Source organism: Colius striatus, chromosome 10 (genome assembly GCF_028858725.1).
Source record: "Colius striatus isolate bColStr4 chromosome 10, bColStr4.1.hap1, whole genome shotgun sequence".
NCBI classification, from domain to species: domain Eukaryota; kingdom Metazoa; phylum Chordata; class Aves; order Coliiformes; family Coliidae; genus Colius; species Colius striatus.
Genome location: NC_084768.1, coordinates 17151653 through 17362216, shown reverse-complemented (window position 1 = coordinate 17362216; position 210564 = coordinate 17151653). Strand labels below are relative to the sequence as shown.

Sequence of the window (210564 nt, the reverse complement as noted above, 5' to 3'; positions counted from 1 at the left end):
CAAACATGAGGAAAGGAGGATGGAGGTAGGGAACTGTGTGAACGTAGACACGGGATTGGTCTGTGAATGTGCTCTGAAAGAGCTGCCTTCAGTGGTGATGGAGTTGTGCTGGTGGTGCCATGGTTTGAGGTGGTCTGGTTCAACTTAGGACACCCCAAAACGGGAAATAATTGACTAGGGTATTCTGGTTTTAAGGATTAATCTCAGCATCTCCTGTAAAACCACAAGAAAAGTCAAATTCCCAGAGTCGGCAGTGGGAATATACTGAGCTTTTGGCTGCTCCTTGCACTGAGCAGAACAAGGATAATAATTCTGCAGAAGCTTGAAAAGCTTGAGCCCTGAGAGCATCCAAGTGAGCTGCTGTTGCTGTGTGCTTCCTCAGCCACCTGCTTGCCTTGGAGGCCAGGGAGAGCTTCCACTCAGTGACCCCACCTCATTGAATGAATATTTGTATGACATTTCACCAGAGAACTTGCTCCTGGCTGTTTATGCCAGAATAGACCTTGTTTTTTCAATTTGAGTGGTATTTGGTATGTAATCTCTTTCCTAGGACTCAGATCATCGCACACAATTGTGCCGAGCCTCCCATACATCAGGGACCTATTTTGTCTTTTGGGAGTTCACTTGTTTCTTTTTTTTCTTCTTGATAATGTTCAGTCTGTGAAAAGACTAACTTTTCTCAAGGGTAAGATCAGAAGGGGGTTAACTGGGGCCAGGTCCAGCCCCTCCCTGAGCTCAGGCTGGCTTCTTGCTGGGAGGCAGGAGGGGAGAGACTCTCTGTGGACTTGTTTTTGGAAAGCCTGTTAAGCTGTGTATTCAACACTGTTCAGCTCCAGCCCAGCTTTCTGGAAATCCTGTGTACGTTGGCTTAGCTGTGTTTATTTTCTTAGTCCATGAAGTGATGGATTTCCCAGCCTGAAAAGCCCCCTGTGCTGGCAGCGAGCAGGGAGGTGGGGATGGCCGGGACTGTCTGCCCTCATGTCTCTGCTCATGCCGAAGGGGTCGGTGCTGCTTTGCCCCGGGGCCCTCAGAACAAGGCTTCCCTTTCACACTGGAGCTCCCCTGGGAGCTGTGGGGCCAAGCGGATCTCCAGCTTTGCCTCCCCTTCTCTTTTGGAACAGAAGTGCTGTTCTGCCCTTGGCAGCAGGTTTTCTGGGTGGTGGGTGGCGGCTTGCCTGGCTGCCCCTGCCCCAAGTCAGGTCAGTGTGGTGTGGGCAGGGGCTACCTGCCTCGTTCTCCCCAGTCCTGGAGGCTACATGACAGCCCCTGTCAGCTCCTGAGTCACCCCCATTGCTGCCTTCACCCTCAGCTTTACTGCCCTGGCTCTTGCCCTGGCCTTTGCCTTGTTTCTCTGCAGCAGGGCCCAGACAACTGCCTGTCCCTGGTGGGTTTCTGTGGCAGGACAGATGGACGCCGCAGGGACAAAGCTGCTCCCTGGGGCAGGGCTATGCACTCATGTTTTCTGAGGCCAGGAGTACCTCTAATGCACTACAACTTCATTGCCAGCAGCTGTGGTTGGGATCAGGCCCATGTTGTTCTCCTTGTCCAGCACCCACTCGGACTTGGGGCTGCAGCTAGTAGCAGAGTCACTGCCACCTCCCATGAGGAGAGGGAAGGAATCCCGTGTCCATGAGGATCAGACCTGCTGCAGTGTGCAGGTGTCGCAGCCCCAGGCTGGGGAGAAGCCCTGCTTGGGGCCTGGCTCTGGAGAAGATGATGTGGCTGATGGGGAGGGTGGGGAATGTGTTGCTGAGCCACCTGGGCTGGGCACAGTGGCCAAGAGACTTGAGTCCTACTGCAGCTGCTGTGGGGCTGCACCAGTGCATCACGGGGCAGGGGGATACCCTCACTAGGGCTGGCTCCTGGTGAGGATCCCTGCCTGGGGCCAGGCCTGCCAGTGAGTGAGAAAGGTCTTTCTGCCTCTGCCTTGACATGCTGGAGTCTCCTTTGCCACCCACTCTCTGGCCCAAGGTTGCTCCCTGTGGGATGTGTCCCATCCCATGGCCCCCCCCAGCCCATCCTAGGGCTCTGCCAGGGCCATTTTCCTGGCTCCCTCCATCAAACCTTTACACTTTCTCCTCAGCACCTTCAGCCTCTTGGTGCTTCACCCCCTACTCAGGGCTCCAGAAAGACCTGAGTGGCGAAAGAGGAGGTGCAAGGCAGCAGTGATGGTGGGTAATGTTTATTGGGCTGGGACCCTGCATGGCCCCTGGGGATGCAGCCAGTGGCTCCATCTGCCCCAGCCAGGGACAGAGGGGGAAGAAAAAGCCTCCTATAAACCTTCTACAATAAATAGTTAAAAGAGCATGTTCGGGGCTGGCAGGGGGAGTACAGGCCTGAGTCAGGCAGAACCCATAAAGCCAAAGCACGTGGCTGGGAGATGCTGCATGTGCCAAGGGGCCTCGAGGCTGGGGGATGCTCTGCCATCACTCCTCACCATTGCTCTCAGCTTCTTCCTCAGTGTAACAAGGCTTGTGCAATGAGTTAGCTGTATTCCCTGCTGCTTTTCATCCTCCCCGATGAATTTTGGAGGCAGCTGAGCTGTGGGATGTCCCTGGGGAATGCAAGTGTTGGAGGCAGTGGGGCTGGGGGAGGCTGCTCTGTGCCCTGAGGCTGGCCTAAGCCACAGAGGTCTCCCCAAAACTATTGCCAGAGGCAATAGTGGTTCTTGTGCTCCATCGGCACCGGGAAACACAAAGCCCACCCCTGCCAAGGGGATCACTGCTTGCAAACAGGGAAAGCATTTATTTTTAGGTGAGATCCTCCTGGGCAGCCCCTCCCCACCTTCCCTCCTTGTTCTTGCCTGGCCTGCACTCTGCACCAGCCTTCCCTGCTCCAAATTTGGGGTGGCTGGGCTGGGTCCTCCTAGAGGACACTGGACCAGCTCAGGGCTGGGTACTGCCTGCTATGGCCCATCCAAAACCTGCTGAGGCTGGGGAGAGGTGTTTTGCTCTGGAGAAGCTCTCCATTTCTTGCTGCTGCACTCCAGCACGATGGGATGTTGGTGGCCTCATGGTGTTGAGTCTGGGCAGCACGTGGCCCCCACCATCCCCCCGGGGCTGTCTGAGGTGGTGCTGCTGGCCGTGCCAGGGGGAGCTGGGTAGCAAAGCGGGGTGCCAAGGCACGCACAGGGGAGGGGGGGGCTGAGCCGGCGCGGCCCTGGCCCCGGCTCACGCGTGGGAGAGGCGGATGGGGTAGGTGACCATGTTGAAGCTGTCCCAGGCGAAGAGCTGCCGCTCGCTGGGGTTGTAGTCCACCATGCTGAGGTAGCGGAAGCGGTTCTCGAAGGGGATGCTGAGGGCCCGGCTGGTGCTGGTGGCCGTGTTGTAGGCGAAGTTGACGGTGGCGTTGGGCGCCGAGTAGCTGCTGACAGTGTAGAGTGTGCCGCAGATGACGAAGGAGTTGGCCACCCCCCGCTTGCGGATGTTGGTCTCCCAGCTCCGCCGGATCTCCAGCGTGTCGGGGTCCAGCTTGGAGAGGACGATGGCCCCCCGGGCTTTCTCAGTGCTGTAGATCACCCAGAGACCCGTCTCATCCACCGCCAGGTCGATGTCGGTGTAGCCCCCCCAGGAGTAGGGGTACTGCCCATGGTAGCCAGCGCCGGGGATCTCCCTCTCAGCCGTGACGGCCTCTCCCCTCAGGTCGTAGCGGGCCACGGCGCGGGAGCGGCGCGGCTGGAAGAAGAAGCCGCCCCGGTAGATGACAGCCCCCGTGCTTTCCAGGGGCCGTGGCAGGATGTGCACCTTGGCAGGGTAGCCCCGGGCCAGCTGCTCGGCCGCCTCGTACTGGAAGAGCTGCCGGACCTCGGTGCCCACGGCGTCCACGCGCCAGGTGGTCTCCCGCGTGAAGGGGGGCACAGGCTCAGGGTCCTTCATCCACACACCGTACTTGCCGGCGATGGAGTCTGCCCGGCCGAAGACGACGGGCTCCCCCACCCACACCAGCTCACCACAGCCTGCTCGGGGACAGAAAGCGGTTATTGCTCAGCGGCACCCAGTAAGCCCCCCAGGAGGGCCCTGTGGGGTGTGAGAGCAGCAGAGCACGGGGCCAGCCGAGCCTGCAGCAGTACCCGAGTCCTCGCTCCCCGGGCGGCCGAGCGCCGTCTCCTCCAGCAGCCGCGACGCCGGAACCTCCGTCCTCTCTGACTGCAGCTCCTGGTAGGTGAGGGGCTGCGGGTCCCAGCGGGGGGCTGTGGCGGGGCCAGACGCAGTGTGAGCAGGGGGCTGAGCTCACCCTCCTCACACTGTGCCTGCTCTTACTGCTCAGGGGGCTCCATGCTGAACGACTGTTACTCCTCAAAACACCAACACCTCAGGCACTGCTCCATCCCACTGATGGGGACTCCACTCTGCTGATGCTTTTGCCCCCAGGTGCACGGTTTAATGCACCTTGGGGGGAGCCTTAAATCGTGCCAGGTTAGCCTGGTCTCCGACGTTTCCCTGTCTGCCAGCCCCGATTTAGGGACAGAGAGGGGATTTGGTGCCACGGGGTGCAACACTCTCCTGGTAGGTCTGAGCCCTGCAGCTGGTGAGCACCCTGCCTGGGTGCCCAGAAGTGAGGAGCTGCACAGGGACCTGCCCAGAGCTCAGGGCAGCACGGTGGCAGGGCGCTGGTTGTGGGGAGGCACATGGGGTCCCGGCCCCGGCACCTACCTTTGCCAGGGGCGCGGCCGGGTCCCTCTCCGCCGGGTGGGCAACGGGTGGCCCGTAGGCGACTAAGCTCCAGGGCGCTGCTCTCCAGCCGCCTCCCCAGCTCCTCTTTCTCGCGCTCCAGCCGCCCCTTCTCCTCCTCCAGCCGAGCCTTTGCCCGCAGCAGCTCGCTGTAAGCCACTTGCTGGGAGTCCCGCGCCTCCGCCGCCTCACTGCCCCGCGGCCCTGAGCCCCGATCCCGGCTCTCCAGCCGGCTCAGGCGGCTGGCCAGGGCGGCCAGCTCCGCCCGCAGCTCCGGCACGCCGCCGGCATCGGGGCAGGTGGCTTCGTCGGGGCTGGCTACCGTAAAGGAGTAGGTGCAGCGGCCGCTGCCGTCTTGCGCACGCCGCAGAAAGGCCGTGTCGCCGCGGCAGCGCAGGGCCAGGGCCCCCCACAGCAGCAGCCAGCCCCGCAGCATCGCCTCGGCGCCTCTGCTCCGCCGCACGCTGCCGCCCTCATTTATAGGACGGCGGGGACAGGGTCGAGGCGGCGGGGGCTGGGCGAGTGGAAACGTTCCAGACGGCTGTGGCCGCGGCGGGTGGCCGCTGCCCGGGCCTCGGCTGCCAGGGCCGGTGCGGGCGCCCCTCGCCGCCAGCGCCCGCCCCTCGCCGCCAGCGCCCGCCCCTCGCCGCCAGCGCCCGCCCCTCGCCGCCAGCGCCCGCCCCTCGCCGCCAGCGCCCGCCCCTCGCCGCCAGCGCCCGCCCCTCGCCGCCAGCGCCCGCCCCTCGCCGCCAGCGCCCGCCCCTCGCCGCCAGCGCCCGCCCCTCGCCGCCAGCGCCCGCCCCTCGCCGCCAGCGCCCGCCCCTCGCCGCCAGCGCCCGCCCCTCCGCCCCGCCCCGTCATCCGGCGCTCGGCGCGCCCGGCGGAGCGCCGAGCTGGTCGATGGGACAGCTGACTCGCCGCCAGCGCACCGGCCATTTCCCGCCGGCCCGGCCCGGAGCGGAGCCCGGTGAGCGGGGCTGAGGGGGGGCTGTGCGGTCGCGGCGCGGTCGCGGCGGTGCAGAACCCTCTGTCCGGGCGCCGGCCCGGTTCGCCGGCGGCTCCCGGCGCACCTCAGGGCTGGAGCGGAGCGGCGAGGCCGGGCGAAAGCGCGGGTGCCGGGCGCCGGCTGCCTGTGCGTCCGCCGGCCTCCCCCGGGGGCGTTTCGTCCTTCCCTTTCCCCCTCACACCTCTCCGGGCGCGGGGCCCGCCGCCGTTCGCGGGGGCCCCGCTGAGGGGCGAAGCATGGTTCGTGGCCGCTGACCCGGCCGTTGCCGGCGCCTCTCCCCTCAGGCTTCTCCTCCCGGGCGCGAAGCCGCCTCTCCCGCAGGCAGGGACCATGCCTCCCAAATTCAAGCGGCACCTGAACGACGATGAGGTGACGGGATCAGTGAAGAGCGAGCGGGTGAGTGCCGGCGGGGCCCGGCCCGTGCTGGCGGGGGCCGTGCCGGTGCCCAGGAGAGGTGCCCGGGGTGGGCAGGGGGGTGTTCACACGCCCTGGGGACCCCAACGCCCCCGGCAGTGCCCCGCTAGCCGCCAGGCTGGTGCAGGTAGCTTACAGCTCGCTTTGCTGAAGGGGCCCGTGCTGCCACAGCCTTCAGCCCCGGGGCCCAGGAGCCTGTGTCTCTGTTGACAGCAGCACGTAGTCAGAGGACTGTCCATGTACTTTAAAACTACTCAGATCTGTGTATTTTAAACCAACCCCCGTTAAGAAGGACAGCTGTTTCGAGAGCCTGTTTCAGTTCCCTTAGGCTATGCCTGAGGCGCAGAGGCCCTGGTGTGCTCCTGCCCCTCGGCAGGACTCGGCCTGGGCACATCTCGGCTCTCCTCCCCATGCTAACGGCTGAGGGACTCGCGTGAAATCACTCTGTGTGCTTTACAGATGGATTGTCACGAAGGTCCCTGAACGTTTCAGGCTTTGAAATATGGGTCAAAGTGGTGTTTCGGACAAAGTGGATTTCACCTGCTGTGTTTGTCCTGGGCTTATACTGTGCTAAACCCCACTTTAGACTGCAGGCTAAAATGTTGCTTCAGCTTTCAATAGCTGTCAGTGAGAGGCGGCTACCATGCTGCCAAGAGCAGTTCCTTCATCCCTGGGCTGAGGCAGTGGCTGAAACCCTTGCATGGACTCTGGGGTTGCTCGAGTTGACTGAGCAAATGTGACAAGGATGGGAATACAAGTGAGCTTCAAAATAAGAGCTCTGCACTTGCAGGTGGGTGCCTGAAGTTATGCACAGGAGAAGCAGCAGCTGTTGGCGCCCTAAGGACCACCTGATGTGTTTTATGCCCCACATGTTCAGAGTGCCATTTCCCCTTCTTGATTATTTTTGCCCCTAAGTAGATGTTACTGGGAGCTCTCGCCTCGTGTAAGATTCATGCTGCCCTGATATGAGAAATGAACTCTAGGAAGGTCTTTGAAACTTTCAGCCTTAAGTGAAATGAGGTTGCTCTTAAAAATGAACCTTTGGCTCATCCAAAGGGATGTAATGGAACACCAAATCTGAGCCTGGGAAGAGGCCTTTGGCGTGAAACAGAGGAGCTCCCAAACCACTCTGTGTTCCACTCAGGCTGATGCACTGGTGGTTTCTGCATCGCAGGGAGTTGTACTGACCCTCAGAGCTGGCGATTGGCTGCTCCAGCAACTGGCCAGGGGCACAAATCCAGTTCGGTTCAGTGGCAGACCTGTGAGTGTTCCCAAGCCAGAGCTGCAGAGCTGTGAGTCCGTCTGTGCAGTTATCAGTCACTGCAGAGGTGATAATCATGGCACAAAGACCTGCAGCTCAGCCCTTGGTCACAGTGAGGAGAAACAGCAACACTCCAGACACCTCAGAAGTGCCCTTGATGCCCTCCAAAGGAGGGCTCTGGCATAATCCCTGTCAGGGGATGCGGCCTGCAGATGTCTGTGAAATGGTGGTTGCTTACTGACCAGGTGGTTGGGGTTTTTTTCTCTTTTCAGAGGAACCTGTTGGAGGAAGATTCAGATGAAGAGGAAGACTTTTTCTTGTGAGTTCCTGAATGGCTGCTGTAGGGAATACACGTCTTAAGTGCCTGAGCCTGTAGGTGTTGAATACCAAAAGCTGCTCCCTGACACGTAGGTGGGGGTTTGGGAATCAAACTGTTTGATTCCTTTGAGGTCATCTCCCAGAACCTTGGTATTGAGTGTGAATTAAGACTTCATAGGTGTGACCTTTGTAAGAGTGGAGTGTCCCACATATCCTGAGACATGTTATGAGAGGTATGACAACAATTCTGTGTCCCCAAGGTATTGATTCTCTCTTTCACGTTGTTAGAGTCTGGTTTAAAAACATGTTTTTGTTGTATGTTCCATCCTGATTGCTCTCTTTTCTGCCTTCAGGAGAGGACCTTCTGGACCAAGATTTGGACCCAGGAATGACAAGATCAGGCAGTAAGTTAATCCTGTATGTCACACATAATATTTTATGCTGATGCTGCAAGCTCCTCTGTCTTACCAGAGTATTTCTGTGTACTTACGAATACAAACACGGCTTGTGCTCACTTTCTTCTCACTGACTTCCTGCCCTCTGTGTCCACAGCTAAGAGAAATCTCAAATCTCTAAGAGGAAGCTCAAATTTGACTGTGCATTGACAATGTCACAGTAGCTTAATGGAGTTTTTAAAGCCTTTGCTGTGTTCTGGTGGTGACCTGTTCTGTGCTTTTGTGATGCTCTTTTTCTAGGCATTAACCCTGCATTTTAACCTTTTCTAGCACCACTTCTTATTGTTTCATTGGGTTTTTTTCTTCATTTCATAACTTGCTCCTCAGCATTTCGAGAAAGCAATTGAGCTATTAAGCCTAGAAAAAAGAAGGCTCAGGGGGAACCTCACCAACACTTCCCAGTACCTGAAGTGTGGGTGTCGGGAGGATGAGGTGACACTTTTTGCTGTAGTGTCCAGTGACAGGACAAGGGGTAATGGACATAAGCTGGAACGTAAAAAGTTCTACTTAAACACAAGGGAAAACTTGTTTGGTGTTGAGGGAACCTGCTTTAGCAGGGGGCTGGGCTGGATGAGCTCTAGAAGTCCCTTCCAACCCCCAGCACTCTGTGATTCTGTGATCAGTAGCACACCAGGACCATGTGTTTTGGGCAGCAGCTGGTCCTCTGGCCTCCTCTTCCCCTGGTAGAAACCTGATATAGGTGACCTGTAGATACTTAGTGACTCAATGGATCAAAGCAACTGGACAAACAGGAAGCCATTACAGCTCTAAGAGGATTACTGACTGTACTATGGCAAGAAGGAAGGAGTGAACACTCTGGATCCTTCTCCCATGGAGTCATTTCCTGCACAATGCTCATTCTGGTCTCCAGCTTGCTGCCCTATCCTTTCCAGTGAGGGATGCAGTGGTGGTGCTTGGTGGAAAGCTGGGGGATATTCCCAGCCCCTTGGTTTGGGCTGTGTTTCCATTGCCAGCCTCTGCAGAGGCATCACAGAGATCTTGGTGGGGACTAACAACAGGGTGTTAATCACCCTGGGTCAACCTGCATGCAGCCTGAGTGTTGCTCTTCATTTCTGTCATGCTGTGAGGAAGGCAGCAGCTCTGGGATGACTCACTGCCAACGTCAGCATGCAGCAGTGCTGGCTCCTGTGCCCACTCACCACCTTGAGGGGCGAAGTGCACTTGAATTAAACAAGAGGCAGCAGGTTGGTCCTTGTGCCCTGAGTTTTTCAGGTGTCTCTGCTCCCTCCATAGTATGAGGATACTCCTAGTAGACACACACTGGTCCTTATGGTGAAACAGTGTGGGTAAAACCTTCATTTTAGGGCAGTGCCATGCAGGTTTGGAGTGACTGAGAAAGTTGAGAATTGGCTTTATAGAGCAGGGTCCCACTCCCATAACAAGGTGGAGTTGTGGGGGGGACGTGTACCCCTTCATCCTCCCCTGACAGAAGAGACAGAAAGAGCATCTTCTGCCTTCCCTGCACGGCAGGGGAAAGTGGGAGCTCTTCTCCCACTCCCTTAGCCAGGCAGAAGGGAGAGAGGACTTAGGTAAAGGGTAGCACCACAGCTGTGAAGGGGGAGGGGAAGGAAAGAACTCCCCCAGGAGCAGGTGATGTGTACATAGATGTGCTGTAACTAACACACAACACATGTGAGGCCTGCCCATTGCTTCTCTACTGGATATGGGATATGTCCCTTGAGGTAGCAAGTGGCTACATCCATCTAGTATCTAGAGCATCTATTATAAAGTAAGATCTATTTTGTGCTCTTATTGATGTTGATTGCCTGGTTTAATAAGCACTTGCAGTGTGCAGTCATCATTTATTGTCATGGAGCTTATCGTGAGGTTTCTGATCAGACTGGCCCTTGTGCTGGATGGATTGGTGCCTGATTTCCTAACAAAGCAGTTCACTCTGATTTCAACAGAAGAGGAAAAGGAGGGCTGGGTTGCTGCTGAAACACTGTAAGGAAAAGACCTGTTTAAGGAGGAATCTGAGCATTTGGAGAACTGAGGCATAGCTGGGCAAAGCTAGAGAGACTACAGCTGGATGGGTCTGGAGGAGCAAGGTGCAGAGGCAGGAGTAAAAGGAGACTGGAGGGAGGATTGGGCAGAGGAAAAGGTGATGGGAGTATAGAAGCAAAGGCTCACAACATGCTAAATGTGAGGGGCAAGACTGGAGACTTTTCCTAGCTGTCCTTTGAAGTGAAGAGGCTTGGGTCAGAGTGGAGAGTTTGGCAGCAGAAACCTTTAAGGCTAGCTCAGCTGCAGAGGGAGATGGTGGGGAACATTGCACACCTTGTAAGGGAAAGAGGCAAGTTAGAGTCAGTAATTATGGTGTGAGGAAGCATAACAGCCCCCTCTGTGCTGTGCTTTGTCCTGCTATGTCTGAAAGTTCAGGCTCTGTTGTCCCAACAGCCACTCAATTGGGGTGGAAGTTCCCTTGGTGACTAAATAACTGTGTGGAGTCCTGCACTGAGATCTCCCTGTCCCTGGGGTGGGCTGAAGCTGAAAGGCAGCTTTTCACAGGCTCCCCAAAGTTACAAAGAACAGGTTAAGGAAAGCTCATCTCTCTTCTTGGCCTTTGCTCTCAGGCCTTATGAGAAGTCCCGAATGTGTGTAGTGAGAGCCTTTTCAGGAGAAGCTGGAGACATTCATCTTTGCCCTAGGTTTGTTTTATTTAGAAGAGGAGCCTGTCACCACAGGTCGTCTTCTGAAAAACATTACCAAACCCCCATTTTTCTGCACTGCTTGACTTCCTTCACTGCTTATGTCTCTGCTTTCTGGACTGGGGTTCTTGCTCATGCTGGTGAGGAGCCTGAGCACATTGCTGTGCTCCCTGGGAGCCAGGCCTTGGTCCCTGTGATTCCCCATATTGAGAGTGGCCAGCATTCCATCTGGCTGGCTGCAAGCCCCAAATCGTGTCCTGAGGAGGGGGGAGGGTTTGGGGACTGGTTTGAAGGCAAGAGTTAAGAGCAGGTGGCTGATTGTACAGTGGGCTCCAGCCATAGTCCAGGCTTTCATGTGAAGATGTTACTGAGATTGTATCATCAGGCATTGTTGTTGGGTGCAGTCCTTTCAAGGGAAGGCTTCAGAGCAGTACAGATTCCTGCCTTCCTCACTGTCATAAGCCAGTGACTCAGACAGGGATTTGTGGCGGGGTTTGGTGCTGATAACCTGTGGCTGGTTACATCTGCTGGGCAGCCTCTCTGCAGAGAGCCGTGCCCCGGGGAGCCCTTGCACTGGCGTCCTGCCTTTGGACCATCCAGCTGCCTTGGCTCTCCAGCCTGTTCCCTTTTCCTTGGGCTACTGCCACATCGAGGGATGTTTAGGTGTAATTTGTAGCAAAACACACAACGCTATTAATATCCCTGGGGTGGAAAACAGAAGTGTGTCATGCTGGCTGTAAACAGCCAGCTTGGAGACGAGAAGCAGCCTTGAGCAGCACATCCCATGGTGTGTGCACAGCCTGTTTATGGTGCCTGAAGAATGCAGCACTGTGTTAGCCCAACACTGTGACCAGAGCCGAGGGGGGTTTTCAGTAGCTAACCCAGTGTGGCCAAAATGGAAAGGCTTATTCCTCCCACTCTGGACCCAGCAAAGCACAAGAATAAAGGAGTCTAAACCAAGCTAAGCGCCACTGAGTCTCCTGTTGTTGCTTTGATGGCGTGCACTTGCTCTCCTTGTTACAAGCGTCATATTTGCAGCAATTAGGAAGAAGGAGGGTCATGAGAGATATAGTTTATGCGTTTTGTCTTGCTACTCTTCCTGGCAGATATTTATTCTACTTTATTTTCTCTTGGAAATCTGGCAGGGGTGAAGCACATGAAGTGTATGTGTCAAAAGCCAACAGCTCCCCAACAGGAAATACGATTCATATTTAGAGGATTCATCTTCTCTTGCCAGATAAAGCAAGAAAATGTTTTCTTCTTGATGTGACTTGAGTTTCTGACCTCAGGCGTGCCAAATTAGTGGGAAGGTTTGACTGCTCAGAAACTGCAGGGCTAACACAGAGGCTGGGCACCTTTCAGCCCCTTCCTTGAGAAACATCTCTTGCAGCAGTGATGGGCAGGAGAGAGCAGGAGCAAGGACCAGCTTATGGGCTGGTTAAGACATTGTGTGGAGATCAAAGTTTCATTCCCTGGCTCAATCTTTTCCTTTTTGGGTTTGTGTTTTTTGGGTTTTTTTTTCCTCAGGGTTCTCTTACATCAGATGCTAAAAGATACTGGGGTTCTTAAATGTGTCTGTGTTCTGTGGGAGTAAAACACCTCAGCGTCTGGGAGAGTTTAAGCCTTGATTCTGTGCCTCCATTCTCTGTGAAATGTCGAGGAGCTAACAGCATGCCCATGCTATGGGCAAGCAGCCAAGGCACGCAGTGTTTCACCAGCAGCTCGAGTGAAAAGATACTGAGATGCATCTTGGGCAGTGGGGGTCTGTGCTCACAGGTCTCTCTCAAATGCTGGTACACACCAGAGCAGCTTGAAGTTACATAGCTGCCTGCTTTGCACTGTATGCTTTGGGATGCTCTGGGAGTGCAGCAGCATCTCTCCAGGCTGTGAGGCAGAGATGCAGGTGGCATTGTACTTCCCTGCACCTTCCTAGATGTGTTGTAACCTTGCATTCTGCACTTGGTGGTGGTACCAAGATAACTTGGCTATAAATCCATCGTGGGAGGAAATCTCTTTATTTTGAAGCCAGTAAATTATTTTAGAAACATTTACATCCTGCAAATGTAGCCTTCTACCTGTGAAAATGATAGTTAAGGCCTTAGAGTTTTTGCCAAGTTGGCTTATCTAGGATAGCACTTGTTTCTGCTTTTCCTCTTTCACCTTAAGCTACAGCAGTGTTGCTCGTGGTTGTGAGCTGGGACTTGCCTGTTGCACTGAGGGAAGGAAACTCTCTAACGGAGCATGTCTTTTCCTCACCTGCTGCCCCATGGAAAGGCTGTGGGGCTGCAAGTATCCTGCATGGGGTGGACACTGGGCTCCACAGCGTACTACCACATGTGTCCTGGGCAGCATCTGACTGCATTCTCAGTGCCACCTTCTGCACTTCCCTGAGAGTGGCAGCTCTGCCACTCACATCTGCCTTGTAAAACAAGTGGTGGATGAGAAGAGGCTGATGGGCACGGGGCAGGTTACTGCTGAGAGGCATTTGGAGTTTATCTCTGCCTTTCCTCTCTAGATAAGAGATTCCTGGCAGGCAGCTGCCATTGATCTGGAAGGCAGGAGTTGCCACTGCATGGTGTAGGTGGGTGCAGAGAAATGCTGCTCCCATGGACTCTGTGAGGCAGCACAGTTCTTCTCTTGTGATATCCTGAATAAAGGAAGTTTTTATGTGCAGCTCTGTAGTCCAGCACGTGCAGTATGAGAGCTGGTGAGACAGAAGTTGGCCTCAGAGAGGCTGCCTGGCTGTTCCAGCTCTGGAAGCTGCAGTGCAGTCGTGCTACAGAGCATGACCTGAAATGCTAAGATGAGAAGCCCTTTCATATTCAAAGATCTGAAGCTCCTTCTGGAGCTTTTTGGGGAGAAGAAAGGCATTCTCTTGTAATGACTTGGCTTGTCCACTTTTGGAATGATAGGCAGACTGTGAGCAAGGCGTGTGCTTTCCGCTATGGCCACTATTGCTTGTTGCAGCCGCTCCTGATGTGGGTCTCAGCACCAGTGACTGCTCTGTGATAGGCATTTGCTGCTGTAAAAACCCTAATTTGGCATATTTGAGCTCCTGCATCTCTGAGGTGGCAGAGGGGAGGAGGTGGGTTTGTGTGGGGAAGGTTGATGTGACCTGATACTTTGGGGAGCAGGACAGAGTGGGTGCAAAGCACGCACTAAATACTGAGGTGCTGACAATCCTCCTTCCCTCTGGGGATGTCAGTGCTGCATTGTGAACGTGGGGAGCTGCTGAAATGGCCTAGTTGTGTTGCATATTTGGCAAATGCTGGATGCATTTTGATATACTTAAAGTGCTTAAATGTTCTGAAGCGATGCAACTTAAGTTGTCAAGCCTAAGACTTACGCAGAGTGAGTAGCCTGGAGCTATTTCTGTTTTGTTGCCCTGTGTGTAGTGTTGCCTCCAAGACATGTCTGTTGCCATTTACTTTCTGGGAACAGTATGTCTCAAACAATGTATTATCTCCCCAGGGCCCCAAGAAATCTCTTCTTTCCATCTCCGGCAAAAATAAGTGTATTAGCTCCAAAATACAAACCAGAATGTAGCGGTAGTTTTCCACCAGGAGGATTTTTCTCTCATACCCATGTGGCTTTTTTTTATGGAGTGAATAAATGCATTTATAATAACCCTGCGGGTGTGATTTAGGCTACTGTTCACCCAAGCGACTACCCACAGAGTTGCGTAACCTATGAGAAGATGGATTATAGTAAGTTGGATTAGTTCACATCAACCATTTCTTTACTGTCCTCTTGATGCCTCCAGCTGAGTGGGTTGTATTTAGCAACTCGGTTCCCGGAGGAAGGAGTGCACCTTGCTTTGATTTCACCCCGAGTTATCTAGCAACGGTGCAGTGCAAGGTTCTGTGAAATCTGTAAAGTTAAAGCGAAGGGGTTATGTTTCCTTTTTCCTCTGATGTGTTTTTGAAGCAGAGGTGCCCACCAACAGCAATGAGTGGCTTTTCTCTGGGGTGTGTTAAGAATAGCGCGGCCAGCAGGTCAAGGGAGATTCTGCTCCCCCTCTAGTCTGCCCTGGTGAGGCCTCATCTGGAGTACTGTGTCCAGTTCTGGGCTCCGCAGCTCAACAGAGACAGAGAACTGCTGGAGAGGGGCCAGTGCAGGGCCACCAAGATGTTGAGGGGATGGAATATCTTTCTTATGAGGAAAGGCTGCGGGACATGAGGCCGTTTAGTCTGGAGGAGAGAAGTCTGAGAGGGGGACCCCATCAACACTTACCACTACCTAAAGGGTGGGTGGCAAGAGGATGATGCAACACTTTTTTTCTGTTGTGTCCAGCACAGGGGTCATGGAAAAAGCTCCGCTTAAACACCAGGACAAACTTCTTTGCCGTTCAGGTGAGGGAGCCCTGGCACAGGCTGCCCAGGGAGGGTCCTTCTCTGAAGATTTCCAAAACCCCCAGGACATGTTCCTGTGCCCCCTGATCCAAGGGAACCTGCTTTAGCAGGGGATTGGGCTGGATGAGCTGTAGAAATCCCAATCCCCACCATTATGTGATTCTGTGATTCTTGCTATGTTTGTTTATTAAAGGCGTTAAAGAGGATGCCTCGCTTCTGATGACTTTCCAGTGCTGTCTTTGAGCCCATTATGTTCCCTCACTCTTCTTGAGATTGCCAGAGACCCACCCCTGGTGATGCTGTGCCTCTGGCTTTCTCAGCATTCTGCCAAACTCTCTGCTGTATCATCCCCTTTGATTCTTGCTGGTGAGCTCTGGGGTCCCACCAGCCTGGGCAGCTCCCGGCACAGCAGTGCAGAGCTGGTACTACTCCCTCCTGCTTCTCACCCTGCCTTTGCTCTGCTCTAGTGTCCAGAACCAGGTGGATGAAGTCATTGATGTTATGCAGGAGAACATCACGAAGGTGATTGAAAGAGGCGAGCGGCTGGATGACCTGCAGGATAAGTCAGGTGCGATGCCCCATGCAGCTCTGCTGGCCTGTTCCCCACATCCCTTCCCCGTCACCAGGACAGGGTGCCTGCTTTCAGTGCAGAAAGTGTGACAGACCTGGGCTTGTATTCCTGTCCTTCCTGGGAGTAGTGTTTCCCAGCCTTGGGCTGCAGGTCTGTCTCTCTGCTGACATTTTCCTCTTTCCACCTTTGCTTTTCGCTGCTCTGTGCAGAGGTTTTTGTTAGTTTGGAGGTGTTTGGGTGCTGTGATCTAGTTGGTCCTTCAAGCAGAGGTAGATTGGTCTGTCTCCCAACAGCCCCAAGCATTTCAGCTGGCTGCTTGCTCTCTGGCTTGCAGACCAAGCTCGTGTCCTCAGGAGGCAGCCAGCACAAAGGGGGCTCAGTGGGACTCGACAGGTCTGTGTATGCTCTAGCGAAAGGCGTCACATTGGCATCTGCTGTGGCTTTGGTGAATCACACTGTGGTTGGGTCTTTTACCCTAATGCTGAGTTTATTGCTTAAAACTCAGTGGAACTGGTAGAAGGAGTGAATGGTCTAACTGTGCATGCTGCTGAATCACCTCTTTTCTTTCCTTCAATAGAAAGTTTATCAGACAATGCAACAGCTTTTAGCAATAGAGCCAAGCAGCTCCGGAGACAGATGTGGTGGCGAGGCTGCAAGGTGAGCAAGGACGGGGACAGGCAAGAGTGGGTTTGTGGAAAGGTGGTTGGTTATCTCCCTGCCCCTGGGAGGGGATGGAGAAGCTCTGCTTTGTAGCTGCAAAGACACTGGAAGGCAAAGGCCTCCTTTCAGGTGGAAGCAGCTACGTATGGCACTCTTAAGTAATATGCCTCTGTGCTCCTCTTGCAGATGAAGGCAATCATAGCGCTGGTGGCAGTTGTTCTCCTGCTGGTGATCATTGGTGAGTCACCCCAGGTCACCCCAACCATGTCTGCCATTGAAATGTGTTTGGCACTCCACACTGTGAGTGACACCATAGTGCTCTTGGCCCTGCAGGACAGCACCTGAGCCACTCTGTCAGGCCCTACTCTGCCTTAAGCCATCATAAGTGGTGCCTGTGGACCAGGCTTAGATGTGCACAGAGAGGAGCAAGCTCAAACTAAGTCCTACTCACTGTAGCCAAAGGAAGCCAGCATTGCCCTGCCAACATTGTATGGATCCAGGGTTGGCACCAACTGATTCCAAGGCTGGTGGGAGTAGATGGCTTCCAAAGACCTCTCCATAGATATCAGCCATCTTGCAATGGGCCTGCTCCCTGCAAATGCTCCTCCCCAAAGCTGCTGTGCAGATTAATTTTCAGCAAATACCCATTGTAGCATTGCTCTTGGTCTCTTCCCCTGCCTTTCCTGGTCTCTCTGGAGCTCCCCAGAGCAGAGATTTCACTGTTCTTGCTACCAAACAGGTAATAATAACCAGAGTGTGTTTCTTCCAGGCAGAAGTAACTCAGGCCTCTGGCTGCAGAGTGATGTGCTGCCTTGATCCAAGTGGCCCAGGACAGCAGAATGGCCTTTTTGTGCCACTGGGTCCAGAGGCTTTTCTTCCCACTGACTGTGGCTGGGGGCAGCTCTGTGGCAGTTCTCTTTACTTTGGCAAAACTTTTGTGGCCTGTTGTCCTGCTGACACACAGCCTGCAGCGGGAGAGGCAGAGCTGGCAGCAGGGTGGGATTGTTGCAGAGAGAGACTGATGGAAAATCCCATCTGGTTTAATTTTGGGAAGCTGGAAGGAGATGAAGGTGGCAGGAAATGTCTAGTGTGTGTGCAGGCATCAGATTGGATTAGCTTGAGCTTGGAAACAACACTTTCTCTCACAGCTGCTTGGTGTTTGTCACTACAGAAAGTGGGGGGGGATCTGTTTGTGTGTCGCACACAAAGGTGTGTTGCTGAGACTTTGGTTTTTTGTGTTTTCCAGTACCCATAGTCCTGAAGTACCATACCTGACAATGCAGCTGGAGGCTTCGATGGAGCTGGCTCTGGGATAACCAAACTGCTGTGTAATTTAAGTGAGATATCTGTATATAGCTTTGAAATTGTTTTTCTGCAAGGAGTGAGGACATGGCGGCAAGTATCCAGTTCTAACTAAGCGTTTTAAGAACTGCCAAATGACCCTTTTATTTTTGGTTGAGTACCTGTTCCTGCTGTCAGACTTTTTCCTGTAACAGAAGATTCAGTTCCCAGTCTGCCTGTTCTGTGGAATTCTGGTTTGGAGCTGGCTACATGCCACTTGCCACTACGGTTTGTCTGTATATATGGTTTAGTTCTAATATTGATAATGATACCACTTGAGCAGTTCCTCACTGCCTGCAGTGGAAGGCAGAGGGGACTCTGTCCTTCTGAAGCAAAGGTGGGGGAAAATGTCTGAAGAGAAAAATACCATTATGTTACAGGGAACTCGCCTTTCTGTGGAGAAATGCAAGGTGTTGTTTCTCTCTTGTTCAAAAAGTGAAAAAAAGGAAATGATTGGGTTTTACAATCCAGAAGACTTTCTGGTCCTGCTATCGGAATGCACAAGCTCAGTGTTTTCAGTATTGCTGCTTACAGCTGTGACGAAAGACATTCCAGTAAACCTATTTTTGACTGTACATCTGGAGTTCCTGCATGTCTTCATGGTGTTCTGGAGGACATTTGGGGCTCTCTGTTGCCAGTAGTCCCTGGGAAAGGGCTGTTTTCAGTGTTTTCTTCACCAGAAGCAATAAGTGTGTGTAAAGCCCACATTGTGTCTCTTACATCATTAGTGAAATAATGTCAGACACAGTAGGAGGAAAGCAACTCTCCTGAAACCAGTCCAGGGTGAAGCCTACTTCCTCTTCAGAGCCCTTCACCTTGACATGGTGGATGTGGTCCCGAGCACCAGCCCATCTCACATCCCTGTCATCCAGTGGGCTGGAGGTTGTTCCCAGACAGACGCACTGGGGTGCTCGGGGAGGTGTAAGTGCCCCTGTGCTGGACTAAACAGGAGCTGAGCTCCTGCATCCATGGATGGGGCTACTGCCCCGTGTTTTGTCTATCTCCATCCCTGGTCTCATGTGTCAGTGGCTTTTCTGTCTGCTCTTTATTTTTGAGACTCTCATTCATTCCAGCCTTGACCCTGGGACTTTAGCTGAGCTGAGATCAGGCTCTCCTGGTTCTCTTTTTGCTGTCTCTTTTTATGATGAGAGAATCATTGTCCTGTTTAGTGTGTATCTGAAGTAATAATGTTGAAGAGAGGAAATGGGGCCTCAGAGAATTCCCACTGCCATGTCCCAGCTGCTGCTTTTGAACCTGCCCCCAGGACCTTTTACACAGTTTCCACCTGAGTGGTGGTGCTGCTCTGTGCAAAGAGGGGGATTAAAAGTGAGCACAGCAGGCTGGAGGGATGGATGGGATTACAAGCTCTCCTTGCCCAGCTGGAATACAAATAGGGCTTTTCTCTTCTGTGGGCCCTGGTCTCACCAGGTGGGAACTAGAAAGCAAAGCTGGGTTTTTCCTCCTGAGGTGTAGCTTGGTCTTCAGATCATGCACCCAGTGGAAGGGACAAAAATCGTCCTGTCTATGTCTTTGGCTGCTCTCCACCTGCAAGGGAACAGGAGGGTGGATGAAGAAGGACTGTATCTGTCTTCATGGGGCTACAGGTCTCACTGAGCTATCAGGTATGTTTTCCTGCCAGCTGCAAAGTGAGTTCATGGTACTGCGAGCCTGTGTAACGGCTGTGCTATGCCTTCTCTGGCCTACCTGCCAGGGCAGCCTTTACTCCTGCTGCTGGAGAGTCCTACCAGTACCTCTGGCTTGCTCTCCCAGCCCTATCTTGCCTTTGCTGTTGCTGCTGCTGCCACCCACAGAGGACTTTGGTGCTGCTGCAGCACGTCAGGATTTTAAATCCCTGCTGACACCAAGCCTGAGCAAGAGACCTTAGTTTTGCAGCTACTTGCTAGAGGCAAAGCCTGGCTTTAAATCTGGGATGAGTACCTTGGAAAATGGATGCTGGTAGGATTAAGGCCTCACAGCAATCCTGCTATATTACAGAACTGCTTATAGCTGCTGAATTTGGGAGCTGCTGCTACACTCTGTAACCCTGTCCTTGCTGGGTTTGGCAGGTCTCCCTCAGCAGCATATCCAGGGCAGGGAAAGCTGCCAGGGCCAAAGCTTTCAGCACGCTTCCCTGGATTGCCAGGGGTAGGAGTTGGTCATTTTTAGGTTCAAGTCATTGAATGGCAGCATAGACCTTCTCAAAGGATCAGTTCTGTCTGTGAGAGGCAGCAGCAAACCCACAGTCCTGGTCAGTAGCTTCACTGACAGAATTTACTGAGCAAATTTTATAGGTTTGGGGTTTTTTTCTGATGCTGAAGAGACTATTACAATGTCTGGTCTGAGGTATGATGCAGAGCAGTCCTCCTTATGTTCCTTTGAGATACCATGGTCTTTATGTCAGGATGGAATGGCACAGGCTGGACTGGTGACAGGGAGAACTGTAGTGAGTAGAAAGGGTTGTTGTTTCCAGCAGTGTCTGCGTGCTTTGGGGTTGGTTTTCACTTAGGAAATGTTACGAAGGAGATGTTACAACAAAAACAATCCCTCCACCCAGGCACAGAATCTGTTTTATCCATTGCCTCCTTATGCAGAAGATAGATGTCTACATTAGCCGCTGTTTTCCACATGGTAGCTTTTTTACAGGGAACAGCCTGTTTTGGCAGGGGCTGTGCATTCCTGCTGTGCAGGCCTGCTTTCTCCTGCCAGGCTTGCTGGTGGGGATCCATACAGCAAAAGCCGGGAGTGCCCGCACTTGGGGGCATGGGGGCTGCAGGGGTGGATGGAGGGCTGTCTGCAGCTGGGATGCAGCGGGGGGACGCAGCTTCTGGGAGCTGGGCAGACCACAGGGGAAGAAATCCCTTGGGAAGGGTGCAGATCGGCGGTGGAGGGCTCTGCACGGCACTGGGTGAGCTCCCATGATCCTGCTGCCTTACAGGGCGCTGCTCCTCGCAGCCGTGGGGCTGGGGAGCACTGGGCTTCCCTGCCTCGTCCCTCTGGGCTGCCACACTGCGAGCAGGGCCCGTCTCTGCTCCAGGGGCGGCTTTCCCCAGCATTATTTTCGCAACGTCCGCCAGCAGCTCCTGCAGCCACCTGCAGCGACACGGCCCTGGGCTGCTGCGCAGAGCACATCTGGTCCTGGAACGTGCAAAGCCGCGCCAGAGCGCCGCGCGTAAACAGCAGCAGCGCCGGGACAACACCACGCTCCCGCGTTCCCCCGGCCACGTGCGATTCCGCCGCAGGGAAAACACGGAGCCTCCGTGCGCGGCTGCCAGGCGCTGCGAAGTAAACACGGGGGCGGGCGGCGGGGGCGGCGCGGGGACACGGCGGCGGGCGGGCGGGCGGCGGGGGCGGCGCGGGGACACGGCGGCGGGGCCGGGCAGGCGCTGGGGCTCGGCCGGGGCAGGGCTGCCGGGGCCGCTCTCGCGAGACGGCACCCCCTGGCCGAGGCGCCGGCAGAGGCGCTTCCCATTGGCTGCGCGGGGCGGCCGCGGCCGGTGATTGGCGGGCGGGCGGGCGCCCGGGTGAGCGCGAGGATGGCGGCGCCGGCCCGGCGGAGCGTCGTGTTCGTGACGGGCAACGCCAAGAAGCTGGAGGAGGTGTGGGGCGGCTGCTGCTCACGGCCGGGCGGGGCCGGGGCCTGACGGGCGGTTTCACCCTTCCTTCTCTCTCCGCAGGTCACGCAGATCCTCGGGGACTCCTCTCCTTACACGCTGGTGGCCAAGAAAATCGACTGTAAGTCGTCGGCGTGGCCTGAGGGGACGCGGAGGCGCGGCCCGGCCCGGGCGGCCCCTCAGCGCCGGCCTTTGTGTCCGCAGTGCCGGAGTACCAGGGGGAGCCAGACGAGATCTCCGTGCAGAAGTGCCGCGAAGCCGCCCGGCAGGTCACTCTTGGAGCTTTCTCCTTCGCCTTTGCCACCGGTGTGGGTGCGGGGAGGACCCCAGCCGCGGCGGGGCGGGAGGCGGTCGCGGGCATTGTAGCGTCCGGACCGGCCCTGAGGAAGGTCAGGGATGCATTGCGTTCCTGTCACCCAGCTCCTTCTGGGTGATGATGAATTCTCACCGCTGACACAGTGTTTTGGCAGACCCCCTGCTGCTCCTCTGGCCTCTTGTGTCCCCCGAGCAGCATGAAGATGTGATAGCTCCTTCAGGCGAGCCACAGCGGCTGCGGGACACGGAACTTTCTGTCAGCTGGAGCTTCTGATGGATCGCCTTCCAGAGCTGTCTCTGGGATGGGTGTCTTAAAAGAACCAAGGGAGGATTAAGGAAAAAGCAGGCGTGCTTCCTGGACACAGGCATTCCCTTTCTTTGTCCCATCATTCCTGTCCCCTGGGAGGGCAGATAGTGTTCAGCTCTGCTCATTTTTCTGCATTTGAGATCTTCCCTACTGTTCTTCAGCCACTCTGGCCAGCAGTTTGATTGTGTCTGTCTGTTGTGGATTGGTTTTGAGGTAAAGAGCTCTAATGGGTGGTAGATTTTTGTGACATTCCTGTTACGGAAATTTGAGAATAGGATAGGACAAGAAAATAGATTTGGAGGCAGAGCATTCCTCTAGGTCTAATATTTCTTTCTCTTTGCTTTTCACTTTAGGTTCAAGGACCTGTTATAGTAGAGGATACCTGCTTGTGCTTCAATGCCCTAGGAGGGCTTCCAGGACCCTACATGTAAGTAGGAGAGAACAAGCTCTAACCTTTTGTATTCTAGAGTTAGGAGCACAGACTGACAGGGGGTGCCTCATGAGCATTTCTCCATGCACCAGGAACGTGTAGAAATAGGCTCAGGGAGGTGTCTTTGTTCTCCTCTTCATCCTGCACCTCAGGGGCTGGATGCAATTCCTTGAGCCCTGCAGGATGGTGCAGGATGAGAGAGACAGACCTGAATTGCTGGCTCTGGCTCCCAATCCAAGTGCCTGCTCTGGCAGCCAGCTTGGGAACGTGGCCCACAATGGGCTCTGCATAGTTAAGGCACAATGTGTTTCAGTGGGACTCTTGGATAAGTGTCCTGTTGGTTCTCAAAAGGCCTGCTTTAATCCAGCCAATGACAAGATTGTTGCATTACAGTGTAACTAGTCTAATAAAATATTCCTTTAGCTCCTGGAATTAGCTTTTAGCATGATTAATTCTTCCAAGCTATCTCTGCTGAGCTAGGTAGAGACATAAAAGCTTTATATGATGAAGCTGGCACTACAGCTGGGTGGAAAATGTGAACAAGTTAAGTTGAGAAATACATTTTGGCACGTCAGTGCTCACAAGTGAGAACTGAGTTATTTACATAGACCCCAGTAGTGCAGTAGTTAAAATACCTCACTGGTGTTTTCATTGTGGCCCTTTCAGTTCAATAATCAAATCTGTTGTTATCAGTAAGTCCAGAATGAGATGATGAAGGCTACCAAGGCGATCAGGGGACTAGAACATCTTTCTTATGAAGAAAGGCTGCAGGACCAGGGGCTGTTTAGCCTGGAGGAGAGACGGCTGAGGGGGGACCTCATCAACACTTACCAGTACCTAAAGGGTGGGCAGCAGGAGTATGGGTTGACACTTTTTTCTGTAGTGCCCCCTGACAAGACTGGGGGTCATGGACATAAGCTGGAACACAGAAAGTTCCACTTAAACACCAGGAAAAACTTGTTTGATGTTGAGGTGAGGGAGCCCTGGCACAGGCTGCCCAGAGGGGATGTAGAGGCTCCCTCTCTGGAGGTTTCCAAACCCAGCTGAACATGTTCCTGTGTCCCCTGATCCAGGGGAACCTGCTTTAGCAGGGGGCAGGGCTGGATGATCTTGAGAGGTCCCTTCCAACCCTCACCATTCTGTTATTCTGTGATTCAACAGCTCATTTAAGAGGGACTCAAGGAGCTGTGACATTGTAGGCAACAGTGCTTCAAGGATGCCTGCATTTCTGAGTAATAAGAGCAAACATTAATTTTTCCTTTTTTTTTTTTTTCCCCTTCAGAAAATGGTTCCTGGAGAAACTCAAGCCAGAAGGTACCATGTCCCATGTTACTGCTCTGCACATAACTCACTCCTTTCCAGATGAAATGGGTCACCACCTGTGCTGGGTTCTGAGCATGTTTGCCCACCAGGCTGCTCCCGGACTGCTGGTTCCTTTCCTGTCCACTCAGCCCTGTCCCTTTGGGTTCCCTCCCCAAGCCCTTCTTCACAGGATTTTGTTTCCCCTCGTGGCTTCAGCATCACCCCTGGATTCCCAAACTCCTGCCTCTGCAGGCTGGTGGCAGGACTTGTGGGAACTTCTTGTTTGTCATCAGTGTGACCTGGAAGACCTGCTGCTCCCTCTGTCTTCTGTGCAGGCCCCTCTGCTGATGCTCACCTGCCCTGGTGTGCAGTGGCAGTCTTTGATCATGCAGTTCAGAGCATGACTGCAAATGCCAGCTCCACATTAATTGGGAATGCCTGATTAATAGCGGGGCTCATGCTGTGCTCGATCAGAGCTGCTGGCTTCAGTCACACAAAGGACTGGGCCGAGAGAATCCTTGTGCCTGTCACCTGCAGTTCCTCCTCTCCCGTGCGAGTGTGGGCGCAGAGCGTTCCCTCCATCCATCTCTAGCAGGGGTATGTTGTGCTCCCAGGGGAAGGCAGTAACGCTGAGATCCTTCCTGTGTCTCGCAGGCCTGTACAAGCTGCTGGCTGGGTTTGAAGACAAGTCTGCCTACGCCCTCTGTACCTTTGCATTCAGTACTGGAAACCCAGAGGAGCCAGTGAGGCTGTTCAAAGGCCAGACTCATGTAGGTGGTGTGCTTGAGGAAGGGAACATGCTGACAGAGCAGGGCTGTAATGTGAATTTTGTAACAGCATTGGCTCTGTTGAGGACAATTTCGATAGCCCCTGGGTCACTGAATGCCTTCAGAGCTTCTTTGTGTTGGGAAGAGGCTGAGGGAGGGTGGTGGAGGTAGGTGCTGAACGCTGCAGCCATTTCAGCAAGCTGTACCTACAGAACTCTGTGTGTTACCTCGGGCTCTGCAGCCCCTTCATCTCTCTCCAGCAGGGCTGTATTTGAGTGTATCTGTTTGCTGTGTTAACTGGGAGGGTAAAGGGGCAGTGTGATGGAGCACTGAGCTGGGGGCTGTGAATTCTGGGAATGAGGGCAGCACCACGCAGCGAGCCTGTGATGGCCAGAGTGTGAGCTGTGGCTGTGTGCAGCTCTGCAGCCTGTCTTTGAAACGTGGCTGCAAAGGAAGTGCTGTGAAACCACATCTCACAGGGCTTGTTTGCATCCTCAGGGGCTGATAGTGGAGCCCAGAGGCCCTCGAGACTTCGGCTGGGATCCCTGCTTTCAGCCAGATGGCTACAACCAGACGTAAGTGGTCGTGTACTTGCAGCCCTTTACACAAGGAGACTTGGGGTCAAGGTTGTGTGTGGAGGGGTGGCAGGGAGAAAACACCCTCCTGGATCTGAACATAATGGGTTAGGGGGAACCCCTGGGCCCGGACAGGGGCTAATGGCTTTGCTGGTGTGTCCCTCCAGATGCCCCTGCTGTGTAGTCAGGCGAGGAGCCAGTGAGCAAAGGGGGAACTCTCTCCCCACATGACTGGGGAAACATGTGCTGCAGCGTCTCTGCAGCTGAGGCTTGTGGTTTCTCTCCCCTCCAGCTATGCTGAGCTGCCCAAGGCAGTGAAGAACTCGATCTCACACCGGTACAGGGCGCTGAGCCAACTCTCAGCCTTCTTCCTCCAAAGCAACTCAACAGAGCCTCACTCCAGTCCCAGCTAGCCACCCGGGCTACCAGCACCTTGCCTCGTCCCTGCCACACACCACCCCAGCACAGCTCTGCTCCACTGTGGGCTGGTATTAAAGCTGCTCCTTTTGAAGCTACTGGTACCTTTTTTCCCCTCTCCTCATTTCTGTTGCTCCAGAAGCGCTGTGCATCCCAGCAACTCTGGCTCCCGGGGGCTGCAGGCACTCACTGCCTCTTGCAGGGCTGGCAGCAGCCATGGGCTTAGAGGGGATGTTGTGTGAAGGGAGAGAGCCTGATGTTTGCCTCTCAGAGTCAAAGGGGGACTTTCACCCAAAGCAGTTCCAAAAAGTGAAGGGTTAGAATTTGGTTGATGAGGATTAAGACAACAGACAGAGCAGACTGCAGGTTGCCCATGAGAAATGCATGTACTGCAGTAGTGCTAATGTGTGATGAAACTGGCAGCGGTGCTGATCCCTCACCAGAGCCAGAAAGCACAGTTCTTACCAAGAAGGTGTCTAGGTGGAGGAAGAAGAATTCAGCCCATTATCTGTCTTCTCTGGGTCTTCAGTCCGTTTCTCCCTGTTGCACCTGTCTCCTTCTAAGTCCAGTTGAGAAGAAGCAGAGCGAAAGTGCGCAAAAGACTGAAAGCTAAAAAGCTGTGTCTCCCTCTCCCTGGGGACTTTTATACCACAAGTGTCTCTCCCCCTCCCTGGGGTTTAAGGTTTGGGTGGAGAGTTGAAGGACAGAGCCATACATGGTTTAGCACGTACCTCATTTTGCTCATTATCATCCTTACAGGTTTCAAAGGGGTGTTGAATGTTAGTTTCACAGTTAGTGAAGCAACTATCTCACTCTGGGCACCGTGGCTCAGCTAAAACTGTTCCATCTGCTTGATGCCGTGATTAATAGCCAAAACAGGCCCATCTTGCTGCCATGGCATCCTTCCTTACGCTGATCCCTCAGGCCTCCGCCTCCCAGGCCAGCACCGGAGCTGAGTGGGCACTTTTACCCGTCTGTGTGCTCCGTTTCTGCCGGGGAGCAAGGGCCTGGGCAGCGCGGCGCGGTGGCTCGGTGCGGCCGGGGCGCGGCGCTGCGCGTGCCGCTCGCGGCGGTTAGCCAATGGGGAGCGACCAGAGCAGGCGGCGGCCAATCGGCGGCGGCGCGCGCGGATGCCGTCAGCGCGCGGCGCGGCCATGGCGCTCCTGCCCCGCAGCCCCGCCGAGTTCGGCTCGGCCCGCTACTGGGAGCGCTTCTTCCGGCAGCGGGGCGACCGGCCCTTCGAGTGGTACGGCACCTTCCCGGAGCTCTGCCCTGTCCTGCGCAAATACGTCCGGCCCCGCGACAAGGTGAGCACCGGGCGCCGTGCGCCCGGGCCGCGCTCCTGCAGCGCGGCGAGCCCTGCGCCTCCCTGGCGCTGCTCCAACCGCTGTCGTGCGCGGACGCGGAAGCCTCCGCAGCAAGAAGACGGGAGAAAGCCGGGAGTTGCTTTTGCGTGGTGAGCTCCGGGGGTTCAAAAGCTCCCCAGAGGAGATGCGGGCTCTCTGTGCCCGTCGGGGTTCCTTGTGTACAGGTGTGTTCGCGGGGCCCTGGAGGATGGGTTTGCCGTCGCTCCGGGTGTGGCTTTCACAGCGGGCTCGTGGCTCGGGCTGATATGTGCTTGTAAAACGCTGTGGGACGCGTTGGCAGGGCCGTTCTGCCCTGACGCTGCCCTTGTGCTGCTCCACAGGTGCTGGTGGTGGGCTGCGGGAACTCGGAGCTGAGCGAGCAGATGTACGACACGGGCGTGTGCGAGGACATCGTCAACATCGACATCAGCGACGCCGCCATCCGCCAGATGCGCCAGCGGAGCGGGAGCAGGAGGCCCAGGATGAGCTACCTGCTGATGGACATGCTGCACATGGACTTCCCCGATGCCCACTTCCAGGTGGTCCTGGACAAAGGCACGCTGGATGCCCTCCTCGCCGACGAACAGGAGGCCACTCTAGCCAAGGTGGACAAAATGTTTGCCGAGATCAGCCGGGTCCTGCAGGTCGGAGGACGCTACCTCTGCGTCTCCTTGGCTCAAGCCCACGTGGTGAAGAAAGCGGTGAAATACTTCTCCCAGGAAGGCTGGGTGGTACGTGTCCATCAGGTGGCTGGCAGCGAGGACAAGCAGCAGTTTGTTCTACCCATCTTTGTGTATGTCATGACAAAGTTCAGGAAGATCCCTGGCTCGGCACAGCAGATCCTGGAGATCTGTCCCGAGGAGCAGGACAAGCCGATGCGGGTGGAGAGCGTGGAGCAGCTGGTGGCAGCGGTGAAGGACAGGCAGCACTATGCCCTGCTCTGCAGCCAGCTGAGCAAAAGCCCCTGTGGGGAGCAGGTTTCCCTGGATCTGTGTGACAAAGAGAGTGGGAAGCCTCGCTACACGCTGCACGTGGTTGACAGCCCCTCGGTGAAAACTTCCAGGGACAATCACTTTGCCATCTTCATCAGTGAGTACAGCCTCTCCCAGCTGCAATGAGACAATGCTCTGGCCAGGAGCTGCAAATCACCCAGTGGTCATGGCTCTGCTGAAATTGGGGCTGGAGAGGCAAATAACACACCTGTGCAGGGTTCAATTGATGTTTTAGTCCTGGCTTTGTGTTGGCACCTGTGTTTGCCTGGTGTTGCAAGCAGAGATCTGGCGCAGAGCTTGCTGGCCAAGCGGATGCTTGTGTGTCAGCGGTGGGATGCTGCCTGCCCTGCCTCCAAGGTGGTGATTCCTGCCTTGATGCTGGTAAAGCTGCTGGAGCATGACACTGTCTACAGCCAGAGCACAGCAGAGGCAGCTGGAAGGGCCTCATGGGTCTTTGTGGGCATCCTGACTCGCCAGGGCCAAGGCTGCCTGGGGCTGCACTTTGCTTTAGCACCTTGCAGAGATATCCTGGGCTCTGCCAGCAGCACTCTGTCCTCCCTGCATGCCTGCAAAGCTGAGACTCAGCACAGCCAGGAGATGGGAGGCTGTTGGAATGCCCTCTTGTTATGAGACTTTATGAACCTGGCTTTTTGAGGCTCCTGTCCAAAACAGGGATGGTCCTGGCTCTTTAGACGGTTGCAGAGCATGACTCTGGGCATGTGGTGGAACCTCCTCACAATGTCTTGCCATTCCCTGGGCTCCTCTCTTGGAGGCTGGGATGGTCCCTCAGGGACTAGAATTAGCCCATGCTGATGGCAGCCCCTTCTGTAGTCCCACAGGGCAGAGAAACCGAGTGGCTGTTTGGGACGGAGGAAGGGCGGAGGCAGCTGGCCACTAGCGCGGGCTTCGGGCGCCTGGTCACCGTGGCCTTGCACAGGGAGCAGCACTACGAGGGCATGGCTGGCATCCAGGCAGAGCTCTCAGGGAAGGTGATGGAGCTGGCCCCACCAAGCCTCCCTGCCCGGCAGCAGGTGAGTCCTACCACCCAGCTTCCTCGCTTGGCTTCCTCAAATCTGGGTCCAGGCTGGCTGTGTGCCAGCAGTCAGTCCCTCTTCTCCAAGGGAGAGCAAGCCACAGTGTGTGAGCTGGCTGCCTTGCTGGGGAGGAGACAGGCCTTGGGTGCAGCTCCTCTCAGTTTTCTCAGTTGGCTGCCTTTGTTTGGAGGCAGGGTTTGAGGGGTCCGCATGGCAAGATTCAGTGTGAAGCCTTTGACCTCCAAAACTCAGCATCCCAAGAAAACCAGGCCTCCTGAAACCCTGAGGACATCTGTCCCCTTCTTAATACTGGCTTTAATTTTTCCTGTCCCTTTTGTCTCACCTCCTTTCTTTCCCAGCTCCCCAAACCTGAGCTCTTGCAAGAAGTCTTGGGGTGTTTGCTCCCTTTACCCCAACATGTGTCTGGGAGGGAAGCTGCTGTGGCTATGGCTGGCTATAGCACATCCCGCTGCTTCTGCTCTGTGTCTGCTTCATTCCAACTCCTTAGCCATGCTCAGGACAGCAGGAATGGCGGGCTCTGTTCCTGTAGCCTTTCCTTCCTGACTGTAGTGCTTGTGCTCCCTGCAGGTGCCCTTCCTGTCCGTGGGAGGGGACATCGGGGTGCGGACGGTGCGGCACCGCGACGCCAGCGCCCTGAGCGGGGAGTTCGTTGTGGAGGATGTGAAGGGTGATGGCAGCTGCTACTTCCGCCGCCTCATCTTCCTCCGCAACAGGAACGTGGTGCAGTCTGAGGCTCGGCTCCTGCCCCCCACACCTCTCCCAGGTACGGGGGCAGCCAGGAAGAGGCAGGGGCCAAAGGTGACTTTTTGAGGTGACAGAGGGTGAGGTTGATACAGAGGAAGAGAAAAGTCCTTCTGGGACCTGCTTGCCTTGTCCTAAAGCAGCTCTGGGAGTGGTTTTACACTCTGCTGCTTCCTTTGTGGGTGGGCAGGGACTGGGATGGCCAGTCCGCAGAAATCACTGCTGTGTCCCACCGTGCCTTACCCACCAATGCCTCCTGTCATTCAGGCCAGAAGAAACGGAGAAAAGACAAGAAGAAACCCAGCCTTGCAGAGCCGCCTACGGCCATCGACAAGAGCTACCTGTGCTGTGAGCACCACAAGGCCATGGTTGCGGGGCTCTGCCTGCTGGGGGGCCCCGACCCTCTCCCAGGTAATGAGGCAATGGGAGGCTGTGCCCAAGGCAGGCATGTGGTTGTACCCATGCCCCAGCTCCTTGGGCGAGGACCCTCCTGCCCTGCGCACCCCACGTGCCCGTCCCAGAGCGGTTTGGGCAGCGGGGTGGGATGGGTGGTGCGACTCACACAGATTCTGTTTGCAGGGACTCCGCTGGCGGTGCTGGTGGTGGGGCTCGGTGGGGGCAGCCTACCCCTCTTCATCCACGACTACTTCTCACCAGCCCACGTGGCTGTGGTGGAGATCGACCCCTCGGTGCTGGAGGTGGCCACACGCTGGTTTGGCTTCTGCCAGGATGAGCGCATGCAGGTGCACGTGTCCGACGGGCTGGACTACGTGGCAAAGCTGGCAGCTGAAGGTACCGTCTCAATGGGTATCCCGGGAACCCCATCAAGCACTGTGGGTGACATGCTGGGGACCAGAGTCCTGGGCTGCTCTCACACCCTCTGCTTCCCATCCCTGCCATGTGTCACAAGCTCCAAACTCGCCAGCTCTGCAGCTCACAGCGTGTGCAGGGGACCTTAGATTTGCTCCACCAGGGGTGCTGCTGTGGGTTTCATCTGGAAGGAGAAACCCGAAGAGAGAGAGGTGGCTGTAACATGGCAAAGGAGGTGTCTTGACTACCCCATTCATTGCCCCTCCACTGTGCATGGCACGTCCAGAGATGGGCAATGGAGCTGGGGAAGGGTCTGGAGCACAAGTGTTATGAGGAGTAGCTGAGAGAACTGGGAGTGTTTAGCCTGGAGAAGAGGAAGATAAGGGGAGATAATAACTCTGCAACTACCTGACAGGAGGTTATAGTGAGGTAGGGGGCTGTCTCTTCTCTCTAGTAATGAATGATAAGACAAGAAGAAATGGCCTCAAATTGCACCAGGGGAGGTTTAGATTAAGATGAGGAATAACTTCTCCCCTGAGAGGGTTGCTAGACACTGTCCCAGGCTGCCCAGGGAGCTGAGGGAGATATTGAAAAGATACATAGATGAGGTGCTGAGGGATGTGGTTTATTGGTGGGCCTTGGTAGTGTGAGGTTAGTGGTTGGACTTGGTGGTCTTAAAGGTCTTTTCCAACCAAAATGATTCTATGATCATAGAATGGTAGGGGTTGGAAGGGACCTTTAGAGATCATCTAGTCCAACTCCCCTGCAGAAGCAGGTTCACCTAGATCAGATCACAATCTCCATCCCATGGGGTATCGAGTCTCTGCTTTCCCTTCTGCAGACCCAGCCCAGTATGATGCCATCATGTTTGATGTGGACAGCAAAGACCTGAGGGTGGGGATGAGCTGCCCACCCCCAGCCTTCGTGGAAAAGCCCTTTCTGCAGAAAGTTAAAACCATCCTCAAGCCAGAAGGTAGGAGGGGAGATCCAGCCGTGCTCCAGCAGCCAGGCTGGCCGGTCCTGTGCAGGATTGCAGTAATGGGTCTGTGACACTGTTCCTCATCCTGCAGAATGGCAGCCACAGCCAGGAACACCCCCTGTTCCCAGCAGGTCCCGGATCCGGGTGTTGGAGTGGGTGCTGTGACAGCAGGGTGGAGCGGGTGGCCTGTGGTGCTGCTGGCTCAGGCAGGATGAGGCATCCTGGGGTGGGGGAAGAAGGGCGGCAGGAAGGCAGAGGGTGTAGGTGGTACCCGGGAACAGATGGTGTGGCCACCCACGACCCATGTGTCAGCAGGGACGTGGAGCTGGGCCAAGGGCACCAAGAAGGGGTTGCTGGTACTCCTTGTGCTGCTGTGAGGGAAGTGTTTGCACCGCAGTGACACCAGGGGACTGGTGTGAAATCCCATCCCTCTCGCCCTGCTGCAGGAGTCTTCATCCTCAACCTAGTGTGCCGTGATACCCAGCTGAAGGAGGCTGTCCTGGCCACCCTCAGGGAGGTCTTCCCGCTGCTCTACACACGCCACATTGAAGGGGAGGTCAACGAGATCCTGTTCTGCCAGCCCAGCCATGAGGGCCGGCGGGAGCCTGCAGAGCTGGGGACACGTGCCCAGGCACTGGAGGGGGCCCTGCGGCAGCCTGGGCGCCCCTGGGACAGCTCCTACGTGCTGGCAGACGTGCTGCAGGCCATCAAGATCCTCTGAGAGGGGCTCCCATGGTGCTTGAAGAAGAGGCCCTCACATGGGTGCTGTGGCCCAGAGGGATGCTCATGGCGAGGACTGGGCCAGTGCTGGCCTGAGTCTGCCTGAGGGGTGGGACTGGCATGGGGAGGTGCTCCCTGCAGCAGGGTTTCCTGGGAAGGGATCCAGGACTGTGCAGCCCAAGGGGCAGCATCAGAGGTGAGGCAGGGGGAAGGTGCTGCAGGACTGGAAGGACTGGGGGTTTGGGTCTATTCTTACTGCTGTCCCATTGTGGGTACAATATTCCTCCAACCATCCCTTTCCTCTTTTTTGCTGCCTCTCCACCCATCTCCAGCACCCGTTGGTCATCGATGTCAGAGCAGAGCCACAACCCTGCCCCAAGCCTGGTTGTGGATGTGTGGGTGGGCTGACAGCTGTGATAATAAAGTGCTCAGGGCTGCTCCAAGGCCTGCAGTGCTCTGCTGGGCTTATTTCTGGAGTGCCCAGCACCCTTGGAAAAAGTATGGTCACCTCCACTCCTCAAAGGCACATCCTGGGAGCAAGCAGCTAGCCCTTGTACCCCACTGCCTTCTCCACACCTCCTCCAAACACGAGCCCGCTGTGTGCCTGCCTCTCTTCTGCGTTTCTCCATCCATCACCACTGGGAGCTGAAGCCCCTCAGGCCCCCAGCCCTTCTACCCCCAGGGCCAGCAGTGACTCAGCCCTGTGCTCAAGACCCTGGGCACACCAGCCTGCTCCCCTAGCTGGGGCAGCTCAGCCTTGCAGCAGGGTGACAAGGCAGCCACTATTGCCCAGGGGGATTAGTTTCTCTCCAACGTGTTTCAAAGGCTGGTCTCCCTGTGAGGTTTAGCCGCACCTCTGACCCATGTGTCCTGGTTGGGCACTGAGCAGGTGACCTGTTGGTGCTTCCACATTCATCAGAAATCCTTTGGGTGTAGGGGGGCATGTCTTCCCTGCAACAGCTGCTACCAAAGTGAGTCTGAGGCATGGTACCAGAGTGGCTTGCAGACATCAAGGTGACAATCTGCTGAGGCACTGTGATGCTTTACCACTGCCCCCACACCCTCACCCTGTACGTCTTTCTGCCTCTGGTATCCTGAGCAAGAACATCTTTCTGTCAGCTGCTTCCTAAAGCAAACACTCCACAGCCCAGGGTGGTAACAGCACACCAGAAGCAGCCACAGGAGGGATCTGATCTTGCCATTGGTGTGGAGGTAACAGCAGCTGCATCTCAGTATCACACATGTGCCCTGTCCTGCCAGGCTCTGGTGGGTGGCCGCTCATCAGCCTCTCTTTCCTCAGCAGGACCCAGCTCTCTTCCATCTGCAAGAATCCTCGGTTTTTTTTTGAGAGCTGTCTGAGGAGGTGTGTGAGCTGGAGAGTTTGCAGTTTCCCAGCACCACAGGGGACATGGGAAGGGCACCCCAAGGGCTCTCACCCACTGAACCAGTGGGGATCACAGCCACTGCCAATCACAGAATGGTGGGAGTTGGAAAGGACCTCTAAAGGTCATCCAGCAGAGCTCCCTGCTAAAGCAGGTTCCCGTCCATCAGGGCACACAGGAACAATACAGGAGCCACTATGGCAGCTGTGCTGTCAGCAAGCATGTCCCTCTGATCAGCTCTGGCTCTGCTTTTTAATTCACCAGCAGGTTTTGCTTTGGAAACCACTCTGTTCAGATCCCTTCTCCCATGCTCCCTGCCCTATTCCCCTTCACACAGAGGGACAAATTGGTGCCCTAGTTTCTCCTTGGGCTGCTCTGCTTTTATGCAGTGGGAACAGATGCTTTTTTTAACCAAGTGCTTTCTGATGGTTCCCAGGCATTGGAGAGCAGGGCTGTCTCTCTCCCTGCCTCAGATAAAGGCTGGCACTGTGGGCACATGCCCTCTGTACATGATCACCACGCGGTTGCTCCTCTGCACTGTTCAGGGCAGCACATGGTCAGTGGTCAGCTGGAGAAGCAAGGCTGGAGCTTGAGCTGGGTGCAAGTCTGCCTGCCCTCACACACTTAGTGTCTCAAGCTCTGCAATGAGCACTGTTTTGAAAGGTACCTATTATCCATGCAGCTTAGCAATGGCAAAGTTCTCAACCGGATCAGCAGTACTGCATTTAGTCTATTTTTAACTTAGTTTTTAATTTTCAACATAATTGCAATGACATCAGTTTGTGTGTGTGCCCTTTATGTTACTGAAACCATCTCTTTTCTTCCCCGGGAGCTCACACAAAGGCTGCGTTCATCCCTCCCTTGTCCAGTCCTGCCTTTTTGTTGTGCTTCCTAATCGCTCTGTAACGCCACATCCTGGTGGAAAAACAAAAGCCATCTATTAGAAACAACGTATGAAATCTCAGTTCATTGCAGCTGTCGTTGCAGCCTGACAGCCCTACAAATTTCATCTAGACATATATTTTAGGTGGGAAACTGGCAAATTCATAAGTGCTACAAATACCTGAAACCCTCCTCTGCAGGTAAAATGCTTCAAGGCTGGAATAGCTGATGTGTAGTAAATATTTATCTCCTGGCAGCCAAAACACCCAGCTAATGTATATGTTTGGTAACTCTGTTGAGTGTTTTGGCAGTATGCTCGTGTTTGCATCCTTTACTCCTCACTTCCTTCCTGTGCAGCGTAGGCATGCTGGAAGCAGTGGGATAGAAACAAGCACTGCTGTCACTTAGCAACCTCCACTGGCTCTGAGATGTTGACTTTTTTCCTTTCTGAATTTCCCATCACAAAAAAAACGAGAGGCATCTGTGTAAGCCAGGTGTGAGGCTGGAGCCAGCTGAGGATGCTTTGGTCTAGTCCAGCCCCAGTCCCTCTTGGAGCATTGCACCTATGCCTTGCTACTGCTCCAGTGTGAGTGAGGCACTGGGAGCTGATGGGTTGTTTGGTATCTTGAGTGGAGGAATGCAGCTGGTCATGCCCAGCCACCGAGGCTCTTTGGCCCCAGGTGAAGCTGTGGCCGGGCAGCTGGCAGGATGGTGTCAGTGTGAGGCAGGCAGCAGTGGGGTGTCATACACATCCCCATATGCTACAACCTCCTCAGGTGTCACAGCCTCATCCCTGCTCTGCAGAAGGACTGGAAGTGGCTGGGCTCTCAGGAAAGAGGTGAAGGTGAATGGGAGACATACTGTCACCATCTGGAAGAGATTTTGCAGTAATGAAAGTTGTAGGGAAGGAGTGCTGAGGCTCATGCCCTTCAGCTGGGAAGAGCTCTGCCAAGGTGAGCCTGGTCCTACTGCCTGGGCTGCTGTTCTTCCACAGCACAGCAAGGGCTGCAACAGCCACATCCTGCCCATGATATTTTCCATCACTTGGGTTGCCTGGCTTTGTGACCAAGGAAGCTGCCAAGCTGCAGTAAGGAAGTACAGCTCTTTCCTGAGGTGCAAGGAAATATCTCTGCAGGCTGCAATGGTGCCCTTTTTCTACCCTGCAACTGGATACATCCAGGTAAAGGATGCAGCTGGAAGTCACAGGGCAGGGGAAAGGCCACCACACAGGATGAGACAGGGATTGAGAGGTCACTGTCCAATCTATGAGTCAGCAGTGTCCCAGGCTGCAGGGAAGAGGCAGAAAGCAACTTTATGGGGGGAAAATGCTGCAGCTGCTACTTCAAATCACAGCTCTGCAGACATTCTGGCCTTAATTTGATCTTTTGCAGCTTCAAGGTCTGAGTTTCCCTCCTGGCAGATACACAGGTATAATGCTGACCAGCACCTTCAGGCCAGCACTGTGGAGCTGGGTGCTGCTGAGAATCTGGAAACTCCCCTGTGCACGGGGCTCCTTGCCCCCAACTCCTCCTGCTCTGTGCCCATCAGCTGCCTGCAAAGCTCTGGCTTTGGATCTGAAGAAAGGAGATGAGGAAGATCTGGGCAAAGATCATGCATGTCTGCCTCTTCTAACTGTATCCCATGGTCGAGATGCAGCCTCATCTGTGCTCTCCTCCCTGCAGGATCCTGCCTGCTCGCTTGGCAGAGGAGGCTCTTCACTGCAGGCATCTGCAAATCTTTTCTCTGATAGCTGATCTATAACCCGTTTTTCATGAAGTGAATTGTGCTGGTGGACCTGATCCAAATGTCCTCAGTTTTAATGTCATGCTGCCTGGTTAGGAAGAAGTGTCTGTGGGTGAGTTTCTGGGCTCAAATGCTACAGCTGTGCCCTGAAGCCAGACTATTTTTGCTGTATATTTCCCTGTAAGTCAGGACAGGACAAGTTTGCTGTCTGTAGGTTTGATCTGAAATGCACCAGAGGCTTCGGTAGTGCTGGGGGCCTCAGGCAAGCTGTGCTGGAGCTGGTGACATCTGGAAGTGACCAGAATGTGCTGACAGAGTCTGTGGTGCCAACATGCTACCCTGGGGAGCAGGGTACCCTTCCCACTATGTCAGGGAGAGGTGGTCAGCAAAGGTCATCTTGCTGAGCCTGTCACATGGCAAAAGGCAGTGATAAATGTGGGGCACAACTGAGTACAAAGTAAAAATAGTGTGGGGTTTTTTTTGCTGGCTAATCAGTGAACAACACACCTCTGTGCTCCTGGGGATTGCACCTGGTGCACTCCAGGAAAACAGTTTCTGGCATGGCCTTCTAATGCTGGTTTGGGTTTCTTGGGATGGGAGAGGGGCTATTCATTACAGGAAGCACTACAAATACTACCCTTATTTCCTTTAATTTAGCCACTCTGAATCTTGACAAATTCAGAAAGCCAGACTAGGCTCTGCATGGGAATTTGGAACAAACTGCCCAGAGAAGTCAGACAGAAAAAAAACAGAGATCTGAAGATACTCTCTGGTGCCTTTCCTCTTGGAAAAATGAGCACCCTCGTGAGAACACTGGGGTGTGTAATGCAAATGTTCCTGTTTTTTCCAGGAGATGGGAAATCTATACTTGGCTGCTTGTGGTTTTTTTGGGGGCAAAAGGGCAGAGAGTAGACTTTTGTAAGTGATGAGGTTGCAGAGTGAGTAGGGTCACTTAATAGTTTTAACTGAGTTTCAACAGACAAAGTTTGCTTTGGAAACTTCTCAGACTTGCAGGAATAATTCAAACTTTTCCTAAACATAAATTGTTAGTTTTAAATTGTGGAAGTAAACAAAGATGCAATGTCAAGCTCTAATGGAAAGGTCAGTTCCCTAGGTTATCCATTTGAAGGTGTGTGTAGGATTGCTCCTGAGGCATTGTGCCTTTTAAAATCTTCATTTGTCTCCTGTGGAGAGGCAATCCTATTAACAGGCTGCTCTTCTACTGATCTTAATTATTTTACTGGGGCAGCACAAAGTGCTCTGATGCTCAGACAGGGTGGCTTTGGCCAGAACATAATACTGTTCTTCCTGACTTCCAGCCTCTGTAGAAACCCATGAACTGGAGGAAGGCCAGGCAGCTACTCTAGTGCCTCCTGGCATAGCTTGCCCACTCTGGAGGGGGGGGGAAATATTCATGCTGCTAATTGGCATAATTATGTTAATAACCCTCAGGCCCCATCTAGATATACATGATCACAAGGCTTTTCCCAGAGGCTGTGATGCTGAGGAGGTGATCTTACTGCAGTGGCAAAGCAGTTGCTAGAGAAGTGGTCTCTGTGTTATGCCTATTAAAAACATTTTAACCAGAGCTAATTCAAACTGTTCCTTTGTTTCCGGGGTTAGAAGTCAGTCTGTTACACAGAGTAGTTTTTTACACTTACTGAGAGCTCTCTGGCCAAGAAGCTTTGATAATCCTCCAGATTGTCAGTGTCTGTCAGGCTGTGGCATGTTCGCAGTTCCCTTTTGTTTTGCTTTTCATGCTGAGTGAGGCTGGTGCCTGGTTTAATGCAGAGGATAACTTTGATTGCTGCAGCACTCGAAAGCCTCTGTTTTGGATATTTTTTGTGTTGTGACTACTGCCAGTCCTCACAGATAGATCTTATCCCTGTTGTTTGCCTGTGCTTTTAGCTCAGTCTCAGTATGCCTTTTTAATTGAAGCCACTGCAATGATGTGGCTCAGATTGCCGCCCTGCCTGTACCTGAACCACCCACCTGCAGCCAGTCTGCCTGGACCCAGCTCTTGAGGCCTGTCCTGATACTGTTCTGGTATCTGAACACGTGTCTGACCCTGGCAGCCCTCCTGCCCCTGCTCGAGCATCGGTGCCATTTGCCAAAGCTCCTTATGTGCTGTGGGGATGGACGCTGGTTCCTGCTGCTGCTGTTCCCATAGTGGTCAGGAGCCGGGAGGAATTTCCCCGCTGGGATTGCTCCAAAATGCCCTGCTCGGCAGATGGGGAAGTGCTGAAGCCAGCTGCCTGCCAGGTCCCATGCCGAGTGGGACCCTGCTCCTCTGTGTGCTCCTGGATTGCCCCTATTCCCGCTTTGGTGCCCCAGACATAGATGAAGAACACATACAAACCTCCCAGGGGTACTGGAGGGGGGCACAATCCTGTGTCAGGGGCTCATGTGGCACATCACTGCCCACTCCGGCAGTCGCATGGGCTGGGGTCGGGTGTCTCCAGAGAGGCAGCACGGCAATCTCATGGCTTGGCGCGCGGACTGGGGCGAACCGTGATCCTGGTGCCCACGAGTCTCAGCACCGTCTCGGCCTGTGCAACTGCAGGGACCGGGAGGACCCCGCGGCCGCTCCTTGCAAGCTGCGGGCCCGTGCCGCAGGCTGCGGCGGCGCCGGACCGCGGCCAGCGCTCCCGAGCCCCGCACGGGCAGGGGCGTGGCCTTCCCGCCGAGGCCCCGCCCCCGGCCGGGGAGCGGCGCACGCGCAGTGCGCCGGCCGTTACCTGTCAGCGGCGGCGGGCGGAGGAGAGCGAGCGAGGGGAGGCGGGCGGCTGCGGGACGGCGCGGCGGGATGGAGGGGCTCATCCCGCTCGTCAACCGGCTGCAGGATGCCTTCGCGGCGCTGGGCCAGAGCTGCCTCCTGGACCTGCCGCAGATCGCGGTGGTGGGCGGGCAGAGCGCCGGCAAGAGCTCCGTGCTGGAGAACTGCGTTTCCAGGTGGGGCGGCGCGCGCGGCAGCCCGCTCCGGGCGCTCATCCCCCCGTGCTGCGCGCGCCCTTCCCAACGGCCGCCGCGCGCGCCCCCCCAGCGCCGCGCGCCCCCAGCTCCCGGGAGGGGCGGCCGCGAGCGGGGGCGGAGAAGGCGGGCGCTGGGGTGTCCCGGCTCGGTTGCGGCCCCGGTGCCGCGGGGGAGGCGGGGCGGGCATGGCGTGGCAGCGTCCTTCATTTGCGAGCTGCGGGAAAGCCGCCGCAACTCCGGTGTCAGTGCGGTCCCGTGCCCCCACCGCTGGGCTGGGAGGGAGACCGTCAGCCGCCGTCTGGGGCAAAAACCCCACAGCTGTTAAAGCCTCGAATCCTAACGATGGTGGCTCCGGTCGGATAACGGTTCTCATGGGATTGCTCACACTTTGCACGTAGGAGTGTTAGCATCTCCTCTAAAAATTAACGCGGGAAGCCTCATGGTTCAGGGGGGCTTTTCAACGGACAGACTAGCTCTTGAGATCTCCTTAGGTAAACATGGGTTTCAAGCGCTGTCACGAAGTTCCTTCTGCATCTGCCGCAAATACCGTGCGGGCTGCTGGAGGGAGGTGGTGGTAGCAGAGCGTAGCTGCAATTGTTGCTCCGTGTATGGGATCCGAAGTGCTGTTGTGTGGCAGAGACCGGGGAACTTTAGCGCGTGGAGATCTGCATTAAAGGTAGAATTAAATGTGGTGCCTCTCCGCTCCCTGGCCGTGTGTCTGGCTGTTCTTTCTCTCTCCTTCAGAATTTACTCTTACTGCGTTAATGTCATTTCTTCTTTTGATTTCTGCTTGAAGGCTAGCTAACTGCTGATGTTGATAGTACTGCTAGTTTCTGAGGTTTAGAAAGCATGAGTGAGAGCCTCAGAAAGCACTATTGGCTTTCAAACTATTAGGTTTTTTTAAACAAATATTTTAGGAACGTTTTGACTTTTCAGTCTGAGCGTCTATAAAACTGTTGCAAAACATATGTGAGGAGCAGGAAAGGCATCTTCATCTTGTCAATGAGGATATTTTGGTCCCTGTGCCAAAGCCTTGCCTGGGGTGGCACCTGCCTGGGAGTGGAGCTGAGTGTGGTGGTCTGTGGGCTGATGTCTTTCTCTGGATCCAGCTGTGCTGATGCATGAGGTTACTACTGCTAGATGTTTGTTAATGCTCCTCTGCTAGAGGAGTCTGCTCTCCAGGTAGAGCTGCTCCTCTGAGCACAAGTTCCTGCCCTGCCACCTGGATGTGCCTGCCCAGAGCAAAAGGTGAAAATGAGCAGTTGCTCATCTGGCCCATTTGTGCAGCTGGTTCCAGCCTCTAATCCAGGTGAGATGTGGACATTTCTAGGAAGAATGATGGGGAAAAGCTAAGGGCAATGACGTTTTTCCAACTCACATAGTCATTTACTGTGCAGCCTGTGGACACTGCAAGAGAATCTCTTCAGAGAAGAGCTTGCAGACTACTGTGAAGCACCACAGTGTCTCTGTCACATACGATGTGGAATTTTTTCTGTTAACCCAGTCTCAGAGTTTAACATCATTGTTTTATGCAGTAGCTTTTTGAGATACAGCATCAGCTGACCTATGCTACCTCCCTGCTTGCCAGCTTGGAGCATGTGGCAAATGTGCCTTAAAATGCATTACTTCAAACCTATTCTGTGATACTTAAGCATCACATGTTTCCTCCAGACTGAGTATGTGTGGTCAGCAGACGTGTACTTGCTAAGCTGTGAGAACTTGGTTGTGGACCCTCAGAACCAGATTAAGCAATATCCAGGAGATTGGAAGATCATTTTACATGTCAGATCAGCAGGTAAAATGGTCTGTGGTCATAGGATGTTCCTGTTTTTACAGGGTATTGAAGCTGTTCTCTGCAAACAAGAAGTTTATTGCATCCACATCTGTCTTAATATGACTTCTTGAGGTAGCATGTTTTGGGGAGATACGTTGCACTCCTTTTCTTTTTGTTAGTGGTACATTGTGAGAGGTGTAATTAACCACAGGGCAAACATTAACTAATAGTAACACAGCTGTGAAATTCATATGCAATTAAAATAGTTCTAGCAATGCTCTAAAGTTTGCACTTTAATTCTCATGCAGTTTGGTTTTTTTGTTTGGGGTTTTTTGGTTTTGTTTTTTGTGGTGTGGGTTGGTTTTTTGTGTTTTTGCATGAGTTATAGTGTTGGACTATACCGTGTTACCCACCATCTAGTTCATGCATTGCCACAGTCTATCAGAAGGGTCATGAGGAATCTGCCTCTGGTATAGTTCTGTGGGCTGGCGGATGGTTCTAGAAGTGGGATGCAAGTCCTGTTATTTCTGAAGCTACTGAGTGACACACATCCATCACTGTCCTCAGGGTAGTCCCAAGCTTTGTTTAGATGCATTGCAGCATCCTTAATATCAAGTCAGTGGATGTGTTTGCTTTAGATTGCGTACTTGATTTGCATTGGTGCTGGTGTTATGTGAGGATAAATTCTGCATGTTGCCCACTCCAGGAATTGTGTGACACCCAAAACTATTGATGTCGTTGTAGATTGGCTCAGAACAAGACTGGAGTTGGGGCAGTGTCAAACCTCCTAAGGCAGCCATTATTGTTACCATTATTGTGTATTAGCGGATGCTATTCCAAATAGTATTTGGAGAGTTTGCTCTTCACATATTGCTCCTCTGCATGTAAGGAGACTTCTTTTGGTAGTCAGGGACTGTGTTTGAAGGGTTTCCTCTCAGGATTCTGGTTATATTTAGATTGGAACAGATTTCAGAGAGTACCTGAGGACAGCAGTAATTTCCATTTATGGGTTAGACCTTCATGTGTTCTTAACTAGAGCCTAAATGATGTTATCTCAAGAGCAAATCTTCTTCCTACCTGCTTCTCTTTGTAACAGAAATAAATGTGCCCTTAAAAGTACTGAGCCAGTGTTTGAAGGAAAAGATCTAGTGCAGCGTTCTGATAGAACTTGGTGGGAGAGAGATACAAAAGCACAAAGGGGAGTCAAACATCTAATGCCAACAGATTGCCAGTGGGAGACAGGCGCTTCATCTGGTCTTACTCCCTAGCTACAGATGAGTACAGGACCACGATCTTGTATACTATCTGTGCTTTTTAAACATGTTGCTTTTGATAATAATAGGATGCTTCAAACTAATGTCAGGAGACAATTCTTGGACATTGTATTTGGAGAGAAAACATTTTCTTTTATTTCATATATTCAAATGGGCATTTAAGGTAACTAAGGCACAGATGGATGGCAAGCTACCTCATCAGAGCTTCCTTCTCCAGATTTGAATCATAACCTTATTTTATTCTTACAAATAGTGACAAATTAATAATTAAATTTCAAAACTGAAAGCTCTTTACTTCCTTCCCTGCTTAATAGAATATAACATAACCTGCATGTGGCCAAATAATTGTTTTATAAGAGATGTGAACTCTTGATTGTAAGCCTGTCATAATCAAACAAGCGCTTTAATTTTGAGAGCCTGAGCTCTGCTTTTGTAATACAGCTTTACAGCTTTTTGATCTGAGATGCTTTGACAGTCTTACAGCCACCTCATATTGTAGAGCTATTTATTATGACATAGTGCTAATGTTACTTCTTTAAAAAAAAAAATATGGTTCTGTGTGTGCTTAGCTCATTCTTTGTTGCTTGAGATGGCGCTTGTGAAAAGCCTGCGTTGAGTCATTAGGGGAAAAGAAAGGACTTTAAAGCTGCCTGTTGAAGCAGAGAATTTATCCAAAGTAGACACATACTTAAATTGCCTGCTTCCTGGAGGAGATACAGTTAACATTGGTACAGATATTTTATTCTTCTAGTTACTAGTCATCAGCAGAGAAACATTTTTACAGAAAACGTTCCTCTTTTGTGAAACAGGCATGAGAAAGCTGAGCAGTTGGAGATACAGACTGAAATGTGGTGCTCTGTATTCTTTTTTTATCTTAAGGATCTTCTGGAAATGAGAATAAGCCACTCCTTTTTCCTGGCTAATTAAGCCATTGTACAGCTGTATTGAGTGTATTAGTCTAATTATGAAAATACTCTAGTTCACTGAAAGCAAGAATTGTTCATGGATATTCCATTAAATAGAAACGGCAGCAGAAGAGACAGTGGCTCATTGAAGTTTCCCCCCCAAATACATTTTCACATTTAGAGGTTGTAGAACACACTCGGCTGTTTAGATGGGATGTAACTGGCCTAGTTTTGTCCTTAAATGTAAGTCTATTGTGGATTTTGAATTAATTTTTATCACAAGTCTTGAACTGATATATGCAAAGTAAAGCAAATGGGTAGTTAAAAACAGATATACAAACAAATACAGTGATTTTCCCTTCTCCCCTTGTAAAAGAAAAGTTTTCCTCTAAAACTACTTACAAAATTCATGTCTCTTATTTCTGGCATTTAAATTTTGCCAATTAAAAGACTTGTATTTTAATAAAAGATGTACTGTTATGAGGCATAGTATAGGAAGCTCTGACTTATATTCTGGCATTTAAGTTCAATTTACCAAGCAGCTTACAGAGATGCTAAATCAATAAGTAACAATTAACAATTTTGCAAAGTGTACCTGTGAGAATACATGTACATATGATCGTAATGTAACTTTGGCGTGCTATGTACTATTAGAGTATTGTAGTGGCTCAGTGAACACAAGCTTGGTATTTGAAGTTTGGGACCTAAACTTCAGAAAAAAAAAAATCTCTGAACCCTGTAAAATGCAACCCTCAAAAACCCCCCAGTCTGATCCTGAGTGCCTTCTGAGCAATAGGTATTACAGATTCAGTAGTAGTTGTTCCTGGAAGTTCAATTCATCAGGGTACTGAAGGTGACTGCATGCTTCTGATCAATTGTAAAGGTGACTAGTCATCTGGTGAGAGGTTTGTGTGGGGTTTTTTTTTTCTTATTTTTTTTTTTCAGACTACAGGTATCCATTTAAAGCTAAGCTTACTGTTTCTTAACATGGAGACACTCCTGAAAATTAAACTGTAGGCTCTTCCTATAGTGTTCTGAATCCCAATACTCACTGCCTTCAGGAAGGAGCCCACACCTGGGATTTTGTAGTGTTGAAATATATCAATAAATAATAAGCACAGTTTTAGTCTTGCTGTTTCTTCATGGGCATTGCTCCTGCTAATGTTTCAAGTTTATGTTCTTTGCCCTTGTAGATGAAATGGAAAACAAGGCTTTCCAAACAGATGTTAACAATACGATGGTTTGAACATAGATCTGTGAACACAAGGAGTGAAGGTGATATGAGTTGCAGCAGAGAAACAGAAGTAAGGACACTGTTCTCTGATGCTGGTTTACTGAATGACCTCAGTCTGGTTTCTAAACATTCCATGCATCTGTATCGACACGTGTACACCTCTAGTCTTTGCTCTGTCTTGTCTATGTGATAACAATTTAGGTTCTTACTCCTTCATTTTTAAGTTGCTTCTATTTCCACAGGAAGAGGTTTGCATAAAATCAGTGTGTAATAACTATGGTTGCAGTTTAAACCTTGCTGTTATGCATTTCCCTGCTTTGTGTGATGGCTGCTTTAGGCATCTGTGTGGCACCAAACCTAAGTATTGGATTCTGCTCTGTAGAATTAGCAGTGTTGCTTCTTCCCAAAAAAGAGGCCCTTGCTGGTGTTTAGTTTATACCTCCATTTAGTCACTGAGTGAGATAGTGTTTGTGTTTTGCTATCCATGAATTGATCAACGAGCAAATTGATTCTATTCTTTGAAGTATTTGTGGGTTTCTTAAACAATGCCTGCCTACACTGCAAGCAGAGAAGGGCTGAAGCCATTTTTGCTTTTTCTGTGGGTGGGTTTTTCTTTCCTTTTTTAAAGAATGCAATTCAAAATAAGGCCTTCTAGTAAAAAGAAGCCTGTCAACTCCTCACGTTTGCTCTGCTCATGTGTAACGGGTATTGGGAATCCGGTGTGTCTGCAGTGTAAAGCCTGTAGTGGAAATATGCTGAGAACAGGAAATGAGCATTATTTAACTGTGACCTTGCATCTTTTTCTTCAGCAAGTTGCATTGACATGAACAAGGCAGCATTATTGAACTAAAGAGGAGCAAAATCCCATTTAACTGCATACTAGGCTTTGATGTACTGCCAAGTACTGTTGCCTATGATAGCCTCTGGGTTGCAAAGGAGACTGTAGCTGTAGATAAGAGAGATTTTCAGCCAAAGTGTCTAGTGATGTCAGCTTTTATAGTGTTATACCATGCTAGGTATTGAAGTAAAAACATTTCTTCATCCTAGTTCCTGTGCACTAAGATTTCATTATTCAGATATGTGGGAGATTTACTATATGCTATAATACGGCTAGATCTCCACCCTCATAGATGACACAATCAAAGCTAGATTAAGCACTTGGTACTTTGCTTATTCTGTACAGTGGAGGTGCCTAAAATGTACACTTATATTCAGTGATGTTTAGCTGTAAAGGATGCTCTAAAAAGGTCTGTGTGTAACTCACCTGCAGAGACTAGACAGGGCTGTGTGTGACAAGCACGAGAACAGTAAGATGTCTCAAGCCACTGCTGCAACACAGTGGATGAAATGAGCCATGTTCCAAATCAGCAGCCAAGCTGGAAGCTACTGAGGAAATACTAGCATAATACATCAGAGGCAGTGTTGAACCCTTGAGTGTTGGCTTGTTCAGGTGCTAAATAGATATTGATCCCCAGTGTCCATCAGGTCTGGGAAATACACTGGGAAGCGTTAGGAGTTCGGGCTGAGCCCTCCAGCATTACAGCTGTTCTGAGAAGCAGCAAGGGGAAACCACTGTTTTGGTCAGACTTTTAGTATAAAATTTTCTTGTGGTAATAGTTCAGTTTCTGGTGAGCAGAGAGATGGGAGACCATGGCTGATATTAAATGGCAATATTTAGCTAAACAGACAAATTGTCAGGGACAAGATATTAATTTGCACGTTACAAGCGCAAAGCAGGATAAATGGGTAGATTAAAATGGATAAAAGGATAAAATGACTAAAAATGAGTTTGAGAGACTTGATTTGGAAACATCCCTCTTTTCCCCCTTCCTTCTGTAGTTGTCTGTAAATTTAGGCTGTCTGTACACTGGAGTTCCCATTGTGTATGCATTCTGGAGGCAGTAGAATTGAATCCAGTTACATCCAGCTCTGCAGAATAATCTGCAGTGGCTTGTTCTGTACCAAGAAAAGTAATAGTACAGTTTGACATCTTGTCCACACAAAAAAGATAAATGTATTTTCAAGATGGTTCTGAAGAGGCAAAGTTTTTTGGACTTGACTAGGATGTGGCATAGCAGATTGTATGCTCTACCCCTGTTTAAAAAGTCTATGTAGCTAGATCTGAACTGAGGACAGTGTGATTTGAGGGGAAGGGCAGGAGCTTATTTTGTCTGGGTTCTCAGTGACAACACTGAAATTTGCAATATCTGAAAGTTTTTTCATGACATTATTCAGATGTGAATTATTTGCGAAATGCAAGTAATTACATAGTTGTTAGCTTCACGTAGCTCTTGTGCCTGCAGTGCTGGGGACATGTTGTTTTCTTTCTGATCCTTTCAATCAGATTTATTTTTCCTGTTTGTATCATTTTATTATGTAGGGAAACTTTTAAATAAAATCTTTTCTAAAGAAACGTTGTTAATAGTATTTGGCAGATGTAAGTGACAAAAACCCCAAACAACCCAACTTCTGTTTAGAGCACTGACAACAATTTAAAGTGAGTAAAGAATTTTTGTTCTTTTCTTGTGTTGAGATACAGAATCTTGATGCATTAGTATTCATCCTGAGAATGGATGGGCTTTTATAACCCAACATCCTATGCAAATTAGTCCTAAGAGCAAACATATCTGATTAGGGAGACTACAGTTATCCTGCAGAGTCTGCTTTATTCTTTTTGACACACAAATTCTGAGAATTGTTGGGGAGGGTTTTTTGTGTTTTGTGGCTTCTTCTCTCCTGACCCGCACTTGGAACTGGAGAGCATCGCTGGCAGGAAATAGCAGAAGCTTTTTGTAAAATCTTAAAAAGAGAAAGAGGAAAAAGGGCATTTTCACAAATGGAATTAGGATGATGCAGCAAAGTTTTGGATGCGTGCCAGGAAGGACAGATGCATCATGCATACAGTGGCTTGCTGAGGAGATTGCACGTTGGCAGCTTCTCGATCTGTTAATACAGCAAGCCTACAGCCTGAGCATAATCACTGCAAACAGAGCACTGTTCATCTTACCACTTCTGTGTTTTTGCCTTGCAAGTTTTCTTAGCTGTGTATGGCAAGCTTTCAGTCCTATAAACATTAGTGAGTTGCTAAAATATCTTTTACACGATAGAAGGTTTGGGGGTTTTTAATACTAGGAAGTGCATTTCCTTCCTTTGGTTCAGTGACCAGGATTGCCTTTTTCTGTGCAGAAATGCAATGTGAGGTACTCTGACCGTTGTCAAAATATGAGATTAGATTTGGGATACTAATAATGGTCTGTGCCTTTCTAGGCTTCTGTTCAGATATCCCCTACTTTGTAGAAACTGCTGTTTATAGTCATGTTTAGTGGAAGACGCTGTCACTGGGACTAGACTAATTTTTGGCACTGATTTTTCTCATACCCCTGTAATATTTAATGGGGAGGATGTAAAAATTTGTTGCTGCTTTTTAAGAAGAAATGCTGCTGCTACTTAAAGAAAGCATCATCTAGATACAAGAGAAGTATAATGACAGTACTTTTTAAGCCTGCTCTGCCTCTAGTTTTCTGCATGAAGATGAAATACTAATGTTTGCTTTCTCACCTTAGTGGTGTCTTAATATTGTCACTGAACTTAGTTGTTATGGAGGTACCCAACTAGTGTCACCGAAATGTCTTTCCATCCCTTCAAGGGCTTTTCAAAAATACCTTATTTCTCACCTTTAGAATCAGTGTTCACCATATTCCCATGATTAGATCTGTTTGGGTGGATTTTTTTATACCATTCCCCTCTGGAATTTTGTATAGTTGGCCTCCACTCCATAAAGGACTGGAGGGAGACCCAAAGAGACATTTTGGCTGCTAGGTTGTAGTGCTGTGTAAGAGTTTCAAGATTGATTGATTGATTTATTATTAAACTTGTGTGTTTGCCTGAAAGCGATAGACAGGAAAACTTGGGGGTTCCTACTTTGCCTGTTCAGTTCCAGTAGTTCAGCAGCGATGACAAAGGACACCACTGGGCTGGAAAATAGCTTCTCAGAGTCACCAAGTATATCTGCCTTACTTGAAAGGGAGAGATAATTAATAGCCCTAGAATGTCTTGGTAATTGGTTAATTCCCCCTAAAGACATGCCCAAACTGCGTGGGCTGCAATGTCTAGTAACTACTCCTGTTTTGAATCAGCAGGTGAATGAAAATAGCTTGAAAGAATGGTTCCTACAAACTGAGTCCAAATGTCATTAGAGAACTTGAATTAAAACACTAAAGTGTCATGACAAGGATGCCAGTGTCTACGCTGTGTGGTTTACAAAGAACCCTGGAAAGACTAACATTGAGCTTTAGGACCCAATGTATCTGAGATGACTAAAAATCCACAGTCTGTTAATGCATTTAGCTTGCTAAGAAGGCCTAATTAAGATAGGTGTCACTGGTCTTCAATAAAGACAATTAATTATTTTGTACATGTTTGTGTAAGCCCTATTATGTTAGACTGAGATTTTGCAGCCATTGAACAAAGCTGAGAGGCTTGCTTGATTGACAGACATTGTGCCAAACCAAAAGGCATTTACTCTTCTGTAACTAATGAAAGGAGGTGAGAGAGAAAGTGGTGACTGATAATAAGCATTGATCTCTGTATTTTGAGCTAATGTGGAAGAGCATATATAGCCAAGTATCAATGTGATATAGAAAGTGATGTATATACTACTGTATTACAGGAAAACAAGAGAGAAAGGTTATGTGGTTGAAAACATCAATGCACAACAAAGATAGTGTCTTAAAGCTTTTGTGACTTCTCAAAAATGCATCCTGAGGTTACCTTTGTACTGTCATTTGGAGGGTAGAGGAACTGTGCTTCCAAAGTTGCTAAGGAAGAATAAATAGATGGATGTCTAGAGTCAGTGATGACAAACCTCCTTTGAGAAAGTGCTTCACTCGACTTTATGAATCCAATTCCTAAGAAAGCCTCTGCTTAAATCAAAAGCACACTTCCTACTGCTTGGATGTACCTTGCTTTGTAATGAACAGAAGTGCATGAAGGATCTTCTGCTGAGATCTCTGTGGTGTCGGTGAGCACAGGAGCAAGAACATGTGAGAGAGAAAGAACATGTGCTCAAGTGCATCTTCAGACATGTTTTTGACATTAAGAGTTCTTTAGTTATAAATTATCTGGTTTGGGCTTAAAGATTTAAGTGAACTTGAGGAAAGAAGTTAGAAGTTCTTAATGCCTCTCTTCTATAGGCTTACACCGTACCATACTTTTCCCTGTTTTATTCTTTTGTGGCGTTTTGAGACTATTTATGATAAATACAGGAAGAAGGAAAGCCTTTTGTAGTACTTTTGTACACATGCCACAGAACTGGGAGATGCTTGGCTGTACAGGTGTAGGTGTTTTCTGCACAACAGTGCGTTCTTTTGCACAAGAGATGGCCATTCAGCAGTCAGTACAAGCCCCAAGTGCTCCTAGTGTGCCAGGCTGGAGTTGAATAAAACAATAAACACTGGGTTGGAAAAAAGCCCAGGAAAACTGTTGACTTTGGGCATAATTGCTTCCTATTGCAATTGAAGCCGTGTTGCAGTATTCAGCAAATGTTGGGAATAAAGGCTTGTGTGGAACACTACCACAGCAGTCAGTGTTTGTATGAGCAGCCCGTGGAATATGGCCTGTCTGCGTTTGAGGGAAGATGAGTGGAAAAACTTTTGTAAGTAGCATTACCAATGTTGTTTGGCAAAATGAGATGAATTTAGATGAGTCATTTGTGCTCCTCTGTATAAAGCAATTATGACTTGTGTCCTGAGCCAGTCTTGTTTTTACCTGTTGTGAAAAATGTGTAGGGTTTTCCTTGAAGGGACTTCTGATTTGTTTGATAGTTCATCACTATTGATTTTACTTGATCCTAGCTCCTTAATTAATGCAGTTACTGTGTAATCATTGACATTTTCCTCCATTACATGATTTCCTGGATTCCCCTGATGTTTTCTATGAATTAATTATATTGGTATATTAATACTGTAAATTAATCAGCATTTATCCTATGTAATACTGATCGAAGTGCAGAACATTTATTTCTCAGTACTATACTGGCAAAGTAAAGCAGATTTATCTGTTTTGAAACCAGGATTAAGTTTTACGTGGGGATGCATCATCACTCTTCACCACACTCTTCTGTTTTGCCTCATTTTGTCTTTTTCTTTTTTAAACATGATAAATACTGCTTGTGTGATAGAGAGCTCCTAAATGAAAACTCTTCCCCTAGCTGGAAATCCCCTTGGAACACATTATCACAGAATCTTAAGAGTTGAAAGGGACCCCAAAAGATCATCCAATCCAACCCCCCTGCCAGAACAGGACCACCTGGAGTAGGTCACACAAGAACTCATCCAGGTGGGCTTTGAATGTCTCCAGAGGAGGCAGAATATAAAATATAAATATTATATAAATTTAAAGTAATGTTTATATTTTGTTTGTTTTATATGTGTTCTTTTCTTTGTAAGCTATAGCACTGCATTAGTGAGCCAACCTCACTGAAGGAGCCTCTGTCTACTTAGCTTGTCAGCATTTCACTATTGGTATCTGCCCATTCTGAAATTTGAAAGGATGTTCCTGTCTCTTCTGTGGAACTCTTCACTGTAATGAATTCTCTTAACTGCTTTTGCAGCTTATTTGCTTTCTGACTGTCAGGAAGAGGGCTGTGTGATAAAAGAAAGACAAAATCTATTTTTTCCTTGCTTTTTCCCCCCTTCCAATAAAGTCTTCTACTGTAGCAAAGACCAGACCCCTAACTGTCTTGTTATTGTAAATTGCAAAGGTATTGGTACAGCCATTGAAAACATCTTTCACTATTCCGTGACGTGGATTTTTGAGACCTGTGTTTTGCAAGTCAAATTCAAACTAACTTCTGTTACTCTTACACTTTAAACAAACATTTAGTCCAGATCTCTGATCCTGGAAATGTACTAGAGAGTGAGGATAGCACTGTTTACATTGTACAGTAAGACATGAGTAATTTTATAGTTTTTAGCATAAAAATTACTTGTCCCCAAAAATATTTTTGTGCTTGAAAATATTTGTGTTCCAATGGATGCATGCATTTTGAGATTGAAGAGTTATTGAAGTGATATTCTGGAACACCTGGCTGATGGCATCTTACTTGCATTTAATGTATTCAGTGCTGGCTAGGCAACCCTGGACAGCTTTGCTGCTGGTCTCCAGGCTGTCCTGTCACAGCAGCGTTGCTCTTGAGATGGTATAGCTGTGTCAGCAGAGTAGCTTTTGCTGAAAAGAATGATGTAGAAGTAGTTTGTTCTTTAATGTAGGATGCATGTTTTCTAAAGGTGCATATCTTTCATTCCCAGCTTTATTCTTGCCCAATACATTTAATTCTTGTTTCCTGCAGCATGTTATTTAGTCTCACAGTTGTGCACTTCTCTCACTACAGAAGGCAGCCGTTGCTCTTCCTTGTCAGTGTCTTTGTGCACAGTTTCTGAGGCACATCCTTTTTTTCTAGACAGATTTCTTTGCAGCTTCTTTAACTCAAATGAGTTTTTTCCCCAGCTTTCACTAGTCATATCTGTACATACTGACCAAAAGATTTGGAAAAGTAACTGAAACCTGTCCTGTGAAGAATATTAAATGTGTCACCTGGACGCTTAGAGGCATCGTGTTTTTGATCAGAAGGAACCTTTGTAGCTCAGCTATGTCCAGTCCTACTTTATTTCTTGCTGCTGCAGGTTTTGTTTTCTTTCTCCTTTAAGAAACATTTTATTTTGGTAGGTGTTTCAGGAGAAAAATGAGACTGTAGGGCTGTTCCTAATCCCACCACTGGGTTTTTTTTTCCAGCACCACAAACAAGCCCTGTGTAGAAAGTTTTCCATATTGAGGAGTGGGGAGATGATCTGCATCCTGTCTTGTGGATGTTGAAATAGGCATTTCTGCAGAAGCAATTGTACAGTATTTAATCTGATACCCTTGCTGCTAGAGTTGTAACGTGATACTATGTGGTTTTTCTTTAAAAAGAAAAAAAAAAGGTGCAAGTTACAGCTCAGATGTCCCTACATTTCTGTTTGTGTTTAAATAATTTTTTTTTTCGAGGTAGGGATATTTGTTTGTGGCATCTGATTTGGGCTGTGCAAGGAAAGTGCACAGATGCTATTGCCAGAAATTTAAAAACCATCCATTTATTTATTTATTTATGTAAAACCCTAAACAAACCAACCTACTGTTCTTGTGGGGGTAGATTGATTGATTGAGGTTGATGTTTCTTTCACAGAGGTAAAATACACATTCAGGAGTTGGGGGGGGGGGTGAGTTTTCTCCTGAACTCTACCCATGAACCCTTTTTAATTCTCATTCTTTCTGTCATTTTTTTTCCTCTTTAAACTGTACCTCTGAAGCAGAAGCCTTATGTTACACGCTGTTTAGCTGGTTATGTGATCAGCACAGCTTGCCCTCTCACTGAGCAAGAACTGCTCTCTGCTGGTGCTTGAACAGATGATGGGCTTTTAGACAATAGTTCAGTTTGATAGAGGGGAGCTATCAAATGCCATCTATTTTGGACATATTAAGAGAACATTCTGAAGGAAATTGTTGTACATTTCTGTCTAATGTTGCTGTTGAGGCAAAGTCGGTGTTCTGTAACTAGGGAGTTGCATTAATGCAGTGCTCTTTATCTCTGAATGTTCTTAGTGTGAAGCAGAAAATCAATTAAGTCTCTTCAGTCTTTGACTCCCTGAAGAATTGTGGTGCTTTAGAGGACTCTGTTTTGTGTGATCAGTTTGTCCTGAATGGCAATTTCTTTTAACTTCCTGTTGGAAAAAATGATTTATTTAATTTTTTAGAAATAAGGTCTGAAATGCTTGAAAATCAAAGTATGAAGCTGTTATCTCAATAGGTATTTTCTGTATTCTGAACTACACTAATTTCAGTGCATACAGAAAAATGAGTAAGTCCTTATACTGATATTTTCTCATCCCTGAGATGCAGCTTTCTCTACACACATAGGTACTGAAATACTGGTAGACCTTTTGAAGGCCTTCAGCATTTCTCTAATCTAGTTCTTGTGTCCTCTTGCCATCTCAAAGGTTGTGAAACATCGCAACAGATATAAGTGAGTGTGTGAAGTTTTTGCATTATCTGTTTCAGAGGTTACTTGAATTCCTAATTAACTGTACTTTTCACAGAATCATAGAACCTCTATGTCCCTGCTGTGGGCAGGGACACTTTCCACTAGAGCAGATTGCTTGAAGTGCCATCTAACCTGGCCTTGAACACTTCCAGGGAAGGGGCATCCACTGCGTCTCTGGGCAGCCAGTCCCTGTGCCTCACCACCCAGGGTCAGGGACACCTTATGTTAGACTAGATAGCACCACCATTTTTGCCAGGATTCCAGTATTTTTCCAGTATATTTGCCTGAATTCCAGTACAGAAGTTGATGAGCTACTTTGTGTTTGAACAGCCTCTTCTTGTATAGTGTGCTTTAGCTCTAGCTTGCAGAGTAATCACACTGTAAGCACACATTAGCAAATACTGAGAAAGTGAGACTTTTGTTTTATCTAGAAATTAACCTTGTTTCATTAAAAATGTTGGGGACTCCTCAAGTGGTATGAGGCACAGCTGACAGCCAGTCTTGTTCCTCAAAGCCTTAGAATTTCTTACTTATGTGATTTTGTGGGATTATTTTGTGGGGGTTTTTTTGTGTTTTTTTTTAAATTGTATTTTTGTGTCTAGATGTTAGGTTGGGAAGGAAATCTCCAGAGCTTATATCATAGTTAGAGTTGCCATATTTCTCTTATGCAGGCTGCCAGAGCATTGTTGGTAAGGGTCCTTGTGGAATGAAGTTCACTGTTGTTGCATTCCTCAGCCTGTTTTGACCTGGGACTCTTCAGTTCTAATACCTTCTGATTTGCACAATTAATATCTTGAAGTTTGATGAAATATTTGTGTGTTTTACTTCTCATGGATGTACCCTGTAGGCTTATTTTAAACCTTGTAGCTTTGTGTACTGCCTTGCTGCCTAAAATGAACCTGCTTGCTGCCTTAAAGGAACTTGCTAAAATCAGGCATGTTAAGTACAACAAAATCAGTATGAAGATATGCAGTGATTATAGGTAAGATGTAGTTTCTCAAGTAGCTTGAGCAGATTCATCTAAGCAGTTATTTTAAAAGGCTGTAGGGCTATATCTTTCTTCCTTTGACTCCTCTGTCATTCTTTCCACTCTTTCAAACTGCACATTCCTTGCCTCACCCTTTGTGTTGGCACTAGCACAAGTGACAACACAGTCACCCAGGTCAGCTCTGTGATTTGACTGAAGATTTGTGCTCTAACCATTTGCTGCACTGCTTTTCACCTGAGCCTCAGAGATGACTTAGCAATGCTGCTAAGGCAGGCAAGAGGGTGATTCAGCATCTGTGGCAGGGAAGGAAAGAGGGGAGGATTTTGATGAGCTTAAGTTGATTGTGAAGCTGAAGATACTCTGAAGGTGATTCCTCTCAAGATGCTTATTTGAAAGAAGCACTCTTCAAAGCCTTTCACTGAACTTTATCTCAAGATCTGTAAGAGTTTAATAGATATGGCAACTGGAGAAGACCTTGAGAGGAAAAAAAAATCTGGTTTGAGTTTCTAATGGTTGGTTTTGCAACTATCAGTTCAAAATTTTTCTAGGGTTTCATTGCATGAGCTGTCTGCCTGTCTTTGGAAGCATGGAACAGATCATGGGATGCATAATGATATGATAGAGTTGCTGTCCTTCTTCATTGCTTGCTTTCTGGTCCAAGGACACTCCCTCCTGCTATCCTTCTAGGGTTCAGCTTTCACTCAAAAGTTGCTGGAAAAATTATTTGGGGATTAACTGACTGGAGTTAAGTGTGTGAGTACATGTCTTCATATGGCCATATCCTCTTCAAATCAACCGTAGGATGAGGACACATGTATTTAGAGACCTGATAAATGTGGGCATAGCTTCAGGTACTCTTAACTATGGAAGATGAATTTTGAGATGTTATATATGATGGTCATAAAGAAAGAGAATTGATAATGCCCCAAGACAGTAGTTTTAATATTTATTCATTTAGTGACTTAGTGCTATCTTGAACAAAATTAACAACCCTGCTTTATACCAGTGTTTTGTGTAAATCCTCCCTTGCCAACTTTCCGTTATCATTGCAGCTGGAGGTGTAGAGGAAGATCCAAAATAGTCCAGTATCTTGGATAACTGGACAGTGCTTTCTGGAAAGTAACTATTTTTTTTTAATGTTTCTAGGGATTTTCTTCCACGAGGTTCTGGAATTGTAACAAGACGACCATTGGTCCTGCAACTCATCACTGCCAAAACAGGTAACCTCTCTCTCTTTTTCGTTCAATGCCTGGAAAAAGTGCTGATGTACTTCGTTGGGGGGGAAAAAGATAGGAAAACTTAAGCAGTGTGAAGAAAGTTTCAACTAGACTGTCTGGAACAAAGGCTTGTGGCTTCAAACGTGTATGCTCAAGACCAACTGATTTCGTTTTATATGGGAAAACAGTAAAATCTAGATTCTAGAGCACATAGTATATAATATATATAATCCATGATCAAACTTGGAGCAGTGGAGAAATATAATTACATATGAAGTGGTTTAGAAATTAGCTTTGATTTATTCATTTCTTGATCAGCTTTACAGCTGTATTAGTTAACACATCAAAATTGCTGAACTTCCACCTTTAACTCTTGCTTCAGTGCACACAGATTTGATTCCACACAGCTTGTTTTCGTGACTTGTCTTTTTTGGTTGGTCTCACTGCACTAAGTAGAGCAGAAGGTAGACTGGGGGAGAACAGACTGTGTATTTGTCTGACCAAAAATAAAAACACAGTGTATATACCATTGAGCTATGTGATGTATTGAGATCTTTCATGAGAATTCACCACTTGTTATTCTTCTGAGGGGCAATTAATCTGCTGTTGTGTAGCTCAGTTCCCTAGCATATGTAAAAGCAGCTCTAGTTTTCCATTGTTCAAATGTTGTTTTGTTGTTGTTGTTTCTAAACCAATGTAACCTGCTAAATTACTGATTTACTATTGACTTCTTAAAATAGTAAAAAAGAAATTAAATAACATCCGAACCAGCATTTAAAAATAAAATGCTCTTTAAATTATGGAACATGATGAAACTCAGAAAGAAACAAAATTGAAGCTGCCTGTAGAACTTTAGTCTGTCCCTGTGTGTGAGGTGTAGTTAACTTTTTGTGTACATTTTTTCCTGGAAGATCTTTTTGTTGTTCATCAGGAAAGGAGACTTCAGTCTGCCCAGGATCCATTTTTTTTTCCTGAATTACTGCTTTTAAAGCACATTCATACTTTCAGTGCTTGTATGAGTTTTTCCATAGGATTTATACTATGTAAGAGAAAGGAAGAACTGTGGAATACAGTGTTTCTGTATGCTCAGCTTAGAAAATTTAGGATTTGCAAGTGTGTAATATGCTTATAATGCTTTATATATATTAAAAGATGAAGTTTGTTTTAGTTTATGAACACTTCCCATTTCTGCATATCTCTTGTTGGATCTCTGACAGAACATGCAGAAATGCATGAATAAAGCCTAGTTATGGAGAATCACAACCTGAATATCACAACAAAAACTTTGAAGGTTCTGGAGAGTTGAGCTTCAGCCTAATTTTGTGTTTCCTGGATGTCAAAACATTTTTCTCCCTTTGGGAAATGCTGTTTATTTGTTATTTGGTATTAGGTGCCAAGACCTTTAAAATGCAAGCTTTAATCATTTTGTTATGTCCTTTAAACTTTGTTCTGCTGCTGTTGTTTTTGGTGGTGAAACTCCAAGTAGCTCTGTCTTCTAAGCCACCTTTATCTTTCTGAACTAATTTTTCAAAAAAGAAAATAAAACTGCTTAGAGAAGCACAGTGTTCTTGTACAGGAAGCAGATGCTGGACTGATGTTTATCAAGTCCATAATTTCTAAAATGTTATAGAAGGTAATTACAGGACTGTATCAGGTTTTTGCCGCTCTTACAAGCTTAACTGATCTCCAATCCTAGGAACTTTCTTGAGTCTTTTATAACTATTCTTAATTTTACAGTATTCCTCGGGAGGGAGGACTCACTTTCTGTATACATGTGCAGAGATGACTGCAAGATATTTTGCCAGCACTTTGAAACTGACTGAGAATCTTTTTGGATGTGATTTACAGGGAATATTAAAGCTTCATTTAACTTTGAATCAATGCAGTAAGAGGTAAAGATTAGCCACTGTGGCGTTTGTGCACACCTGAGCAAGTGGAAACTTTTGAACACTTGTTAGTATTGGACATGTCATGGAAGAGTGCAGCAGGATTTGGTTGTGAGGAGTTTTCAGGGACCCTCCAACATCTGAAAGATCTGACACATCTGGGTAAAGAGCTGTTACCTCTGCAAATATGCAAGAGGTAACATGAAACAATTCAGTATTAAGAAATTGATCTCATGACATGTGGAATATTTTCTTTAGAATTTTGTTTGTTTCCTGTTTTTTTTAAAGATGCATGTAATTAGTACAAAGCTATTTCGTAGTAACCTGTTGGCCTCCCTTAATCACTGACATATTTTAGTGGGAACAGTACAATTCCTAAATGGCTTTATGCCATTTTTACTTCCATATTCATGCAGATACTATACTCTACTGAAATCTTTGATGCAAAAGCAAAGGTTTTAATTGAATATTGCAACCAACAAGTCAGTCTTTAGTAGTTGTGACTGTTTTCCTCTGAGTTTGATAATGTGAGAAATAGCTAGTAGCATAGACTAAGTCAACACATGGATGTTAAAAATAATTTACAGTCCCCTGAAGAGTTCTGACTTGTTCTTGAGTATACCACTTGGGCAGTCTTAAAAGAGCCTCCAGCTGCACTTCAAATGAAATTGTAAATGTAGCTTGTATGCAGTAAGTTACTATACTGGCTGGAGGACAGAGGGGAAAAATATTTTAAAAATTCTCTCTTTTAAATATTTTGAGGCTCCAAGGTGGCTTTCTCCCTGTAGTAAGAGGCTGATACTCATTAGTTGTTCTGAAGGAGTTCATTGTCAGTCCTATGTAGGTAGGGTCACAAATTTTCGTTTTTACTCTTCATCTCATGTTTTTGGTTCAGTCGCTCCTCTACTACTGAAGAAAAATGGCATGTATGGTGTCTTGCTGGCAGAGAGAACTGAACCAAATAAGCATGCAGTCTTTGTTCTGTAATAAACAGGCCTGAATTCTGATAAAGTAACTTTGTTGACTACTGAGAAGTCGCAACTGAAAATAAGTTCCCACCAAGCATGCTAAGCAACCCCAGGTGCAGCTTGATATTCTGTCTGGTCACTGCATTTGGTCTCAAGCAATCCCATGCCTTTCGGAATGTCTACTGTAAGGTCTAACAAGACTCTAGTGCCTTCCTTGTTACTAGTCCGTGAAGGAGGTCAGAATAGAGAATGGTTCTGAAGAAAATAGTCCCATCTGAGAAGATGCAGTCCAGTGAGGTGTGGACAGCAGGGAGCTGAGGGCAAACTTCAGGTTTTACAAGGCAGGCAAGACAGTTGTGATAAATGAGGGACGTCCACGGGAGGAATCCCACCAGCCTTTTTCCTGGATGAGAAGTTGAATGTGAGGGCACTTTATTTTCTGAGGCTGATGTCATGCTAGTTTTTTCAGTATTTGACTATTGCTATGTAAGACACAGGTACCTTATTCCTTCTTGCCAGACAGCATTTGTTTTAAATGCTAAGCTGTAGAGATATTTCAGCAGTTACCAGTAAGTGTAGAGTGCTGGTCTCTCATTTACTCACAGTTCTTTTTTAGGAGGACAAATGAGTTACATAGTACAGTAGTTGTGCTTTTAGAAAGATGGTGTGTTTTTGGTGTTTTTTTTCCCCCCAGTCTCTTTGTGTCTTAAGGTAGAAATGTCACACAGGTGAGCTGGGACAAGAATTTAAAGTATGTGTTATTGTTCGGTAGTCTTGGAGCAACATAACTGAATTTTGTGTAAGTACATTAGTTACATTTAATTTCTCTGCAAATTTTGCCAGTCAGCATGCTAACTTGGAGCTATGTTATGTGCTACTATAATTTCTTAAAGGAGGGCTAGGAAGCTGGTGGGTTTTTCTTCCTTTGAGTTGATATACCTTAATTTATATGTTAAAACTTGTTTCTTAAACACAGGTTATTGTTCCACAACTTTCAGTATCCTTCCTAACTTGAGAATTCTTTCATATTATACATCAGTAAAATGAAATACTTTTTGTAGAAATTAATAGTTTAAATGCTGCTGCTGAGTAAGCTTTTGGTAATGACTTGGAATGCCTGAGAAGGGGTTTGATTTTGTTTTTTGATTTTTATTTGTTTGAGGTTTTTTCTGTTTCCACACATTGTGTATAACATTTGGCAATCTGTTCTTCCTCTTATCTTTTCTCCTGCCTGTGGAAGTGAAATAATTATCTAGATTTCTTGAGCCTGGATGGTATTTTTTTTTTTAAACAGCAATGAAAACAAAAAATGTACATGGATTTTGTATGAAGCCTTTGTTGTAGGTCTTCTGTTTGTTAAAAATACATTGTCTTGTTAAATAAATCTCATTGTCAGTTACGTGTTAACTCTCCTAGAGCTGAGAGATCTTATTTTTCTCATTTTTATGTTTTTTTTTTTAAGAAATTTAGATCAAGGTCTTGCTTTGTTTTCTTTGCTAAAGTAGTAGTAGATTAAGAAATTTTGAAAATCATTTCTGAGCTGGACGTTTTTAGAAGAATGAGTCATATGTGTAATACACACATTTGTTTCAGTTATTTTGTTTAGAACACCAAGTGGAAAATGTATTACCATAAGGTTCAAAAGACATTCTGGTTTTTTTCTGGAGTCTTGCAGACTCACTCTTGTGTTGAAGTTGCTGAGCTTTAATGCAAGTATTTCTTGTTGTGAGACTACTCCTCACACATACCCATCTTTTATTGCCATCTGGTGGCAAAACCAATCCTCAAACAGAAAGTGAAACATTTGTTAATTTCAGTTAACACCAGTGATCTCAGAGACTCCATCAGCAGGAAGGCATTTGGAGGTCTTCAAGGACAAAAACTAGAAGGGTGCCACAGTGCCAATAGTAGGGGAGAGATTGGGCACTTTGCAGGTGGGAAAGGAAGGCAGTGGCTGCTGTTTTTTGGATCCCACTCTCTGGCAGCTGCTGATTGAGGTGATAAACAGGAGTGCTGCAGAGACCAGGAAAAAAGTGGGAGGTGCATACCCCAAAAGCTAAAACTTGTCATCACCATGGGGAAAAGGTAGTGACTGATGACCCCTTCCTGAGATAGTGGAAGGCTCATCATCCAAACTGGACTGATCTGCTGGGAGAAGGGTAGTACTGATGATCTGAAACTTGAGTTTAAGCCATTAGTATAAGATTGCAGAGCCTGCATATCTTCCTGCTGCTGCTATCTCTGTGTGTGTAGTAGAAACAGTGCTTAGAGTAACCTCAGGTGACCAGCAGTGGCTGCTGAGGTCTGGTAGCACGGATTTGAGGCTCAGTGCCTTCAAACAGGGTTTGAACTTCAGCTTGTATTGGGACAAGTTAGTCATACCCATGAGTACTTGGTTTTGAAGTGGTTTTGTTTCCCTGGTGCCAGGTTGATGCTTACTGACATCAGGAAAGATGGAATGCCCTCATTAAAAGACTGAAAACTGGCTCTATATTTGCCCATCTTCACAAAGATAATAAAGAAAAGTGACAGAAAAATCAAAGTTCACCTTTAGAAAAAAGAAATCTAATTAGTTACTAACGAACAATCTGAAAGGTCTTTGAGATGAACACGAATTCATCAAGGGGAAAAAAATCCTCCATATAAGTAATTTTTTATATTACAGGGTAGCAGACTTGTAAATAAAGGTGTGGTAGGTGTCTTGGGAACAGTAAAGGCTTTTAAATTATCTTACATTTTTTAGTATAACAATCTCAGGAAATACGATCTAGAAATGACTCCTATAAGATAGATACACAGCAGTTGAGATTGGAAGGGATATCCCTCTAAGTTACATTCTATATTTTGTATTACTGATAGGATAACAGAGCAGAGTGTGTTTATTAAGTTTGTATTTGGCAAATGCCAACTAGACTTTGAAATATGCTGTGGGGAAGAATTGAAATCCAAATTGCTTGCAACGGAAGAGAAGTACCCCAAAAGTAGGAAAAGGTTCAGCTAGGATAAGGGCTAATATTTGAATAGATAGCTGACTTTCAGAAAAGGCCTTGGTGCTCACAGTGGATCTCCATCAGAACGCAGCTCACTGATACCATGCTGTTGTAAAATATAGAAGTAAATATTGTACAAGATGCATCAACAGAGATGCAGTCTTGAAAGCAGTTCTTCCATGTTTTTTGAGTCCTTGAAAGACCTTGATGAGAGCTCTGTTTCTTTAGCTTTAAGAAAAATGCCTGAAGGGTAGCTGTGTGAGCAATTGCAAGTTTAGAAAGTATGGTCTGTAGAAGACTGCTGGAAGAAGAGATGTGTTTCTTCTACAAACAAAAGGTTTCAAGGGTGTGAAAGATTACTGGATCAAAAAGAATACTTTCTCTCCTCTTAGTATGAGTGTCCACTCTTGTAATTAACCATTTTATTGGCTCCTAAGAGCAGAACCTGACATTTCTTTCATTAGATCTACACTGTTTTTCAGTGTTTCTAATCTCTCCTGCTGCAGTCTTCTTGTCATCCTCTGCACTGACAGGATTTTCTGATTTTAATTTGAGAAAATAGCAAGGTACTTCTATTTCTTGTTAGCCTTGCTGCTGGAAGATTAGCAGTGGAATGCCGAAGTTTTGTATCTTCAGTATGTTAGCAAAGCTAGAGAAATGGGGAATGAGCAAAGACTCATTTGATATTGCCTGTCTTTGATGGAGGGGTGTTGAATGATTTGCTAAGGTCTAAATAGATGCATTTAACTGTCTGAATTTGACTTTGTTCAGAAAAAGCTAATCCATCATCAAAGAAATGATATGCTTTAGCTCATGGCATTTATTTGCATGCTTTGAAATCACTCTTTTTCAAAGCCTTCTGAGCCTTTGTGGAACCCTTGGCTGTAGCTAACAAGACTTGTTGCTTGGGTGACATCTCCCTAAGGGACTGGTAAGTAGAAAGGTGGCTCATAAAATTGCAAATCTATAGCAAACATTTTAAGTCTATACAGCTATAGATTTGCAATTTAATGAGACACCTTTATAGAACACTCCAAGCTGGAGACATAGCTCTTAAAAGAGTGTGCTGGGCTGGATACTGCCGTGGGCTTGGAGCAGCTCTCCTGGAAATCAAGTGAGGAAGAGTTTCATATCTGGATCTCTCCTCTGGGTAAATCCCTGACCTCTAATAATGGGCTAAAGACTTGAGGCTTTATCATGCTCGGAAAGATGTTGAGTTCAGCCTGGCATGAGTTAGGGATGGGTTTTTTTTTAAAAAAAAATCTCTCCTATATTTCTAGGGGCTGTTCCATGTCTTGTCCCATGGCCTTCTTCAACAATGGCTTTTTATTCTTAGTACCAATATAACATTGTTACAAATCAAATCATAAAAGCATAGGAAAAAATAAGTTACAGGGTTTTAAGTGATCTTATTTTCATGATGAACTTGTAAAAACATACAGAACTATTTTGTTAAAATCATATGTAACAGAGCTTGCTAGTTTTTTGAAAACAAATGCAAATAATCTTTAATGATACAGAGTTTGAATTACTTCAATTTAGCAATGTATTGCAGGCAAATGTAATGAGGTGAAAAATCAGAATCTAGTTTGCAATCTGTTTCTTATTCTGTTAAAACAAATGGTACCTATTTGAATCTTTCAGGTTGTTCCACAAGATGACATGCTAAAGATGAAAACAGTAAATCACGTGTAGTCTGCTTGACTTTGTAACTAATGCTTTCTTCTTGTAGACTGGTTTTCATCTGTGCGGTCATATCGGTAGCATGTGCTCAGATATAATGCTTTCCTGATACCCATGACGACATGCTTTTGTGCATATGCATCTGAAGAACACCGGGGGTTTGAGAGTGGGTGTCAAAGTGTATAAGCCTATGAAATAAAGAGTTGTTATTGGCATTTTTCACAGAGTATGCTGAATTTCTACACTGCAAAGGGAGGAAATTTACAGATTTTGATGAGGTTCGTCAGGAGATTGAAGTTGAGACAGATAGAATAACAGGAGTGAACAAAGGCATCTCGTCAATTCCTATTAATTTAAGAATATATTCTCCACATGGTAGGTAAAATAATTCTACTTTATATTTCTGTTGTGTAACATATTTTGTATCTCTCTCTGTCTAGTGGTCTCCCTTTGTATATGTTCTCATTGTTTAATCAAAATTCATCTGTGACAGAAAAGCTTCTGAGGAGTTCAACCAAAAGTGGATATGTAGGTGGAAAAAGCCCCAACTTCTCTTGTATTACGAACCCACTCCATGGTGGAGAGCTGTTGCCACTAGAGCTGGGTGGAAACAGACTCTGTCCCCTTTAATAATTCTCATGGTTTAGAAAATACTCTCACTCTACATCAGAATGAAGCCGCTCTCCCCATTACATCTACCATTAGATAGTAATAGTTCACTGATAAAGACAGATAATAGATGGGAGACTTAGTGGCAAAACTTCTTTTTTCTATCCTCCAGATGGATTCCCTGATCAGTGATCTAGAAACTCATTCTGTTTTCCTACTCTATTGTGTGTTTGTTGTTTACTGTCACTAAAATATATATATATAGATAATAATAGTGTTTGAAGCTGCTTTCTGTTGTAGACCCTCAGGATAGATCAAAGTTAGTTCCTCTGCTTGCCATCTGCCCAATTTAATGAAGGCAATCTAGAGAAAATGTTTTGCATTTAATCTGTCTTGGGTACAGGAAAAAAGTGAAATGTTTGACTGAGGCAGTTTATTTTTCTAATCACCTCATCCAATGTCTTCATTGTGAATTAAAGATCAAACAAAGATTAAAATAAGAGGAGAGATAATTAAAGAGATGCCAAATGTCCCTTTGAAATACCATAAGCAGCTTTGGCTCTTACATATGCCCTTCAGCCCTTCTCTGCTATACAGATGTGGCATAGCCAACTGGAGAGGTGCCTGAACTAAATGCCCTGCCTTAAAGCTTGTTTGTTCTACACACTGGCTCCAGGAGAAAGTGACACCCCAAATACAGTTCTAGTATGTCTTTTGTATATGAAGCTCATTTTTCTCATTTGTCTGAAGGATACTCTGTTACCTGGGTACTGGCTGAACAACACAGAATGCTTCCAATTGGTATTGTGGCCTGTATGGGGGAAATCATGCCAGAGCAAACCAGATTTTCTTAATGGATGAACTTTTTCATGTTTCTTACTTTTCCTAAGAAGTTACTGAGTAAAAAAACCCAAGTAACAACATATTCCAAACCCCCTTAACAGCAGTTTTGCTGTGTAAGTTAGCTATTGACTTTAAAAAAAATATTTCTTAATTGAAGACCCAGTTGAAAGCATGGTCAGAGGACTCTATGAAACAAAAAAGCTCATTTTGGGAATAGTCTGTTGTCTGTGCTCCTGAGGGTGGGAAAAGCTCAGAAAGCCATGTTCATTTATCTAAGAGCCTTCAAGGACATTCAGGGTAAGTTGTATGCCAGTTGTAGTGTTTCAAACATTAAGTGGTAGTACTGCATTCAGAGATGAAAGACCAATAGGAAAGCAAGCATACTTCTCAGATTTAGGCTTTTGTTTGAGCAACTGGCAATATTTATATACCTATAAAGGTAATGATGTGAGTTCATGTGACTAAAATTTGTCTGCAGATGTGTAGACATCTTTAGGCATGTCTGACCTACTAACCAGTTTTGTGATCCTGTGTTTTCTGTATAGTGTTAAGCCTGACTCTTATCGATTTGCCGGGAATCACTAAGGTGCCGGTAGGGGATCAGCCTCCCGATATTGAGCAACAAATCAGAGAGATGATCATGCAGTTCATCTCTCGAGAAAACTGCCTGATACTGGCTGTGACTCCAGCTAACACTGATCTGGCCAACTCGGATGCGCTCAAGTTAGCTAAGGAAGTGGACCCTCAAGGTAAGCGTGCTTGAACGTAACCACTCTTTGTTCTCAAGTGAAATAGTGTCATTGGAAGTAATAGACCAACTCTTGTGTGAAATATAATTTATGGTACAGATAGGTATCCATACATTCTCATATAGGCTTCAACATCACTATATCTGTTTGTTAGCTCAGTATCATTCAAGTAATGATTCTGTAAAAGTATTTTACAAGCTTTGTCACTATCTCTTCCAAGCAAGTGAAGCAATACCTATCTAGATGTTTTGGTAGAACCTAGCAAAATGGACTGTGGTGCTGATGGGATAAATTTTAGGTGATCGTATCATAGGAATGCTGAGCTGTGTTAGAGTTTGAGGAGCACATTTCAGTATTGACAATGATGATACCTTCTTCTCCATACAGACCATAACTTGCAGTTCTGTCTGTTATTGTGTGATACAAACTTTGAGACTGTTATGCATCTGTTACTGGAGAAGAGGAAGATATAATTGCTCATGCGGAAAAGACATAATTCTTCTCTTTGTTTTTCCTCCTGACTTCACCCTGGTCAGGCCTTAGGACCATTGGTGTGATCACAAAATTGGATCTGATGGATGAAGGAACAGATGCAAGAGAAATTCTTGAAAACAAACTACTCCCTCTTCGTAGAGGTGAGAATGTTCAGTTGCCTATATTCTTTGCAATCCAGAAGGTAGTTTGGGTAAAGGTGATGTCTGGGAGTCCTGGAGGTTAGTCAGACTTTCTATAGGCCTTGATGAGTTCCTAGCTTTTATTATCATCTATTCAGCAAATATAAAAGACTTGAAAGATTTGCTGCAAATTCCAGAGGAAGCAAAGGTCAGCACAAGTTGTTAGCCAATTTCTCTTCTGTGCCAGGTTGCTGTTTTTTTTCTTTGCATATGACAGAAACAAGCACCAGAGCTTTGGTAGTTTCACTGTAAACCAAATTTTGGCCCCTTCTAGAATTTTTTCATGCGTTTACTCTGGCAGCTACTGCCACAGTTGCTCGTACTGCTAACAATATCAATAATTTTTATTCTAGTTACAGTCTATTAATGAGACCACCATCACCTCCCATGGACCATTTCTGTCCAACAAACTAGAATAAATTTTTCCTTTGTTTTAGTAATATATAATTTATGTATGTAGACATCTATGTTTTGATTTTTGCTGTGGGATTTTTTTGTTTGTTTGCTTTTGAAGAGATTTCTTTGGGGTACATCCAAGTTTCAGATATTTCAGTATTTGAATTGGTGATTTAAAAGGAATTACGTTTGTTACACAAACAAGAGGATTAATTTAGACACTGTTAAGGTCATTACAGTGCTTGTAAACAATATCTGAAATGCCTAAATTGGAAAGTTTTGTTTGAGCTGGGGCAGTCTGATTCTGTTTGACTTCAGTAGTTCATGCAATAGCTATGTTGACTTACCTATTGCTTTTGTGTTGATTTAGGTTACATTGGTGTTGTAAACAGAAGCCAGAAAGACATTGATGGGAAGAAAGACATAAAGGCGGCTCTTCTAGCAGAACGGAAATTCTTTCTTTCCCACCCAGCTTATAGGCACATGGCAGATCGGATGGGAACACCATATCTCCAGAAAGTTCTAAACCAGGTAAAACCTGAAGCCTTTGTGGTGAAAGGCAGCTTTTGTAATAGTAGGACGAAAAATCTTCCTGTGAGATGTAGTTTCTCTCCATTCCTGGAAGTGTCCCACCCTATTCTTATCACACTTCTTCTAGTTTAACAGGGTTTTTTTACAACTCAAATTTAGAAATGTGAATTTATTTTTTAGAAAAAAGTATGTATCCTGGGAATTCATGGCATGTCTGCATTAACCTCAAAATCTACACCTTATTGTAGTTTTAACAGAAACAATGTATGCATGCTAATGATGTAAACGACAAATACAGTAATGGAACACTTTGCTGAGACTACTTTTATTTTTGCTCAAGCCTTTGGTTTATTTCCATGAGTCCGTGCCAAACCATGTCAGATTACAGCTTCCTTCAATGGGAAAGAGAGGTCTGTTTCCCAGTTACCTGGAGGAGAAACTCATAGCTTCCTGTCCTAATGAAGGCACTGCCTACAGCAAACTTGGAGGAGTATATAATTTTTTTTCACCATTTTGTGATTTTTGGATATTTACTGTTTTCATGATGCCATCCCTTAGCTTGAGTAGCACATGACCCCAGTAATGATGCATCTCGGCAGGTTTGTAGAGAACAAGATCAAATGCCTCTTTGAAATTACTGAGGTGTAATTGTATTTATTGTATTTATTTTTTTTTTAACTTGGTCTCTCAGCTGACCAGTGTTCTTGGCATTCCTACAAGCCAAACTCTATGGCTTTTTTTTCAATTCACTGTCAAGTTGCAAGCTTTGGTCTGAAATAGACAAAGACCAAGTTATCCTGACATTGTCCATTTTGGACAGCATCTGGAAACTGCAGAAAAGCTATTGATTAAGGTAGGAAAATAAGTGTCTGTCCTGCTTAATTTCTTGCTACAGTGACTTTGCAACTGTAACTTGTCAGCCAGGTTATGTCATGCTTTGGACTCAAAAAGAATGCTAGTGCCATTTATTTGTGCCTCAGAGCCAAAATCTTCAGGACTATGCGAGATCTCACTTGTATCCTGCAACTTTGCCCATGCTTAGGATGTTTTGCCTCTTTTTGCCCATCTTGAAAGTTCAGTCCCCAGGCCTTAGTTTTGAGACTGAAGCATGAGCTGCAAATACATTTGGACTGTTTTGCGTGTCCTGACTTGCGTTACTTTATGTCCTATTTACCTTTTTTGTGAGCTGTTCTGCAGATTTACCTATTTCGATATGAACCGTTGGCATTCTGTTGCTATAACTGTATAGAATATTATATATGACAAGATCTATTTAAGTTTCATCCCCAAGATATGAAACACTTCTTAGGGTTTGTGGTTTCAGGACATGTTTGAATTTCTCTGCTTCCACAAGGTGGTGCTCCAGGGAAACGCCAGCTTTTGGGTTTGTGCCTCTTTGTCTGCTGAACAGCTTTTATTTGGAGTTGACATATTTTGGTAGATGACATTCTTAATTTATAGCTTGGCTGATAGGGGTTGGGAAAAGGGTTTGCAGTGTAGTGCAAGAAGTCTGCTTTGGTTTTAATCAAGGAATGACTACAATTCATGAGAAATTTATGGCACAGGTTAGGACATTGATAGTGCTGTCCAACACATTACCACATGTGTGTGTGTGTATGTATGCAAAAGTAAGTGAGGTAAGTTAAATACAGATCTGGTAAGCTTTTTTTCCTACTATCCTTCAATTCATTTTCCAGTACTTTTAGGTGTATTTTGAGAACTGAAAACTGATACTCTTTAGTAGGACATTTTTCTTCCAAAAATCAAGTGTTTAAAAAAGATCAAGTTCTATCATCATTAATATGAGAGAAAAATCTTGTTCCCTTCAGTGTATTTTGTACAAGGAAGCAGAAATGGCATGGAGGGGACCTTTCGCAGTGGTGGAAGTGTGCCAAGTAGGTACTCTGTCTACATTTCCTTCCACCTCTATTGTCAGTGGGAATCTCTTCCTTGTCCCACATTTTCTTGTGGCTGCAAAGTAAAGAAGTTATCACACTGAACAAGTATACAAGAAATTGAGAAACACCTTGTGGAAAAGGAGTAAAATGGTAGTGGTGGCATCATTGCTGAGTAATGAGAGGTTGTTTCAAATTACATATGTAATATGTGTAACTTTTTCATGAACAAGTGTGTAGTAACAGAGTTCAGTGAGTGAAAGGACCAGGGAATTTCTTAAGCTGCCTTATAACGTGTATGAAAAAGGGTTATTGCATTGTTCTTTAACAGTCTCTGTTGCTTCAAAGATCAAAAGGAACTATGCTGGTTAACTAGCACAGGTCATGACTAATATGCTTGCTGGTCAGAAGGAAATGGTTGTGCTCTTGCTTTCATCTTTATTAACAGTATAAAAAGACTTTTATTTGCTTTTTAGCAACTTACCAATCATATTCGGGATACCTTGCCAGCCTTCAGGAGCAAACTCCAGAGCCAGCTGCTTTCTATAGAACATGAAGTAGAGGTATACAAAAACTTCAGACCAGAAGATCCAACCAGAAAAACAAAAGCCCTGTTGCAGTGAGTGTCTAGTCTTTTGTCTGCTTTTCCTTTTTGTACAGGTTTGGCTTGCCTTAAAAAAAAAAAATGGTTTTTTAATCCTTTCCAATTGATTTAAAGATTAGGATATAATTAAGCATTCAGTGTACAAACTCCACAGAATTCTTTGGTTAGTGTTCCAGAACACTTTATTTACTCTACAATTTTAGCAGACTTTTCCCTAAATTAATTTTAGTCATCCTAGAAAAGAGAGAAGGCAGTACAGAAAGAGGTACAAAGATGGGCAACATAGGTGATCAAAGGTAAGAAACTGCTTCTGATTGTATAGACACATTCTTCAGCTTGTCAAAAAGGTGACCTCAAGCATAGGAAGGAGATGGTGTTAGAAGTGTGTAGGGAGAACAGAGAATGCCTATTTTCCAATATAAAACCTTGACTATCCAAAAAAGACTATCCAGAAAGATGGTGATATCAAAGTTAATCATAAATGATAATCCTTCATGTGATGTGCACCTAAGCCACTGAGGTCTTTGCTGCAGGAGCCGATACTAAAAATATACGTGCTTTCAGGTAGCAGGTAGACAAATTCTTGGGATGGGGAAGATATTTAAGGTTAGTAAGTACAAGGACAAATTCCTGCTGTATGGAATCTCCCAACATAGATATTTTTATCAATTTTTATCAATTCCTAAATGTATTTTAATAGACACAGGTAGTCATATAGTACAGAAATAACAGTTGACAGTTAATACACTTAAATGGCTATGCTTGTTTTTTTTTCTGTCCCATTTGAAATTCAGGATGGTACAGCAGTTTTCAGTGGACTTTGAAAAAAGGATTGAAGGATCAGGAGACCAGGTTGATACTCTAGAACTTTCAGGAGGTGCCAAAATCAATCGTATTTTCCATGAACGTTTTCCTTTTGAACTGGTGAAGGTATTTATCTATCTTGCTTTGTGTTTTATTTGTGTATTCTGATGTATTCATAGAGATACTAGTAAGGCCAAGATAACGTTTGATTGGAAGAACATACTCTTAACTGTGGAATAAATTACATAAAGTTGTATCTCTACTGTATCTCTAGTCTCTATTCTATTACACCTTTCCACTTATTTATTCTATGTTCATCTGCCTTGACATCCCCTAAGTTTCAGTTGAGCAAGAACCAGACAGGGTTATGGCTAGTTCCAATATTTCAATGCAATAGGTCAACTAGCAGTCCAACAGATGACAGTTGGGCTTTAGGTAATAACCCTTTGGTTTGTGACAACACTAACTTATCTTCCAGCTAGATGGCTTTCAAGAAACTTAAAGAAAAGCTTTATAACCTCATAAGTGAGACCACTCCTCTCTTAAATTAGAGTGAAAAACAGTAGAATGAGAAAGGGAAGATAAGTAGACTACAATCACACAAGTTGCACCATGTTGGGAAACCGGGCTTCCAGACTTTAAAAAGAAAAGTTGCATCTTTGAGATCCTGTTTCTGGCTTACTCTGTCAACTCTGCAAAACCATTCCAGCTGTTGATATGTCTGGAGTGGAAGGATGCATTATTTTCAGCAGTTCTTACTGCAGCCTGTAGGCTTCATGTTCAAATGTTTGAAATTACTTATGCTTTGGTTAGCATAGTTAGAAATCAATATTTTGCCAGTTGAACTTGCTTGTCTTCAAGTTACATGGGGAAAGAGATTGTTTTCAGTTCATTAAAAACTTACATAGGCTTTTGTTCCTCTAGATGGAATTCAATGAGAAGGAACTACGGAGAGAAATAAGTTATGCCATCAAGAACATACATGGTATCAGGCAAGTGCTCCCATGTTTTCAAGCGCAATCATATTGAGGGTGCAGCCTTCTGAACCTGTGGCCACACTGTGGCTATCAACTGCGAGACTAAATGACTTCACCCACTGCTGTCAGCAGCTGATTTTTCCCTTTATTCCCTCACGCTTCTGTTCTTCTGGTAGCCATTTTGGGACAAACTATTGTTTGGCCTAATGAGGTTTAATTTACCTGGAAATACTGAAAAATTATTTTACAGAGAGAATCAATGACTTTTTTTCTGATAGTGTCTGCAGTTCTGTTAAGCCTGTACTCCTGAAAAGTTACAAGTTCTACAGGGAAGACTTATGTCTTGATACGGAAAAAGCCTTCCAGCTTCTGCTGTGCAGACACCTTGCATTATCTTGGTCCCCTTTTATTCTCAACCATTTCTTGAAGTGACTGATTTACAAGCAAGTTGGTTGAGATTTCACTTGGTGGATGTGTCTGTAGTGTATTATCAGGTTTGAGAAGTAGTATTTGGGGTTTGGTTTGGAATGACCTATTTATCTCTCTTAAGAATAATCAGTCTATTTTGAAGAGACACTTTATCAGATGCATACACATCTTTTTGTTCTTTTAACAACAGAACAGATTCCGAAAAGCTTGGTTTTTCTTCTGTGATGTGTTATTTTTTTCTGGTTTGGTTCTTTTTTGTAATATCTTTTGAAAGCATTGCTTAAAAGCCTTGCTGTTCTTGGTGGTGAGGTAGGTGTTCTTCATGTTACTTGCATGGACAATTCTCAAGTGTTTGACTCCAGTAGCTGTGGTGCAGTATTTGAACTTTTTTGACCTTATTGATGGAAAGTTAGTGAACTGGTAGTTTTGGGTATGTTTTTATAGTTTGCTTTTTTAATTCAATTTGTCTGGCAAGATAGACCTTTGTAGGCAGTATTTGAAAGGAAAGTAAGGCAGTGTTTGTTTAGAACTGGTTCTGTGAGATATCTGTTATATAGACACAGTCACTCTGCAATGACCAGCCCTGAAATTGTCCATGTAAGACTGAGTAACAGAACCACGTTTCCCGTTGTGAGTGAAAAGTGCAGCTATTAGATTCTTATGGGTTTGTTATGCAAATAATTGTGCATGGAGTGCTGCAGCTGTCTTTCATCCCTTCTCTAAGGCTCAGTGCACTGCCAAAAAGGTTTTTCTGAATCATATCACTACTCTTTAGAGCTCTCACAGTCATCTTCAAGTAGCAGGGCATGCTTCTACTTTTATATTCTTACACACAATGATTCTGTTGTTTAGAGAATGAAGCAAATTTAGTTCTGTGGGAGTCTGTCCATGTAGGAGGTGTTATTACTCAGCTCTAAGCCTTTCAAAATGAAGCTATGAGCAGTTCAGTAAAAAAAAAATCTTCCTTGCATGATGTTTTTATTGCTGTCTTACATATTCTTTTATGTCCACAGAACAGGTTTGTTTACTCCAGATATGGCGTTTGAAGCCATTGTTAAAAAACAGATAGTCAAGCTGAAGGGACCTTGCTTAAAAAGTGTGGATCTGGTGATGCAAGAGTTAATCAACACTGTCAAGAAATGCACTAAAAAGGTAACTTGCAAGTACATTACTTGTAAGTGTAATGTAATGTTATAGTAGATAATAGAAAGCCTGTCTTGCATTTTAAAGTATTGTAAAAGATTCCTGAGAAACACTTGATGTACTGAGGGTTGCTTCATCCACAGAGTAAGACTCCAAAGCAATTACATCTGCAAAACTCTCAAAACAATGTAATATTCATGTTTTGATTCCAGTGTTTTGAATATATGTATGTGTACACCTGACGACGAAAGGTTTTTTGAGTCAAGGATTGTCCCCAGTTTTCTCTTTAAAACCATAATTTCAGTGATGCTGAGAAGGGAATGCAGGCAGCAATTCCATGGATGTATGTATCAGCAAAAAACAAGTGCTCTAAAGTTTTCTTTTCCAGTGCTAGTAAGAGGAAGAAACAATGAAAGTTTTCTAGATTAAAGGCCTCAAATGTATTCAGAGACACCTATCAAAGGGAAAAATTTGCCCTCTCTATACTGAAACTTTTCTTAGTAGCACCACAGTTCTTTGCAATGCAATAGGCCCCCAACTTCTGTGGGATTTTTCATGCACAAACTCAAAATGATCTTCACCTGTCAAAAAGTTAGAAGTGGAAGGCTCAGAAGGATTAATCTCCCTGTTGTATTTGTATGTCCTTGCATTAGCATTGACAAATGAACCTGCTGCATTGAAGTGCTCAATGTTGAAGTGGAAAGAGTTGCTGAGCGTTGAGCTTCCTGATACGACAGTTGTGTCCATCAATTAAACTTCTAACTTAAGATTGTGCAAGTGTAATAAATGAAGAAATATGTTAATTTGGGAATGGTTTTCCTGAAATGTGGGTTTGGGTTGGTGTGTACTCTTAGAATGAAACCTCAAACTTCCCACCTCCTAGCTGTGGCTACGGAAACATGTCAGATACAATAATATGAAGCTTTTTTCCCTTCACAGTTTTCACCTTTGTAGGAAAGTTGTCATCTGTAAAAGCTGCAACTCCTTCTCTGGAGCTTTGACTACTAATTGTTGATTTCCATTTTTTTTTCCTCCCACTACTCTGATATTCTAGAAGATCCCACTGACTCTGGTAGACTTCCTAGCTAACAAACTGCTTTTATTGTCTCACTTTCTGTTCATCTGTCCTGCGCATAATCTCAGAGTGCAGGGTAGCTTAGTAGTAGCAAGTACAGGGTAAGTTCTGGGATGTGAGCACAGGTATGCTGCAGTTACCATATATTTCTGAATAATGCATTTGTACCAATGAGTAGGTAAAGGAGCATTTTTTTCTTTACAACAGGAAAGGGTGACAATATTGTTGACAAAGATCAGAGAAGTGAGTTCACTGCAATATGTTAAGTGACATTTTGAGGGTTTTTTTCACTTCTGTCAAAGTTTGGAAGATGTGTCACTGTGTGACCTACTCTAGGTGGTCCTACTCTGGCAGGGGGGTTGGACTGGATGATCTTTTGAGGTCCCTTCCAACCCTTAAGATTCTGTGATTCTGTGAAATTGATTGTGCTATTGTGTTTCTCAGTGCTATTGTTCAAATTCACTGTTTTGTTTTGCTGTTGAAGGATTGATACTGAGATGTAAAGGTGTTGCCACAAGGTGGAGCTTTCAAAGAAAGAGAAACTTCAAAACTATTTGAAGCACCACTGCGGGCTTCAGCACAGTAGAAGAGAGTCACAGGGAAACCTCACCCGAAGGCTGATAAACTGTGGTTCACATGTCCAGAGAGTCTCTTCCTCTGTGATCCGTGGAGCAAAAGCACAGAAACAATCCAAGGGTTTAGGTGTCTCCAGTTTCACTGGAAAATGACCATTAATAGCAAGTCAGGCTTGCTTAGTAGCATACTGTAGTTTTAGCCCAAGCATTTATAGTAATTGCTTTCCAAAGAGGAAAGCAGGAGGCTCCTCTGTTTGTATTTTACAGAGACTGTCCTGCAAGTGTAAATGTCTATTAATTTTACTTTTCAGCTGGCAACATATCCAAGGTTGTGTGAGGAAACAGAAAGAATTGTTGCTGGCTACATTCGTGAAAGAGAAGAGAAGACCAAGGATCAGGTGAGAATAAACAGGAGATTGCACAGTATGGGGAAGTGTATGAAGGAGGAAAGTACTTATGTACAAAGTACAGTAAGACAAGGAAGGAAAGGGGTTTTTTTTCTTCCTGTCACATATTCACATCATTATTTATACTATTAGGAGTTATCATTAATAAGTCAACACTAGTGAGAACATTTTCAGAGGTAAAAGTTAGACCCAGATCCCCACAGTCTTTTGCTCTTAGTGAGGCACCTAATGTCTTCTGAGAATTGTGAAGAATTTGGGAGTATGTTCAAGGAAATATACAGAAATAACTGTACACTTTGAAGAGATTTAATGCTATTTGGTAGCAATAGATTCCGTGCTCCCTGCTGATAAATGGAAGTATGAAAAGCTGGGGGCGGGGGATGTGCATGTTCAAGGGTGGGAGTGAGCCATCTCTCCTTGGCAAAGTTGTTTGCCAAGTTAGATTATCAAGTTTGAATCAAATTCTGTCTCTGGACTCTGCAAGGAATGGCAAGTAATAAGTACAGAAACCATTCATTCTGTTATTTCATGGACTAACTCATCTTTGAAGTCAGATTTGTACACCAGAATGGCTGTCTAGAACTTGGACTGCACACTTCCTGGGCCAGGACTATGTTACCTATATCACTTCTTTGAGATAGGTGGAAAAAGTTAGGTACTCTGATTTTAGGTTTAAGATTTAAGTTTCTTGCTGGCTTGGCTGGAATGCGACAAATAGATAGAGTTCTGCTTAACTTGCAAAATGTAGAGTTAGAATCTATGATGTATATTTCTAAACTCTGGCCATGTATGATTGATCTTAATGAAGTGGACGAGCGCCAAGATAATGTAAAATGAGATCTGTCAGGAAAAAATAGGAAGAGGGAATAGCTCTTCTGTAGTCCAGGTTATTGAACAAGCACAGGAGCAGAAGTGGTGGGATTTAGAAGCTCTTATTGGTTTTGGCTTAAATGATTATAAAAGCAATATTCAGTGATGCAGAAAACTCAGAAATTCTGTTCTTTTCTCCCTTTTCATCAATCTCTCTCTTCCACCTTGCCTATAATTTTTTTTTACTCTCCTCTCTCCCCTAATAGGTGCTACTGTTGATTGATATCCAGGTTTCTTACATCAACACCAACCATGAAGACTTCATTGGCTTTGCAAAGTATGTACATAGAGGCTTTGTTATAAAGGCACGCTCAGTTGTGTTTTGGTTTGGGTTTGTTTTTTCCCGAAGTTCAAAACAGAAGTCTTGAAGTGGGCTTGCTGAAGCTTAAGTCTTGTGCCTCTCAGGAAGTAGCTTTGGTAAGCCTATGCGCACACTGGATCCGTTTTAGGACCACAGAAATGTGGAATATTGGTGGTCTTTCCACATTGTTGCTAACGCATATTTTAGGAGCTGTGATTCTGTGTGAAACAGTTTTGCTCCGAGTAATGGATGTCTCTGAACTACATGTATGCCTGCTGTCTGGCTGTAGAGAATAATAGTTGCAGAATTCCCTGCAGGGCCTGGTTGGACATTCTCCTCACTTAATTGAAAAAGCTGTGAGAATATTCTCCAGAATGTTCTCCATTAGCTTCCAGCAATCTGTGCCTCAGGAACTTCATACCAACATGTTTACACTAGTAAAAAAACATTAAAGATGTCTTCAGTCTTTGAAGAATAAATATTCCTTTAGTCATATTCGTGCCATATTTGCCATAACAGTGTTTGGAATCACAACAGGTTTCATCCATGTGGGATGCTGGCACCGCAGTTTGGCACCACAGTACGTATTAGACTATGGCCTATTCTAGTTAGCACTGTGAACGAAGGTCTACATCTTTGACAGTGTGCCTTGAAGGTTTAAGACATGGAATTCAGTGAGCTGAGAAGGGAGGAGGCAAAGCCAGGCCTTTGGTTTGAGCAACTTTCTTTAGAACTGTGTGCGGGTCCTAGATATCTCTCGCAATTCTCTTGACAAATGACAGGATGTTGAAGGAATGGTAGCTGGCCTTCTAGAGGTCAAGATAACAACCTGCCTGCTATCCTCTTCATCCTTTTCTGACAGGAAGAAGCCTACTAAAAACACTCCATATGTGTTCATGGTGCGTGTTGAGACCTTGGGAGATGACATAGTCCAGCCTCCTGCTCAGAGGGGGCTCAATGCTGAATCCAGACCAGGTTACTCAGGGCATTATCCAATCAGATCTTAAAAATTTACAAAATTGGAGGTTTTCCAGCCTCTCTCTACAGCCTATTCTAGTGCTTGCCACTCCTCATTGTGAAAAAATTTTCCTTGTGTCAAGTTGGAACCTTCCATGTTCTATGGTGTTGGATTCGGGAGTGCCAGGTACATCTAGATTTCTTTTGTTATATTTCTCCTCTGGAAAAATCCCCCTCATGGATGCTGCTGATATGACTTGTAGTTCAGTCTGTGATCCTTACTGCTGTCTTCTCCAAGGAGCTGCAAAACCCAAGTTCTGTTCCTTGGGAAAGCTGCTTCCTTTTTTGCCAGTTGAGATCTAGAAATCCCCAGCCACTGTGCACAGGGTGTAAGCTGATAACAAGTGACTCTTTGCTTAAGTTCACTGGTAAGCTTAAGAAAATGCTTCTATAGCTTGAAACTAGGGGAGTATTTTTGTTGACTTGTGCTCAACTGAGGGACAAAACTTTGACCCCAACACTGGAAGACACACATTTTAAACTATAATAATATTATTGTTAAAGCAATTAAGTTAGAACCTAAAAATTAAATAACTTCTGGGTAGCATAGGGACTTCTGCAGTGTCTAAACATCCCAGACTTATAGATTTCCGAGGGTCCATAGTGTTTTGTTGAGTCTAATAGCCAGTTGTCATGTGACTGCAGTGTTTTATAAGCGTAAGTCCTGTGAAACTTGTAAGAATGAGAGCACAAGACATTCCAGACTACCTTTGCAGCATTGCGTGGCCTAAGGCAGGCGCAGTATGGTATGAATTGACTTGAGATGGATTTAAGAATGCCAATCTTTAAAGCAAGTTTGCATCATTATGAAATTGTGAAATCTTAGGATATTAATGTGTGTTTCATTTAGCAGAATAAGTGGTAAAATGAGATTGGGTTTGTTTCCAGTTGGTGTAACTCGGATACAGCTATGTGCCTGAATCTACATGAAGAGTCATTTGTATTTAAAACAGTAAATAGATAATTGGTTGCTGGGCTATTTCTAAAAGGCATTGGTTTCTTAGTGTGATGTTACTGGTCTAATTAGCTTTTCTAAGGTGATAAAATTAAAAACACCCTCAAGTACCAAACCCAAACCAAAAGAAGAGCAGTTTGGTTTCCTAAAGCCATCTTGTGTGTTTCTCAAACAACAGATTGGAAATGGTGTGGGATTACTGCTGCATTTTCTGTGCACATATTATTTAATCAACATTTATGAACCAAACCCTCTGCAACTGAGGTCATTCACCAAAGACATGCAGTGTTATTTGGTCAAAAGTATCTGGATGGTTCAGAGCTAAGCCCAGCGATTAGACATATGGAATAAACAACTCTGGGGATCTTCTTATGCAGTGAACTACTGCATTGACGGAGTATGGTGCAAAGGACAGGATCAGAGTTGAGATGGAGCTGAGATTGGTGCTTCAGCAAGTCTTTGGAACAGCAGTTATAAGAAAAACAGTTGCAGGATTGGCCCAATAGTCTGTTGTCTAAACACCTCTTTCTTACTGTTTCGGAGCAGAGTTTGTAGCTGATGTAATATGTATGGTTTTTTATCTTCAGTTAATCACTGCCTGGTCAAATCGTATCATTGAATCCAAACAAAACTTCCTGTCCCCATTGGCTGCTCTGGTGGTTGAGTAGGCATAGGCTGCTTTCTGAACACTTTTCTTCCTTTTTCTAGCAATATTTTACTTGTATGGCCTAATGCTTACAAACCACCATATAATGTAGATGGGTTTAGAATTAATGACAACTTGTGTGTTTTTGAGACAGGAATGTGTTTTAGTTTGGGAGCTGGGATTACCAAAATTCAAGAATTGAGCATGTTTTAAGTATGGTTTAGTTTCAAATATGCTTTATTCTTACACAACTCCAGTTTTTTGCACCAGCTTTGTGATGGCTTGATCCATTGATTATATTTACACCCTCAAAGTGCATATAAATATTGGAATAATATCCAAAATGAACTGTCAAGACAAAGCCATTAAGGAGCCTCCAGCAGGGGAGGATTTTGTTATACTGCTCTAAATAACAGAAATGGCTTGCTTTTTGTCTCCTTGGAATATTTATAGAGACTAATGTTTCCAGAGTTACCCACATAAGCCATAATTTCTCTGTGCTTTTAGTAACCTTTACCAATCCAAGTAGCAGATTGTCACAACAAAGATGATTAGGAGTGGTCTGCTGGCATATCCCTGCTGTCCTAAGCAGACATTCCTATATTGTAAGAAAAAGTAGTTGAAATACGCAGATACATGCAATGATTTTGCTGTGTTTCCTTGTTACTCTAGCTTTCTGTGCTGGAATCGGAATTGACTCTTACCGCTAAAATCTATTTCTTGGCAACTGGCTTAGATTGAGTTTCTTCAGTATAACTCTTTTCCTCTGCTTCCCTTAGTGCCCAACAAAGAAGCAGTCAGGTTAACAAAAGTGCAGTGGGAAATCAGGTAGGCACCTAACAGAGAATGGATAATGGCATGTGCAAGTTAATCCCAGCTGTTTGGTTTTCTTGGCTGCGTTGATTTGTTTTAAGCATATCATTTACTTTCAGCTTCAAACGTGAATAAAATACATCATCATCGCTTTGTTTAACTGAATTTTTCAGAGCCACCTGACTTTGTTACCATCAGTTATTGTTTAATGTTTCTGGTATTGCTTGCCCTGCTGATCAGTGTCTCCCCTCCCATGTTGTTGTAGTGTATTGAATCTTTCATGTTACACATTGATGTATTTTGTCATTAACTGCAAACTTGTGAATTTCAGAATCCTAAATGCTGGTGAGTACTTGCTTGTGTGTGTGCTTTGCCATAGTTGGTTTACTAATTCTTACATGTTGACAGCTTAATAGCAGAGAAGGGGCAATTCAGCAAGCAAAAGCAGATTTGCCTTTACCTCTTCTGAAAACTTTCAGCTGACTTTACAAAGATGTTGACTATGTACTACAGACCTTTCTCAAAGTAAACAAAGAATAACTGCTTGATGGTGTCAGATTAATTAGCATTTTCACTGAGATCCATTAATGAAATTACTTGTTTGTCTCTTTTTATCACATAAGAAGATGTGATTGATTCTGGGAGATGCTAAGTACCCTTGAGCTTTGCTTTTCTGTGGGCCGGGGTGCTCAGTACTTTTCAGGATCAGTCCTCTTTTATATGATGAAAATACTGAAAATGCTACAACTGAGGGCTTCTGCTCAGTTTGAGGGTTTTGCAAAGTCTTAAACAGAAAGACAATGGAATTAGTACTTTTATTGGAGTTTTTAATTTCCTTTTAAAATAAGACAATGAAATAAATTTTCTATAAATAATTACCAATATTGAGCATCTTCCTGATGTTCTCATGTACAATTTGGTCAAACGATGCTCAGGAGGTGAAAGGTCAAGGTTTTCAAATGTCACCACTGAGTTCAGATCCCTCAACAAGTCTCCTGCTGTTCTAGATGTTATTTTTTGAAAATGTAGTCATCTTTTTGAGGATAGAAATCCCACCCTTTCCTCCTACCAAGAAATTGCTAGTTATTGGTGAGATGTTAAAATAATCCATTCTTGGATGTGACCTTCCCCCACGGCCTGACCTATGTGAGTGGCATTTTTGATGTAATGTATGGTTTGGACTAAAATGAAAAAAATTTGCAAGGTCTAAACAGTGAAATGGCTTCAAAGAGTAGTCTCTCCCCTCTGAGGAGAGAGTTCCTTCTTATCTAGCTGTGTTGGAACATGTGTCAAACACAACAACTGTCATCACTTTGGAGTGTCCCAAAAAAGGAAAATTGACCAATTATCTGAGTCTTCAAAAATACACAAATGAAATGAATGTTTTGGTTTTTTAAGTGAAGTGAATGTTCTCTCTCTAAAGAAGCAGAGAGAAAGCTCGGCATTTTAAACGAACTGTTGAAACTTGATTACCTCATTTTGCTATAAAGGACTTTGCTGAACCTATTATTTGAAAGATAATAAACGGATGTTTGTAAGTTAATTGTTTGGAGTTGAAAAGAGTGAGAATATCTTACTGAAATAAAACTTCATTTTTGCAATTTGCTATTTCAGGGAACCAATCTACCGCCTTCAAGGCAAATTGTACGAGCTAAGTTCTGTAAGCTTTATTGTTGCTTTTTCATTTAGCTTCTCAGAGGGCAAAGTTGTGTCTAACTCAGTGGTTTGAATACTTGCTACTAAACTATTTAATGTTAAATGGTCTTGTCTAATACTTCCTCAAGAAAGTATAACTGCAGTTCACCACTTAACTGCTACTAATTTGCTGTTACAAGTATGAACTAGTATAACTTAATGTTGTGGAAAACTTTGAATAAAATTAATATTTCAATAATGTACTTAATTTTTCAAACTAAAATGACTAACTGGTGTTTATCTTGTCATATAAATTGGAAAGTGGTTTTTATCTGATGTAAGTGCCTCTATAGAAAACCTCTTTCTGAAAGGTGGGCAAATAAATGTCTGGTAAGCAAAAGGAAACATAAGCTCTTGCATAAATGAACGTGCTGTTTATGGGTACAGGTACTGTTCTGGGTATTTTGTTCATTACTTCTGATAGAAAAAGTGAGTTTGTAAATAAATTTAGAAATATTTAAAGCCTTTTTAGAATTCTTTTCATAGCACCAGGAGGATCAATTATCGTGGACAAACTCTTTTCTAACCTTTCCACCTCGTGAGTCAATAAATACGTGAATGCCTTTAATATTGCTAAGGAGAATTAATTGTTTAAACAGCAGTTAATTTTGTAACAAGTTACTCCTGGCTCAGTGATGGTTAGGTGTAGGAAGTAAATCTCTATCTCATGTACTCTTTGGTAATATCTATGATGAAAACATACTCATTGTTTCCAAGTTATTGCCATATCATCAAATTATGTTAGTTATCACTTCAAACACACTTAAACTAAACTGATGTTCAATAAAGGAAAAAGGACTAGGCAGCATTAACAGCAGATGAATTGGATCTCTTGGGAAATCAAGATCATTAAGTTTTCCCAAAATAGTGGGATGCTCACTTGCAATCCATTGCTATTCTTTTTTTGTAGCTTGCTTTGAACTGGAATGATGCAGTTAACTATTAACTATTTCTGTGTAACTCAGAAATAAGATGAGCGCTGCGATATTGCAATTTTGGAAGAAGTGTAATGCCAAAACCTCGTAACATGTTTTTGCTCCTTTTTCCTCTACTACTAATTTATCCTCTCACGCTTAATCTTTGGCCTTCTTTGTTTATCTTTTCTTTGCTACCGCCTGAGGTTTTGACCTGACTCCACAAAGTTTCTTTCTAAGCCACAGGTTAGTCTGTCTTCTAATTTGCTTAAAATAATCAGTGTAACGCTTGGTTTTACACAGCACACTAGCGAGATCTGGTTCTTGAAAGCTGAATTACTCTTAACTATGTATTTTGTGTTGAGATTTGTTTTGGTGACTAAAATTTAATGTTTATAGCTCCCCTTCATGAGAAACCTTGTAGATGAAGGTTTCATTGCTCCATGTGCCCAACTGATACTCTGTGTGTGAGAATGCAAGATGCTCAAACTACAGAGAATTGTATATAATTTATATGAAATTCTGTTTTATGTTTTACTTCTGTGGCAAAATATACTGCTGTGCTTGAAGTAGCCCCTGCCATTGGAGATGGGGCTTAATCTGAACTATGAGTTTCAAATGACTGTCCAAGTGATTTGGAATTTTGGGTTTAAAGGCATTGGATGACCTGCCTCTTCTGTCTTGTTATGCCAGCGGTTCGATTCAGTTGTTCTGGTCATGAGTAGCATTCAGACCCCATCAGTTGGCCTAAATTGTAGTGCTAATAAGTAACTTTTCCCACAGTAACCCTTTTTTCCCTTCCATTTCTTAATCCTCCTTTGTTAGTTTGCTGCTTTTTTTCTTCAGATACACTTAAACCCATTTACCTTGCGTGACTCAGGAAAAAAATATGTTTACAGAATTTTTTAATGCAAATAGATGGAAACTTGTGCCATGGTCAACGTGGTGGTCATGAAAAGTCATGACAAGGCTGTTCTGTTAAGAAGTGACAGTGTTTCTGTAAAAGAGGTGACGTCCATGATGCTAAATTTTAGGACATCCTTGAATGAGTTATGCTGCAATTGAGTTTTTACCTTATCAAGAATAGAAAAGTATTGCTGTTCTAAATGGCCTTTAACTAGATTTTCTTCTGTTACAATTCCTTTGTGATTGACTCAATCACCTCAATCTTTGTTTAACTACATTTGAAAGCACGTTTCAGTCTTTCACTTCTGACTGCTTTGGTTCAGTGAAGACTAGATTTGTTCTTCAAAGTAGATACATCTGTGACTTAAAAGGTCATTATTTTTATGTGATGTTTAGTGATTTTTGGGTAAGCAATGTCACAAGATCTCAGTTGTGTTCAGTATCAGAACGGATCTGATCAATTTAGGCTCCAACACTTGGCAGATTACAGTGAAATACTATATTAGGTTTCCTCTCTAATCTGTTGTTCCATTTTTAGGCTTTGTAGTGCCAGAATCTTCGTATTTAAATCCAAAGAACCAATGGCCTGTAAGGATGCCTCACAGAGTAGTTTTTGCAATTACACATGTTGTTATTATAGTGATTGAAAGACAGAGTAGTGCTGGGAGCTGTGTGTTCAAAGCTATTTCAATGGAATTACGTAACACAACTTTAATAGTCATGTTAACAACTGCTGCTGCTTGTGTTGTTGTGGAAGTAGCCAGTCTCATGACTTTCACACTTCTGTTTCTGTCTGCCCAGTCCATTTCACTTCTCTCTAACTTATCTTGAAATCATTTCTCAAATACTTTTTAAATAAATGCAACACTTTCTGATTCTCTAAAGTGTTTCTTTTACAAATACCTTATTTGAATTAATGGAATGAGTAAATCATGCAGCAATGTACATAAAATGTACTTAGTGTGTCAAATCTTGCTTTCCTGTTTATCTGTGATGTGGTGGAGTGTAAGAACAGATGATATGGGTTTTGTGCAGCTGAACTATCAGAACATGACCTTCTTGTGACTTGTTCATGTGCATTTGTACCCTCTTAAGTTTCATTTTTCAGACATCCAGATTAGATATCAGGACCCTGAAGGAAGGAACTTTGTCATCTCTTGTCATCCTGTACATGGAGTCCAACTACCGGTCAGAATATTGTCCTCACTAGCTTCTGGCGACACCTCTATTTTTCACCTTCCTGAAGTTCATAACTCGTGTCACTAATATCCGGTTTGCACAGGATTACACTTAGAAAAATGATATAAACTAATGAAATGGATCTTTTAAATCCAAACCAACCAGAAAATGTACTAGTTAAAACAATAATAAAGCACAGTACTTTCATTTTTCAAGATGAAGTACTACACAATATAGTTAACACAGTAGTTTAAAAAGACCAACATGCTCTTCCCCATCAGAGTTTTTTAAACTTCAAAAATATCTTTGAAAATCTTTGTGCTTGTTGCCTATGGAAGGACACTTATTTCCAAAATACAACTTGAGTTATTTTTTGTGAACTTGTCTGGAAAGTGTAACTGTTTTGCTTTATCTCACTTTGTTTTGTGTGTACACCTTGATCCCTTTCCCCTGACAACAACGCTAGTACCGAGTATTTTCAAAGTGTAGCTCTTTGTAGTTAACAAAATGTGCCTGGGAAACAGGAACAATTCAATTAAAAGAACATGAACCTTAACACACTTAAGCTCATCCTCTGGATTTTGATGTCCTCTGGAACTGCTTCCAAGTATTTTGGATAATTATGATCTGTTGTAGGATCCAGGGTATTTTAGAGAAGGCAGTACCCTGTTTTCCCTGAGGGAAATAGATAAACAGGTCTAGAAATTTACATGTGAAAATGATGTACCCAAGACACTGCTACAGCTTGGAGTCCTGCTCTTCGTGCAGTGTTGTGTGGGAATGACAGCTGGATCTAATCCTCAGCACACAGGATTTTTGAGGAAACAACTGGCAAATTCCTTTCCTTCACAAGACAGTGACCAATGTTTGTATTAGCAAGTCAGCTTGTTTCTGTCCACACCCTGTGGTGGTTATGCATCTATGGGGACATGTGTTGGACTGGAGCAAGACAGACTTTTGGAGCTCTACAACTAATACAGCTCCTACATTAGAAGTATTAAAAGCTTCATTACTTTCTAAAGGGCTTCTAGAAGTTAGATTTGAAAATCTTGGCTTGGTCTGTTCTGAGACCTCTACCACAAATGCCTTCTTGTCAAATTGACGAAATTTGACTCTTGCTAACATGCTATAAAGCCTGTGGTAATGATGAGGGGCAGCACTGAATGGAGTAAACAGAGTTCTGCTTCCCTTTCTTTTTAAGTGCTTATCACCTGTAAGGTTCTTTAACATGCTAAGTGCTGTTTATTGTTGGTTTGCTTCTAGGAACCACCTCCTTATCCACACTGTGATGTCTGTCTTCAAATCTTTTACTCTCTCTGGGATCTGTGTCTAAACTAGTTCTCAGTAGCGTGCTGGCCCAGCTGCCTATCTGTTCTGGATGTGAATGTCTGCTTTCTGGGGAGCAACACAGCATTTTCAATGGTAGACAGCATCATTCCACAGCATCCTCTCTCACAGCCTCTTATTTCACTTTTTCTAGAACATTAACATTTGCAGTCAAGTATTTAGTCAGCTGTAGCTCACCTTGTTGTGGAGCTAAGTTTAAGGAGTTGAGGAACATTGATTTCCTGGATTTTTTTTTTTCATAAAATTGGTTCCATTTGCATTTGTGTTGTTTAGCACAGGAAAAAAAAAAGGAAATTAACTTGATTGCTCAGTTTGTGTGGCAGCTGCCTGAAGGCCAGGACACTGGCTATATGTGCATGTTGCTTGTTTCCAATTAAAAGCACTTCAATAAACATTGTACAATGAAACGAGGATTTGATAGGTAATCAGGTTTGTATCAGTATATTTCCCTTAACTTGCACTCAGACAAGCATTCCATGTCTATTTGTACTCAGTGATGCCCCCTCTCCAGCCCCTCCCAACCCAGTAAACATGAATAGTAAAAATCATTACAAACTTCTGCAGGAACCTTTATAGTACAGGCTATTCCATCCAGCCTGCTCATGCTATACCCTTGAGTCTCTCCTATGGGAGTCACATTATTCTCTCATAGTTTGCTGAGTCTTCAGAACAAATCAGTGTGTTCTTCGTGATTTTATTACAGACTGAAAACCCTTAAACTGTTTTTGGTAGTGGTTTTCTTGCACTGCTAGCCTGGATGGTAGTGTGTAGGAAAACACAGTCATCTTATTTGAAATTAGACTGATACTCTTGGATTATCAACATTACCAATGCTTTTACTAGCTTTTGAGGTGCAACTGCTGAACTCTTTCTTTGATTTTATGAAATATAACTTAGTCTCTTGCTCTGTGCACAACCACAGCTGTTTTTTTTTTCTCAAGGAGCTCACATGAACATGCTTGCTGAGTGAACTACGATTCTGAAACTTTTATAGATGACAAGGAATAGATAACGAGCAATGTTTTTCTCTGGTTATCTGTTGCTGTTTATTTACTAGTCTTGTAAAGCCCCCAGAGGAATGTTGCAGTCCTGTGTATTTCTCTAAAAGCAAGAAGAAACTGATACTTGGTCACTCAAGTCCATGTCTGTGGGATTTGTTGAAATTCTGAAGGGATTCACTTATTTTTTTAGTCTCAAAGCTTTGTAGGCAAGCAAAGGATTTTGTTGTGGGGAGAAACAGAATAGCTGCATCTGTTGTCTTACTGGGATTGTGATAGGAAGGAATATTTGCTTTCTCATGTATGTGTTGACAAACAACGAATGTTTTAATGAAATGGAACATTTCTGTATGCTCCATAAAGCAGTTCTCATGATCAGTCTGTCTTCGTCACTTCTGGAGTTGTCTCATTCCTCTTAAGTTTTCTTTTGTCTCTCTCTTTGCATGATGTAGCCAACTGGTCTTAGTAGTCATAGGTATTCTGTTCCTATCTGTTATTTCATCCTTGGCTTATACTTACTTTAAGTTCTGGTTTATCCATTTTTCCTCTGATTTTAATTGCTGCTTTAGGATTCTCCCTCCCCTTCTTTTATTTTATGAGAGGAAAATATCTCTCCTATACCTCTCCTTGCTGCAGCCTATCTTGGTTTCATATTAACTGTAGAAGTCCTCTCCACTTTGTCACTTGATTCAGCCCCTTCTGGAAATTCCCAGTGCATGCCAGAAGCCACTCACTTTGCCAGAATCTAGGTACTTTTCCTAGTATCCAACTTTATAAATGACCTTAATAATTAGACTAGAACAGAGTAGTTGTAAGTTGGATTCCTACAGTGTGTTGTTATACAATAAATAAATATCTTCAAGTTTACATGATCGTTATTGCTCTCATTTCCTGTAAGTAAAACTCAGTAATACTTTTCTTTCTCCCACCTTTTAACTGAAAACACCATATTCACTTTGTTACTCTCTTTTTTTTTTTTGAATGATAGGCACCTGCAAAAACTCTTGGGTTTGGCAAAGACTGAAAAAATGCACCTATTCTTGATTTGTTTAGCAGGTTTTTATTTAAAAGAATGAATGCAGCAGCAGATTTATATCAAGTGAATAGTGAACTAAACTTGTGCCTGACTGCACCTCTGCACAGGTCATCCGGAAGGGTTGGCTGACCATCAACAATATTGGCATCATGAAAGGAGGATCCAAGGAGTACTGGTTCGTTCTAACTGCAGAAAGCTTGTCCTGGTATAAAGATGATGAGGTAAGGAATTAAGAACTTCTTTTTCTACTGGGTAAAAAAAACCCCTGTATTTATTCAGTCTTCTGATACCAACTTAAAATGTCAATTCAGCTTGTACAGACTTGAAGCAAAGGAATGTTCTAAGGTTTTACTTGTGTTCTTTAAATTGTGTGGTTTTGATATATGGAGAATGTTGACCCTTAAAGACTTTTATTGAAATGTTGGTAGCAGAAGTATGAGGTATTATGTGCAGTGCTTTTGGTTTTTATTTTCCTTTTTCCCCTCCTTTTTCTGTGGTTTGTACACATTAGTCTTAAAACAAACAAAAAACAAAGCCTGTTCTGGTGGTTGTCCTTTGCCTGTTTGGACTGCTCTTGCACATCTGCTGTAAACTGATTGTAAATTGGATAAAGTTACTTCTAAATGTAACTACAGCAATTGATTCAATGATAAGAATTTTCTTCTGGGCTCGTATCATGAGAGGATGAAAAGCCTGTCTGCAGAGTTCCAGTTGGTATGGATTTAAAAATTTGACAAAGAACATACCTTGGTAAGAAATATCACTGCTGATCAATAAATCTGAGGTGAGTAGTGTGAGAACTGGAAGAAGCATTTCTGGTAAAGAGGACATTCAGGTTGCTTACTTCAGTAAATAATGATGTTAGGCAGCTTATCTCTTCTCTTGAATTATTTTTTCAGTGGTGTTCAACAGTAATGATATGTTCTGTCCAAAACTCCAGCAGTCATCTTGTTAATTTTTTTTAAGGTTAACATGGGATTATTGTCTGGGTGATTATTATCAGCTTTAAAATAAAGCTTTTGTGACTTTTTTGCTTTTAAGGTTTGTGTTGACATTTGTAGAAAAGTTGGACTACATTGAAAAAAACATATTCTTTTCTGACTTTTTTAAAGTTAAATGTTTGCAACAAATTTAGTGAGTTTTAGGGTGAATCCGTTCATTGAATGGAAGAGGCACAAGTAAAGAGAGAGTTTTAAATAATCTCTAAAACATCACTCAATCTTTGCATCTTATTTTAAGTAATAATCAAAACATCAGCTATGTTTTGATCAGGGTGAGTCCTGGCAAACCAGGGAGCTGATGACAGGGACTGTGTGCAGACAATTCATGCTCTAATTAAACTAACGTAGCATTTTACTGCAGTGGATTTTCTAGAACCTCTTGGGAGAGGTCCTGCAATGCAATCTACAGAAGCCAGAGCTCTGCTGAGTTCTATGAATCCAGACTGTGGTACCTACCATAGGTAGCTACTTCAGAAATACTGCTGACAGGGGGAATTGTACTGGCCAGTAGTGTTCTTTTCCTGAGTGAGTAGCCATCTTGGGATTGACTTAAGACTGAGGGACAAATGAGGTCAATCTTGAAGATTTTGCCCCTTGTTCTTTTATTTAAGTGTTAAAGGGATTCAGATGTATTTCCTGTTAACAGAAAAAAAGTGCCTATCAGACAGAGGGGAGGAGCCAAGTGTCAAAAGGGGAAATTTTATTCTCAGATTACCGAAATATAAATTGAAGTATTGTATTGCAATGACACAAAAGTGATGCAAAAGAAATGCAAAAGTGCCTTTATGAATTTGAAGCGATTGGTTTTTGTGATCTAACTGGACGCTACCAGAACTTGTCTTAGATTAGGTACAGTTAACTATAACTAAGTGATGTGTTGAGTGTAACACCTCTTGTTCTGTCTAGAACACTTTTATGTTCTGTTTGAAGCACTTGGAGGAGCATCCAAGATGTGCTTTGGCAATTTTTTGAGGAGTTTTGGTGTGGCTTTTTTGCACCGGGTCTTTGTTTAATGTAAAATATAAAAATTCCTGAAAATACTGAAGGAATGTCTCCTGCCATGCAACTTCAAAAAGAAATGGTTTGTTTTGATAGTCTGCTAGGGAGAGTCACCTGGGAATCTCAGAATAGTACATGGAAGGAAATAGCCACTGCTGATTTCCATATGTATATTGTAAAATAAGACCTCTTAATTGCCAAACACTCGTGTTTTGAGAGTCTTGAAAATACCAGTAATTGATTCAGATCAATATGGGAGATCACTCAAGAATTTCTTAAAGTGGCAAGAAAAGATAATAGTACTATTATCTTTATAATAGTACTTTATAATCTTTATTATCTTAGCATAGTACTATTCCATGCTTTGCTGATGTTCTTGCTGCTGATGTTCTTGCTGCTCATGTTAAGACATTCCTCCTTAAGTACAGATTTGCTGTATAATTTCATTATTCTGTCCTAGGAAATAGTTTGCAAAGCTGTATTGGCTTTTTATTTATTTTTTCATTTACTGGGCTTTTCTCAGTAGGACTCCAAAAGCTAGTAAGGTCTACTTTAGGTGCTTTCTGAAGAAAGTCAAAGCCAGAGCTTGACCATGAGGTTAGTCAAAAGATGAGTGACTTGTTTCAGAAACAGAACTACTGGCCTTGAAAATAAAGAAGCAAATGTTCAATCTCCTGAGTGAATTCCAATTTTTAGAGTTAGATTTCGTCTCCTTAAAAATGTTCTCCTCACTTTCAACTTGGTTTGGTAGTTGGAACATCCTGTTATCAGATGGTTATTGAAATGACTGCATGCTGTTGGATGTCTGCTCTGGTAAGATCCCTAGCCTTCAGTGATGTGTGAAGTGATACCCGTGTTTATGTGTCTGGATGATGCCCGGGTTGTGCAGACTGTGAGGTCGCGGTGAGTTCAAATCCCCTGTGCCTCCTTCTCAGACCTATCACTTCTGCAGTCCTTAGACAGTAGCAAGAGCCTCTCCACTGCAACTGGGGAAAATGCAGAGTCAGGTCTTGCCTTTGCTCTCTTGCCACAGTGATGAGTTCATTCCCACTATGCCTCCACCCCTGAGTGAGGAATGTTGTAGCAGCTTGTGTACCAGAGAGCTCTGACAATATACTTTACAAAGCTACAGCGTTTGCCAGGACCTCTAGGGCTGTGTACCCCCTCTAGTGTAAGCTGAGCCCATTTTCTATAGTCTGGAATTTACTCTGAGTTGAAGATCACTCCCTGAATGCAAATGGTTACTTGCCAGGGCCATGAGAAGGATTTAAATTATTTCCTTTATTTGTGAGCTGCAGCTTTCCTAAGTGAAGAATCCAGTGGAATACATTTTGAAGCAAGTTACTTTTCAAAAAGATTTCAAAAACTGTTCTATGATATCAGTGTTAGAAGAGGAACGATGGGTTTCTGAAATGGTTTTGTTGCTGCTCAAACATACGAGACTTTATCCTTGATGACATGGGAATCAGTGCTTAAGAAAGCTTTTTAGGCTCTTAACTATGGGAATATTGAGTTGATGCTTGATCAATGTGGTTAAAACAGTTAGAAAATCAATTATGTGAATACTACTTTGGATTAGTTTCTGACCTTGCATACAGTTGCTTGTGTTCATTACTTTGCTATGTGACCACTACCACGACTTTGTGTTTTTCCACTTGCTTAAAATGAAGCAAGGAAATTACTGTGTGCCACTTTGAGGCTGTAGTGAGTACAAGATAATCACGTTCATTGACCTCAAAAATCCAGATTTCTTTATAGAATAGTCTATGTAATACTAGCTAAAGTATTATAAGGCATATCTAGATGCACATACAAAAGATTAGATCAGCTTTTTAGCTCTTCAGTTGTTACTATTCAGTGTCACAAAAAGCTGTAAGCCTTTTTGCTAAGCTTCCTTTGAGAGTCAAGATGCAAATAGGAAGTTTGTGAATTAGCCACTTCAGCTTTAGGATCAAACGGCTTTGGGGAATGCAGAATGCCATCCTAGCTTGTGAATCAAAAAGCTCTTTGTTGTAAACAAAAGGATGCCATTTGTAAATGGTCAGAGAATGTGATTTTTTTACTATTCTTTTCAAAAGCATCCATAGATTCAGCTAGCATTATTGGTGCAAAAGATGCCAAGTTGGGCTCTAGGATAAGAACTTCTAAAAATGTGAATTTTACATTTATTGGGAAAATGTCTTTTTGTCTAATTTCCACATAAAATATTTCCCTTCTGTTTCAATAGGAAAGGATAGTATTGTCAACATCCAGTGATGCGGTTTGTATTCTAATTTTACAGTTTATTTCTATTTGTAAAATTCTATGTGATTTGGGAGGCAGACATGAAAATAAGTGAGGAGGTGAGAGAGTGGAAAGAGAGGAGTTACTCTAAGGTCTGATATTGTGTATGTTTGCAGAATGAACTTGCCACACAGTAACCTGCTCTCTGCTTCTATGGCTAGCAGGAATGTTAGTGATTTTTATACCAACAATAATCTAATAATGCAAGTTGCTGGAGTTATGCCTGAGAAGTAAATGAGAGGACGAAACAAACCATGGTGCCCCAAAGCTGCGCATAAATAAAACTTACTGTTAGTGAGTTAATGAGAACAACTAGGAAAAGAGTACTATAGAAAGCACATTAAAATTTCAGCAGTGGGTTTTATTTTATTTTATAGGCAGTGTTGGTTTGACTCTAGGCGGGTTGCAGTACGCGGCTTGGTTACTGACCGGCCATCTGAGATCCAGTGACTCTTGGCTGGAGCTGTTGGTGAAGATGCTCTGGTGTGTCAGAGCGGTTTCCCACTGGCGGCTGTCCCTCAGGCTGGGTTGTCATGCGACTGCCTGTCTGTGCCTGCTGTACAGGTGAGAGGATGTTCTGCACAGCAAGTGTAGACAGGCAGACACATGACAACTCCGTCCAGCCAGTCCCTTGGAGCCATCACCGCTGGTGTGCAACAGTTTGTACCATTCCAGTTTAGGGGGCTTTGTTGGGGGGGAACACACATAACAGAATTAAACTTTAAAGCATTAGGAGCTATAGAAGAAGAACATAACTTGATTTTATTCAGAAAAGCAGCATTTCAGTACATTAGGTGTCATTGTGCTGACGTATATCAGAGACGTGATTTCAACAGACTGATCACACTGAATATTTGGAGAAACAAAAAGGATTGAAGCCATGGTTTATTTTGTATGCAATTCGTACAGGATTTAGCCTGCATATTGTACTCGCACATAGTAATTTAACCAGATGTTTTTACTCTTCTTGGAAGCACAGAAATACTGAAGTTCACGATAAAGGATATGTTTATACAGTACATATTTTCTAGGAGCAGATAAGTACAGTAATCTTGCATGTTAAAAATAAAAATCTTTCTGTATAAATGGAGGAAACCACTTGCACATTAACCTAGTTAAAGAGAATGTGCTGGCAAGGAAACTGGTTGCATTTTATGTCTGGCTAATACATTAAAGCTATACACTTAAAATTATATTTCTTTAGTGTTTTGCTTTGTATATTATTTAGATCTAGCTTTCTCTCAAAATCTGTACTTCATAAAAAAACAAAATAACTTTGTAGAGCTTCAGTAAGTCTTACAGTTAAACAGAGACAGTGCTGTAGATCAAATGCATGCAAATAGCATCGTTTCGTATCTCGAGATGTGGTGCTTTGTAAACCTTCCTGCATGCAAAATACAATGTGACTGTAATCTCATATTGCAATGACATTTGCAACATCATTGGGGTGTTATTTCAAGAAGTATAAAACACATTGTAAGCTTAAAAGGGGAAAAGAATAATTGTATTACTTTTCTATACAGATTAAATTATTCTGGTTTATAATGGTGTTCTTAAGTCCCTGTTGCTCACTGGTGCCACCGCAGGTAAGCAACAAACCTGTGCTTTCAAACCCTTCTTTACATCCCATACAGAATAGCAGCAAAACACTTTAAAGTTTCAGCCTAAAAACTGGTTTTAAGGGGGGTGAATTTACCAAAAGGCTAAAAGTTGGGATAGTGTCAAAGTTTTAAATTAATCTAATAATCAATTAACACGTAGTTATTCAGGTGCTCTAGCTCTAACCATTATTTTGTCATAAAGAAAAGGCTACAGTATAGTTAATAGACAAGTCGAAGCATGCAAATTAAATTTATCAGCTAAATGAATGCAATTTTCCTTGAGCCTAACAAGGTGGAATGCGATGTCTTAAAATAATTAATCGAGCACAGATATGACTAGCTGATTCAGATATGAAAAATCTATTCTAAGACATTAGTCTCTGACTTTGTAATACATATACTTAAATTTTTGTGACTCTAAGTAAAATTTTCAGTGTATGCTTTCAGTTGGCGTGTCTTCCCACCCACTTGGTTTTTTTAAAGAAAAACAAAAGTGGCAAATTAGAAGTACTTTTAAAATAAACATAAAGCACTGCTGTTTCATTGCTGCCTTTAGTTGTTAAAGAAATCAAAGATCTAGGAGAAAATAAGATCTCAGTTTCTGTGTTATGGGTATTTCTTGAAATAACAAGGAATTGTACAATAAAATACTTGCAACCTACAGTATAAAAGAATTGGAAGTATGCTTTTTAATTAATGGGTTTTCTGTTAAAAACTATCAGGGAGGTTGTGCTCAGAATAAAAATTTGAAGTGGAAAAATTGTGCGGTCTTTCTAATAACTGTACACAAAGAGAATTCATCAAAGAATCAGAAAAGAGTGTACATCTTGAACTGTAGCAAATTCGTTGAGTACTACTAATGACTGGATTCCTGTCTCCTTAATTCTTATTTAAAATCTTAGATTCCTTGAAATTGCAGTTGAGTCACTAAAAGCCCATACTGCTGTTGAGTGTTATCGAGTCAGTAAAGGGCTTGAGAATATTATAGAATACTTACAACAAAAAACCTCCCTCCAAAACAAGTCATGATTGCCAATATTATATTTAGAGAAAACTATATTAAGGATCTGACTTTAAATATTAGTACCTTGGAAACTGAATTGCGAATTGTGTTCTCTTCAGCTATGATCAGGACTTTTTATTTAAGGGCAGGTTGTTATTTTTAGATGCTGTTTTGCAATGCATCGTAAAATGCAGTAGAGAGTACAGTAGCATTATTCAAGAAAGTTTCATTCTTAACTGTGGCATTTCCTGTCTTTTTGTAGGTTTAAACCTAACCCTTAATATTATTTCAATTAGGGTTACTATTTTTTTTAAATAAAGATTCAGAAAGAAAAGGCTTTTACAAGTCAATGCAAAATAATGCTCTTGATTTTTCTTTCAAACTCCAAAATGCTAAGGTTTAGAGGTTTTTATTTTCCAGTCAGCTTAACAGATTTTGATTAAATTATTATAGTAATTAAACATCCTATTTAGAAGTTCAGAAATTTTCTGCATGATAATATTTTGGTGATAATATTTTCCATATAGGGATGGTACTTGGGTGGTCTGCAGAAATGTCTGTGGCTGCACGGTGATAGCACAGGAAGGAGGGGGCAAGAAGCACAGAGAGGACATCAGTATCCTTTAGTCCTCTGAAAATACAGACGTGTTAAATAGCACCGGTAATGATAATGCGGAAGACAACTTGCAACTTAACGACAAGGCAGAACAATGCCAAATGACATGATTTTTTTGGAGTTAACTAGGTTTTTTCACATTTGGGTGCTTATGTGATCTACATTTATTTCTGTAAAGTTAAATGGCTTTCCCTCACCCTTTGCTTTTTTCCCTTTCTTAAAAAAAAAATTAAAGGAATATCTAGAAAAGGTTTGAAGTATTTTCTTCCTCTTCCCTGTTTAATTTCATTGAGTATACTAAAACCACTTATACTGCTTAAATATGAAACATGGTCTGTTATATTGAAACACTCAGCTATTTAAATGTTCATACTGGCTTAATTTGCTTTTCCTATTTTTGTGTATTTTATGGTAACGTCAACTTGGTCATTCAATTCATACAACAGCCTTAAGCATTAGTATCTTCCTGGTTTTACAGAACTCTTAAAATTATTTGGTATGCAGTTGGATCCTGCTAGTTTTTTAGTCATTGCAAAAAATAACATTTGGATTTTGTTTGGTTTTTTTTCTCTTGAAATATTTGTGTACAGCCATTTGGTGTTTGTGGACATGCACATTTAAAACCTCTTGTTTTATAACTGTGGAAATCTTTTCTGTATGATTATAATCAACTAGAAATTGTTTCAACTAAAATAGCTCTATTTTAAGAACCAGAGAATCGCTTAATTCACTTTGAAAATGTTTTGATTACTGAGCTGAAGTAGAGATACTTCCTTATTCATTCCTAACAATACAGGCTTTCTTTCCGTATCTGTTGCTTTGCACACTGCATTTCCACCCTCCCCCCCCACCATCCCCACCTCCTTTCCGAGCCCCATGCCAATGGAACCTCCTAGATCTCAGCCTTACAGTCTAAAAATGTAACTTTGAAGAGTCATGGGTGTATGGGAGGGGAATCACTTCCTAAATCCAGAAAGGTCGTTTAAAATAGAGATTAATGCAAATAGTGGGCTAGAGATAAGAGAAACACTAGTTCCATGTGTTTTCATTGTCCTTGCTTACTTAGCAAAAGTTAACACAGTCTATCTACAACAAACAGTATTTTCACTGAGAGCTATTAGAGACTCGATAACAATACTTCCTTTCTCAATTTCTAGATCAGAATCATAAAAAATTAGAAGTAGGTACACAAATAAGCACTAGACAGAAAAAAATATTTGTGATTACATTCACCTGGAAAGCATAACTGAGCAAGTTCCTTAACAAGATTTGAAAACATTTTTGTACTGCTTAAACAAAATGTAAGTCATAAAACTTTTCAGATTTACTATGCCTAAACCGGCAGTCATATGTAAAAAGAGAGTGAGAAATCTTAATGCATGTTTGAATCTGGTTCCATTCCTTTAATTTCTTCCTGTCTCTTAAGATTTTCTACTAATAATTCTACATTTAACTATATTATAACTCCACTTTAAAGTTGAAAGAGAGTAAAAATTCAGTCTACTTATACTATAATGGATTAAAACCCACTAACTTAATTCTAAAGGTAATAGTGAAATGAAGGAAGAAGGTTGATAACCTATTATATACATTAAAAAACAGTTATTTTAGTCAAAGTACATCAGATTTGATGGGAGGCTAAGGGAAATGACAGTGCTAGTTCTTGCCTCCTAGGCTTAAGACAGCCAGCATAGGCACAATCAAACTAATGCTATGCGGCAGTCTCTCCTCAATAGGACTTGTGATGATTATTGAAGTAGCAATGAAAAAGTTAATAATAATATACATATTTGTAAAAAACCCTCATTTTACAGCATCAGAGTTGTCTAAATTATAACATGCATTCTGCATAATTTACTGGTAAGAATATTGATGGCTGCATATTTATGCTAATTCTTATTATAATATAGCTATTCAAAGCCTTCCTGGCAATAATAAGCATATATAGATGTGATTTTTTTTTTTTTTTCCCCAGTTGCAGTAGTTTGTTACTAGTGTTAACTTCAGGGGAGCTGACTCTGGAGTTCGCCTGGTATCAAATTGCAGCCCAGACTTTTTGTATTATTTTGTCCATGGGGATTTCATTCAGCCTGAGGGTTTTTTTCCCCTACCAGGACAGCTGGAAATTCACCAAAGCAAACTTCTGCATTCGTTTACAAATTCAGGGTTTTTTTTTTGTCAGAGGGATTCAGGACAAAGTAACTTATCATTTTGAGTGTTAGAAGAAATATTAGCAATTCAAAGTATACATGAGAGCGGCAGCAATCAATCGGTGCTGAGCGCTTACAGGCAATGCCCAGCCAGGTATCGGGATGGAAACCTGTTTGTTCCATTTTGTTTATTTATTGGAGTTTTTTTCCATCAAATCCTGAACTTTCACAGGTAATTTTTCCTGACAATCAAATTTTGTATTCTACCCAGCACAAGCCTAGCAAGGAGCAGTCACAGCCTTCCTATGGTTTCCCTCCCAGTTTTCACTAGCACATTTAGCATCGGTTACTTGCAAAGAAGTTTCAGCTACATATAAAATCTAAGTACTGTTTTTCTAAAGGTTACAGTAGCTTAAAATAATATTCATGCATTATTTTCTATTATTATCTTAAGAGAAAATGATCTTTTAAAATTGATCTTCAGATCATAGTTCACAACAGGAGCTATTCAGAATACATACTTCTAGCAAGCTTTTTCTGCATTAAAAAATATATACTCCTTAAATATTTATACTGATTGATACAAGTATAAAAAAATTAAATTTACCTTTTTAGTTTGTGAGGGGAAAAAACAGCTTTATTTTAAATTAAAAAAAAAAAAAATAAGAAAAAAGAAATGACCGACTTTGACTCTACTCTTGTGCACTTCTCTATGCAGTATACCTCTAGGCAATATACCTCTCTCATTTCTTGTATAGGTTTTAGTAAACCATCAGAGCTCCATCTTTCTTGCAGTGATGACTGGAGGAAAGGGGGAGGGGAGTCACCTAGGTTCGCCAGGTCATAGGCCAGGTGTTCTTCCAAAGTAGGCCTTACCAGAATGTCTTCCCCGCTTTACTCTGAAGTCCTCCTTTTTCACAGTGTCCCTTAGCGTTTCTTATTCCCTAGTGTGCAAAACCTGTGAAGAAAAATACTGTATATGAGATCTGAAAGGAGCAATGATTGTCTTCTCCTTGGCAATAGCAACTTGCGTCCCCAATAGTCCATGCCGCTGCTTTCCCTTGCCCAGTCTAACCAATGTGCAGACTACTGTACAACAGCATTGTCCTGAACAGGTAGTCTGAACACTGGGGCGACGGAGCAGGATCTCCGGACGCGTCTATTTATTTATTTTAAATCCTCTTTTAGTCTCGGGGAAAAACTGCCTTCCTGCATCACGGGTTGTGCTCGGCTCTCCCTCACACTGCAGCACTCACTGAAACACACTGAAGTGCTGTGATTTCCAGTCTTGACGTGGCACATTTGCAGCAGACTGGGGATCTGGCAATGAATTTAGGACCAGGAAAAGGGGGAGGGCTGGGCCTGAGAGTCCATATATGGGATGATGTCACCCTGGGGAGGTTTGGGTATGCACTGTGCCGCTGGTGAGACCGCTAGAATTGCCTGCTCTCAGACATGGGTCTGTGTATAAAATGGTACCAGATGTTTTAGTGTAATGTTAAGCAGTCATTTCATCTTCAGGCCAGATTTTTTTCTTCAACTGGGCAGGAAGTGGGCCCCAGTATGGAAAAGCTGTAAAAAGTCAAGATGTACAGTTTGACTGCAGCCAACGGAGAGCGAGTTAATGTAGATGCAGAATTTGCTGCTTTGTGAAGGCTGAAAAACTGCATTTATAAAAAGGATTCTGCTCGGGAAGCTAATGCAATAAGCCAGTACTTATTTTCTTTCTTTTTAATGACTCCAGTTGTGCTTTTCTATTTTGGCATTTCAGACCAAGAAAAGGGCAAATAGGTTCATTTTTTTTTTCTTGGAACTGTCAGCGGCATGCAGGCTGCCGAGACTTGAACAGTAATTAGAGTTACTTCCTGAAAGTGAAGCCCCCATGAAAAGTCTGGAGAAATGTTCTTTGTCATAGCCTCTACATGAGTAATTAGTTCCACATGTGGCCTTCCTATTTCCCTTCAGCTATTTTGGCTGGCTGGTTGAATACTTTGCTATAGCTCAAGACTTAAAGAAGCTTTAAAGTTTTCATTTCAAGCATCCACTGTGAAAATAGCTATTTCTGGTGTCATAATAAATTGCTTCTGGTAGATCAGTGCTATTAGGCCTGGCATTGTTTTTCACTGCTAACCCTGCTGGACCCATTTTTCTTTTAATGGTGCTTTGTGGAATTATTCTGCTAAATTTTATCTTTGATGTTCACCAGATCTATTGAATTTTGCCAAGTATGACTTTACCGTAGATTTTAAGATATTCCCCCCACAGGCAACTATCCTTGTTCTCCTGTAAATTTTTTTCTTTGTTCGTCATACTGTTGAATCTAAGTGGTTTGATTTGGTTTTGTTTTGTTATTTTCATCTGCCTTACTCCATGGTCAGAACAACAGCTAACGTACCAAGTAAGCTCTTCTGAAGTCAAACCTGGAAGTGATTGTATTCACACTGTATGGAATAGTTGCCAGTAGCTCTTTTTCTGCCTAGAAGTCTGAGGTGAATGTTGGTATTGGGAGTATATTCTGAAAAGTGGATCTTCACCAACTTCCTGGCCAGGAATGTATGTAAATCTAAATGTGCGCTGTGAGCTCTGGTGTCCTAAATAAGTTCTGTGTGATTCATTTCTTCCCAGGTGATGGCAGATTCTGAGAGAGCCGTAACTCTTAGAGGCATGCAAAGGGCAGGTTGCAGAACTCTTAACTTCAGGGAGAATGAACACAATAAACTTGGTTGGTGGGGAAGTTGGAGTCTGACGCCAATGAAAAGTAAAAGTGACCTTCAGACTGCTTTGTGGTGGTGGCGGGCCAAGCACTGTGTGTCTGTTTCAGATTGTGCATCTGATTCTACCATTTGGATCACATGGGCTAGCTGGTGTCTAAGCAGTGATGTGGTTTCTTTTATAATTAGTAAAGGTAGAGACTTAAACTATAGAAACAAGTTGAACATGCGCAATGCTTGGCTTTCTTAGAAACAGCAGCACCACATCAAAGTGTAAGAAAAAGCAAGTTGGCGGTCAGGACCTTTTGGGGATAAAGCTGTTCGAACAGAGAAAGTAGAGCACATCATGGATAAGCCACGAGGGCTCCTCTTCTGCACATCGCTGCATGTGTAGGAGCTGGCTGCATTTTTTATTGTATTCCCACTTGGCACTTGCCTTGTGGAAGAATACAATTTCGGAAAGATTGAGTAGTGAGAGATTTTTGTGAGTGAGACCCTCAGTGTAATGGGTCAGAATTTCCCCAGTGAGGAACCATCAGCGATTAATTGCTGCATGTGCCACTTGTCAAAAAAAGATAGTGTTCCAGGGATCTTTTTTCTGTATCAGTGGAAGGGGAGATAGGCTGAATAAAACAGGAGGCAACGCGTTAATGAGCCAGGGAGGCTTAGGAGCGGAGGGAAGTGAAGTTCTGAATCTTGCTGCCGAGTACAGCAGCATCAGTCTGTGAATTTTTCCTGAGATGGTTAAGTAGAACCAGAATATCTCACCACATTGTGGCCTGGAAATTTGTTCCCTGTAAGTTTTTTTGGGTTTTTTTCCTGGCAAAAGCAGAGCTTTGGAGGAATGGAGTAGAACAACAAGAGTTTTAGGTGGTTCTGTGTGCCCAGAAAGATGCTAAAGCCTTGTCAGGGAGAACCTCTATTAAGGTTATAGTAAGCTATTCAGACCTCATGTGCATGTTTTCTTCCCTTCCCAAGGATTGCTCAGGTAGTTACACACTCCAGTTGAGACCCAATCCCACCTTCTTCACTTGATCTCTATTCAGAAAGGAATAGGCCTAAAAGCAATAGATGTTTCCATTCTTTCTGATAACCAAGTTCAAACTAATCTGGAAATACATGAAGTCTTCCACTAAATAGCTCCCCAGGTGTACTGTGGATTTTAAAACTGCTTCCAGTCAGCTTCTGAGGCTGTTGTTCATCTGTAGTTCTTTAAATGGCAGACTGCTGCCTGGTTGCAGTCATCTTGACTCAGAGTCAATATCAATAATAAGGTATTACACAGAGCTTATCTGAAGGTGGTGAAAAAGTTTTATTTTTCATGAGTTTATCATCATGCTGACATTTCTGTCATGCCTATGAACTCAACCCAATGATTAAATTGTTTTCCACAAGCTGAAAATATTCTTTAATTTTTAACTTGGAGAAAAATAAGGATTTTGAAAAGCCCAAATTCTTCATTAACGCTTACTTGGAGGCCTACCATGAAAAAGAAAACAGCTATATTTCTGCTTGATTGTTTTATTTTCCTGGCAGACAGCAGTTTAGTGCCAGGTCGTTCTTCATACTGAATGAGATGGGCATCTTTGAAACCCTCCTGAAGTGTGTGGCTAACATGGGAGCTTCTTATTTCTGTAAAACATTCTACACTGCATTTGCACTAGTGAAGTGGCTGATGCGCATTTTTTACTTCTAGAAAAATTCCTGTAGACAAAAGTGGACAATTGTTAATTTTCTATATTTTTCAAAACTCTAGGTACAATTCAGGGAGCTACAAAACAGTAAGTGGGGTCTACAGTTGAAATAACAGCGGTCACCTGAACGTACTTGTATTTGAAATTCTGAGGCAGAAGTTTGTCTGCCATCATTTGTTCTAGTGTTTGGGGTTTTTTTGCACATCCAGCAGTAAAGGTTAACCCTTTTCAGCACTCCATAAGCTAAATCATGATTTAAGAGAATTAGAAACAGGTAGGCATAGGACACAGGGAACAATCTGGGCAGGCTGTCATTGCCACCAGAGCAAAAAACCCTGCAAAACTACCTCCAGGATCTGATGTTGCAGCTGAGTCAATAAAGCTAGTGGAGAATTAAATGCCAATGAGAGTGAACAAATGTAAGGGAGTAGTCTTAAGTTGCAGAAAATCCTCTGAGTTACACTGTGAAACTGTGTTCACTTTTCTTCAGAATGCTTCGGGTACGAATGAAAGTAAGAAGATGCTGTGTGGAGCGAGGAGGTGAGGGTAGAGGAAGCATCAGCGTGTGAGATATCTGATACTTGCTTCTATAAAGTTTGTTACCTTTCCATTAATCATTGAATAGCAGTGGTGGTTGAGCAAGGTCTAAGGCAGTCTTGTGATGCTGCTGCTTCTTGGTCTTCTGTTGCAATCTGATACATTAATTTTTTATTTTAATTGAAGAAAAGTTTGCCCCTTAGCAATTTCGTTACTTATGGCCAGTGCATGTGGGAGTAATCTGTGCTTAGAAGTAGTAGTGCCCATTGTTACAAGAACACATTATGAAGTGTGGTGCTCATTTTGAGCTTGTACCATCATCCTCATCTATTCGTGTTATTCGTGACATCTGAAAAAAATGAGTCTGGCAGCAGTTTATCAGTGCTAACTGAAGACCCAATTGAGCAGGGACCCCTATGTGAAGGACACATGGCTGCTAAGAGCCAGATCTATGTGCTGCACAGTTTTATGAGCAATCTGGCCTTAGTATTGAAGGTGGGGATTTGCTCTTATTTATAAATTACTTCAGTACAGCTCTACATGATGGATAATTTTCCAGCCTGAAGCCCCTCTGTTGTATAGTTCCTGTCAGTAAAACATAAGAGACAGGTGAAAACTCTAGCCTCTAAACACTCTGTTGGTTGTTCACAGTCCTCTTCCATTCCTCTACCCCTTTGCCTTGTCCCTTCTGCTCTCCTTTCCCTCCTCATCAGACATAACTTGGATAATTTACTCTTCCATCTACTATGCAACCTTTCTCTCCCCAGTCTCACCTTTCTATTCAGCATATGTGCTTTTGCCTCACGCTTTGAGTTTGTGGGAGAGACAAGAACGAGGAGAAAGCAGAACTGGAAGGGGTCAGTCCAGCTGTTCTGGGCACCTTACAGAATTCTTCACAACTAAGTTTAAGAGCCTGTGTCTCTTTTATCTTCAGTGAGAAGGGAACAATTGAGAGCCTCTGAGATGGATGCCTGATTAGCCAATGCTGATTCCTGTCTTTGTAGATATGAGGAACAGGAGATTCAATATCAATGGCACTTCTTCATATCCCATTAGCAGTCTGCTTATTTTCATCCTGGTTGTAATGACGGCATCATTTTGTGTTCTGTGCTGCTCAGTGTTTTTATTGCCTTTCTAGACAGTGGCCAAAGTTTACCAATGCATAACTGGAAATGCTGGAAAGAGCAGGAATTTTCATATAAGGTGATTTTTTGCTCACTGTGTATTTTCTAGCTTCAATTTTTGTGTATGCACTTATGTATGTATTTGAACATCTGAACTGATTTTTGAATAGTTAATTGGTTTGGGGGATCCGTGTATGCCCAGAACAGTGGTAATAAGTGATTATAATAACTAGCAATGTTTAGATCGCATATAGGTTATTTCATTCCTGCTAAAGCAAATAGCTGCCTTGTTGAATTGTTGTGGCCTAATACGAGGTATCTTTCTGCCCATCATGTTTTTCTTCAGGAAAAGCACAGGATATGGAATAGCTTTGACATTTCCTTAGTCATTGCTTACTCATACACAACACACAATTAGTGGAGATGCAAAATTAGCTGAGCTAAGTTAATTTTCAGAGTGGTGGTGAAGAGCATGGTATGTCCTGGATTAACACTGTGTTCTTTCTTGACTGCTGTGATCTCCACAGACTTTGTTTTAGCCCTGAAGGACGTTAGTGTTAAGCTTTTGGACCCTTTATAAAACCCATATGTGCAGCTGAATCAAGTGTTCTTTTTCTTCATTTCAGACTCAAATGATTCAGTCAGGTTACCACATCACTGGAAGGTCATTACCTCTCTCATAGAAGATGTCACTTCTGCTACAAAGTGATTGTAGTACTCAATAAAGCAAAATAACTAGACAATAAAAGGAATGAAGCATTTGAGTGAGTACAAGGGCATGTTGTTTACTGCTTAACAAAAGCAAAGATATATAATGAATTCACTTGTAGTGGTTTGTTGTTTTTATTTTTTTCGTTCCATTTGTAGAAAAAAACCCCAAAACCTTACTGAAAATAGAACTGCTTGAGTGACCAAAAAAAAAAAGTAGACTTTACAGAAATTTCTAGTTAAAAATCCTGCATCGTCTTGGATTTAAACTGCTGGTTTTGTCTAATTAGAATTTGGGGTTTGATTTACCCCTCAAACATATTTTTATGAACATTCTTTCTTCTGCCCAACTGAGAGACAGTTTGTTGTTACTTTTGTGGTTTTTTTCCTGGCAAAATTTTGTGTTGCAACTATTTCTATGTTTCAGTAACATAATACGCTCTGGGGGCAGATCTTGGAGATCTTTGACTCTAATGAATAGCAGTCACGTGAGAGCAAATACATGATTTATTACTTGAGTATATTTTCAATAGTAATGCCTGGAGATTTTTTTTTTAGTGTGGGGAAGGGAGATCAAGAAAGAGAAGGATGCAGTTGAAAGAAATTAGTGGCACAGTGATGCTATCTCTCACCTTAGTTCAAGCCTGAGGTTTGCAATGCCAGCGTTTTAAATGATCCCAAAACAAAAACATCCATCCTTTTCACATTTAAGAATAATCTCAAGGGAATTGTGTTGTAGAAGCAGATCTTAAAATGAACACCAGCGATATTGCTCAAGGCCTCTAAAACCGAAAGCCATTTTCCTAGTATTTATTGTCTTTGGCAGAACTGTTATCCTCGCTTTATATTAACTGCTGCATGAAGTGTTGTTTTTGTCTTGCCAAAACTTCTGTTCATAGTATAATTTTTTCATAAGCTGACTGGCTTTTGATAAAGACTTAACAATAACGAGCCAGGTTCTTGAATGTGAAATCAAGAGTTGCTTTCCTGAGGCTGAATATAGAAATCTGTCATTTGTGTTGTGCAGAGATGTATGGTGTAAGAAGAGGCGGCTCTCAAAAGAGCCCCAGTGAGCTGTATTGCTTCAGCTCCGTTAAACATTTTAAGTGTACCCATGTAACAGAACCATTCATTTGCTTTTACAACTGAGTTCTAAATCACGTTTCCAAAGATTAATAAGTGATATCCAAGAAATGCTCATATGGATTGTATTTTGTCTGGCTTTTCCCCTAGGTTCTGAAGGTTTAATCACCTACTGTTATTATCTGACTTGAGTATGTAGGCGTAAACATTTAAATTAGAATTAAGGGCCAACTTAAAAGCATTTTGACTGTTCAAAGATTTTTGAGGCGTCCTGTGGGATACGATTTCTGCAAATTTTTTGTGTGAGCTGGTGGATACTGATGCTTCCAGGCATAACTTACATGTTTAATTTTTTAGATAGGTTGTTTCTTGAAAATGCGTGAAGCAAAAGAGTTAATGACTCAACAGAATATCGTCATTTTCATTACAGTTTCCTTGATATCTATAGATGCTGCTCTTGTCAGTGTTTCCTAGGAAGAGAGATTACAAAAGGGCTCATTGCCACTCCTCTGTATATTCCAGTTAAAAAGAATAAAAATTTTTGCTTATCACTTGAGCTTCCATTGCCAAAAAAGAGGTTGTGTCCTGCCTTTGTGACAGTATTGATAGTTAATCACAGTATGATTGATCAGTTTCAAATCCAGATAAAGGTGAGATGCTAACAGATTTTATGACTATCTCACCTGATTACTTTACAAATAAAGTTTTAGTGCCTTTGCCTTAGCTGTTGCTTTGCATACAATATAAGAAAATGAGTGTCTTCGGTAATGTCCTCTTAGCAGATGAGACAAGCAACTTTCTAGAAACCTGTGAGCCATTGTGTTGGTCAGGTAGATATTTCTAAGTGTTTACTGACACCCAACTGTCTAAATTCACTGCAGCTACTAACCAGTAGTTTAGTAAAACATACTCTATTCAGATCTGTGATGTTCATGGTATAGTTTTCCATTCTCATATTACTAAGCATTTTCAAATGTTTATGTAAGTTCCAGAGAAACAAGTTACTGAGTTTGAGAGATAGAGCCATATCAGAGAGACCATGATGAGATATTTTTTTTTGATGGTTAGTTGTTTTAGGTTCCTTTCCTTGTGTACTTCTTAATCATAGGGGGTGCTTTAAAACTGTTAGGTGTGACAAACACCTCAGCTGATGCCACTTGGCTCACACTCTTCAGAGGTCAAAAGGGTCCTCCTCTACCCTGTTATTGTCTGAAATCATAGCAATAGCTTAACCTTTGCAGTATAGAACCCAAAAAGGAATAATGTTCCTTCTTTAAGTCCCTCATTCTCTCCATCAGTACCTTTTTCTGTGGGATCTTTCATGACTCTTCTCTCTCACATTCTTGCTATGTCTTGCTATCAATGCTTTACTGGCTGAAACTTTCACTCTGTTGATCTGTTCCTTTTCTGGCAGTTTCCACAGCTTCATTCCAGGCCTTCCTTTAGCTGATGGAAGGACTTTTCCTTGAATGTATAGAGTTACTCCCTCTGCTGTCCAACTGAGTAATCATCTTAATGATGAATGCTTTATCAATTTCTTCTAGGTATGGCACTTAACCTCTTGAGGATCTAATCTGGATTTAAAAACAAAACAAATACAAAGCCCTCCAAACCAACAATCCACCATAGTCCCCTCTGGATAATACACTGTAACACCCAAGATCAGTTCCCCCATATCATTGTTTACGTTTCAACTATCTGCAGTGGTTTCCTTCATTACTTTACAGAACTTGCATCTGATATGTGAATCTTAGATATTCTGAAGATCACCTAAAGTTTAAGGATGAAGTAGACACCTGTGCTGTTGATTGTAATAGACTTTCTGTCGTCTGACTTTCCATCATCATTTACTCCAGCTACAAGGTGTGTTTATTAAATATGTCTTTTCCTAAAGCCTTACAAAAATCTGTTTTGTTGAACACCAAACAAAAATATTGCCTTGTGTTGGAAACTGTGAGGGGAATTCAGAAAATGCACCATCAACATTTATGGTTATTAATGTTGTTTACAATATTGTTTTAAAATGGTTTACAAGGAGCGTGAGATTGAAAAAGCAGCTAGGTGGGTAAGTTAAGAGATATGTAGGAAAATGATGAGTATAGATGTCAGACATAATGGATGCAGAGCATCTTTACTGCTGAAAAAGCTCACATAACTGATGTCTGTGTGGAAAAAAAAGGCTTCATATTACTACATTACTTTCTAGTAATTTTCTTCTATATGCTCTATTCTGGAATATTTCAACAAGACTTTTAATTATTACTAGATGTTAATGTCTTCTGTGTAACTTGTATATCCCATGGGCTCAATCATTTCAGCGTTTTGTGACCTATAATGTTTTAACCATATGTCAGATGGCTACATTGAGGAAATCAGAATTGAGTCTTAAAGCATTCACCATCCAGATTGCAACTGAAGACCATTGTGCAAGTGTAGCTTTTTATATTCTGTTCCAAAACCTTAGCAAAACCGGAGTCTCAAAACACCTGTATTATATACTTGTGCACAGAGGAAGATGTTTGTCAGACCTTTTGCCTCACAGACCAGGACTGGCTAAGAAATACTAGAGAGATGGACAGGGTTATCCCACAGCTACCTTCCACAAGTGGACCTGTGTCTTTCTTGGAGTGTGAGGATCTATTAAACAAAGAAAATACTTGACAGTAGACAACAATTAATGAAAATGAGCAAACTGAAAAGAATCATAAGTTATCTGAGAATCCTCTGAGAGCAAATTCAGAGTTTGGACAGTTGGAAATTCACGAAGATCAGGAAAAAAGTAATAGCAGAGTGGAAGGGAATAACTGGTGGAAAGGTTGGTTCATGCAAGTTTGGCTTTGACTGGGAGTGAATTTAATGTGGAGACTCTGGGATTAGAAAGTGTTGTCCCAAGCCTTGAATATTTGCATGTTTTTCAGCAACGTGACCTGGCTGGGTCAGCATGGAAGAATACTAAGATCTGAAGTGCCAGGTTGAGCTAAGCTGTAGACTTTGGTGAGGCTGCCAGGAATGTTACCAGATTTTAGAGCAGGTAGTGCTGTACAGATAGCCTGAGAGGTTAATAAGTATCCCCCAAAAGTAACTACATACAGCATATATTTATATATTGGATTTCTTTGTTGTTGTTTTTTTACTGACTACTTCTTTCACTAGGTAACATTTTTCATTTCCTTAGGCACAAATATAAGGAGACATAGAATCAGCAAAACTCCTTTTCCTTCTTGTAATATGTCAAAGAACTGTCAATCTATGAGTCTCCATCTAAAATAGGCCTGTGTAACAGGTAGCCTGTGTGCTCTTGATTGTTCTGAACAAGTATGCAAATACACAGACGCTGAGCACCTTTTAAAGCAGAGACTGTCAGGCTACCTGTCTTTATCCCGTACTTGTGCACATTCTCCTGAAGAAGATATATGTGCCATAAATGATCTTCCTGAGTTTAGCTAAACTTAGTCTTTACTTCCACCTTACAGCTATGCAAAACTTAAGTGTGTTATCTTTATAAGGATCAGTGCAGTGTCATTCTGATGTGTTAACCAAGTAATGCTTCTTGAGCACATTTTTCTCCATGCACGTCCTCTCCCATTTGGACTTTTACCTTGAAGTAAAAAGGAAGGTGCTAAAAATTTTCTTCTGTTTCATTTTTACATCCCCCTCATGGCCCCCTTTAAAGCCAGTCTCTTAAGGGGAAGAAATCCAAACAATTGCTAACTCATGGAAACAACAAATGCATCTGACAAACAGCAGCTCATCATTCATTCTCTTCCATTGACATGTAAATCCTTTGGGAGTGTCTAGGGAAAGGAGCAGTTTACTGCTTTGTAAACCTCCCTTGGTGTCTGGTGGAAACATGACATGCTTGCTTTGGTGTTTGTAGGTCATCAGGAACAGCTGAGACTGCAGAAGGGAAAAGAAAAAAGTATAGGCTATAAGGAATAGGAGGAAAAGATGCATTTCTATGTAAACAAAGTCAGAAGGACTTTGGAAGTGATTGTTTAAATCAGCTAGGAAAGCTGATGGAATTTAATAGTTATGGAGGCTTCTTGGCAGAAGTAGTATTTATTGTCTGGGTTTTAGTGTAGTGTGGAGCATGTCAACTAGGTATAAAGCTGTTAGCACTGGAAAACTCTGTTGTGAACAGACATAAAATGCAACAAACTGTGTGGCATGGACCAAACGTAGAATGTTTGAAAACAGAAAACTCAATGTCAGGTTCACACAGACACAACCAGCATAATTTGAGTGTGCATATTTTATATATACTGGTTTATTAGTTAGATCCACTGGTACTTTTTAGGAATGATTTAGCCTAACGAGGTACAGCACAGACGTATTGCGGCATTTTCGTGCACACAGAGTTGTCTCCTGACTCCTGTGCTGACAAGATTCTGAAAGTGGACTTCAGATCCGGATTTGTGGGAGGGATTTCTTCATTGACTCTCTATGAAACATTGCATGAAAGAAAATGGAAACCATATGCAATTCACTACACAGATCTGGTTTTCATTTAAATCTTTTCCTGTATTATATTTTCAGCTAGTAGAAGAGAGAAACAAACTGCTAGATGAATAGTATGGAGCTTAAAATAAAAGACAGTGTGGTTTGTGTTTTGTTTTTGGTTGTTTTTTTTTCTAAACTGAACTAAAAAAAATGGTATTTGATCAGTAGTGTAATTTCATGTAGGATTCTACAAAAAGAGGACAATTTGTAAATTTCTAATACCTGGAACATCTGTTGTTTTAAGTCTTAGTGGATCAAATTGATGTGATATCAACAGAACTGCAAGGTGGTAGTGGCACCACAATGGGAAAGTTTTGATGAACTCTGCATGCAAAACTAAAACATAGTGGTTTCGAATACTGTTCAAAAAAACTTCCTTCATCTGGTGTGGAGTTGTGGAAAATTTCACCATCTCTGAAAACAGTCCAGTAGATTTACTCAGAGTCTTGGGTTTGAATTTTTTTTTCCCCAGTTTTGAACAGAAGTTCAGTTTTTAAAAGTTCAGTGAGGCTCTTTAGCGCCGAGGTAGTCCCTTGTTTTTGCACAGAGCATGGGAAAAGAAGCACTGCAGGACAAATAAAACAGAATACAGCAGTGAGAAAAGAGCTGAGCTTTTTAATACATTGGATATATTAGGCTTTAAGTTGAGTCTATGAATGAAAGACTTCACTGACTTGGGAGGGAAGTTGTGAAGATCATCTGCCTCTTGGAGTTTTTGGAAGCTGTACAAAATGGAGCTCTTCAGTGATAATTACCAGGTGCTCAGCAGCATGAGTGTGTGCATGATAAACACCTACATTTGTCCAGTGATTTCCAGCCGTGCTATCCAGCAGTGTAAACAGCATGGTAAGGAATCTCTTTCATTTGGTTAGGGTAGTAGTGAAAATGAAGCAAAGGAGATGGATCCCTAGATCCAGTTTTCTTAGATTTCCAAGGATAATGTTGTCTAAATCATCTTGAAAAATAACAACACTATTATAAAGGAACATTGCAGGTATTCAAAAGTGTTCTGCATCTCCTGTCAGCTGCACAGATTAAGGAAGGTTGAATGACCAGTTTTAGTTACTACATCTCATTAAAGAGATATTTTTTAATTGTATTTTAACTATTGTAAGAATGTTAAATTAGCTTCTAAGCACTAGAAATGCGTGGATCAAGTGATAGTACATACTTTATGCAGTGAAGAACTGCACAAAGAGGCACTAAACTCACAAAAGTAATTAGAGGGACTTTCAGAAAACCTCAGCAGATTGCACACTGATGATGCTGCTGTCATGCTGTTGCTTGAAATCTGACTTGATTTAATTAACAGCAAAGACCTGAAGGCACATAAAGACATAATAGAAAAGCAAGTCAGAGAAGCTATTGAGTTTTTCTGCTGTTTTATCAGTGTCACTCAACTGAAGCTTTCTCTCAGAGTATTTGAATTCTGAGCAGGAAAAGAAATTGAAACATGATTCAATGGAATGTAATTCTAAATTCCTGCTTTTTATAACCTTAAATACAGGAGAGGATTGTTAATGAGTGTTACTGAGATTTACCTAATTCCTATATTCACTTTTTAAAAAAAAATACATTATGGTTCCTGCCCTGTGAGAGCAGCTACAGTACAATTTGGCATTGGTGTAGGCAGAGCTTCATAAAACTCCTTGCATTGAGAGGTGGAACAAAAAAGGATGCTTTTATTTATGTAACAGAGACATGCTGAGTGAATGGGAGATGTGATTATCATATCCTTGTCTCTTATTGACAGAGCGTGTAAGATCGTATTTTGATTACTGGAGAATACTTCATTCCTTGAAAATCCCAAATTAAAGAACTCTTAACAAAATTACATTAATCTTACAAAATATGTTTGCCTGATGGGTCTCATTCCCATTCATTGAGCTCTGCTTGTGTCTTTAGACTGAGGCACTTCAAAATATTGACCACCTCAGCGTACATCCAAATCTCAGTATCACAGATGTGAATCTAAGCTATGGCATTTAGATCCTTCTATAGCAAAAATATTTGCTACCAGTAATATTAACACTTGCTTTGTTTCACAAAATCTCTTTTTGTTTTTAAAAGTTTTCTTCTGGGCCCCTTAATTTTGGAGGGATGGGAAATACATTGTTTTTCAGGTTGGATAAATCACAATGCTGTCTTTGGTCTGAAGTTTTCCAGTTAGCTAGAGAGAAACATGTTTTTCTGTGGAAAATTTAGCTGCTTGAATGTATTTGAATTATCTGAAATTTTATTTGTATACTTTCCACCTGTTGAGAAATATTTGTGGTGCTCTTTTAGCTTTCATTCATGATTCAAGCCCTTGTTTTGAAACTTCATTTTTGGCATACTCTGAGATATTGACAGACTGTTGCCTTGACTAGGAAAAACAATCATGGGCATTTAAAAAAAAAAACATTCTTGGTGGTGTCTTTCCCTTTTTCACTTTGAAGATTCACCAGGCATTTAATTATGTAAAGTCAATATCCTGCTATTTTGGAAGTCTGTTATATTTAAGGATACTGTGCATTCTGTTCCAGGGCTGGTAGTGTTTTGTTCACACGTGGAAGGGCTGATAGAAAATTTCCTGTGCAAGATGGCAAGCTTGTATAAATCTCCATGTAATGTGAATGTTTCTTTTCATGACTACAGTTTATTGTCTGTTTATTAGACCATTAACTTTCCTTTTTAGAAAAGGCACATCTCTTGTAATGTAGGAGTTGAAACAAATAGTCGAGTTGATCAGTGATAGAAGATAGTAATGTTTAATTACTTGAAAAGGGATGACCATAACAAGCCGTCAGCTGTGATAGGTTATACAGCCCGCTTAATAACTGCAATGCTGCTGTCCTCCCAGCAACCACATCGTCCTTCCAAGTCCACTTGTTCTTAAAGCAAGCTAGAAAGTCAGTAAAGAAATCAGCTGATTGCAGGTGGTTCTCCAAAGAAAGGCTGTAGCCCTATGTGAGGTCTCCCTAAACCTTTTCTGTTGAGGCTGAGACTACACATTTATGCATATGTGAAGCAGTTCATACACTGAAGAAATCAGCAGGATCTATTTTGAGTGACATTTTTTTCCCCAAATTGTTCATTTCCATTACAGTATAGATGTGGGGGTTTGAAGGCACAATGATAACGATTCCTTCTGCAGGAGGAGATACTGAAAAGCATTAGCTCAGGAAAGATAGAAGGGAAGCAATCTTCATGGAAATACTTAGAGGAATAAAATGCTTGTATTGGTGGAAATATGTTGGAAAATTGGTGTGAAAATTGAATCAAGATTTTTGCCTTTACCTGTGTAACTTGTTTGTATGACCTTGAGCCAGTTTTTTCTACTTTGGTTTCTTTCTGTAAAGCTTTCAGATGAAGATCGTGTTAATGTGATGCAAAGTGCTTGTCATGAGCCACTTATGCAGCAGGAGATGGATTGTATATATAGTTATGCTTCATAGGCTCTAAGACTGAGTTCTGTCCCCTAAAATCTGATGCAGTATTCTCTTTATGACAACTCTCAGGTCTTGCATTTGAACAGATAGAGGGTGAAAAACCTTTTTATACAATATATTGCCTCGGAAGAAGAGGTTTCTAGAAATACCATGTTTTGATGCAGCCTGTCTTTGAATTATAGTCTATCAGGTAATGCTTCTAGATCCTTACACCTGTAAAATATGTTTAAGACTGCTTTGGACTTCAATGAATTGGATTCAGTTTGAAATTCAGTGTGGAGCCTCCTTTGTCATGTGGCCCGAAGGCCGTGGGTTTGTATTGGTCTTTTGGAAAACATGTTGCCTGTGGCATCAATCAGACAGTCTCTTGAACTGATTCTGCCAAGCTCTTTGTTCCTTTGCTGTGTTCCATAGAGGTGTTTCATTGGTCAAAAGGTGAGGAGCGGTGTTCTGTAGATCTCAGTAGTTCTTTCCCTTCCAGCTACATCCATCATATTACCATAACCATTTATCAATCTTTTACTTTAGGGACTTTCAATTCTTCCTCCAGTGACTTTCTCTCTTCCACTGTGAGCCATAGTCTCCTAATACCTGCCATCTAGAAGATATAATACTGAATTTCTTTCTGCACCCAGTCCCTTTACTCCCCAGACCAGCCTAATTTAACCATTTCTGCTTAACCTTCATGTCTACTGTATTTCAATTGCATCAGAGACTTCAGTAGCATGTAGCTCCTGTTGCTTTAGTTATCCTTCACCTGTATTTCACCAAAACTTCCTTGCCAGTAACATTACCCTAGTTCCCAAGGATGACCTCCCCAAGTCTTGTTTTTCTTTTCACAGTTGTTTCCACTGTCTCCACAGTTATCTCTCCAGTATGTTTGATGGGATTACCACTCAATTAATTCCCTGCATAGAAATCAAAAACACAACCAGATATATTAATGTCTCTAAAACTACATATTTTAAGGGCAAATAACTACTAATATGCCAAAAAGGTGTGGGTGTTTTTCTTAAATGAAACTGGGCTTACAAAAGATTGTTTTCAATAAAGAATGACTGTTCTAAACAAAGAATGTTTCTCTCAGGGCTTTGGTCTTTGTGGTGTTGTATCTGACAGACCTGAGTCTGTCAGATCTCTGCCGGAGATCTGGTTTTATTTTTACTTTTACTTTTCTGTTGTTTCATTGCTTTGCACTCCAACCAATCATACAGAAGAAAAACTGTTAGCTTGTGGCCAGTCTGTCATAACCTGAGGCCTTGCTATATACCACATGTGGTTGAGTTTGGAAAGAACATCCTCTGGGAGAGAAACCTGTGGAAATGGTGCCGGGCTTATTCACCTGATTGCATCTGCACTCTAATCTCCCATGGAATTTCTTCTTACATAGGGGTTACATTTATCTTCACTACCTATCAGAATTTCAGTATTTTAAATTGGTTAATAAAGGTGTCTGCTAGAAGCCAAAAAACTAATGGTAAATTCCTTTTACATAGGATATATATATATATATATATATATATATATATAATTAATGAAAAACATTCTCTAGAGCTGTTAAGTCAGAAATGAGGCCTTACTTTTTGGTATCGGAAAGTACCATCAGGGAAAGCCGATAAATGCGTGCCCAATTTATAGTCTTCTGTGCAGAATCTGACACTTTACACTATGCTCTCCTCCCTGTGTTTATGAAGGTATTGGTGATTCATTCTTTTAATGTAGCTCCACTGCTATCTCTGATTTTTTTCTGTTTTTACTGTATATCTGAACGTGCTTATCTGGCTGAGTCTATATTAAAAAAAAACAAACATCTTTCCTGATCTTAGGTGAGATTAATCTTAACTCCTTTCTGTAGGCAAATCATAACTGTGTTGCATTTGTTTACTCCATTTGACATATCTTCCCCAATATAATTTCTGACTTGATTTGCAAAGATAGTGATAGACCTGATTTGAGGTCAAAAGAAATGAGGATCCTGAGAGGAGGCAACTGAAATGATTCAATGTGTCTTATGAGAGTGAGTGCTACTAAATTCACCTCATCTTGTGAATGGTTTCTGTGTGCCTTGGGATACATTTGTGAAGAAAGGGTAAGTGGAGCCTATGTCAGTACAGTAAAGGAGAAACAGCAGAAAATGTGCTGAGCAAATACTATCATAGGGAAGGAGAATGGGGAAGTGGAGACAGCAAGTCTGGGAAGGAATTGTTGGAGACAGAGCACATTCTATAGTGGAGACTCTCATATGGAACAGGTGGCACTGCAAATCGTAGTATGTGTTGTTAGAAGACCATAAGGAGCCTAAATATTATTGGCAGCCTCCCAGAAATCTTCATTCAACAGTTGTAAGTTTAATGATAAAAATTAAACTTGTTTATAGCAGCTGAGTTCTCTGTGGGTTTGTGGCACAAGTGCATGTGTTAGACCTTGAAAGAGCATCCAAATGTTGGAGTAGGTATTCTTGTAGACCTTGTTAGCTGATTGAGAAATGAAGACATTAGTATTTAGTAAATACTTCGCTCTTAGCTAGGTGTCTGCTTAGTAGTGAATGCCAGTTCTGTCTTTTGTTGTATGGAAACAGATCATCGAAGTTAGCACTTCATGTCTGTTGTATGTAAAGACATTTACCTTGCATTGCTTTAAGCATGTGAAGGACATTGCCTGAATACTATTACTAGGAAATTAAAGATTAGCCTTAAGCTCTTTCTGTATATTCATTGCTTGCTATTCAAACTGGTTTGCTAATATTATTCTGAACAATATTTATTCGAATCAAAGATGTTGCTCTAGCATGTATATGTGGAAAAAAATCTGCTTTCTTGTCCTATAATAATTTCTTCTAATTTCTGAAGATGAATTACTGTTATTTTCAGCATAGAGGTGGAATATTAAAGCCATTGCTAAAGTGTGGTTACGTATATTAACAGAATTCCCTACTTGCTTCCATAGTGCATTTGTAATAAAGTCATGTTTAACCTGAAAAAGCTGCATTCTGGTTTCCGTCTCCATTAAGACCCACTGTAAGCCATGTTATGAAAATTCCTGAACAAACTGTAATACTGGAGACCTGCTTACCTGTTTCCAATTGAAATGGCAACTCCAATTTACCTGAAGTGTTTAGTCTGTCTAGTGAAAAACTTGAATTGTTGAGGGGTATGCCCTTCAGAACTCTGTCTCAGCATCTTCCCAGTATCAAAGGCAAAGTTTAAGATTTTCTGCAGTTGCTGGGTAGCTTAGAAAGCAACTAGAAGAGGAGATAGATATTCAGGGAAATATCATACCTCTATTTGTATTCTTCTTAGTGCTGACATAATTATTTGGTGTTTGGATTTTAACGTTACTGTTTTCATCTGCTCACTACCCTACTCACTCACACAGCTAAGAGAAAGTAAAGCAGAAACAATAGATTGCAAAGTTGTGTTTGAATCCACTCTGTACAAACACCATAATGGTTAAAGCTGAATTTAGGCGAGTACCTGAAGCTGCAGGAGGTGCAACAGAGGCCCGCAGCTGAGTTGGCAGGGTTTTCCTCCATGAGCTCCACGAGACCTGGTAATGTGGAATGCTTCAGTACTATTTTTGTTGTTGTTTTGCAAGGTTAGAGCCACAGTTTATTTGTCAGTACTTTTAGCTGCCTAAGAAATCTGTTTGGGGGCTATGGAGTGAAAGTATCATATCTGTATTAATCCAGTGCCACCTGCTGAGCCAGCAACTGCATTGTGCACTGGATCTTTTCTGATTGTAGAGTTGCACTGAAGTAGGTGACTGATAGTTATAAAAACTCCTGCCTTTGAAGACATGTTTCTGGAAATTTGCAAGAGGTGCTTTCTGGTTTTCTCTCAAGTTGTGTTGTGTGAGGCTTGTGCCCTCTCCTGCAGCTCAGAACTTCTGCTTTACGTAAAACATCACCGTGATTTCCAGTAGCTTTAAAGGGAAAATGTATTATATATATCTCAATATTTTCCATATATTTTTTGTGTAAGAGTGCAGTTAAAATGCTATAGGTTGCCTTCCAGCCCCCGCCCTTCTTAATTGTTTACTTGGAGAACAGAGTTCATTGTTAGGAAGAAAGAGAATAATTCAGACAACTTGGTCAGTCAGTGTGCAGCTTGTTTTAATTTTTACATTGCTTCTATTGTGTGGAAAATATGACTTTTATAAGCATGATAGTGCAACCATGAAATAAGAGTTTTTGAAAATGTTACATGCATAATGTGGGTGGACGTGAGGGTTTAGAAATTGATTATGTCCTCTTAGACGATACTGTAATTTAAGTTGATGCAACCTTCTTTAAGAGTATGCTGTATAAATATTACAACCTAAATTCTACGTGAAAGGAACATTGTTTGAGAAGTCAAGTACTCAGAAGCTAGGAAATACTGGATTTATGACTGTTTGTGCAAATGTAATTCTTTCCTCTTGTATGTGCTTTCTGCACACTGAATGAGGCAGCAGGCCCAGAGAAAAATAGTGCACAATCACGTAATCAGATACTTAATCACAATGCATACACATATGGAGCGGAATTAAGGTTGTATGTGCAACCGTAAATCTGACATTCCCTGACACTTGGGTACTTGTTGTTGAAAGAATTTCATTTAAGTTGTAACATTTGTTGGTTTTAGGTATGATATCTTAAGTTGAAAAAGGTAAAGGCTAAAATACTTCATGCAACTCATAAGGTTGGATGTGACTCTAAGGGTGTAAGTTCAGAGTGAGGGGCTGAATTTAAACAGCTGGTGCAATTCTCAAGGAACACAGTGTGAGTTACTTTAGGCTGGAGCAGTGCAGTGCTGGAGACATCAGCTATGTTTATTCCAGCAATTAACCCACTGCAACTGTAACCACTCTCCCTGCCTTTTGGGCCTTCTGCCTTCAGCATTGCCATAAAACTCATCATCAGAGGAATTCCAGGGATTAGTAGTGGTGGCTGGCAGAGTGAGAGAATTGTCTCTGCAGTGATGATTACTTGCTAGATTGAGGTATTGAGGGCATGAAGAATGCCCAACTCAGTCTGTTTTCCTTCTGGGTTAAGTGGAGAAGGATTTCATGGGTTGGAGGGGGGGGGGGGGGGCGGGAAGGCTCCTAGCTTGAGGAGGTTTGGGTTTGGATTTTTTTGGGCTATGTATTATAAGAGCCTGCTACAAACTGCACAGATTTGGGGGATCCTCAAAGATAAATCCACAAGATGGATTAACAATAGGAAATGAGGGTATAAAATATTTTAGATTACTGTCATCTGATAAATTTGAAATTATGTGCCTAGATTGACTATCTTACAGTGCATCAAGGTGTTTGGAAAAGAGTAGGTGGTTCAGTTCAATTTGTGTTCAGAAAAAAGCCCATCAAGCCTAAAGGATAACTGCTCAAAAATATAACAGCATCTTGCATGAAATAAGCCAACCCAAAACAATTTATAGCTGGCCAACTACTCCTGCCAGCAGCTAACTGCTGTTGGAAAAGCTTCAGAAGTGGCACAGTTTGGCTCCCTTGTCGCCCTGCCTTGACAGCTACATCACAAGGTAGAATTGCTTGTGCTGTTGAGGTGCCACTGGGATTTGTGCATCCATTTGTGCACTGTATTTGGGTCAGAAAGCTTGAAGTCAAGTGAGCTGATGCTTGGCCTTTAACCCTGTGCTTTTTAATACATCACCTCAGTTCTGTAGCTCTCATGTGGAACTGCACTGATCAGAAGTGTAATGTGAAACTGATTTTGCAAAACAATAAATTGCAGAGAGCTTGAGGAAACAGGTGGTTTTGGTTAGTAAATTGCACATAAAATGCAAAACATCAGTAAATGGAAGTCTTGGTCCCAGGAGAGGAGAAGCAGCATTTAGCCCCCTTGCTTTCCCCGTTCTGGTGATTGGTTTAAGCTCACTCACCTTTGGCCCCAAAGGGGGCTGTTCTAGCAGCCTTGAATAGCCAGAGTCTGCAGAAGCCCAGTCACAACCTTCCTGTCCATGTTTGCTGAGGATTGTAAATAGCAAGTTGCAGCAGCAAAGAATCTGAGCTTCACATGAGAGTACCTCTGAAACGGGGGTTTCCCAAGTTGCTGGATTCGCCAGCTCCACCAACCCTGTCAGTGGCCACAGTGGCATAATCTGCTGGGTTATCTGGACCCCCTTGAGGTTTTGAAATGCTTCTCTTTGTTGTGATGGCACATCATTTGCAAAGACAAATGAAATTGTACCAAGAAAAACTAGGGAAAAAAAAAAGCCTTTAAACAAAATCCTCTGCAATTTATACTGAATAACTTTTCATGAGGCTCAAACTAACTGCAGTAATAAAATGTGGTTGATATTGAATTAATCTTACCAATTTGATGCATGTGGTAAGGATGGCGGTTTCTTCAATCCTTACTGTACCAAAGATGTAGAAATGTAAATTGTGTTTTCTGAACTGGAGCTCTCTTTAATGTTGACTTCTAGCTGTGTTGCAGCTAAACCCGTGCCCAGATCCAAGACTGCAGACACTCACACACAATTAATCTCACAAATTTATGAATGCCAGAGCATGGAGCAAAATGAAAACAACTGGAGGAATGTATAAGGGGAATAATTGGACTGTATCCAGATGTGCATGTGTAAAACATCACCAATTGACTCCTCCCCCATATCCTGTCTGAAGAAAGGAATTTTTTCAAAAATAAACTGGGGTTATTTGAAAGAAGTTGTGGTGTCTGAATGAAATCTAATAGGCAGGATTAGGGGTAATTAGGTACATTCTTTGCCTCTTGGGGTTGTTTTTCTTTTTTTTTTTTTAATTCTTTTGGTATCATTGCATTTAGCAGATTCATTGCCAGTTTCAGTGTTGCAGCTGGAGCTTTTGCTCCACATATTTGAACTGTAGGATAGAAGTGGGGAGTCACGAGGAACGTATGAGTGTGTGTGTTTGTGTGCTGTAAATTTTATGAGTAGCGACGGGCACTTGTAAGTTGCCTATTAGGCTGGTTTTGTAATGAAGGCTGGTTAAGAGGCAGAGAGACGCTTGAAAGGTTTTACAGAGACAGTCTTAAACTAGAAGGAAAGAAAGAAATGGCCCTGCTTCACGTCTTATTTGCAGATTGGAATAGAAATGAAGGTAACAAACGTGCTCTTACACAGATTTTGTTAAATCACTGGCTTTGAGGGAAAGAGAACTTGCAGCATATATAGTTAAGGACAGTGTCTTTCCTCTCAGCCATAAGTGGACACTATGGTAGAGCTGTGATTACAGTGAGGATGAGAAGAAATGGGGAAGGGAAGGAAAAAAGTCTAAGCTGGAAAAAAGTCAACTTTTGCTTTATTTCTTTGTTGATTAAAGAAAAAAAAAGGAGAAATCTGTCATTCCTGTAATTATTTTGATGCACGTTTTCTGTTCTTCCTCTTTAATAAATTGCATTGCCCACCTTTAAATACTTGTGTGCTTTCTCAGCACAAACTTTTCCTAGACGTTTTGTAACACTTATTTTTCTCCCCAAATTAAAGTAACAGGAATCTTGGCTGAGTTTCACAAAACACCCTCACAGGCTTGCTCTCTACTGTCTTGTTTACTTTGGTTCTATAGCCAAATAGGTTGAGAAAAAAAGAAAGAAATAGTACTGAATCTTCTTAAAAACTGCAATGGATACTTACTGCGGGGAAGACTCGTTCTGATTCTTTTTCTAGTCCTTGCTCACACAGCAGTGTCCCTGAAGCCAGGGACATGAAAATAAAAAAAACCTTTGGGATTTGGACCACGAGACTCTAGCCACCTCCCTCCACAAAAGCCTTTATCACAGAAGCTCTCTGGGCTGATTTCTTTAAAAAAAAAATCTTCTTTCAGATTTCAACTTTTGTTTTAGCTGAACTTAAAATGGAGCTGAAGCAATATTACAGTTGGACTTCTGTCGAAGGGATGGTTTTAGAACTTGGGCTTTCTGTACCTCAACAGTTAGGCTTGTTGGTTTTTTTTTTCTCTCCCTCCTCTAATGGAAAAGAACATGCTAAACTGTCCAGGCAGGCTCGTATTGTTGCCAGAGATGTAAAATTCTTACACTTAAACTAAATGAACGCAGAGGCACAATACTGTTTTTACACCAGGTATAAAATTTCCAGACACAAATCTGATTTAAAAGAATATGGTTTTGAACTTAGTGTTACAACATTTCCACTAGAATACAGCAAAAACTATTTTTGAGACATACCAATGGTCCTTGGATAAAGAGCCCCAGAGGTGGCTCTGAAAACGCTTTATAATTGGAAAGACTCTTTAAAAAAATAGATATAAAAAATTAACAATTGCTACAGCTCGTTGTGTTGATTCACTGAAGCCACAGCAGCTGTGGAGGTGAGATCGAGTTGCCTTGGCAACAGCACATATTGTATAACAGTACCACACCACCATCAAACCGCTGAGGTGAGTAGTTTAAAAGCGTTACTAAATTTTTATGATACATCTGCTACATTTTCAACCTTGTGGTTGGCTGAGTTTACCCAGATTAGCCTTCTTGCAGCCCAGAAAGTTCAGCTGCTGAATACTGTTCAGTGAAGAAAAATGAGGAAAAAAAAATCCCTGATGTGAGGGTGTTTTTAAACGCTGAAGTCAAGCTGTCTCTATATAACTGTTGCTGTTAATTATACTGACGGTCACAATGCAGGGTTCCTGCTGTATGCAAAAGCATTTTTCTCTCCTTTTTATACTTTTTACTATAAGCAAGAGTGACTTTTTTTTTTTTTACACTATTGGGTAATGAAAACAGTAGATATTTACAAAAATCAATTAAAACTTGGCAGAGAAAACTCCAAAACATGAAATTGATCTGGTTTTATGGTTATGGTACAAATCTGGGCAGAATCTCTAAAGCATTCGAATAGTGAGGTTTGTGTCTTTCATGACAACATGTAGGTACTGTGCTTTTTAATTTTTTTACAGTTTGCTTGCTTTCCAATCCTTTGTGCTTCCCACAGCTGTTTAACAGTATATATAATCACTTCCAAACACATTAATCACAAGGGATGTGTTTGCATGCCCCACCCTGTATATCATACATTCAACTAAGGAATTTCAAATCTATCATTTTACCAGTCCAGTGGCCTCCGAAAGATGTTTTAGGCTCTTTTCAGCGTGTCTTTCCTAATAAGAATGTGTTGTGGTGGAGTGGTAAGTCATAGAAACTTTTCATCTACCTTCACCATAATTTCAGCTCTTTTTGGTTAATTTTGACAGATTCAAATCAGCTTGAATCTATTTTTGGTTGTGATAGTTAGATGTTTTTAACCAGAAACCAGGCAAAAAAACCCCCAAACCCCAGTGGCTAGGTTACTTTATACTTTGAAACTTAAATCTGAAAACAAACAAAGACATGAACAAAAAGATGGTAACCACCTTAAGCAGAGGGGAAAAAAAGCAGCTAGAGGAGCAAGTGTTGTGAAAACCCTGCAAATCACAACCACCTGGTTAGAGTAGTGAGCCCCAGGTAACTAAAATGAGAACTAACTTCAGTTGCACTATCCCCAAAACAAACCTGTGAGATGCTGCCCAAAGCACTAGTTAATAATTATTGCATACTGCTTGGCATTGACCCAGATTCTACAGTGCTGTTGGGTTCTCTCATGGGTTTATGCATACCACAGTGATTATTGAATGTTTTTTCAAGGTCCATTGTATGTTTTTTACTCGTGGGATTTGGTGCCTCTAGTGTTGAGCTGTGGAACTGTTTAACAAAGCTATGTCAACAGCAGGTATGGTAGCATTTCTGCTGGGTAGTGATCTCATGGTCTCTGTAAGTTCATTTGGTTTTAAGTGCACCATACAGATCTGAATGAAACGATTTTTTGTGCCTGGGAGCTGATCTATAGAATAAGTTGTTGAAGTTATTCATAGCATGCTTTAGAATTGATGGAGTTGGTGCTGCAGTCCTTCAGAATTAGAGGATGTTCACAAGGCATCTCTCCTGTTCATCTGTTTTTCTGTGGACTGGCTTGCACATTCATGGTTACTGTGCTTGATATCTCTGTTCAGTGTTGTCCTGTGCAGGATGGTTCCACATTGACAAAAATCAGTTTAGCAGGGCTTTCTGTGTTTCGTTCTGTTGTGCCCTTAACACAGGTGCTGCTGTATTCACTTTTCCACTATTGGACAGTCTAGCTAAGGATATTTGATGTTTGTGGATTTGGAAGACTAGGAAGAAAAAAATTGAAGGAATAGTGATGAGGAAGGACTCTTTCCTTACAGGAGACTTCAAAGCCTATTGGACTAGAAAGCTTAAGCACTTGGTTCATACCAGATGCAGTTTTGTTGTTTGCAGTTGCACAGCTTGACACTTTGTACTTCATTTCAGTGAGGCTGCATGGAGACAAGTCTTAAAAAACAGTTTTCAGTTTGTACATAATCCACATTGTCCTAATATGATATAATTTTGCAGCCTTTGAGATGGGATCTAGCTGCAACATCAGAAGAAAGAGCATGTTACTGAGAGTGCCAGATGACCTCCAAGCTTACAGTCAAGGTAATAAGGATTGCTAGCCCCTGGGGCAAGAAGTATTTTTACAGTGCCAATTTTTAATGCTCTCTAGATGCTCCCCTGATGCAAATGATGATAATGATCCTCTTAGTAGTCTTGAGTTTAGCAGCAGATGAACAATACACACATTCCTCAGGCCTACCCAGCACCTTCTGCTCCCATTGCATCATAAATCCACACATCAGAATGGAGGTTTTTACCAGCAGTCAGAACATGACTGAGTTCTACTGGGCTATCTCTCTTTAGTAACCACAAGTAACAGACCTAATAACTATAGCATTTTGTGGCTGAAATATATTTTTTTAATTGCTAGTTTTAGTTGCTTGGATGAATGAAATAGCCTATTAAATCTTCCAGTAGTTATTATTTAAAACTTCATTTTTGGAAGCTATTTTCCATTAGCTGAGGCAACCAAATTACTGTCTTGGCACTCAGAGCACAACATATGCACCAGAGAAAAAATTGTTAGGAGTTGGATCAGAAAACTGATTAGTACATTAGGCTGTTAGTTGTCAAGAAAGTTTCTGTGCTCTGCACAGGAGAAGCTTTTTTTTTTCCCACCCTATACAGCTTTGAAGGTAGATTTATCCTGAGCTTTAGAGACAAAGCATCACTATTTTTCATTTGTTGATAACCTGCCATTGGGGAATTATATAGTAAATGCACTCCTTTCTTCCTCTTTTTTCCATTTATTAGGGGATTATGTTACTCACAAGTTGGATCCTTAAAGAAATGGTATTTGAATGCATTCTGTCTCTCTTTAAAATGGCAAATGAGAGAGGCTGATATTTGAACAAAGTTATTTTGGAATATTACCATAGTAATTAGTTATTACCATAATGCTTTCCTTTGCATTCAAGTCCTTTCTCTGTCAGCACTGAGGGTGCAAACCATCATCCACCCATGCAGTAGAGAGAGTCGTCAAATCATCTACTAGCTTGCTTTTATTCCAAGTCTTGCTATTTGTCTTTATACATCATTAACCACACATCATCACCACTGGAGATGACATCCCCTCTTCTCAAGAGAGTGAATATATATCAGTTAGGATCCATAGCTTGGTGGATTTTGTCTCAACAGGCATCTGGACATACCTAATTGGAGTAGTATGAGAATAATCTTGAGGCCTCGTGACTCCAAAATTCGATGCCATATTCAGCAGGATTAGCAATTATGCTCGAACTGTCCCTTCTGAAGCTCACATAGATCCAAGCAGGAAAAGCCAGGCAGGTAGTGAGTGGACACCCCTGAACTCGGATAAGAGTGCTCTGATATCCACCACAGATCATGTGTACAGTGAAGCATTGTGTGTGCCCTGTGGATAGAGGCTGTCTGCAAGAGCTTTGACTAGGCTGCCTTCCTTCTGGGAGTCCTGAATAAGTGACCATGACCCTTCTTTTCAGTTAGGAAATGTTTTCATTGCTGTAAGCAAGTATTTCCAGAGAAGTGTTGTCATATGATGCCTTAGCTGGAACACATCTACTTTACTGATTGCTAGAATGCAGGGCCTCAACAGAATTAATACACTGAAACAGAAATAGAAAGAAAACATTGAAGTATGAGTTGGTATACATCTGTGTTCTGTGAAATTTGCCATTTTCCTATCCATGGAGCTGCTTAAGCCAGAGGGACTGGAGATGGCATAAGGATGGTAAAAAGCATCACAATGTAAGAGATGACAATGACTCCAGGTTTGAAAATAAGGGTTGTACAAATAGGAATGTTCTTGTTTGATTTAATAGTGTTGGAGTAATCAGTGCAGATGTGATAGGTTACAGGACTGGGTACCATATCTCCTCTGTTACTGGTTTTTATATAGCTTCTAGTCAGTCTTGGCTATTGATAAAAGTCATGAAAACAGGCTATAACCTTCCCAGTGTGAGTAGAGTTTTATGTGATATAGCATCTTCTGTGAGACACAGGCCATGTGCTAATCTGTGCTTCTAAGCATATTTAGTATACTGTTTATCTAAAGTTTTTCCTTTTGGTTTCCTACTTTTGCACTGCCCTTTTAATTTTATTTCCTGGCTAACAAGTGAGAAGTAAACTCAGGGTACTGGTTTAAACATTTCACAAGAAAGAATAGTCTTTTAACTAAAACATAGGATGAAAATGTAAAAGCTATGATTTGGTTCCTGTTTCTACTATTTACCTTGTTAAACTCACTGTAAGAAGATATTGTCAACATAAAATCAGACTTCAATCTGCAATTCTATCTGTCAGATATAAACAAAACTTGACTGTAATGAAAAAGCTAAGGGGAAAAAAATCTCCAGTTTTGACATTGTGTACTTGACAGCATTTTGAAAAGTAGCAATTCCTGTTCTGAATCAGATCAATGTGTTTGGGAAAGCAACAAATGATAAATGCTGAAGGACTACTACAGTCTCCAGAACAGACAGCTGGGCAGCATTTGCCTTGCTCTTGTCTTTAGCAAACTTTATTTTCCTTGCATGGCTTCCCTTCTTTTTTCTAATGCAGCCAGGGGCATCTATAGGAAAGGATTCCTGGAATCACACTGAATTCTTAGTCTCAAGGATGCTTGGCATCAGTGGAGACCATGGCTTAAGTATGTGCTTTGTTTAAAGAAACTTCTGTTTATCAGCTTTCACAGGGAAATGCAAATGTCAGTCACTTATTTGATTTCATCTTCTGTTTATGTTGGAGGAAGTAATATTCAGAAACAGAAAATGAATTTTAAAGCTACAGAATGGTAATTGGGAGCTTGGAGGAACAGGTAGTACCTTACACTACTGAATACAATATTGGGTTCATTTCTTTTAAATTAATATCTCTTTGATAGTAAACTCTCTCACCTATAAAATATCATGTATCTTCCCTTTACTATTTCAATTTAATAACTACTGTTTATAGTGAATTATTAGGTCCTATATACAATGCATAAAGGCAAAAAAAAATTGCCTAAACATTTAAATGCCAATGCTCAACGATGGCTTAAACACACTGCACATCTTTGGAAACCTTAGAAGCCTGATGGGTGGGGTAGGTTTTAGTGTAAATGGGTTTGCTGTACAGCTGATACAAAAAGACAGAAGTAGCCAGTAAGAAAATGGATTCATGGGAAACTGTGTTTAATGAAGCCTGTTTAAAAAACTTTTCTGCACACGGGAGATTTAGTGTTTCCTGCTGCAGAGGAGCAAAAATTCAAACCACTTTCTAATCACCAGCTTTTTCTGGTAAATATTGAAGAAGAAGCATTGCAAGAGGAGCTTTAAAGAGTTAGGAATGCTCATTAGCAACCAGTTGCCAAAATACCTGTTTCTACATACTTTACCCAAGTTAAAATAATCAAATTAAATGAAAGATGGCGCTTGCATCTGGTTTTTAATCTGGAAATAAGTTGATACAGGTAGATATTCACTGGAGAGTTTAATTGCTGTAGTAAATTTGTAGTAAACCTCGTGGAAATAGTATTTTTTTTCTCACTGTGAAGATGAGTCCATCCTATGTAAAGAACAACCTGCTCCCTCCTTTGTCTCTTTATTGACAGCTATACATTTTCAGTTAGATTTTTTTTTTAAATGGGTAACTAACGTAAGAAATCTCATCTGTATGAAAAAACATGGAACATGGAGAGGTCCACAGAGGTGGTCAATACGTTGTGCTGCTAACAACAGGAAAAAATGCCTTTTTATTATGCTTTTCAAAAATAGCCTCTGAAGATTCCACACAGGTGCTTTTTGGGGAGGGCATTCCACACTGTGTGAGCAGAACAAGTTCCTTTAGGCATCTGAGGTTTATTTAGCAAGCTTAATTTGAGGATAACCAGCACTTTATTGGTATAAGTTACATGAAACTTGGAATTCTAAGTTCTCTGTTATTTCCTTAATGATCTCCTTTGCTGTGTACCATGCACATCTGCCTATAGATTTCACATAAAACACATGAAAAGATGCTTTTCTGCAAATTATGGGCCAACACCATACTAAAAGGAAAAGATGACTAGTTACTCCTGAGCTAGTCTGGGACCCAGCCAGGAAGGCATAAAGGAAGGTGTGGAACATACTCTGCTTTAGTTTTGGAGAGGAACCAGACGTTGACCTCTTCTCTGGAAGATGAACGTGCCTCTATAGATTGAGTTTCCTCTCAGCTGGACTTGCCATTGCATGTTAGAAAGCTGATGTCTTTCTTCTCTGGGTTTAGTTTATACAGCAGCTTATTCTGCTGTGCTTAGACTGGCACACCTCATACTGGGTATAAACATGGGGTGCTACTGTCTTTCAACCCTGCATGAGTAAGTGGTTGCACCATTCCTACTAAATTGAGTTCTTCAGTTCTGTCCTCAGAGCCTTTATCTCATGCCTCTATCTCAAACACCTCTGCCAAGCTCCCTCTAAAACACCACTCTAAGCATCTTCCTGAGGAGCAAGGCATGGGAGCTGGGACTTCCAAAAAGCAGCTCTGGAGATGAGTAGCTAGCGGATGCAAAATTGTCTGCAGTGGGGTGGAGCAGAGAGAAGAAGAAAATGTGCTTAAAATAGAAAAACATTTGAGAATCTCTGAGTTTGGCTGTGTTTTCAATGAGGATTGTGTGTTGTCTTGTACAGTGAAGATGCTAGCTGCAGTGTCAATGGCAGAGTAAGAGCAGATCTTAGTTCCAAAGAACTCTTGCGGTTTTTAAGTCAGGTTTGCTTTTCTGTTCACTCTATGTAATTTAGATAAGAGGTTTACACACATCAGTTGCAGAATTTTTCCTCTTATGAGTTTAAGCTGTTGATTCGAAACTGAGGCACTTGAGATGATAGAAGAGATGGGGATGTTATTGAATTTAGCAGCTTATAATAGTGCTTCATTGTCTTTAACTTAGTAATTTTTACAGCTTTTTAGGCTTTTTAATGACAAGTAATGTGAAAGAAGGACTGAATACCAAAGTTTTCTCCACATTACCTTTTAATACATTTCCTTCTTAACTAAGCAGCGGGTCAGCTTTTTGCTTGGTGTCTCTCATTATCATAGGTCCTGTATGGTGAATCGTTACAGTGATCACTGAAAGTTCTGGTGGTGATAGTGATACACATCTTCTTTGTTCATTAGTTGCCTGCAGGAATGTTCAGAGCATATCTCTCCCTGTTTAGTGTCAATCCCACAGTGATACACATGCACTTTCCCAATGATTTTCTGTCTGATTTCCTAAACAAGAACATAAAGATACGTCAGTTTTCAAGATTATGTGAATTATTCCACTAAGTCTCTGTTAGATCAGTTAAGGAGTAATATTCTGTACTGAAAATTTCCAGCTTCTCCTGTTTATTTTGTGTGCCTTTAGTAAAATGGGTCCACAGACATTTTAGCTACTTGTACAGCAGTTTCTTCCATAATCCTTTCCTAACCTTACTCTGACCTCTACCGTCTCATGTCCAGGTCACTGTGTATTATACCAACCAGTAGGTCTTTCTGCATTCACATTTTGATCCTTGAGACAGTCTGAACTGTGTTAATGTCTTCCTCATTAGTTTCTCCTCCTCCCCACCTTTATCTCCCCTTTAGGATATGGATAAATAGGGAACAAGTGATGTGACTCTTAACAGGTTTCTTCTCTTTTTAAGCAATGCTGTTTCTGTGTGGATGTGCCTTGTGTGTGAGGGCAGTGAGGAATCAAATTAATTAGAAAGCTGAGAAAACTTAAAATCCAATGGTAATTAGATTATAATGATTTTTTGTTTAATTATAACTATTTTCAATTAACTGGCCAAAAAAAAATCTTCATCCTTTTCAATGGGCATAAGAAAAAATCCTTCATACACTTCTCTTCGAGATGATCTTGTGTCCTAGTGTTAGGAAAGGGATTGGGATTTTACTCATACCTGCTGAAAATATCAGAGGTCACTGCATTCTTATCTTTGCTTACCTTAAAGAAGGAGGTAGCATCTGTTTTGTAAGACTGCAACATATGATTTAAAACTCTTTACAGTAAAAGCAGTGACCTTCTCTGCAAAAAGTCCCCAGCAAGCAGTGGCCTTTGTCCACATGTGTTCTGCAGCCAGAGTTGTCTTTGCATTTCAGTAGTTCCTGTCTTTAAAAATAGTTCTTTGACCAAATGTCCTCAGCGGGAGATCTGAGAGGTGAATGGGGAAATGGGAGATAGAGAGATGAATTCAAGAAAAACAAGGAGAACTGGGACTTACCTATAAAAGCTCTGTGCAACTGCCACAAGAATTTGCTTTTATCATTCTAGTTTTGTGTTCTTAGACTAAAGTGACTGAATTAGATTTTCCCCCTCCCCATTTCTAAAGTTCCATTTCAGGGCAGACTGAAATGTATTTGAAGTACTCCGTTTCCATTAGATAATACGAACTTCTTGTAACTGTAAATTTTCCAGACTTATAACACTTATTCTTGGTAGGGTGTTTTGGTTTTTTTGTTATTACTGTTGGGTTGGGGAGGGGGGTGAGTAATGGCAATAGTTCTATGATATATTTTATTAAAATACAAGTGCATTTAGCCTTGGCCATTGCCATGTACTTTTTTTCCCTAGTAATTACTCTCATTATTTCAAACTATTTCAGAGTAATATGTGATTAGACATCTAAACCAAATCTAAACTGCTAGATAATCTAGTTTTTATAACCATAGGAATACTCTCAAAGGGGAATAGAACATTTTTTCAGCAAAATGAATGGAGAAAACAATTAAAATACCCATTCAATTTGGATAATGTAAATGTAAAAAAAGGATTCCAGAAAATCAAATTGCCAATTCTAATGTTTAAATAGCTCTTAGGCAAACTTGGAATACTTTTAATGAACATTTTCTTTCAATATTGTTGAGGCTTTTGGAGGGCAGAGAGGAACTAGCTGAAACCTTTTCTTGTTTTGTATTGTGTTTAAAAAATTCTGTTGCATGGACAACTTTGCAGTAAGCTTTTCTCCCTGCTTTGTGTCTTTGAGTGTCTTGGAGACAAATGAGCTTAAAATATTTTTTTTAATTACTCTAGAACATGTTAAAATCTTATGTCTGATATTAGGAATTACTGTGTAGTAAATTAGCTCATTGACTGCAGATGAGACAGTTTACACCAGTAACAGGGGCACAGATGAGTTGATCCTAGAATGAATTTGTGTGGATAATGCTGAACTTGGTAATTTCAGTACTTGATAGCTGTTTCACTATTCTAGATTCCTGACTGAAATTCAAGTTTGTACCTATATTTGTAAGTTAGTTATCTTCATTTTAGTTGGATTTTCATCATCAACCGCACCCTTTCACATTGAAACAGTCTCAAAATGTCAGTATTAAAACCCAATTGTAATACACTTTTTCCAGCAGCAGTTCTTTGTTGGTTGCAGTATCTGTAAAAGCTAATGACATTACGGAGTAATGGAGTATATCTTTCAAAGCACAAGTAAAGAGTAATAGGAGTGTTTTGACATACTGTTTAAAGAAGAAAAAAATACCATGGAATTTGGTTTCCTGCCCAGAACTTTGACTGACTGTCTGGGAATTCAGTGCCGTACGTCAATGTTATGTAGAGTTACTGTATGTACTTTGGAGTGTTTCTTTACAAATATAATGGTGTTCTGCAAGTTCAGGGCCAGTGTCTTGGTAGTCTACAGTATTTTGAGTCAGCATTGGTGAAGACCTATATTCTTGAGGAAGTGCTATGTTTCCTAATAAATATTTCCCTTTCTTCCAGAGAGGCAAAGGTGTTATCTATCTTGGCTGTAACACAACTGTATTCTATAAAAAATCTGTGTTTTTACAGGCATGTTTCAACTTTAAGACTTCAGTGTGCTTTTTTTGTTGTGGTTTTTTTCTGTTGCAATAATATCAGTACCTCTTGCATTGTAATTGTTTGTTTATAGTTCTGAAACTCCTGGAGACTTTCTAAGACATTGTACATTTGGTAGGTTCTTTGAAACAGCCAAAATTAAGCATGCATAGACAGTTCTGCTGGGGCAAAAATGTGCATCTTGTTTATTGACTCTTGAAAGTCTTACTTTCATAATATCACTTCAACAATAGCTATCCAGGCTGCATGCTGAAATTTTTAGAGCACGAGGAAGACAGTTCTTACAGCCATTCCAATGGTTGGTTAGAAGTGGTTTTTGTTAGGAGAGAGCTCCTTCTTTCATTATGTTCTTGGGAAGTCCAACTGACAGTGTCTTCACAGAAATAATTCAGTGAATGCAGGTGTTTGTCATCTTAACACAACTTGTAGTCTACAAAATGGTATGTTCAATTTGTATTTTCCTCCCTAAGCAAACAGCATGGAATAAACAAGTGTGTTAGATATGAATCAGAATAGTACTTGATTGCAGGAATCCAGGCAAGGGAGAACTGGAATTCTTTAAAAATGATGTTATTTTATTCAGAGGAGAAATGACACAGTTGTCATAGCATGAAAAGACAAGGTTTGGCGTTAGTTCGTATTGGAAGAGAGACAGTGAAAAGTAGAAAAATAATTAAAAATATTTTTTCATCATTGGTAAAAAAGTGTTATTTTGCAATAGCAAAAGAAAATAACTGCAGAATTCTTAATCTTGCAATTACTTCAGAGCTCACACACCATGCAGAAGCAAGGGAAAGGCCTCCTTCACCCAGGTGCCGATACTTGAGAGACATTCTCATTGCCCACTTTTTGTGTTCATTGCTCATAGCAATGATGTTGGAGTCTCTTGATTGATTGAGGCTTTGTGGCTGCTTTGGTGGAAATTAATCTGGCAGCCAGAAGCATCACAGATGTTGTCTCCTGACTTCAGCACCCCACTTCCCTCCGGTGCCTCTCACGCTGCACAGTGGCAGTCCTGCTTTGTTCATAGGTCGTGGTGGCGGCAGTGCATGATCTGTCTCTTAACAGAAGCCTCTAGCTGTCGCCTCCACTGTAGTGAAACTGACACCACACGACTGAATATGTGCTTTAAGTTCATGTTTTTGAAGTGTTTCTCTAGCCTGCTGCTCAGCTATGCACTCTGTTCTAGCTGGCTGTGAAACAACTTTGGATTATTTGTTGCTGGACACAAGCATTGTCTGCTCTGGGCCTGCAGGAGAACTGCCTTGGGTGCCAAGTAGTTGACAGTCTCTGACACTTTGGTGTTTGAGTATTATCTTGTTGCTCTGATTCAGCAAGGACACAAAGGTGCTCATGTATGGAACTGACAAAAGTGATCCGTCAGTAAATTAATCCGAGTTCTGGTATCACACAAAAGGGCAGTGATGACACTTGAATAGTTGTGGTTATTTCTTGTTTGAGGATGTGTCTTCCCTTCCAGAGGTGCTGCTCCAGACTTCCTTAAACTATGGTACCTCCTGCTGACCTTTGTCTGAGTTCAGCATGTTCCATGGTATTTTGAAGGAGCCTGTGGCCAAAGCAGTAGATTTTGTTCCTCCATTTCATTGTGTGTTTCTAATATATGCTGTAACATATTTTTCCCTCCAGATGTTAGTGGAACCAGGGCCTCTGTTTTCTATGTACTGCTTCAAGTGACCAGCTGAGCAGCACAATGGAAGTAGCTAGCAATATGCCAACTGCCCTTCATGGTACACGCATTCACATGTGAAAAACAACATACATCTATCAGGAAAGAGCTGCATGTGGGTTAGCAGCACTTGGACATTTTCATTTAATGTGCAGCATCTGCAGCTTGAGAACTACCATGTTTGGCAGCTCTCCTTCCCTCCACACATACTCATAGTGGTAGGAGTCAGTGGTAGGCTAACACTGCCTAGCACCTTGCAGTCACATTTTTAATGACAGTAGCTTTAAAGAACACTTCAACATTGCATCTCTCGCAGCTGTCCTCTAGCTCTTGATTGTTCTTAAGGTGAATAATTTCATGATGCCTTGGATGTTCTAACCATCAGGTTCCGTTTTCCAAGTTCACTCATTGTTCGGGGTTTGCTGTAGTGAATTCATCAGCCCTCACTCTTGTTCAAGTACCCACTGAGGCAGATGATGTATACAGAGAAGCAAATTCTGTCTTCAGAGGGTTACAGTCTAGAGACAACTTCAGGTCAGTTTGAGGAACAACTTTGGCAATGAGTTTCAGGAGTGTTTCAGTCTGGGAGAGTTTCATGGAAACAGTCTTCCTGATGAGTATTTCTAAGGAGATTTCAATCTAATAGCTATTCATTCCCAAGGGCAAAGGGCTGCAGGTTTTTCTGCACATCACCATAATTATTTTAGGATCTCTTCTATGGAATTCTGAGACATTTAAAAACCCACTCCCTTGAAGATTTGATGGCAGATGTCACATACCATTTGAAGGTAATATTTTTGACATAAAGTAGAAATAGTGCTTGATGATCATCATGTATTCATTTTTCTTTGTTTGTTTAATATAGGAACATCCCCAGGACTACTTATTTTATTGAAAACCAGAAGGGTTTTTATGACAGAGGAAGCAGGTGATTTTCTCACCATTTTGTTATAAATCAACAGTTTTTCTTTGAAATTAACAAGCCAGAGTATATTTATCAATCTTGCATAAAACAAGAAAGGAGATATCTTCAGATAGTTGTCTCAGAAGTTAGGGTTTCCCGTGATCCAAGTATTTTGGCTTGCTTAAAAATATAAAAAGAAAGAAACAAAGCTGAAATGTACCTTTCAAAAAATGCTACTATTGAATAAAGAACCACAAAAAAAGGAGGGGTGGTGGTGGAGAAGTCTTGACACCAGAAGCTCTGTCGTAGCAGAGTTTCTCTCGGATGTCTGGAAAAAGTCTTATACTTCTGGGATGCTTTCCAAGATATTTTCAGTGACCATTGCCACAGGCGTGAACTTCTTAATGCATTTTGCAGTAATCTCTACCACAGTGAAATTGATTACTGTCTGAAAGCTTTTCATGATAACAAGCAAGTAGGGCAGCATAAATGTCATGAACTAATTTGTGTGTGTGTATTTTGTTGCATCGTGAGGAGTCTTGCAGAGACAGATGTGTCACCTCAGGAAAATCCTGCTTAATGGGGATTCTTTTTTGCATAATTATGTAATTGTGTATTCATCATTTTGATTTTAGTAGGAGGGATTTTTATTTCCCCACATACATGCACGTGCACACAGCACACAATGGATATAGTGTCTCTCCAGATACTTCAGTTGGTACACAAAGAAAAGTATCTAATGGCTTCCCAAGTTTGAGCTTTTCTAGGATTCTGTTTTATACACACTGAAAAGCATTTAAAAGCTAGAATAGTTTTATGAAATGTTTTTCCAGGATACTGTAGGAAAGGTGTATCTTCTTCGTGTACCTACCAAGGAATTTCAGGAGACTTGTAAATGAGAGACTCTATTTTGATGTGCAAGTTAAAGAAGTCCAGGAAGCTGAAAATACAGTTAAACTTACTGGAGCTTTTCAATCTCAACTTAGTATTTCTAATACAAGAGGTCTTTAGAATTGGAGAGGTTTGTGCATCCAAACCCTCACCTTCTCAAAACTGAAATCTGAGCTGCACTTTTGTCCAAAGAGAATTGGTTTCAAGAATTATGGGTTTCCTTTAAATGCAGAAAAATAACTCACTACCAAAACATATGTAAGAAAGTATTTTTATACACACACACATATACATGTGTAAAAAGCAAAATTGTCAACTACATGAATGGAAAACTGTACCCAACTGAAAAGCCAGATCTTTCAGGAACTTGTATGTCAGTGTCACTCTGTGCCCTCTGCCAGCACAGACATGCTGCATCAAAGGCCTTCATCCTGCACCATCTCTCCCACAGACCCCTGTGATTGCTGGATGATCTGCAATAGGTGAAGAGTGAAAAATAAAAACTTGAGCACCACTAGAGAAAAACAAGCTGTCATAAGCAGGCTTCATTGCAAGGGATAAAAAGGACAAAGGATCCTTTTCTCCCACCCCTTCCCCCTCTACCTTTGGAGCAGCCACTGGATGCATCCAGCACAATTTTTTCCAGACTGTCAACTGGTTCATCAGTCAGGACTTTCTCTCAATTTTAAATGCCAGCACCACTTCATTTCAGAAGGATTGCTGGCTTCTTTCCCAGACAAGATTTCCCAAATTCAAAATGACCTTTCAAGATCCTAACTAATAGGAGCTAAACAGAGATTTCCTCTTTATTGGGCTCTTTCTCAGATTTATCGTTTTACAGACAGCACATCACCACAGCACAGACCAGTGAAAGACCAGCCCTTCCACTTGTGATAATAAACACCTCTTTTTGAAGAGAGTTAATCTAAAAGCATTTTGAATGTGTTATATATTGAAGAAACTAATATACTTTTGTTCGATGTTGTGGTTATGTAAAGGCAGAAGGAGTGCTAGTGAAATAACAGGATTTTTTTTTTCATTTCATTCATTCAGGCTCTGCACTGGTACAGTGATGTCTGGTCAACAACCCCTCATTATTGAGAGAAACTAGAGATGGACAGTGAGAAAGCTGTTCATTTGGGTACCATAACGTGAGCGCTGCTGTGCAGGCAGTGACCATGTGGAGTTAGCTACACTTAAGTGGCAGTTAAGCTTCCACTTAAGGGCCAGCTTGGTTGCTGAGCACAGCAGTCCACGAGCATTCTAGTTGTTCTTTTTTGTGTGCTGTGCCTATCTTGTACTTCAGGCAGGCAGGAGGAGGTATTCAGGGCTGCCCAGCTCTGAGTTGGTGGACTGTGATTCTACTCTGGTGTGAGCTGCAAAACAGTGATGTAGAGGCATCCTTCAGTGTCCTTCTCAAGTCTGTTCTGTCTAAACGCTTTCACTCAAGCACAACAGGGAATCATTTGTACATATGAGAGTGCCTCTTGATGCCCATGTGGCTGGCTTTATTGAAGAATCAGAATCTATGGTGGTTTGAAACTGGTTTCAGTGGTCAAAGCAAAGAAATTCTTCAAAAAGTGCTTGACTTCAGTGTTTTTTTATCAACAGGTAAAGAAAGCTGATTGGGAGGTGATTGTACAAGTCTGGAGGGAGAGGTGCATAGGTGGGGGAAACATCATCTTGTTTACAACTTACTGAGCTTTGCTTATCATGCAAATTTTAGAATGCTTACATATGAACTGTGTTTCTGTTAAAGCCACCCCTTCTTTATTTTATGGACACTAGAATTATGTTTCCTACAGCTGTATCCAGGAGTATGTTGAGACCTGAATCCCACATTGCTAAGTTGTCTGTAATAAGATAACTTGCTTTATTTTTCTTCAAAAGTTTGCAGCAGTGTGTAAGTATCATGCTTCATTTTTCAGAGCATGCTTTCAGCCAAGTGTGGTAAAGCAGAGACCATTGTGAAGGTGCTGGGTGACTTTCTAAACTAAGAGAGAAAAACTGAAATAGAATTCTTTTGGGTATATTTAAATTTAGAATATGGTTAACTCTTGGATATTGATTTCAGTACTGTAAAAGTTGTTATGAGGCATCTTAACAGTTTGCATTTTCATCAGATGTCACATAGTAGGCTATTTCACCCTGTCAGCAAGAGCAGCTTCTAGGTGTAAACAAGTTTGAGCCTTTTCAAGAGTGAACAGACATTTTCAGCCCACCATCAGCATTTCCTTACACTTCCTATTTTTGCATCTTTCTTTAATATAGATTGCTCCGGCTCAGCAGGTTCACAGTGCACTGCTTCTTGTGTCTATTCCTGTGTCTGTAAAATGAGGATAGTGATCCAGCCATCTAAAATTGTACAGTACTGTAGAACATCGGCATTTTGGTATTATTTTCTGTCACTGCTGCTGAACTGCTTTGCTAAAGTGCTACTCAGCTTTGTTCCACCTATACATTTTAGCATCCTAATGGCAGGATACCTTAATGATGCCTTGCCATCACTAGCTGCTTGCAGAAACATGGTTTAGCATGATGCCTGTGAGTCAGATAAATATTAGGCCTGAGTTACTAATATGGGAACAGACTAATAAATACAATGTCAGTCTGGAAACCAAGTTCAGAGACAGAAATGTCAAATTTTTAGCTGCTGTTCCAAAGCTTTAATTTAAAGCTGTCCTTCCTCACTTTATGATTTTTAAGTAGCCCACTATTTTGCCTCATTGATGCCTAATACCTATTAATGTCTGATACTAATGTCAGAGCCATTTCATGGATATCTACATTTACTGTTGATGCACAGTTAATTACTCTTGAGTTGAACTTTCAGTACTGATTATGCACAGAGTAAATCCTGCTGTAAACCACCAGCATTTGTTCCAACATTTCCAGTTTGCTTGCAGTTAACAGTTGATTTCTTTGAACTTGTGGTGCCCACAGTCAACATGGACAAATTTTGGCTGGTGTCATGACCCCCTAGTTGGAAACCAGTGTTGTAAAAAGCATTACAAATTGGTGAGCAAACCGATTCAGTTCCCTGTGACATAACTGAAAGCAGGATTAGGCCAGCACTTGGACTCAGACCTGCTTTTCACAATCTGAGCATCTTGTATTTGAATTGTCATGCATAAATTTTGCTTCTCTTCCTCAGGATATGAAATGAGGAGTAGAGTTTGTCCTGCATGCTGCCATTGAGCGGTAGCCATCTTGAAGCGACAAGTAAAAGTGACAAGCGCTTTTTGATAAATGGAAGAAACTGAAGTAATTCAGCAATCTCTTTTCTCTGAAGCAAAGGCATTCTGTTCCCCTTATAATCCAGTTAGCTGACATTGTCTCCAAGGCTTCTTCTGCTGTCCTGACAGAGCTTACAAAGTACCAAAAGCGGAGAATGGTTTCTGCCCCTGACTGTAAATGAAATGAAGTTCATTAGCTTGGAAGTGCTGGCTGAGCCCTTGCTGGGGTGAGGAGAGCTGCTGTTGTATTTTTTGCATCCCTTGTGTCATCTAGGACTTCAGCAGTATTTATTTTTAGTACATTTAAACACTGCAGAAGGAAGGGGCAGTTGTAATATGGCATATTTACATCATGCTGTCAGTTCCTGGCAGCTTACTTGCCTGTCAGAGAGCAGAGCTAGTCCATTAAGGATGTGAGTGCTACTTAGGCCCACGAGTGGTGAAACATCGTCTCAAGGGTGGGAAGGCCTCCCTTGGCTAGCAGGTTGGTTTGTTTTTCTAAGGTGCATTATGGGGATTTTTTTTCATATCACAGAGGCAGGAATGTGCTGTGCTACCTCCTGCTTTTTCCTCCTTCTCTACTCTGCTTAGGAAAAAGAAAGGCAAAGTCTCTACATGAGATCAGTGTGTGCTGTTTTTTCCCCTCATGTCACGTCTAAGTTCTCTGCCCCATCACAAAAATAAAAATCTATAAATAAAGAAGAACAAATGCTGTGGGGGACAAACTGGACCCACAGTTATGTGCATGTCGTCACTTGTAGAAGCGTGCCTAGCCCCATTCCTCCCAGGCTTCATACATTCCCCGTTTCTTATGCTGTTGGCCTCTCACGATGGGAAACATGCTCAGATAGTCCTGGCTAGGGCTTTTTTTTGCTCTACCATAACATACTATTAATTGAGCTAAGGCTGAAATGGTGTTGGGTTCATCTGCTGATGAATTAGCTCATGCTTTTTAAATTTTCCCCTTTTTGTAAGGAGGTGGGAATGGAGGGAAAGTTGCTTTGAGTTTTGCTGCCACACTTCAGTGTCACAGTAATATCATTCTCCTGGAATTAAGCAGTATTTAGGTCTGTTCCCTCATGTGTGACATGCTGTCTCTGTTAGCTTCAAGCATAGACACCCTGTGATTTCCCTTTCTTGGAAACTGTCTCAGCATGTGGGTTGGAGACCATGTAAATAAATACCAACCACTTCTTAGACTTCAGTAGGCATTTCCGTTTTCCTGGTGGCTACAGAAGACACACTTTCTCACAGTTTGGCATCAAACATTTATAAAAATTTGCTGCTTGTGGAATTTTTGTTTAGACCATCAGATTCTTGGTATAGTTTTTTTTTCACCAGTTTCTATTTTTATTTGTGGTTGCTTGGTTTGTCAGTAAAGTCTGTCAGAATAAACACTTAATCAGAAACTTATTACATTTCTGGTAATTGAATAGTAAATTATTATGAGCATATTCTGTAATAATGAAAGATAGGTTTTAAAGAAAAAAATTAAGCTTATCCATTTTTTTCTTAGTTATTATGGAATAAATAATAATTCTGCCCCAAAGATTATAATTTTTTAAAATAACCTGTCTTAAACATTTGAAATAGAAAGCAAAGCATCTTACATTACCATGCAGTCCAGCTTTCAACTGAATAAAAAATGTTTGCTTTTAATACAAAGTTCTCCTGAATTTATATGCAGGATGTTTTTCCAGTGTGTCACTTTGTCGTGGCAGCAAAGCTAACACATTGTCACCTTTGTTACCAGAACTATTTAGGATATGGAAGTTTATCATATCAAAACAATAAAAATCAGTATTGGGGGACAGCATACTTCTAATTTGTACACATGCATATCAATATAGCCTGTATTTAGTTGTACTTACTATTATTGATTTTCTTTTTTATTCATAAATTATGAATTTAGTATACTTAGTTTTGCTTTTCTTAGTGGTAATACTTACTGAATGGATGACAATGTATTGTCCCTTCAGGGAGAGCCCCAGAGGTTCAGAGAGTATGTATTGCCTGGAAGCAGAATAGAAATTGTGATAAATAGCTGTAGACGGACACAGAACTCACCTCTTTCATTTGAGTTGTTGATAGGTGAAAGAGTTAAGAACATAGATATGTCTATGATCTATTGTGGATAGCAATTTCTAGGATGGCTAAGCTAGAGGCAGATTGAAATCCATCAGATAGCTTTTATGTAATACTTTGACACTGGATTTAATAACTTTTGTAGTCAACAAACTATTACAGTAGAAACCAGGCTTTTCCAGAATGGCCTTTGAAATATGCTTTTTCCTCTACTGAGTCCTTGTATGAAGCTGTATAGGAAAGTGAGCCATTGTTGGACACATCACTGTAATTTTTATAGTTTCACTCTTAGGTACATTCTCATCCAGTTTAGTTTTGCAAGGTACTGAGCATAGCCAAGTCGAATTGCATCTGCCCTCACGGTACACACATCTCAGTCTAGCTAGGACTTCTTCCACTTCTGTGCAGTGCAATTAACTTTTGTGTATTTCTACTGGGAAATATGTATTGAGAAAAATGAGTCGTAGTTTGATTTCTCCATTTTGCCCTGTTTGTGGCATACAGTAAACTATTATCATGTGCATATTTCTTGAGCCAACCACTGTGAGTGATGTCCCAGTTCACAATTTTCCAGCAAGTGCAATGAGAGCAAGACTTCATAGCTAGTTTTAGTGATGGCTCGACAGAGACTAGTCAGTCTTGCTTCATGTTGACAGATAAGGGATGTGAAAGCTTTCTAAGCTCTCCAACTTTGTCGATTTATTGAACTTATGTAGGTCACTAGGTAGCCAAATTCACAAGTACCCCATGTGATATCCACTGCACAAATTTGAAGATATAAACCTCTTCCCTCTCCCTTTCTGACACAGGAATGGCACCAGCTGTAACAGTATCTTAATGGCCTTTGAAACTTCTGTACTGTGTTAGTACCTTTATCAGCAATTTTATCATTATGTGAAAATCCAGAATAGGGGTATAAGGATGCAAGTGTTGACCCTCTTGTATTTGAATCACTTCTACTTAGCATCAGGTGTATTTCCAATACATAGAATCATAGAATCTTAAGGGTTGGAAGAGACCTTGAAAGACCATCCAGTGCAACCCCCCTGCCAGAGCAGGACCATCTAGAGTAGGTCACACAGTAACTCGGCCAGATGGGTTTTGAAGGAGACTCCACAACCCCTCTGGGCAGCCTGTCCCAGGGCTTTCCTTATGTTGCCCTGCTTTATCCATCAGTACAAGGACTTCAGGGAAGTTTAACACAATATAAACAGCTAATAAACTTATGGCTTTTTTGTCCTGACATCATAAAGTAGCTTTAGAGTGTCACTAGTCCTTAATTTTGAGTGACAGGAAGCAAAAAACGAGGTAGAAAAGGTGAAGTTATAGTGATAGTGCTGTAAATGAAAGGTGTTATGAAAATACAAAAGGAGTTGGCTACAGCAAGAGTGTCTCGATCATTTCTGCTGTTTGGAGAAGTGAGCTGGTTAGATTAGAGTCTGGTTTTGTTTGTCTATGGCATGTATAAAACCTTGAAGATGATTTTAATTGATTTGTATGACGTTTTATTTTCCACTGGAGGAATGAAAATTTATCCCTGGGATCACAAAATACCATCTCTAAATAACTTATTATAATAATTCTAGATAGAGATTAATTTTATGTCACAGGTAACTCCACTTACAACACACACGTGGACAGAGTTCTGTATTGATTAGACGCTTAATTTTAGTTAAGTCTAACCCTTTTCTTTTTACAGTTCAGAGGAACGAAGAATAATAAATGTAGATGCTTATGTGCTTGGAGATTTTTTTTTTTAATTAGGAAATGTTTCAAAAGTTGTGAAAAACACACCTGGAAATAAGATCTCATTTCTGTTGCAGGTGTATCTATGAAAGATAAGCAGACATTTGAATTTCGTATATCCCCTTACAATAATAAATGTACTGAAGACATTACCAACTAAACAGTTTGCTGAGGCTTCTCTGAGACTTCTCACATAATGTTGTTTTAATCTGCTTGAATTTCTAGGAAAAGGAGAAGAAGTATATGCTTCCTTTGGACAACTTGAAAGTGCGAGATGTTGAGAAGAGCTTCATGTCTAGCAAACATATCTTTGCATTGTTTAACACAGAGCAGAGGTAAGAAAATGTGCTATTCAGCAGATAACAGTATCTAAGCCAATCTTTTTAATAACTGTGAATGCAGTTCTGGTATTTCCACTATGTTGAGTGAACAAAGATCTCGATTCTCTTGATTTATCTGCTTCTTTGCTGTTGCATAACCATGGGATAAAAGGTTAGAGTCCTCCTAGCCACTCATGGGGTGAAACAGCTCTATCATTAGTCATCTAGTTCTTCTGTATGGCTGAATAATCATCTCCTGATCCTATTTTTGTTTTGTTTGGCAATCACCTAGGCTTACCAAAACATTCATGACTTCTGTACCTTGTGACCAGATTCAACTGGTGTAAATCACAAAAGCATCACTACATTTCACTTTCTCCAGTGGAAAATCTTGACTGTCTGTGATCTTGGGAGACATTGTGTTTGTTTGGGTTTAAATACTGCTGAATGGAGAACAAATGAGATTCCTCTCCTTCCCTGATTAATAGAATATTTCCTTTGTAGTAGTGTTTGCCTCATGCTTTTTCTTTCAGACTCCATCCTCTGATTTAAGTTGTGTGGGTCATCTGTAGAAAATCTCCTTCTGACACACAGCCAATCCAGATTACTGTGCACAAATAAGTCTAAGAAACATGACAATACCTAAAGACATACAAGTGACCTGTAATTTTTATTTATTTATTTATTGTTTTACTGAAGAAGTGAATTACATTTGTAGCTGTCCTAGTGGAATTGCATTTCGGCAAATCAAGTGTAATTTCCCTAAGCTGTTTTTCACAAAAATAAGTTAAATTATTTGTGTTAAGATGGATAGATGTCCTTGTTTTCTTCTTCTCTTCCACTAAGTCCCTTCACACCCGCTCCCTCCTTGTGTTGCCAGAGCCTGGCAATACCTTCAGATCTTCAAGATGATGAGGGCTGGATGTGGCTCCCTGCAGAGCCAGCTGTTGTTGCTCCTGAACTGGCCAGAAATAGTCCTTTCAGAAGCTGGGAATGCCCCTCCCTCCTGCAAAGCAATAGCAAAGCACAGGATTTCTGATGGCCTGTCAAGTTTCTGCTGGCCCCAGAAACATGAGGACGCAATGTGAGTCTCGCTCTGAGCTACCCCATGAAGCCTTTCCCTACATCTGCTCACATCTCAGCTAGCCTACATGTGGACATTGTCTGCCAGGAGATGCCCTCTGAAAGTATGTTGCACACATACTTGCTGGGAATAAGATTTCAGACACTTGACCACTTGCATTTCTGGAGCATAGCAAAAAGCTTGGAAAATCTTCCCACATTTTAAAAAACATACATGATCTTCAGATGCTCAAAATTAATGTAATTCTCATTATTCATTATGTGTGAATCATCCCAACATTGCAGGTACATTAGTCAAAGATAACCTTGTCCTCCTGACTTGGTATCAGCTGTATATTAAGTTCCTTCCATGAGAAATTTGGTAATGTTAGTTCTTTGTTTCTCCCTTGTTTTGGCTAATGGCTTTGGATGTTTTCATTATCTTAAATTTAAATCACTGAACTACTGTGAAAATCTAAGAGAAGCATGCATTTCCATTGGCAAGTTTGGGATTTATGTGGATATTACATAGCTGCACATTCACATTTTCACTGGATCTTCATACACACTGAACAGCAAGGCTTTAAAAATCAGATGTCTAAAATGTTTGCCGTGTCTGTAGTAACCCTGCCCAGAGCTGCGAGTAGACCCTGCAGCATCTGCAAGCTGCTCTAAAAACATCCTTGTATCTGTATGGGCAAGTTAAGACATGACAGCACAGTGATAAGACGACAAAGTAACTTTGCCTGAGGAGAGGCTGTTTATGGAGATGGTTTTCCAGCTTGAAAGGAAGCAAAAGTTGTTCTTGAAAAAACATTTCTTGAATTCTAATCATAACGGCAATTCCTCTCTTTCTATAAAACAGCTCATTTTTGATATTTCAAAAAATCTGCCTGCTGGCACAAATTGGTCAAAACAAGTTTAGTGTCACTTTTCACTGCCTCCTAAATTCATAGACTGTGTCAGCAGAAGCAGGGATATTGGGGCCCTCAGCTGGGGACTGTGTTCCCCATCCCAGTTTTTTAGGGAAGACGAAACAGGGAATTGGTGAAGGTCTGTGGGAATAAGGAGTCTCAGTGTTGTTCTGCATTATGCTAATCTGTTGATTTCTGGTTTCTGAGAGTGTGTGTTTATCTGAATATGACTTGCTTTTCAAAATTCATGTAAAAATTAACTTAGTTTCTAGTTTGGGTTTTTTGGGGGGGATGGTGATGGTGGTTTTCTTAATGAAAAAAACCTGAGCAATTGGGGAAGAAATAAGCTTTCTCTTTTTGGATTTGCCCACTGAGGGTTCTGTTTATGGAACCATTTTGTTATTTAAGATGTAGATCATTAAAGAACAAAGGCAAAATCATCTGTTCCAGTTTCCATGATAGTGTGGAGATTATTTTCTGTATGGTTTTTCCCCCCATAATCGGTAACGTTGTTTTTCATTATGAAAACTTTCTGTATGTTCAATTAAAGTATTTTAATTTTCAAGCAAAATCGCTTTAGGAGAAGGATTTTAATAAGCTTGTTCTTTTTTTTTTCGTTCCCAGCCCCTCACTGCATAGGTATTTGCTACAGCCATATGTTTCTGATACTGTACATTTCAATAGTTTCCTGGATTATACACTGCATTTTTTCCATTTATGAAAACCTTTCCAGTTCTGAAATATAGTTACCAGGAAAATACTCATTTCATTGCTTAGAAGGAAAAACCATCTTGAGTTAGCTGAGACTTGGGATAGATACAGAGGGAAACTTACAATATCTGTCATTTTGATTTAGTGCAAAAGTCAACAGTTCTCTGACAGGAATCAAATGTGACTTGGTAATGTATAGTAAATGGAGACTGTGACGATTGATTTCACAGTGAAGATAAATTCTCATGAAATGAACATAATTGCATGTTTATGAAAAGACTGCTTTGTGAAATAATTAAATTCTTTTCCTGTTACTTTCTAATTGATTTTTTAAAAAATATTGAAATAAGAAAAGGTAAACTTTTGGTGTGAAATACACAGCAGTGCATAAGGAATGGGAGGGGGTGAGATTTGGTTTTCAGCAAGTTATTTATTTAAAGTTTTTGAGTGGACCCATCTACGTAGTTTATAGACATCATGTAAGACCCTTAGAGGTGGACTCCTCTAATTGACTTACTTTAGCCATAGTGAACATTCAAGTATATCAGAGTGAGTGGCCTTTGGCTGCTGAGTCATTTTTTTTTTGCTGTGTACGTCTACATGAGTCTGTCTTTAAGCAACCGCAGTTGAGCTATAGAGTCGAGCAGGATCTGTCTAAAACCTAAAGCTGTCAAGAAAATAAGTGCTATTTTGTGTTAACCGTCCTTTTCACCTCCACAGTAAATTGCTGCCAAGTCTTTTAGATTGGAAAAGGGATAAAATATATTAAAAGTTTTTGAAAAAAAATATCCTGTAGAAAAAAACTCCCAAATGTTTGCAGCACTGCTGTAGAAAATGATGTAAAAGTTCTGTAGATGTAGCAGCTGATTGACTTTCTTAGGCAGAGCTAAGAATGGAGGAGAGGATTTTGTTAGGGCCTCTGCTTATATACAGTAGATTAACCTGAGATGTCCTCATTGATGAATGTGTAAGACTGTCTTGCAGAGTTCAAGAATAAACAAAACAAATTCTGCCCATCCTGGAAAGTTTACTTTCCTTCTAGGATTTCATTCCAAACAGTTTGCCTGTTTCCCATGTATTTCTTGTAATAATTATTCACTGATTGATGCTTTTCTTTTAGTTAAATACTGAAGTTTAAGGCAAGAACTATAGTCTTAAATGTTCCTCCCATTAGGATCTATGCAGCAGTGTAATCTCTCCCTAATTTAGAAGGTCAAGCAGTCAGAATTTCTTACGACTTCTCCCAATTGACTACAGGATCCATCCACATGCCAGGATTTTACTAGACCCAGTGTTGTTCTGAAGTAATCCTTTGCATTTGCTGTAGAGTGACTGCATGTTTTTTTCCTTTATTTCTTAGTCAATAAATTGTATTACTGTGTTACAACTCCATCTAAATACTACTCTTAGTAAAGGAGGAATGATGAGTAAAAACTCTCTTGTTTTGCTACAAGCAGAGAAGCAGCTTCCTTCCCACTTCTTCTTCAGCTCCAGAGAGGTGAATTATTTCTCTTTTGTGGAAGAAGAGATTTTACTTAGGTAGAGATTTTTGAGGTTATAAAATGTAAGTATGCCAGAGTGTTTGAGCTGGTAAATTTTCAGGCCTTTTCTACCACTACTCCAAGTAGCAACTGTACAATGAGGAAGGGTTACCTGGTGGAGAGTCCCTTATTGGTATTGTACGTGGGGAGCTCTGCCCCGCTTCACACTCATTCCTTTCCCTGGAGCCAAAGAAGCAGAACCAGTGTGTGAAATTCTCTCTTCCTTGCAGAGGAAGATCCCACCACATCTCTGTGTCTTTTACTTTCCTGCCCAACCAGGATCTAGACGAAATAGAGTAATGGCCTTGCTTTCCTCAAGTCTGTGGTTCTGTATGATAGGGGGATATGAGGAACAAATTCAAAGCACAGAACTGTTTCTCTTTGCCTTCACAGTAGGTTCCTGAGAGCTAAATGCTCCTCAATAATAATGAAGCAGTGTGCCAAAACCTATCATCCCTGAATGAGAGCTGACTGTCTGCGGCAGGCTTATTGTAGAAACAGATCCTTAATCTGAGAAACAGACGAACACAAGAGTACAGCAATCAAAAGGAAGTTTTGAGGGCATACAATGGGACTGGAAATAGAGCTGCCAGATGATAAATTTTAGCTACCGACTCCGAAGTGCACTCTGACTGTTAGGAATCATGTTGCACAAGAAACTGTGGAATCTAGTAGGACCCAGGAAAGTATGCTATGTTGACTAAGTGAAAATATAACAGTATTTATTTTGGGTGCATGTAGTTGGCTGAGTGTTGCCCTAGAAGGGGATGTAGCACAGTTTGCTCTGGGGCTCCAAATGTGCTAGAGCTTTAAGTACTAAATTTCTTCTTTTGGACAGCAACTGGTTAACTACTATCCATATATGAGGGAAACTGGGCAAAAGCCAAAATAAAGGCAACTAGTGAAAGGAGACTGGGTCAGAGGAGGTGTTGGATGGAAGCCAGGCTAAAGGAGAAAGCCTGAGATGAGATGTATGTTTAGTTACTGTTTTTAAATTAGAAGTTAAGCCCCAGGAAGAGCTGAACTGTAAGCTATTCAGAGCCCTCTCTGTTAGAAATAGAAGAATGAGAATCTATTTAATTAAAAAACTCCACAAATTTAATCCAGAAAAAAGCTGCTAGCATTTGTAAACAAAATTCTACAATGCTGATATGTACAATATTTAAGGATAGGAAAAATATACAAACTCAAGGAAGAACTAGTCTTTATCCAAAGGCCATTCCATTAAAACAAAAAGAAAGAAAGAAAAAATTAGTGTCTGTTTTCTGATCTATTTCTTTTTTGTCCTTATTGACAAAAATTCATTGTATGAGAAATAAAACACAGTATGGTGGTACAGGGATTAAAGCTTTAAAACTCTATTGCAGAGCAAAAAAGCATTCTCAGGGAAAGGAAAGCACAGTGCACAACCCACACCTTAAATATGATGATTATTACACTGTACTTCAGGACAATTTCTGAAGTGATTGAGTGGGATTTGAAATGTTAGTGGAACCTACCAGGGACGTGGGTGTTGCAAGCATGGACTAAGTCACGGCTGGTAAACTTGACTCGGCCTGCAGGACAGCATCACCTTGCTTGCTGACAGTGACCCAGCAAGGTCTGGAGCACTGCCCAGAGCAGCACAGAACTGGAGCAGGAGACATGCTCCATCCATGTGCAGTGGGGGACTGACAGCTGTGAGAACTCTATGTCATTGTCCGGGCTTGCATATATACTCATCAGCATATGTTGATTTTCACCCTAGAATTTTGTAGGTTTATGTATTTGTGAGAACACTTTGCGTTTTGGGAAACCACTCATATGAGTTAGGTGGTAAAATCCTTAAGTGCTATTATTTCATGACATCTCTGAGTGTCTCTTTTGGCTTTTCTGGGTGTTAAGAAAAAAGTCTTCAGAGATGTGTAATTAATTTTAATTAGCATTCTCATTGGACTTGGTAGAAAATGTTAGTCATTGCCATTACCTTGGAGCAGATGGACTTTTTTGTTTCTTTAAAGTATATGATTTATGGAGCTTCTAGTTGAGCTTTCTTCTATGAGAACTAGTGCATATATTCAGACCAGCCATTGTGGAATTACAGGTGTCTAAAATGGTAGGCTAAGGTTGAATAAGTAGAGTGTATACAGTGCAGTTGCACGTTAAATAAGTAGAAAACAGAGTTTCATCCAAGACTGTCTTTCCTGACTGTGTGTGTATATTTGGAGTGTCTGGTCTCTGTTATTTTCTCCAATTTTCATTTTAGGTGACTATTTAAGAAACCCATATTCCCTGTGATTTCAATTTCCATCAAATAAGAAATATCTAAGAATCAAATCCTTTGTGTTTATCATGCAATAAAATTGGACTGGTTTGCATTTGGTTCTAGATTTCTAGTGTCCATTTTAATTCTTGCATCCTAATAAAAAGGCCAGATATTTACAAAAAAATTGTTTGAGATGATAAGCACAGTTCTTTGAAATCTCTGTAAAGGCAGATATTCCTTTATCATTGTCTATGAGTAGCCTCGATTGTTTTCACTGGGTTTGTACCATGGTTGCCTTTAATCTTACCAGGTTTATTGAAGAGAAATATTTCATCTTTTCTTACTATTTTGAAATTGCAAGAGGTACTGTACATCTTGAAGTCTAACAGGGGAGTCTGCTCAACAAGCAGTTTTGATGCCCTACCACTGTCAAGAGAAACCTACTGATATGATCTTCGCTGGAGCAGGCAACTGGAAAGTTTCTTATGATTTTCAGTTCTGTGTTATTCACACGTTGGTTCTGGATTGTAAAATTCTGCTGGTTTATAGGCAATCAGACTTTCCCTATGAAATATTGACAGCCTAGGCTTCATGACTAGTGGGACAGGAGTCTCAGTAACTCACAGCTGGACTCAACTGGCACTTCACTCTTCTTGTACGCTTTCAAATACCTTACTCCTTTCCTGCATTTTCATGTTAGGATTCTTCCATGATGGGAGAGGTTAAAGAATTACATATGCACAATGTAAAGGTTATTTCTGTATTAGTAAGCTCACTTTAGGCACTGAAATATATGGGGGACAGGAATACAGTATGCTGAAAACAAAGGTAAGAATGAAGTGAGAAGTTTCTGGGTAAGTAGAGTTACAGCTGGGCATCTGCTGGACTTTCCAGTAATAGACCTGGCCTAAAGAAGGTATGTCCTGAGTGTGGAACCATTCCGGAATTGGAAATGATGCTTTCAGTCCAATTGTCTGTTCATCTCTATAAGCAATTATGTTGTGTTTTTTCTGGAATGCAGTTCTTGAGGTTTAGTTACCCAGAATGTAATAACATCTGCAGATAACAAATGACAGCCTTTTGTATTTTTTACTTTGGAAAAAATAGTAGTCCTATGTTAATTCCAGTAATGCCAATATAGATCTATTTTCATGCACTATGGAGGGTATTAAATTACAGTGATGAGACTCTACAGGAGGAAGCAGCATAGATAGATGTGATACATGCATTGCACACAGCTTCCGTGTTTGTGTTGAATATTTAACATTTTAAAATGTGGAGGGAAATGTTGCACACCAATTGTACTTCTAGGCATGTTCCACTTCATTGTATCTGTTTTGCTTCCACGGTCCCTGAGATTTAAAGGTGCCTGAATATTAGTAAGATTTGTGTTGTTGCTTGTTCATCTTTTAGCTTCTTGGTGTATCCTGTATTCTATCATTCTCTTTGATGTATGACATCCCATTCAGCTGCTATAGAGATGACAGTGAGAACATGACCTCACTATATTTTACATGGAGTAAGTAGATGAGGACTGAGTAGTAGCTGTTTCTGTGCTGATCTCTTCAGCAATTTTAACAGTGGAAGAGAGAACAGAAAATCTGCATTATTTTCAAGAACATTTTTACAGCTTTCTCTGAGATGCCAATGGATTCCTAATGACTAAAACATATTTTTGTAAGTTTCCACTAGTAACAGAAAAAGGACACACACTTTTCAGAAGTTACTTTGGATATCTTTCCTTTGAGAAGTCCCTGTGCCTGTCAGCCTTTCTGGAAGAAAGAAAGGCAAAGGAAGCCTAGTAGCAAGGAAGCTGATTTGGGAGCCAAGCTTCCATTTACCTACCCTGCTGTAAGCTTCCACTGAGCTCTGGCTCAGTGTATATGTCCTTTAGTTACACTTAGGCTGCATCTTGTGGTTAAAGTGGTGGAGCTCTCAGATACTACAGGGAGAGGAGCCTTGGAGAGCTGGACACATCAGCTGCTTGGCTATAAGGTGTCCCTAGACCTATGGAAAGTCTTGATAAGGGGACAGGAATGCAGGATTGCCAGCTCCCATGTGTTCAAAGCAGTTGGCTAAAATCCCTTCCCATACAGCTACGCTTGATGTGGCAAGTCATAAAATGCCAAGAAGTTTAATATATAACATGACAGTCCTGAGAAAATGTTTTCACAAGCTGGTGTCATGTTGTTTTGCTCTTGCAGATAAGTATTTTTGGAACTTGCCTATCGCTATGTTTTACAGCCTTTATTTGTTCTATTGTTATTTTTAGTCATCTTTTCTGAGAATACCCTTTTAGCATTTCAGCTTCCTATTTCTTCAAAGTTAGAGATGCTTAGTTAACTTAGCCAAAGAATTTATCTCAGTAAAAGTTTCTCCTAACAATAAATTAAACCTTTTTTTTATTCTGTGGTGATAGAATTTTGCTTCTCTTTATTTTTATTTTATTCTTAGTTTTGTTTAGTAAATATTGACTTGGAGTTCCATAGTATTTCAAATTGAATAAACTCCAAGTGTTCTGTCATCAGTTCAAGATAGCTGCATCTGAGGAGGTCATCCAGGCTATTACTTAAGGAAGGAGTAGCACCTTTGGAGTCAGAGAAGAAAAAGATTTAATTTGACATTTCTAATCAGTGAAAAAAAAAATCTGTAGAGTTTTCAGTTATTAATACTGTCAGTGGCTTTGTCTGACCTATGGGACCTGACTCTTTAGTGTCTCTGAGTCCCTTTGCAGGCGGTTTTCTCTGGGAAGGAAATGCAGGTGTACTGCCCTGGGCGGCACTGAAGCATTCTGTGGTGGCATCTCTCATCCAGATGCTTGCAAGGACCAATACCATTTAAATTGGTGGGAACTATGTCACCAATGTAAGGAAATCTGAATATTTATTCTTTGCTATTTTGGATATAATGTATAAACCTGCCAAAATTAGCACTGTTTCCCTCTGTTCAGAGGTGACTATACACTTGACCTGCACGCAGCTCATAGTTAATTATTAGATTTCGTGGCTTTTTCATGCTTAGGTGTGAACACTTACTCTTCATTAATAATTTTTATACCCATCTATTTCCAGAAACTGCCACAAAAAAGCAAGGTAGGAGCTGTTTGGTGACATTGTTGGTAAGGGAGAAGCACTTCTGTGAGTAGGAATTACAAATTGTTTGTATTCCAGCAGTAAAATCCCACCCATCCCTGAATGCTAAAGAAATTTGTCTAGGCAGTGATAATAACAGTTTTATTTCCTGGTTCTGTAGTGTATTCGAATTGATTTTCTCAAAATACAGGGTAGAATTGACTCACTAGTTGCATAACAAGACCAAAGAATCCATTGTCGTTGCTGTCTTTGAAAGTTCAGTAATCTCCATCAAACTCTCTCTTAACCCCCACTCCCCTTTTCCATAGCTTGTTAAGGAAAGAAAACAGTCTCATTGCGATGGAAGATTGATTCTTGTGCTGGCAAAATGTGGTTTCCTAACTTTTGTCAGCTAAGCTTGTGGCCTTTCCTAAAAAGACTATTGGCTGACAACTTTACAGCGGTCTGGTCTGTATATAGAATTCGGGTTTGGAAACTAATGGCTAAACCATAAGGGGAAAATCTGTTCTGTTTATTGGAGAATGTACAAGTACCACCTTCCTGTATATGTATTTTTGCTGTTTTCTTTCTTCTACTGTGAAGTGATTCCCTGTGTTTATCTAATTACGTGAATTACCTGCAAGAGTTGTTATTTAAATATATCCCAGTTTTCTTACTATGACGGCAGATGTCAGGTTTGTTTCGTATGTTTAAAATATCTGATTAGCATTGTTTTCTTTCCCCTTTTACTGATGATGTCTAAAGGCTTAAAATAGGATATAATGCACTGAAAGGACAAGGGGAAGAGTTGCATCATTATGTGGTATTTATTGGTTACAGCAGCAGTAACAAGACATGCAGTTTTGTTGGTGTGTCTTATGTGCGGATCATCTGCGTCACAAAAGCCTTTTTTTCTTCCTAAAAGTGCTCCATTTTGGTAAAAGCTGGAATATTTATTTTAAATAATTTTACTTTGCCTCCAGATTACCATTATTTCCAGAGCTCTGCTGTAGAATTCTAAGATGCTCCGTATAATTATTAACCCAGCACCTGTCCTGTAAACTCTGTTGTCCAGAACAATTACCAAGTAATTTCTGATCCCAAAGGATTTTTCGTTTAAAATGCAGTGTGTGTGATACAGAGTAGTAAAATGCTAGTTTTACAATGTGGTGCTCTTTGTCCTAGGAATGTTTACAAGGATTACCGTTTCCTTGAGCTAGCCTGCGACTCTCAAGAGGAGGTGGATAGCTGGAAGGCATCTCTGCTACGAGCTGGTGTCTATCCTGATAAATCTTCAGTAAGTTCAAAAGCTCACTAGTTTTCCAGTAGCTTCTCTTTTTGAGTCAGAAAAAACCCTCAGTCATATCATCTGGGGAAACACAGCTTCATTGCTTCTATTAATGTCTGCTAAGGTAAAGATGTGCTTTGAAGAGTTTATCCCCTCAAGCTCTGTATTACAGAACTGACAGAAGCATTCCAGGCAATCATGTATATTTATTTTACTGATTCTCTGCATGGTTTTTGTGTATGAAACACATGCTGAACCTTTCCAAAGGCGGTTTTACTCAGCTAATCATCATGTGGAGCAAATTGAACAGATACAGTTAAAAAGCCTCTATTAATTTAACAGAAATGACAGGAAGTTGCCAAATGGAATACAACCAATTATCATTTAGTATTTTTTGCTATTTTGATATTTAACATCAAGTGAAGCTTTGAGGAACTGTATCCAGAGAGAAGGCTGATGAGCAACAATACCTCTCACTTGGGCTTTTGAAAGTGTCTCCAATGCATAGTTCACCTTCCTTCAGTGAGTCTGCTGGTCCACTAGATTCCTTCAGCAGAAGATCTCTTCTGTGAAATGATGTTTCGGTTTTAATGGAATTTGTTCTTCCTGCTTGTATTCGATGGGATGTACCCTTGACCCAGGGTCTTGTACTGTCTTCTGTCTCTTCATCTTTCTCATCCCCATATTTCCCTGCTATTTATGATACCTCCATGGTTTCCAGTATAATTCTGTCTGCATCTCCTTTGGCTGCTATTTATGCAAACAACTCTCCACAGCTTTCTCTCTTCATTCGAAGTTTCAAGGCTACCAGCAAAAGATAAGTCAGGGAATCCTTGGAATGCTTCATTCTCCAGTTATTTGAGGAATAAGCTGTCATGATGGTTGTAATGATTACGGTTTTTTAAGAACAAATACAAATTTAGCAGAAAATCTACCAGGTATCTGAGACTTTATCTTCAAAAACCCCAAATTTGGTCACTCTTCAGTACCTTGCCAGTGCCATTAGATCAGTTCCTACCTAAGACTATTATAAGTTATTTTCGGAGGATCAGTTACAAGAGGTTACCTGATTAATTACTGGGAACACAATACTGCATTGGGTTTTCTTTTTCCTTGCTCAAATTTTAATAATTATGTCAAAGAAGACTGTTGCTCCCTCTGGTTTAATCTTGTATTCTATGACATGTTTATTATATCTATGTATCCGTTACTTTAAATAAGTGAGATTAGTTGGATTTCTAAACCTTTTTTCTATCTTCCTGTCTGTCCATTCCCCTTAAAAATATTTTGTATTCAAAGTATGTTTATAAAGAATTCTTGGTTTTGTTTAAAGTTGGTCTGTCAAAGGAGTCTTAGCTGTAAGATGACAGTCTTCCTTGAAAGATAGAACGGGGTCAAAATTCAGTTCTCCTTTGAACTGGCATTATCTTTACATTACAGAAAGAGTGAATATTACTGCTCCAAATCCCTGTAGTTTGAAATTCTCTCAGTAGTCTATCAAGCTGGTCAGAAAAGATGCTTCATGCTACTCTAGTCTTGCAAAGCACTTTGTTCCTTCAGGTCAGGTCCAAATGGGGACTGCAAATCTGCTGTTAAAGTTTTGAGTTTTGTCAAGCTGCAAGGCCCATGGTACCTTAGAAGCTCCAGTGGAACTTAAATAAAATGCTTCTGATTTTTATTTAAATCCTGTGCCTGCTCCTCAGTTTCACACATTCCTCTGACAATATAAAATAGTTTTAGAGACACCCCACCAGTCTTTTATTCTCCTTCAAAGATTTAGAGGTGGTGCTTTTATGTAAGTGAATCTGCCAAAAAATGGCAGCAACTTGCATTTACCTCAGCTCTTCCCCACAGCTCTGCGATCCTGGAGTTAAACAGGCAAAGAGCTACCCCATCCCCTTCCCAGACTGACCTTCTTGCTCTGTTTCATGTGCGAGTCACAGCTGGTAACTTTGAGTATCCGAGGCTTTGGCAGCAGAAGCAGAAAAAATGCTGCTTAGAAATGAAAAATAGATTAATGGTGCTGTAAACCTGGAGTATTGCAGTGGTGAAGCTGGCCTGCTTTCTGTAACTGCCAGAGCAGGGTGCACAGCCTGGAATTTGAAAGCTAAGCTGTGTGCTTTCATTAACAGCCCTGCTGCTCGTGTACAATGACACTGATGGAAAACCCAACGCAGTTGCCCCTAGCTGGATTCTCTCTTTCAGTGGCAAGAAAGGTAGCAATTTACCACTGAATTACAAGAGATTTGTTCTGAATTCTCATCAGGTGCAAATCTCTCAAATAATATTACTTTTTCTGGTGCTTTTTTGATAGCGCTATTCAAAATTGTGTGATTACAGTGATAACGGGGCTCAGTACTTGCTGCTGCTACTATGAAGTCCCTGTTACTAATTTAATCCCATAAACCAAGTCCAAGGCTGTCGTTTTGTTTTTGCCTAAAAATAATCTCATTAATATATTAAAATTAAAGACCAGACATCACCCCATTCATCAGTCTCCTCACTCCATTCTGCCTGCTTTCCTTGGCCTTCTGCACGTGGGGATGCAAATGTTAACTCTCTCAGCTGTCTGGAATCACCCCTCAATCTTGGTGTATGAGGCCCCAAATTCTTTTGCAGTTTGCCAAGTCACCTCCTTACCCCAGGAGATTTGCTTTTGTCAGGACGTGGGCTTTGACAGCCACCCAGATAGCAATGAATCAGTGTTTTTATTTTTCCAACTTATATGCAAGTCAGTTTGCTTGATATAAATCACACTGTGGCCAATTCACTTTGAAACGGGATATCCATTTACCAGCTGACTTTACTGCTGGGTTTCTGGACTGATGCATCCAAAAACCTCCTTTTTTAAAAAATGACTACAACTTTGTGACTAACCTCTCCAGACTGTATTTCTCAACTGTAGACTGGTGTTTATTTTGGCTGACTTCCTCCTGTATAATATACACTATTCATGCCAGCTCATGGCAAAACTCACAATTAAAAAAGCCCACAATAGCACAGATGTTTGTTGTAACTCACTCTGCACACTTTACCTTGCTAGCATTGTCCATTCTTTTCCCCCTCTCCCCTAATGGCATCTCCTCGGGTTTTTTTACTGATCAAAAAGTTCAAGGTTTACTTTTAAAAAAAGCACTGCCTGGTGAAACTTTCCATTGGTTGGCATGTTGTAGGGAGCAGCTGCCACACAGGGGTGAGCACGCATCTTTAGTGGGTCACTTAGTTCAGTATTACCAGGGCACGAAAATCGCTCTAGCTTCTATCCCTAGGTCATTTTGGGCTTCATTTTCTTCTCCCTTGTGTTAATGTCCACCAGCTTCCCAGGAGCTGCTCTTGATTGACACTGAAGGAAGCAAAAGTAGAATCAGAATGTTTATGTAGGGAGGGAATTTTGAGAAACAGTGTGAATTTACAACTTTGCCAAACATTTTAAATCCTTTGTGAGTGTCCTGTGCTCCCCTGGAATCTGTCTAACTGAAGGATTCGGTGACTGCTCTTTGAGTCAGTTCCTCATTTGGTTTGAGATGTTTCCAGAACTGTGTGAGTTAGAAGGCATATAAAATAAATGTACCTAATATTTCTCTTTTTTTCCTCTCTTTTCTCCTTGCTGCATCCTGCAAAGGGGAGCAACAGAGTAAGTTGTTTGTCCTTTCACAAAATTATTTTGTGTCCTATCTCAAGGGTTTTGTCAGAAAAATTAGTTTCTCTTTTAGTTCACACAACTATTGGCTGCATACTCGTCACAGCAAACTCCTATTAAAAATGTGGATGCAAAACTGTGTTTTAGAAAACTAATGGCTCTTTGGTTTAATTTTGGGGAAGGAGATGTGTGAAGTGTTGCTGAGTGTTGTTTTTTAAGGTGGTTCAGGAAGAATGTTACTATAAAACAGTACTGGATCCAAGGATTATGAAGGTATAGTAGTAAAGACCTTCCGAGAAAAGGTTACTACAGTCTGATGAAACTCATTACAGCTGGATTTTTTGACCATACATCAAAGCTTGTATTAATGGGCAGTTATAAAAACCCAGCACTAAGTCTTAAATAACAGATTTGCTGGCGTTGTTGGCTAAGCTGAACTAGATCAGTGTACTGGCTTTGAAGGTGCCTTAAAATGGATGGAGGAGGGTGGGGTCAACATTTGACTTGGCTTCTAGACCCTTGATGTGTTCCAGCTGGACAGAAGCAGAAGGGTGTGGGGTGTGGAGAGGGAGAACCGAAATATGCCTGGTAGGGGTTTGGGTTTTTTTGAAAGTAAGCAGAGCATAAAAAGACAGTTTTGCTGATGTTGATCTGATAAACTAATAATCAAGCAGTTCCCAGGGTTAGTGCTTCTTTGTGCCATTTTTTCTGAGCTTAGGAATGGAAATTGCACATCTCACACTTTGGAATAAGATGCAGAGAGAGTTTGTCATACCATGGAAAGAAGTGATACAGTTTTTGTGCTGCTTTTTTTTTCACCCTTCCTGTTTTGGTATGTTAACCCTTAGGAAGATGTATCTGGAGCATGAAAAAGATGCTTCATAGCAAATGTTGAAAGCAGTCCCTGAAATCTTGCCTATAGCATCTCTTGTGAGCCTGGAGCATTTCTTAGGTATTTGGGAAAGACCCATGTGGCACTTAAATGTTTTGAAGGTTGGGGAATTTTATCTGCTTTTAATTTTTGACTTTTAAACCAGTTTCTGACAACTTCTGTCTCCATAGAAGCTTGGCTCAGAGGCCTGCCTGAGAAATAGGGCTCAGTGTTGGGGGGAAGGGGTTAATAGAAATGGTGGTATAGATTGATGGCATGGGGAGAGAGACTTTACATGTGGTGTGAAATGTCAATGTTAACTGTGTACACTAAAATGTCAAGGTGATGTTTATAATGTTTCTTTATGGTATGCTGACTTAAGGCTTTGCTGCTGCTGTGGATGCTGATCTGATCTCCAGAGGAGAGGTTAGACTGTAGATGCTCTGTCACAGGAAATGGGGATAGATGGGGCACCAAGGAGCTCTTGAGGCTGGCAAAAACAGAACCTGGAAGTCAGGAGTTGCACAGACCAGCTCTTTTCTCCAAAGACCTGAGCTATGGAGCATGCCAGGGAGATAAAGGCCAGTAGCATCTGATGTAGCAAATACAGAAGAAACCTGAGATGTGGAGGTTGGTGGAGCTCTTAGCTCTCCTTTCACTCTGAGCAATGAGCAATTCTTGCTATAGGTTCAAGAATGTTCTCTCTCTGGCCTGGGCTGTCAGCCAGAAGGTAGCTTCAACAGAAATCTCCAGAAAACCATCCCAGTCTTTTTTTGGACCCAGTTCCTTAACAATTCTTGTATCCATATCTACGTCGTGGATACAATAGATGTGATGCTGCCCAGCCACTGCACAACGCACACACATACACAAACACACACACACACTTTCACACAGATCATTCATGCTGGATTCTGGAGGTTAAATTATCCAATTAAACAGAATTCACCTGCAGCTGCCTGCAGGGCCTCAAACCCCACAAACATCTTGAGATTTCTGCACATAGTGGCATGGAAAAGGAAATGGGCAAACCTGAGAGGTGACAAGAGAGTTTTTGAGAAGGGGTTGTGGAAAGAGAGGAACAGCAGATTGAGGATGAGGGTGGTTTCTCAAAGCTTCTCGTGCAGCTTTATGCTGTAGAGCTATATAATCCTTCCTACTGTGGTACAGATTCACTGGATAGGTAGCAGAGCTGTAACCATCCTACTAGTGCTGCCTGATGTGGCATTTGTACTATGGATCATGATATGTGTACTTAACAAAAAGATCCCATCCCCACTCACCCATTCAGATTGTGACTGCTTTTATACTTCTGCCTTGAACTTTGCACTCTTAGGTTTTCAAAACTAAAAATAAACATTGGAGTAATGAATTCCTAAGAAAAAGGGGCAGGGGGGAGGGAAGTGAAGAGGGTTTATAATCATCAAAGGACTACTAATAATTTTTATTTTTATTTTTTATTGTTGCCCAATCATTAACACAAGTGTCATTTCTCGTGTGGTGAAAGATAAATATATCAGCTTCAGAAGCTTTGTTTGATAATACCTACAAAAGGCTTGTGCAGAATGAAGTGTAATGGAGACCCACCTCATTCAGCAAGCACATATTGGCAAGCCACATCTTACTAATATGAAAACTGAGCTCTGCTCGGCAGCGTTGCGCAGAAGAGCGGAGACAGTGCAGAGCACTGCAGCTTCAGTCCAGGTACAGAGGAGCTGAATACATCTGTGAGTCTTCATCCACCATTGTGGATTTACTTCCTTCCCTGTGCATCTTTATCACCTTCATCTATAAAAAAACCAAACAAAAAAAATCCCCCCAAAACTTAATTCCAGAGCCCACTGTTTGAAAACAATGGCAAAACCTGTGGCCTTCTCATGTGGTCCACTTTCAGTGTTCTTCTAACATTGTCAGGTTAAAACCTTAGATAGATGCCATGTCTTTATCATAGAATCATAGAATGGTAGGGGTTGGAAGGGACCTTTAGAGATCATCTAGTCCAACCCCTCTGCAGAAGCAAGTTCACCTAGATCAGGTCATGTAGGAACAGGTCCAGGCAGATCTTGAAGACCTTCGAGGAGGGAGACTGATTTGGAATCGCTAGGCACTCAAGCAGTAAAACAAGAACAGAAAACCAAAATGAAACAAAACACAGTCATGTTTTTTAATATTAAAATAATTCACCTGTCCTTTGTCATCCTTAAGCCCTGATTTATTCATTTCTGCTTCATTTGAAGGATCAAACATTTTAATGCTGAGCTCAACCTTAAGAAAATTCAACTTGGAAAAAAAAAATCTGCTTAAATTACTTTTTGTGGATAAAATGACTACAAAGTTGTTGTCTTCTCAGTATTTTGCATTACTGTGCTTGCTCCTGCTCTTTACAAAACGTCTAGACTAAAGCATATAAATCCTGTATTTGCATCTCTGGAGCTGTCACAGTGCAGATAGTACGGTTCATGTGAACATTCACTGAATATAAAGCTGGTCAGTGTAATTTAGTTTGAATTTTCTCTTGGGAAAAACAGAATTCCCTTTGAAAGGAGAAGAAAAGTACTCTCCCTGCCAGGTCAGTTTGCATGTTATTCCTTAAAATATTTCTTGGTGACACATTAATTGCTTAGATTCAAGTATATTTTTTCCCCCCCCTCTTTTTTTTGGGGGAGGGGAGGGTGGTGGGTTACTAAATGCAAATTCCAGATCAGCTAGTTCATTAAGAAGACCAGATGTCCTCCTGTCTCTTGAGACAGTCCTGGAAAATGGGAACTTAGTGAAGTCAGAATATTCATTCTACCTATGCATATGACAACATCTCTCTCAGTTCATCTGTTTCACACTTGGCTGTTGACATGTAAATGCAGATATAGTGCCAGAAGCCATATGTATCTTTGCATTGTAATAAGGAAAAACTTCTTCCCTATGAGGATGAGGGAGCACTGGAAAAGGCTGCCCAGAGGGTTGTGGAGTCTCCTTCTGTGGAGACATTCAGAACCCACCTGGATGAGTTCCTGTGTGACCTACTTTAGGTGGTCCTGCTCTGGCAGGGGGTTGGACTGGATGATCTTGCAAGGTCCCTTCCAACCCTTAAGATTCTGTGACGCTGTGATAAGGACCTGATGCTTCTTAAGGGTCTTCAGTTACCTCTCACACATAAACTGTGACTCTGCCATTTCCTGGCTGTGGTGATGTACAAGTACTCCAGCCAGATTCAAACTGAAAGCAAATGATTCTGCTCTCAGGGTTTGCTAATGTCTGTGTTCCAGTTCAGTTCCTAAATTAGAAAAAGACTCAGTTGAGTTTGTTGCATAGTAGTAAGTTGAAAAGCAAACTGTACTGATACGTAGGTAAAACAGTATAGACAGAAATGTAAACTGTGCACTTACTGGTTTTACTTCTTTTAAAACAAGCACCTTCATATATTTAAGAGAGGATGACATTGAATTCTAGGAAAAGAATCCACTTCAATTATGACTAGAATTGGTTTCTGGTCAACTAAATTTAAAAATAACATTTAAATGAGGAAGTGTTAATTTTATTTTCTTTTTTAAGTGGAAAAATGCCATAATTTTATAGACAGTGTTTCAGTCATTGCTTTGAACAGATGAATTGAATTTTACAATGAAGTCACGGCAGAAAGGAGCAGAGCAAGAGAGTGAGTGTGCATGCGCACACATGCAGGGTCAAAAGCAGTCCAAAATACAGGGAGGAAAGGAAATGGCAGGCAGTTTTTCAGTCCTTTTCTTGCCGCCTCACAGTTTCAAGGCTGTGAAAACACGTTCCAGGCAAAAAACTGTCTTCTTGTCCTCCTAAGTATTTACTAGTTCAAACAAAAACTAGACGAAAAGTTGTTCCCTCAGTGTTCCCTGAGAAACAGAGCAGCCCCGGTTTATGTTCTTGTAAGAGTAAAATAATTGCTGGCACGAGAGAGTTAAAAATGTACAGGGAAAAAGAGATTCATAGTATTGCATCAGTTGCACTGACTGTAACAAGATGCAGGCTAAGGAGATGAATGATTTCAAAACCAGTCCCTGCGAAGCTGCTAACTGCCTATCAGGGGTCGGGGGTTCAATAGCTGTCACAGGGTTTTACATTTCTGCTATTAAATGGGACTGCTGACATTAAGCAAACTCCAGGAAATTTAGAAATGAGCAAACCTCCTTTTTATTTCTAGAAGGTATTCACGGTGGGCTCTTTACTGTGCTTTTGGCAGGGCATCTGCAGATTGGAAATGTTTTTAAATTCTTTGGTTTTTATGGAGCAGCTCATTTTTGCTCCACTTCCACCCTGAGGAAGGGTCTCGTTGAAGCTCTACAGAAAGGTGAAAACTTCTCTGGTTGGCAAGTTGCAGACCATGGAACTGTGAATGTGAGCCCTGTTCTGGACATGCTGTGAGATTTGCCCTAGGGAGAAGGCAGTGATGGTGGCCAGCCTCTAAGGATGCTTTGTCAGCAGTAAGCTGGCAGAGAGGAAGATGCTTCTGCACTGTGCTACACCAGCTTCTGCCACAAACATCCTTTGGACTCTAGGCTGATACCTGCAGCTGGAGACCCTGTGTCTCCAAGTCTCAGAAGAGCTGCAGTCAGGAAGGTCTGATTGCCCCTTTAGTGCAACAGTATGGGGTTACCCACGAGGGGGACGAACAGAAGGGGAAGCATACAAGTGCCGTAAGGCATTGGGACAATCCTAAAATATCTTCCTTGTGTTTCAAGTCAGTAATTGCACATAAAGCTACTCCCAAGTAGCAATTGACAGTAAATATAAATTTGAAAGGTTTTTTTCCTTGCCAAAAATGTCACCAGGCTCACCCTTCCATAGCATTTACAGTGTAACAGGAAATGTAGTCATTGGACATGAGGGTGGAGGGCAGCTGGGGAACAGCCAGATGCTTCTTTTTTTCTCATTTACAAGGGAAAACAAGATGATCAGGAGAAACTTTGAATGCTCTTTTCCCTGACTCCATTTTGTCAAAACCTGAGATATACAGTGTCTGGTCTGATACATCCTGGATTTATTTAACTTTTCTTTAATCTTTTTTTTTGGGGGGGGCGGGGGGGGGAAGGGGATAGGTTTATAATTACTTTTCATATGTCCCATGTTCTGTGTGTAAAATCCTCCCTTTTGGAGCTGCATTCTCTCCTCTTGTAACTCTCCTTCTGGGATGTCGTGTGTTCCAGTTCTGTGATTGTTCCTGTCCCACTTGTTTACTGGATCTATTGTGGCCTTTGATTGACTAATGTCATCTCTGTTTTACTGTATGACACTTGATGTATTGAGTGTGCCAGTTTTGGAGAACTGAGATTTCCCACAAGGAAGAGCTGGCTGTGGACATTGTGTGGTGCATCTGTTCCTGCACTTGAGAAACAAGTGATTTTGGTCTGTTTCCTTCATATTCTTTCTCTTTTAAACTCAGCCTCTGCTTTTCCTCTCTTATAATCAAGTTGTTGGTAATTCAAAGAGAGAATGATATATTCTTGAATGTGCCACCAAGTTCAAATGATGTATGTTACGTTATTTAGGTAGGTGTAAGCTCCACTGTGGGTAGATACAAAGCTACCATGAGCTCTTAGACAAAGTATCAGGCCCATACTGGACCCTTTAAATAGCAATTATTCAAGCTTTCCAGTCATGTTTGTTGCACAGTGTTACCTTGAATTGTTCAACAGCTGGGATTTTTGTACTGGCTGGTAGCATACCTAAGGGCATTTAGAGAAATCAATTAAGAAACTAATCCAGGGCATGGAGGATCAAGTCCATGAGACTGCAGTGCAATCTGGCATTCAGTTGTAGTTTAGTGATTGAAAACTCTGTTTGATTTGCAGACCTAGATATTTTCCAGAGGAAGCAGGAATCTCCATGTCATAGGAAACCTTTGCAATTATCAGTTGTCCCTAGCTGTATCTACAAGACACAGGGTAGAAATAGTCTGTAGTTGTTCAGGACAATGATCTGGAAACATCTGCTGTGTGATAATTCTAAATTATAGTTATTAACAGTTATATGGCTGATTCAGATAGCAAATTCTTAAAAGCAATGTAAGATTGTCTTTAGTTCTGCAATAAGAGAACTAAAGGACAGTGGCCACCCTTGTACCTCCTTTTGTAGCTACATACAGTCAGGCATATCCTTCATATCACCTGTGTCCTTCATATCACCTGTGACACAAGATGTGGCTGCAAACGCTCAAAAGAAGCTTTCATGATGGCTCTGTGCACCAAAGAGCTCTATGGGCATTGTTCCTGGGTTCTTCAGCTGAGAGCTTTGATGTAGGTAATGGTCTGACTCTGAGCAATGACACCAGCAGCCAGCCTCACATACGTTGGTGTCTAGAGATGTGGGATTATACATGAACCAGAGTTTGTATATTTATATGTGGGCCAGTGTGCGTCTGTGTGTACTTAAAAGTAACAAATGTCTTATGCAAAGATAAATTCTTACCCTTATTTCTAGGACTTCTTTATTTCTAGAGCAATGGCTTCTGGTTAAGGGCTGACTGATGAATAATATGTGAAAGTTAGGGCTAATAGTGAGAAAAAAATACAGCTTTACCTGCAGTCCTTGACACCATCTGTGTTGCCCTTGGTGAAAATCTTCACCTCTTGCTTCAGGAAGCTCGTCCTTCACTTGTCTTCCATAGTTTGAAAACATCAACTCTCTATCCATGCTTTTATATACTGCTCTGCAGGAAATACCTCTTAACCTGATAAGTAAATGCATATGCTCAGAAATAGTTTAGTTGCAACAAATCTAGGTCATGGAGAGGCTGGAAGATGGGCATAGTGAAGGCAATGATATCAACTTCTAGTGGTAGAACTTCACCCATTTTGAGCGGGTGTGTTTTCCTTAGAGTTGTATATATTTTTAGGAGACTGTTGTGGTTTTTTTCCATGCTTTCTGTAGTCTGATGAGTCCTCTGCTGAAATAAAGTTCTTCTTTCCTAGAACCAGTCCTGGCATTGTCTGATTGGGGTTGTGATTTCTGTCTCGTGTTGTATTTCTTTTTATTTAGTTCCATCTTATTTGTGCAGTTTCTTTTGTAAGCCACAGCATGATGCCTTTCCAGCAGCTGTTTTTAATACTGTGAATAGATACTATTTGTCTAGAAGCTGCAGTGGTGGATCAGGATCCCATTTTGCAAACTTAGAGTGAAAACATGGTTCTTTGCAGTCAAAGAATGACACAAGAGAATTGATGAATAATTAAGGAACAGTGTCCTGTCTGTGTTTTCTTTTTAAAGAATTGTCACTAGATGTTGAGTGCTTCTGGAAACAGAGGCTCTTGAGGCAAACTACCTGTTTGTCACTGGTTGGACTAGCAGAGGACATAGGATTTAGGGTTATTTTGTTACTAATTATTCAGTAAAGAAGGACCATGATTTCTTTCACCGGAGTTTTCTCTTCAAACCTGAGAAGGCTGAGAAGTGGTTTGGAGCAGCTCTGGCAAGATGACTTCATCTTTCGCTCTTAAAAATACCTCATTCCAACATATTTTGAGTATGCAATGATTTCTTTCTTCCTGTCTTTTAAGAACAGGTGGTGATTAGTTCTCCTACTCCTGCTTATTTACTGGACACTCTTCAGTTAATCTCTGCAACTTGACATTAGTTCATTTTAGTGTCCATCCTTACCTGGTGGAAGTATCTCAGCTTTTAAAGTACAATTGGAAATTTGCTCAAGTTGTTTTGTCAAGTCAGTTGTTCAAGTGATTTAAAATCAGTAATCCCTGTGAACTAGCCTAAATATAAGCATGTATATGAAGTTCTTCATCCTTTTGTTTCAAAGTATTTTACCCAAGACAGTTGGTAAGTATGTGTGTTTTCAAGGAACCCTGATGTCTTTGCTCAGGTATGCTGAATGGCTTTTCTTTAGTGTATACAAGTATCAGTATTTCCCCATCAAAATTCAGATGTTTTCTGATGGGATCCCACTTGGGGAATTGCATGTATTTCTAGGGATCTGTGTCTAGAAGAATCTGTGATTATTCCTTCCAAGTCTGCTATCTCTTCATTGTAGACTACTTGACTCTCCCTTCGTAGGCAGTGGGTCTGTGGAAGCAGAAGCTCGGCTCTCCTGGGTGCCGGGTTCCTAGGTAATTGTCTATGGGCAGCATGACAGTAAAGCAAGAGACCACACATTTACAAAGGAGTAGTAAACGATACACACCTTTTCTCTGGTAAGGCTCAGGAGTGTTGCCATTTGATGAAAGGTAAAAAGGATGCAGCACTTCTCAGTGTGACATTTTCCTCTGTTGTGCATTTCTGGGTTTTTGGGCAAAGTCATTCCTGTGCATACTCTTCCATGAATTTTCCATTTTGGACGTTAGAACAGTTTACTTGACCTAAAAGATGTTCCTGTTTGAAAGCAATTGCTTCCATCTTACTAGCAGATACATTTCTTTTTCTGTGTGAAGCTCTTCTTCCCTACTGGTGGCCTTTAGGCTGCTCTTTCCTGGCTTTTTATACAACATATTCCATCACATATAGAAGAGCATTAAGCTATCTATGAGAATTTACAGATAGTCACAAATACCTGAAAGATTGCCACAAAAACCCTGTTCCTTCCAAATTCAACCCTCAACTGACAATGGAAAAGTACAGTTCAAATATCAGTGATGCTACTAAAAACACTGCTTTACTATGGTAACTCCACAGTCCCTTGAGAATGATTCTTCGATGCTTCCAACCTTCATTTTTTTTCTTGGCAAATTTCTGACTAGATCTTGGGACAATTTCTGGAGTCTGCTATGGATCTATAGCAGCTGAAACTATGGGGAGCAGCATAAACGCAGACATTTTATGTTCTGGATGAAAAAGAATAGCTTTGGGCAGGGGAAGTGTCCAGTACAAATTAAAATGCACACTTCACAAGCTAAAAACTCATTAGAGAGCGAGGTGAAATCGCTAAGTTGCTACCAGGTTTCCACTCTGTCCTCTTGGACATCTGTGAAAACTAAGCAGCTTTGCTTTGGAATGTAAGCTCTGCTTGATACAGAATCCTTTTGTTAATATTCCTACCTGGAATCTCCAAAAGTAGAGTTTTTAAGTCAGTCCAAGTTCAAGCATCACAGTCTTCAGATCTGGTCATTTGTTGGGAAACCACTGTCATTTCTCTTATTTTTATGAACTTACTTTACTGAGTGAAAGTCTGTTTGCTGGAAGTTACACTTAAAAACACACAACATGCTTCCAAAAGGTAGTGCTAATTTTTAAAAAAGTACTAAGAAGAAATAAAATGAAAGAACAAACATCATCATAGCCAAAGAACTTTAAACGTTGCAAGTTACATCCACCTCTTCTTCGGATAGAGTTCTATTTCTTGCATAGCCTGCTCTGATAACATACTCCAGAGAGACTGTGCAGAGAGCTTTTCATTCACTTTCTTTGGGCATAAGACAGCAGGAGATTTAAATCCGTAACATTTAGTTATAAAAGATGTAGAATGTATTAAAATCCAGATATTTATATATCTTCAGAGTGTGACTGCACGTCGTCAACAGAGAAGCACTCTCTGGTGCTGTAACAAAAAGCATTCTTTCCACCTTTCTTCCCAGTTTGCGATAGACATGTCATACAAGAGCTAGAATGAGGCAGACTTTGCAAGCAGCCACAGCAGTTCTTAGTGTTTTTTGAGTTTCCCAAAGAGAACTGTGCTCAGTAAGTTGTTTGACTGCCAAAGGTTTTATCATGTGGACGGAGTATTGTAAAGGAACAGACAACACCGTCTTCATGTGTTTTTTAGGCATATTATTTACTGGGGTTTCCCTGAAGAAAGCTTAGGGATTTTTTCCTTATGAGTCACTAACCAAATGATTGTTTATATAAAAACTTTCCTTCAGCTGGTTAGAGTTGGAACACAGTGTTTTCTGCTCCTTCTGGGGTCTGACTTTTAATTTCTTTTAATAGTTATTCCTGCAGCCAACAGGATGGTTTGAACCTCGTGGCCTTCCCCCACACCCTCTCTGACTTCCATAGTCTTGAAAATCACTGGTCTGGCCAGCACGAGTGCTGGTGGCAATCAGTATGTCTGTGTAATTCCACTTTTCAGCTCTCTCCCTTGTGGTGGTTTTTCAACTCTGCACCTTACTTGCAGCTTAGGGAGAATGTGCTGTTGACATTAGCCAAACTGGAGTTTGCATTTCGTGTGCTGAAATTAAAACAAAAAGTTCCTATCTGACTTGAGCAAGATAAAGTTTAAAAGATGTGAAGTGCTGTGTTTCCAGAATGGAAATCACTAACGCTGCCTCTCACCCCTGAATCCTTTCCCACCCTCTTCCGGTGGCTGCAGCGGAATCTTCTTTTGCCAGTGGAGTGGTGCAGAGTCACTTTTAATTACCTCCTTCCACTGCTTTTGATTTCAAGCCTAACTGATGGCGCCAGGGGCTGAACCACAAGGAGATCTCCAGGCAAGTGCTGCCTATGTCAGGCGACCTTGCCAGGCAGATGCTGTACAGCCTGCTGCACTTCCTTGTGGTGTTTCTTGTATTGTGTTTTAACTTTTTCAGCCTGAGACAGGAGCTATGTTGAAATCTAGTAATGCAGTAAATGCTCTTGGACATGTGAAATTGTAAGTTGTGGTCACCAGCTTCTCTTCCGCTCCCTGACCTCACTTCAGATATTTATTCTTTGCGTGTACACTCGTGTTGTGTGTGTTTGACTTCACAGGTAACACATCCTGGATATACAGATTTGTTAAAATGCATGGCATTATTTTAAGCCAAGAAGCATATGGAGTTCTTTGAGTCTTTTTCTTAACCCAAGATTAGATTTCTTTATTTTTACAGGAACAGGAATGGTTTAGCTGGAATGAAAATGTTCATTCCACTGCATCATTAGCTACAGGCAATCTTCAGTTGAAGCCTAGCCCATTTTTCATGCTAGTGCTCTACTAGTTTGACTATTAATCAACGTGTAGGGTGAATTTTGGGGCTGAGAGAGCTTGTCTGCGTGCCTGTAATTTAAGCTGAACTATTTTTCTTTTTTTTTTTCCTTATGAAAGGAAGGTAGCTAGAAAATACATTATATTTTAAAGAGTTCACCTCCCTCTCACCCCTTTCTACCATTTCCCTTCTGATAAACACCCCAAAAGTATTCACTGGGCAGCTACGGGGAGTTAGCCGGAATAGCAGATGCTTGGATGTGTTGTTTGATCCTCTGGTAATTCTAAAGTAACTTTTGGTTAGATGAGTCTAGTTGCTGTCCTGATGGTTGTCTTAGGTGTGATGCTTATTACCAAGGGTCCAGTCCAACTTGCCTTTATCAATTTAAATGATAATTTAGGGTCTCAGATGCAGTTTTCCCGTCCTTTCTTCGTTACGTGCAAGCTGTAACCAGCAGCCCATGTGATAACAGAAGCATCAAGTCAGCAGTTTACCTGCCTTTTCAGCTGCCTGCTCTTCTCACACGGGGGTCACACTGTCTTACCAGAAGGCTTCTGGAAAGGTGACAGAAGGTGACAGGTCAACCCATGGGGACCAGCTCACTGTACTGACAGTGACAGCTTCTGCCTGCTTCTCCTGCCATTCAGATCACTCTTTATGGTTAGGCCCCTCTCCTCTCTACCTGTAAGCCTGAAGGTGAAGATTCAGAGGACTGATCCTCTAGTTCGGAAACAGGAATGGGAAATTGTGCTTGGAAGGGCAGGAACTGTTTATTACACTGCTTGTCTAGTCTGATCAAGCTCCCTAAATCACTCTGCACAGACCTGTGGAACATTCTCCAGCCTCCTCTGAAGAAAGTGGTCAAACAATAGTTTCTATGCCTTGTGGCTTCTTAAGTATTTTCCAAAGGCCACGTTCCTCTTTTCCCCATAAGCAGCAGAAGCAGCTTTGGGTCATTCAGTGTATACATGGGAGTTTGAGACCACTAACCAAATATCTTTGCTTTTTCCTAACAGATATCCTCCCCAGTTTAATGGGAGAGCTGATTCAGAGCCCTTTCCAGCTCGGAGGCAGGGGAGTATGGTTTGGAATGTAGACAAGGACCTTGTGGGGGAGGAAGGAAGAGAGCCATATAGTTCATATAAGATGCAGAGCTATTTCAATTTAACTGTCTAGGGCTCTTGCAGACTGCAGTGCTCTACTTTGTGGAGGCTGAAAAGTAGTTTCAGTGCTGTCATGATAAAATCATCTTGTTCTGGCCATGCAGTTTCATTTGAGCCTGAAGGAAATAGCGCAGTAACCCTGGAAACAAGGGAAATGTAAAGCATTATCTTTCACCAGAAGGCCCATGGCCTCCATCAGCAATCCAGACAAAATGGCACCAGTAGGGTAAAAAATTGTGTTCCTTTTCCTGGACCTGCATTGTTTGTAGCAGAGACGACCAACGTGTTTGGTCTTTTCACAGCCACGTTTGTACCAGTGCCTCAGCATTATATGATGCTCAGAAGTGTTTGGGCTTTCTTTTCCTTTGTTATTGCTAGCTGATGAGCTCCTGGTCCAGTGCAGCAGCTGTTGTTAGTCTGTCAGCGTGTATTATTTTATCCTGTTTCTGATTTGCTAATTGTTGAATTTATCCCTGTCTTCCAGGACACTTTTCAATCAGTTCGCCGTTGTGTTGACAATACCTCAACATTTTGTGTTACGGGCAGGAACAAACTGGCAAGTTTGTGCTGTTTTATTTCAGTAAGACAGCTTAATTGGACACTTTGATGGTGAAATCCTTCAAGGCTGCTAGTTCTTCTTCCTGTATTATCATTTATTTATCTGTACAATCACGTTCCCTCAGACTAGTTGATGTGTGTTTCACATAAGCCTCCGCTTTCTCCGACCATGGTCATTCATGGTTCACATCACTGTAGCTTTTCATGCCAATACATATCACCCTGCACACACGTGTGGTGTCTGTGAGTGTGAAGAAGTTACGTGCATTTGTAGGCATCTAAATTTCAGTGGTGCTACTTTACCCTAAGATATGTTTCTGTCTCAGAGAGTATTAAGCATAAACAAGAGTTGTTTAATGTGGAATATGTAATTATCAATTGAAAAATCTGCAACTTCTCAGATACCTTATCAACACCTCATGTCTCAAAATATACAGTACCCAGAAAACTGTGGTGTTAACCTTTTCTAGTCCATGCCGAACATGTGAAAAACCAGTCCATTTTGGTGTTTGCATGGGATCTTTGTTCGCTGTGATTAATGGTCCACTAACAGCGTCCAATACAAGTTCAGTGCAATGTACAAAGTGTCTTTGATGCCAGACATTCTACAGTGCTGCGCAGAAACTAAAGCTAATAGTCATAAGCCTGAAAGGACTGGAATGTTTTCAATTTACTTTTAAACAAATGACTTTATTGTGCCTTTCTCACATGGGAGTAAATTCCACAGCCTTAGTGCCACATTAGACAAACCTTTTTTTACCTGCCGATTTCTGTTTATACTTGGAGAAAAGAAATTAACCTCGGGTAGGGACTGGGGGGAGGAGGACAGGACTATTAAACTCGGTGGGAATTTTGCCAGGGGCTTTGCTGGGAGCAGAGTGGGATGCAGGAGTACAGGATGTAGCTGAAGCATGATTTGTGGTGCAGAACAGAGTTCAGGAATTCTGTGTGTGCCTGGAAATCAAACTTATGAAGGGCACCTGTAGGAAAACCTTTTAAAACTGTTTTTGCCACTCCTGAAATGTAAGGAAGTGATTGTTCAAGTCTGAGTAAGTGCTGGTGGATGTCAAGAGGAAGATTCCTAGTGACTGCAGTTGGAGATAAATAAGGCTCCACTCCTGAAAGTAGCAATTCTCAAATAAGTAATGGGCACGTGTGGCTATAAAGGAATTACATATCTTGACCTTAAGGAGAGAAAGTGCCTCAACTCACCACATCGTTATTGTAATAGTAACGACTTTCAGACCAAGACAGGCAAGATTTGAAAGAATGAGTCTGTAATGCTTATAGGATGGTCTAACACCGTGGATTTGTGAAAATATCAAATACTTGCAAAATGCCCAAGTGAGGAGCACGGATCCATTCAACATTGCTGCACGTGGGAGACACTTTAATGCCAATAAGCACATCACAGTCTTCTGATAGATATAATACAGAGTCCATTCTAGTAAGTTCTTTTGATCAAAACACGAGTGAACATTAAGTACTAACAGAACCAAGAGCACTGGATTAGGGTTTGTTTAACTGGTCACTAGGCCTTTTTGTCCTAAACCTTTTTTACAAGGTTGTGTTTTGTGCATGCTATGTGGTTTTACTGCTTTATAAATCCATCCATATAAATCAAAAAAAGGGTTGAATTTGGTTTTGACTAACGTTTTTACTTTTACTTTGGCCATCTACAATTCATTAGTATTTTACATTACACGTCGCTGCATGGAAATCCAAGTGGAAAAAATTACAAGTTGAGATGATGCTTTGGTAAATGGAATTGTGGAAATTGGACAAGTAGATCCACTCACCTGAAAGCAGCTTTAGAGCCTTTTGTCTTCCTCTGATGATTCTAACCACTGTATGGTCTTTTCCAAAACACTAGTTCATCTTTGTGCAAGTGGCTTCTCATAAAATCGCACCTCAGCTACAAAATCAACAGTGTAAATGGTGCAAATAATTTTGCAGTGTCCTCTGAGCCCTAAAGCCTTTGCTGCCTCTGATTTGGCTTCCAGGGGAAGGTAGACCTAAAGCTTTCTGTAGACTGGCAAGAACGGTAAGGAAAAGGGTCCAAAAGCTATTTCCATTTCAACTTATAAGGCATGGAAAGTTTATCTAGTTGGTTTCTTTTCACTCAGGAGCATTACTCAACAGTGCTGGGAAGTTTTTGGTGGCAAAGGCAGTGGCAGTTCTTGCACAGGCATTGTCTGTGTGTATATGTATTTTGCTACAAATCTGGATTTTCTATAAAATCCAAGATGTGTTTTGGGAGTTGTTGTAAAGCCTCTGTCCCTGTGGTGGAGAAGAAAGTGTAGGACAGGATCACTTCTGTTTAAACCAATCTGAATGTGTAGTGGCTCTCCGTCCTGTCCCAGCAGCAGGTGCCCAGCTGCCCTCTTCAAATGGGAAACACTACTGAGGCAGCAGTATCACTGGGGTCTGAGGCTATAGAGTAAAGAGCAATTATGTGCATTTGCCTAAGACAAGACTCCTCAAACTGTCTCTTAAACTCATTTGTACCTGCCCATCTGGAAAAGCAGGCGCCTCTCTTGCAAAATGTCTTAGGAAAAGGCAGAAAGAGGGAATACACTGTGATGGAAGAGTCTCATCCCTTTTGTCTCCCAAATGCCTGTCTACAGTGTGCATATAATCTCTGCTTAAAGGTAGCTCACTGGGGGGCCTCATTTTGGCAGGCAGACTGGTAGGAACACGTGCTGTGAAGCCAGAGGGTTTCTCAAATGAATCTCACCATGCAGGTCTTAGAAATCCATGAGCCTTAATATGGGCGTAAAGTTATAAATTCAGGGATTTTGACCTCCAAGTCTTTTAGTGTGTTTAAAAATAGCTCACCCATCTTCATTTTATCACTTCATATACTCTGACACAATTTTGGAACCTGCCTCCATCCTATCTAGCAGGGGAACACTATAATTAAGAGTCAGTTTTGAAAGGCTGCTCTCTCTTAGCTTAAGTCAGAATAAGTCTTTATATATTTTGCAGGAGATTATAAACAATTCGTCGTCTAAAATTAGCAGTAAAAAGGGAGCCCCAGTTCTTTCCTGCCTTGTGGTTTGTACCACAAAGACTTAGTGTTTTTAAATCATGACAGAGCTCTCTAAAAACCTTGAAAGCATATTATGTATGTGTCACTTTGGCTCAGTTAGGAATAGTATCACCTCTAAGCCAGAAGGCCATGGGTTCAAGTTCCATGCCTGCCCTTGGATTTAGCTGCCTCACAGTAATTTTATTACAGAAAACTTTTTAAAATAGAACTATAGGGAAGGAAGAATGAAACTTGTCTGTAACTGCACCATGACACGTTCAGTCATCGGGCAATGTATGAAACCACTGCTCTTACTGCCCAGCTTTGCTCAGCAGGCATCAACCCTTTAAAAGGAGAGGTGCTAGCCCTAATGGTGTGGCCGTTTTCTCTCTTCGTGACAAAAACAGTTCTAATCCTTGGGCGTGTGAGCATGAGCTATTGTCTGAAAGAAGCTTGTATATTCAATTGTGCTGCTTCCTTGATTCTATGCTGCTGTGCAAAAGTTGGAAATTGAGAGATATGAATTCCATCTGGACTTCACCTTTTTTCTGCTGACCAGTAACAGAGGTCCTTTGAACTGAAAATGCCATAGGTTATCTAGATGTCAATTTGCAATAAATATCCAACTGAACCATGAGGTTGGTTGTAGCAACAATAAAGCCAGGTGAGCTTAACTGCAAAGGTAAACTACGTATTGTGTCTACTTGGCCCTTGGGGCAGGATGCTGATCACCAATGTCTTTTAACTTCCCCATGGAGCAGAGATCAGAGAGACAATAGTTTGGTTTTGGTCTGTGTCAACAAGTATGTGATCTTATAACATGAAGTGTTTATGTTTGTTGCTTACAGATGTGTATTAACCTACCAGAATCTCACCGTCTCTTAAATACAATTTGCATTTATTTTGAGATGGGAAGGAAACAGTCTTTCATTTTCTACTGGTTTTGTAGAATACTTGGAAGGATTTTGGCATATTTATACAGAATGGAAGCTGTGTCATAAAGCAGTATCTAATTTAGTCCAGGATTATGTGCAGCATAGATGTTCACAACTCATTTCTTCCCCTGAAAAGAATTTTGCCCAATATTTTTCAATTTCTGTTCTTGTAGCATGAATCCAAAATGCTTCTAGATGGATGATTTTCTTTTGTTTAAGAATATTTGTTATACTTCAGTAAAGCTCTTGGTGTTTTCAAATTCCTCTTCTGATCTCTTTTGAGGCTTTACTGCTACAGGAATGTTGCAGCTCAAATGGTGGCTTGCAAAGTTAATGGACTTCTTAAATGGGAAGTATGGATGGTGATGATCATTGTTGCTCTACTGGGGTAAGAGTTCCTGCCAGAATTTGTAGACCACTGTCACTCTGCCTGACAGCTTATGGAAAACTCATTAATGTGGATGAGAATTTTGGATCTAAGGGCCTGAATTATGAAATGAAATGTTTTGACGAGAACTCTGGCCAAGAAATGCTTCGACCTATGACTAACTTCTGGGAAAGGTAGATGCTGGTGGTTCTTGTATGTCTACTTGCTAAATTAGATTAAGTACATTCCTGTTACTAATTTTGTTTTTTCAGATAAGCAATTACTGTGCTGCAGAGACTGTGGGAATTGGGGTAAGAAAGAGGTGCAGAATCCGTCTTGTCCTGGCAGGAACGTTGGCCTGTTTATTCACATCCGGGATGTGGGTGAGGTGGTCCCTGCAAGGCTTGAATTGGTAATTGTCTGTCAAAAATTGGGATTAAAAGGTGAGCTAGCCCATGAGGGGGGGTGTCCACATGACAGATTTCATCTGCTGGGAGAGAAAGATTGAGACTCTTTCCCTTAGAGCTTGGCTTAGCAGTATTGACTGAGTATGAGGCAGAGGGGAGAGGAAATGGCGCCGCTCTGGAGCACAGTGATCCAACTGTGTGAAATCAGTGTGGGTGCTATTAAAATGCCATCTTCCTCTCCCTTCCCCTTTCCTTCCTCCCTCCCTCCCCCTTTGCTGTCAGCCTGGCTGAGGAAAAGTCAAATAACGTACGACTGTGTTCCTTGGCATCACAACTGCAATTTCCCTTTAGGGGCTTCAAACTTGAGAATGGGAGGTTTTAAATCTTGCTGATTCGTGCTGTTCCAGCAAACATATGTGTGAGGGGAAAGAACAATGCCAGTTTCAAACAGAAATCACAAGTGAGAAATCATTGCTGCTAAATCAGGTGTTGCAGAGGCCAGTGGAAAAATCAGACGGTAAGAAAAGTAGGAAATTACTTTGTTTAGAGCAGGGTAGGTTAATGAGAATGAATTAGAAAGCACTCTCTGTGTATTCAGCCTCTGAGGATTTGAGCAAAGTTAGAGGGATTTATTTACTGATTATCCAGACTATACAACTGGCAATAAGATTAAGTGAGGAATTTTGGAACATGCTGACATTTCTTATTTGCATCATTTACTATGAAGATCGTTTGTCGGTGCTGCACTGAGTTTGTGGTGAACCAGGGCTTAGTCTGGCCCAGCAGAGACAGATCTGGTACTTCTCATGGCTTCAGGGATGTGGGGGTGAGAACAGTTTAACGTCCTCTTCTGCGTCTCAGAGAGGAAACATCAAGTTTGTCTAGGTGCTTATCAGAGGAGAATTTCAGAATATTTTCCTAGACATCATTAATTATAGACATAAGTGCAGTTGTAGGTGACAAATTGCATTAGGTCAACTAAAAGAAAAAGACAAAGCTGCACTTTATAGAGCCCCCTGCATTGGACATTGTGCAGGGCTCCCTCAGTACATGGCCTCCTCCTACCATGCACACAGATCTGCACGCTGCCCTTCTCTGCTCTCATATCTTTAAACCAGGCTGGTAAGTGCTAAAAAGTTACATCTCAACTGGAAGAAACAAAGAGGGACCATGGAATAGCAGGTCAGTTACAGGATGTAGGAAAAACAGCATTGTGATTTTTTTTTTTTATTCTTTATTCTGGATGCCTACCTCTAAAATGATGGTATTTTGTGAAAAATGTGCAACTGTTGTGTATTCCACACATAGGCACGGGATGTCATAAACTGAGCTTTGAACACGTCATCTTAGGCAATGTGTTGTCCAAGATTTGTCTTCACCAAGACACTGTCCATGCACCGAGCACGCTCTTGCCCCATTTATCCTGTAAAATGAGGCAATTCCTTCTCCCTAAAGGAATGTTTCAGCTGAGTTTTGTGCGCTGTTGCTAGAATAAGGAAAGTTTTGTTAGTGATCCTCTCTTGCATGGTTACTGCTAAGTAAAAGTCCTCAACAGCGATCAGTTCTGCCGTCAGTTCTTCTTAGAATGATTTTGGTAAGGAGGTAAGTAACAGAGATGAAAGACAAGGTGTTATCTCAGTCTTTGTGATGACTTAATACTTCTCTCTTCAGCGTTATAGATGACTAATTCTTCTGCTTTGTTTTCATCATCTTTAGTAGAAGCTCAAAGAGTCCTGTTTGGTTTTTCTTCTTAGGGGAATTGCATACCACAACCAGTAGCTTTAATCCTTTCATCCTGACATGTCCGGATGATGCCTCCACCCATTCAATTAACTCCTTTTGCAGCAATTGATCCTGTTCCCTTCATAATTCATGTCCACTGCTGGACATGTTGTCTCTGGGAATGTGTTTCATGCATTTAGTAACAACTACACAATAAATTTCATCTGGAACGTCTTCTGGGCTAATCATCACACTTCACTTCTTCATCATCTTGATTTGAATTCCAGGGTAACTCAATGTTATTTGAGAGTTCCCAGTATCCATTGGCCTCCTCCTACACTGAAATAATGGCAAATACCACATCAATAGTATCTCACATCCTGGATTTTCTTTTTCTAATGTGTTCTTTTAAATATGGGGCACTTCATGTGTTGTTATGACAAGGAAATTCTTTGACTGAAAAGTTTGCAAATTCCAAAGTAGTATTTGTTTTATAAACAAAGGTGCTGTTTTCATTATGCCAGCCTCTTTCTGCTTCTGCTTGTCCAGCAGTCCTGTTCTGAAAGGCATGAAGCAGCTGTTGGCTCCGAATCAAAACTTGCAGTGCAGTGAGGGTTATGTAAAAGTCCTTTATGTGAGAGATGTGGCAGCAAACGGTGAAACTGGAGTACTGATACTTTGAGGGGAGATGGCTATTGACAGCAATGTTTAATTTTCACTTGAGTTTTGCCTAGAACAAGAAGTAGAAGATAATGTAAATATTTCTTAAAAATCTTTTCAGAAACACCTTTGCTTATTGCAGTGTTGTCAGCTCATGATTTCATGCTGCTTTGCACCCCGTATGACCCACTGCATGGAAGGGCTGCAAGAAGTTGTCTAGTTCTCTCCCCTGCGTCAAGGCAGGATCTCTGTACCTAGGCCATTTCTGAGGGATGTTGGTCTCTGGAAGAGGGTCTGCAGCCCTCTTAGTCCATCAGTTTCTGTGCTTCACTGCTCTTACCATGTACCACTTTCCAAATAGTTGACACCTTTTCCTATCAACTCATCTCCTAGTCCACTTGTTTCATAGTCACTCATCTCTCCCCTTCCACAGGTGGTTTCTTTTGAACTCAACAGCCCTACCTGATCTTAGCTTTTTCCTTTCAGGTAATAAAACAGAATCCTGAACATCATCTTCAATGGTTTCCTCTGAATGCTCTCAAAACATGCCACAGTTTTCTGGTAGTGTGATAACCAGAACTGGGGGCACAATTCTTGTGCTGATTTCATAATAGCAAGACATTGCCGACAAACATTGTTTATATTGTGCTCTAAACACAGGTCCTTTTCTTCTGAGCTGCTCCTGAAGTGACCATTTTCATGTTGTGTGTTTATAACTTATTTATTCCTGCCCAAGTCAAATGTTTTCTATTCATAATAAATTTCATCTAGGTTTTAAAAGTGTTTCCCCAGATCATTGTGAAATCCAGTGCTGTGATCTAACCTGTTCACATGCTCTTCCAGTTTCTTGTTATTCGTAAATGTATTAAGCATAGGCTATAATCCACCATCCTGAGTATTAAGGCATTAATAACCACACTAAAAAAATACAGCCCATATGAAAGTCCCCTTGATAGAGTTTTCCATTTTGACAGTGAGCCATTGACAGCTTTTCTGTGGAAAAATAGATTGTGTCAAAAAGCTTTACTAAAGTCTGAAATACTTCAGTAATAACATCTAATGCTAGTAATAACATCTAAATACTTCACTAATAACACTTAATGTTAATACCTTAACCATAAGATCTGAATACCTCCTCTAAAAGGAGATTGGATTGATTTGACATGATTAGTTGTCAACCTGTTTAACTGTAAGACAAGAATAACTCCAAATCTGTTAGAGTTCTGGTATTACATCATTCCTTTCAGTCTCATAGTTCCAAATCAGCTTCTTGATTGAAGAAGGCAGGTAGAAAGCCTAATGTAAGTTTTGAATGTTTGGATTCATTAAAGCTATGTAAGTATCTCGGGAGCAGTGTGTGGCTTCAGCAGAAGTTTTGAGCTGTTAATGGTCTGTACTATACAATGTCTGTAACCACAAAGAAGAATCTAAGTAGGCCATTGTTTACACTAATCCAGAGAGTTCAATACTTTTGAATCAAATTGGGATTCTTGGTTATATTGGTTATAAAATATTGGACGTTATTTGATATAACAAATTGATTATATCTTCTGCATGGCCATGAGGTGAGAGAGATTGTCTGTGCAAGGGAAAGCTAGATCATAACCGCTGCCTAGAGCAGTTCAAGGCTGCTAAGGAAAGCATAGCAGCTAAGAGGGGCAGCCTGTGGGTGGCTCAGTAAAGGAGACAGTAGTACAAAGTCAGGAGATGCTGAAAGCATGGAAGAGAGTGGCAAAGTCACCCTCTGTGAGGGAAAAGAACAGCTTCCAAGCTACCCGGGAAATGTTCTTTTTCTGCTGCTTCCTTTGTTGTAAATACACAAAAGTAATGTATTGTCATTTACTTGTGGTTTCTTCCAGTAAGAAAACCTCACTGTGTGAAGCCATCATGTGGTTTCAGCAGTCCTCTGGCAAAAGGCACGCCACATACAGCTGAGACTGTCGTAGCTAAATCACATTTTCAGCATCAAACTGCAGTGAAGAGAGAATATCAAAAATCAGTTGCAAAGATATAGTAAAAACAAGGGAAGTTTGGACAACTGCAGTGTTCTGAGTGTTGTTGCATTAAAGAAAAACCTAACTTGGACAGGAATAGATAAAATAGATGCTATCTTATTCTGCAGTTGTCAATTAAAACATAAATACAATCTGGAGGGAGTAATTAATTGTCAGGAGGTAGTTGTTATGAACTTGAATCTGTAAAGATACGAAATCAGCTTTTCAATGATTGATTTCTCACTTCAGCCATGGACTCCTTTCTTAGCATATGGAGCATTGCTTTACTGCTGCTTTGAGTTTTACTTTTTAGTCAATCACCTTTCAGCCTGCTTCCTCTCAGTCATTTTTAATAGAATGCCTTTTTGATTACAGAAAATTGGTTGATGCACTGCTCTAATGAAAATGCTAGACAAATGCTCCTTCTTGGAACCGACATCAGGAATGTTATACAAGACATTCTTAAATATGCTGGCAGCTGCCCTGAATGTAATGAAATCATGGAAATTAGAAGTATTCCGCTCTCTGTGTGGCCAGCTCAGGACTGTTTGCAGTATGTTACCCAGCTTTGCTGTGAATCTCAGAAGGAATCACTTTTCCTGAGTTTTTCTTGGGACATTCTTCAACGTGCTTATAATTCCCACAATCATGAAAATTATCCTGATATTCTGAGGTACTATTCTTTTTTTCTTCCAATTGCACATAACTCCTCATGCCCACATCCCTTTGTACCATACTGAGTCATTCTTCTTGCAGCAAAATGTTTACAGCCTTCAGAAGACAGAAAACTTTGCTGGTAGAAATGCATGTGTAGGGTGAAATCCTAGTCCCACTGCAGCCAGCAGTAAAATTCCCCCAAATTTAAGTGGTTTGGACTTCACATGCAGTTTTTAGACTTCTCCTGTATGATACTTTCATTAATCCTTAATATGTTCTTAGTGTAGAAGGTATCTAAATGCAAAAAAGGTAGAGCAATGGCAGTGATCCATACTTGTGTTTCACTAGCACCTTTCCACATAGGGATCACAAAGCAGCTTATGAAAGACAGGTGAGGCCTTGTGCAGGGCGAAAGGAATAGATACTATTTTCATTCTTCTAATTCTGTAGAGAAGGTAGAAGGGAGGACTTTATTTCTCTGGCTATGTGTATACATATAGATGGAAGCACCATCCTGGTTTCCATGTTACTTTCCCTTCATCTGTGGTTTTTGTACCTATTGCTTCTCTGTAGCTTTGGTGTATTTTTATCAGATATTCTGAATCTGAGGTTACCAAGGTGAATCTAGGGTTGAGGGTTTTTTTACCTGTTTTTTTTTTGTGCTCTGGATTCTTCCATAGTTTCTTAGTTGGAGGCTTACAAAAGTTCCTAGAGTAATTGCAGTTGTGTTCATTTGAAGTAACAGTATGCCATTCCTGTCAACTATTAATAGCAATATTAAGCAAGAGTCTACTGAGTGAAAATGTAACCCAGATTCATATGCTGTCATTTAACACTTGCTATTGGAACTATCAAGTTCTGGCTTAAGGATGAGGAACACCAAAAGGGGACTGTAGCCACCTTGGCTGTTGGGAAAGAAGGTACAGAAACCTCTTTCCACCTTCTTTGTTGTCCTGTTCATCATGAGCATTCTGTTGGAGAGTAGTCAGAGAGATGTTGAGGGTTTTCTGGTTTGTGTTCTTTGCAGCAAACTTGCAAAAACCTTTCTAGAATGCAGAGTGGTGCTGCTGTTGGCACAGTGCTGAAATGGCTTACAAAAGAAAGCCTGATAACACCTGTAGGTGTACTGTATAGCACAGAAATTTGTTTGGTGCAGGTTTCCCTATGCATGATGCGATACAAGTGAGACAGTTTCTCGCCTGAAAAGCCTTCAGTTGAGACATCAAATCATTGCTGTGGTCAGAAGCTGTTGTAATAAATTGCTCTAAACTCATGAAAGATTGATCTTTTTTGATTTCAGAGAAAATAAATCAACAGTATGAAGTCAACTCTATTACAATTCAGATAAGAGACTGACTCCTGAATTATTATTCACTTCTGTAAATATCACCTATGAGCCCGTATGTAAAAGGTTAAATGTCTGCAGACTGTTCCCCTCTCCTTAAAGATCAGAGACAAATTACTATTTTTGCTTTACATTCTCCTGATGAGGATAATGATAAACATCTGTCACTTTGCTACTTGGCCAGCTAAGAATCTTGTTGCAATCTGCAATTTAAACAGGGAAGAAAAGAAATATATTTTAAAAAACCCATGGACAGCCTGAATTTTATATAGGCAGCGAGAAAAAGTGTCAAATGCAGGGGATTATTTTCAGTCTGCATTTACTTGACTAAATCTGTGTATACATGATAGATATGTGATTTTCCATTTATTTGGTGTTTGACAGGGAAAATTGCAACTAATTTATTTCAAATATGGGACTAAGGAAAATACTCGGTCTGCATGTTGTGGCTGTTCAGCAGACACAGTTTGTTAATAAAATGTTTAAGGTTTATAGGGCACTGTGTCTACTGGTGTTACAGAATGGGAAAACACGATTTTCATCCAGTGTCTTTTTTAGTGTCCTCTACAGTCTCCAGATTTGTAGGAAGCACCCTTAGTTCTTTCTAAAGTCCATATTTTAGCTGTTTGTCCAGTAATTAATCTGTAATTTAAAACAACCTGAACTTTTGAAACCTCTTTTATAACCATTTAGTTTTGTTTTCAAATAATACATTGAATCTTATATCTGAACAAAAGTATGACTTAACAAATCACATTTCATTTAGGCTGGACTGACCAGGCCATAGTTGACGAGGGGTAGATATGAAGTGGTCTACCTGCCTGTGCTGCATGAGCAGAAGCAAATCCTGCGTTAGATGAAACTGGAAGTCTTTTTGTGCCTTGGCAAGAATGGCTTCCATGCTCTTTCGTGACATGTTTGCTTATCTAGCTCTAATGCTCTCCCAATAATGAGTTAGCTACCAATTTCAACGGCTCCAGGAATCCATAAAGCACTACTGTGCAAATTTGAGCTAAATGCTATATTGTAAATGGAGCTGTGCTGACAGGGGTCTGGCTTGTGTGGAACTAGTTTTCATTATTGGGTTATTCCCTTTCTGCAAGTACATTCTGTTTCTCCATGTTATGCTTCTGGGTGCCAACAGAACAGGTTGAGATTTTATAGTTCATGCTAATACGGCTTTAGTGGTTGTTTTCAGGGAGAAATATCATATGTCAGAGTTGAGGGAAAGAACGTTCTCCTTTGTATTATGCAGGTTGAAATTCCATTATTTTGGCATCTTTGAGCCTAGTTTGATTTTCACCAAAAGGCTACTATTCTTTTTTTTAGTTTTTCTTATATTTATACAGGCCAGACTGAGGCAAAGTACATACCTTTTAGCTTCCAGTTAAAAGTTCCTGGTGTTTTCTTTAATTAGGTCAACTGTTTACATACAAAGAAGGGGTTTTATTTCTATCCAATGAAAAAGAGACCTCTAATATCTAATCCCACCCTATGTTATGCTGAGCTTTGAGCACTGGAACCAATGATACTTTTGCTGTTATCCTTCCTAAAATCTTTGTTTATATAGGTGTAATTCACATCTAATACGTTTGAGGCTGAAGTGCGGAATTTGTCACAACTGAGTCAGTCTTAATAAATAAGGAGGATGTTTTGTACCTCCAGGAGAGTAAAATTCAAAATCCAGGCTCAGAGTGCAGCTTTCTTACATGGGTCAAGCTGCCTGAATCTGAATGGTAAAAGATGTGATAATAAGTACTGCAGAAAGTGATCTGAGATAATTTTGGGGGGTTTCATATACCACCACACGTCTTTGCAAACTTTCTTTAATATAAAATGACAAATTTATGTGGAAATATAAAATGTACTTTGTGAAAAAGGTCTTGCAAATCATAAGGCATGAAACTTTAAAGGTCTAAAATTCATGCTGCTAAACACTAATGTTAATGTATGTAATATTTTAACCTTCAGCTGTTCTTTACATTGCTGGACTGCTACAGTGTAAGTCTGGGTTTTTTTCCCCAATATGTGACGAGTTCACCACAATGTGAAAGACTTGACTTTCCCTTTTTTTTTTTTTGTTGTTGTCTGTGTAGACTGAAAACGATGAGAATGGCCAAGCAGACAACTTTTCAATGGACCCCCAGCTGGAGAGACAGGTGGAGACAATTCGAAATCTTGTGGACTCCTACATGTCGATTATCAACAAATGTATCCGAGATTTGATACCCAAAACAATCATGCATCTTATGATCAATAATGTAAGTAGCAGCCCGGGTTCTAAAGTATTTTAACTTGTCTGTCAAATCTCTTACTTGCAAGTACACGTCTTGAGTCTAACAGCAACAACAGCATGTACTAAGAAGAACACACTCCCATAAATGTCACATTCTTAGGCAAAATATTCCAGTCTTCTGTAGTAATAGAAAGTTGTGCAGCCTTCTCAAAGGCTGGCACACTGCCTTGAGTGCTTATTGCAAAATGCTGAAGACTGAATTAATTTACATCTTAATCAGAATAGAAATTATTATTTAAATATAAATCAAGGTCGGGGTTTTTTCTATGTTGCTTTTGATGTAAGAAGAAAAGGGAGCTGGGAACTCCCATCTAGGCAGCCTGCAAGAGCAGCAGAGCAGAGTTGTGCTTCCTTGATTTTCCAGTTCTTATTTTATTTGGGTTTCTTTCTATTTTCAGGTTACTGTTTCCAAGGAATAAATCTAGAAGCCTTGGACACTGTTGTTTAGATAAGCAGATGCAGTGGTTTGATTTAGTGTGTGTGTCTTTCTTAGATCTGAAGATTATTTGGTTAAAGAAATGGCTTTGAGTTATCATAGTTTTTCCACTAGGCTAGGATCTCAGCCTTTGCTTCCTGGCAGAGTTCTGAATGGACCTTGTTGAAATCTAAGCTTAATATTAATGCCACCGCTGCCATATAAATTAAGTAAGAATGGAGAGCACAGCTCCTGTTAGTAATGGGTAGCATTTTTTCTGTGAGGTCATGAAACCAGGCTGTATTTACAAATACAATATGCTCTAAGGCAAGTCTGGTTAGAAAGCAGCATTTACTTTTAACTTGAAGTTACCAGCCTTCACCTGATGGCTTTCATCAGCCCTGGGGAATTTGTGTTGCACTTAACTTAGGGAGTTGGACAGGAACTTCAGTTGGATTTCGTGATACCTATAACATAAGCAGATACTTGTTAACTTCTTCAGGTTTAGGGGAATCAGGATCTGAATAATGCTCTAGTCATGGGCCAGTTTTCACAAAAGAGTGTACGATGAGCAGTTCCTTTTGAAAGCTTGTATTAAATTTTCTGCCACTCACCTCCTAATATGGAATAGTTTAAGGGTCTCTGCGTGCTTTATGCAAAAGTAGAATGTTATGCTTTTGATCTTATCAGCTGTTATGTTGGTGAAGTTCTGCCATGCTGGCTGACCACGGTACACAGAAGCAACATCCTCTCAACATCATCTACCTTTCAGTTAACCTCGTAGTCCATAGTAGTGTTGGGGCTTGCTAGTGAGCTAAGACCTCCACTTCAATCCTACAATTTAAATTTGTGGCAAAGAATCAAACCTTTTAAAGGACTGTGAAGAGTTAAGACCAGAAACATTAACATACTTGTGTCTGTGCAGCATAGGCAATAAAACACCATATTAAAAACAATAGTTAAAATAGCAGATTTTGAAAATCAGAGAGAAAGAAATGCTTGAATTAAAACTACTGAGCCCTTCCCAAAGGTTATGCAAAGACCTGTAAAGCAGTGGAGCTGCGATGGAAAGTGGGTCCTGTTTAGTAGTGTGTGTTTTCCTTGGAGTGTTCAAAAGTCCAACCCATGCTCCAGGAGTTAAGTGAAAACACCCTCCCTCCCCCTCAATGAGGGTATTCTGTACTTTCTGCTTGCCCCATCACGTAGTGTCCAAAACTCTGGAAACAAATCAATCCCAAGGAGTTTGTGACAATTGTAACCTCCCAAGTCCTGCTAGAACTTCCTTTCCACTTTGTGGGCCTGGAAATGAGCACTTACAATTCACGGGAAGTACCGCATTCAGTCTCATCATACAGAAAATAATCAGCCTCTGTCCCTAAGCGTATTTTGAGGCCTAAGCCTAGATTGTTGTATTCCAAATGCATCTCTTATTCTTCCCTTAGGGTGGATGTTGATTACCTTAAAAGAAAATCCATTTACCACACAGAACTGCATCAAGTTACCAATTAGCAATTCAAAGATGCACAAAACCCCCACACATTTCAGAAACTGTATGTATTGGTGCCTAGATATTGCAGATTATACAAGAGGGGTGGTCTTACAGTAAACAGTGTATTCTTCACAAGCTGTGCTGATATTAATCTCATCTGAGTAGAAAAACTCCCAAGTATTGTACTACCAAACTTCAGGTTAAGGAACGGACTGTGTTTTCATTTGAGGCAGCAATGTATGTTGTAGTTTGACCCCACTTCAGAGTGAAGGGCAGGCTTTGTGGCACTGGTGGTTTGGATGCTTGCTGTGGTTCAGCTTTGACTGCAAGTCAGATGTCCGTGAAGGAAAATGTTTCAAACCATTGCTTTGAGTTTTCCTGTTTTCTAGAGAGGAGCAAAGGTGTGAGTAGGTGTCACTTCTCTTCTTTTGCCAAGCTGGAGAAAGTGGCTATTGTGGAAGATCTTCCTCTGTCCAGTGCAGTGCATCCAATTGCAGAAGGCAGGAGGTTGATCCAAGAACTGTCAACACAACAGTCTTCCCCTTCCAGAAGAATTCAGGGAGTTGCTTGAGTCTCCTGCTAGTGGCAGGCAGGGACCTCTCATGATAATTGTCCCAGGCTGATTTTTTCCAAACAGATATTTGTGGTTTAACAATGCTTTTACAATCAGCTCTGGCCTTAATCTAATTTTAGGACTTCTTCTTTTTTTGAAGTGATGCCATTAAAATGCTTATTTCATAGAGTAGAATGTGATGCTGTTTAACTATGATATCTGTTTTTAATGTGGAGTTTTTGACAATCATGAGAAAAGTAGTGTACTCTGGCTCTTGATCAGTACCATCTACTGGAAAACAGCATGAGACTTATGGAAAATTTTTGCAGGCTTTGCTAAGAATTTGTGCATTTCTTGTCATACATAAATGGGAAATGACAGCCAAGCCTGAGCAATATGGTTTTGTTTCCCCTAAGGTCTGTCCTGGCCTTGGCTAGGTGACCATAAAGGATCCCATGCCCATGCAGTTTGACTGCTTTTGCTGACCTTGTCTGCACACAAACATTGCCTTAATCTGACTCAGGACTGAAATCAGTGTTGCTAAACTAGTACAAACAGAGCTCAGGTTTATATAATCAGAATCTTGGGAATGTATTAACGTTGGTGTCTCCAATTCAAAAAAGCTTTGTAGAACAAAAAGCCAGATGAGAAATAGATCAGAACTGTAATGAAGGTCTCAAATGCAAGGATTTACTAGGTCAGTATTTGGTCAATTTACCACAGTCTTGTTTGCCCAGAGTACCTCTAGCTTTTTATCTCTCTTAATATATCCGGGTTTCCATAACCATGGCAGGCATAGCAGGAAATCAGTATAATAAATTAGATTACTTGGAGACTTCTCCTTTCAGTTTCAATGTGTGTAAATTGGATATCTGAGGTCTGACAAAGTTGTTGGAGATGAAAGACACTGTCTACAACAGGGTAAATAAGAAAATAATTGACAGAGATGTTACAAAGCCTGAAATTCCCATTCCTGGGGGAATGTAGTCTCTGATGGTATTGCTGATGGCTGCCATTTACCTGTCAGTCAACCATTTAGAATTGTATCAAGATGTTAGCTGACTCCTGGGAGCTGTTGAGAAGCCTGTTTTGAAATGAACTGTAAACATAGGTCTCACCTTTGAGATGTAAAGCCAGTGTTAGCTCCAGACAGGTCCAATGTTTCAAAGACACACCTAAAAAAGGTGGCAGTGTGTTGTGAAGCAACTATACAAAACCATCATATGTGAATATGACATGGGAATTGTCTTCTCAGAAGGAGGCTTTGTAATTGCATTAAGCCCATCTGCATGCAACATTTTAGGTCCTGTCCATTCTTTCCCAGCTGCACATGCCAGCGTTCTTTGGTCCACAGATAGACCTTTGGCTGCCCAATCAGAGTTTAGCATTTTGTAGTTCCTGATCTGATGTAACAAAAACTGCATGACCAGTAGAGTTGATGTAAGGTAGCAGGAGAAACCAGAGATAGATAAGTCTCTCTCCTGGTCCCACGGATCTCACACTGTTCAGTATTGTATATTCAGAAGAGGTTTTGTTTGTTTCTTAATTGTTTGGTGTGGATTTTTTGTCTGATTAAATAGGTAAAAGAATTTATCAACGCAGAGCTACTGGCTCACCTGTATTCTTCTGAGGACCAAAACACTCTAATGGAGGAGTCGGCTGAACAGGCCCAGAGGCGAGATGAAATGCTGCGCATGTACCAGGCACTGAAGGAAGCCCTGGCAATCATTGGTGATATCAGCACTAGCACTGTCTCAACTCCTGCACCTCCACCTGTAGATGACTCTTGGCTTCAGCAGGCACGCAGGTGAGGATCCTTAAATCTGTATTGCAGTGAAATTTAGGACAGGCAGACATTGTCAGCATCAGATCTCTCCCTGCCTGTCTTTTTAAGCAGACATTCCTCCAGGTCTTTAATGACAATTGTGAGGGAAATCAAAGCGTTTTTCCACATATGCATATTATCTGAATATGTATGTGAACAGCAGGCAGGATATTTACCTTGTAGAAGACCGTCCAGTGGATTTATAGCTTGTTTCATGCTTCAGGTAGCAGCAGCTTCTGTCACCCCAGTTGTGTATCCACAAGGCCCCTTCTTGTAAGCTGTTATAATAATTCAACATCTCAGGGTCCTTGTCATACCAATTCCACTTAACAGAACGTTATTAGAACTCTGATATTAAAATCCATTACATTTATCTCCTTGCTCAGGTGTTTATTTCTGACTCTCATAAGGCATATGCTGTCTATGGGAAAGGTAAGTCTGAGACTTAAATATATGTGGTGCTCGGACACTGACTGCAAAGGAAAATGTCATAGGCATGAAAAAGGGTTTAATTTCTCTTTAAAAATAATAATATAATCAAAAGCAACAAACCAAATCCCATATCCCATCTTACTGAACTTCTTAAATCTCTCATATTTCACTAGATCACCTCCTCCAAGTCCGTCAACTCCACGGAGGCCTACATTAAACAATCCCCCAACCAGACCTTTATCTGGCCGAGGACCCGCTCCTGCTATCCCATCTCCAGGCCCTCAGTCGGGGGCTCCTCCAGTCCCGTTCCGCCCAGGACCACTGCCTCCATTTCCGAGTGGTGGTGAAGCCCTTGGAGGACCTCCCCAGGTTCCCTCTCGGCCTACCCGGGCTCCTCCCGGCGTCCCAAGGTAAGATTTGTCACCTTCCTGGTGCTGGGCATGGTTCTCTCCCTCTAGCATAACAGACAGATGGTGCACTGTGTCTCCATGTCGAGCACTGCTCATGAGGAAGCAAAATTTGACATTCCTTGCAGGGAGTCAAAAGGATTCTGAGGAACTAATTTTTAGCCAAAAAATATGACTTTTTGAAAAGACTTGAAGTTTTTCCATAAAAAAATGAAGGACTCCTGTTTTGGTTGTGTTGTATCCATGTAGGGGTTCACAGAGAGAGGTCATCTACCCCCCCACCAGAAGAGGGGCAGGGGTGCAACTCCTCCCTTCTGCCATTCTGAGTCCTCAACAGAGGAAGTAATGACTCTTCTGGGAGAGAACAAGAACAATCTTTCTAGAACCAATGGAACAAACGGATACGAGTCTGATTTAATTTCCACAGAGCTTTTACAGCCAGTTGAAAGTATCAACAGTGTGGGTCATATGGTACAAAACCATTAGTTAAGGAACAGGATTTTCAGGACCACATCATTTCGTTCTCCTCCCAGGGCTTTACATTTATCAGCACTTTCTAAAGTAGCTTTGCATATTTTATAATTTTGTGTGGCATTAACTGCTTTTTTAATATAAGTTATATGAATAAAAAAGTCCTTAATATTTATTTTCACAATGACATAATACACATAATCATCCATATGTATGTATGAAAGCCTCTGATCCTGAGGGCTTTGGTAACTTCCTGAGAGGCATGGGCAGATTAGGAAATATTGGAACAAAGGGGTTTCTCCATTTTTAATAAATTAACTGTTGCATTAAAATTAGTCACAGTTTGGGAAAAAAAAACCCCACTAGTTAAATAGAAACAAAATATGCACATTTTTAATTTCAGAAAGGATAATTGAGAAGAGACCCTTCAGAGAAAAGCTTGTGTTTAAAATAGGTGAGATCTGTTGTAGTTGTCAGTAACTTAAATTTGAGGTTCAGCATTTCTAATGTAATTACCCTTTAGAATATAAAGAATAAAGAAAGAATATACAAAAGCAATGAAGTATTTTAATGTATTTGCTATGCAAAGGGAGTTGTTGCAGCAGTGCCCGACCATGAAATGCACTCTTCCATCTCAGCTGATGTCCCGTAGCTCGCAGTACGGGAGAAACCTAGAATTAATTGCCTTTATGAGTACTAAACTTCACACTGAAAGGGAAGCAGCATCTGAAAGTCCAAGCAGCATCCCGTCGCTGGGAGAGCCTAGGTCTCAGTCGAAAGGTGCTGGCCCCAGTGCTTCACCTGTGCCATCAGAGGATGAACCACATACTAGCCATAGAAATGAGGTCCAGTGTTTTGTCAGTTGTACTGCTGGAGAGAACCATAGCTCCCTGGCATCTCTCACCTTGCCTTGCCAATGAGCATGTCTCCTTTGTCCTGCCTGGCTGTGATTTTGCATGAGCACTGCTTTCCTGAGGTAGCTTGCCAAGAGCATGTCTGATGATAATCTTTTTGATGCTAAAGTGGTAGGTGGGATGGAGACCAGAAAGGAATTTTATAGGGCTTAAAAGCCACTTGGGTAAGCAGCCCATGAACAACTCAATTCCTGACTGCCACCAGTGGCATGCAAAGCAGTGGTTGATAACGGAGGTCAGTGCTGTTAAAATGCTGTAGCTGGATATATAATTAAAAGTACAACTGCCTGACATTTTTGTGGAGAAAATATCTGCAATACACATCTTCTGGACTGGATCCTAGATGTCTTTTTTAGAGTTATGAAAGCTTCAGATACAAACACCAAAAAAATCAGCTGCTGAAGAATGAAGGACGGGTTTGCAGTTTTGCTGAAACTTAGGTTTCTCCTGCTGACTAAACTTGGAGAGAGGAAATCCCAGGGAAAGGACTGGAGGGGAAATCACCTGAGGGGGACAGTTTGGCTGGCCGCTGTGCCTATAAAATGTTTCTTTTGAGCCCTGGAATTTCTACAACGCTTGGTCTGGTTTTAATAAGAACCTTTTCAGGATCATAGGAAATTGACTCAGAAAATGGGACTGAGATATTAAAAAGGGGAAAAAAATAGTTTTGAGGAAGAGTCCTTGTGGAAACTTGAGCTTTCTCTGTGACTTATTTTTGAACTGGGACTCTGTGCTCTGACTGCTCTACCACCATTTTCTGCAATGATCAGGATCTCTCATATCTAGGGCAATAATTCAGCTTCCTAAGATAGTTAGTTGTATTTTTAAAGTTCATCTGGCTTTCCAAAGGAAGGTTTTGTTGCAGGCACTGTCACCATCACGTGGAGCTGAATATCCTGACATGATGCAGAAATATCAGCTTTCTCTTTACTTCTACCTTAAGATAAAATGATCGTTTTCAGGGATAAGACTTGGATTCTTCTTTTCCAATGAGCAGCTCAGCACACTTTCAGTTTGGAAAATTGAGCACATTATAGTGAAATACAGCCTCTGCCTTTAAAAACATCATTTTTTCCCCTCAACTTTATGATCATTTAATCGAAGGAATTGTACAGAATTGGTGAGCTCTCGGCATTCTCTCACTGTTCCTCTCTTACTGTACAGGGAAAGGAAAAGAGGTTAGAGGAGCAGGAAATAATTTTCTTGCTTGCTTCTCCCTGATTCTAAAGCTGTTTTGGGTTATGTGCTCTGAATATTTCTGTAAGGAAACAGAAACTATTTGCATGATACATGCCTCTTTTAATTAATCCCACTTGAGGTGGGTGGATCGCTCCCAGCAAAGCCTGTGAGTAAAGGCCCCTGGCTTTAAGGGCTTGATGCCAAAGCATATATGATTTGTGAAATATTCCCTTCTGCCAGAATTTAGGTTATTCCCTCTCTGTCTTAAAAAGCTGCAGTAGTATTTTGAAAGAAAATGCAGCTGTGCATTTCCTTTGGTAAGATGGCTTTAAGCAGGCACTAGAGCCACTTTGGCTTACCATTATGTGTGTCTGGAAAGCCTGATCTTGACCAATTTTAATTCTACTGTGGATGCTTTGATTTATGGCTTTTAAATGTCCTGAACTGGAATCTCAGCTTTGCCACAAGGAAAACAATTGAATTGGAAATGTTTCTGTCCTGGCAATAGAGCCCATGGTGTCAATGGGAGTGGGAGGGTACTCTCCTTTTCTCTCTCTTGTCCTGCTCTGCAATGCTACTGTGGATTCATGAAGGCTTGCCCAATGAGGCACTGGAGATTTACTCGCTTGGCCATTAAAACATACATGACCCCAGTCAATGCAGAATCTTGGGGCATGGTTAAACAGGGCTCTTCAAGGACTGGAGCATCCACTCCAGCAGATAGGAACATAAATGTGTGTGTCACCCTCAGGCATGCTGGTGCTTAGTGACTGGGGGCTGAGGATGGTCTTGGCACGTGAAGCAGACAGTGGGCAGAGAATTCATGTTCTGCTGTTCTTGAACAGTCTCATACTCTCCCTACAGTTTACTTCAACTCAGAGACAACCCATATGGAAGGGGTGATGCTGGCTATGCAGCTACATTTTATTATGCCACTGAGGCTAATTACATGACCTGTTGTGTTTGTAACGATTTACATAGTAAACCATTATTACATGTTTCTTCCAACCCGGCACAAGAAAGTGCTTACACTTGACAGTAATTACAGATAGAGAATTCCAGACAAAGCCAGCAGCACTGCAGAAAGCATCACTGCCTGATGTTTCCTGCTCTGCTGGCTCTATACTAAGCTCTTTGATTGACAAATATCAACCATCAAGTCAGTTTTCTGTGATTGATTTTTATGGATTAGAGTTCTTTGGAAAGGTTTACTGTAATATGTCACTTTGTGCACTGAATGATTAGGGGATCCTTTGCAAAAATTGCATATGATCTTCTGATTAAAATCTATCATAGTGCTTAGGTGTGTAAGGCCAGAAGAGTTATTCTGCCTTAGCTTAGGAATCTCCTCTCTTCTGAAAGTTTGACCTTGCATCCTTAAAAGCTTACTACAGTATTTTTTAATGGAATATAAATAACACTCAAATAGCCCTTGCATCAAACTCTTCTGGCAGGATGAATAAGTGGCCACCTTAAAGCATTTGTGTGAGTTGAATGATCTCTACCTGAGCACTCAATTAACAGAGCACAGCTGTGTCCAACACTAGCTTGCATTTGCCCTCTTCAAATGGATCTTCAGTGAAGGTTGTATTCTGTAGTTAGCATGTTTCCAATTCTACCTTTCCAAGGACTGCAAAGTCACAAGACTTAAAATATAATCCCTTATGCTTTGTGTGATTTCTGCCCTGGGAGGAGAGACTCCCTCTGTAATTTGTTACCTGTCTAATTTATGTTTCTTGTTGAGAACCCAGCAATATGCTCCTTTTGCTGCTGGTTGCTTCAGGCAAGAGACTCCATTTATTTTTTCCTTATCTCTTGGAAGGGAGTTCTGCATTTTCCATTCCTCCACTGGCTTCTTTATCACTACTTTGTCTTCCCTTTTTTCTGCCCTTCCCTTGCTGTCCCTTTCTTGACCATCCTGTTTGCTTCCTCTTTCCCCTTCTCCCTTCACTTGGTTTCCTGCCCAGTATATTTATCTCACTATCTTGTCTTGGTTTCTTTCCAGCTTATCCCTTCCTTGGCACCTTTGTAAATCTGTCTGCTGCTCCTTCCATTTCTGTCATCTTGTAAAGCTTTTCAGACAGTTTTCAAATGCAGTATCTGGCAATCTTTCCTAACAGCAGCCTGGTGTCAGTGGCTGTGACAACCACTAGAAACACTAGTTACACTACTAAGGGTAGTCATACTATCATGCAAAAACAGTTGAGTACTGTTGGTCATCTTACCTGTGGCCATCTTGCAGCTTCAGTTTTAACAGAAGCAATGAAAGAAGTAGCATTCTGCATGAGGATAAGTATTGGAGGGACTGGGCAGAGAGCAGGTCACAGCAGGTTTTTTAAACGTGCAAAATATCCCAATACAACGACTCTTGTGGTTTCATTACAATTCTGCAATACTGATATTAGGAAACATTCGGAACAGCATTTGCACAGCAGTGATTCTTCAGCTGCCTGAGCTGTACTGGCATGAGAGATAGAGGACTGTCTCCACTTCTGCTCCAGGAGCTTCACTGATTGCTGCCCCTGAAAGAATGTCTTTCTTCTACACTAGGATTTTGTTCCCAGCTGTCTTTCACATACCTCTCCTCTAGGTGACTGTCCTGAGGATCAAGTAAAACAAAGTTCATAGGCTGTCAGACTTTATCTGCTGCCACTGACTCTTGACTTCCATCAGCATCTCCTTTCATCAGCCAGAGACAGACTCTCCATATCTTTCAGGGATCTGGAAATTTTCTAATGGAAGATAGACTATGACAATTGAACAAGTGTATCTGAAGAAGCACTTGTTCTACATGGGGTTTGTTTGATCTTATTTATTGTCTCTCAGGTAGTTTTGATCATCTTTAGTATTGTTCCTGAGCTACTTGCTCTTACTTATTACTGCTATTGCTACTTGCTCTTACTTATTCAGCAACAAAAAAAATGTTTTTGAAATGAGTTGAACTAGGAGAGATCCATTTGATTTGGGCAGTTGGAAGTTACTTTCAAAGTTTGTCAAAGAGGATCAGTCTGGGAAATGGCTCTTCATTACTCTCAACATAGACCAGTCTCATGTGGTGGGGAAGGGTAAGTAAAAATGCTGCAGGAGAAAGGAAGACTGAAAAAGAAGGAACCTGAAAACAGTTGAAAGAAGTGATTCTGGGATAAAACCTATTTTTTTGCCTAGTTTTTTTCTCTCTCAAGATGCTCTCAGTAGAATGAAGTAGGTTTTGGTTTCAGCATCTCTTCACTTGAAAAAAGTAGAGTTGAGTCAAACAATAGCAAATCCTGTTTGCCAGAAATACAGCAACCTGAAGACGTGTTTTGTCCTCAGTAATTATTTAATCTCATAACAGTATTTCAGTAATCATGCCATGAGGCCTATGCAGGATTAGAGCAAGGGTGTTTGGCAGGAAATCTCTTGCCTTGTCTGAAAGAGTGGGCAGAACAGCAGTGGGTTTCCAGCTTTCCTGGTGCTTAGAAGAGAAAACATGTAACAGTAAATGGAAAGAACGATATGAACTTCCTGCAGACATCTTGAAAGGCTGTCCTTGAAACTCTCCTGTCCCCTGCAAGCTGTACTGGATCATTAGTGAATGAGGACACTCTGCGGCTCCATTAACAGCAGTGACACTGATAATCATGTTAGTTGTTATTGTAGACAAGAAGAGACGCAACTCCAAGTGGGGGTGACAACCAGGATGTTTGCTCCCTTGCTTGTACCAAGGTAAGTAAAGTGTAGAGAGGCAAAAAGGCAGAGGAAGATCAAAGGTTGGTAAGAAGGAAGAACAGAGTGGGGAAAAGCAGATGTGGTGCTCAAAGGCAGGTAATGCTGAACACTACAGCTAAACACGGACCAGTACACAAGACTTGAACTACTATGCAAAGATTACATGTTCCTCCTGCTGATTTTTGGGCCCTTCTGTTGCCATCTGTGGACACAGGAAAGTAGAACATTATTCTGAATGTATCATTCAGCACCCTTAACTCTCTTCTTCCATGGGCAGTTTTGATACTTCTGACCTAGGGTTTCTGAAAGTTTGGGACAACCCTACACTCATCTTGACATCTTCCCTGCTGAAGGACAAATGAGAACACACAGTTTAAGAATAATAATCTTTCTTGGTTGCTCCATTGAATATTTTTTGTTGTTTATTCAAGCTGAATGACACATTAATTCCCTGAAATGACTAATTCGAAAGTGCAACACCCACATAAACACACAAATGTATTTGTGTGTGTGTGTGAGACAAGTTAATTTATGAGGGTCGTACAGAAAGTGTAGTTGACTTGCAAATAATAAATTACTCTAGCAGAGAATCATATTTTGGAGCTCTTTGCCTCTGAAAGGAGTGTCTGTATTAAGTTAAATCACACACAGTGGAACCTCAGTAGCCCCAGTGCTTTGGAACAGCATTAGCGTTTGAACTAATGGAGATTTATATGGCTGCAGTGTAGTGGTGGGTAGTGGAAGGACATGTTCTTCCCACTCACTCTTACTTTTTTTCTTTCTTTCACTTTAATAGGTGTCTGATAAAACACCATAATCTAACAACTTCAACTTGCTTACACATCACACAAAAATCCTTCCACTGACGCAGTATTGTGCAGATGGGACATGTGAAATAGTGAGATCCAGCTATATGTATGGCTATGCAAGTGTCTCTCAGTACAGTGGCAGCACGTTCTCTGTGCGTTTGAGGAGCCTGATACATCTGTGTTGTGCCACTTCAGAACTGGCACACATACTCAGACACTGCTGCACACCCCAATGCTTCCACCCTGACTTGCCCACTGACAGTCATCTTGTGGGCATCCTTACTAGAGACTTTTTAATGTTTGATTTCATTATGTTTTTCAGTACAGAAACAACTCTGAGAAATTTTTGCTCTTGGACCATTACATTAGAGTAAGGGACCATCTCAGAGGTATTCCCCAACTGCTTTTTCCTTTCATCACCACAGAGTGCTGTTTCTCATTTCTCCCATCATCATCACTTCCTGACTCTTTTCCATGATTCCTGCTTGACTTAATGTCATCATCCTTTTTCTGGTTTTCCTACTTTCTTATGACGTGTGTCACTAGTATCAGGTGCCTTTCCTCCTCTTGGTTTTCCCATTTCCACTCAAGAACCTTTCTCAACAGTTAATGTTCAAGAGATTCCACAGTAGCCGTGCTGCATCTTCTGTAGGCCATGAAGAGTTTCAAGTATGCATAGACTCCAACTAGTCAGACTTACAAACTGTGTCTTGACTGTATTCTTCAACCGTGATGGCCATAGTAGTTTCACTTAAAACCACCCAAATTAGAAACACTATTTATTCCTCATCTAAAGACACTCTTTTATCCTCTTACCATACGCCTCACATCCAGATTTGTATTGTCATCTAAAATAAAATTTGCCTCTCAGACTTAAAGCCACTTAGAGATTTTGTTTAAATATTTTCTTGTTAAATTCTGCAAAGATGGTGTCAAATATAGAGAAACCAAGATGATGAAAAGGAGGGAGAATAATGGACTACAGCTTACAACTCCAGATCTATAGGCTGTATCGTATCATACAGTACAGTAATGTGCATGCATTCTGTGAGTGTTCTCTGGTGGTCACAAGCAAACAAGAATATAAAATGTAAGTAGAAATGAAAGCCTTTTATTCAGTATGTTAGCTGTGGTCCAAGAAGGGAAGCCATCTTCTTCCAGCAGGGCCTCCCATGCTAATTACAGCCGTGCTTTACTGAGAGCATATTTTGTGGACTCTGTGTGGGGAGCGATAGCACTTCTCAAAAGGCAAATGCCTGAAGAGCTCCCATATGTTTCTGATTGAACTTTAGGTCTAGACTTGCTTTACTTGGTTTCTTTTGCTCTGCATTTGCTTTAACTAAACCTTTTAGGAGTTCTTTTAAAACTGGAAAAAAGAGGTGTACTGCCTAGGTTAAAAATCAATGTAAAAACTTTTCCTGTTGCAGAAAGTTTTTGCATGGGGGTAAGAGTTACCCTCTGTTCAAAACCCCACTGAGCTCTTCAAAGGAGGAGTCTCTGCAGCAACATCAGGGAGTTATTAAATACATACTTACCCCACAATTTTCATTGGTAAATTCTTTATGTCTGCTTAATGCGCGCTAGTTAGAAGAACTGATTCTTTCTGCAGACTCGTTTACTCAACCCTGGGGACCTATGATCCCCTGCCCCTTCAGCACTAACTTTTACAAACAGTTTCCCTTTTTTTTTCTTTAGAGGAAAAAACCCCACAATATAAACCCCCCCAGAAACCCCCAAAAGCCAACACAACAGACTGAGCAGCCTGTTAAAGGGGCCAAGTCTTAGGACTCAGCCCTAAAGCTCAAAAACTCATCTGAAATGTTGGAGACGGTAACTAAATTGGAATTAGCACAGGAGTGGCATTTTTATAGGAAAGAACTCTCCCTGAAGCAGGAGCTGCCTTTCAGGGCCTGGGAAGGGCTGAGCACCGTGAGCGCAGCCCTGGGCCGTCAGAGTCGGGCCGATAACACTGAGCAAACGCGTTCCGTGCCGTCTCTGCCGCTATCATCTGCTGGCCTCAGACTAAACATTGAATTGGGCTTAGTCACATATTTACTCGCTGACATGGGAGCTAGCATGGAGCAGGAGCTGGGGGAGGTTGTTTTTCTCTGGTTTTCCCTCACTCCTGTCCACAGGCAGCCGGGAGCTCCCCCTGCTGCTCTGCTCTCTGGGTTACTGCGCTTTTACTCCCAGATACTCCACATTTGGAGTATCCTGGGGAGTACTTGAACTCTCAGCCACTGCTTAGGGTGTAGAAAGAGCGGGAGAGACAAGAGACATGTGGGTTGGCCTTCTCCACTTGACTTAGGGGTTGAGATTCCTGCAAGGGAGGGGGAGAAAATAGCCTATTCCTGATATAAAAATGGTCACATAATGACTTGTCACCTTCACAGAGAGATCTAGTGACTGGCAACTTCTGGCCTTGTGCATTCCTTCACTTTAACGTGAGCTTCAGCTCCATGCCAGTTGATGCAGTGTGCAGTGCAGGCGAGGTCTCTTCCCTGAGCTGAACCCCTGCGCTTTGCTTTGCCTCAGGGACTCAGGTGTGGAGGGATATGGTTTAGTTTAGTGATGGGCCTGGCAGTGTGAGGTTAGTGGTTGGACTTGATGAACCATAACGATTCTGTGATTCTGTGAGCATGGCCCCTCTTCCTGTGTTACTGGCACAGGGAACTGGAGACAGTCCAGGAGACCATCAGCAGCAGGACTGGAGGTAAGAGATGTTTTTACAGGTCTTTTCCCAAACATCTGCCACTCCTCTGGAAGGCACCTCTGATCTCCAGGTGGAGGTTCTGCTTGTCTCAGGGAGGAGCTGGAAGGAAGCCCTGTGCAGCTGTGTGGGAGCCAAGCAGCACCCTTAAGGGAACAGAGGAGAGGGCCTGGAGCGAAGGAGACATCTGCCCATTCGACACCTACATCCCATCCCACACTCCTTGGGATGACACAGTTAAGTGTGTGTCTCCAGAGCATCCGAGATAGACGTATGCTTGTTCATAGTGTGAAGTAGAGGGGGAGAGTTTGGACTGAGGGGTCTTCTCACTGGGAAGACATGGTGTGGGGAGATGCTTCAGCGTGGCACCATGCCCCAGGCCCTGCTTGGGGACAGCCCCCTTGGGAGTATCAGCTTCTCCTTCAAGGGGTACTCTGGAGTGAAAGTGAGTCTGCTAGGGGGTTTTTCTGTTCAGGTCCAGACTAGGCTTGAAGCAAAATTCAAAATACTGGTCAAAGTGCTCTGGTTCAAAGAGGAAATGGGGCTCAGACCTGATTTTGGTTCAGGTTTGGTTTGACTGAGTATATCCAGGAAATCTTCCCACTATGCTCTCCAGTTTCTGATCGTGCTGGGCTAAATAGCAATCTGACTAAATTACATTATTTGAATCCATTGTGATGCATTCAACCTGGTATTAAAATGCATTCCTGGTCTTGTACCTTTTAAATTTGATATGATGACAGCTGTATGCATTTTCCCTTGTTTGTAAATTGTATACATATGATACCATGTTTTCAGTAAGCACTAAACAATGCAATGTGAGGCATTTCAACAAAGGAATAATTTAATGCAACCCAGCAGAAATGCAGAGCCTTAGAAGTGGTTCTTTATGAAACAACAAATTCTGGAAGCGGGTCCAGAAGACCTACACTGGAGCAACGCAGGAAACAATAGTTAACACAGTCACTTTTTTTTTTCTGTAAGAAAAATACACCATGAAGAAATTATATTTTGTCTGGTTTTTTAGCTTGTTGATTTACTTGAACGTTTCAGATGGCATATTTTGTACTTGTTGCATGTTAGGGATTAAAACTCTCATTTCTTCAGCAGAAGAGAATATTGTCATACAAGCTGTGCTTTGAGCCAAGCAAGACTTTTTTTGTCAAGTGTAAATTTGTCTCATATATTATGTTCCAGTTCAAAGAATGTAGCACAGTTACATTCTTTTCATCTTCTGCTTAGCTTAAGTGGAATGAGATGTGTTTCTTTTGTGATCTTCAGAGACAGGAGCTGTTCCCGCTTTCACAAGTGGAGGACAGCATTAGAAAGGGCTGTACAATTTGTCTTGGCCGTTAATGAAGTCTGCTGAAGCTGGATAGGAACCTGAACAACATTCAGCTCCCAGCCTTGTTCAGACCTCAGGTTCATGCCTCTCTTAGAGCAGCTTTGGGCTCTTGTGGAGATCTGGGCTGTGTTAGGGAATAAGGAGAGAGCTGGTGCTTTTCTTCAAAGAAATTGAGGAGCAAAATCACTGTGTAAGAGATGAATGGGAATTAACTGCAGCAGCACAACCGTGCTGGAGGAGGCTCGATAGCTAGCAAAGGGAGCAGGCCAGCTGTGAGCAAGTCTTTTACATGTATTTCTACAGCACAAAGTGGTGTCAGGCAGAACCGTGTGAACTGGTGCTGGATACCAAACAGGTATTGTCATCTCAGCACAGGCTTTACTCAATGGTGTTTTAGCCCAGGTAGAACACAGCATTAACAAAATACTTTGATCTGAAACTAAACTCATGGAGTTATCTTCACACAGTTCTGAAATGAACCATATACCTTAAATACACACAAAAATGTAGGAGGCAATGACATGACTACCAGAGGGAATCAGTCTATGACTGCAGCAGAGTTGGTGTGTTGTCCTTGGACAAGGTAAGCGAGGGGAAGATCTCAGCCTGGAGTGCTCTTGCTCAGCCTGGACTGCAGGTGGAACGAGCTGGGGGTTGTACTACTGCTGACATTTGCACTGTGGTCTCTTATCAGATGATGATGCAGTCCGAATTGGAATGCAGGGGCTTGCAGTACATGTGCTGAGTCAGCCCTTTGAAACAAGGGACTGAAGACCCATAAGCCTTGTCAAAAAATCTGGGACTCCCTTAGCAATTACTGAAATTGACAGAGGAACACAGTAGTGGTAGATGAGTGAATCTAGAAGCTGTAGCCACAGCTGGCATTTCATAACTGCCCATTGATACAAATCATGAAATCTGCGCCTCACGTTCAGGCACATTGGTGAAGCTTCAGTTGGCCCAACTGTGCAAAAAGCTCCAGGTTTTCCTGCTTCTAGAAACAGCAGCTGAAGTCACTGCAGTGCCTGTGTATCTACTCTCTGGCTGTCCAGGCTGGGACTAACCCCTGAGCAAACAGGAGTGATGATCTTCACCGGCAGTGTCCGTGGCACAGGCGTGTAACTGTTCAGAGGACAGCCAGACTGTGGCCCCGAGTGAAGAGCTGTCCCACGTGTGAGAGAGCTACAGCGTAGCACACACGTGGCAAACCCGTCCCTTTCTTCCTTATTGTGGATGCTGAGGGCTGTCAGGCTTCAGTGTACGTGAGAACGTTGTGTTTAAGGGCATGTGCATGTTCACATAGCAACAGTAAAAGGTGCCAGGGTCATTCTCTGTGTTTGTTCTTATTGTTTCTTCTCTCTTTCTCTCCAGTCGAAGACCACCCCCTTCACCTACTCGACCCACTGTAATTCGTCCATTAGATTCATCCCTGTTAGACTAAAAGAAGCTTCTGGCATGTAATTCATTGTTAACCAAATATGTGGAAACAAATTGCTTGATAACTGTTGCAATAACCGGTGTATAGTCGCATGTATGGACATCTATAGGCAAGTAACCAATTTTACTGATATACTTTCTGTCCATTCACCATTATTTATGAGGTCTTAAATGTTTTGGGAAGGTCTGTTCTGCCTTGACTTTTCCTTTTGCAGTAGCTGATGTTAGCTAACTTACTGACACATGTCGTCACCCAGGCAACTGTGCTGCAATTCCTGTAGAGCAAACGGAGGCCTTGACTTTGTGTGTGTTTGTGCATGTGTAGATTTGATCTACTTCTTTTTTCCTCTCAACTGAAAGGAATCTTGCTTTTATTTGTACCTTTCAGGTTTTCTGTCATTTGGAATAACACAGTTATGCCCACTTTCTGTTTTAATGGCTGAACTGGGCAAAGAAAAGCAATGTAGTTTCTTACCAAGCTCTTCTGAAGGCCCTGCACTTTCATGTCTTTCTTGCAAGAAGCTGGCTGGATGGCTGCTTCTCCTATCATTTCTCCTTATCTGAAGTCTAGTTTTCAAGGAATGTGGATAAACAAGAAGGGTGTGTATGGGACAATGTTTTACTTTATTTCCACATTGGCAGCTGACACACACAGCTGGTGGGGTGGTTGGTAAGGACCAGGCTGCAGCGTCTCAGCTTGCAAGGCTCATCGTGGAGCTGAGGAGAAAGAGTGATGTGAAGAGCCAGTACGTGACAGAGCACCATGTGCCAGCTTGCTTTGACCTCTGCTAGCACTTGCTCACATTCATGCACCCACTGAACTCCTGGGAAGCACCAGGGGTATGTGAGTGTGTGTAATACGTAAAAAAGTACCATGTGGCAGGATCCAGAGAACTGAGTGTTGCTTTAAGTCATTTTATGAAACAGAAAGAGATACAAATACATGCACAGCTGTAAAGGAAAGGGGCTGCCACTCCTCTGCCCACTGTGTGAGCCATATCACAGAGCTATTGCCTGTGATTTGCATCTGAGCTTTCCAAGGGTCTGGTTTGGACTTGAGATACTTGCTCATGCCACTTGGTGAAGCTCCACTATGCCCCCCCAAAGAAAGATTTTTCTCTTTGCATCACTTCAAGAGCTGCACAGCTTAGATTAGAGTTGCTTTATCCAGCTAGGCACTGAAGTGCTCAGCTGTGCCTTGGGAATGGATTATTTTAGCAGATGCTCACTTGCAGAGGTCCTCTCTGCTGTTGTTTTGCACGTTATATATTAATGCATTATGAAAACCTTTTGTCTTAACTGCATTACTTCACTTTAAACACTTCGGGTCAGTGTCACCCTTATAGCTTAAAACTCATTGAGTTAACAGAATTAAACTAGAGATGAATTTGGCTTTTTGTTCTGCAGAAAGTATTATTTGTTGTTATTCCAGTTATGGTCACAGGTCCCTAGGCAAAGCAATTGGTGGTTTCAAAGGTCCCCAGTATAATCAGTCTAATAAATTTATTTTTGACTGTATGCTGTAGCTTCATGGTTAGGAAGAATCCAATCAAAGAGGCACAACACATGGGAATTTAGCCTATTAGAGTATTCCCAGACTGACAGTTAGTTGAGCTCACCACTGAAGCAAATCATGTTTCAGCTTACATAAGAGATGAGTTTGGGAAAGCATCATTATGTGTATGTTAGCTTAACTTTAATTTCCTGTCAGCCTCATATTTGTGACACACACCTGGGGAGTGTAGAGGTCAACATCTGAAGCACGGTGAAGTTTGGAGTAGTCAGAGCACCAGCATTTGGTGATCTCAGAAAACTGCTTATGAGTGTTTGTTTGGAGAACAGGCCCAGGTCTCCAACACCAAGTTCACGGAAACAGCTTTCAAGGGGTAAAATGATTGCAAACCCAACCAGAGTCACACAGATTTTTACTGCAAACCCCCCATATTTTGATGATTTTTTTTCTTGTGTTCCACACAGTTTTGCACTGTGTAGCATGCTCTGCTCTAACTTGCAAAGCATCTATTACATGGAATTAAATTACATTTAAAATCTTTAACATTCTTATTACATTAAATCTTTACTGTAAGGGTGAGGGAGCCCTGGCACAGGCTGCCCAGGGAGGATGTGGAGGCTCATTCTCTGGAGGTTTCCAAATCCCCTGGACATGTTCCTGTGTGACCTGATCTAGGTGGACCTGCTTTAGCAGAGGGTTGGGCTGGATGATCTGTAGGGGTCCCTTTCAATTTTCCACCATTCTGTGATTCTGTAAATGTAGTTTTCTAAACAGCCATGGTAGGCCATGCTGCTGCCCAGCCAGCAAACTTGTGATAATATATAGATAAATTATATAGTTTATCACAACTCTTGTTAGTGATGGCAGCTGTCTGCTGACAGAAAGCCAGGCTTAGTGCCTCGGCCACAGGCAGCCACTTTAATCCCAAATTTTCACATTCATTGAGTGATGTTGCAAGACTCTCAAGGGTGGATTTACCCAAAATAGGAGGAGGAGGAGGCAACAAGGTGCCTGTGGCCCCACTGTCAGCACCATCTGGTTCTTCTCTCAAGGTTGAGGTCGTGGGACACAGCTGCACAGCCCTCCCTTCCTCTGCATCTTCATTCAGATCACATCTAAATTTGGCCCCGTGCCCTGTATGCAACACTTTTAAGTATGCAGGTCAATAATTGATCTTGATCACAGACCCAGAGTTTGATGATTTTACCTCTGACTTCTTGCATACACACTTTTCAGAATGAACTATGTTACTAGGAAAAACACCAAGTGCTTCCCAAGAAATTGCCACATCCAGTTGTGCAAATACCAACCTCAGCACGTTCCCTCCTGTCGTACAGAAGAGCCCAGAGCAGGTTGTTTTTTCCCCCTTGCTCCGTGCCTGAAGGACAGCAGGGTGGTCACCACGTGGATCTGCTGAAGGAACTGGTGACCTCAGACTGGCCACTGTCCCCTCTGCAGACATCCTTACACTGGGTGAGCTAAGCCTGAGCTCCTGTGGCTGAGAAGCATGGGTTGCTCTCCCTTTCTTTCTCTCTAGCAAAGCTCAGAAGACTGCCAGGGAGTAGCAGAGGCTCCCGTTAAGCATCAGCAGCGTTTCTGATCTTAGGAGAGGTGCCTCATTAGCTGGTGATGTATGCAGGTGAATTTCAGGAGGGTGCTCATCTGGTATTGCATTTAGGTTAAGCCTGGGTCTCTGCCTAGAGAGTGTGTTCTACTTTACCCCATCATGGCTGAGCAACAGCTCAAGAGCTTGTGCACACCATAAATAGCTCTTGGCCTTCAATCTCAATGGGGTCTTGTGTTAGGATTTAAAAGATTGTACATTTGATGAAAAGGTTTATGTACATAGTTAATGTGTGTTTATTGCTGATCTTGTTGCACTTTCTGAATAAGCTTCATAAAAGTAGATTATTTATTGTATTAAAGGAGATACACTACAGGTTATGGCATCTCATGTTATAGTATACCATAGAAAATACTGTACTCTGTATTGCAGACAGCCACACTAAACAATGTCTTTGCAGTATATTAAGGTTACTGACTAGTTCTGTCTTTCTGTCTTAAAAACCTCCTGAATGGAAAGCAGACCTGTATTACACCTGTGACACCGGGGAGGCATCTACAGCCTCCTGGTGTGCTTATGGAACAGTTCTTCCCTGTGGCATTGAGCCTCCTCCCCAGGCTCTAGTAGAACAGCTCCCTCCTGTAAATGAATGTTACTCTGCCTGTCTTTCCTCTTGCTTTATCTGCAGGCGAGCTGATACCGATGGCTGCTCCCGTCCAGACAGTCCTCCACTCTTGCTTGACATATGATTTGCCCCACCTTGCCGGCCATTTGCTTTACTGCCTGTCTCTTTACTTTTCCAGGCTGATGTAAACGACGACTTCTTTTTGTAAGAAGCAACCATTTAATTTCATTCTGCATTTTGCTCTGTATGTTAATGCCTTACTTCATAGGAGCCATAAACATCTGCCTTTTGGTTTCAAAATCTGTATACGGTTCCTGGTGTCGACCTTTTGAGCACAGCAAGTCGATTCCCGAAACCATGGTCACTACCAAGTGTCACATACACCTGCTGTAAATATGTTATGCTGCATCTCTGAACCTGAAATAAACTGTACCTCTTGATGGGCTTTTATGATTACTTTCTGGATGTGCATGAGTGGTCTTCTGTCTCTCGCACCCTCATCTCGGTGTGTCCTACACTGCCTCTGCGTAGGACTGCAGGGAGGATTTATCAGAGACGAGTGTTGTGTCGAGGTCACTGGAGGTGTCCTTGAAAGGGGAGATGTTTTGCTGGAAAATGGATGAAAGTTTTTCAAGCAGTACCTGGTATTTGTTTCATTGCTGGGGGAAGTGTGTTTTAGGGAGAATCAGAGCCGAGCAGAAGGCCAACTGAGTTCTCCAGAGCAGGAGCTGGAGTAAAAATGTGCATGTGTGTTCTATCTGGTAGGGATTTCCCCCAAAGTGGTTGTGAATGAGTGTGCAGATGTCTTGATTACTCAATTCCTCCTTCAGATCAGTATGAGCCAAGTAACTGGAGTCAGTGCTTGGAGGAGATGGGCTGTGTGGCACAAGAAGCACAAGACCTTCCTGTGGGAGAGGAGGTTTCCCACTGAGCGCAACAGTCACTACGTCGGCCCTTAGGTTTGGGGAAGGCGGGAGCAAAAGGTGGGATGAGCAAAGCAGCACCATCCCCACTTTATTTTCTTGCTTGCTGTAGCCTTGGGAGATAGTTTTATGTTTAATAATCTTTAATAGCTGTGCCTGAGGCAGTCTGTGCACTCCCCTCACCCAGCAGCAGCATCACACATGTGCCTGGAGCACATTTTGTACCCATGTGTGAGCTTGGTTCCTGGCATGTTGCTCAGGGACAAGTTACTGCTCTGTGCTAGGTAACAGGAGGAGCATCTGCTCTTCTCTGACTGCTGCACTGGGCCATCAGCTGCCCAGGGTCTTTCCTGATAGGGTTGGCAATAAATTCATGGTGCTGCCATCACCCCAGTCTTTAACCTTTGCCAGCAGTGTCCCCTCCAGATGCCCCAATCCAGCCCATAAGCCATCTTGTATAATCATTCCCAATTTCATCAGTCTCACTTCAAAAAAGTCTACTCCAAGAACAATGCTTGAAGCAGACAGTGGTGCTGAGGAAATGCTCTTCCAGAGGATATTACTTGCTGCAAGAAGATGAGAAAGCCTGTGACCAGCAGCCTGCACATTTGTGATGGGATTGTCCTGGATGGCTGGTGCCAGCAGGCCAGATGGGATGTGGTGAGGATGAAAGCCCAGGCTGTGCTGAGAGCCAGCTGATTCTAATCTCGCTCTTGCTCTTTTCCTTAATGTGCATGTTCTGTGCCTTTTTCTCTTAACCCATTTTATTAAGATAATTTTGTATATGAGTCATTTGATGGTATCTTGACCTTTTGTTTTAAAGCTCTTCTCCCCTCTCCCACTCCCCTCATGCAATTTTGGTTATTTTTTGTCTTTTTCCTAGGCGATCTCCTCCAGCTGTTCCAGGAAGATGATCCTAACACATCCATTTCTTTCTTTGTTACATGCAGTCTGTGTTTCTCTGTGTGTGTCCAAAACTATCTTTAACTTGCACTAGATTATTTGTAAATGAAAGATTTTCTTTTCAGATGTCAATGATAAGCTGGGATATAAAGAAAATAAAACTTCTGACCACAAAACAAAGGTCTGCTTGTTTTCTATCCAAGGGTCTACCCACTCTTCCTCAAATGGAGCCATTCATACCCCATGGAAGAAATTGCCTGGGCTCTCTGGAGACTCCCATCCTCCAAGGTGGTGAAGGGAGAGACGTTTTGCTGGGATGCCACCACTGCTTCTTTATTCATTAACCACTGGGATCGCTCGGTATAAATGGCTTTGGCTTAGCATTAGCAGGAAGAATAGCCAGCTGCGTTAAAAACAACAGAGTCTAAACCATAGACATAGGCACCAGCAGCAGCACCTGGCTGAGTGAAAAGTCAAAGAAGATTGCAGCAGTTTCTAGACTGGTGAAGCTTCACAATTATAATAAATCACAGCTGCTCTGACCCATTTTTTTGAAGCTGAACCTCTGAATTCCTGGAGAGCCAACCTCATTGGAGCATCTGAGCTGAAATAGCTGTAAGTAGCTACCTCTGGGATTGCAAATGTGTCTGTCCCTATGGGAAAGATAAAATCTGGGACTTAACAGTTGGAAGATGTGCTTGTTTTGGGTGCCAGAGAAACAGAAAAGGAGTAAGTCTATAAAAAGGGGAAAATGGATGTTTTTTATTGACTTTTTTTTCTCATATGAAAACAAAGAAATGGGACATTCTATGATCCTATGATCTCACAAACCGTGCAGAGAAATCAGAAGGCACTGTACAGATATGAACTGGGGGCATGACACAGCACCAGGACTCCAGCCTGTTTCAGGAGCACTAACAAGATGTTTCTTCGTAGTAGGAAGTTCATGGTGAGAGGGAGCTGCAGTGATGCTGCTCTGGGGATGGGGGCAGGAGAGAGGAGCAGATGAGCATCATGTGTGTAGAAGGAGCGTGACAACACACAGGTTGTGCTCAGTTTCAAGCCAGGTTTGCCCAGCTCTGTTGAATTTGGACTATTCCTCTGGTTCCAGCTGATTTAGGTCCTCTAGTTTATTTAAGGAGCTGCTGAACCACCTGCATGTGCTGGTAAATAACAGATACTCAAACTGTAACTCAAATTGTAAGGGGGTGGAAGCCCAGAGAGTTATGGACTTACACTGATTTTTTTCTTTTCACTCAGGCTTTTGGTAGAGTACAACAGAAGAAACAGCAATGGTATTGGCAACAAGTGGGGAAAAACCCCAGGTACAGCAGTTCTTAATAATTCCTGCTAGGCCTTTGAACTGCACATGCTAAACTAGGCATTTCTGGAGCTGGAAAGAGTACAGTGGTGGTGGGCAAGATGCTTCCCAGCACCCTGGGAAAAGGAAGAACTGGAATCTCCAAACAGTCTCATGAACACAACTGTCCTAAGAGTAGAGGAATAGAAGGGAGCTCAGACTGACTTTATTGTTCATCTGCAGAATGCATTGCTGTCAGGTACTGAGGCAAAAAAACCTCAGCAGAGTTCAGTAATTGTGTATTTTCAGTACTACTACAGAAATGATGGTGTTTGCACCCAGCCAGCTCTTGAGGAGGTTCTGTCCATGCTTCACCTCTCAGGTAAAAGGGAATGGGAACCCCATGAATTTCACAAGCTGGGGTTTTTTCCAGGTGGTTCAAAAATCTTCCACACTGGGGTAAGCTCTCAGTGCATCCTCCGTGGTATATGGAATGGTACCAACAGGGGAATCAACAACAAATTAAAGGTAGCTGACAGTTTTATGGCCTTATCTCAAGCACCCCAACCAGGAGCTGCTGCTGTCCTCCTAAGCAGCCAGACCACCTCCATGCATTAGGTTGTAAGGCACAAACTTCTTTCTTGAGGCATTTTATGGTGTTAAACCTTTCCTAGAAATCTTTACTTTCTTGTGATGTATTTGATAAAACATACTGTTGGAAATAGAACTCTGAACTTCATGTTTTCCTGGTAGCTATTCCTAAAATTTCCTGAGTAGAAGGACAAAAGTACTGGTGTGCTGGGGAACCTTGGCATGTTCTTTAGCATCAGTTCGTGGGACAATTCTTTGCAGAAGCTGTTGGACTTTGTCTGAGCCTTTCCTAACCTACTGCAGTATGGAGAAGGCTCAGGGTGCTGCACCAGCTGGTGGCATTATCTATCCCTGGCTGCTTTTCAATGGATGAGGCAGGACCAAAGTCACATTTTGGTTTCCTGGTCATTTGTGTTGTTGCTGTTGCTTCTCACATCACAAAGCTGAGAAAAGCAATGTGGGAATTGAAGAGATACCAAGATCTTGCCTTCAAAGACTAGAGCTTTGCTCTTTCCAGGCTTCCCAGATCCAGTCTCCCACATGGGGAGGGACGTGGGCCCCTGACAGCACAGTGTGGGTGGCTGACACTTGCCTTTCCCTGCAGGAGATGAAGACTGCAGACAGCACGTGTCAGCAGCTCCCCCAGGAGCAAGGCTTATCCCCAGCCAGCTCACAAATTACTCCTGCTTGGCCAGCTTCAAGTCAAGAGAAGATGGCCCACTGAAGTACTGAATCTCAGTGGACTTGGAATCTTAAAAGAAACTGCACTTCCTTGTAATGCAAAATAACATTTAACTCTTTAGAGGTGGTTGATAGTGATGTGGTTGCAGACAGAAGGATCTGTTTCTTTGGTCTCAGGATGTGTTTCATCAGAGGACACAGATCAGGGCACACAGGAAGCAAATGTTAAAAGGACAGCTTTACTGCTGAGCTGTGTGTAGAGTTATGGCAAAGTTTTGCTGATGAGAAGATACTCTGAGCTCAGGCAAGGAGACATACTCACAATGGCCATTTATTCAGTACCTATCTTGAATAACTAACTTCAGCAGCATTGCAGATTTATGTGTCCTCGGGAGAAGGTCAGAGAAGTCCTAGGATAACTCTGCCTGGCCTTTGCTGCTCCTCCTCTCCTCTTCCTGGCTCTTTCTTGCATTTTCTCCTCCCTCAGCATCACATTGTGCATCCAGGCTGTAGACTGGGCGTTACATTTTCATCACCCAGGTTAGGGAGAGCAGGGTATCCATGTGGGCAAGCTCAGGGCAGGGCTCAGCCTTTCCCCGGGGGACCTGTGGGCATGGACTGAGGCTGAGGAGGAGATGAAGGGAAGGAGCTGGGTGGAGCAGAGGAGCCTGGGACTGTGGGCAGGAATGAAGCTGCCTGTTGGGGGCTGGATGGGGCACATCCTGCCTGGAACTGAGCAGCCAGGGCTTATTACATCCACTAAAGCCCAGGGCTCTGCACAGGTGATCCACTGGGTTCCAGCTGCGGCTGAGGTGATGGTGGCAGCAAGTGTCTGGGGAGTTGATGTTTGCACTTTTCCTAACCCAGAGCTGGTTTTGAGAGTCAGAATTTGGGAAGAGTATTTTGGGGAACTATTTCTGCTCCGGGAGAATGGCTGCAGCAGAAACTCTGCTTGCTTGTGGCCTCTGCTGTGGTAAGACATGAACAACAGGCACCAGGCAGCCTAGATTTTACTTGGTTTGGTTTTGGTTTTGCTTCAAGCCTTGCTTCAACAGGCTCTGTGAATTGGCTTTGGATGGCAGCAGTAGAGTGGCATTAGGCTCATGTGGGAAGGGACATCCTGGTCACTGAGCAGCTTTCTGGGAAAGCTCACTGTGAAAAAACTCATGTCTTTCTGAAGCAGTAAAAAATGTCATCCTGACCCCGTGCATCTGGCTGCCCTGTGCTCCCTGTGAGACTGCAGCACGGGCTCTCAACTTGTGCAGGTTTTAATTAAAACCAAAATGAGATGTAGTCACCACCATGGCAAAAACAGCAACATTTAGCACTTGGCAAGAGCTGTAACAAAGCACAGAGGTGTTGGGGACTCCACTGGGGGCTGCTTGTTTCCAAGAAAGCCCAAAGAGTGTGTAGCAAGCGCCCACTTGCAGGGGT

General features: G+C 42.3%; 5 protein-coding genes across 11 annotated transcripts; 4 read left to right on the top strand and 1 right to left on the bottom strand.

Moving 5' to 3' along the window:
• Positions 1–2163: 2163 nt before the first annotated feature.
• MYOC (myocilin) lies at positions 2164–5270 on the bottom strand. Of its 2 annotated transcripts, XM_062003717.1 has the most exons (3): positions 4653–5270; positions 4070–4189; positions 2164–3955 (listed from the first exon to the last, which is right to left on the bottom strand). In XM_062003717.1, exons 1-3 carry the CDS (start codon positions 5104–5106, stop codon positions 3171–3173), a joined length of 1359 nt encoding a protein of 452 aa, XP_061859701.1. In that variant the 5' UTR covers positions 5107–5270; the 3' UTR covers positions 2164–3170. The 2 variants fall into 2 exon arrangements, with proteins under 2 accessions (XP_061859701.1, XP_061859702.1); XM_062003718.1 differs by lacking the exon at positions 4070–4189.
• Positions 5271–5535: 265 nt separating this feature from the next.
• VAMP4 (vesicle associated membrane protein 4) lies at positions 5536–18292 on the top strand. The gene is made up of 8 exons (XM_062003817.1): positions 5536–5637; positions 5961–6072; positions 7624–7670; positions 8023–8073; positions 15613–15713; positions 16294–16373; positions 16563–16614; positions 17623–18292. Exons 2-8 carry the CDS (start codon positions 6007–6009, stop codon positions 17649–17651), a joined length of 426 nt encoding a protein of 141 aa, XP_061859801.1. The 5' UTR covers positions 5536–5637; positions 5961–6006; the 3' UTR covers positions 17652–18292.
• Positions 18293–21207: 2915 nt separating this feature from the next.
• ITPA (inosine triphosphatase) lies at positions 21208–25545 on the top strand. 2 transcript variants are annotated; one of them, XM_062003816.1, is made up of 8 exons: positions 21210–21313; positions 21392–21449; positions 21533–21597; positions 22304–22377; positions 23663–23694; positions 24337–24452; positions 24948–25024; positions 25317–25545. In XM_062003816.1, exons 1-8 carry the CDS (start codon positions 21251–21253, stop codon positions 25435–25437), a joined length of 606 nt encoding a protein of 201 aa, XP_061859800.1. In that variant the 5' UTR covers positions 21210–21250; the 3' UTR covers positions 25438–25545. The 2 variants fall into 2 exon arrangements, with proteins under 2 accessions (XP_061859799.1, XP_061859800.1); XM_062003815.1 differs by lacking the exons at positions 24337–24452; positions 24948–25024; positions 25317–25545 and having other exon boundaries at positions 21208–21313; positions 23663–24328.
• A 1050-nt stretch (positions 25546–26595) lies between these two features.
• On the top strand, positions 26596–32528 carry METTL13 (methyltransferase 13, eEF1A N-terminus and K55). Of its 4 annotated transcripts, none has more exons than XM_062004207.1 (8): positions 26596–26748; positions 27129–27876; positions 28611–28810; positions 29402–29597; positions 29843–29986; positions 30155–30367; positions 31227–31358; positions 31811–32528. In XM_062004207.1, exons 1-8 carry the CDS (start codon positions 26596–26598, stop codon positions 32083–32085), a joined length of 2061 nt encoding a protein of 686 aa, XP_061860191.1. In that variant the 3' UTR covers positions 32086–32528. The 4 variants fall into 4 exon arrangements, with proteins under 4 accessions (XP_061860191.1, XP_061860192.1, XP_061860193.1 ...); XM_062004209.1 differs by lacking the exon at positions 26596–26748 and adding an exon at positions 26812–26897; XM_062004210.1 differs by lacking the exon at positions 26596–26748 and adding an exon at positions 26923–26972.
• A 6369-nt stretch (positions 32529–38897) lies between these two features.
• On the top strand, positions 38898–201103 carry DNM3 (dynamin 3). 2 transcript variants are annotated; one of them, XM_062003459.1, is made up of 22 exons: positions 38898–39043; positions 55462–55535; positions 63285–63434; positions 65057–65260; positions 65797–65895; positions 66701–66861; positions 69233–69375; positions 70155–70290; positions 71089–71156; positions 72584–72722; positions 74675–74761; positions 75847–75917; positions 79339–79387; positions 80987–81016; positions 87555–87668; positions 141893–142002; positions 152717–152828; positions 156442–156453; positions 183137–183301; positions 187374–187600; positions 188224–188460; positions 200965–201103. In XM_062003459.1, the coding sequence occupies exons 1-22, from the start codon at positions 38898–38900 to the stop codon at positions 201032–201034; spliced, it is 2604 nt and encodes an 867-aa protein (XP_061859443.1). In that variant the 3' UTR covers positions 201035–201103. The 2 variants fall into 2 exon arrangements, with proteins under 2 accessions (XP_061859443.1, XP_061859444.1); XM_062003460.1 differs by lacking the exons at positions 80987–81016; positions 156442–156453 and adding an exon at positions 196916–196930 and having other exon boundaries at positions 188239–188460.
• Positions 201104–210564: the final 9461 nt, after the last annotated feature.

Bases quoted from the DNA above. Each gene is read 5' to 3' on its own strand.
- MYOC (XM_062003717.1), bottom strand. From the start codon at position 5,106: ATGCTGCGGGGCTGGCTGCTGCTGTGGGGGGCCCTGGCCCTGCGCTGC. The intron at 4,190-4,652 runs GTAGGTGCCGGG...GCCCCGCCACAG, and splicing joins CGGCCGCGCCCCTGGCAAAG to CCCCCCGCTGGGACCCGCAG. The intron at 3,956-4,069 runs GTACTGCTGCAG...GTCCCCGAGCAG, and splicing joins CCCGGGGAGCGAGGACTCGG to GCTGTGGTGAGCTGGTGTGG.
- VAMP4 (XM_062003817.1), top strand. From the start codon at position 6,007: ATGCCTCCCAAATTCAAGCGGCACCTGAACGACGATGAGGTGACGGGA. The intron at 7,671-8,022 runs GTGAGTTCCTGA...TTCTGCCTTCAG, and splicing joins GAAGAGGAAGACTTTTTCTT to GAGAGGACCTTCTGGACCAA. The intron at 16,374-16,562 runs GTGAGCAAGGAC...CTCCTCTTGCAG, and splicing joins TGTGGTGGCGAGGCTGCAAG to ATGAAGGCAATCATAGCGCT.
- ITPA (XM_062003815.1), top strand. From the start codon at position 21,251: ATGGCGGCGCCGGCCCGGCGGAGCGTCGTGTTCGTGACGGGCAACGCC. The intron at 21,314-21,391 runs GTGTGGGGCGGC...CTCTCTCCGCAG, and splicing joins ACGCCAAGAAGCTGGAGGAG to GTCACGCAGATCCTCGGGGA. The intron at 21,598-22,303 runs GTCACTCTTGGA...TTTTCACTTTAG, and splicing joins GCCGCGAAGCCGCCCGGCAG to GTTCAAGGACCTGTTATAGT.
- METTL13 (XM_062004207.1), top strand. From the start codon at position 26,596: ATGGCGCTCCTGCCCCGCAGCCCCGCCGAGTTCGGCTCGGCCCGCTAC. The intron at 29,598-29,842 runs GTACGGGGGCAG...CCTGTCATTCAG, and splicing joins GCCCCCCACACCTCTCCCAG to GCCAGAAGAAACGGAGAAAA. The intron at 29,987-30,154 runs GTAATGAGGCAA...TTCTGTTTGCAG, and splicing joins GGGCCCCGACCCTCTCCCAG to GGACTCCGCTGGCGGTGCTG.
- DNM3 (XM_062003459.1), top strand. From the start codon at position 38,898: ATGGAGGGGCTCATCCCGCTCGTCAACCGGCTGCAGGATGCCTTCGCG. The intron at 55,536-63,284 runs GTAACCTCTCTC...CATTTTTCACAG, and splicing joins ACTCATCACTGCCAAAACAG to AGTATGCTGAATTTCTACAC. The intron at 72,723-74,674 runs GTAACTTGCAAG...TTTACTTTTCAG, and splicing joins TCAAGAAATGCACTAAAAAG to CTGGCAACATATCCAAGGTT.